Source organism: Camelus dromedarius, chromosome 9 (genome assembly GCF_036321535.1).
Source record: "Camelus dromedarius isolate mCamDro1 chromosome 9, mCamDro1.pat, whole genome shotgun sequence".
NCBI lineage: Eukaryota > Metazoa > Chordata > Mammalia > Artiodactyla > Camelidae > Camelus > Camelus dromedarius.
In genome coordinates, this window is record NC_087444.1 from 71,180,162 (window position 1) to 71,428,671 (window position 248,510).

A 248,510-nucleotide genomic window follows, 5' to 3' on the forward strand; every position below is an offset into this window, starting at 1 on the left:
GATGACATTTCAGTACTAGTTTCGGCAAGTCCTCAAGGACAGAGGAACTGTGCTGGTATTTATGACTTCCCTGCTTCCTACACATGTCATATAGTCCTCCCTCACCTAGATCCTCACCTTCTTGAGGAAGGTGGAAAGGGGGTGCTGATGAGAGGGTGCCTATCAGCCCAAGCAATAGGTGCACTAGCGAGCCAGGGCCAGAAGAGCCGGGCAGCGGGTGCCTGGGGTCACTGTGTGTAAGCTGGTCCCAGGAAGTGCTTTGGTCCAAGAGCAAGTATGCATGTGTGGCCAGCCTGGGTGGGATTTGCAGGTGAGCCTGTGTGCTCCTGCCTTTGAGCCTTGCACACCTTCCCTGAGTGCCTGCTCTGTGTCTGGCCTGTGCTGGGCAGTGCTGGGGACACAACAGTGACCGAAACAGCCCTGGCCCTGCCCCTGCCCTTACTGGCTCACAGCCCAGATCCAGTCCCCAGAGCAATGACCCAGTGTAGGCAGAGCTGGAGTTGGGGAGCTCAGCGAGGGTACCTGACCCAGCCTAAGAGATCAGGGAGGACTTCCTGGAGGAGGGGGTGGTTTGGCTAACACTAAAAGATCACCTGTCCCACTATAACAATTGCTCTCCTGTATGGACAAGTAGCCTTTACCAATCTGACCTATAACTCAAGGCTGACCTGTAATCTAAGCCTTCCCTGGTGTTTGACCAGTGACCCTCTGCCACTTCCACCCACCCAGGTCTGATCAAAGGCCTGGGGAACCTCTCCCAGCATGACCAGCATCCCCTATCCTGAACAGTGTCCACAGCTAGCTTCTCCCTGGTAACCAGTGACATCTCCATCCCCGCAACCAGCATCTGGGGATTTGGTCCCAGTCAGGCCTGGCTTGTGAGGAGTCTTGGACAGTCTGATCTGTGATCCCAAGTCTGACCTGTGACCCTTCCTTCTGACCCATGGCCAGGCTCCTCCTCTCTTCCCTCAGGTGCCCTGGCTTCCTCCCCTCCCCCACTCACCTGCTCCTGCCAGCCTGATTCCCTTCCCCTCCCCCCAAGGTTGGGAGGGAGTGAAGGGAAGAGAAAGGGAGGAAGGGGGGTGGCATTCCTGGGATTCCCAGGATGGGGGGAAGAGAGGGAGGGCCCTAGGAGGAGAGCTGAGGAAAGAGCACCCCGCAGCCCCCACTCCCCAGCATCAAAGAGGCCTGGGCAGAACCAGGGTTTGAAGACCATTAGATATAAGAGATTGAACTGGTGGGTTCCAGGCCACTGGTCAGACAGGAAAGCAGCTGGCCACAGGGGAGGGCTCACAGGGCATACTGGGAGAAGCTGTTCTAGGCCACTGGTCAGGCTGGCGACTGCTGGTTGTACTGGGAGAGGCTAGTGCAGGCCACTGGTTGGACCAGGGCCAGCTGGTTTAAAGGATGAAGTGAGCCCAGGCCATGGGCCATAGTGGGAACGAGACCCCCGGTCAGAATGAGGGGGAGAGGGTCCGCGGTTGTCCAGTGATGTCCAGCTCAGGACACCGGCTGGACTGGTCAGTCAGGCCACCCGCCGCGGGCGCTGGCCAGCCCGAGCCTGAGCCTGACACCCTGGGGCCTGGGGGCAGAGGGAGCCCTGCTCCGGGCTGAGCGCTGGGAGGTCGGCTCCGGGCAGTGGGAGGTCCTGGCCCGGCGCCCGGGTTTGGGGGGACAAGGGGGGCCGGGAGGGCGGGGCGGGGCTGCCCGGGGCGGGGCCTCTTTGCTCCAGCCCCGCGGCCGCCGAGCTCCAGCCCGGGCTCAGTCCCTGCCGCAGCCGCCGCCGCCGCCGCCGCTGCTGACAACGCCTTGAACATGGAGCCCCCGGACGCCCGGGCAGGGGCGCGTAGGGCCTCGCAGCTGCTGGTGCTCACGCTCCTGCTGGGGGCGCAGCCAGGTAAGGCTCGGTCTGAGAGCAGGGCGCCACCGGCTGGGGGCGGGGACGGTGGGTGGGTAGCCCCTGGGGACCCCACGAAGGGAAGAGGGCAGGAGCTTTCACCGACCCCAGGAAGCCAAACTTGGGGACCCCAGGGAGGAGGGATACGGGAGCATAGGGACATAAGGAGAGCTAGGCAGAGGGGCTCAGGATACACAAGAGTTGCTTCCAGACGACCTGAGAAGTTGGGACTCAGGAGTGCGGGGGGCTCTCGGCTACCTCCCCACTCAGACCTTGGGAACTACCCCCACCCCTACCCCCACCTGGGCCCTACTCCCTCAGACACAGGGCCAGGCCCCCAGTGGCTGGGGTAGCTTTCCCCAGGACAGAAGAGACCAAAACAATGCTCCCCGCTCAAAAGTTGTCAAATTTTGAGAAGATCAGGGACTCTGTGGCTAGAAACCAGGAAGTCACATGCATTTGAGGGTCCCTGGGTCTAGATCGAGAGCCCAGATTCTAAGGGACCCCCCTCCCTCTCCATCAGAAAGAGCTGGAGCAATGGCCCTGGGCAGTGACAGCGGAGCCAAGTGGGAACCAAGTGTTTCCGAGTGACACTGCCCCCTTCCCAGGGCCCCAGATAAATCCACACACCTGTGTGGTTGGGGGATGGGGGTGGAGGATGAGGCTCTGAGGGGCTAGCCACAGAGGGACAGAGACACCAGAGAACTGGGGAAGAAAGAGATCTCTCCATTTATCCTTGCTGTCTGCTGCTCAGCCCGAGCCCCAGGCACTAGCCTGGCCCCACACTCCCTCCCATGGGGCAGGCCTGGGCCAGAGGTGGGTGCCTGGGAATCCAGGCCCCTGGCACAAGCATGGCCAAGAGTGGATCCCCAGGGGCAGAGCTGGGCCAGGCTGGGCGGGGAAGGGAAGGGAGAGTCTAGAACTGAGAGCTAATGCCAGGATGCCAGCCCAGAGGGTGACAGAGCTTGCTTTCCTGATGTGAGCACCTCTGTCTGCCAGGGTCCGGGGATAGGAGTCCGGGCCCCAAGCTCCCTTCTCCCTCGGGATGCAGCATCCAGGGCCTCAGTCCTATTCTGTTCTGAAGTGATGCACTGCTCAATCAAAGAGTTAGAGGGGCCAAGGGGCGGGTAGGGGGCTCGGGCAGGTCTGAGCCAGCCTGTCCCTCCCACATTCCTGAAACCTGCCCAGCCCTGTCCCCCTCACCGCGCCCACACAGCCATCCCGCCTCAGCTCTGGCCCAGCCCCAGCCCCCCACTCCTGAGGGAGAGACCCAGAGGCAGGGCTGAGGTACATGGAGATGGTGAGAGACACAGAGGCCATGGAACTAAGAGCTGGAGACCCAGGGTGAGGGACACACATGCAGAGGTGGTGACTAAGAGATGGAGAGGCGGTGATCTCCATCACTGGGACAGGCCGTAGCAACGCAAAGTGCTGGAGGCAAAGGAACAAGACCGCCCTCGCCCTGCCCTCGAGGGGTGTTTGGTCTGGTGAGAAAAGTCAGGACAGACACGCTTTTAGCCCAAGAGGATTGAATGGAGGCCCCCGGGGCCCTGTGTGGCCCAAGGGAGGAGCCCTTAGTTCTGCAATTGAGGAGAAAGATGGAAAGAAATGCTAATGAGATCTGAAGCTCAGAGATGCAGAGATGAGAGATTAAGGGAGAAGAGGAGGGACTGGGTCTGAGGGAGGAGGGACTGAGGACTTGGACTCCTGGGTCTGAGGGAGGAGGGGGCTGGTGGCCTGGACTCCTGGGTACTGGCAGAGGAGGGGCTGTGTTTGGAGGGCTCTGCCTATTGGTGGCGGTAGGAGAGAGCTCAGTGGCCCAATCCCCACAACAGGTGCCAAGGCTGAGGTGCGCCTGTCTGTGCCCCCCCTGGTGGAGGTGATGAGGGGGGATCCTGTCACTCTGGACTGCACCCCCTCGGGGACTCATGACTATTTCATGCTGGAATGGTTCCTGGTGAGTGCTGCGGGCTGGGGGCCAGGGGATGACAGAGTGTGGCCTTGGAGTCAGGGCACAGCGGACTGCAAACCTTCATCCCTCATCAGAACCCGAAGGACCCTAGGAGCTCCACCAAGCTGCCTTTCCATTTTACAGATGGGAAAATGGAGGCCCAGAAAAGGGAAATGCACTCTCCAGGGTCCTCTGATGTCTGAGCACAGCTGAGACTAGAATGAAGAAGTTCCCCTTCAGAGCGCTGGCTCTTGAGAGAGAACATTCAGAGGCAGACACCCAGAAAGCCAGAGCCCCAGGGTGAAACAGGGCAGGTGAGGGAGATGGAGAGGTGGGAACAGAGTGAGATAGAGAAACAGAGGAAAATGTGGCAACAGATAGGGTGCACGGGTGGGAGGGGTGGAGAGAGGGGCAGAGGGACCAGAGAGAAAGATAACAAGAGGCAAAGAGACCCACCAAGTAGCAGAAAGGAAAGGACACAGACAGAGACGCTGCGGAGGGGTGGGCCAGCCAGGCAGCCCCTCAAGATGAGGCGCTGGCCCCCCCTCCCACAGGCCGACCGCTCTGGGATCCGCCACCGCCTGGCCTCTGCCGAGCTGCAGGGCTCTAAGCTCCAGGACAAGGTGCATGATTCCCGGGGCCGCAGCCCTCCATACCAGCTGGACTCCCGGGGGCGCCTGGTGCTGGCCGAGGCCCAGGTGGGCGACGAGCGGGACTATGTGTGCGTGGTGAGGGCGGGGGCAGCGGGCACCGCCGAGGCCACCGCGCGGCTCATTGTGTTTGGTGAGTATCCGAGGGTCCCCCCCCAACCAAGGGGCAGGCAAGGGAGAGCCACGGGAAGGGGCTCCTGATAGTAACATCTCTCCCACAGCAAAACCAGAGGACACCGAGGTTACCCCCAACAAAGGGATATTGTCTGTGATGGAGGACACTGCCCAAGAGGTACCTGGGCTGGACCTTCATTCCAGGGTTCTGAAGGAGGAGGGGGCTGGGGTCCTGGACTCCTGCATCCTGAGGTCGGAAGGGGCTGGGAACTTGGGCTCTCTAGTCCAAGGAGCAGGGGCCTGGGAACTCAGCCCAGGTCCCGGGGGAGTAGGGGTCTGGGAGCTTGACTCCTGGGTCTGAGTAAGAAGCCCCTAAGGGGGCGAGGGGACCCAGACTTCAGGATCCTGGCTCCAAGCCCACTGTGGGGCCCTGTGTCTGCCCCAGATTGCCACCTGCAACAGTCGCAACGGGAACCCAGCCCCCCAGATCATGTGGTATCGGAACGGGCAGCGCCTGGAAGTGCCCATGGAGATGAACTCCGGTGAGCTAAGTGCACAGGAGGAGCCTAGCTAATGGGGTGGGTGGGGCAGCGGCCTGGCTGGCTGATGGCCTCTCTCTCTCTCTCTTTCCCTCTCTCTCTCCCTTCCCCTCTCCCAGAGGGCTACATGACCAGCCGCACAGTCCGGGAGGCCTCAGGCCTGCAGTCCCTCACCAGCACCCTCTACCTGCGCCTCCGCAAGGCCGACCGGGACGCCAGCTTCCACTGCTCCGCGCACTACCGCCTGCCCACGGGCCAGCACGGCCGCCTGGACAGCCCGGCCTTCCACCTGACCCTGCACTGTGAGTCCACGCCGGCCCGACCCTCCCCTCTGGCCTTCCACTCCCCTACCTCATGTGACCTGGCCTCTGACCTCTGACCTCAGATAGTAGCACGAGCCCCTTCCTGACTTCTGACCCCACCCCCATGGCACCCTGAACCCCCTGGAGTTTTGTGACTTCACCTGTACCCAACCCTTTCACATCTTTGAATTGGTTCCCCCGAATATCACACTGACCTGCCACCTGTGCTGACCTCTGACCCTTGACCTATACTCTCAGCTTGTCTCAGCCTCTGACCTCTAGTCCCTGATCTCAGAATAAGTTGAACCTGAGCCTTGAAAGCTATGACCTCTAACCTTTAGCCAACCATAGCCTTTTCCTTTGCTGAGACGCTGACCTCTCTCCCTTCATCCAGCCCTGCCTTTTATCCTTGACCCTGATCGTGAGTCTGCCCTTTCCCTTAGATCCCACGGAGCACGTGCAGTTCTGGGTGGGCAGCCCGTCCACAACAGCGGGCTGGGTACGTGAGGGTGACTCTGTCCAGCTGTTCTGCCAGGGGGACGGCAGCCCCAGCCCAGAGTACACGTTTTTCCACCTTCAGGTAACTCACTCCATCATTCCCTTGGAACTGCCCTGACCTCTGTGACATACTCACCTGCACCAACTTCTAACCTTTCCCTTGGGCGGCCCCTGGCCTAGCAAGGCACCAGACGGGTGACCCCGGAGCTAACAGGACCTCCGACCTCCGATCTGAGAGAGTTCTGACTTAACGTGGTGCCTGCCTTTGGTGGCCCCTGGCCTAGAATGCCCCTGCCAGTCCAGGGCATCTCGTGAACTGAGTTCCTCATTCCTGGCCACCCAGGACAAGCAGGAGGTTGTGCTGAAAACAAATCTGGAGGGGAACTTGACCCTGGAGGGGGTACAGCGGAGCCAGAGTGGGACCTACGGCTGCAGGGTGGAGGACTACGACGCTGCTGAGGACGCGGAGCTCTCCAAAACCCGGGAGCTGCACGTGGCCTGTGAGAGCCCCGGGAGAGCGGGGAGGGGGGCCCGGCGCCCGCTGCCTCCTCACCCCCACGCCCCGCAGCCCTGCTGCCACCCCTTTCTCTCTACTTCCATGGTCCCTGCCCTGACCCAGATGCCCCAGCCCCCTCCAGCCTCCAGATTGCTGCCTTTCCAAAACCCAAACCTGACCTTTCCCTGCTCGGAACCTACCATGGCTCCCCAGTGCTCTCAGGAGAAAACCCGCCCGCCTCACCACAGCCTTCAAGGCCCACCTGGCAGGCTTCACCTTTGGCAGACCCTTGTCCCCACCTAGGCATTCTCCCCATCACACTCCAGGCCCCTCTCATTCCTATGCTAACTCCCCATCCCCTCCACTGCCTATTTCTAACCAATCTCTTGGGTCCCAGTCTTCTAAGAAGCCTTCTTGGTCCACCTGCACCCAAGTCCTGTGCGAAAGCTCTGTCCCTTCTTGGCCTTCCTTGTACCTCTCTTCCTGGGGCGAGACCCTCTGCCAGATCTTTGAGACACCTCTGTGAACAAGACAGACCAGTCCCCACCTTCACAGAGCTCTGGGCCCAGTCGGGGAGGCAGATGGTAAATGCTGAACAAGACACTTTGAGTAGCAATCCTGCAGCTACAGCGACTAGCACAGAGTGATGGGATAAGGAGTTGGCCAGGCGAGCGGGGATTATGTTAGATGGAGAGGAGGTTGGTTATAGGCTGCGTCCCTGAGAAGCAGATTCTGACCACAGGTGGGAAATTTATAAGGAATGCCTTGGGATTCACGTCTGTTGGGGGGTGAGGAGGGCAAGGAAGCAGGATTGGGCAGAGGGAGAAGTTGAGCTTCAGTCTAAGGAAGGCTTTGGTTGGCCTCACAGGGCACCCGGAAGCTGGGATGTCCCCAGATGAGGTGAGGGGGTGAGGCTGTTATACTCCCACATCAACCAGTCATTGGATGTGCGCTGCGTGGTGAAGGAGGGGGCATGACCTTGAGCAAGGGGCTCTGTGCAGCCCGAGCAGTTCCCAGAGAGGGCTGACAGCTGAGGGCTGACAGCTGACATCCTTCTCAACAGCTGGGGAAACAAATCCTTCAGTGCTGAAGGGGAAATCTGAGTGTCTACAACAGGGGGACAGAGAGGCCTCTCTGAGAAAGGGACATTTGAGTAGGAAACCAAAGAATGGAATCAGAAGTATGAAGAACCAAAAGAAGTACATTCCAGGCAGCGGAAGCAGCAAGTGCAAAGGCCCTGAGGCAGGACCCAACTTGGCATACTAGAGAATGACAATGAAAGTATAGGGTAGCTAGAGCTCAACAAACAAGAGGGGAGGGTGGGAGATGAGGTCGAAGCAGTGAGCAGGGGTCAACCAGGCAGGATCTTTAGGCTTCATCAGGGAAGTTGGCCTTTATGCCAAGGGTACTGGGGAACCAGTGCAGGATTTTAAGCAGAGGCAAGGGCTGACCCAGGTGTGTTTTGGAAAGATCCCTCTGGTTGCTCAGCAGAGGATGGACCAGAGAAGATGAGAGTCTTGCCCAGGAGGGAGACCAGTGAGGAGGTGATTGCAGCAGTCAAGGCAGTCAGACCCCGGAACAGAGATGGAGAGAAGTAGAAGGATACATCTGGAGGACAGGGCAGAGGGAGTCTTGATGGAAGAGTGGGCAGTGTGGAGGAGAAGGCCAGGGTTTGGGTGGTAAGTCAGATAAAGAACACCTCACACCTCTGAGGTTATCCACTAACCTTGAGCGCAGACATCAGCTCTGGAGGCAAGTGGTCGAGGAGGGCATGTGTTCGGGAGCTAGACTCCTAGGTCTGGCCTCGAGGGCTTGGATGGGACAGCGGAAAGTTTGTGATGCCAGGGAGAATTTGGCATTCTTTTCTAACATTTGTCCGTTCATGTCTGCACCCCCTAGCAGCCCTGGAGAGCCCCTAACCCAGTGGGTGAGGGCCCGGGGAAGGTGACAGTCTGTACCCCTCTCCAGACCTGGACCCGCTGGAGCTCAGCATTGGAGAAGAGCTTTCCCTGCCCCTGGGCAACAGCACAGCCGTGAATTGCTCCGTGCAAGGCCTGCCCACCCCAACCCTGCGCTGGACCAAGGTGAGAGGGAAAGGCTCCCCGCCCAGCACAGAACCCCGCCTTCCATCAGCCCCTCCCCTCCTCTCACAGCTGGCCCCGCCTACTCTTTCTCCCCACCCAGGACTCGGCACCCCTGGGGAATGACCCCACGCTCTCCCTCCGCTCCATCACCTTCGATTCCGCTGGCACCTACGTATGCGAGGCCTTCATGTCCACTGTCCCCCTTCTTAGTCGCACCCGGAGCTTCAAGCTGCTGGTCCAAGGTTCGGGGTTGGGGCAGGCTTGGATGGGGACAGTGGGGGGCACAGGGGCCAGGACAAATGAGACATGTCCACACCTGGTCCTTCTCTCTCTCCTCTTTCTCCCCTACTTCTTCTTTCCCGGGGTGCCTCCCACTCACTCCCTTCCTGCCCCACCACCCACAGGGCCACCAGAGTTAAGGGCAGAGGAGACAAAGCCTAAAGCAGAGGGCAGCTGGACGGAAGGAGACGAAGTCAGGCTGACCTGCTATGCCCGCGGCTACCCAGAGCCCAAACTCAGCTGGAGCCAACTGGGCGGCAGCGTAAGGGACCCTTCCCTGCACCCTGAACCCTCTGGGACCCAGGAAGCGCCCCCTCCCAAACCCCTCAGAAGACCCTGCCCCCTTGACAGTCCGAGCATTATGCTCCCCTCCATTTCCTCTTCACCTCTGCCCTCACCCCGAGCCCTTGGTCCTGAGCCTGGGCCTGACCCGCGCCTCCGCAGCCAGCAGAGCCGGCCCCCGGAGAGCAGGGCTGGGTGAGCAGCTCCCTGACCCTGAAGGTGACCAGTGCCCTGAGCCGAGATGGCGTCTCCTGTGCGGCCTCCAACCCCCACGGGCACGACCAGCACGTCTTCCACTTCGGCACTGGTGAGTGAGCACAGGGGTGGGACAGGAGCTGGGTGTGGGGCAGACGGGGCGCTGCTGGCTGACTCCTCCTCCTGCGTCCTGTCCCGGCAGTGGCCCCCCAGACCTCCCAGGCTGGAGTGGCGGTCATGGCTGTGGCTGTCAGCGTGGGCCTCCTGCTCATCGTCGTTGCCGCCTTCTACTGCATGAGACGCAAGGGCCACCCCGGCTGCTGCCGGCGCAGGGAGAAGGGGTCTCCGTGAGTGACCTTGGAATGGACCTCTCTAACCCGGCTCTGACCTCGTCCCTAGCCTCCACCCCAAACCAACCACATCCCCAACCCCAGCTCCATCGCCAAATAAAACGCCATCCCATCTCCAACCTCTAACCTGGTCCATAACCATCCCCTCCCCCACCCCATCCCCAGTCTCATCACTGCCTCAGATCCTGACCCCACCCCACTCCCAGCCCCAACCCATAACCATGTGCAAACCCACTGCAAATTCAATTTAACCACATCTGTATCCCCAACCTCCTCTCCAACCCCAACTCAGTCCCAACCCCAAACCCAGCCCATAACCAGCCCCGAACTCAACTCCTACCACATCTCCATCCCCGAGGCCCCCTCCTAACCCAGTCCCATTCCTAACCCCACACCCATCCCCATCTAACCTCATCTCCATCTGCAACCACATGGCCACCCTCAACTCCAATCCATGGCCACCCCCAAACCCATCCTCAAAACCCACCCCAACTACATCACCAGCTCCAATTCCAACAGCATCTTTGACTGTAGCCCCACCCCATCCCTAACCCCAGTGCCATTACCACCTCTGACCCCATCCCCAGCCCATTCCCACCCATGCCCAAGTCCATCCCCATCCAACACACCCCAGCCCCAGTTCCTTCCTTGGCCATGACCACCTCCAACATGCTTGCCTCCTACCCCTAGGCCACCCAGGGAACCAGAGCTGAGCCACTCAGGGTCAGAGCGGCCAGAGCAGACGGGCCTTCTCATGGGAGGTGCCTCTGGAGGAGCCCGGCATGGGAGCGGTGGCTTCGGAGATGAGGTGGGTGAGGGCCTGGGCACCCTGGTGAGAGGGTGGAATGGTCTCTATGGGTCCAGGCTGACCTCTCCATCTTCTCCCCAGTGCTGAGCCTGAGGACTGCCCAGAAGCAGCCATGAACCTGATGTGGGGTTGAGGGGATCAGAAAACCAGCCCTGCTCCCGCCTCCGCCTGGCCCTGCCTTCCCGGCCTTCCCTTTTCCCTCTCAGACCCTCCCTTCCTTCCTCTGTAAGCTGGGCAGGGACCACAGCAGCCTGCTGCTGTTGGGAGGGAGGGAACCTTCCTCTAGGGAGTGTGACTCTCCCAGGCCCCAGAATAGCTCCTGGACCCAAGCCCAGGGCCTGGCCTGGGACGAGCCTCTGAGGGTCGGCTGGCCGGGGCTATTTTTACCTCCTGCCTCCATTGCTGGTCCCCCCACCTGACGCCCTGCTGCATAGTCTGACACTGGATCCCCGCCCCTGCCCCCGCCCCATCATCTGTGGACACTGGAGTCTGGAATAAATGCTGTCTGTCACGTGGACCCCATCCTGTGGCCAGAGCCTCCTCTGGGGGATGAGAGGGGAAAGGGATGCAGGTGATGCGTCCCTCCCCACTGGCCCTCCCGCCTCCTTGCTGGACCTCAGGAGAAATCTGATGTCATGGAGCAAGAAATGAGAGAGAGGGAGAAAACACAGGGTGACTCAGCTGGATGAGGGTGGAGGAGAGAGATGCTGGGGGTCCAGAGGGAGCTGATCCTGGATCCTGAGGACCAGTGCCTGCTTGGGGGTGGGGTGCCATCCCTGTAAGTAAAAGTTCCCAGTCTCTCTTGCCAGAGACCCAGAGGTAATTGAAGCTTCCAGAGGAAAAGCTCTTTCTGAGCTGTAGAGTGGATGGAATTAGGAATTTAGCTGCCTCCTCTGGGGCCAGCCTGGTGCCTGCAATTGAGGATTCCCTGGGGGAGGAGGGGTGGCTTGGAGGAACCCCAATGAAGGTGCCTGGGGCAGAGAGAAGAGAGGCAGAAACAGTGAGGCCAGCTAGAGAGATTTATGGAGGCCAAGGAAGAAGGATTTGACAGCAGGATGCTGAGGTTTAGGGGGAGGCAGGAGAGATGGACTGGAGCAGCTCAGAGATGAGAAAGACCCGTAGAGTCAGACAGACAGGGATTTAGGGGGAGAGAGGCAAAGACAGACAAATCCAGGCATACCATAGACATATTTCAGGTTTGGTTCCAGACCACTGCAATAAACCGAGTATCACAATAAAGCGAGTCATACAATTTTTTTGGTTTCCAGTGCCTATAAGTGATGTTTACACTCCACTGCAGTCTGTTAAGTGTGCGATAGCATTCTGTCTGAAAAAACAATGTACATACCTTAACTAAAAAGTATTTTATTGTTAAAAACGCTAACCATCATCTAAGCCTTCAGTGAGTCACAGTCACATCAAAGATCACTGATCACAGAGCACCTTAACAAGTATAACAATGAAAAAATTTGAAACATTGCAAGAATTACCAAATGTGACACAGAGACAGGAAGTCAGCAAATGCAGTTGGTGCAGATATCACCGCTGGACACAGGGTTGCCACTAACCTTCAATTTGTGAAAAACACAGTATCTGCGAAGCACAATAAAGCAAAGCAGGGTAAAGCGAGGTAGACTCAGAGAAGGTCAGGAACACAAAGAACTGGGATTCAGAGCAATAATTCCAGTTAGAAAGGGAGAGGAAAATATGTTGAAAAGAAGGAGCTCTGAAACAATGGGAGGGGTGGACAGGTGTGACCTTGGGCAAGTGACTTCATCTCCACCAGCCCATCACACTTGGACCGTGGTTGGCACTGTGAGGAGTGCGCGGGACCATCCCTGTTCAATGCATGATTGGAGGTCTCTGCCAGCGGCATCACCTCTCTGTCCTCAGTCTCCTCGGCCACAAAAGGGACAAAGTGGGATCTGGGGCTGGGGGAAATTGGAGAGATGCGATGAGAGCCTCTCCATAGGCAACTGAGCGGATGCCCAGAAGTCCCCTGAGTAGAAGAGCTCACGGGCCTAATTAAGGTGCTCAAATCCCATGGTTTATTGAATCGGATTAAAACCAATGTGAGAAACCAGAAATTGACATAACATTGTAAACTGTACTTCAATTAAAAAAAAAACAATAAAAGTTCCCACCACCTGAGCTCGGGGGTACACGTGGCTCTCTTGTCCTGTCTCTCACCATCCCGCTCCCAGAGTTGAGGGGGAGCCAGGAGATTCTGCACCCAGAAGGTACCAGGATCATGAGGTGGCAAATAAGATCGGCTGCAACTGTAGCTGGCAGAAAACAGACTTGGTAGCCATGGCTTCTACCTGCCTGCCGTGGGCACAGGACTCATGGAGCAGAGCGGGAGTCACCAATGGGAAGCACGTCAAGGACTCAGATACCTGGAGCTTCTAGATCTTTCCACCCTTCCCATCTACTTTCAGCTCACATTCTTAATAGGTTTAACAAGCCTCATGAGTTGCTTCTTAATCTGCATCCTTCGTTTCATCTGTCTCCTTATTTGTGTGGATTTCTTGCTTTCTGTCTGGCAGAACTGAATATTCTTTAAAAATAAAAATTAAGCAGTTGAGGAGAGTAGAGTTCAGTGGTAGGGTGCGGGCTTAATATGCATGACGTCCTGGGTTCAATCCCCAGTACCTCCATTAAAAAAACCCCAAAAAACAGCCAACATATAGAGGATTCTAGGGTATCGGGGATAATTTGCTAACTGTGGAAAGTGTTTAGTGCAAAGCCTGGAACGTGTTCAGTATGTGGTTATTATTATTGTTGTTGTCATAATTATCATCATAATTCATGGAAAATGGAGGGACAGGGAGAAAAGCCAGGAAGGGACCAGGTGGAGAGAGATACCACTCTAAGGGCAGATATTGGTGAGGGGAGGTTTGGGGAGCTGGAGGGAGAGCGAACATATGGCTTGGAGGAGGGGAGAGAGAGGGGACCCCAGGGACTAAGGGGTGCTCTGCCCAGCACCAGGTCCCTGATGTAATGAGGGGAGGGGCTGGGCCTGCCTCCCAGAAGGGCATACATTTGCATAAGATCCCTCATCTGCATTGCATCCCAGGCAATTTGCATACAGATGGTAGCCTGCACCCTCCTCAGTCTGACCCCTCCTTTCACCTTGGCCAAGGGTCTAAGGGAAGGGGAGAGGGGGAGGAGGGAATCATAGGATCTGTGGTTCCAGGAAGTAAAGGCACGTTTAGGGTAGGCTCCCTTTGCTCCTCAACCTTCTGTGGCTCCCTATTACTCTCAGGAACATGAACCACCTTTCACCTGGCATTCAGAGCCTGCTAAGATGTTGCCCCTCACACACACCCACTGCTCCCTCTCTCACATGTTCCCCTATCTTTTACCTTTGTGACTTTACTATTTCCCCTTCCTGGAATGTCCTTTCTCATTTCCCCCACTGTAACAAAGCTTGTCTGTCCTTCACAGTCTGGACATCTTGAAGAACTCATAAGTTTTCAGTCCCTGTTCCCTGTCCTTGGAACTTTACTGGAATTTGTGACTCCTCTGAATCAGAGATTTTATTAGTAATGGTATGTTTCCCTGCAAATGACAAAAAAGTTGTATAAGTGAAAAGGGAAAATTATTCACTCATATAATCAGGTAGCTCAAAGGCTGATTAATCTTCAGGTATAGCTGGATCCAGGGACTCAAATAGTCTCATCAGAAAACTGTCATTTTCCATTTCTCAGCTTCGCTGTCCTCCATGCACAGGCAGGTTTTTTTTGTCTCCAGTGGCACCCATAATGCCAGATTTCTATCCTAACAGTTTAGCAACTGCCATCAAAAGAGGGTGCCCCTTTCCTATTCAACAAGAAGTCTCAGGGCTAATTCTCATTGGTCAAAAATGGGTCCCACTCCCATCCCTGAACCAGTCCTATGGCCAGGAGATCAAATGCTCTGATTGGCCAGGACTGGGCCAGGCTTATTCTGAACCATAAGGGCTTAGCGTGTAAGAGGTTACTGGGCAGGTGAAATACTTGTCATCAAGTCCACAGCTCCATCAGAAAGCCTTTGGCCTTTTGCCCCAACCTCCTGGTGGTTATGGTTCTTCAGTGAAGTGTCACCTCTAAGACTCCTTGACACTGGAAGTCAACTCAGCAGGAATGAGACTCACCCAGACTTTTGTCAACAAATGCAGCAGTGCTCAGCCTTATCCACATCCCCTTATGCACGTGACTGGGGGCATGAAACTCCAGCCTGCTGCCCTCTGGGGCTTCCCTCCTGGGCTCACCCCTGCACCCAAAAAACAGTCAGGAGACAGCTGAACCCACTCATTGACAGACCAGGAAAAGAGTGGGTGCTGGGGGCGGTGCTTCCTGGAAGAATTCTCCCTGGGGGCTGGTTATTTTGTTCAAGGGAGAAACGGGAGGGGAGGGGAGCTCAATTTTACAAAGCAAGTTAGCAGCAAAACTAGCACTAACCCCAGAGATCTTGGCCTCCAGTCTGGCCCCAGACTGAGGAGAGAAAGACTGAGTTCTAGAGAGAATTTATTATGCACTTACAGGAGTCCTCCCTTTTCTGTGGGGTATATGTTCCAAGACCCCCAGTGGATACCTGGAACCCTGGATAGTACTGAACCCTACATATACAATGTTTTTTCCTATGCATTCATACTTACGACAAGCTTTCACTTATAAATGAAGCATAGTAAGAGAATATCTCAATTGCCAGCATCACTACTCTTGTGCTTTGGGGCCATTATTAAGTAAAATAAGGGTTAGTTGAACATAAGCACTGTGATAACCTCCACAGTTGATCTGATAACGGAGGCTGCTACTAAGTGACTAACAGGCAGGTAGTGTATAAGCAAGGATACACTGGACCAGGGGATGATTTACGTCTCAGGCTCCAGATTTCATCAAGCTACTCAGAACAATTTAAAATCCATAAATTTTTATTTCTGGAATTTTCCACTTAATATTTTTGGACTGCGGTTGACCACGGGGTAACTGAAACCACAGATAAGAGGAGGGGGAGATTTACTATATTTGTCCAGCTGGCCTCAAACCAGGCCAGTGCCGAGCCTAAGATACACATGGGGAGATCCCAGCCTGCTTCTTCCTTGCTGGGTAGCGTGGGGCAAATAAATAACCACTGTGTTCTGTGTACTTTACAGTGAAATGGGGATCACGATAGCCTCCCCTTCACGGGATTCTCCTGCAGAATTAACTGACAAGTTGTAAACTGTGACATTTGGGTCAAGTCACTTTATCTCTCTGTGCCTCAGTCTCCTTATCACATAGGTGCTGCGGGGATTACTCGAGATAGGGCACCTGGATCAGTTCCTGGCACATAGTAAGTACTAAACACATTTATTAATAGTATTATTACCAAGACGTGAATGCCAGTAATAAGAGTAATGCCAATAAGAGTCTCCACTACTTAAGATCTTGCCCTTCTGGGAAGGAAAGCTCAGGTGTGTGGCAGGTGGAAAGGGAAGGCAAGTCTCGGGCGTCCTCTTGGTAGGGGAAGAAGCGCACAAGCAGCTGCCCCCAGCTGATTAGCTCGCGTTCAGAGGAACTGGAACAGAGGGATTTCAGACGTTCGGGCATCCCCTCTCTCGGCCTCCTGCTTCCCGCCCTCACCCTGCACGCTGGGCGGCCTCACCAGCTCCCCCACGGCAGCCCAAGGAATGTGAAGAGGTAGGTGGGGGTAGGGAGGAGCGGGAGCCGCCCGGGAGGGACAAAGGGGCCGAGTCAGAGCGAGAGACACAAAGACGCGAGGAGGCTGGGAAGATAGAACTGGGACAAGGACACGGGGAGGGACCAGCCGAGTCTGGAGGCCGGACCCTAGCCCAGCCCCGCAGGGCCAGCGGAGCGCGGGGTCCGGTCTGTGCTGCCCCCTGGCGGGCGGCCGCGGTAAAGAGACGATGCGGACCAGATGCAGGAGAGGACTGGGGGATGCAAGGAGGGTGAGAGGTCAAGAGAGACGCAGAGAGAAACAAGAGACACTGAAAGAGACACAGAAACAAACAGAGAGACAGGCACAGACACACAAAGAGAGAGGCTCACAGATAGAAACACACAGAGACATACAGAGGCAGAGAGAGACGCAGAGACAGAGACAAAGAATGGAGACAAATGACACAGAAACAGCAATAGAAAGACACCAGAGAGATCAGAAACAAAGCGACGCCGAAATGCGGAGGCTGAAAGACCCAGAGTTAGAGAAACACAGAGACAGAGGAGAAGCAAAGATAATGAGACACAAAGACAGAGAAACTAAAAGGGACAGATATATCTGAAAAGAAACGAAGCGGCAACTCCCAGTGTCCCGAGGCAGAAATTAGAAAGAAACCAGGGTACGCTGAAATCTTGCACAGACCGGAGAGACAAAGCGGGCGCGGGGCGAGAACTGGGGAAGTTGCTAGGCAGGGAAGGGGATGCGAGGAGGGTGTCTCAGCATGGGGGCGGGGCTCCAGAGGGGAGGGCCTATGAGAACCCATGTGCCTCACGCAGGTGCGACGAGGCGGCTTCGACTATCGTAGAGCCGGGCAGAGGCCGGGCAGAGGCCAGGCCGTACCGGGCTCCTGGGAGGAGGGGCAGACTACGGGGAGAGCAGGTGGGCGGGGCTATCTCGAACGGCGGGGGTGGAAACGGCCGGAAGTCGTGAATAAGGCTCAATAAGAGTACCTCATTAGACGGGGGCGAGGCGCGAAGGCAACCGCGAGTGTAAGAGGGCGTGGCTATAACACAAAGGGGGCGGGGTTTGAACACCAGGAGAGGGCAAAGATAGAATTCTGGGGGATGGGGGCGGCGATCAAAGAATCCTGGGAGTGGCGAACATAGGATCCTGGCAGCAGGTGTAGAATCCTGGGAAAGGCAGGGAGAGGAATGCGGGGGTGGTGGTGCAGGGCGGGGCTGGCGGAGAATCCTGGGGCGTGGAATCCCCGGAGAGGGCGGAGTCAGAACGGCATGAGGGGGCGTGGCCGGATCGGCTCCGCTCTTGGGGGGAGGAAAGGGGTGGGTCCTGTGACGTCAGTGAGTCCGAAGCCAGGAAGAAGCTAGGGGCCGGGGGCGCCGAACTGGGAGAGTCTGGCCGCGAGAGCTGAGCCGGGAGAGCAGAGCGCGGCCGGAATTACCCAGGAACCTGCTTGTCCGCCCAGCCGATCGGCGCACGCAAAGTGGCCCGCAGGCCCTTTCCCGGGCCCAGTCCCTCCCCGGGCCCCCCATGGCCCGGGCCACAGCCCTCCCGCCGTCGAGATTGTCGCCGCCGACTCTACCGCTACTGCCGTTGCTGCTGCTATTGCTCCGGGAAACTGGTGAGAGACCTCAGGCACCTCCCCGCCGTGCGCGGACCCAACCCCCTCCCCACCTCAGCAGGAGGGTCGCGATGATGAAGCGAGACCACCCCCTCATCTTTCCTTCTCCCAGAGTTGGGACTCTGAGGCCCGGGGAGCATTGAGGGCAGGGGGCCAGATGCCGAGGTCTTCAAGAAGAGCGGGGAGCTCGGACTTTGGTTCCCTTGGAGGGCCCAAGAATGACAATTCGGGCGACGGGGAAGGGCCTGAGGGTTCCAACCCTGTACTGAAGGCTATGACTCCTGAGCCTCAGAAAAATAGGGGCTGGGGGCTCTATCTCTTAGGTCCCAGGGAGAATGAAGGCTAGGGGCTATGTCTACCGGGGTCCTGGTAGAATTGGGGGCAGAAAACGCTCTAATTTGTGGGTTCCAGACTGTGAGCAGGCGGCTCTGTCTCCTGGGTCCCAGGTAGAACTAGAGGGAGGGGAGGGCAAGAGGCCCTGTCTCCTGGGCTCCAGATTTAATTGTGGGCATTGGAATGTCTCCTGAGATTCAGGTATAAATGTGGGCAGAAACTCTGTCTCTTGGGTTCTAGATATAATGGAAGGCCGGAGGCTCTGGACGCTGGAGGCTCGGTCGGCTGTGTCCCACGTAGATTAAGAAAGCCGAGTCCCGCCGGCTGGGACCCTTCGCGTTCCCTGAGAGCCGTCAGCGGGGACGTCCCTGGGGAAGTTTTCCCGGTTTCACTTTTCGTCGGGCCGAGCCAGGGCAGGGCAGGGCAGGTCGGGCGCTCTCCTGGCTCCCGGTTCCGGACTCCCGGTTTCGGGACCTTATCTTTCCTCTAGTAGCGCCTTTGTCCTCGGAGCCGCTGCGGGAGATGGACGCGGGGAGACGCCGCCCTAATCCCTCTGCTCTGCCCACTACCCACTCCTGTTCCCCCCACCTCCCATAGGGGAGGGGCGCAGCCCCAGGAGAGGGAGGGGCTGGGAGGAAACAGGTGAAGGAGGCTCTGGTCCCGCCCCTTGCAGGTGACCCGGCTGTTTATTCCCAGCTGGAAAGTCAAGGTATTGGAGTTTCCCAAGGTTTGCTAGAAAGTGTGAAGGGAGCTGGGGGGAGCCCTGGTCATCCTGTCTTTTCTCCCAGCGTGTCTCTGAATTGTCTCCCAGCTTTGACCCAGGGCTGGGTACTGACTCTTGCCTCACCTGCCTCTCCCTCTGTCAGAGATAGGGAAATAAAGTCAGAACCTGCCACCTCTGGGAGAGGGCTCAGAATCCACCCTACCTTGTGTCAAATGATGACTTGGTGCATGATCTTATGGTGGACTCTGGGAGACAGGCTTAGTTCCTGTTGCCATTTTGCAAACGAGGAAACAGAAGCTTAGAAAGGGCAAGCCACTTTTCCAGGGTCCACAGCCAGTCCCTGGGGAAGCCAGACTGCAGATTTCAGAGCTTTTCTTGGCTCTGCCCCACCAGGTGAGCTCCAGAAAGTGCCTTTGAGCCTCCATTTCCTCCTTTGTAAAACTGAGTTAACAGTTCTTTCCCTGCAGGGCCATTGGGAGGATTTAGAGGTCCCATAGATCCCAGGGTAAAGCTCTTCGCATGTAGGGATGAGGTCTTCCCCTTTCCTGATCCTCCATCCTTGTGCCTTTGCTCTCTGCTGTCTCTCCTCTCTGCCTCTCTCCCTCCCTCCCCCGCTCCCTTTCTCTTTCTAGGTCTCTCCCTCCCCTCCTTCCCTCACTTTCTCTCCCCCTCTTCCTCTCTCCATGCTCACCCTCTCCCTCTCTGCTTCTCTGGCTAGCTAATCTCTCTCCGAGCTCTTTCTCTCTTCCTTTCTTGCCATCTCTCCCTCCTTTCCATCTATCTCTGTTTCCCTATCCCTAGCTCCTCTGCCTTCCCCCTCCTCGGTCTCCACGGAATGTGGGTGCACCACCTGGGTTTCCTGCTGGGCCAGCTCCCCTCCCCAGTCCTCCCCAGCTTTCACTGCTCATCCATGTCAGCCAGGCAGCCCCACAGTAGCGGAGGGGGATGGGAGGAGAGGGGACTGCTGGCCTGCTGTCTCTTCTCATTAGGGAAGCAGGACTGGACACAGGAGAGGTGGGGGTGGGTCTGCTCACATCCTGGGGGGAGGGAAGGGGGGATGCAATGGAGAGGCCAGAGATACAGGGATGGGGACAGAAGCGAATAGAGGGAGGACATCAGAAACAAATTTAGGGATGAGGTCAGAGACACACACAGAGATGGAATCCAGAGATGGGAGGAATGAAATACAGCCTGGAGTTATAGGGGTGGGGCAGAGAGACACTGGGATGGGACAGAGAAAGGCAGGGGGGTGGGAGCTGGACAGACATCTGGATAAAGGCAGAAACAGGGTAAAGAGACAGACTTAGAGGTTTGGTGACAGGCAGGGAGCCCAAAAGACCCCAGGCATCAATGACGGTGATGCCATGACCCAGAGATATCAGGGCACAGGCAAGCCTCAAGGCCAGCAGTGTGTAGGGGCCATGGGGAGTGCTGAACGTAGGAGGGACAGGGAGTTGGACATGCTGGCCAGCTCCTCTGCCCCTGCCTGGGACGCTGTTACATTTTTAATGCCCCAGCACTGCTGAGAAACGGAGCAGGAGGGGGAGGAGAAGAGGGGACCCAGGGAGATGGCCCAGCAGAGAGAAAGTGTGTCAGAATTGTGGAGAGACAGGCAGGGATGAGGAGACCCAGGGGGCAGAGAGAGTCCAGGGTCAGAGACATGGAGAAACAGAGACTGTGAGAGTTGCAGACCAGAAACCTTAAGAGATTAGAGACTCCAGGAATTGATGCAAGGAACCAGATTCCAGAGACTGGGAAACCCAGACCTGGAAAGACCCAGACCTTAGATGGCAGAGGTACGGAAGAAGGAGAATATGAGAACAGCTAGGATCTTTGGGGGCTGGTGAAAATGATTTGAAATTGATTGTGGTGATGGATGCACAAATCTATGAATTTACTAAAAACCATTGAACTGGACACTTCAGGCGAATTGTATGGTATAGGAATTATATCTCAGTAAAGCTGTTAGAGAGATAGACAGAGAGACACAGAAAGCAGAGACGGGGGACTCTTGGGAGACACAGGTAAGAAGAACAGAGACTCCGAGAGAGACAGAGGCAGAGACCAGAGACCCTAGGAGTTGGGGACACAGAGGGACAGACTTGGGACCCTAACAACCAGAACAGAGGGAGACACAGGAGATCAAAGAGACAGGACCAGCAGGAGGAGGAGGAGGAGTCTCAGAGACAGAAGTGTTCAGATGTAAACTCTGGACTGGCTAGAATGGTAGAGTGGGATTCTGTCTGAGGGGCTCGGCCAGGAAGAACAGTCCTAGAGATTGACCCCCAGAAGTATAACACCCCACAGAGGAGGCCTTCCCGGATGGTGGAGCCCCTGCAGAAAGGCAGGGAAAGCTCAGACCAAGGTAGGGGGATCCCCTGAGCTGAGGGATGACCTCCATCAGAGAGGCGGGCTGCAGGAGGCAGGTGCAGAGATGCAGGCAGACAGCCCCATATCCTGACACTGCTGCTGCTCACCCCCCAAAACAGGCTCCCAGATGTCCGCTGGGTGGGGGTAGGCACTGTGATTAATGCCATTAATTAATTAACAAGGTAGCTGAGGCCAGCATTCCAAGCACATTGGCCTTCAAGGGCCTGCTGGAGTCCGCCACACCCTGCGGTGAGAGGGCGAGTCACGATGTATTACAAGTTGGGAGGTGGGTGAACCAAGCCACCATGAGGAGCCAGCCAGGCGAGGAGCCAGCCAGGCAAGGACCCAGGAGTCGGCACCCCCAGCCCCTTCCTCTCAGCCTTGATTTCCCCTGTCCAGATCTCAGGACCTCAGGCTCTGTCTCTGTACCACCCACCAAAGTTTTCCCCTGGGCTCACACAGTACCCTGGGTAGCCCCCACTCTGCCCCCACAGGAAGTCTACATCCCAGGCCACAGGGAGCGGAAGCATGTTTGGGGACCTAGCTGACACCTCGTGAAGATGTCACCAGCTTGGCTTGCCAAGGGAAGCTGAGGGAGGCCAGTGTTCCCACGGCCGTCCTCTCCCCTGCTGTGGTGCTGGCCCTATCCTGGCCAAGGTCAGGGCACAAGTCCCCGCCCAGAAGCCTGCCGGACACTAGGGCCTGAACTCCAGGCCAGCCATCCCCCTGGTGTCACTTCCCCTGCCTCTGCCTGAAACGCATCTGGGCATCAGCCCACACCCTGTCCCCACAACACCCCTCTACCCAGCCTGTCGGCCTCTGTGTCCCAACCATTCCAACTTCTGAATGTCTGGTTCATCCTCCATCCCAACAGCCCTGACCTGCAAAGCCCTGCCCCATGCCATTCTGAGGGCTCTTTCTAAAGCACAAACCTAACCCTGTTCCTCTCTCTGCTTATAACTCTCCATGGCTCCCCAGTGCCCCCAAGAAAAAGCTCAAACTCTAACTCGGCCTCAACCTTTGTGACCTAGTGCACTGTGAATTCCCCATCCTTACCTCATTCATTCATTCAACACATTTATGGAGCACCTACAGTGTGCCAGGCACAGTTCTAGGCTCTAGGGATACAGCAGTGAACAAGACAGAAAGCTCCCTGCCCACTGCACTGATGTTCTAGCGGGAGAGATACATCAGGTGCTGTGAAGAAAATGAAACAGGGTCAAGGGAGTTTCTGCTCTCATCCTTAGGCAGGTAAGGGACTTTAGCTGAGCAAAAACCCAAAGGGAGGGAGCTGTGGGGACCTGCTGGGGAAGAGAGTTCCAGGATGGGAGGACAAGTGCAAATGCCCTGAGGTAGGACTTGCCTGGCATGTCTGAGGAACAGTGAGGAGGGCACTGTGGCTGGAGCAGGGTCTGCCAAGGGGAGAGGGTGAGAGATGAGGTGAGAAAAAGGACAGGCATAGGATCACACAAGGGTTTGTGGACCACTGTAAAGACTTGAGCTTTTTGTTTCGGTGAGGAGTGAACCACCGGAGGGCTCTAAGCAGAGAGACAAGGGACCTGATTCGTAGTTTCCCTGTGGCGTGTGGGAACAGACTGGGAGGTACAGGGAGACAAGGGCAATGCTCCATGGGGGGAATGACCCAGGGGAGAGATGCTACTGCGTTAGACCAGGACACAGGCCATGCAGGAGTCAGACCTGGTCTGCTTGCCGATACATTTTGAAGATGGTGCTGATAGGATTTCCTGATGGCTTGCGTGTGGGTGAGAGGAAAGGGAGTCAGGGATGACTCCAGAGTTTCTATCTTGAACTTTTCACTGAGGTGGAAATGCCTAAAAATGGGCCACTAACGCCCCCACCCCCGCCCAGGGGCTGGACCATTAAATTCATTCATTCAGAATTAGAAACTCCTAGAGCTGTGGAATTTTAGAACTCGTTCATTCAGCAAATACTGAGCATCTCCTAGGAGCCAGTCTCTGTTGCAGATACTGAGGGGACAGCTGTGAGCAAGACAAGGCAAAGAATTCCTGCCCTCAGGGAGCTCACAAGGGCCGTGAAAATCTGCTGTGTGAGATGGGGCCAGCTAGTCGGTGAGGGGAGAGGTGGGGCAGAGTTTTGTGATGAAAGAACTTCCAGAGGAGCTTGCCCCACAAGAATCTAGAAGTGGATTTTTTTTACTTCTCTGGAGCTGCCAGGGCTGAGACGCCACTCTAAATCCAGGCGGGCAGCCTCCTTCAGAAGAGAGGCATCTTGCAATCACAAGGACTTCCTTAGGGCAGGAAAGCGGAGTCCCAGAAGGGACCCAGTGACCCAGAGAGAAGTGTGGGGCTCTGTGGGCCCAGAGCTTGGCTTCCCTTGAAAAGGAAAGGAAAGGTCTCCCCCTCCAGGAAGCCCTCTTGCCCTTCCCCTCAGATGGGTCAGGCCCCTGCTCTAGTTACTTCCCCCACCCCTAGCCCCACCCCTTCAGTCTTCCTGGCACTTTTTGGTGATGACTATCTATGTAATAGCTTTCTCCCCTAGAACGTCAATTCCTGGAGGACAAGCCCCTGATTTGCCCTGACTCATCTGTGACACCAGCATCCAGAACAGAGCTTGATAGTCATTCAACAGTTTTTTTAACAGTGTTTCTTGAGCACCTACTATGTGCCAGGCCCTGGTGTAGGCTCTGAGGATACAACAGGAAACTAGACAAGTCCCAGTCCTCAGGGGCTGACCCTCCACCCCCCAGGGCCTGTGTTGAGTCGCTGTCTATTTGCATAGATTTGCATAGGCTGGGAAAGATTGGCTGGTGGACACATCTCGCAGGCTCCTCCCTCTGCCCCACCTAAATCCCTTGAAGTTCTAAAGCCTCCTGGAGGAGTCCATCTCCTTCCCCACCCCCAGGCTCAATCTCAAACTCTGGGGCTTTTTATCAAGTTGCCTTTTCAGGCCTGTCTGATAATCCATTTCTGCCCAGCTCCTCCCCACAACCTAGATCTCCTTGGCTTTAGCCAAGTTCTTCTCCAGTTGAAGAACCCTCAATGGCTCCCACTTGCCTCAAGAACAAAACTCAAGTCCTTGACCCACCCCCCAGCCCCCTGCCCCCCCATCCCCACCCCCGCTCTCTGCAGTTTACACTGGCCCGGATGTTTTCACCCTCCCCCGACTGCATGCCATTCCTTCCTCATCCAGCTAGAAAGGAGTAGAGCCTTTGGGGACCCTTGCCCCAGACTCAGTGCCTTTGGGGGCCCTGCGGTTAGGGGTCCTGGCACCTGAAGGAGTGCCTTGAGGGAAGGGGGCAGCCCTTCCTCAGCTCCACTCACCTCTGGCCCCCAGAGCCCATCCTGACTTTTGTCTGGATTTTGACCTTCAATCTCCAGGCTCTTCGGGGCTGCTAGTTCACATCTGAAACAGTGCTATGTGGGCCAAAAGTAAACATGACCGAGAGTACAGAGAGCCGGATTTGGCCTGCAGCAGGCAGATGACTGCCTCGGCGTGGCTCCCCCGTCCAGCCCTGTGAAGCGTTACAGGAGAACATCATTTAGGGGACTTGTAGCCAGGGACCCTGGAAGGCTGCTTAAGCATCCCCATTTTACAGAAGGAGGAATTGAGTCTCAAAACAGGGTCACCCACCTGGAAAGGGACAGAGCCAGCCAGAAGCCCCCAGCATCTGCTCCAGGGTCCCTCACATGACACTCTGCAGTGCAGTCCTCTGCCAGGGGAGGAAACCCATCTCCCAGGGGGCCACCCTTGGGTTCGAGTTGCAGGACGTGTGGGGATTCCATGAGATGATGTCAGTGTCACATGAAGACCTTCACTGATGGCATCTTCCCAGGCGCACCTGAGATGAGTCCTGCCAGAGGGGCTGCCTTCTGCCAGGGACCCTCTGTTCATGTTCCCCGGATTCCTGTGCGAGGCCAGGGTCTGCGCACGCTCCTCACCTGACATCTTGGGCCGCAGGTGCCCCTTGTGGCAGGACGTGGGCCTTGCCTCGAGGCTGGGCGTCAAGCGCTACTTGTGATTATACTTACCTGGCTGTGCTTGTTTACCAAGCACTCATCTGCTTCCTGTGGCCCCATGCTAAGTGCTCTACAAATATTCTGTCATCCTTACAACAGCCCCGAAGAAGTGGGTGCTATTATTACCCTCATTTGACAGCTGAGGCAACTGAGGCACAGAGAGGTTAAATGGCTTGCCTAACGTCACACAGCCAGGAAGCGGCAGAGCCAGGATTCAAACCCAGGCAGTCTGTGCCCTCAGTCACCATGCTGTACTGCCTCACACCACAGAGAAACATTCGTCTTTATTCCAGTGTTTCTTAAAAGTCAGAAAACAAAAGATAAGCTAAGAAATGAAAAACACACATTCTGACAAAAACTGGTAACTCAAGTGTTCACAATAGCTTTATTCGTAGATGCCGAAAGGTAGAAGTGTCCATCATCTGATGACTGGATACACAAAAGTGGTCTCTCCATATGATGAAATACTACTCAGCAGTAAAAAGGAACAAAGCACTGATCTATGTTATAACTTGGATGCACCTTGAAAACATGCCGAGTGAAAGAAGCTGGACACAAAAGACCATACATTGTAGGATTCTATTTATGTGAAGTATGCAGAAGAGGCAAATCTGGGCGGAGAGTATAGGTCAGTGGTAGAGCACGGGCTTAGCATGCATGACATCCTAGATTCAATCCCTAGTACCTCCATTAAAAATAATAATAGTAATATAAATAAATAAATAAATAAACAAACCTAATTACCTTACCCCTTCGCCTCCGAAAAGAGAAGAGGCAAATCTATGGAGACAGAAAATAGTTTAGTGATTCCTAGGGGCTGGGAGGAGGGGGAATGGGAGTGACTGTTTAATGGGTACAGGGATTTCTTTGGGGGATTATAAAAATGTCCTAAACTTGATTATAGTGATGGGTGCACCATTCTCATGAATATACAAAAAGCCATTTAATTATACACTTTTATTTATTTATTTGAGGGAATCCTTTTTTTTTTTTTTTTTTTTTTTTGAATTTTCCTTTTGTCGTTTAATGGAGGTACTGGGGATTGTACCCAGGACCTCATGCAGGCTAAGCATATGCTCCACCACTGAGCAATGCCCACCCCTGAATTGTACACTTTTAATGGGTGAGTGGGAATTACATCTTAAGAAAACTGTTTTAAAAAAATAGGCTCAGAGGGCTGTAGTTCTATTTCTAGAAAGATGAGAGAAAGTAGTATTACCACGCAGGAAAAAAATGAAAACTAGCCTCATTTAAATGTTTTAAAATTGATTTTGTGATAGATTTGGGGTTTATTTTTGGAGGATTCTTTTTTCCTCCAAACATTTTAGAATGAAACATCTCAGCCATACACGTGTAAGTTGGAAGAATGTCCCAGCAGCCTCCCTCATCCTCTGTCCCTAGACTTCACAGCAGGTCCTGTTTTGCTACGTTTGTTTCATCAGTTTCTCTATCTTTTTTTTTGTTTTTTTGGATGAACCATTTGAGAATACGTTGCAGACATGGCATTTCCACCCTTTACCTTCTCAGAAAAAGGAATACTGCAAATCCACAATTTAATCTTCACACCTAAGGTTACGTGAAGGTTATAGTCATCCCATAATAATATGAAATCTATCCCGGACCACAAATGTCCCTAGTTTTCCCCCAAACCATTTTATCTGGCTGGCCTTTTGGGATTGGGACCTCATGAAGGTTCCTGCGTCGCATTTGGAGGCTGCATTTCCCGGTGGGGCTCCCTCACGGATGTCCCTGCCTGGCCCGGAGGTATCTGGGTCCTTCCCCCTCCCAACCTCTCTCCTCTCCCCCCGCCCCCCAGGAGCCCAGGATGTGCGAGTTCGCGTGGCAGCCGAGGTGCGGGGCCGCCTGGGGGACACCGTAGAGCTACCGTGCCACCTGCTGCCCCCAGCGCCTGAAGTCCGAGTGTCCCAGGTGACGTGGCTGCGCCCGGATGCGCCCGAGGGCAGCCAGAGCGTGGCCGCCTTCCACCCTACGTATGGTCCCAGCTTCCCCAGCCCGCAGCCGGGCAAGGAGCGGCTGTCCTTCGTCAGTGCCGGGCAGAGCACCGGGGCCGGGCAGGGCACGGAGATGGAGCTGCGCGACGCCACGCTGGCCCTCCGGGGGCTGACAGTGGAGGACGAGGGCAACTACACCTGCGAGTTTGCCACCTACCCCCGGGGTACCAGTGGGGGGGTGACCTGGCTCAGAGTCATAGGTGAGCAGGGTGCGGGGCGGGGGCGCAGCAAAGTGGGAGGGGCATGACGCGGGGCGCCCCCGCTCCGGTCTGTCTCTCTGCCTTAGCTGTGATCTTAACTTTATCTGTGGTCTCCAGTCAACTGGCATATATTCATTAAGCACCTGCTGTTTGCTCCACACTGTCCTGCAAGTTGGAGATATAGCAGGCAGCAAGGCATTCAACAAATATGTATTGAGGACCTACTCGATGCCAGGCACTATTCTAGGGGAAAAGCAGCGAGGAAGACAGAACTCCCTGTCCTCCTGCAGCTTATGCTCCGATTAAGGGGTGCTAGAGAATGAATAACAACTAAGAAAAATAAGGGGGGTGGGTATGGTTCACTAGTAGAGTGCATGCTTAGCAGACAGGAGGTCCTGGGTTCAATCCCCAGTACCTCCATTAAAAATAATAATTAAAAAAAAATAAGTGTGACTCAGGTGGTTATAGGGGCTTCGGAAGTTGGAGGGGAGCAGGTTACAGTTTTAGCGAGGGTGGTCTGGTGATATTTGAACCAAAACTCGGAGGTAAGGGAGCCTTGCAGGCTATCTAACAGAAGAGAGTTCCAGCCAGAGGGAATGGCAAGTGCAAAAGCCCTGAGGCAGGGCATACCTGGAATGTCTGAGGAAGAGCAAGGAAATCAGTGTGGCCAGAGACACGTGAGTGGGGGTAAAGTCAGGGAAAGTAAGAGGAGACAAGGCCAATGAGTGATGGGGGAGCATAGATCACAGACAGCCTCATGGACCATGTGAAGATTTTGGCTTTTGCCCTGAGCGAAGAAGAGCTACAGGAAGTTCTGAGCAAGGGAAAGATGTGATCTGGCTTGGGTTTTCACAGGCTCCTTCTATCTGTGTCAAGGGTGAAGGTAGAGTCACAAAGGAGGTGACTGCGTAAGTCCAGGCGGGAGGTGATAGCAAAGACCAAGGCAGAGGCAGTGAGGTGGTGAGAAGAGGTCGGATTTTGGAAATATTTTAGAGGTGAAGCCAAAGAATAGTCAAATTGTCAGATGAAAGGAACACAAGGATGTTGTACCACTCAGACTAAGAGACCCAGTGGACTCATTTAGATAGAACGGTCAGCAAAAGCCTCTTAGTCGAGTCCCAGAGTGTAAGAAGGAGCCAACTCGGGGACACGTCCAGGAGCAGAGGAGTGAATGCACAAGCAGAGGGAACAGCCTATGCGAAGCTGGGACATGAGAGCGAGCTTGGCATGTTCCCAGAACAGAAAGAAGGCTGGTGAGGTTGGTGGCAGGGGCTTGAGTGACCCTCAGTGAGGCAGAAAAACCAACAGGGCCAGACTGCTTGGGCCTCAGAGGTGGAGGCCCAATGGCTGGACTTCAACTGAAATACTATTCGGAGCCATCAGAGGGTTTCAAACCCTAAGAACACCCTTATCAGACTGTTGAAATTGTTTAAAAAAAAAAAAAAAAAAGACTGGCTGCTGTGCGGGGTGCCATGCGAGGGGTAGACAAAGGTAGACAGAAGCAGGGAGGCCAGGTGAGAGAAGGCATTGACTGGAAGAGGGAAGAAGCAGGGAAGGAGGGAGGGAAGGGGAGTGAAGTGGAATGATCACACTTTCAGGAGATGGTAGGCACTTGTCCATGAATTAAGGGAGGAGGAGGATCAGGGAGGACTCCCAGCCTCCTGGCAGCAGCAGAAAGGTGACCCACACAACCATTTAGCAAAATGGGGAAGACTTAAGGAAGGAAGGAAGGCATCTTTTTGAAGATCACTATTTCTTGCCAAATCTTGGCATTCCCCTGGGATCCCGCCTTCCCCCTTGGCAACTCCACAGAAGCCACACCACTCTGGACACTTTCTTTCCCTCCAGTCAGCCCCAGAAAGTTTGAGAAGTGTCCCCTGTACTGTCCCTGGGTCCATACTTCCCTTCCCTGGGAGCCCTGAAACTAACTGTTTCGCATAAAGCACAGCTCTTCTCCCATCCACCCCTTGCCAAGGTCTCTCTTCTTCTGCAATCATTTGTTCTGTTCAAAGACATACATAGAGCACCTACCCTGCACCAGGCACCTACGAAAATACAGAACAGAACAGTGAAGCCTCTGCTTTCTTGGAGAGACAGCCATGAGGGAAGTTCCCTTGACGAAGTGAAGCTGGATCTGGAGAAGGAGGAGCAAGACAAGGAGAAGGGAGGCCAGAGCACTCCGGCAGTGGGACAGTGCAAGTCGCTAAGACCCTGCAGTGGGCAGGAGCAGGGGTGGGGTGGGCGTGCTTGGAGCTGTCAGAGGACAGATAGGAGGGTGACCGGGAAGGATGTGGGGAGGTCCATCAGAGACTCTGGTGGTTGGGAGAGAAGGGGGAAAGGAGAGGAGGGCCAAACTGAATTGAGAAACCCAGGAGGTACCTAGGTGGTGAGATCCAGAAGGTGACTAGAACTCAGGGAACTGTCTGAGCCCACAGCAGTAACTGTGGGTTGCCATTATTATTCCTCATGGGGGTTCAGCCCGCCTAATTTTCTTCCATATTTTCCAGGATGATGGGTGGAAAGGGCAAAGAATGTACAGCTTTGGGAATCTCCATTGCCTTGATCCCACTTCTGGCACCACAATCTACTGGTGATTACAGGAAAAGAAATAGGAGGCCTTTGCAGCTGGACCTTTGAACCAGATTATTCTACTTTAGCTTTTCTTTTTGTTTTTTATTTTATTTTTTATAATGGAAGGTCTGGGGATTAAACCCAGGACCCTGTGAATGCTAACCATGTGTTCTACCACTGAGCTATGTCCTCTACCCCAGCTTTTCTTTTTAAATATTGGCCTCTTCCAGACTTGTGGACAGTGCCTCTGCTTTTCTAGCAAAGCAGAACAGAAAATATAACATAATGGCTAACATTTAGATAGCACAGTGCGTGTCAGGCACTGTCCAAAGTGTCTGATGTATCAATTTATTCAATCGACACAACAATTCTATGTGGTGAGTACTTTTATTATCTCCACTTCACAAAAGAGGAAACTGGTACAGAGGTGGGAAATGACTTACCCAAAGCCATCCAGCTGCAAAGCAGCAAAGCTGGGATTTGAACCCAGGCAGTTGGGGCTTAACTGCTCAGCTCTACTGCAGAGGTGTTTGTTGAATTACTCTAGGTGAGCAGTGACTCACCCTCTATTCCTCTCCCCAGCCAAGCCCCAGAATGATGCCAAAGCACAGGAGGTCACACTGAGCCTGGAGCCTGTACCTGTGGCCCGCTGTGTCTCCTCGGGTGGCCGGCCACCCGCTCGAGTCTCCTGGCTGTCATCCTTGGATGGGGAGACCAAAGAGACCCAGACGTCAGGGCCCCTGCCTGGCACAGTCACCGTCACCAGCCGCTTTATCTTGGTACCCTTGGGCCGAGCAGATGGGGTCGAGATAACTTGCAAAGTGGAACACGAGAGCTTTGAGGAGCCAGACCTGAAGCCTGTGATCCTCTCTGTGCGCTGTGAGTGCATTAGGATGTGACCACACCCCCAATACTGTCTACACTGGCTTCTCTAGGGCACTGTCTACACTATTGCTAAGTGTTGTCTACATTGGTCCTCTGGGTCAAATTCTGCACTGCTTTCCTGCCCATTGTCTATACCGGCTCCCCTGGACAACATCTACACACTGTCCCCTCATTGTCTACACCGGCTTCACTAGGCTCTCGCCTTGCTGCCACAATGGTAAATCAGAATGGGTTTGCAGGGGCTGGTTTTATACCTCTCATCCCAATTCTGCATCCAGAGAAGTCTTACTGATATTTTGAATCAACCACATCAACCACGGGGCGTGTTTATACCAAGGTAATTGGCAAACATTGCAAATCAAGGCTATTCTTTCCTTTTTTTTTCCTTTTCAGAGGACCAGTTTACCAACACACAACTGCCCCCAACAATATCTTTTCTGGCTCCCGTGAACCCCAGGTGACATTGCTCCCTTACTGTCTATATCGACTACACTGCCCACCGCAATATTGTCACCCACACCATTTCCACCCCAACTCATACTATCTAAATTGGCTGCCTGGGCACTGTCTATACTGACTCTCCTAAGGTTTCTACACCAACTTCTGCCCCCCAGTATGATCACATTAGCCCCTCTGGACCTAGTCCATACTGACCCCTTCCAATAAGTTCCATGCTAGCTCTTCCCCAAACTGCCTACACCAGCACCCCCTAATATTAGAGAGGCTCCCCTGGCATTCTTCCCACAAACCCTGCCAAACAGTAACTTTAGCAGCTTTTCCAGCCACTGTCCAAACACACCCCATACCCCAACTCAGCATTTTCTATACTAGCTCCCCAGACAATGCCTTCAGTGAAGCTAATTCCCTTATCTACTCTGGGCATGTCAGGAATGACACACATTATCTATAGTGGCTCCCTGGGGCGCTGCCTGCACTGAACAACAACTTCCCCAAAATGACCCCAGAACAACATCTGGGCAGCCCAGATTGATGTGCCCCAGGCACTTTCCTTGGGTCCGCCTCCTGCCAACCCCACCCCTATTTCTTTGGGATTCCCATCGACCTGCTCACCTGTCACCCCCCTTGGGATTCTCTCTGTCTCTGAACCAGTCCCCGCATTTCTTCCAGACCCCCCCGAAGTCTCCATCTCCGGCTATGATGACAACTGGTACATCGGCCGCAGTGAGGCCACCCTGAACTGTGACGTCCGCAGCAAACCGGAGCCCACAGGCTACGACTGGAGCACGTGAGTCCTGTGTGGACCCAGACTCTTGGGTCTGAGGGAGGAGGGGCTGGGGACCTGGACTCCTGTGTCATGAAAGAGGAACATCAGAGGCCGGAAACTGTGAGTCCTCCAGAAGGAAGGAGCTGGCAGTTTGGGGTGTCAAGGAGTAAGTTTCAGGTCCGCAGAGCTTGGTTTCTGAGGGCATCAGGGACCAGACCTGTGCTCCCCTCTCACATGAGCCCCACACCCTCCAGGACTTCAGGCGTCTTCCCAGCCTCAGCAGTAGCCCAGGGCCCTAAGCTGATCGTCCACTCGGTGGACAGGCTGTTCAATACCACGTTCATCTGCACGGTCACCAACGCCGTGGGCACAGGCCATGCTGAGCAGGTGGTTCTCGTTCGAGGTAAGCAGGTCTTGGGGGTGGTGTGTGTGGGCCTGGGTCTGTTCCCCAAGTGTTCCTCCTTTCTGGGTTCTGGGGCTGCACTGTGGGAGACTGCACCGCCGACCTCGAGAGGATTCAGACCCGCCTCGCTGATGGGAGAGGAGGGCAAAGTGGCTTTCATTTCTTACCCCCAGGTGGGGTCTGGATTGGGGTGACAGGGTAGGTGTTGACAGAGGAAGTAGGAGGTGGAGGCCTGGGCTGGGGGCTTCCTAAAAGTCAAGGCCTGGGAAAGGTCTTCAGGAAGAGAGACCCAGGGACATTGGCCTGGCCTGTGGCCAGTGAGACACACCCAAAGATCACACAACTAAAGTCACAGAGGCTCGTGAGGGGAGCTAGACAGAAACAAACACTCAGAAACAATGGGCTTCTTACCGCCAGTGCTGGTCAGGACCACCTGGAGACTAGTTTGAGCGTGTGTGTTGGGATGTTTGTGTTTCTGGAGGTGGGATTTCGGAAATGGTGGCTGATGTGTCCATGGGACAGAAGTTCTCAGAATCTCCCTGCTGTGAACTCAGAAACACAGATGGGATCCAAGACACGTAGCTGGAGAGGAAAAGCATGAAGCCAAACTAAGCCCAGGCTCAGGCTGATGGAAATGGGGCTGGAATCATCACTGTAGACCCAGAAGCTCGGAGGGACGCAGGGACTGTCACGGGGCCTCAGTGGGTGGGAGGAGAGCCCACCCTGAGAAACCCGACTGGGGTGGGGGGCAGGGATAGCTCAGTGGCAGAGGGTAAGCTCAGCAGGTTTCAATCCCCTGGTACCTCCATTTAAGACAAGGTAAATAAATAAGCCAAATGGTCTTCCTCCCAACCCTCCCCCTCAAAAAAATAGAAAAGAAACCCAATCAAAGGCAAACTCACAGGCATAGGTGTGAAGACAGACACACCCACATCTAGAGACAGAGGGAGGGAGACCACCTTACTGAGATGACCGTCACACACACACACACAGACACACACACACACACACACACACACACACCTCGAAAGACCCAAAGGAAAACGATTCCTCTTCAGGAATTGAGACTCTCGCCAGGGAGATACAACGTAGCTACCCAGAAACCCACAAACCACACACCCAGAGAGACTGTGGCACACCCTCAGCACATTTGACACTCGGGTGCGCAAACACACACACCTGGAGGGAGACAGACAGACACGCCAGAAGCAAAAAGAACCGCGGAGCAGCTGTTCCACATGCCACAACCTCATCGCTCACGCACAGGTGCTGAGAAAGCGACTCAAAGACATTGTCAGGGGCCCACCGTCAGAAACTCCAAAAACCCCATTATAATGATACTCTTTCAACAAATCATCATCTGACAAATATGTGTTGAGGTTTCCTCTTTGCCAGGCATTCTCCTTGATGTTGGGGATATAATGCTGACGGAGTTGCCGTCCCCACCTCAAAGGCACATCCAGAGAAGGGTCACCCCATCGACCCAACAAGGTGCCCAACCGGAAATACACCCCTGGACCCCAAATATGCACCTAAGAAACTGGTCTTCCCGCCCACACTCGTTCAGTCGGCACCTCCATGGGGTGGAGCCTGCAGAGCACATGCACGGTCACACTTAAGGGCCATCAGAGGAATATACAACCACGGAAACACAGACACTCCCCCAAAAGACCCAGAAACCCCAGAGATGTCCACTGCTGGAAACCCCCAAAGAGAAAACACCAGCTTCAGAGTTTAGCCCTTCGGCAACATTCACCCAGTGAAACACACGTTCTCAAGAGTCCTGTCAGGAGTCTGGGGCGTGGGGGGCTGCACACACAGAATCACACCCCCAGAGAAAGACTCAGCGCACTGGAAAGACCCCCCCGACTCCCCCAAAGGTAACTGCAGACCCGCATATGGTCAAAAATATCATCACAAAGACGCACACCTACAGATGAACACCAACAGACATGGGGACGCACTCTGAACACCCTAGAAATGCAGTCACAGGTGGTGGTGAATGGGTCAACAGAGGGCTTTGCCCAGAGAGGACACTCACTCCCAGCTCTTGGCTGAGTCCCCGCAGAGGGTCTTGGAGACACCTCATGTTCCCACGCGCGCGCAGACCCGCACATGCAGTCACTCGCGGTTTGGGGTTCATACCTGCGGACACAGTGCACATCCCAGGCTAAGTACACAGGGCGCACACCAGGCTGGACGTTGATTCAGGGAGGCTTCGGAGAAGTTCTGCCCACAGACAGGAACACAGACATCCACCATCTCCAAAATACCACCTCCAGAAATGCAGACACACGTTCCAACATGCGCAAAGACTGGTCTCCAGACGTTCCTGACGAGCACTCACAGAAAGAAGCCCTTCACGCCTCCCGCCCCAGGGACAAGTATAGAAATATATTACCCCCCTAAAAGTTTCACAAAATAGTACATACCATTCATACCTTAGGTAAACTTTCTCTGTTCTTCTTTGTTTTACTGCTGCTTGTGAGTCACCCAACTGATCGGACAGTCCCCTAGGTCGTGACCCCCTTTTTGAAAACCCCTGGAAACAGATACCCTAGGGAGCCCGGGTCCTAGCCCCTGCTGTGTGCAGAGGCGTGGGGAGGGGTGGGAGGGCACAAAGCAGATCCTCCCTGGCCTCTCCCAATCAGGCTCCGCGTGCAGAGGGGTGGGGCGGGGGTGTTATAAAAGATAAAAGGTGCAGGGTGCATCATCTGTCCCTGCCTTGGGGTCCAGACCTCCCCCCAATTCTCACTCCTCCCTCCTTAGTGTTCCCTGGCTTCTTTTTCCACCTCCCCCAACGTTTCCCAGAGCCCTCCACTCCCGCCAGCTCAGCCCCTGCAGGGAGAGGAAACCAGGACTGTGGGCGCTGGGAGCCTCATTTTCCACACTGGGGATGCATGCCCTCAGCCGGTCCCAAGGAAGAAATTATCAGGAAGCCCCTTACCCGCTTCAGATGCAAAGAGCTTTGGAAACAGCCTCAAGCTTACATCCAGCTCTGCCTCTCCTGACTAGATCGGGGCCCCAAGATTCCGTGACCCTGACCTCAGCTTCTGGGAGAGGGTTGCAAACTCAGATGCCTATGGGATGCCTATGGGGTCCTGGCGAATGATGAGGTGAGGGGCACGTAGGGAACTCTGTTCCCTTCTAAGTCACCAACCTCACTCAGCCACAGCCCATCACCAGGCGGAGGTGAGAGTTTAGTGTTGCCAGTTCTGATTTCTTCCCTCTAAAAGAAATCTGGAAATTGCGGTGAAATGGCCTGGTGCTTTAAATGTTGGCTAGCATGTTTAATTTTTGAAAAACACTGTGTGAGTGTAAGGAAACCCATCTGGGGGCCACCTGTTGGCCGCCCCTCCACGTACAAAGCACCCAGCCTGTAGCGAAGAGCGAATGGGTCCCCCTTCTCTCCTCCACCTCCTCCTCCATCCTGTTTTTTCTCTTTTACTTAAGTTTTCAAACTTTTCTATTTTTATGCAATTTTTAACGGTTACACTCCATTTACAGTTACTACAAAATATTGGCTCTGTTCCCCTACAATACATCCTCCCACCCCCTACCCCAACCTCCTCTGTTCTTCTGCCCAGAGTCACCCTCCCTAGTTCCCGTCACGCCCTGCTGTGCCCTGTGTCCCCCCCCCACCAGATGTATCCTCTTGACCTTGTGTCTCCTTCTCTCTCTCTCCCTCTCACCCCCTTCTTCTCTCTCCTCAGACACCCCCCGGGCCTCGCCCCGAGACGTGGGTCCAGCGGTGTGGGGGGCTGTGGGGGGGACACTGCTGGTGCTGCTGCTTCTGGCTGGGGGGTCCTTAGCATTCATCCTGCTGAGGTTAAGGAGGAGGAGGAAGAGCCCTGGCGGAGGCGGCGACGACGGCAGAGGAGGATCCTACGATCCGAAAACTCAGGTGTTTGGGAATGGGGGCCCCGTCTTCTGGACACCAACGGCCCCTGGTCCCCTGAGGCCAGAGGGCAAGGACGAGGAGGACGAGGAGGACGAGGAGGAGAAGGCAGAGAAAGGCCTCATGTTGCCTCCACCCCCGGCACTGGAGGACGACATGGAGTCCCAGCTGGACGGCTCCCTCATCTCCCGGTGGGCAGTTTATGTGTGATCCCAAGACAGGCAGACAGAGACAGAGACACAGCCTGCCACCAAGGCCAAGGGTTCCAAGACTGGTTGAACTCGTTTGTCTGGACACTGGAATTCAAATGCTACCTCCCACTTACTTTCCTGGGGTTTGCAGGGAGGTGGACTATCACACACTGGACTTCTGTCTCCAGGGCTGCATGGGGATGGGGAGGCCCCCCCGGGGGGAGCTCGGTAATGGGGACCCACAGAGGGCCCCCCAGGGACTCGATTTGGGCTCCAGCCTGCCCCAGCCCCCATGACACTCAGGAGTTAATAAATGCCTTGGAGGAAAACATTGGGGGTGTCTTGTAATACATCAGACCCCCTCCTTGGGGGGTGGGACAGGGACTGCTAGGTCCCAGGAGGTGGGGAAAACTCAACTGGGCCCTGGAAAGTGGGAGCCTGGGGTGGGTGGGGCTCTGGTCACTTGGGTCCTTGAAGGACACATTGGATGCCCAAGACCCCTGAGGCCAGTGGGACTGGAAACTGGGCCTAGAGGCTGGGGTGCTTGGACTCGGGGGTTCCAGGATGGAAGCTGCCTTCCTGGGTGGAAAGGCCAGACTGGTGGGAGGCCTGAGATCTCCAGGAGAGCAGGGCTGGGATCCTGGACTCCTGGGCACTTGCAGGTGGGGAGGTGCTGTGATCTGATCCTCTGGGGGCAGCTCAGACCTGACCTCTACAAGGTTGCTGAGGGTATTGGAAGGGAGGGCTGCCCCCCTGCATTCTGAGGGCTCTGAGGGGCGGGGCAGGTGGGGATGCTGAGGAACTGGGAAAGTCCCACCTCTTGAGAACACCGCAGTGGCCTTTCCTACCTCCTTCCTGTTCCCTTGTCCCCAGGCTGGGCCCAAGGGGATTTTCAGTGATTCAGAGGGAGGGGCTATAGCTTTGTATCCTAGAAAATCTCTCAAACCAAACTGGGGGCTGCGGTGGGGGCGGGGGGGGGGCGGGCAGGGTTAAATACCCATCACCTCTGCTCCCAGGGGTGTCCTGGGACTCAGTAAGGCCCAGAGCGTTGCTGAGCGCCCAGCAGGGGCTTGGTCAGCTTGTTCCTTCCACCAGCATTGACCCCCACCTACTCTGCCGGGGACACAGCGGTGACTCGGCCGAGCTCACCTGGCCCTCCCGGGCAACGAAGAGAATCGCAGCCATCTTAGGATGACCGCATGTGGATGGACCGAGCAGCAATTACTCTGACATCCCCACATCCCCCGCTCTGAAGCCCTCCGGAGGATGCCAGGCTGTGGAACAGGAAGTTCTGGAAATCACAAATCTGAGAGTCCAGGGATGCAGCCGGCATCCCCGGGGCAGCTTTCTGTCCTCGTCTGTGTAGTGGGGTTGATGGAAGGGGGACGCCTTTGCGCACGTGTTATTTCCTCTGGTTGTTTATTGTCTGTCCCGCTCCATCCAGTGCCCCCACCACCACCATCGCCTCCTCCCAAATGGGAAGGTAGTGACAGGATGGCAGAGGGGGAAATTTGGTCTATCTGGCTCACAGTAGGTCCCTGAGTGCCCCTGCTGGGCCCTTCCCTACACCGCTAGCAAGCGCCAACTGCCCCTTGGAGCTCACAGTGTGGAAACTGGCAAGTAAACAGGTAACTGCTCCAATAAGACTCAGGAAGTAGGAAATGTTACAAAAGGAGAGGTCCACGGGGTCATGGGCTTCTCTCACCCCCTTTTCCTGTTAGGTTGGAGGAGCTATGGACTTCTGCCCAGGATGAATCCATTCTGTGTAATGAATTCAGGGTTCTGATCTCAATCTCAGAATCACCCACTCCCCTCCAATTTTCTGCCTTTTCGCTCCACCCCTTCCCCATAACCTCCGGTCCCTTAGCTCCCCACTCTCCCAGTCATCACTGCTCTGGCCACGTGGCCTCCTTGCTGTCCTTAAAAACAACCTGAGGCTTCCTCCGCAGGGCCTTTGCACTAGCTGTTTGCTCTGCCTGGAATGCTCTCATATTCTCATGGCTTGCCCTCTACAGTTCCTTCAGGTCTTTGCTCAAATGTCACCTCATAGTAAGGCTCTCTCTGACTACCCTTGAGGGCCCCTGCTCTGTCACTTATCACCTTCTATATATTGTTTTTTTTTCTGGGGCAGGGGGTGGGTGGTAATTAGGTTCATTTATTTATTTATTTATTTTTTTAGTGGAGGTACTGGGGATTGAACCCAGGACCTCGTGTATGCTAAGCATGTGCTCTACCACTGAGCTACACCCTCCCCCCTCCACTATATATTGTTATCCTCTATCACTTACTGTCACCTGGATGATAGCTATTGTGTATACTTCTCTACTGTTGGCCTCCCTGCCCAACAAAATATAAGTCCCATGAGACTGGGAATTTTGTATGCTTTGTTCACCACTCTCTCATGCAACAAATGCTCAGGAAGGGTTAGGTGAATAAAAAGAATGTTCCCTGCCCTTGGGAGAGGAGGTAGGCAGGTGGGTGGAGACTTGGGGGGGCTGGGAATAAAGAGTTATGGCTTCCTCCTGGAGACTCCCTTACACTGTCCCTCTTCTTGCAGAGACACCCAACACAGCAGGCGCAGGGGCCACAGGTGGCATCATTGGGGGGATCATCGCTGCCATCATTGCTACTGCTGTGGCCGCCACAGGCATCCTCATCTGCCGGCAGCAGAAGAAGGAGCAGAGGCTGCAGGGGGCAGAGGAGGAGGAGGAGTGAGTGAGGGGCCCTGAGAAGCAGATGGGGGAGGGGTCCCATAACTGAGGATCATAGGGTGGGGAATTAGGCTGGGAGAAAATAATCCATAATGGGCTGTATGAAACAGAGGGACCCCAAATAACTATGACTTGCATTGGCCGGAGAGGAGAGTTTATTTCTGCCTTCTAGAAATCATGGATATGACAGTTCTGCTCTGTGAGGTCATCAGAGCCCAGGCTCCTGCTAGCTTGTTGCTCCACCAAGTGTGGCCTTCATTCACATTCCAAGATGGCTCCCCTCTCTTTTATCGTTGTCCGCGTACGTAACAACGAGACACAGCCATCCTGGCCTCTATGACTCCACCCTTACCAATGGGAAAGGGAAAGGGAAGTAGAGGGTGGGCGGTAGCCCTGTAAGGAAACCCATCACTTCTCATTTCTCACCGGCCAGAATCTAGTTACGTGGATGCCCCAGCTGCAGAGGAAACTGAGAAATGTAGTCTTTATTCTGGGTGGCCATATGCCCAGCCAAAATCTCTATTACTGTGAGGAAAGAGGAGCCTGGATATTGAGGGAAACTAGCCCCACTTCTCTGTGTAGAACATCTGTTATGTGCCAGGCTTGGCGAGATGCATTTTACATGTGTGATCTCAGTGAAGCCTCATATCCATTCACTCATTCAACATGTATTCAGACATGTATCAACATGCCTACTTGGGATGAGGTCCTGAAAGTTAGGGACATAATGATGAGACAAACATTTAAAGTATGTTCACACACATAAAGGTGTCATGTCATGGAAACTTAAATTCTCAGAGGGAGCTAAGATACCCATTTTCTCAAAGAGCTAACAGGTTCAGAGAGCTGAAATCACTTGCTGAAATTCATCCAGCAAGAAAGTACTTGGCAGGCAAAATGGTTCTGAAATAATACTATCCAGTGTGTGTGAGGGGGAACACTTATTAAAAATGCATAATCCTGGGCTTACACCAAACCTACTGAATCAGAGCTTTTAAAAGAAGGGCTCAGCATCTGTGTTTATAACAAGCTCCCTAAGATGCACAGGAAAGTTTGTGAACCACTGTCTTAATCATCTTATCAGTGCAAACCAACAACTTGCTATTGATCTCTCCTCCTAAGCCCAGCCCGGTGCTGAGACCCAGTGGTGCCTGAGATGGCCCTGGCCCTGCCCTGCTGGGGTTCACACAGTCTGGAGGAGACTGACTTGTCCCCAGACAGTGACAGCATGGCCAGGGATGGGCTCAGGAAGCTGAGGGAGCTGTAGGAGGCCAGGAGGGGCAACTGCCTCAGCCTGGAAGATCAGGGAGGGCTTCCTGGACGTAGGGACATCTGAGCTGAGGATAGAAGACATATTAAGCATCATCATTTGTGTATCTATCTATATATATATATATATAGATAGATACACACACACATACACACACAGAGAGAGGATGCTCTGGTCTGTGGGTATGTAGAATGAGTGAATTTAACCTGGTTTAGGGGACAGGAAAGCATTTCATTCATTTATCCATTCTCTCTTTTAACAAATATTCCTTGAATTCCTCATAGTGGATTCTGGGAACACCGTGTTGATAACACAGATCTCATTTTTCCCCCCTCACATGGCTCACAGTCATTGAATGATATCAGAAACAACATTTCAAATACAAACTCAGTTAGTGCCCCATGAGGGACGTATAGATGGATATTATCATGTAAGAGGAGTTCCTGATTCTCTTAGAGAGTCAGGAAGGCTTCCTGGAAGAAAAGCAAGCCATGGGATGTGCAGTAGTTAGCTGGGCAAGGGGAGGTGGGTGGTGGAAAGGGAGATCAGGCAGAAGGAGGAACATGGGTAGTGGCCCTGGGGTAGGTTGCTCAGGGCTTAGCCTCTACCTGACTTACCTTCTACCCCACAGCCTGGAGGGGCCTCCCTCATACAAGCCACCGACTCCAAAGGCAAAGCTGGAGGAGCCAGAGATGGTGAGCACTTCCCTGGAGCTCAGGCTGCCCCCACCCCCTCATTACCTTTCCCCACTGAGGCCAGACCTGGGAGGGGGGCTGATGGGGAGAGGCTGTCTGGGGGTGGGGTCCTGACCTACCCCATCTTTCCCACCACAGCCCTCCCAGCTCTTTACCTTGGGGGCCTCGGAGCACAGCCCACTCAAGACCCCCTACTTTGATGCTGGCGTATCATGTACCGAGCAGGTAGGAGCCCGGGAGACAACAAGGGTAAGATTCGGGGTCTAGGTTTAGGGGACTCTTGACATAAGAGGTCAAGGAGTAAATGTCCAACTCAAGTTCAGGGCTGTATCTCTGATTAGAGCTTAGAGCACTGAGATGCATTTAGGATTCATTCTTGAGGTCATAGCTGTAAAAGTTCAAGGACATGAGGTTAGCATTTGAAGTCACTCCATCAAAGAAAATTGGTTGAGTATCTCCATTTGCTGGACATTGTGCCTGGAACTGGAACAACACAAGTAGTCTCTTTCCTCAGCGGTCTCCTGAAGGTCAGAGGTCAGATGTTGAGTTTGAGATAGGTCAAGTTTCAAGGGGCTATTTAGAGCTAAGCTTAGGTCAAGATTAAAGTCAAAGGTTCATGGGGAAAGACTTGGGGTCAGTGATCAAAAGAAAAGGAGAGGCTTAGGATTGACAGTCCATGCTCTGGGCTTTGAGTCAGGGACGAGCTATATGATTGTCCCAGTGCAATATCTATCCAGGTGACAAGGGGTGATATGGGGTGTGGTCAGGTCTGGTTGGCATGGGGAGAGGGTGGTCAGGATTTGGGGGTCAAGGAGCAGATTTAGATTCTGTGTTATACTCAAGAGGTGACCTTGGGCTCATTCCTTCTTCACCCCCAGGAAATGCCTCGATACCATGAGCTGCCCACCTTGGAAGAACGGTCAGGGCCCCTGCTCCTGGGGGCCACAAGCCTGGGATCCCCCATCCTGGTACCTCCAGGGCCACCTGCTGTTGAGAGGGTTTCCCTGGATCTAGAGGAGGAGGAGGAGGAAGAAGACTATCTGGACAATATCAACCCCATCTACGACGCCCTGTCCTACTCCAGCCCCTCTGACTCCTACCAGGGCAAAGGCTTTGTCATGTCCCGGGCCATGTATGTGTAAGCTGCCAAGACTCTGTCCTCTTACTTCTCATTTTTTGATCCCTCAGCTTTCTGCCAGGGATCTAGGGCCCCCTGACCTCTGGCCAGGCCAGTCAGTTAACACACATGCATCTCATCTGTGATTTCTACCTTGGTGGATCCACTATGACCTCTAATTCCTGATCTCTGATTCAGAGAAATGGGCCATGACAATGGAAACCTGATAACCTTATCCCATGAGGGGCTAGGGGAGGTATGTTTCTGCACAGCCTCTCACCCAAGGACTCCTCAGACTGACCGTAGATCATACCTCTCATGCCCCACCATCTCCAGACTACCCCCAAATCCCAAAGAAGACCCCAGACCTCTGATTTGTCCTCAGGCAGTAACTCCCAATAGCTCTGCTGTGGGGTGGGCATTGGGGGCATACTGCTGCCCAGACCTGAGCCCTCCAGGCAGCAGAGCCTCACTTGCCCAGTCCCAACCCTGTCCCCCAAAAGTGGGAGGGAGAGGATTCCCCAGCCCAAGACGGAACTTCCCCATTTCCTCCCTCCTGACGGCAGGAGACTCAGGGTACAGACCCATCCCTGAGCCCCAACTACCCTAATTCCTGTCTACAGGGAATTAAGCCCCAGCTCAGGGCTAGATGGGGTGAGCCTCATGCAGAGTGTGCCTTGTTGACCCCAGTCTTGGGAGAAGAATCTGCTGTTACTTTGAAGACTACTGAGTCCTTTTACTCCTGCCCCAGTGGGATTGGACCCAAACATCTCCCTTGGGGAGTGGGGGGAAAGTGGATCATCTGGGATGCGGGTAGGGAATGTGGTATTGTTTCTGTAATACAGCGTTTCCTTAAAAATATAAGTTTGTACTTTTGTCAGGTCTCAACTCGTGTTTTATGTGGGCTGTCAAGGGGATAGGGGTGAGATATGATGTGTAATGAATTGGGGGGGGGGGTCCAGGGCTTAAGAGAATCAGTGGACTAGAAATCAAGATGGGTTACAGACAAAAAGAAAAGGGCCAAAGATATGAAAAAAAAATAATTCAGGGGATAATGAGCAAAAATGCATAAGCCAAAAACAGCGATGGGTAAAGGAAGGAGAGGGGGAGGAGTCCAGGGCATGGTGGTTAATGAAAGGTAATCCGTGCAACAGCAGTCTAATGGGTCATGGACAGAAATAAACAGAACAGAGATAGAAATAACAGTAATTAATTATGAAGGGCCCAGGTTTAATGAATAACTGGCAATTGAGAATAGGCCAAAGGCAAAATTATGTATAATGTTGTAATAGGGGCTCAGGGTATGATGGGTAATAGATCTGAATGAATGAGCCGGGGGGATGAATAATGGAGAAATAGGGGTCCCAGGTATAATGGGTAGTGGACCCAAAACTTGATGATTAGTTAAGGAAGGGCTGGAAGAACGATGGAAGTGAACTGACAGAAATGAGCTAACGGGGTTACAAGCAACCAAACTGAAATGAATGGGACGGAAGGCATGCTGGGTAATGGGACAGGAATGAATGGGCCAAAGATAGAAGCCGCCATGACTAGGGTGGGGGCGGAGGGAGAGACCCAGAGGGCATGATGGGTAATGAAAGGGGTGGGTCTACGGCAACTGTCCCGTTAAGTAGGTAAGGGGCATTGTGGGTAACAAGAAGCCGGACAGGGTTCACCTAATGGGTTAGAATTCTCCCGGGGCACTGTGGGAGAAGCTAGTACTTCCGATTTCGGTCCGCGACTGCGGACTACAGGGCCGCCCCTTTACCGCGGTGCCTGGTGGGATGCGAGGCCTGACCTTGCTGCCTAGCAGCCTCTGCCGCTCAACCCACCTTTACCTGTGTCCCTTGACCCTGGCACATTAGCCAATGAACACACGAGGTTGATTACGCCACCAGGGTCGGGCCCCTGTACCTGTTGGAGCCAATTAGGATGCTGCAAGGGCCAAGGCCGACCAATTATCATGGCAGTTTCGCCGCGGGGCGGAGTCCAAAAGGGGAACGCCTTCTGGAATGGGGCAGAGGCGATAAGTCACTGGGCGTTGCAAAGTGCGCAGCACAGACCAATGGCGAGTGAGCACAGGAACCCGCGGCATCGCGAGCCAATCGGGGTGGGTGCCACGAGCCAATGGGAAGGGCGGGGAGGTGTGCTTTGACCTGTCTGAGAGTGGAAACCAACAGAAAAGGACGTTCCAAAGAGATGGGTGGGACTCTCATCCATGACTCCAATAGTAAGGCCAGGCTCTGAAGCTGGTGGGCGGACCCCAAGGCACGCTAAACCAATGGGCTAGGCGGGGCGGGGCGACGGTGGCGGCGGCGGCGGCAGCGGGTTCGGTTGCGCGTGGCGCACGGGGTGGGAGCGAAGCCCAGACCCGGAGGAGGCGCTGCCGCGGTGAGAACCGAGGCTCCGAGCAGGGGGGTGTTGGCTGGGGACTGGGCCTGGAGACTGCGGGCCTTGACCTCTGCCCTTTGACCTTTCCCCTTACAGGCGACCATGGGGAACGTGTTGGCCGCTAGCTCGCCGCCCGCAGGGCCGCCGCCGCCGCCGCCTGCGCCTCCCCTCGTGGGACTGCCGCCGCCTCCGCCCTCTCCTCCGGGCTTCACGCTGCCGCCGCTCGGGGGCGGCCTGGGCACTGGGGCTGGCGCAGGTCGAGGTTCCGAACGGACCCCCGGGACTGCGGCCGCCAGCTCTGGAGGGACCGCGGATGATGGGGCCTGCGGCTGCCTGCCCAATCCGGGCACGTTCGAGGAGTGCCACCGGAAGTGCAAGGGTGAGGGGCTAGGGGCCTGGTAGGGGTGCGATGGCCCGGATCTCGGGGGAAGCGGGAGCACATTGAGGACCTTAAGAATTGGCATAGACCATTGGAATAACTTAACAGAGCATTAGGAGTTGACGTTGGGATCGCGTGGTGGAACGTCGGACTTGGGGCTTAGAGCGATGGGATCAAATGGTGGAACCTCGGGATGGAATGCCAAAGCCTTAGAGAAAAGCCTTAGGAACCTCAGGATCCCCAGGAATCAGCCAAGCCAGCTTCATGTGGTTGAGAGGGAAACTGAGGCCCAAGGTCACAGTGTCAGCAAAGTGTCAGCAAGGGGCTAGTGGCGGTGGAACCCAAGGCTTAGGATCCTGGCTTGGAATAATTATGGTAGCAAAAGTGGTGGAGACTTACTGAGCACTGTTCTGGAATTCAGTATGTGTTAACTCATTAAATTCTTGCAATATTTCCATGTAGTGAGTATTTTCATCTTACAGATGATAACGTTTGACAGAGATATAAAGTGACTTGCCTAAGGTCACAAAGGTAATTCTGTGATTTGGATGCAGGCAAAGGCCTTGGTCCTGGGCCCATCCACTAGGCTATTCTGCCTCTTTGCTGGTTGGGGTACTTTGTGCAGTGTGCTGCTTGTTCGTCCCTGGAGAAGGGAGAGCCGGCATGATAGGGAAGGAAGGGATGAGAGATAGTGTGTGTGTGTGTGTGTGTGTTGGAGTGTGATAGCATTTCTCTCTTCTTTAGAGCTGTTTCCTATTCAGATGGAAGGTGTCAAGCTCACAGTCAACAAAGGGTTGAGTAATCATTTCCAGGTGAGCCTTCCTGAGGCCATTATTCTCCAGAGGTCATCCCAGCCATTCCCCTGTATCTGCATATACAGCCCCCTTACTCCTCCTCCCTAAAGGTCTGGGCTCCTTGGTACTTGAAAAGACTCAGAGACACAGTGCCAGGCTGACTACTCAATGGGGGCCAGTGGTAGTGTTTAGAGATCCAGAAGCCAGAGATCCTCCCTTCCCCTACAACCAGCATCCAGGCAGGAATGAAGTACCAGGTATGCAGTCCCAGCCCTGGCACATCTCTTCTCTGAGTCTCTAATCTAGTCAGTCCACACCTCCCAGTCTTCATCCCCTGCCCAGCCCAGAGATGCCCTGATGGGGAAGCCTGATTGGCAAGTATCCCCTATCCCAGGTGGGAGGGGAGCTGTCCTGGGAGTGGGCTCAGCTGGGCTCCTGGGGGAGGGGGCACAGTCTCGTCACCACAGCCCTCCCTCTTCTCCCAGGTGAACCACACAGTAGCCCTCAGCACAATCGGGGAGTCCAACTACCACTTCGGGGTCACGTATGTGGGGACAAAGCAGCTGAGTCCCACAGAGGTGAGGTTCCTTTTGCCATTCATTCATTGTATCTTTCTTCTAACAAATAATGTAGCCAAACAGGCAAGCTAAGAACACTTTGTCAGTAGGAGGCCAGAGCTGCTGAGGGTGTTGGGAGGTGGGGACTGTGTCTCTCCAAGGTGCATTGGAATCTGGGTCATTCCTTCATCCTGACCCCCACCTCTCTGCCCAGCCTTGGGCTGGGCGAGTCCGGGGACACCCGGGTCACCAGACAGTAATGACCTAGAGGGGGCAGAGCTGGGTTGTAAATCATGCTGGGCTTTGAAGGCCAAGTTAGACATTTGAACTTTCACTAGGGGGCGCGAGAGAGCCATAGGAAGATCTGAAGAGGGAAAGACATGGTGGGATGAATGCTTTGGAAATAGCCTCAGCAGACAGCCTGAGAAATGTTAGGTTAGGGGAGTGAAGAAGGCAAACCTGGGGGCTTGTAAGGAGGCTGAGGCAGGACAAGGAGGAGTTGGGCTAAATTAGATCTCTGCTTATATTAACTATTTCCATTCAATACATTAGTTTATTCAACAAACTTTCCTTTTACCCCATTCTGTGCCCAGCCCTGTGCTGAGCGGTGCTGGGGACCTAGCAGTGACTGAAACAGCCATGAGGCTCATAGCCTAGCAGAGAAAGGGAACAGACCTGTCGCCAGATAGTAACAGTGCAGGGTGGGCAGGACTGAAATGGGGGAACCAAAGGCTGTGGGGGCCCAGAGAGGAGCCTAACTCAGCCTAGGTGGTCTTGGAGGCCTTCCTGGAGGAGATGAGCTCAGTCTGGGGCTTTCTAAATCTAGGATTCTCACCGAGGCCCATCATGCTTGTACTTCCATTAGTGCTCTGTCTCTGATCTCTAATCCTGCTCTCTGCCCCACAGGCATTCCCCGTGCTGGTGGGTGACATGGACAATAGTGGCAGCCTCAACGCTCAGGTCATTCACCAGCTGGGCCCTGGCCTCAGATCAAAGATGGCCATTCAGGTGAGTGGGAGTTGTGTCAGCTGCTCCCCCAGTCACCTTGAGCACCAAGCCCTTGTCGAACCCAGGAACCTAAGTTCATATGCCCAATGCACAGTGAGGCCAAACAAACCAAAACATCTGAGTTTGGAGCAGAGTACGGGTGGCTCAGACTTTAAAGACAGTTTTCAGGGAAGAGTTTTTAAAGGCAGATTTGGTGAGGAGGGCTGCAGGATGTGTGACTTTCTTCTGGTTGTTTGGAGGGGGGTCACAGGGTGTTATGCCAGGAATCTGGTGCCCAGCCTGAAGTTACATCCATCTGGGTAGGGCCTTAACTCAAAGACGCATTGTTCTGTAGATCACCTGAGGAGGAACTAGGATCCTGCCTTATCGCCAGCTCTGTTGTTTGACTGCTTTTCCTTTGCTTCTGCCTTCCCTCCCTTACTTGACTAGTAAATATTTGAACCTGCTCTTAGGGAGGGTCTAGGAGGCTGAAGCCTCTCTCCTATAAACAAGAAAACTGGACATGACATATATTTGTATAACTGAATCACTGCTGTATACCAGGAGTTAACACAACATTGTAAATCAACTATACTTCAATTAGAAAAAAAAAGAAAAAAAGAAAATAAGGGGATAAGGAAAGGCTTTTGTATCTGGAAGGGACCCTCACGCATCTCCTTCTCCCTCACAGACCCAGCAGTCGAAGTTTGTGAACTGGCAGGTAGACGGGGAATACCGGGGTTCCGACTTCACGGCAGCCGTCACCCTGGGGAACCCAGACGTCCTGGTGGGTTCAGGTAAGAGGCCCGGGGCTTGAAGGGTGGTTCAACCCCCGCCCCAGCTCAACCAGCAAATCCATTTCTTTCTCCCTCCCTCCTTTTCTACTATCCAAGAACTGGTCCAGGGCAGGAAATGTCTTGAGAACATTGGACCCCATAGCATTGTGGGTGAGAAAGTGATTGAAGCCCCAGCTGTGCCGCTGTCTCAACTGCGATTATATGCACTTTCATCAGTTCTGTGGGCCTGTTTCCTCATCTGTAAAATCAGATTGCCTCACAGGCTTGTTGAGTAGGTCATGGAAGTTCATATGTCTGGAGAGCTTCAAATAGGGTTAAGCATGTGACAGGTCCCAAGATGAGCTGCTCTTGTTACTACTTGTGGGGCTCTGGGGTTGCCTGGGGGCAGAGAGCAGATCCCAAGGCGGGCGGGGTCTACGTGCACTTGCGGGGAAGCAAGTGAGTCTGAGGTGGAAGCTGACGGGGTTAGCTGGGGGCAGGGACCGGCTGACTTCTTCTGTCTGTACTTCTCCGCTTTGGTTCCCTTTTTTTTTTCTCATCTCTAGGTGTCTGCCTTTGATTTCTCTACATTCATTTAGTGAGTGTTTAGCGATCACGTACTGTGTATATTCTAGACCCCAAGGGTAAGGTGGTGAACAAAGGAAAATTAAGTTCGTCCTCTGGGAGCCTCCATTCTCCTGACACAAGTAAAGCAGCATATAAAGAAAAGACGTAGTGATGGAGTGATGTGAAAAGATTACAGCCTCAGGAGCAGTGGGTGGAGTCTGCAGAAAAGGCTTCATTACATAACTAATGTTTGCACGAAGACTGAGGGGTGTGAGGGAAGGTGTCAAGCAAATACATGGGAAAAGAGCTTTTCAGCTGGAAGGAACAGCAAGGGCAAAGGCTCTGAAGTAGAACCCTTTACTGGAACGTCAAGGAAGATCCGGGCTGTAATGAAAAAGGAAGGAGGGCAATGAGGCCAAATCATATAAGGCTTTGTAAAACTTTGGTCTTTACTCTGAGTGAGTCTGAGGTCACCAGAGGATTTTGAGAGGAGCAGGCTCTGACTTAGCTTCTAACGGGACCCCTTGTGCCAACACATGGAGACTGGACCACAAGAGGTTCCAGCCTGGGGACAGTGGAGGGGGGGAGAAGTGATGTACTTTGAAGCTGGAGCAGTGGGGATTGCTGATGGATTGGGTGTTGGGGATAAGAGAGAGGTCAGAAATAAGAGATCAGTCCCCTTCTTTTTGGCTTGGACCACTGGAAGGGTGGCGTTGGTTCCCACCTTGTGGCTGGGCCCTAGGCTCTTGGGCAGTGAGCGCTGAGTGAATGCATGTGTGAGGTGGGAAACCAGGATATCTGGGAGTCCCCAGGGAGAGCCCTCACTTCTGCCTTCTGGAGGCTCAGGAGCCTTTGCAGAGGTGTCACCTTTGAGCTTCCAGAAGAAGGGGAGGAGAGGAGCCGTGAAGGTGAGGAGAGAGGGACAGGCTGGGAGATGGGAGGCTGGGCATGAGAGGCCTCCTAGGTGGGCTGCATCCAGGGGCCCCAGAGCGGGGGTCCTGTCCCCTCCACCCTCCTCTTCCACCTGCTCACACGCTCACTGCAGCTGGACCACAAGAGCTCTTCTGGAATCACTGTGTTGTTTCTTCCCCGGGCCCCTCTCTTTCATCTGCCATCCCCACTGCTTGGAATTCTTTCTGATCTTGACATGGCTGAATGAACGCCTCTCAGGACACACACCACCCTCGCTGAGAGACCTTCCTTGGCTAAAGTGATGTTCGCGTCTCCGTGGTAGCCCTTCCCTCTGAAGTGGTCTCGCTCTTCCTCACCTGCCTCCCATGCTAGGACGTCAGCTCTCTCCAGGCAGGGAGTCATCTGCTTACTCACTACTGTCTGCGCAGCACCTGGAACCATGCTGGGAACAGAGTAGGTGCTCAGAAAATGCTGAGTGATGGTTACAGCGCAAGCTGGTTTCCACCTCCTGCCCTTTATCAGGCCCAAAGCTTATCGTGCGCACTTTGTCCCTCATTCGAGGCACTAGGGGTAGAGCGATGAGGAAACAAGTGGTCCTGTAGAAGCTCACAGAATCCTCAGCAGCCCTGTGGGGTCGGTGCTGCTGTCACCCCCAAGTCATCGAGGCACACAGGGACAGGTGCTTCCCCAAGGACATCAGCGAGTCCACCTCCAGAGTTCCGGCTCCTCTAGCACTGGCCCGCGCTGTGCAAACACTCACCAGCGTCGTCCTTCCATCTACCCAGCGCTGGCCTCTCCTTCCCTCTTCCCTGGAGCCCAAGGCCACTGGTGACACTCTCATCTCTCAGTTCTTACAGGTGTCCCTTCCTCCCCCCGAGACACTGATCAAAACTACTGGGCCCGGGTCAGTGCTGACCACCTATAGTTGGTGGCTCTGCCCCCTCTGAGCCTCAGTTTCCTTGTCTGTCTCTGGGGCACAGTAGCAGTGAGCACATCTTCCTGAGGGAGCAGTGGGAGAGCCCAGCTTCGGCCCTGAGTACGGGGCGAGCTACGCCTAGTTAGGGTGCACTCCCACCACGGGTCGGGGCTCAGTGTTCCCACAGATGAGGAGAGCAGGGCTCAGGGGTGAAACGGACACAGCTAGGAAGCAGAGGAGCTGAGATTTGAATTGCAGCCTCTGCCTCACTGAGGAGCCCATCGTTTCACTTCAGTTCCCTCCCATGGCCTCAGTTCCTCCCCTGGAGCCTCTGCTTCATTCTGAGCACCTCGCGCACCTGTGCCTGTTCTGGGCCGGGTGGTGCTGGGACCCAAAGCCAGAGAGCCCCTGCCTGCCCTGTAGGTTTCCGGAGACCAGGCTCCTTTTCCAGGCCAGCTGCACTCTGCCCCTTGCCCGCGGCCTCCTCTTTGCCCACAGATCGCTGACTCACTTCCTGTCCTTCTTGTGGGGTCTTGAGCTCCGTGGTTTCTCCCTCGCTGCTCCAGACGTCGCAGAATGGCCCCGGTTGAGAACCACTGGTCTTGACAAAACTCCTTCCTCGGGGAGCTCCCAGGTCATGGGGGAGCTGGGTCTGGACGCAAGCAGGAGGGAAAACCAGAGCAGCTTGAGGAGACAGAGATGCAGGAAGGGCTGGAATGCTCAGGCCTGTGAGGAGCTAAGTGCTGGACAATGAGCTGTAAAGCCCTCAGAGGAAAAACATCCCGGCGCAGGGCAACCACGAGCCAGAGGCCCAGGGAACATGCTTGGGGCGCAGAGAGAGCGACTCCATAGGGCACGGGGCAACCAGGAGAGGCTCGGGCCGACTGCAGGAGGCCAGGGCTATGCGGCCGCAGTGGTCCTGTGGTGATGGCAGCTTCAATCCCACGGAGAGAAAGCAGGCAAATCCAGGAAATGGCTTCAGTGCAAACATTTACTTTCCCAGACGAAGCAGAGGGACGGGTACACCCAGCCGAAGGGATGGTGTGTGCATGGGCTTGAAGGCAGAAGAGAGCTCCACGTGTTCCTGCAGCATGGCCAGCTGTGTTATGGGATGAGACGATGGCTCTCTCAAAGCTGGGGACCAGCCATATGGGGCCTTGCACCTGTTCCGTGAGGAGCCAGGGTCTCCTTGGCATTGGGGAGCCTGAGCAGGGGGAGAGCGGGGTCAGGTCTGTGCTTGAGCAAGATCCCTCTGTCTGCTGCGTGCAGGGTTGTTTGGAGAGGGTGAGAGTGGGATCCAGGGAGCAGAGGACGAGGCAGTCCCAGGAGATGGAGGGGGAGTGGGAGAGAAGTTTGGGGGTCTCTCAGTCCCAGTAGTGACCAGAGACTCTTGAGTTGAAGTCCCTGTGTGAACTCGAGATAGTCAGTTTTCTCTCTCTGGGTCTCGGGTTCCCTTTTATCGAAGGAGAGGGCGATCCGGGCCAGAGGTGTGCTGGTGATGGTTTAACAGGCAGCTCCAGGGGTAGGAGTCAGGAGGTAGATCTGTATCATCTACTTGTGGGGTGAAGAAATGGACAAACTCACTCACTCGAGCCCTTAGGGATCCGCTCCAGCCCACCCTGACCCCAGCTGCCCCAGAAGACACCACCAGGTCCCTGGCCAGGAACCCTCAGCCTCCCTCAGTTCCGCTGGTGGCCGCCCCTTCCCAGGTGTGCCTGCACATGTGAGTGGCCCCAGATCCTGTCCACCCGTCCCTGTCCTGCTGCCTCCAGCCTGTCCCCAGGCTGGTGCCTTTAATCTCTGGGAAGCATAGTTACATCTCCTGCTTCCTGTCTCTAGCTTGACACCTTGTGCTCCTGTCCCCTAGGCTTTGTACCACCCACCCCCAACTCTGGGCCTGTCCTGTCCCTGCCTGTCCCCACCTTCCTTTCTGCCCTGTATTCCTTCTTCTCACTGAGCGTCTATCTCTAAGCTTATCTCCAAGCTTATCTCCACTGAGCTCACCTGCTCCATCTCGTCAGGTTAGGAATCTTCATTCCTCCATCCCTCTCCCTTTCTGATCATTTTCCTGTCACTACAGAGTTGTCTTTTGTTTTCCGCTTCTCTCTCTCTCCCTCCGCGTACCCCCTCTCTCTTCCTCCCTGGTTCTTCCCCTCTGCAGAGGTCACTCTGGTGTCTAGTCTCTGGGGCTTCAGAGACAGACACGAGTGAGTCTCTGTCCTCGGGCTCAAGGAATCAGCGCAGTGGTGAAGTCATTTGTTAACATACACTCAGGGAGCCTCAGAGCCATCCCTGCTGCCGAGGAACAGAGGAAGTAGACCTCAGCAGGGCCCATCCTCGTGATTGCTGGGTGCTGGCTGTGTAGATACTGCTCCTGCTTCCAGCCCTGAGCTCTTCCTCACAACCTTGCCAGGTGGTCCTTGCCAGGAGTGATGCCAGAGGCCTGAGGTTCCTCCACCAGCAAGTGGTGGGGCTGGGATCTGAACGCAGGCTTTCTGGCCCCCCGAGGTGTGCTCTTACCAACCGTACCCTCTTACCTCTCCTGGCGGGAGAGCAGTTCAGAGCCTGGGCTTGGGAGGTGGAGAGGCCTGGAGTCTGCCCCTGACCCATTTTGTGACCTTGTGGAGTGACTTAATCCTTCAGCCTCTGTAGGCTCCTCCGTAAACGGAGGCACATGAATGCAGAGTAGCTGAGGTCCCACGGGGCCTGGGAGGCTGACCTCAGGGTCCTGTGAACCACTTGAGCAAGGAGCCTGCTTGGGAGGCCTGAGGCAGCCCTGAGCCTCTCGCAGGGGCAAGTCTAGAAGGCTGCCTGGAGCAGGAGTCTAGCCTGGCACTGTGACAAGGCGGAAACTAACCAACAAACCAAGTGTTAACTTACCGTCTCCCCTGCAGGAATCCTCGTGGCCCACTACCTCCAGAGCATCACGCCGTGTCTGGCCCTGGGCGGAGAGCTGGTCTATCACCGGCGGCCCGGGGAGGAGGGCACTGTTATGTCACTAGCTGGGAAATATACATGTGAGCCTGGGGACCCTGGTCACCTGGGTCTGAAGGAGGAGGGGGCTAGGGGCCTGGACTCCTGGGTCTGAGGGAGGTGGAGGAGAACCTAGATTCCCAGATGCCCAAGCCCCCTTGGTAACCTGCCCCACCCGCCGCCTTGCTCTCTTACAGTGAACAACTGGGTGGCAACAGTAACGTTGGGTCAGGCGGGCATGCACGCCACGTACTACCACAAAGCCAGCGACCAGGTGAGCTAGTCCGGGGACTGGCTGTCGGGGTATGCTTGCCGGGCACGGGGTGCTGGGGGCTGCTGTGCCTGAGATTCGCACCCAGGAGGCTGACTCGCCTGTGTTGTCCTGGCCCCTCCAGCTGCAGGTGGGTGTGGAGTTCGAGGCCAGCACAAGGATGCAGGACACAAGTGTCTCCTTTGGGTACCAGTTGGACCTGCCCAAGGCCAACCTCCTCTTCAAAGGTACAGGCCCCCATTTCCTTACTCGGGAAACGACAGGTGACTCAGCTCTGAGGGGGTGTCTAGACCAGGGGCGATGGTAGAGGGCATCATGCCGGGCCCCCAAATTACCCAGGGAGGGTAGGTGCCTGGGCCCCAAGCTTTGTATCTACCACCCTCCCTCCTCACCCCACCAGTGGCCCTCTCCCAGTCTGCACACCTGGCCCCTTCTCTCATTTTATCATGAGTGGAAGGCAACTTGGAGCACAGCCAGCCCACCCCGTATCTCCCATTTGGGACGTTGCACAGCCTCAGCCAGATCCAGAACCTTCCCCCAGGCTCACCGACTCTAGTCTCAAGTTTTTTCTTGGACCTCAGTGCTTCTCAGGCTTGGGGTGTGTGGAGATTGCCCCAGTAAGGCAGCTTCAGTCGGCCTGGGCCAGGGCTTCTCAAGGCAGCAAGGAGGCCCAGTGAAGGGTTTGGGGTTTTTTTGTTTTTGCCTCTGAAGCCTGCCTCCCCTGCTTGCCGCTCGAGCCCTCGCTCTGCGGGCAGTAGCCCGCTGTCAGAGGCTGGGTTTGGGTTGCGGCTCTGCTCTCCTCAACTCCTGGTCAGTGAGTCCTCCCTCCGCACTGTGCGGGAATGGCACCAGGTACTATGCACACCTGTCAGGTTCTGGCACACAAGCCCTAGAGGAGAGTTCAGTCTTTCATTCAGCAGATACTCAGCACCGCTCTGTGCCCAGCTTTGTGTCGAGGGGGCTGGGGACACAGCAGTCACCAGGCCCTGTCCCCATCCCCAAGAGCTAACAGTGGGAGGGACTAGACCCATCCCCAGAGAGCCGCAGCAACCTGCTGCAAACAGGACCAGAGTGGATGCTGGGGGGGCTCTCCGGAGGTGGGGTGCACTAAGCTCAGAGCTGAAATTCTTGGGGTGCGTTGAGGGGCTTCGGGATGATTGGGACCGCATGGACAGCAGTCTGGGGCAGCTCCTGGGGACAGAGCAAGAAGCCAGCACGTGGCTCATACACAGCTATCTGCCGGCAGGCTCCGTGGACAGCAACTGGATCGTGGGTGCCACGCTGGAGAAGAAGCTCCCACCCCTGCCCCTGACATTGGCCCTCGGGGCCTTCCTGAATCACCGAAAGAACAAGTTCCAGTGCGGCTTCGGCCTCACTATTGGCTGAGCCCCTCCTGGCCCCCGCCTTCCACGCCCTTTCTCCTTCAGATCCCACCTCCCCCTCCCCCTGCCATGGAGGGGAGACCTGAGTCCCCCTCCCCCTCCCTTCCCTCCCTCCTCGGGGGTCAGGGGGACAGCGGAAAGGAGGGGACCCATCACCCCAGCAGCTGAGGGGGGATTCTGGAACCACGGGCGCTTCAGGGTTCAGAGTACCAGGGGCAGCGTGCCCCGCAGGCCTGGAGGTCCAGGAAGGGATTCTGGAATCGAGGGGCACACGGGATTCTGAGCACCATGGGGCAGAGGCAGCCAGACAACCTCAGGGAGGTGTTGGGGTGTTCCCATTCCCCAAAGGGCCCTGGGCCCAGCCCCAAGGGGGCAGTAAGCAGAGGAGCTTCCCACCCCCAGTCAGCCCGCCCTGCCCACTTGCCCGCCCACCCTGCATATAAATCATGTTTATAAGTTATGGAAGAACTGGGACATTTTACAGAAAAAAAAAAAAAAACAACAAAAAATATACATGAAAAAAACCCAAGTGAAATGGGAGGCCTCTGTTTTCCTACGTGTGATGTGTCTGTGGCCCCGTTTGGCCTATTCCATCCACCCGACCTCCCCACAGTGGCCGGCAGGGGGGCACAAACCGCAAGGGAGTCAAGTCTGGTCATTGGCCAGAGCCCAGCCCAGCACGGGGACGGGCCTGGCCCAGGGTCACACAGCCTCCTTGTGACTTTCCCAGCCGCCGGGGACATCACAGGCTTCCCTCCCCAGGAGGGCGTGGTCCTGTGGTCACTCACCTCAGCTTGGCCTGGCCAGCGTGGCTGCAGAGGACTTTGTCCCTAAGAACTAAAGCAACAGGGATGAGGCTGTCTCTGGGTGCAGGGGTGGGGGCAGAGGGCTGGGACTCCAAGATTTTTCCAGGTTCCAAAGAGGGCAGAGGATGAAGGTGTGTGAAGACTAACAGGAAGATCAGAGCTTTTGAAAAGCTTCACGAAGTATTCAAGCACCTGGAAGGGCTTCAGAATCAGTTACTACCCTTGGGAAAAGGCCGTGGGCTTCTGGCTCCTGGTGGGGAGGGAGGGGGCTGGAGTCTGATTCACTGGTGGGGACAGGGGGGGCTGGAAGCAGGGGAGGCAAGCTGACACCCCTGACCCCACTCCAGACAGAGGAACTGAAACCCTGGCACACTGTCTGCGGAGGGAGGCCACTGACCAGTGATGACCCCTCACGGCTCAGAGAAGCCACCCAACCCATTCCCTGCCAGGGCCTTCTGAGGCCAAAGCAAACAGGCCCTGGCCTGTCTGGCATGGGGGCTCCCTTCCTGAGACCAGCCTCAGATGCCACAGTATCTAATGTCCCCACACCCTCAGAAGCAAGCTCCTCCATTCTATTCAAAGAGTTGAAGCTCTTCTATTTCTTACTGGCTTCACTATCCACCTCAATTCCAAATCAGGGGTTACTCATATGTGAAACAGCTGGGGTGCATGTAACGGCTGCTGGGGAGGGGACAGTGACACTGTGGCCCACCACAGCAGTGACGGTTCTCAGTACTTGACATATACCAAACAATTCACCAAACAATAAGGCAACTATCCCAGTTTTCTGGACCAAGAAACTGGACGTTCAGAGAGGCTGTCACTTGCTCATGGTCACACAGCTGGCGACCAGCAGAGCCTGGATTCAGGCCAGGACATTTTGGTTCCAGAGTCAACATGAATGCTCCAAGCCCTGGGGGAAGGCACAATATGCAGGTGGCTCCTGGAATCCACAAAGCCTCTGTTAAAATGCTGGATTTTCATTTCACAAATGGGGAAAAGGGCTCAGAGAGGTACTTACGTGTGCCCAAAGTCACAGAGAGTGAGGGTTAAAAACCGGGTTTCACTCAAAGCCTAGGCTTTTAGCAGATGCTACACTGTCCCCACACCTCCCATCCCATTTCTCTTTTTTCTTTTTTTTTGGAGGAGGTAATTAGGCTTATCTGGTTTTTTTTTTTTTTTTGGAGGCGGTACTGGGGATTGAACCCAGGACCCTGTGCATGCTACGCATGCGCTCTACCACTTGCGCTATAAGCACCCCCCCACCTCGACCTCCCATCCCATTTCTGTCTGGGCCTCCATCTCCCTTCTCCCTCAACCCAGAAATCCAAGACCCCAGCCCCCTGCTTCCAATGACCCAGGATATCACTCCCCCAGCCCTTCCCCCAAATTCTATTCAACCAACTGCTGGAAAAGAGAGGGGCGGGGAATGGGTGTTCCGGGCAGCTGCCTACGCCTTCCCCTTCCACATGCCCCCCTAACATCCCCCTCAACCCACCCACCAGAATGGAGGAAGGCGCCTGAGTTAGTGGGTGAGAGGTCACCTCCATTCATGGGGCTGGGAGTGGGGGGGGATGATAGGGCTTCCAAGCCCCACCTCTCTCCTCCTCCCTGCCTTGTTTGAAGGGGGAGGACAGCCCACCTCGTGACCTGAAGGGGGCTGGTCCAGCTCACTCTAGCTCTGGAGGACTGGGCGGGGCAGGGGGAGCCTTATAATTGGATGAATCTGGGATCCCTGAGTCCTGTTCAGCCCAGGAGGCGCGAAGGACACCGTTCCCCAGGAGCTGGTGAGAAGCAGAGTTGGGGATACAGAGCCCAGTTCAGGGCTTCTGTGAGAGTTGGGCTGCGGGGGAGGAGGTGACCGTCCAACGTCCTACGCCTGGGCCAGGACAGAAGCAGGATGAGGCCAGAGACGGGACTGGACCTAGAAGGGTGGGCAGCAGGGGCATCCTGAATTGCCTGGAAGGTGTGGTTGGGGGAGCAGCTGGACCTGTAGGAAAAACTAAATGAGCCGTTGCAAGAGCCCACGAATTGTCATTGTCATTTATTGAGCACCTCCTGGGTGCCCCCATCGTCCTAATATCTCTGTTAATGGGAGGCACGGGGTGAGGATAGGGAGTAACAGGATGGCCACCAGGATGGTGGCCGGGTTACTAGAGCATCGGTTGAAGGGCTTTTAAATGAGGGTTAAATTAGCGAATATGTGTAAGGCAGTGTATAGATGTGAGGTTGGAGGTTAGAATGTGAAGGCACAACGAGGAATGCGAGGTTGGAACGCCCAGTTGGAGCTCCCATGGAACTCCGGGATGGAGGGGAGGGCGGGGTGAGTGGAATTTGAACTTTGGGAGAGGGCCTGGAATTTTGGCGGCGGCAGACCTGGGGATGGGGAGATAGGAGAAGACAATTAGGGAATTAAATAGACAATGAAGGCGCCGCTTGGTAAACATTTGTGATAGGATTAGGCTGATGCAGATGCTGGGGTCCAAGGCTTTGAAGGCCGTGACCGGATGGGGCGGGGCTCTAGGTGGGAGGAGCCCCCACTGCCGTTGAGTGACAATTTCTCCCTCCCATAGGTTGGCCAATCTCAAGCCAGAAGATGAAGGCTCTGTGGGTTGCGTTGGTGGTCACGCTCCTGGCCGGTATGAGGGCGGAACTTGCTCTGGTTCCCTGCCCCCGCCCCCTTCCATCCTCCGCTGCACCCCTTGCCTTCCTAACATCCCTGGGTCCCTTCTTCTGCTGGTCTATCTCCCCAGGTCTGAGGCCTCTCTGACATTCACTGGCTCTGAGCAGCTGTTTTACTAACTCTAAGCCACAGTTTCCCAATCTTTAAAATGGGAGTTATAACAGTTTCTAATGCATCGTTGTCAGTCAGGTAGTGAGCACTAGATAAGTGTCAGCTGTGATTAGTTTTATGCTCCGTCACCCCAGCATGGCCCTGCATGGAGCACAGGACAATCAATGCTGGTCAAGTGATTAAACGTGCTGGATGTCCCTCCACCCCCGTCTCTGCTCACCAGCTCTCTAAAGAAGCCCACCAGCACTGGTTGAGCACCTACTCTGTACCAGGTACTGTGTGCCTGCAGTGGGCAGAGGACCCTGACAGCCGTGAACTTGCTCCCATGCAGGATGCCGGGCGGAGGTGGAGCCAGAGCCAGAGCCAGAGGTGCAGCTGGGGCAGGAGCAGCCCGAATGGCAAGGCAGCCAGCCCTGGGAGCTGGCTCTGGGTCGTCTCTGGGATTACCTGCGCTGGGTGCAGACGCTGTCTGACCAGGTGCAGGAGGAGCTGCTCAGCACCCAGGTCACCCAGGAACTGACGTGAGTGTCCCTGTCCTGGCCCCTGATCCTCCTGGCAGGCAGTGCCTTCTGGATCTTCAGCCTCTACTGTCTGGGTTTCTTTTTGTCCCCCGGTGCCGATTCCTGGGGGTCTGGGTCTCTGTTCATTTCTTGCTTTCTTTCCATTTTGAGCTCCTGGCTTCACCTCTCTCTGATTCTGTTTCTCGGCGCGTCCTGCCTCTGGAATATTACTCTCCTTCTGGTCCTCCATCCTTCTAGCTCAGGATCCCTATTTCTCTCTCTCCATGCCCACGCTCCCGCCCTCTCGGCCCCCAGGGCGCTGATGGAGGAGACCATGAAGGAGGTGAAAGCCTACAAGGCGGAGCTGGAGGAGCAGCTGAGCCCTGTGGCCCAGGAAACCCGGGCCCGCCTGTCCAAGGAGCTGCAGGCGGCGCAGGCCCGGCTGGGCACGGACATGGAGGACTTGCGCAGCCGCCTGGCGCATTACCGCAACGAGGTGCAGGCCATGCTGGGCCAGACCACCGACGAGCTGCGGAACCGCCTGGCCTCCCACCTGCGGAAGCTGCGGAAGCGGCTGCTCCGCGACGCCGAGGACCTGCAGAAACGCCTGGCCGTGTATCGGGCCGGGGCCGTCGAGGGCGCCGAGCGCAGCGTGAGTGCCCTCCGCGAGCGCCTCGGGCCCCTGGTGGAGCAGGGCCGACTGGGGACCGCCACCACGAGCACCCTGGGCAGCCAGCCACTGCGGGAGCGCGCTGAGGCCTGGGGCCAGAAGCTGCGCGGGCGGCTGGAGGCGGTGGGCGCCAGGGCCCAGGACCGCCTGGACAAGATGCGCGAGCAGTTGGAGGAGGTGCGCGCCAAGGTGGAGGAGCAGGCCAGCCAGATGCGCCTGCAGGCCGAGACCTTCCAGGCCCGCCTCAAGGGCTGGTTCCAGCCCCTGGTGGAAGACCTGCAGCGCCAGTGGGCCGGGCTGGTGGAGAAGGTGCAACAGTTGGCCGTGGGCACCACCCCCACACCTGCAGCCAGCAAGAATCAGTGAGTGCCCGGGCATCCGCCTGGGGCGCCCCACTCCTGCCCAGGTGCCCCCTGCCTCCCTCCAGCCTGTGGGAGGCCCTGTCCCTGACCCAGCTGTCCTCCTGGTGGGCCCTAGCTTAATAAAGAGTTCATCAAGCTTCACCGCAGCTGCTGGGTGTTCCTGTGTGATTTCTCACAGCTCACGCCTGTTTCTCTTTCCTTCCCTACTCTGGCCACACGGCTATCCTGTTCCCTCGGCCTGTGTGTGTCTGTTTGTCTCTTTCTAACTGTCTTGACTTCCTTCTGTCCCTTTCTGAGTCTTTCCCTTTTTTTTTCCATCTCTACTCGTTCTCCTCCCGGCCTCTCTGGCCATTCTGCCTCCAAAACAGGACTCTGGAAGAAATCCACCCGTGGGTTAAATCCCGCAGTTGCCCCTGACTACTGTGGGCCAAAAAAGCAAGCTCTGTGAGCCTCGGTTTGCCCAGCTTCACCATACCGGTTTCATTGCCTTATGACTCAGAAGACCTGAGACCACCACCATTATCATTAAACTGTTTTTATTGCCGCTTCCCCACCCCCTTTCTCCCTCTCTTATCTGATTCTTGGCCTCCTTCCCTCTCCTGGCCTCAGTCTCAGTCCTGCTCTCCCGGAGAGGCTTCATTTTCTGGCTTCCTCTTTTCTTCCATCTCTGTCTTTTATCTCTCCCTCCACTGGTTTCTCTTGCCCCTGGCCATGCTTGGTGGTTTTGTTTGTTTCTTTTTCCCTTCTTTGTCTGGGTTTGCCCTCAGCCACCATCTTGTGGCATGTGGGCCCTGGGCCTGTCTCCCTCCCTCTGGATTAGTGAGTCCCTTCACTCTGAGCTCTGCTTTCTTGTCCCCCACCCTCATTCTCATTCCTCTGCTCCTCGAGCTGGGTCATTGGCCTCTGGTCGACACTGACAAGCCTGCTGGGTGCTGGGAGCAGGCCAGGGAGGGAGGCATGCCCTGTGAGGGTCTGCAGCTGGGCTGTTGGTGTTCAGGGCGGGGCCATCTGGTAGGGAGTTGACATTCAGAGAAGCCTGGCTGGAGCCTGGAGATACCTGTGCTCTCCCCTCCCATGCCCTCCCCCTTGGTTCTCAGAGGAGGGGAGCGGGGTTCCCTCCACCAGGGACAGGCCGGAACTTGTGTCTGCAGGGCCGCCTCTGCCTGCTTTGGTTCCAGCACTCTGCCCTTCCAGCTTTCCCTGGCACTGCTTTGCTTGCCCTTGTGGAATCAGACTCCCTCCCCCCGCTCCACCACCAGATGAGTCACCCTTGGGGCTGAGTGAGGAGGGGAAGTATCTGTGGGCTCAGAGGCAGGGGCCTAGTCCCACCTGGGCTTCTGCTGACTCACTGTGTGCCCAGGAGCGAGGGCCGAGCCCTCTGAGCCTGCTTCCCCAGGTGTCCATGGGGGCAGAGACGTCCACCATCTCTCCCACTGGAAGAGCTGAATCTTGAATTCTATATGAACAGAGGCTGGCAGAGGGTGCTGTGGGGTGAAGGCTGACCCCAAAGGGACTCAGAGAGACAGCCTAAAGTCTAACAAAGGGAGGGAGAAGATGAGGGAGAAGGAAGGAGAGGACACTTAACCTCTCACTGAGCCATCGAATGTTCTGGTCTGCACCTCTGTTGGCCCATCTGTAAACAGAAACTCCTGTAGCTGAGTGGAGGACCAGATCAGCAAAGCAAAGTTGTCATTCTGTTCTGAGGGTGGAGAGGGGGAAAGCAGACATCTGAGGGGTTGCGTGGGAAGCACTGGGCTCACGGAGGAGGAAGCCGGTGTCTGGGAAGGCTGCTGGGGGCTGACGGGCTGGAAGCACTGAGCTGGCCGAAAGGCTGTTGCAATCCTGCCAGGGTAGTGTCTGTGCTTCCTTCTCACAACCACCCCCCTCAGCCCAAGACGGACACGTGGTTGTTGGGGCACAAGGCCAGCCAACCTAGAGTCTGGGGCCAGGGCCACCCTCTCCCAGCTGCCAGGGATCACTAGCAGTCAAAGGCAGCTGAGAGGATGGGAGCAGGCATTGGATGGCAGCCCTGGGGGCTTGATCTGGTGGAAGGGAAGAGGGGCGGGTGCATGGTGTTAGGAGGGGCCCAGAGGGTGAATAAAAGCAGATGGAGTGTTTCCAGGGAAACTGGAGGCTTGGAGAGTTGGGGAGCAGAGAGAAAGGGGCTGCTGGTGGAATGGACAGAAGGGTGCACTTGTGAACCTTGCACCTGAGGTTTTGTACTTTTGGGCGGGGGAGGGGGTGGTAATTAGATTGATTGATTGATTGATTATTTTAATGGAGGTACTGGGGATTGAACCCAGGACCTCATGCATGCTAAGCATGCGCTCTGTCACTGAGCTCTACCCTCCCTCCATGCACTTTTTGACAAGTTGAAGAGACCCTCTCCAAAAGGGAGATCGGGGGCTGTGAAATTAAGACCCCAGAGAGCATCCAGGGAGGCCTAGGAGTCTTCCAGATGCAGAAAGATGGGGGAATAGAAGGGCTAGTCTGAAAGTGACTGGAGGTGGCGTGAGATAGGTAAATGTGTGGAGGCAGACTGTATGACCCCTGAGTCCTGAGTATGAGTTATTTGAGGCAGGCAGGTAATAGCTCAGTGGTAGAGTACATGCTTAGCATGCACAAGGTCCTGGGTTTTATCCTCAGTAGCTCCATTAAAAAAAAAGTTATTTGAGCTGAAGGGGCCTGTTAAGAAGGGGGAGGGGATGATAGAGGTGGCCTGGGGACACAGTGTGAATTAGTTACTCAGTTATTGAGAGACTTACTGAGAGACCCCCTGAGGCTGGGAGAAGGGTCTTAAGCAGGAGAGCTCTCTAAGGGATCATGGCCACAGGGAGAGGGAGAAGGCTGTCCCCTGAATGGGGAAGACACCATGGCAGCCTGAGGTCCCCAACAGTCAGGGAACTTTGGAGGTGCAGGTACTGTACAGCAAGATGCTTTTGGCCTAAGTCTTCAGGCCTATGTCCCACCTGATCCCCACCGCCACCAGGGAGGGGTGGGGAGGAGGAGGTAGGTGGGTACAGGGAGGCAGGTGAGGCTTAAGGGGAGGAAGACTGACCTTACCTGACTCCCCCGCCATCAAAAAGGCCCCGGGCCAGGCTAGGTCCTGTCACCTGTGCTGTCCTCAGAGCCCAGAAGGAAATTTGAGAGTGCTGCTCTGGCCCCACCCCAACCTAAGGCTAATTCTGTCACTCCCGGTCCTGCTGGTGGCTCTCTGCATGGTTTTGGAAGGTGAAAATGGGATGGGAGACTGAGAGTTTGAGATTTGGGAAGGTGAGGCTACCTTGGGCCTGGGATGCGGGCTTAGAGGACCCTTGAGAACTCTGGGGTCCCTTCTGTACCCTGGTTCCCACATAGTCCACCAGTCGCCCTCACTTCCACCCTCCCAGTCATGTCTCAGAGTTCTCTAAAGCCAGGTCCAGTGTGTGTCAGTCTGCCCAGGGGAGCCCTAGTAACCGATGACGTGTTCATTCTAGCCCTCTGGGATTGGCTGTCTTGCTTTTACCTCATGGAAAGGGCTGGGGAACTGGTCCAGTGCTGAGTAAGTTAATTCTCAGCATCTTTCAAGCCCCATCTGGTGCCTCCAGTACCGTCTCCTGCATTCTAACACCATGACCCCCAAGAATCACATTCAAAGGTCTCCTTTCCCATCCCCAGAATCTCATCCCAAGGGCTCCCAATACTGAAGGTTTTGTACCCGTGTCCCTTTTCTGGGCAGGCCCAGCCCCTGCCCAGGCCTCATCAGCTTTTTGGACCACATCCCGATCCTCAGAAAGCTGGCAAAGTTTGGAAAACCCCACGAGATGACTTAGGGTGTCGTTGGCACCATCAAAAACAGCAAAGTTCCTCTGAAGGCTGCATAAGGACCCTCTCCAGGGTAAGGAAAGGCTGAGGTGTGTGGACTTACACATTGGGATAACTAAAGTCAGGAGAGGCTGACAAAGTCCCTGTGGTCACACGGCTGGTCCTTAGATCTCAGGGTGCTCAGACATGGGGGACAGGTTCCCTGACTCCCATTCAGACACAGTGTAGAGATGGTCCTGGGTGGTGGTGAAAAACCCAAGCATGGGAGTCACGGTCCACAGGCAGACCTGTGTCCTCAGGCTGGCAAAGACCCACGGCTACCTGTGTGATCATGTGCCTCAGTTTTCTCATCTGTAAAATAGGTGCTCTGAGGGGAAATAAACTAGAGGAACTTCGTAGTGCCTGACATCTGGTAAATACTCAATACATTCAACTGGAAGTTAGCTGTTGAGTTAGAGGATCATTCATGACTGAATATTATGGAGCATCCGCTAACTGCCAGGAACTGTTCCAAGGTGGGGAATGACAGAAATGAACAGGATAAAGTCCCAGCTCATGGGGAGCTGACATTCTGCAGGGGAGAGAGGAAGGAGGAGAGAACACACTATAAACCCGTATATTTTCAAGAAATTAGTCCAGCTAGATCCATATACTGAGAGGACAATAAACAGGGCAGGTGTAAACAAGGCAGGATGGACTAGGGGCTTTTGCAGACTTGGTGACTGGATCTTGGAAAAGATGACACTTTCAATTCAGATCTTAATGATTAGGAAAATCCAGCCAGGCCAAGGGCAGCTTGTTGCCCTGGGAGGGTGAGTGCAAAGGCCCTGAGACAGGAGTACATAAAGTACCTAAAGGAGAGGGACGCATTCCAGGCAAGGAAACAACCCAATCAAGGACTGGGAGACTGGAAATTGCCCTTGTGGAAGTAGGGGACAGCTAGGGTGAGAGCAGGCTTGGTAGCAAGAGATGGCAAGCCTTGAAAGCCAGGCCAGGGTGAGGAGTTGTGACTTCAAGGTGCTCATCTGGGAAACAGGCACAGAAGTTGGGGCACCCAGCCTAGGGCTCCTCCTAATCCCACAGACAGGGTCCACCCTGCGGTTTTCTTGGGGGAAGGGGATAATCAGGCAGTCAGGTATGGGGGAGGATTTGGGCATCCCGCAAAGAGGCAAAACACCATCATCCCTGCTCCACTTCTCTCTGTAGAAACTGGTTTTCGAAAATCATCCTCCAAGTCAAGCAGGTATTTCAGAAAAAAAGAACCTCCTGAGCACCAGGAGGGCCACCTCTCTCCTCTGGGTCTGTGCTCTGGGAGGGCTCTCTAAAGTTTCGCACACTGTGGACTCTGGATGGATGACTCCATGAAGTGCCATATCACCCCCGCCCACCAAACAATTAAAATTATAGAGAGAATTCTGAGTGCTTCTTTGCTGCGTGGCCAGGGCTATTTGACAGGGTGGGGGCTGTGCCTTTGGGGAAGGGCAGCAAGGACACAAATGGATTGAGTATTGTCTACTTGCTCTGTGTTGAGGACTTTGAACTTCATCATCTTAAAAGAATCCTCCTAAGGAACTTGAGGGAGGACATAGCTCAGCGGTAGAGTGCATGCTCAGCGTGCATGAGGTCCTGGGTTCAATCCCCAGTGCCTCCATTAAATAAATAAATAAATAAGCCTAATTACCCCCACCAAAAAAACTAAAAAAAAAGTAGAAGATAGCCCCCTCAAAATACCCATCAATTGATGAATGGATAGATAAATCCATAGTGTATGTGTGACCACTGTGTGTGTGTGTGTGTATATATATATATACACACACACAGTGGAATATTTTTCAGCCATAAAAAGGAACAGAGCACGGACACATGCTACAACATAGATGAACCATAAAAATGAAGTGAAAGAAGCCAGTCACAAAAGACCGTATATTATACGATTCTATTCACAAGCAATGTCCAGAACTGGGAGACAGAAAGCAGATTAGTGGTTGCCTTGCTGTGGAGAAGGGGCTGGGAGTAAGTGCCAGGGGGCGTGGGGTTTCCTTTTGGGATGATGAAATGTTCTGGAATTAGATAGTGGTGATGGCTAAAAACTTAGCAAATAGATCAAAAATCATTGAATTGTGCATCTTAAAAGGGTGACTATTATGGTATGTGCAAATCTCAATTAAAAAAAAAAAATGAATGAATGGAAATCTTCCAGACAAAGGCAGAAAGAAGAGATGAAGAAGGGGACGTTCCAACCTCTCTTCCACCCCAGACTTCCCTGACAACCCAGAGCAGCAAGGGAGGGGAGTGGCGAGGGATGCCAGAAGGGAGGTGGGTACAGGGACTCAGGGGAGAGGGGATGGGGTCTGGACTGGGACAGGGACCCTGGTGTGAAAAGCAAGATTGATTTGGGAGTCTGATGATCTTGCAGACACAGAGGTGTGGGCTCAGAGATGCTCTCTGGCTCCAGACACACACGCTGGGGTCTCAGACCCCACTGCTCCCACCCCCAACCCCCTCCTTGTGACCTCTCTGCCCCCACCCACCACCTGGAGTTGTTTTTGAGCTGCCTCTGAGGTCCATCCTGAATGACCTTCAGCCTGTTCCTGCCCTGGATAACAGAGATGAGCAAACATTGCAAACAGCAAACAGCTCATGCTGACCTTGGAGCTGGGGCAGGGTCAGTGACCTTCCCTCCTCTTCCCCCCACCTCCCCCAACCCCGGCCCTGCTTCAGCCTCTCTCTTGCCCTGTAGGATCCAGTCGGGAGGTGAGGGCGGTTGTCCTGGCTTGGCTGTAGTGTGAAAAAGCTGGATTCAAATTCACCACTTGCTGGCTGGGAAGCCCCACCGCCTACAGCCTCAGTTTCTTCATCTGTAAAATGGGAATGAAAAAGATGCCCACTTCATAGGGCTGGAGCAAGTTAATTCAATGAGTTAATGCACTAAGGCCCTGCCGGGGCGCCTGATGCGTGGTGAGAGCTCAGGGAACACAGGCTTTATAAACAGCAGCTGGGGTTGACAGAGGCGCTTCGCACCGTGTCTGGTGTGGCTCACTGCGTGCTTTACATACGATCTGCTTTACTCTCCTGGGTAGGTACCTAGTCCATGACTCTGGTTCCTGGATGGAGAAACAGGCCCAGAGACATTAAGCAAGGGATACCAGGTCACACAGTAGGAAGGAGGTAGAGCCAGACTCTGAACCCAACACCACGCTGCTTCTCATAACACCATGCAAGGTGGGGTTTTTCTTTTTCCTTTTTTATTATGGTAAAATACATAACATAAATTTTACCATTTTTTAATTTTTAAAAAATTTTTATTTATTTATTTATTTATTTATTTATTTATTTTTTGGTGGGGAGGGAGGTAATTAGGTTTATTTATTTATTTAAATTTGGAGGAGGTACTGGGGATGGAATCTAGGACCTTGTATATGCTAAGCACGCACTCTACCAATGAGCTATACCCTCCCCCCTCATTTTAACCATTTTTAGGTGTAAGGTTCACTGGCATTAAGTACATTCACAATCTCGTGCAACCATCATCACTACCCATTTCTGGAACGTTTTCATCATTCCAAACAGAAACTCCTGGAGGTTTTATTTTGCTGATTATTGTCGGTGAGGAACTCCAGGAAACATTCATTGAGCACCTACTGTATGCCAGAGCCCACGCTGGGGCCACTGGAATGGACAGCATTCTGCTGGATCCATTCTGTACGGTCGCCCAGGTTGTGGCCAAGGAGGGGTTGTCAGATTCACCACCTGAAAAGACAGGATGCCTGGCGGGATTTCAGATACACAAGAAATAATTTTTAGTGTAATTCCCAAATATTGCATGGGACATATTTATACTAAAAAATACTCATTACTTATCAGAAATTCAAATGTCATTGGGTGTGTTTTATCTTGTAACCTGAGACCAAGGAATCTGGCCCATGGTCCCCTGGCTAAACTGTGCACCCTGGCTTATGGCTGGGTCCTCTAGGAGAAAAAGACTCATTTTTATTCTGTCTGGTAGTTGGCCTGACCCTGATGTTGGCAACCTCCTACTATGTGGGCCTGGAGCTTTCCTTCACAGGGTGTCACCCAGCCTTCACTTGAACTCTGTTACGCTTGTTACCAGCCCCATTTTACAAATGAAAACATTGAGCCCAGATGAAAGAGTCTTTTTGCCCAGGTCACGTGGTGAAGACGTGTCTGGACCTGTAGCCCAGTGGCCAAGGGATCGTAGAGACAGAAGAAACAATAACAAAAAGCTGCGATCTTTGAGCACCTAAATTACCAGGGTCCATGTTGAGAACTTCTTTTGTAATCACATCATTCAATTAACGTCCTAAAAAAAAAAAAAAAATGGATTGTGGGCCCATTTTACAGAGGAGGAAGCTGAGGCCTAAAAGCAAGGCTGTCACATGAAGTGGGATCAGGATTTGAATCCAGCTCAGCCCAGAAGGCCAAAGAGCCTTCTGCCTTCCCCAGTCAGGTTAGGGTGCTGGGAGAGTAGGAAGGAGGAAGGAAGGAGACCAGCAGGGGAGAGCATGGCCTCTGACTGTCACTGTCACCTGGGCCCCCCTCTCTCTGATGTCCCTGCCAAGGGGCGGGCGGAGGTGGCCAGGGGAGGGCTCTGCTCAGTGCAGCTGCCCCCTCCCCCAACCTGGAGTGCTGAGCACAGAGGGACAGAGGGACAGAGCCCCCAGAAATGTCGTTCTCTGGACACAGGTCCTGGGCCCAGCACCCCCTCTGCTTCTGCATTCTGGTCCTGGCCTGTGTTGTGGGTGAGGAGCCAGTTGGCGGGTTGTGGGGACCCCATAGCAACAGATGCATCTGGGAATGGGTGTCATGGGAGACAGTGTGTGCAAAGGGTACACTTGCAGTGTCAGTTCAGATGCTGGGGGTCATGAACATGCACTTGTGTGTGTGAGCGGAAGAGAATGCAGTTGTGGGAAACATGTGTGTCCATGAACATGCATGTGTATCCGTGTGTACACATGTGAGTCTTTATGGGGTATTTATGCAAAAGATTTTAGGGTCTGGACACATGGAAGGGTGTCTGTGTATATTGGGATGTGAGCATGTCTGGGTTCTGCAAATACGTTTAAAATGTAGGGTACAGCTCAGGGGTAGAGCACATGCTTAGGAGGCACGAGGTCCTGGGTTCAATCCCCAGTACCTCCACTTAAAAAAATAAAATAAAAATAAAATGTTAACACTTATATAGTGCCTACGACATGCATGAAACCAGCCCAAGTGCCTTATAATTGGTAACTCTGAACACTCACAATAACTCTATGAGGTAGGTCCTATCAACCCATCCTATAGAAGGGGAAACTGAGTCTTGAAGAGGTTAAGTCATTAGCTGAGGGTACACCAGAGATCACATAGATGCCTCTGTACATGTGTGTACACATGCACCCCTGTGATGGCTGGTCTCTGTGGGTGAGGCTTTGCCCGGGTGCGTGAGTGCTGGACAGACAGGTGTGTGCGATTCCTGGCAGAACCCCTGGCCCAGCAGCCCGACACATGGCCTTGCTCACCTCCATCCCTGCGGGCAGGAAGTCCTCCTGTGCTCTCCCTCACTGCCTGCAGCGGTAGCTCAGACCGTGTGGGGGTCACAGGAGAGCTGAGCGGGCAGCAAGATCAGGCAGTGAGGGAGGCATCAGGAGGGGGCGAGGGGGCAGAGAGGAGATGGTACAGACTCAGAACATCACAGGCAGACAAGGAGGGGACGGGGCCAGGGTCTCGGGCACAGAGGCTGAAAGGTGATGACCGATGGCAGAAGCAGGGCTAGTGGTCAGAGGGACATATAAAGCGGTGAGAGGACTGGCAAGGGACCACAGGAGTGTCAGTGACAGTGAGCATAGAGGGAAAGGGAGGTGGGAGGGTGCTGGGGCCCAGCTGTCCCACACTGCCCTCTTGTCCCATCCAGTAGGCCAGCAAGAAGCGACCGGGGCATCCCCGAGCCCCCCACCAGAGACCTCGAGTAGTTCCTGGAGCCTGGTTCCCGGCAAGGTGAAGGAGTGGATGGAGCCGCTGGTGACCAGACCCAGAGAGAGGTGGCCGTGGTTCTGGTGAGTGTGTGCAGAAGGAGGCTTGGGGGCTGGACTCCTGGGTCTGACAGAGGAGGGGCTGGGGATCTGGGTCTGAGGGAGGAGGGGCTGGGGGCCTGGGCTCCAGGGTCTGAGGGAGGAGAAGCAGGCGAACTCCAGGGAGCAGGAGGGGGTGGGGTTGGGGAGGGCTGGAGGATAAGGGCTGAGAGCAGGGACTCCTGGATCAGAGGGAGGAAGACGTGAATGGGGCAGAAGTCTTCGGGAGGTGGCTGGAGGTCTCAACTGTGATGTCCCCTCCCTGACAGGGGCCTCGAGGCCTTCCAGGGCTTTGTGCAGACTTACTTTGAAGACCACCTGAAAGACTTGGTTTCCCGCACCCAGGCCTGGCTCCACAGCTCCAAGGACAGCCTCCTGAGCAAGGCTCATAACCTGTGTCCCCAGCTGCTCTGCGAGAAAGGCGACCAAGATTAAAGTGTTCACAGCCTCAGCAATAAAGAAATTCTCTGTGTCCCTGTCCCAGACCCTCCCCAACTCGGCCAGAGATAACTTCTCCCCATCCACCCTCAAAGATTAAGGAATAGAGGAAGTAATATGTGGCAGGGAACCACAGTAGGGGTTGGGGGATTGGTGGGAGGAGTCGGGGTTGCAGGGGATGACCCCTCAGGCTTGTTTGGGGGCAGGGACTTCAGGCTTCTCAGTTTGGGATGGAGGGTGAAGAACTGGAGAGCAGGCAGCTCCCCACAGCAGCTCCTCCTTCAGAGCTCTGCCTTCATTTCCCACAGGATGAAGACCCCCAGACCTCATTCCTGGTGGGCACCCAGTACCCCAATCTCGCCACAGCTCCCTACTCAGCCTGTCTCCCTCAGCGGTGAATTTTCCGAGTGGGGGCTCCCTGTGGCTTGACCTCAGGAATGTCACTGTCCTCTGCCCCCATGCCATCCCCCCCCCAGCCGTTCTGTTGGCCAGGACTTTGGCCAAGGCCTCGAGGTTGGGGGGGGATGGCTCTGGAGGACAGAGCTATAAAGAGCTCAAGAGCTATAAAGGCTTTCTCTGTCCGTGTGGAGCTGGTGCGGACAGCCTGCCAGAGTCCGGTAAGAGAGGGATGGAAATGTGGGGCGGGGGGCAGCAGGGAGGGGGCCAAGACTGTTAAATCAGAAACCACAAGAGTCAAGATGTTAGATTCCAGTATTGGAATCATGGAATGTAGAATCGTAGAATGTTTACCTGTGCCAATCCCCCTCCTGGGTCAGATCTCAACCTCCTTGCTACAGTCTCCTTATCTCCAAAACGTGGATGGTAATATGGTGACCTGAGCACTGTTGTCACTGACAGCGCCTCCCTCATACGGTTGGGATCACGACAAAATGATCGAATGCATTAGAACAGGGCCCAGCACAGAGGAAATACTGTCATCCAAGTGGCAGCTCTTAATCAAGTCCGTGGCATGTGCCCCTGTACCGATTGGATTGGGTCTTAGCATCACTGTCACCCTCTGCTGAGGCTTTTTCAAGATACAAAACACACCCTCCTCCCTCCAGAGCGGTGTGACAGGCTCTTTACTTCACTCACTTAATATTTGTTAATTGCATTTCTCTCTTATGTCGGCGTCTTCTTTTTTTTTTTTCTAATGTAGATGATGTAGATTGAACCCAGGACTTCAGGCATGCTAAGCACACGCTCTACCACTGAGCTATACCCTTCTCTTCTCATGTCGGCTTCTTAAGGGGAGGGCCAATGCTATGTTCATGGCTGGGCCCAGAACTGTGCTTGGCGCATAGTAGGTGCTGAAGAAATTCTTCTTGAATGAATGAGTGTTAGAATTAAGATGTTAAAATCAGGAGTAGCATCATAGAATGTTAGGAAGTGAGGCCCAAGTTAAGTCATAAGGAACTTGATTCAGGTGGGGAGAGGGGGGTCCCAGGCCTGGATCCCTGAGTGCATGTTCCCCGGAATACATGTTCCAGTGGCCCTGCCCCATGCCCGACTTAATGTTCCAGGTCTCCTGACGCCATGGGTACCCGATACTTCCTAGCTCTGTTTCTCATCCTCCTGGTGTTGGGATTCAGTGAGTATGGTCAGCAGGGGAGGAGGGGATGTGAGGAGGGGGATGAGCCCCAATCATCTTCCCAGCCCAGTCTTGTCTGGCCCTGTGCCTGCCCATTCCTCTTCTTCTCCACCTCGTTCTCCCATTGCTGGAGACCCGTCAGCACCCTTAATACACTTTCCTCTTGCAGAGGTCCAGGGGGTCGCTATGGCCCAGGAAGATGAGGCTGACAGCCCTGGCCTGCTCACCCGGATGCAGGAATCACTCTTCAGTTACTGGGATACGGCCAAGGCAGCTGCCCAGGACCTGTACCAGAAGACATACCTGCCCACCATGGATGAGAAAATCAGGTATCACCTGCCTCCCACTCTCACCCCAGGAACCCGGAGTCCCAGCCCCCGGCCCCTTCTCCCTCAGACTCAGAAGTTCAGGTTCACATCTATACTCTCTCAAGGCCCAGGTATCTCAGCTCCTAGCCCCCGGCCCCATTAGAACATGGGGTTCTGAGATCCCAGCCTAGGGATACAGGAATTTGGGTTCCAGCTGCTTTCCCCCACAGGACACATGATTCTGGTTCCCAGGCCCCTCCTCCTCCCTCAGGCCTAGGAGTCCACACCCCCAGCCCCTCCTCCCTCAGCATCTCTGTCCTTTCTCCTCAGGGACATATACAACAAAAGCACGGCAGCTGTGACCACCTATGCAGGGATTTTTACTGACCAGCTCCTTTCTCTGCTGAAGGGAGACCAGTAACAGCTGGACCCCCAATAGTGGGGCAGGGCAAATCCAGACCCCTGCCACCCCTGGGCTCCCCTGATCTACCCCCATACTTCCTAGCAGCTCTGAGCATCCTGCTCCCAACTCTAGCTTGACTTCTTATCAATAAAAAGAAAAAAAAAAAGCTAAGTTTATTCTTTTCCATGTGCTTGCTTTTCTGAGACCTCAGGGGCTAAGATGGAGGGACTGATTCCATTCAGCCAACATTTATTGAATCCCTATTCTGTGTATATATATGTATATGGTCAGTGGGAATAAAGAGGTGACTAAAAATAATAAATAATCATAACAACAATAATTAGAGACTTTGCTTCACTAAGGTCTAGCTTTCTCATTTGTAAAATGACAAATAGACACAGATAATCTGCAGTGGCCTCTGGCAGTGTCTGGGTCCTGGGCTGACATTTTAAATATGCCATCGCAGAGAGGTCTCCAATGGTCCTGTGGCTGAGGGGAGACTGGTGCCCACGAGTCATTGCTGAGGATAGGAATGCAGTGCCCAGTTTGGCTGGGACCCAAGAGGACAGACCTATAAAAGGTGTGCTCTGTGACAATTCCCATACATTTGTCCCACATGGATTTACAGGGAAAAGACAGACAGTCCTGCCTTCAGGTGGCCCCTCAAAAAGATAGTATTTTGGTCCTAACCCCAATTACATACTGTTTTATTGATTACAGCTTTATGATATTTTTTTTTAGCTGTTCTCTTATTTTTTTTAATATTTAAACAATTTATTTTCTATTAAAGTATAGTTGACTTACAATGTTGTGTTAGTTTCTGGTGTACAGCATAGTGATTCAGTTGTACAGATACATTCTTTTTCATATCCTTTATCATTATAGATTATTACAAGATATTGAATAATCCCTGTGCTATACAGTAGAACCTTGTTGTTTATCTATTTTAAATGTAGTAGTTAGTATCTGCAAATCTCAATAGCGTTCTCTTCTTATTAGCAATAAAAATAGCATTTCCTGAGCTCCTATTCAGGGCCAGGAGCTCTGGTCCATCCTGAGGCCACAAACAGAGGGGCTGTGGTGGAAGGGAGGCGGAGGATGACCAAGACGACCCCTGGAGAAGATAACTTTCGACAACAAGGCAGGCAGGGAAGAAAAGGAGAGGAAGTGAGGCGTTCAAGACCTGGGTGAGGCTACCTCAGATAGGTAGTGGATTCAGGCACAGGGAGGGCCCTCTAGGGGACCGGGCTGGGCTGATCACAGGGGATGCATCACCATGCAGTTGTGGATGGAGAGTAAGGGGAGGGGTGGGGAGCACTCACTTGGCTCCCCCTTCCCTGGTCTGAGTGGTTGGAAGAGGGTATCTGGGCAGCGGAAAACAGCAGGCTAAAAGCATAGGATGTACAAAGGTAAGCAGAGGATCTCCAGTTTGAGAGAGGATAGTGCTGTGGCCCATGGGTAGAGAGGCTGAGGACCTGGACTCCTAGATCTGAAGGGAGTAGAGGGTGGTCCTGGGCCCCCAAGTCTTATGGGTGGGGCTATTGGCCTCTGAGGATGCAGGGCCTGTATTTCTCCTAATCAGCTTGGCATTAAATTCCGGCCAGCCTGTCAGCACTCTTGGGGCAGTTTTTCCAGGTCCTGAGACTGGGCAGCTGTGAGTCTAATAGAAAACAGGGGCCTTGGGGAGGGGCTGTGGGAAATGCCCCCAAGTCCCCAGGGCCTGGGAAGAGCTGAGGCTGCCAAGCCCAGTGGGGGGACAGCGAGGGGGGGATCCTGGAGGAACAATCCCTGCTCTGTCCACTTGTTTCCCACAGACTCTAGCCAAACCAAACCACTGCCCAGGCCAGTTCTGCTTCCAACCAATCCTGGTGTCCTTCCCTGACTCCTCCTTCCCGTCTCAGGCCCCCACCCCAGTCCCACTCCCTTCAGGACTCCAGGAGTCCAGGCCCCCAGACTCCTCCAATCCCAGAACTCAGGACCCCCAACCCATTCTCCTCAGGACCCGAAAGTTCAGGTCCCCAGCCTCCTACTCCCTTAGAACCTGAAATCGCAGCCTCTGGTTAGTATTGGGCGTCCCCTAGTGGAGCGCAAACTGGGTCTGGCCTGTGATTCGCTTAACAATCAATAGGAATGGAAGAATTTATTTGGTCATTCAACAGACTTGGGGGAGGGCTTTATAAGGGCCTAGTCTGAGGTCACAGTCTAAGAGCCTCTCATGCTCCAACAGATCAGGACTCTGAAGTATATGAGGGAGGACACTGGGGCATTTTGTACCTAGAGCTGAGAGCAGAGATGGGGTAACAGTCAAACTGGAGATTAAGTTTCAAAGCCTCTCACTTGCCTGGGCTTTCTGTGGTTCTCTATTTAAATCTGTACATGTAATTTTGTACTTTTTAAAAAGAGGCCCACAAAATCTCAATCTGCCCGTCTTCTGGGAGATTTAATCAGTATGTTCATTTCATCTCTAGACTTGAAGACTGGGCCTACAACTTCACAGAATTGTTATTACTATCATTGTTATCTGTAAGTGAAGGGGATCTGGCAAGAAGTTCTCTAAGGTTCCTTCTTGTCCTTGTGTTGGTCCTCAGGGGAAAGTCATTCATCTTCTGCACTCAGAGTTTCATCCTTTCACTCAGCAATCACGCCCTGAGACAAAGCAGTGCCCATAACCAAGACACACCCATCTGGGTCAGTAATGACACAAAGTGGGCAGGGATGGGGTGGGGAAGTTCAAGGATCCAGAAGGACTGAGACATGGTGCCCCGCCCAGCCTGGAGACCCGGGAGGGCTTCCTGGAAAAGGCGATAATACTATTGAGCTGAGACCTCGAGGAAAGTAAAGGATGTAGATAGCAAATGATAAATAAATAATGAGACTATCCCAATGCAAAGCCTGCTCTCCTTTCCAGGTAATATGTAAAGCTCATGAAAACAGCACATGATGTTGATCACTTACTAAGCAGGAGGCCCAGGGCCAGGTGCTTTACATTCCTATCTCACTGGGTCTTCTCAAGAACACGGCAGGGCAGAGGGAGGACAGCGGGTACCACTGTAATGTCTAGTTTATACAAGAGGAAGAAAATGAGGGCCAAAGAAATGAAGATCCTTTGTCCGCGATCATTTCGCCGATGAGTAGCACAACCAGGATTTAAACCCAGGTCAGACTTTCACTCAATTCATTGGTGAAGGTTTAACAGCCGCTGAGTCTTCTCTCTGGGCCTCTTTCACTTCCTCCCCGGGCCAAGGATCCCTCAACACGTGTCCAGGCTGGAGCTGTAGGAAAACAGCTAATGAAAAAGACTGGAGCTTCTTTCTAGAGCCCTTGAAGCTGAGCCCACAGCTGCGAAGCTATCTAGAAAGCAAAAGACCACTAAGGCAACGCGCATGCGCATTAAACTAAGAGCCCTGAAGGCTTAGGGAGGGGCTGACAGGGTCCAATTTGGAAGTGTGGTGGCGTGAGGACGCTGAAAGAGTAACTAAACGCACAGGATTATAACCTAGGGACACCTGTCGGAGGAAACGGCTGAGGTAAGAAGAGGGGTCAGAAAACGAGGCCCTTGACCGAGGGCCCTGCTCTCCGAGCTTGCGTACGGAAGCCAGGAAGGTTCCTTTAACGCAGGTGGGGCGTGGTTCCAGCGGAGCATCTTGAAGCGCTACAGTGACCGGGAAGACTCAAGCAACTTGGAACAGAAAGGACTCAGAATCGGCGGGGCGAAGAGGACAGGATGACCCAGAAGGCTCATATAACTGGAAGCAGCGGGTTTATTGAGAGGGCAGAAAGAATAGAGACTGTGGGAAGCGCGTTGGCCAAGAAAGCCCGGGAGTCCGGGGCACGCAGCGTGTCTACTAGGTGAAAACAAGCGCCTGCGAAGAGAGGAGGAGTACGGTGGCCTGGTTGGCCCTTTCTTGGCCGGAAGCGGCTCCCGAGAGGCGTGGCTAAGGCGTTCTTGCCGGATATGGTAGCCGGCTGGTCGGGCCTATTGTGAAATCTCGCGCGATCGCGCTGGTGCCGTCGGGGACGGGGCGGGGTTGGCGGCGGGGGCGGGGACCCGGAGCGGGAAGATGGCGGCGGCGCAGGAGGCGGACGGGGCCGGCAGCGCCGTAGTGGCGGCCGGGGGAGGCGGCTCCGGTCAGGTACGGAGGCCGAGAGGGGCCTGAGGGGTTCTTCCCCACCCGGGGGGCCTCCCACGGGGCGTGTCCTGCTTTTTCTTAGGGAATCTAGTGCACTGGGGGCTCCTTGCCCAGAGGGACCTTGAATACCGGGCCCAGGCGGGGCCGGGCGGCCCGGGAAGCCGGACAGTTCGGGGAACGGGGCCCTGTTGCGCGCTGGGTCCCCTGCACGCTCGCGCCGGGCGGCCACCAGGCTTGTTGCTCGATCCGAGGAGACAGTGGTGCGGAGGGGCGCAGACTGGTACCTAGGCACCCTGGGTTCTCGACTCCTCGATTCCAGGCTCCAAGACTGTTCCTAGAGTGGACTGGCGTTCACGGCGTCTTTTTCTCAGTGCCCAACGTATGGGTAATGATTGATTAATGGGGAGTTTCCTAACTCTGTGAAGTCAGGTAATCATTGTGGGTAAGGGCACGCGCTGTAGAGTCTGACAGACCCATTTTACGGATAAGAGTCCAAAGAACAGACTGAGGCGCTTGTAGAAGGTCACCCAGGTTAGGTTTGGGATCCAGTTCCTGTAGAACTTACCAGACATAGCTAAAGCAGGGTGGCTGGAGCTGAGATGGGTGTGCTTTCAGCATAAATTAGTTCCACAGGGGAATTAATCCTGGTTCTGAAGACTTCTGACCCATTGCCTCCTCAGCTAAACTGAGGCTGTAGAACATATTAGTTCAGGCAGCCACCCTTCAGACGTTTAGGGAATCGATGGAGTGACAGACAGCGAGGGTTTGCCGACCCACCCACTGGGATGTCACTGACATGTAGGAGGCAGCACAGGGAAAAGAAGTGTAGGTTTGTGGGGAGAGCGAAACTGACTCTCTCTGTGACCTTGGGCAAGTTCCTGTCCCACTTTGGGCCTTCATTTTTCCGGTGGTGAATGAAGAGGTTGGACCACAGAGATGGCTCCAGCCCTGTCCCTTCATCAGTGGAGTGGAAGAGAAGACTGGTGTGTAAACAGAGAATTATAATCCTGGATGACAATGGTGGTGACAAAAAATCTGTCAGGGACTGGGGGAGACCAGAGGAGAGGCGAATTATAGCACCCGGGGAGGACACCAGTATGAGATTTGTGTCACAGAGCCAACATTCCTGGTCTTGATCTTTTCAGCATCTTCAAGCAGGGCCTGGCCCGGGGGCAACCTGAGGAAATGTTTGTTGAGTTAGGGCCAGAATGAAGACCCAGTCCCTGTCTCCAGGGGCTTCCCAGTCTTGCTGAAAGTTCTTTCCCCCTCTGAATTTCTCTTGACTACTGGGTAGGGGGTGATTAGAGAGACTAAGGCTCCCACTGCCCTGACTGCTCTGAGTTTACAGAGACCCACCCCTCTAGATCCCCTCTGGTCCCACTCCTGCTTAAAACCTTTCAAGACTTACTCCTTTGCTTTCAGGATTAAGTACAAATTCTTCGGCAGATCAAGGCTTTGCATGACCTGCCTTTTTTCTTCAGACTTGACTAGGATTTTTCAACCTCAGCACCGTTGACATTTGGGGTTGGATAATGCTTCATTGCAGGGGGCTGACCTGTGTGTTGCGGGATGTTTAGCAGCATTCTTGACCTTTACACACTAGATAGCATAGCAGTAGCCCCTTCCCAGTTGTGACACCTAAAAATGGCTCCAGACATTGCTGAGGTCCCCCTGGGGAAGGCAAAATTGTCCCTGTTTGAGAACCACTAGACAAGAGGAGCATCAGCCACTGTGAAGCTGTTATTTCCAGGAGTGTCCCTCAGTCTCTCTCCTCGTAGCCTCTGCACATGTTTCTCCCCTCTTTACCTGGTCAATCCTGTACGTCTCAGATGCTCTCTCCCCTGGGAAGCCTCTCAGATGCGGTCAGAGCCCCAGCAGTCCCTGGGCACCCCTGTGCCAGCCCTGCCCCCCTGGGTTTTCACTCTGTCTCCTCCAGTGGACTGTGAGTCTCTGGAGGACAGAGCCAGAACTGGCTTGGTCACCACTCTGTCCCCAGCACTGCCCAGCTCAGGACCAGACCCAGAACAGACGCTCAGCATTTGTGGAATGAGCAGCTCTTGAGGCAGAGGCTGCACTGAGGTGGATGCCCGTGGTGGATCCAGGCAGGCAGTGAGGATGCCCCGACTTTCTCCCAGCTCCCGCCCAGCCTCATGATCTCAGCTGTTTCCTGGGCCCCTTAGTGGGTGTTCCTGGGGATTGTGTGTGAGACTGGGCATGCGGGTCCAAGAGCAGGTACTATGTCTTAGTCACTGCTGTGTCCACAGCCACCACCACCCTTCCCTGGCCCGTGGGGCCTGGCCAAGAGCAAGTGGACTCTCAGCAGTCTCCTGCTCCGGCCAGCCAGCCCCTCCCTTGGCCAGAGGCTCAAACACAGAGCCCGCAGCTCTACTCATTGTTCCTTCAGCTAACGTTAAGTCCCCACTCCATGCTAGGCCCTGTGCAGATGTTGGGGATGCAGCTGCGACCCAGACAGAGGCCCTGCCCTCTTGGATCTCCTGTATTTGTTGAGCGCTGGGTGTTGGGCAGGGGTGCCTGGGACAGGGACAGTGAACACAGTAAATAAAGAAAACATACTGGGTCAGGTGGTGATAAGTGCCCTGGACAGGACTAAAGCTGGGGAGGAGCATAGGAAGTGAGGTCTGGGTCGTAGGGTTGCAGTTTAAATTGGGTAGTCTGGGAAGGGCTCTTTGAAGAGATGACATTTGAACAAAGACCTGAAGGAGATGAGGAGGGTAGCACACAGATACATTGGGAGAACGCCTTTCAGGAAAAGAGAACAACCAGTGCAGAGGCCCTGAGGTGGGAGGTGCCTGGTGTGATGCGGAAACAGTGAGGAGGCTGGTGCGGCTGGAGCTGGTGTCTGCAGGGAGAGGGGTGAGAACAAACAGCCACAGAAGGGGCTTGAAAGTGCCAGGCCCTGGGGGTCATGGTGACAACTTTGCCATTACTCTGAGGAAACTGGGAACCACGGTAAAGTTGCCATTTTATTGAGGTCTAGTTTAGATGCTGTCACATTCACCTGTGGTCAGTGTAGAGTTAGTTCAGTGGCTTTCAGTACATGTCTGCAGTTGTTCAGTGGAACCAGCAGCACAGTCTGGTCTGAGAACATTTCCATCCCCTTAAAACTTTCCCTTGTCCCCTTTTGCAGTTACTCTTCCCCCAGCAGTGTTCCTTTTTATTGCTAACTGGTATTCCATTGCACAGATACATCACAGGTCATTCATCAGAAGACCTTTGGGTTGTTTCTGGGTTTAGGAATAACACTGCTGTGAACAGTTGCGTATAAGCTTCTGTGTCGACGCGTGTTCTCATTTCTCTCTGGTAGAGACCTAGGAGTGCGGTTGCTAGTTTGAATGGCAGGTGCATTTAGCTTTTTACGCAGCTGCCATATTTTTCAAAGCAGCAGCTCCCTTTTTCCCACCAGCAGTGTACTGCCATGCTAACTTTGCACTTCCTCGGCGGCACTTGTGACCGTCCCTCTTTTTGATTATGGCCATCCCTGTGAAGTGGCACCTCATTGTGGTTTTCCTTTGCATTTCCCTGGGAGGGTTTCCAGCCAGCTTGTCCACCATTGTGGGTAAGAAAACAGACCTGGGAGCCAACCAGACATGGGTTCAAATCCTGGCCTGGCCTCAAGCTTCCTTTTTTTTTGACCCAGAATCAACTCAGATTTGCTAGAAACCCTCACTTGGCCCCTCGGTGCTCCCAGGAGCAAGGTCAGCTGAGCTAGAGGACCCGGTGCCTATTTGACCTCACCCCCGCTGAGCCAACCCCTTGCCTACACCTTTTCTCTCCCTCAGACACCCTTCACCCGGACGCCAGAGGCAGCTCCTCGGGAGGCCCCCGTAACCACGTGACCCGAGGCGGGTCCCTTGCCATCACCACTCCTACCTGTTTCCTCCGGAGTGCTTTCCCGTTTACCATTATTCACTGTCCTGTTCACTGTTCTGCCGGTGTGTTTCCCTCTAGACCCGGAGCTCTGATGGGAGAGGGCCCTGAGCTGTGTGGCCACCACCGATCTTACCGCCCAGCACTGGGCCTGGCCCACAGTGGGTGCTCAGGAATACTTTTTTTTGACACACGAAGGAAGGAAATCTTTTCTGCCCTAAACGTACCAATATTATCACAGCCTGGCCCTTGGGTCAAAGAGGTGAAGGATCAGTGAGGGGAAGGGACACGCCCGAGACCTCACAGCCAGAACCTATGGGACCAGCCCGCAGCCTAGGTCTGTCAAGCCCCAGAGCCCCCGCCTTGCACCACAGGGCTGTCCTGCACTTTGGGAGACAAAAGAGCTCTTGCTAGTGAAGGGGACAGGAAGTGACAAGTGACGTTTAACAAATGCTGGCCTCAGCTTCGTGGCAGCCTCATCTGGCCAGGGGTGCCTCTGTCCCTGCTCTTGGGGGCATTCGAAGCTGAGAGGAAGACGCTGCAGAGGAGTGGGCCTGGAGTGGGACTGGGGGGACTTGGGAGGCCCAGGAGTGGGTAGATTTGGGTGGCCTGGGTGTTCAGGGCAGGCCATTCAGGAAACATTTGTTGATTTATCGAGCCCCTACCCTCTGCCAGCCCTGTGCTGGGCAGTGCTCCCACCTAACAGCGATCATGACAGTTCTGGTCCTGCCTCTTAAAAGCTGAGGGGTGATGGGCCAGCCGGTAGGAGGGAAGAGGGCAGGACAGGACTGGCAAGCCAGCAGGTGCAGAGAGAGGGGCCCCATCTTGGGCCCTTTCAGCCTGACCTCATGAAATTCTCTGCCTCTGAGCTTCTGTTTCTGACTGAAGGTTCTTTCCCTTGGAGTCCCTGCCTGACTCCCTGGCCGCTCACCCCTTATCTAGCTGCTGTCATCCTTCCTGAGTGACCCAGACAAGTGCCTGAGGCTCCCTGAGCCTCCCTTTGCCCGGCTGCCAAATGGAGCTGAGCATGGTTCTGACCTCACCGGGTGGTGTGTGCCGTGTGCATGTCTCTCTCCTCCGGCATGGCTCACGGTGGCGTGGCTCACTGTCTGGTTGTGTTTTTCTGTGTCTGTCTCACCTGCTGGATCCAGAGCCTCTGGAGGGATGGGCCCCACACAGAACCGGCCACAGAGGAGGCCTCAACAACTGTTTGCCCGGGGAAGGACCTTTCAGATAAACCCAAGCCTTGAAGACTCTTAACACCCGCCACGCGACCGCTTCTGCATTACCCCAGTAGCCACCTCCTTGTATCCTGGGCTCCAGCCCCAAGGAGCACTGGACGGTTCTCAGAGTCAGGCTGTGTCTCTCTGCACTGGCCAGCTTGTTATGATTTAGGCCTCAGCTCTCCTCCTCCAGGATCCCTGCCTGACCCCCAGGCAGGGCCAGGCATCCCCTCTGTGCTCTGCCCCGTGTGGGGGCCCTGGTACCTCAGGTTGCCTCCTCACCTGACCTCTGTCCCTGCAGGTGACCAGCAATGGCAGCATCGGGAGGGACACGCCGGCGGAGACCCAGCCCCAGAACCCACCACCCCAGCCGGCACCCAACGCCTGGCAGGTCATCAAAGGCGTGCTGTTCAGGTAAGCAGATGCGGCTTTGGTTTTGTTCGTTGAAAAAAGTTCAAAAAGAAAAGCATAAAGAGGAAAACAGAATCACTAAGGATGACCATCATTACTATATTGATGCAAATCCTTTTTATCTTCTCACAGTTCTGGAGGCTAGAAGTCTGATTTGGAGGTGTCAGCGTGTCTGGTTTCCTCTGAGGCTTCTCTCCTTGGCTTGTAGATAACCGTCTTCCTGAGTCTTCACGTGGTCTTTCCTCTGTGTGTGTCTGTGTTCTAATCTCTCCCTGTATGAGCAGTCATATTGGATGAGGGCCCACCCTAAGTAATGACCTCACTTAGTCTTAATTACCTCCTTAAAGGCCCTGTCCTGTCTGCAAAGAGTCACTGAGATACTGAGGGTTGGGGCTTCCTCACATGAATTTGGGGGAGGTGGGGGAAACAAGCTAGCCATAATACATACTTTACATAAAATTTACCATTTTAACTATTCTTAAGTGTACTATTCGGTGGCATTAAATATATTGACATTATTGTGCAACGTCACACCATCCGTCACCAGAACTTTTTCATCTTCCCCAAACTGAAACTCTGTCCCTGTTCAACACTAACTCCCCATTTCGCCCTCCCTCAGCCCTGGCAGCCACCATTATACCTCTGTTTCTCTGAACTTGGCTGCTCTCAGTACCTTGTGTAAGTGGAGTCATATAGTCTGTCCTTTTAAGACTGACTGGGGATGATCCCTTTACCTGTGGATTCATGTGACCATTCCTGGGCAGTGGGAGCACAGGGCTGGCCTTCTGGAAGCCTGGCCTCTGACTGAGAGGCCCTGGGGACCTGTTGGGTGGGGACAGGGGGGACACTTGGGACTGGGTTCAGTCTCTGCCTGCCTAGACTTGGTGCTGGTCCCCTCCCTGCTCTGGGACTTTGTTTACCCATCTACAAAATGGACATTTCTTTTTCTCTCTGGAGAGGTGTTTTAGCTAAATGGTCAAGAGACTAGGCCATGCACTGGGCAGTCACTTCTCCCCTTGTCAGCTATAGGGGATTACACAGCAGAGTTGTTTCAGACAGTGATCGCCTTGGCTAGGACGTTCCCACACGGCCATGGCCATATGCAAGGGGGCCTGGGGATTGTCTTTATTCTGGAAAACAGAGCACCCTGCTGAGAAGCAGGGCGTCTATTGCTACGGGAGAAGGGGAGAGTGATTTGGGGGAAGCAACTTCGTGTCTCCTCCATCCTATTTTATTAGTTTTTTTCCCCTCAATTTATAAATAATAGGGGCTTATTGTACAAAATAAAACACTTCACACAATACAGAGGAGTATAAAGAAGAAAGTAACAAAAAAGTGTAACGTATTGGCCATTCTGTAAACATACACCTGTAACTGCCCTTACATGGGATTAAATAAGGGTTCTCGCAGACAAAGTTGTGCAAAATGGAGAAAAGCTGGAAACAGCCTGCTTGTCCAACATAGGAGATCAGCTACTAAGATTTGGGTCGCATGGCAGGTGTCAGAGTCTGCAATACCAGTGTGTAAAAGCACAGGCCTGCCTTGACACCTCAGCTCCCCGACCTCTGAGTTGTGTGACCCTGTCAGGTGATCACCCCTCTCGTGCCTAAGTTTCCACCCCAGAGCAGAGTGCTGACAGTTAGCTCACAGGTCATCAAAGAATTCCAGTAGAATCTATGTCAACTGGGGGACACAGGGGCTGGCATGTGCTCAGAGTTGAAAGAGAAACAGCTGATAAATAGCCCACCATCCCCGCTGCAGTCACCGATCACGTTCTGGTGGGGATAGACCCACTTGCCTGGAGTCCTCCGGGAGTGGCACATGGGACATGGAGGAAGTCACCACCATTGAGCCTGGACACTTGGGTGTTGTTCCTGACATGCACCCCCAAGTTTGTTCATCCGTGGAGCCCTGTCCCTCCTCTTCTCTTTGCCAGCTTCTCCCCTCCCATCGCTCCCGTGTCCAGTAAGGACTTAGAATCTTCTTATATATCAGTTTCTTTTTTTCATGCAGGCAGCTATGAATAAAGATTATTTTTATCTTTCCCCCTCATTTTTACATAAGAGGTAGCCTATTTTACACTGTTCTGCACTTTGATTTTTTTCATTAACAACATATCTTAGAAATCTTTCCACAGCAGTATGTAAGGGAGCTTCCTTCAGATGGATGCTTTCCATACAGCCACAGCGTAGGCTCATTTCCTTCCTTAGAACCAGGCAGCACCAAATATCAGTCCGGGTGGGTTCCCAGAGACCCATCTCATCTGGAGTTCTTAAAGGGAGTTCAGGATGTGTTTTCAGGGGCCTATGAAATCTCAGAAGTGTCAAGCAGATTGCGTGAGAATGGCCTTTTTAGGGGGGTAGAGGGTGGAGTCCATAGTTTTCAGCACATCCTGAGACTGTACCAGTGGTTACCTGAAGTAGGGGGTGGGCTGGGAACTAGGTAGATAAATGGATGGGCTGGGAGGGAGTTTTCATTGTTAAGTCTTTTCATTTAAAAATGTAAAATTTTTTTTTTGATAAAGTCTTTTTATTTTATTTTATTTTTTTAACATTTTTTATTGATTTATAATCATTTTACAATGTTGTGTCAAATTCCAGTGTTCAGCACAATTTTTCAGTCATTCATGGACATACACACACTCATTGTCACATTTTTTTCTCTGTGAGTTATCATAACATTTTGTGTATATTTCCCTGTGCTATACAGTGTAATCTTGTCTATCTATTCTACAATTTTGAAATCCCAGTCTATCCCTTCCCACCCTCCACCCCCCTAAAATGGAAAATTTTTCTGTGAATGTAGAATGCTTATTTGGGATAGGAGGGAGGATTTAAAGTCTCTTTCATTTACTTATTGCAGTAAGTTGAAAAGCATTAGGTAAGGGCCAGTCCCCTGGAGGCCTGGCGTCCTCGGCAAGGGCTTCCTGGTCTGGGATGTGGGGATGGAGGGCAGCGCCCGTGAGCACTGTGAGAGGGTCCATGAAACTGTGAGTATACGGCTGCACACAGGTATTCTTCGGGGGACTGGGGATCTGGAATCCCAAACAAGTCTGACTCAGCCTGCCTCGTTTTACACATGGGGACCCAGAAGCCCAGAGCGGGTGGGACTCATGTAGGCCACACACCGAGCCAGGGCAGAGCTGCCTGTGGGTGTCCTTGCTCCCACACTCTCCCTTGGCATGTTCACTCCAATGACTAAAATAGGAGCCTCCCTTGGAAGTGGAGGGGTCCCCAGAGATGGTTCCAGACCTTCCCCAGCCATGTGTGTTGGGGATTCTTGGGGAAACAGTAGGTGGCTCAGCTGGGCCGGGGCCCCTGAGACCCTGGACCCCAGGGCTCCATGGCTTCTGCAGGCAGAGGCAAGCCCCTGTGCTTAATCCTGCCCTTTGACGTGGTTTGGGGCTCAGCAGGGAGGCATCCACACACTAGAATTCCCTTGTAGTGTTTTTCCATTCCAAACGTTCTTGTGTGCCTTTTTCCTGTGATGAAAATAGCAGTAATAGCTAACATATCTAAGGCACTTACTGAGTACGTAGCAGGCTCCATTCTGGATGATGTATACAGCGTGAGTGTGTGTGTGTCCATTTAATTCTTGTAAACAGCCCTGCAAGGTAGGTAGTGTTGTTGTCCCCATTTTAACTGTCAAGGAAACGGACGCCTAGAGAGGGTAAGTCTTGCCTGAGGTCACACAGTCAGGAAGTAGCAGAGCTGGGCTTCAAACCCAGATGTTATAGCTCAGAGGCTGAGTGCTTAACCTCTCTGCTATACGGTTGACCCTTGAACAACGTGGGGATCAGGGGTGCTGACCCTCCGTACCCACACGTAACTTAATGTTGGCCTGGTGATTCCTTTCTGTCTGCGGTTCTGCATCCCTGGATTCAGCCAGCCACAGATCTTGTAGAACTGTGGTATTGACTATTGAAAAAAATTTGTGTATAACTGGACCCTCATAGTTCAAAACTTTGTTGTTCAGGGTCAACTGTGTTGCTTTTCATACTTGTAATCAATAAGTTTGTGTCTAATTTAATAATTACAGAGCTACATGAATCTGTGAGGCCTGAATTAACAGAGTAGGAGTTTATTTCTCTCTCTCTCTCTCATGTACCATTCTGAACTTAGACCAGGATCATGTGGTCTTCTGCAACCCAGATTCCCTTCTACTTTTTGTTCCCCACTGCTAGGTTTTGCCCCCTTCTCATGGCCTAAGATGTCTACTGAGGATCCAGCCATCACATTCACATTCCAGGAGGGAAGAAGAAATCAAGGAGGATTGCTCTTTCTCTTTAGGACACTTCCTAGAAGTCCAACATAACACACTATTTTTATGTTTTACTGGCCAGGACTTTACCATGTGTCCATACCTAGCTGTAAGCAAAGCTGGAATTATAGTCTTTATTCTGAGTAGCCAAGGAGTCCACTTAAAATTTAGGAATTTTTTTTCTGAAGAAGGGGAAGATGAATATTGGGAAATAACTAGCAGTCTGCTACAATTCTGTTGTGGGGCTTTTATTTTGTTCATTAAAAAACACTCAAAAAGAAAAACCTAAACAAGAAAGTAAAAATCACCTACAGATACGTCATTCATCATTACTGTTTTGGCAGTGATCCTTTTACATGTTAATTCATACACATCCCGATTTTATTGTGCAGAATTCTTTAAGGCAGTATTGTGTTTTGAGGCATTTTGTTTTGTTTTTGTTTACCCTCACGCCTTCCCTATCCCCCCAAACCAAAGGAATCCATTTTAAAGTCTGATGGGTATCAATTTATACCTTTCTCTGCTTTTATGTCGGTATAAAGGTGCATTACAGATCATTGGGGTTTTTTTTCTTTTTATTGTGGCAAAATATGCATAACATAAAATGTACTATTTTAACCACTTTGGAGTATACAGTTCTGTGGCATTAAGTACATTCACATTATTATGCAGCCATCACTGCCATCCATCTCCAACACTTTTTCATCTTCCCCAACGGAAACTGACCCGATTAAACACTTAGTTCCCATTTCTCCTTCCTCCAGGCCAGGTTTGTTTGCTTGTTTGTTTGTTTGTTTTTTAAACAAAAATGGAATGACACTCAACACACTTTCCTTCATCTTGCCTTTGTCTTTTAACAGTGTATCCTGGAAATACCTCTATGTCAGTTACAACTCTAAGACTGAAATATTATGTTTATTCAATTTTGTGAATTCAGAAAATGACTCAAATATTTTTGGGGGGAGGAAGGTAATTAAGTTTATTCATTTTTAAATGGAGGTACTGGGGATTGAACCCAGGGCTTTGTGCGTGCTAAGCAGGTACTCTTAACACTGAGCTGTACCCTCCCCCCTCAAATATTTGTTTGAACTAAGATAGTGTCATTTTGTTTCTCTTTCAGTTTTTCCTATGGTGGTATTCAGAGTGTGGATACTTCTGAAGCTCTCTCTCACTATACATTTTGAGAGTTTCAGAGTTCAGTGGCTCTGAGCTTCTCAAATTTTGGTTTGGTTTCTGCTAGTTCTTACTTATAATGTCTTGTCTCCTTGTGTTTGGCTTGTCTTTGGCTGTGTGTTGATCATCATACTTGGAAAATTATTTACAGGAATCATTTCAGGCCTAGGGTAAACATGCTTTCCTCTGGAGAGGACTTGCTTTGCTTCTGGTGGCAGCCTGTTGCATTATCAGTGGTGGAGGATGTGGGGCGGGGGGAGGTTCCTTGCGCCAGGTTCAAGGATCTGTCTGTGTCCACCTGGTGTGACTCCAGGGAGGGCTGGGCCACACCTGCTTTCCGTCATCCTGGGCATGGAGCCCTGTGGGGTCTTAGCTTCTTCTAAGGTAGTTCTCTGGTTGCCTCCTGTGGGCCTTGGCTAGCATTTCTGTCACTCATCAAAACACCTAGCTAATGTCCTCAGATATTAAAAAAAAAAGAAGCTCCCAGCGCTCCTTTGCTTCTTTGGTTCCCACCTTCCCTTCAGTTTTTGCCTGCTGAATGTACAGTCTTGTCTGTTCTTCAGTGCTGTTCATTTAAGAATGTGTGTTTACATACATTTTGTATGTAAACTTGATAAAAAATATATATGAGAAAATATATGAAGAACATATAGAATATATTATTGCTCTATCAAGATATATAATTATACATATAAAACTAGTGTTGGTGTGCTCTTAATCATATTAATTTTACCAAGCTTTTCCAAATTGTTTCCAACAGGGGTATTGGTCTGAATTACCTAGCCCAGTGTTACCAAAAATAAGGACTAATCCATTACTTACTGTCTGCTTCTCCAGTTTTTGGTTGACTTGAAGTTCTAAAATGTTGCTCTAAGGTCTGAGCCTCTAAAATGCTGGGATTCCAGACTCTAGGGTTCTCACACTTTGGGATTCCAGGGGAGTTGGGCATTAGGTTTCCTAGTTCTGAGGTTTTGAGGGTCCAAGCCCCTGTGGCCACCAGATCCCAGGGGAGGAGTCTGTGTGGAGACCAGGGCAGCGCCAGGTCCCCCACACGGGTGAACAGGGACATCTGGGGTCTCTCCCCAGACATGGCCTTTCGGGGCATCTTGTCTTCTCAGCAGCCCTGCAACTGCCTTCTCAGGGGCCCTCCCTACTTGGCCACCAACCCCTGGGTCAGGACCCAGCATGTGCCAAAGTCAGAAGGAGGTCAGGCCGAGCCATGTTAGAAAAGGTGTGGAGACTCACTGTCTGCCCTGCTTCCCTCCTCAGGATCTTCATCATCTGGGCCATCAGCAGCTGGTTCCGCCGAGGGCCGGCCCCTCAGGACCAGGCGGGCCCCGGAGGAGCCCCACGCGTCGCCAGCCGCAACCTGTTCCCCAAAGACACTTTAATGGTAACCATGGGCTGGGAGGCCAGACACGGGAGATGAGAGTGTGGGGGAGGGACATGGGCAGTCGGGACAGACTCGGGCCCTGGTCACTGTCAGGTCTGTGAATGGGTCCAGGGTTGAGAAACTGAGTCCATCCTCAGCCCCTGAAACCTGTGTCACTCAAGGGACACTTCTAAAGAACAAGTAAATCTTTTTGGTTTTGTGGTGGTGCTCTCTCTGGGAAAGAGAGACAGTAAAGGTGTCACTCAGATAAAAGCTGTCTTAACAGAGTCCTTACATATTTTAGTTCAAAAGTATGTTCAGGCTTTAAATGTTGCAAAGGGAGGTGTGCAAGGAGGAGGAAAGGGGTTGGAGGGAGAGAGCAAGAGGCCGGAGGGCAGAGTGGGCACGGGGAGAAGTGCACTATTGCCGCACGTGGGCAGCGGCCGGGCTTCAGGAGCATCAGCAGCGAGGCTCAGACCCCAGTAATCTCGGCTTCTCCCACCTTGCAGTTCTTTGCAGCTCTGAGATTCCTGATTTCACAGAATTCTGGCCAGCAGGGTGACCACTGCTCAGCTGTTCTTTATCAGTGGGCTTCCAGGGCTCTGGACAGAGACAGCCTCAGGGACTTGAGAGAGGAGGGAGCTCTGAGACCAGCTCCCCCAACCGCCAGGTTCTCAGTAGCCGGCCGCCATGCCTGCACATCTTGACTGTGCTTTGTCCATAGGTCTGCAGAGCTCTGACCAAGGAGCCCACGAGAGGCTGAGAGGGGAGAAAATAATTCAGGGCAGTCTGGATCCTTTCTGACCCCAAATTCTAATTGGCAGTTTGGCCATTCTTTAATTGTTTTTTGCTCTTTGACGTCAGTCACAGACTCAGACCAGGACAGACGCGGTGGGTGCGAGGAAAGAAAAAATGTATTCTGCCAGCTGCTACTCTTCTCCCCACTAGCCCCCGCCCCCGAGTTGTTCATATCAGTGCGCTGACCACCGCCACAGCTCTTCAACTGTTAACCTTCCGAGGCTTTTATGAGCAGCCCTAAGCTCCCCCTTTCCCTTCCCAACAGAACCTGCACGTGTACATCTCAGAGCACGAGCACTTTACAGACTTCAATGCCACTTCAGCACTCTTCTGGGAGCAGCATGACCTCGTGTACGGCGACTGGACTAGCGGCGAGAACTCAGACGGCTGCTATGAGCACTTCGCCGAGCTGGACATTCCGCAGGTGGGGACAGTGCCTGGTTTCTGGCCTCAAGGCTGCTCGGCCAGCACTCAGGGCCTTTCCTTGAGCCAACTCCCAGTCCTTTCGGGAGTCCAGGTTCCAAGCCTGGCTCTACTCTCAGTTCACATGCTGTGTGACTGGAGGCAAGTCCCTGAGGCCCCTGGGCCTTGTCCTCCCCACATCTCCATGTGGATGGAGTTGGAATTGGCCTAGGATCCTCCCAGCTACTTTCAGGGTTATGTAACTCTGTGGTTTAAACCAGTGAAAGATGAGCAATCGTCCGTGAAAGTGTCGAGTCTTCACTAGTTTGTCAGGTAGCCTGGTTTGAAAATAATGGTTAATGTTGATTGAGTACTTACTGTGTACAGGGCACCAGGCTAGGCTGACTGGTGGAAAGCACCCAGCAATCCTATGAAGTGGGAACTATTATTTCCATTTGACTGATGAGGAGACTGAGATACAGAGAGGTCACACCCAAGGTCATGCTACTAGTGAGAGATCTGAACTCAGGCTGTCTGGCTCTGGACTCTGGTAGCCCCAAGTTCCAATCCTACCTCCTCCAGGAAGCTCTCCCTGACACTCAGGCTCAGGCAGTGCCCTCTCTGGGCTCCCCTACCCAAGCTCTGCCAACTCTGGGGGATTGTCACTACCTGGATATGGGCCTGTCTTCCCCACGGGACTGTGAACCCTGTCAGGATAAGGCTAGGACCTTCTTGGTCACCACTGTATCCCCAGCTCTGCCCAGCAGGGGGCTGGGTACAGAATGTTGAATAATCAGTGAATTTTATGAATCTGTGAATGTTGATATCTCTTTGGAGCTACACTCTCATTCATTTTTCCCCATCAAGTCTTCTCCTTGGCCTCCTAGGGAGGAGGGGGCATGTGTGCTGTGTCTGTCTCTGTCTTGGTCTATTTGGGTAGCTGGACTCAGGGCAGTGATGCTGTCTTTCTGAGGCAGATAGGATAACCCATGCTGAGGGGTGGCTCCCACTGAGACCTCATGTCCAGCCCCCAGACCCCTCCCCAAGATCCCAGTAAGGCTGAGTGGCAGGAAGCCAGGCAGGGAGAGCTGCTCCCAAGGACTTGGATGTAACCTTCCTCCCCATATTGGCGGTGCAAGGGTGTCTCAGCTGTACCTGACCTTAATTTACAGAGGTGAGTGAGCAGCGACACAGAGAGGCCAATGCCATTGAAAGAAGAATTTACTACTTACATTTCCCAGGAGGAGGGGGCCCCCCACCATTGCCACGCAGGGCCATAAGGGAAGCACCAGGTTTGGTCAGGAGCAGAAGGAGCAGGGAGGGCCTAAGCTAAAGCCTTTTTTGGGGTTTCCACAGGAAAGGCCAGGGAGGTGGGGGAACGGCTTTGGACTGACCAGCTCGGGTGTTGTGGTGGGCTCTGGGCTAGAGGGTTGGTCTCTAGTTGTCTGGTACCTGCCCTGGGAGCTCCAGTGCAGCCTGGTGTGTGAATCAGATAAAGGGAGTGGTTGGGAGTGTGGACTTGGAGTTGGTTGTTTTGTATATGAAAGATGTGTTCGAAGGCAGGTGAGTTGGTTATCTCTAGGAATCATCTAGCCCTGGGAGGGGCAGTCTCTCCCTGGCCACATGTTGAAACAGCATAAAATATAACAAACATGGTTTATTAACACAGAGGTGGACTTAAAAGGCAGGGAAGTGAGGACACAGCACGGCCAAGTGAATCCAAGCTCACCTTGAAGGTCAGACAGAGAGGCTCCAGTTTGGCCTTGGCCATCGCCGCTTCAGTCTCCTCATCTCTCTCCCCTTACTGCACACTACGTAGCCTCTCCGCTTGAGCCCCGTCACTGCAGCTGGAACACAGGATAACACGGCCCACTGCTTAAGGTTTATGTGCGTTATGCAGATGTGAACTCACTGGATGGGGCAGTTACCATGTGAGGTGCCAGAAGCGGGATCTAGCCTTCACGGTTTTACTGTTGAATGAATTGAGGTCGCTAACGTTTATTGCGCTTTCCCTGTTTTCAGCGATCTCACATAATCCTGCAGCCCTGCTGGCCCACAGCACTGATTACCTGCACCCTGCAGGTGGGCACTGAGGCCGCACAGCCCTTGTGAGCTAGAGCCGGGTTCGAATCAGAGTCCATCTGACTCTAGTGTCCTGCTCTTAACCGCTCAGCTACACTGATGCCCCACTGAGCACTCAGTGAACGGGGTGGGGAAGCCACGGGGGGCGGGCGTCTTGAGGGCCTTCACTGTTTCCTTCTCCCGTCCACCCACCTTGCAGAGCGTCCAGCAGAACGGCTCCATCTACATCCACGTCTACTTCACCAAGAGTGGCTTCCACCCAGACCCCCGGCAGAAGGCGCTGTACCGCCGGCTCGCCACAGTCCACATGTCTCGGAGTAAGTTCCTCCCTGTCCTGGGGGCCCGGCTGGTGCTTTGGGCCTCAACTCCCAGTCCACGAGGGCAGGCGGGGACCTTGTGCTCAGGGAGGCCGATGTTGGTGGCCGAGTTCAAACTGCGCATATGCTGTGTGCCTCTGTGGGCAGGTGGGAGAGGAGTCGGCTTCGAAAGAGCAGGTGGAGAAAGGGACTTCTGAGGGAGGAGACAGTGTTCACAGGAGGGGAAAGGCAGGGCCGGCTTGTGCACGGTACCTGGCCTGGTAGAGCGGACGCTCGAGAATAGTCTGTGAATGAGGGGGTATGGAGTGAGCAGAGGGAACCGGGAGGACCTTGGTGACATGTTGCGTCCACTTGTGATCTCCGTGACTGCACGTGCATCGGCTGCTCCTGGAATGCATGTGCACAGTGCTGCCCTAGGGGGGCCCGAGGCGCAGTGTGCAGCTGCCACGCACAGGCTGAATATGTTGTGTGTGACTCTCCGTCCCCGTACACACACCTCTGAGCAGAGCCTCTGTTGATGAAGCAAGCTGGTGAGGGCCATGTCACTGGACAGGCCCCATTCTTGTCCCCGCTGGCCACCCACCTGGTTCTGGGGGCCCCCCTGAGAATCCCGATCCGATGAGCAAACCCCAGGACTGCCAGTGACCCCTAGAAGCCTCGAGTCAGAGCTGGCCATCGGCAACTCTGACACGCCCTCTTGTTGAAACTGAGATTCTTTCTGCCTGGTCCGTCTTCTTAAAAAAAATTTTTTTTTGTTTTAAATCTCTTGTTACAAGTATATGGTTTAAAATTCAAGTAATTCAACCAGACAGTGAAACTCATCAGTCCCCTGCTCACCCGCTCCCGCCCTCCCCAGTTTCCACTCCCCACAGGCAACTGCTTTAGCTGTTTCTGCTACCTAATCTCCAAGGCTTCCAATAGCAAGTTGATACTTTGATTTTTTGGTTTTTCAGTTTCAGACATTATCTCTTGACTTCCTACTCTAGAAGGGGAAATCTCAATTCAGGAACAGAATTTTGGTTAGATTAATATTCAGTATTCAAATGCTTTTGAGTATGTGACTCTTATTCACATCTGAACGACGCACAGGGCACAGAGTTTATTTTTAATTTCCTGTCCAGCTTCTTTTCCATGAGGTTAATAATTGTTAGCATTTTTTCGCTTGCTTTGTGTCTTTTGTCCTTGAGTCCACTGTCTCCTGATTGGCAGTCATGAGAATCTCTCACCATACTTGAGTTTCAGCAGATCTGGAGAACAGGACCTCCCCCCGCCCCCGCCCCAAAGACCCCGTTCCCTTTGTGTGAATTTTGTGTGCCCCACCTCGCTCTGATTTTGCTGCGTCTGTGGACTTGGTTAAGATCTCTCTGACTGTTTCGTATGGCCCAGTGACACAGGTACTTTAATTTGCGGTGGTTAGATTTTTTCTTACTTCTTTTCATGTAAAAATATCCCAAAGGATGAGAATGTTTTTGTTATCATCTACACTCGATGAAACAAAAAGTTGGTGACCCCATGTCAGTCCCCAAAACTGATTTGGAAAAGTCACCCAGGTATGCTGAGTGCTGTTCTCAGTGAGTGTGTCTGGGGCCTCTGCTCTGTGGGATGTTCCGCCCGGCTGGCTGGCTGGTGGAGCGAGTCTGTGTAGATGTGGGCAGAGGTGAGCTGAGGGGGTGTGGCCTGCAGTCCCCACAGAAGTGTCCCTGCAAGTGCAATTCATCAGGGGTCTGGGTTAGGTGTGCCTGACTCCTCAGAGGTTGCCTTGAATGCGACCCAGGTGGGTGGCTGCTCACCTGCATCCCAGTTACCCTGATCAACCTGGATCGATGCCAGCATCTTCTGTGGTTTTGTCTTTGGTGAACAAGATCCATGTCACTGTGCTGAGGTCGTGTTCATGGTCGATGTGACAGATACTGGCATGGTCTGCAAAATAGAATCTGCAGCCTTATGGACCACCAGGGTCACCCAGGTTTGCCTCACAGCTGGGCCAGCTTGGAGCAGGGACTTGGAGGGATGTGGAGCTGGCCACCGGCCAACTCCAGGGCATAGAATGTGACTGTGGGATCAGAAAAGATCCCTCCCTCCCCAAAGGGCCAGTGATCAGTACTCTGGAGCAGCTGTCCCATAGAGATATAGTGCCCGCCTTAGAAGTCATTTTAAGTTTTCTAGTGGCCACAGTAGAAAAAAGACCATAAAATTTATGTTAGTTACAATTTTATGAAGGTCAACATGTTGTCATTTCCAGATATGATCAGTATTAAAAATTAATGAAATATCTGACACTCTTTTTTTTCCTGCACTAAGTTTCAAAATCCAGCATGTGTTTTGCGCTTGTAGCATATCTCAGTTTCAACTGGCTGTATTGCTGGTGCTTAGTGACCTCATGTGGCCTCACATGGCCACAATCCTGGCTGGTGCAGTTCTAGAAACTCTGAACTTCAAGAAAAGGGAGCTTTTTTCCTCCCTACGGAAGCCAGGTCCATCTCACATTACAATTCCATCTGTATGCTGCCAAGTAGCAGAATGTTCTCCACCTGAGCCAGAGCTTCTCTCCTGCGCCTCCCACTCCAGGCCCTCTGGGGCCAGCCAGGCATGGCTCCTCCCTTCCCTGGACAGCCTTTCCCAGATGTGGAAAACAGCAGAGCCTTTCCCCCTGGAATTTATCCTTCAGGATGCCCACCATTGGGTGTTTACTGCTCTTCCCGGACGTGGGGCCAGGTCTCAGGTGCATTAATGATAGAAGTGATGGGACAGTACTCACAGTGACAGCAGCAGGGCCCGGGCTGAAACCCGCAGTCAGTTCCCAGAAGCATGGAACGTAGGGAACGGGAGCTCATCCCTGGAATCTAGAAGCCCCTGGTTCTGAGGGGGTGTGGGAGGGATCTGGGCCCTGTGGTTTGTGTAAACGTGATAGGCAGGGATGCTCTGTCCGGCTGGGCTCTGTAGAGCAGAGAGCCACTTCCCAGTGATCCTGCCAGGAAGAGGTGGGACTTTGATCCTCATTTTCCAGTGGAGGAGTGAGACCCAGGGAAGTGGCTAGCTCACCAGTGTCCTTCAGCTCTTGGGAGACAGAGCCAGGATGTGACCCCAGGGTCCCCACTCATGGCCAGCTCCCTCTCCCATTTCCCCGTCTCTCCCTAGCCCCTGGGGGCAGGATGGAGAAGTCATAGGAGGGGCAGGCCGTATGTTGTCCCAGGGTGGAGGTGGGGAGACCGAGCATAAACAAGCACCAGCCCCTCCTGCTGGCGTGTCTTGGCAAGTTCTGGGCAGGGTGGCAGGGATCCCATGGCTGACCTGGCCTCTGCAAGAGGAAGTGAGGTCCACTCTGGCCAGGGATTCACAGCCCCAAAGTGTTCTCATGTCGGCGGCTCTAGGCCTGCTTTTGAACTGTTGCTGCCCTCCTGTTTTTATTCGTCTCTTCTGCTGTTCGTCCCTGTGGGCTTAGCCCGGGGCCGGGGCTACACCAGTGTCCAAAATGGGCCCAGCCCCACCTGGGATTCACAGACTGGTTGAGGGGACAGATAGCAAACAAGTAAACCAATGGGCAGGTGAATTTGCAGTAGTGGACTGTTGTGAAGGAAACAGGGATGGCGAGGAGCAGGCCTGGGGATCCTCCTTCCGGGGAATGGGCAGGGAAGCCCTGTGGAAGGAGGGGCCTTTAACCAGGGGCTGGAAGAGTGAGAGGAGCCAAACAGGAAGATCCCAGCCATGCTGGGTCTGTGCCAGGGAGATACAGCAGCACATCCGAAGGCCCAAGTTTGGCGTATTTGAAGAGAAAGGAGAAGGGGTGGGCGGGGGGTGGGAGGTGGCGAGTGCTGAGAGTTCAGTATGGCTGTGGTGAGCCTCTCAGGCGCCCTGCTTGGGGCTGCGGGAGCCACCTGGGGTTCTGAGGCAGCGGGATGATCAGATACTTGGTTTAAAAGACTCACTGGCTGCCGTGGGCAGAGGGGATCTTAGTGGGGCAGGAGTGTCCTCCAGGAGACCAGTGAGGAGGTGATGATGGTCATCCAGGAGGGGACACTGTGGCTGGCCCAGGTTGGGTCCCTAGAGGTGGGAGGGGTGGTCAGATTTGAGGTGTGTGCCAAAGGGGACACCCCCAGGACGGGCTGATGGAATGGATGCAGCAAATTCTGGAAAAGGAAGACTCCAGTTTTCTGCCTGGGGCAATTTGATGGCTGTTAGTGTCACTGTAAAGACGGGGAACTGGGGGCTGGCTGAGATTTGAGAAGGCAGTTCAGGCTTTCTGGTGACTGTTACTGTCGGCTGGCAGGTGGAAGAGTGGCAGCCAGGAACCCAGGGAGCAGCTGTTGGTGGTCAGAGGTCTGGGGCCTGGGGCCGGGGGCCTGCAAGTGCCAGTCGGTCTCACGTGCACATCTTTCCCTGCCTCCCCTCCCACAGTGATCAACAAATACAAGCGCCGGCGGTTTCAGAAAACCAAGAACCTGCTGACAGGGGAGACAGAAGCTGACCCAGAAATGATCAAGGTAAACACAAGCAGAGCCAAGTCCAGGGCCTGTTCCCAGCCCAGCAGCAGCCCATCTGGGTTGACCTCAGGGACCACCACTGAGCCGTCATGGGGACTTTTAGCTGAGCCTCAGTTTCCCTCCCTGGAACGGGGTAGGAGGCAGCGCTGCCTCTCAGGGAGTGGGGAGGCTTCTCACTGACACTAGGCACTAACAGAGCAGGTGCTCTGCGCGCTGTACACACACTCGGCAGCCTCTCGCCAGCCCTGTTGCATGGATCCCCTCACAGGAGACTTCCCCAAGGTGTCATAGTGGGAAGTGGCAGGGCTGGGATTCGCACCCAAGCAGCCAGGGCCCAGGCTTGGCCTGGCACAGAGTAGGTACCCGATAATGTGACTCTTGAAGGAATACTCTGGGGCAGCTGGGGCACTGGGGTATTGACCTGTGGTGGGCACCAAGAATCCCCTGTCTCCCCGAGGTGGTTCCGGGCAGGTGGGTGGTCCCTGAGTTGGAGACTGCACATGGGTCCTTCACCTGTTCTGTCTCGAGGCTGCACTTTGCCTCCTGGTGAACATCCCACCCAAATCCATGGGTCTGGGTTTTCTGTGCTGTCAGGTGGCCAGGGGATCCAAGGCAGCGGGCTCTGTAAAGGCTGTGTGCAGACTTACCAGGGTGAGCCCTTGGCCAGCGGTCGCAGTGGCAGTTGCTCTTAGGCTTTCGCGATTATCACGGGAGTCCTTGGGAGGAAGCGAGTGGGTACCTCTGAGGCTTATCAACCCCCTCACCCCTCAGAGGGCCGAGGACTATGGGCCCGTGGAAGTGATCTCCCACTGGCACCCCAACATCACCATCAACATCGTGGACGACCACACGCCGTGGGTGAAGGGCAGCGTGCCTCCTCCCCTGGACCAGTGTGAGTCCCCGCCACCCCCACCCCCAGGTCCTGACCCAACCCTTGCCCCTGAGATCCCTAGGTCTCCCCACTCCCAAGCTCCCCGCACTGCTCTGCCCCTCTAGACACTCCCCTTCCTCCCACACCGCGGGTGAGCCCAGCACTGACCACCGTGTGCCATGTCCAGCCTCATCCAGCCCGTGAGCTTTTTTCAGAAAATGTGCCTTAGTTGCCAACCTTGGAAATTCAAAGCATCACTTTAAAACCCAGATTTCTGACTTTTTGTTTTTATAAAACCTTGATCCGTGGTGGCCCTGGGGGCAGCTGTAGTCTGGAGCTGAGCTGCAGCTGTCCCCTCCAGCTGGGGCCTGCCCAGCCCTTCCTACCCTGTCCTCTCTGCTAAGGTCAAGCAGCCCTTTAGCTCCTTGGCCAAGAAATGTTCCCTGTCCTCCAGTCTCTGTCAGAGGGGCCCCATCAGGTCCCTGCACCTTTGTCCCCAGAGGCTGAGTGATCGCCGCTGCCCTGGCCCCCATGGGTACCTGTGGCCTCCGGCCTGGGCTGATGGTGCCCCTGCTCCGCACGCCTGCAGATGTGAAGTTCGACGCCGTGAGCGGTGACTACTACCCCATCATCTATTTCAACGACTACTGGAACCTGCAGAAGGACTACTACCCCATCAACGAGAGCCTGGCCAGCCTGCCGCTCCGCGTCTCCTTCTGCCCGCTCTCTCTCTGGCGCTGGCAGCTCTACGCCGCCCAGAGCACCAAGTCGCCCTGGAACTTCCTCGGTGATGAGCTGTACGAGCAGTCAGATGAGGAGCAGGACTCAGTGAAGGTGAGGCAGGGACGTGGGGGCTTCCCAGCACCTTCCTGGGCTGCAGGAGGGGAAGGGGAAGTGGGTCAGGCTGGCGGCCTGGGGACCTCTGGCCGATGCTCCCCTGCCCACAGTTTTACAACCTCCCAGGCCCCGTCCCTGCAGTGGGCAGGAAACAGGGCCTGGCTGACTCTGGGAGTCCTGTCTCTGCAGCTTCCATGGTGCTGCTGGTCATGGCTTTTCTGTCTGCTTGGCCAGGCCCTAAGGGTCTGGACCTGCTCTGCCTGCTTCCATCCAAAGCTGCCTCCCCGACTTTGGGCTTGGACTCAATGTCTCTGCCCCCTCTCACAGTGTCTTGGAGTATCATCCTTCTCTCTGCCTGCATCTGTGATGTTGAGACTTGGCTGTGCTTGCTTGGGATTGTCTTTGGTGTTGGGTTTCTGTTCCTCACTCCAACTGTCCCTTCTTTGTTACTCTGCCTCCCCCCATTGCTGTCTCCCCACCTCTTCTCTGTCTCTCTCCATCTTTCCTCTACCCTCTCTGCATCCCTCACCCACTTCTCTGTGCCCATCTGCCCATGTCTGACCTGCTCTCCTCCCAGCAAGCACTCTCTCTCCCCTCTGGGAAGCCCCAGGGGTTAGGTCTGTGGGGAAGGTCAGCAGGTTCTTCGGGTCCAGAAGGAAGAGACGGGCTGGCTAATGGAGGTGCTGCATTGGTCGGGCCCCAGCACAGTGCTCACAGCCATCTCCCCCACCCCCGCCCCAGGTTGCCCTCCTAGAGACCAACCCCTACCTGCTGGCGCTCACCATCATCGTGTCCATCGTCCACAGTGTCTTTGAGTTCCTGGCCTTCAAGAACGGTAGGTAGGGGTGGGACCCTGGGTTCTATGAGAGGTCATGGGGGACTGGGGACAAGGGGGTACATGGTGGGAGGATAGGGCCTGCCCCCTCCCTCTTCCTCTCAGGCCTTCCCCCTACCTGGGCTCCATTAGGCCCCTCTCTAGAGGCCTAGTGAGCAGTCGAGGGCAGTGGCCGCAAACTCCCAGTCCAGAAACTCCCATCCGCCGGGTGTGGTGCTGGGGGAGGGGCTGAGCCTGCTCTTTTGGCAAAGGCCAGGACGGCACCGCCAGGAAGCCGGGCCGGGGAACTCCAAGGCTGGGAGCAGGGAAGCCCCAGGGCTGCTCCTGCCACCCTGCTTGGCAGGCTGCCTGTTGGGGAAGACCCCTCAGGGTTGAGTGTTTGGGGCCCACCTGTATGGGAAGGTGACAGCCGTGTCCCCAGAAGGCCCCTAGATTCCAAAGGCCAACACCGGTGATAGCCAGCATTTGAGGGGGACTGGACGCATGCAAGGCACTGTTCCAAGCACCCTCACCAGGGAGCTCATGGAGTCCCTGCAGCCACAGCTCCGTGAGGCAGCATCGTCACCCCCGTGTTTATGGTGAGGACACAGAGGCTCAGGGAGATTAGTTACTTAGCCTACAGTTACACAGCTCCCAAGAGTGTGGATTTAGATCTAGGCAGCCTGCTCTGGCTCCAGGCCCTCGTTCCTTCCCTGGAGAACCCCAGTCTGAAGGAGGACTGCTGCTCTGCAGCTTCTGGGAGTGACAGTAGTGATGACTAGTATTATTATTATTACTGTCCTCCTCCTCATCACCAGTAAGAGGACATTGCCATGACTGAGTTACCTTCTGGAAAATTAAAAATCGAACAGTAGGTGGTGTCAGCCCGTCAGGGTGGAGTCTGTTAGCAGTGGTGCGTGCTGTGCCTGGGCATGCGCCGGCTTGCAGACGCTCTTGCTGACCGTGAGCTGGGTCCCCTGGGGTCCATCTTTTCCTAATGAGAAATGAAGGCACAGAAGAGGTGGTTCCTTGCTCAACGTCATGCAGCAGGGGTGTGGGCCCTAGGCGAGCCCAGCTTTGTGGCCTCTGGTCTGAGGCAGAACTAGGATTCACCCTCCCCCACCAGAACCATGTCTTCAGACCCTTCTTCCCAGTTAGGATTGGGGGGAGTCCTGTGAGTGTCCCCTTCAGATCTCCTCAGGGTCTGAGGGTCTGCTGAGTGTGCTGGAGCACTGGAATCAGAATCAGAGCCAGGTGGGCGGCCAGCACCCAGGACATGGCCCCATGTGACCACGGGCTTGGCTTCTCTGTAACACAAGCATGTACTGGGTTGGCGTCCTGTGGCAGTAGGTGTCAGATGCTCCGCCTAGGCAGGGTCAAACAGTGCTGTGACCCTCATTTGGCTGATGGGGAGACCAGGGCTCAGAGAGGGGCTGACCTGGGCCCTGGAGGGTCGGGGGTGGGGGATGGTGTCCCAGGACAGTAGTACTGGAAGGAGCTTCAGTTGGAGAGCAGAACACACAGACCTGTGTGTGCCCTGAATGTCTGTGGGCCAGTTCTTTCATGGTTTCAGGGTTGTGGGCTGGGAGAGGGGGTCCTGAAGCCTGTGACCCAGATCTTCTCACCCAGGGCAGGCCCCATAGCATCAGGGTGAACAGCTCAGGTCTAGTGTCAAGCAGACCCGGCTTCTATGCAGATTCTTCTAGGTCTGGCTGTGTGGCCTTAGGAGTGTGGCTTCTCTGAGTAGCCCTTAGCACTTAGCGAGTGGTGAGCACCCAGAACATGTAAGAGGTCACTGTCACCATCACTGCCACCCTAGGGACTGCGCCCTGGGGGCCGGGATGTCCCGATGTGAAGACTGCAGATATCCTGCCTGCCTGGTGCTCGGCACGGCGCCCGTAAAGCAGAGACTACCCCTTCACGGGCAGGGAGGTTGTGTGCACCCTCCGCCTTGGCAGACCCCGTGCAGCCCCGGGGGTCTGAAGGGTATGGGGCTTGAGGGAGCTGCAGGAGGGAATCGGAGGCTTCTCAGACTCCTGGCTTTCCCCCATCTCCCACGCACAGATATCCAGTTCTGGAACAGTCGGCAGTCCCTGGAGGGCCTGTCTGTGCGCTCCGTCTTCTTTGGCGTCTTCCAGTCTTTCGTGGTCCTCCTCTATATCCTGGACAATGAGACCAACTTCGTGGTCCAGGTCAGCGTCTTCATCGGGGTCCTTATCGACCTCTGGAAGATCACCAAGGTCATGGATGTCCGGGTAAGGCCAAGCTGCCGGGCTGCTTAGGGAGCCACCAGGGGTTGGGAACCAGACCCTGGAGCTGGCCCCTGGGGGATTCCCAAGACCAAGGGGATTTTTGCACCAGGGGATTTTTTGGGTCACACGTGGGGCAGGGGAACTGGGAACAGTGGGGAAGGGCAGGGGCTGGAACTGGTGTGGGGGGTGGGAGCCAGTGCAGCAGCTGACCACGGCCTCCCTCCCTATCTGCAGCTGGACCGGGAGCACAAGGTGGCAGGACTCTTCCCCCGCCCAACCTTCAAAGACAAGTCCACATACGTGGAGTCCTCGACCAAAGTGTATGATGATGTGAGTGTCCCCAACAGTGGGTCCCAGAGAGGGTCTCCAAGTACCTGCACACTCCTGAGGGACCAGGGGATGGGCCATGAGTGCTGACAAGCCCATGCTTCATGGCTTGTGCCCTACCCTCCAGTGTCCCCCGCCTGCCATATATACTTCTTGGCCAAGTCCAGAGTTCCCAGGGCCACCTGGAAATCCCCTGGCTGGCCTGCCAGACCAGGTGTGCATGGGTGAGGGTGGGGAGCAGGGGTGCCAGGCGAGGCCCAAGAGCCGGTCCCAGCCCCGCCCTGTGACCCACAGATGGCGTTCCGGTACCTGTCTTGGATCCTCTTCCCGCTCCTGGGCTGCTACGCTGTCTACAGCCTCCTGTACCTGGAGCACAAGGGCTGGTACTCCTGGGTGCTCAGCATGCTCTACGGCTTCCTGCTGACCTTCGGTGAGCAGGCTCTCACCACCCTCAGCTACCCCAGTTAGGGCAGTTGTCCAGCAGCCCTCAGCCCCATGGTGGGCCATGCTGGGGCCTCAGCAGTCATTAAGTCAGCCGGCCCCCACCCTCCTGGCGCTCAAGGTCCAGTGGTCAGGATGGCACGTGGGGAGCCTCCCAGGGGTGCCTGGTCCAGCCTAGGGGTCAGGGAGGGCTCCTGGGAAGCCCCAAACTGTACATTTCAGTCCTCATCCTCAGGCGAACCCACGGAGTAAACAAGCAGATGAATGAGTTACAGCATGTAACAAGTGCTGTGAGGGGTGTGTAGAGGGTGGTCAGAAGATGTCTCTGAGGAGATGATATATAAACTGAGGCCTGAAAGATGCCAAGGAGAAGGCTGCGCAAAGAGCTGGTGACAGAGGGCAGAGCAAGTGCCAAGGCCCTGAGGTAGGATGTGCCTGGATGGTTGGAAAGCAGCAAGGAGGCCAGTGAGACTGGAGCCAAGTGAATGAGGGGAGAGAGGCCAGAAATGCAGTCAAAGAAGCCAAGGTTCAGGACGCATGCCCCTTCCTCTGCTCACGAGTGTCTCTTCACCACTACCACAGGCTTCATCACCATGACACCCCAGCTCTTCATTAACTACAAGCTAAAGTCTGTGGCCCACCTGCCCTGGCGCATGCTCACCTACAAGGCCCTCAACACCTTCATCGATGACCTGTTTGCCTTTGTCATCAAGATGCCTGTTATGTACCGGATCGGCTGCCTGCGGGACGGTGAGGCCGGGTGGGCAGGTGGGTGGGCTGGCCAGCAGGCTCGCACCAGAGCTGGACACAGGCAGAGCCCTGGTCTGAGTGGGAGGCCCTGGCCTGGGGGTTCAGTCCCAGGGGGCTCAACCCACTCTTTACAGGACCACTCCACCCACCCCTGCTGACAGTGAGCCAGGCGGGCCCCTCCCCCTCACACTGCCCCTCCCACCCCCAGATGTGGTCTTCTTCATCTACCTCTACCAACGGTGGATCTACCGCGTCGACCCCACGCGGGTGAATGAGTTCGGCATGAGTGGCGAGGCCTCGACGGCAGCTGCCCCTGTGGCCGAGGTCCCGACAGCAGCAGGGGCCCTCCCACCTGCCCCCACCACCACCACTGCTGCCGCCAGCGATGAGGCCTCCACGCCCCTGCCTGCCAAGCCCACCCAGGGGGCCAGCTCTGCCAACGAGCCCCAGGAAGCCCCTCCAAAGCCAGCAGAGGACAAAAAAAGGGATTAGCCGCTCCTGGTCCTCCTTGTCAGCTCCAGCTCCTGGTGACCACCGCCCCTGCCACCCCGGCCCCCTCGCCTCCCCTCCCTGTTGCCCTTCCCTGGACAGATTGGGCCAGGGCTGTGGGAGGCCCCCGTCGAGCCAGGGCCCAGCGTGTGCTGTGGGGGCTGGGGCAGGCCAGGGCACGTCATTTGCGGAGGCACTGTCTGTTTGTCTGTCCCTGTGTGTTTCTAGCCATCTTGCCTCGCCAGCCCCGCACCGTTGGGAATCATGGTGAAGCCGACGTGGAGCTGTTGAGGGGGTGGGCCAGGCGGGGGAGGGGCCAGGGCCCCCCTGCGGGACAGCCACGGCCATCCATTATCTTGTCCCTCGATCCCCCACCACCCCCTCCTCCCAGACCGCCGCCCTTTAACACAGTCTGGATTTAATAAATTCATATGGGTGTTTAACTTAAAGTCAACAATCCCCCACCTCGTGCCTTCCTCTGTCCCCTTGGAGAGCAGGTGTGGGTGGCTTTCTTGAGTCTGGCAGGGTGACCTGCAGGATGCAGGACACGGGCAAGTGGGGACAGTGACCCTCTGGGCCAGGCCTTTCTCACCCTTCTTCCCCTCCCAGGAGCCTTCTGAGGGGGCTTCCTTAACTGTCCCCACTTCACAGATGGGGAAACTGCTTGCCACGACATCACTGTACCTGTGCTCACCCACAAGGCTGCATCTGGCCCGCCAATGCGCTCTTACCTCCCGGCACTCTTCCATCACTTGAGACACGCCTCCAGGCACACAACTCTTCACTTCACCATCTGTGTCCTCCAGGATGTAGCTCTGTGGCTCCTCCTCCAGGAAGCCCTTCCTGACCACCTCCTCTGGGACCTCCCCCCCACCCCCAGCTCCCTGGGCTCCCACATTCCAGAACTGCCCACTGTGGGTCATTACTATCTGGGGACAGGTCATTCTCCACTGGACTGAGCCCTGTGAGGACAGAGCCAGAGCTGTCTCAGCCTTTGCAGTGTCCTGGGCAGAGGAGTCGCTCTGGAAATGTTTGCCGAGTGGACATTTGCACGGTCCTGACTTACACAGACACGTGCACACATCTGAAGTATGCACCTTGATGGGGCTGCGTTAAGACACTGGCAGAGAGACTGACATACAGTTGACAAATGTTCCCTCAGCCTTTCCCTTGGACATTACTCCAAGCTGGGGGGCTCTGTGTCCACAGCAGGGATCAAGATAGCCCCAGGCCTGCCCTCATGGGGCTCAGAGCCTTGCAGAAATCCTGAGCGCTGAGGGTTTCTGACAGGTCCTTTCAGTCATTCACCCAACAGACAGTTGTGAAGCCTGACCTTTCAAGGGGCAGAGGGGAATCAGTTGGGCTCCTGGTCCTATACATAGGAGCCACTATTCAACACTTCTTATTGTGAGCCAAGCTGTAGTCTAAGTGCCGTATGTGGTTTGCTTCATTAAATTGAATACTGCCTAGTGGCACCATCCCCCTACAGACCATCGTTTTAGCCTTATCTCCACTTCTTCCCATCAGTCACCACTCCAGCCTCCTTGCTGTTCCCTGAACATGCTGTGCGTGTTCCCACCTTGGGGCCTTTGCACGTGCTCTTCCCTGTGCCTTGAACATTCTTTCCTAGAAGTCCACATGGATCCTTCACTGTTTCAGCTGTCTGCTCATGTGTCACCTTCAACCCTCCCTGAACTTCCTAACCCAAATAGTATCCTCCAAATTCAAGCCATATATTCTGCTTTAGTCTTCTGTAATACTGCCATCACCACCAGACAGACATGTATCAATTTTCCATCTGTCTCCCCAACTTGGATTTCAGTTCATGATAGCAGGGGCTTTTGTCTGCTGTGTTCCTTGCTGTGTCCCCAGCTCTGGAACAATGCCTGGTACTGTTACACTGTGTGCAGTAACTGTAAGTCAAGTATTCACAAGAACAGGTGAGAAAACAAACCCAGACAAATTAAGTAATTTGTCTAAAGTCTCATAAAGTAATGTGACACACGTATTTAAAGTGTAAAGTGCTTGGAATAGTGCTGAGTACATGTGAGAACTCTATTCAAGTGTCAAATATTACCAGTATTTAATCCTCCCAACCATTATCAGACCCATTGCACAGATGAAGAAACTGAGGCTCAGAGAGATGAAGTCAATTGTCTGAGGTCTCCTCGTAAGTGGGAGACCTAGGATTTGAACCCAGGCAACCTGATTCTAGAACCTCAAATCATAGCCTCTCTGGCAATGCCTTTGCCATATGCAGATGACAGACTGCAGACCAAGAACAGCTTTTTCCCGTTTTTATGCAAACTTTACACGTTTTAAGTGGTTGGGAAAAAATCTTAAGAATGTTTTGTTTCAAATTTTGGTATCTATAGAATGATTTTTATTGGAGCACAATGGTGCTCATTGTTTCAGTATGGTCTTTGGTGGCTTTTGAGCTATGGCAGAGTTGAGTGTTGAGACTGCTGGCCCTCAAAGCTTAGTGTCACATATTTGCTATCCAGCTCTTTGCAGAAAAAGTTTGTTCCATATTTTGCTTTTCAACAGTAGCTCTCCAACTTGAGCTTACACTGTATCACCTGCAGGCCTGGGGGCCACACTTTGAGAACTGCTGTACACGATTCTGCCTCCCATGGGCAGGTACCAGGCCTGGCTTGGTAAGTGCTGCGCCTTAGTACCTAGGCAGGCTCTAGCACAAAGCAGGTGCTCAATAAATGTTAAATGAATCAATGAGTCTGTGTGGGCCATGAAGCGAAGAGGTGGAACACTCAAAGTTTTCACAAGCAGACGTAGAAGTCAAACCCTGGCTCTGTTGTCTAAGGGTGCCCAGCATCCAAGTTGGGACCCAACAGTCATCCAGTCATTCTTAGGGATAGGCTTAGAAATATGATCCAAGTGGCTGCCCCTCTTTGAACCTCAGTCTCCTCCTCTCTGAAATAATCCTAGCACCTTCCTCTGATGCTGATGCAAGGTGTGAGGTATCTGTGAGGCCCCCAGGTAAGCCCAGGGGTCAGGCACACAGCTCAGTATGTACACTGGGGGCTACGCTGTTACTATTCCCAGACTGAGTTACTGAGCCTTCAGGCTGAAACTGCTGTGGGCTATTAGGAAACTTGAAGGCGCTGTGGGAAGGAATAAAATATCCATCCATTTATTCAATAAACATTTGTCACCTACTGTGTTCTGGGCGCTGTTCTAAGTGCTGGGGATACAGCAGGGAACAAAACAGACAAATCCCAGAGCTGACATTCTAGCTTTAAACGTTTAAGTATCTTCACTGCCAATTTACAGTTTAAGGAACTGAGGTGTAGAGAGATCATGGAAGTTTCAAAAAGATTATCAACGTCAGTTATAGAGCCCTGGCAACCTCCTGATCCCGAAGCTTCCCTTCCAGCCAGAGAAACAGGTCAAGTCCCGTAGGCAGACGTTGGGGGCAGGCCTCAGTTTCCTTACTTGCTCCATGAATAGGTTGTAAGGGGCCATAAGCGAGACTCAGTTGTCTCGGCCAGAGCAATGGGCAGCGTCGCCGGCCAGGCCCCTCCCGTGCGCCCGGCCTCCTCTTCCCGGCCGGCCCCGCCCCCGCGACCACGTGATGCGTGGGGGTTTTCCCGTTCCCCTTGCGTTACGTCACGGCGGGGTACGGGCCAATGAGCGCGCAGGCCGGCAGCGCCGGGGAATTCCGCCGCCCCGCCCCCGCCCGCCGCCCTCCCGGCCCGGCCCCGCGCCCCCCGCAACCCCGGGCGCCGCGCGTCCAGCCCGGCCTGCGGCCCCAGCCCCTGCGCCGCTCTTCCGACCCGCAATTGTCCGCTGGACTGTGCCGCCTGGCCACACGGCCTACCCGCGTGTGTGTTTTGGTCTGAGCTGGCCTCCGTGCCGTCAGTCCCCACTGGTCGGGCCATGCCGAGTCGCCGCGTCGCCAGATCGTCCGCTGCGCCGGAGCTGGGGGCTTTGGGTAAGCGGGGCCGGGGTTCAGGAGAGGAATCTGGGGAGGGACTGGAGATGCGAGAGTTGAGGGTCCCGGTGTAGTCTGAGGGTTCCTACAGGAGTCTAGGGGTTTGAGGGGAGTGTGTAAGGGTTCTGGGGACACTATATTAAAAGGAAGGAAGGAGGCAGGGGATGGTGACCGAGTCCGGCCCACGGTAAGAGAGAGGTGTCCCACTATAGAGTGAGAAGGGGGCGGGGCCTGACCCTGAGGCAAAGAAGGGGGCGGGGCCCGTCGCGGAGAGGAGAGGGGCGGGGCCTGACTTGGAGAAGGAGGAGCGGGGAGATGCTCCTGAGGGATGAGGCGTGGCCAAACTTAGAGAGTGAGAAAAAGGAGGGGCTTGACTCACAGAAAGGGGCGGGGCCTGATCGTGAGAGCAAGAAGGGGCGTGGCCTAATTCAAAGAAGGAAGCAAGGTCCTTCCTACTCAGTAAAGAGGCGGTGTCTAAGGGATAGAAGGGGCGCGGCCGCACTCGGAGAGGGAGAAGGGGCGGGGCCTGACTCTGGCAGAGAGAGGAGGGAGGGCCTGTTCCGAAAAAAAGGAGGGCGGGGCCTGACTCTGAGAAGAAAGAGGGGGTGGGACTTGCCTCAAGAGAGAAGTGGCAGGGTCTGAGAGGGAGAAGGGGACCTGCTTGACACTGGAAAAGTGAAGGGGTAGGGTCTGACCCTGAAATAAGGAACGGAGTGGGGGGTTTCCTAACTGAGGTTGAGAAGAGCTCCTCCAGGGCCTCCTCAACCTTCTTAAGGTAGAGAAGGAGCAGGGCCTGCGTGTGATGGAGAGCGAGGTGAATGACAAAAACTAGGGAACCTGTTAAGAAAGGAACTAAGGCTGGACCGTGCGGGCGATAAGGGTGAGGGGCCTGATCCAGAGGGGCGGGGCCAGGAGAGGAACAAGGTGGGGCTTGGGAGATTCCCTGGGCCTCTCGCCATATCTCCGTCACCTCCTGAGACATGCCTCCCTCCCTGCAGGGTCCGCTGACCTCTCCTCGCTCTCGCTCGCCGTTTCCAGGACCACAGGTGAGCAGCCCTCCACAGTTCCTGCCCATCTGCACGCTCAGGACAGGGCACAGGGGAATCCTGTGGAGGTGGCATTGTGCACGTCTTTGTGTGGGGGGTTTGTGGAGATCCACCTCAGCTTTCCTCTGACAGCCTGTGTCACTCCCTGACTGTTGAGATGGGGTCCCCAGATGTCCCTACCTCCTAGGTGATAATGAGCTGAGCAAGGAAAGCTAACCACCTGTTCACTCTCTAAGAGCAGTCCTCTTTACAGATTCACCATGGTAGTGCAGAGGGTAATAATTACATACTGGTGCCACCACCCCCTCACTGTGTGAATGTTTGCTAGTCACTTCCACTCTCTGGGACTCAGTTTTCCTCATCTGTAAGATGGGTGTAATATCAATACCTCCCTTGTAGGGAGACTGAGAGGATTCAATGAGCTGATACAGTTAAACTTTTAAAGCAGTGTCTGGCACCCAGTAAAGGCTCAGTAAGTGTTAACTGTTAGTGGTATAATAATAATTACTATTATTATTCTATAAGAGTGGTTCTCAAACCTTTGTGTTTATCAAGGTCACCCTGAGAGCTGTTAAAACAGATTTTTGGGCCTCATCCCCCAAATTTCTGATTTAATAGGTTTGGGATGGGCTTTGAGAGTTTGCATTTCTTGCAAGTTCCCAAGAGATGTTGAGTCTTTAAGGCCCCTCCTACTGTGCCATCCAAAATTCAGTGTTGCCCAGGGAAATGCAGAATCATGCCCCAAGGCTGACATCCTCTCTCATAAATTTGCTGGGATTTGGAGGGAGGAATTGAGTCTTGTTGCCATGAAAACCCAGTGGCCCCAGTGGGCTGGCTTTGAACCTGTCTCTGGAAGTAGACTCTTGGGATGGACCCCGGAAGTACTGGCTTGGCTGTGGAGGAGGCTCTCTGGGTTCTCTAACAAGTCTACATGTTTGGGAGATAGTGAAAGGTGGGAGATGGCTTTGGGAACAGACACTGCCGATCACTGGTTCTGGGCAGGAACAAGGCTGAGACTTTTCTGACCCGAGACCTAGATCTTTGGTTTCAATTGAGAGTAATTTCTGATGTTATCCATTCAAGAAATATTCAAGAGTGCCTATTCCGTACCTGGCTCTGTGCTGGGCAGTGCTGAGGACTCAGCGGTGACTGAGATAGCCCTGGCTCTGCGCTCATGGAGCTCCCTACCTAGATGTGGAGGCAGATATGTACACAATGAATAAAATGTAAGATTATAAAATATGATGAACAAATCTTGGGGTCAGTGACATCTAACAACATGGTGGGGATAGGAAAACTACTGAGATAGAATGGGAGGGAAAATTTCCCTCGTTCTGATAGGCCAGACACATACGGGGCCCTGGGTATACAGTGGGGATGGGGCAAACATGTTTCTTACTCTCTGGTGCTCATAGTCTACAGGAGACAGATGTGAATCACTGTAATGTAAGGTCATGTCAAATCCTAATCCGAGTTGGGGTATAGCTCAGGGGAAGAGTGTGTGCTTAGCATGCATGGGGTCCTGGGTTCAATCCCCAGTAACGCCATTAAAAAAATAAACTCAAAAAATAAATTAAAAAATTTAAAAATCCTAATCAGTGCAATGAAAATGATAAAACTAAGGCACCTAACTGCGAGTGACTAGAGTAGGGGTTCTGGGGGTTATCTTGGATAAAGTAGTCAGGGAAGACCTATCTAGGAGGTGACATTTGAGCAGGGCCCTGAAAGAGGAGGAAGCTATGCAAAGAACTGAAGGAAGAGTATTCAGCAGAGACCAGTCTATACAAATGCCCTGAGACAGGAAAGACATAGCTGCTCCAGGGTGGCCCATCCTGACTGCCCTTGAATGATGGCAGGTCTGTGTGAAAGGTTGGGGAGGGCAGGTTGTTATTTAAGCTGAGCCTTGAATAAAGAGAAGTCCCTAACACTTCCTGGTTGAAAGAGGATTTTAGATAATAATAATGTTAGCTAAGCTTAATGAAGGGCCTGAAGTGGTCAGACCCTGTGCTAAGCAATTTCCCAGAGTGATCCTAAATCTTTATGTTAATTCCTAAGATATATTAGACCTCATTTTCTACAAAAGGAGGCTCAGAGAGGTTAGGCGACTTGCCCAAGGCCTCACAGACAGGGAGTGACACCTGAGATTCAAACCAACATCTGTGTGACTCCACACTCCACACTGTGAAACCATGTCTTCCAACCTCCCCGTTTTATAGACAGATAAACTGAGGCCTAGAGAGGGGAAGCAGTTTCCCCAAGTCCATAAAATAATGTCTCTCAACTCCTTACCCAGTAGTAGCCAGCGTTTATTTATTGCCCACTATCATGGCGGTTCTTATGTTAGCTCATTTAATTTTCACGACAGCCCAACGAGGCAGACATTATTATTGTGTCCATTTTATAGATGAAGAAACCAAGGCACAAAAAGAGGTTAAGTAATGCGCTGAAGGCCACACAGTTAGCAAGGAACAGAACCGGGATTTGAACTGGGGCAGTGCAAAGCTTCAGCCACGCCTGCCTCAGTTTCCCCCAACAGCCTGGGAGCCCCTTGAGGGTTCAGACAAGGTCGAACTCATCTTTAGGTCCACAGGTCATCCAGCATGGATGCCTGAGAAGGTTTTTCCAAGTTGAAGTGACTTGAAGTTGGCTCTGCCGGAGATCTACAGCATATCCCTTCCTCTCTCCTAGCTTCAGTGTCCCCATCTGCCAAATGGGGATGTCCTCCCCCACCTCCTCTGACTTCACAGATTGCATGAGATAAGGGGTGCAGGAAAAGTGCTTTTCAAGGATCAAAGGTCTGGCTGCCAGGAGCCACTCCCTGAGAGCAGAGGAGGAGGACAGGCCTGGCAGCAGGGCAGGTTGGCGATCACTCCACGGCCAGTGACCAGCACAGGCAAGCCTGGGTGGGACATCTGGCCCTGGCCTGCCCTCCCTTGCTGTGTGACCCAAAGGCTTACTTGCTTGCTCTGGGCTCACCCATGCTTTGTCTGTGGAATGACAGGAGGTTGGTTTCAGTTCCTCCGCAGCCCCTTCCAGGACTGAGCTTTCCTGAGGTGATAAGGGGCTTCCCCAGCATTGTGGTTACTCCCTACTCAGGAAGTAGGGACGAATCTTGGATACCGGGTGGGCAGTGCTGGGGGACAGACACAGGATGCAGAGCACACGGTTGTTTGGAGGTGGAGGACCAGCCTCCTTGGATCTTCAGACACCAGCCAGTGACCTCCCGGGTCTAGAATGGGCTTTAGGGAGTGGTACACCCCCACATTTTGTTTAGAATCCTGGGAATCCATTTTTCTCCCTGGTGATAAGACCATTGGCTTTTCCTTAGATTCCCCACAGTGCTTCATAATCCCCAGTCTAAATGTTTTTAGGAAGGCCTTTGGGGGTAGCCTGAGCCTGGGACCCCAATATTGGGAGCTGAAGGGAGGGGAGACCAGGAGAGGGAGATGGGGGTTGGAGTTTGACACCCTAGGAGTCGGAGCCCTGGATTTCCCAGGATGGAGGAAGGGGGAAGGGTTCCAGGAGGGGATGGGATTGGGGAATCTGTCTTAAAAGATGAAAGTCTTGACCACTTTCTGGAGCTCATCTTTTTCTTTCTCTTTCTTCCACAGATGAATTGGGTGAGTATCACAGGGCCGTTTTGTGGGGAGGGTGAGGAATCCAAGTGCTCACACGGGGATCTTGGCCTTCCTTGTTGGGGAGGAGGTCGCAGTGTAATTTCTGGGACTGTTGGGCTATGTTAACAAAGTCACGTGCTCGCAAGGTACTTAGCAGCACTTAACACTTAGTGAAGACTCAGTATATGTCAGCTGTCTTTAGTGTTACTGTTACTATGACTATTGTTCATTCCTTCAGTGAATTATATTGAGCACCTGCTGCATGCCAGGCACTGTTCTAGGCACCGGGGATTCAGCCATGAATCAAAGTCCCTGCCCTATGGGAGCTGATATTCTAGTGGGGGAGACAGTCGGAAAAGGAATAAAGAACAAGCTAATGTTAGATTGGGCTGAGGGCTGTGAAGGAAATAAACGGAAAGAAGGAGAGATGGCCTGGGGAAGACACAGTAGATCAGACCTTGACTTTGACTGTAAGGGAGATGGGAGTCACAGGAGGCTTCTGAGTGGATGGGGACAGCGTCTGACATCAGCTCCCTCTGGCTGTGTTTGGGAGACAGACTGGAAGAGGCGAGTTGGGAAATGGGAGCAGTGGTTCAGAGGGGGAATGATGGAGGGTGGACCTGGGTAGAATTAGTGGGGGTGAGGAGAAGCAGAATGTGCATATATATTTGAGGTAGATGGGGAAGAAGTTCACAGATCGGGGTCATGAGTAACTGGCAAAGATATGCATTCTTCCAGCTTGAGCATCTGGATGCTGCTGCTGCTGCTTTTTGAGATAGGAACGGCTCGGGCAGAGCAGCTATTATTCATGTTGTTATTAAATGGGGCAAGATGGAGGCGGGGTACCTGTCACTTTACCCTACCTTGATCCAGGTGAGGGGTGATGGAGGCAGGGATTCAGGAGCTATTTGGGAGGGGAATGGACGTGAGAGTGCAGGGGAAGGAGAAACCAAGTCGACTCCCCAGGTCTCCGGCTTCAAGAACTGGGGGATGCTGGGGGGCGGGTGCTGTTTGCAAGGAGGGCAGGGGCTTTTCTGTGTTCGGAGCTGAAGCCCCTGCCCTCGGCCAACAAGAAATATGTCTTGAAGAAATAAATGAACGGGGGAAAGCGAGGGCAGCACAAGTCTGCGGGTAAAAAGTCTTTTTTTTCCGTCCAGCATCACCCCCCCCGTTTTCGCTTCCCCCACAGAGATCATCGACGAGTACATCAAGGAGAACGGCTTCGGCCTGGAAGGGGCGCAGCCGGGCCCCGGTGAGGGGCTGCCGCGCCTGGTGTCTCGCGGGGCGGCCTCCCTGAGCACCGTCACCCTGGGCCCCGCGGCGCCCCCGCCCCCGGCCACGCCGCCGCCCTGGGGCTGCCCCCTGGGCCGGCTCGTGCCCTCGGCCCCGGGCCCCGGGCCGCGGCCGCACCTGGTCATCACCGAGCAGCCCAAGCAGCGCGGCATGCGCTTCCGCTACGAGTGCGAGGGCCGCTCGGCCGGCAGCATCCTCGGCGAGAGCAGCACCGAGGCCAGCAAGACGCTGCCCGCCATCGAGGTGGGGCCCGGGGCCGGGGCCGGGGCCGGGGGCGGTGGGGCTCGCGCCCTCCCCAACTCCAAGATTCACACGCACGCATTCATCTTTTGTGTTTCCTGTTTTGTGGTGATTGTTACCACCGCTTTTGCTCTTGGAGCGGATGATGCTCTCTCACCTGGTCTTAAGTTAAAAAGGGCATGCAAAGAAAGGCCTTCTTCCAGTTTTACAGGACTGAGCAAAATTATCATTGCTGTAAAGGCGGTGTAGCCTCCTTGCTCAGAAGCGCGGCCTTAAGGTTAGAGTTCCTGAGGGGAGGGTAGAGTTCAGTGGTAGAGCGCATGCTCAGCATGCAGGAGGTCCTGGGTTCAGTCCCTAGTACGCTACTCCATTAACAACAAAATTTTTTTAAGAGTATGTCTTGGAGCTGAGCTCACATCAGGGTGACTGAAGCTGTCTTATTCTCTTTATCTTCTCACCTCGCTGTGTGAATGTGTGATAATATACTGTGCAAGTCTATTGGTGGCCGTTTAGGTTGTCTCCTGTCTCCCACTATTACAAGCAGGGCTGTAGAGAACGACGCAGTTCATGTGTGTCACTCAGGCAATTCCTGGAAGTGGAGTTGGAATTGCTGGGCAAAGGTAATTTGATGGTTATTGCTACATTGCCTTCCACCCGGGCTGCACCCAGGACTGTCTCTCCCATTGATGTCTGAGGGGCCTGGTTCCTTGTGCCTCTCCAATGTGGAGGCTTCATGTGTTTCTGAGTCTTTGCCCAAATGTTCGTGGTACTTGAGCTGTGTACTCACCATCCCACTAGCCCTGGATCCCGGCCTCAGCTGCTCCCTGACCTCCAGTTTCCTCCGTAGTGACCAGCTCCGAGTCTCCTCTAGATAGTCCCTGACAAGACAGCCAGAGGGGTGCTGTGAAATTACATATCTGCTCCTCTCCCCTGCTCAGAACCCTCCCTTGGCTCCCTAGTACCCTCAGGAGGAACCCCAAGATCCTCCCTAGGCTTCTAAGACCTTTCATGGTCTGGCTGCCTGTTCCCACCCAGCCCCACTCACTCACCACTTCCCACCGCCAGGGTTTGCCTGTGCTGTTCCTCCTGCCTGCAGCCTGGTTGCCTCCTGTTCTTGCCTCAGGGATGCCTTCCCTGACCCTCCACCCCAGGTCCCAGCTCCCTCCTGTGAGATCTCCTGCTTCCCCCTCCTCTCCCTCAGTCTCCCTCAATGGGATTTTTACGCTGAGCTTTATTTGGGTGATTAGCAGAGCAATCCTGTCCTACCCCAACACATCTGGATTTTAGGGTCAGAAAGACTTGGGTTTGAGTCCTGGCTCTGCCACTTACCAGCCGTATGGATTGGGGAAAATCTAGTGCTTCTCTTGGCCTCAGTTTCATCATCTGTAAAATGGGGATGAAACTCCCACCACTGCCACCCCCACCCCCGCAGGATGCTGCGAGGAAACCAGGGAGATGGCCCAGCTCTGGCATGCAGGACCCCTCACTCAGCCAGGTACCTGTAGTTCTCATTACTGGATTTGGCTCCAGGCACTGTGGCCAGAAGTAGCATGTTAGCAGGATATTTTGGTCAAAAGAATGATTTACTTTGAAATGTGTATTTCATCACTGGGTTGCACTGAGAGGCAATTTCTTAGCCCTTTATTTATCTTTAAGCATTTTGTCTTTTTCCGGTTTGATGGGATTTTTTTTTAACGTTATGTCTCAACTTTTTTGGAAAAATGTTAAACCTGTGTAAAATAGACACGAATCATGCCATGAACACCCGTACATTTGTTGCTGCATGTGCTTTGTCTCCCTGTCTTTGTGTGGACGTTCATAGAGGGAGATGTGAAAGTGAGTCGGAGATATGATACTTCACCCAAAATGTGTATCTCTCGAGAACCAGGACTTTTTTCTACAATGTGGGACCTATATAATCACAACACCATTAGTACACTCGAGAAATGTAATATTCATGCAAGGATGTTATCTTATATTAAGTCCATATTCTAACGATCCCAGCTGTCCCTGGATTTCCTTTATAGCCATTGTTTTTCTTGTCCACAAGTTTATTTTCCGGTTCAAGATCACATGCTGCATTTTGTTGTCAGTTCTTGCTGTGGTCTGAATGTTCGTGTCCCCCCTCAGTTCATATATTGAAATCCTAACCTTCAAGGCAATGGTGTTAAGAGGTGGGGCCTTTGGGATTAGTGCCCTTATAACAGAGACCCCAGAGAGTGCCCTTGTCCCTTCTGCCAGGTGAGGACACAGTGACACGATCTGCAGCCGAAAGAGGCTCTCACTGGAACCCAACTGTGCTGGCGCTCTGATCTCGGAGTTCTAGCCTCTGGAACTGTGAGAAATACATTTCTGCTGCTTATACACCACCCAGTTCATGGTATTTTCCCCATACAGCCTGAATAGATGAAGACAGCGTCTTCAGTTCCTTTGACCTGGGTTAGTTCTTCAGTCTGTCTTTGCATTTTGGGACATGGACATCTGTGGAAGACAGGAAAGGTGTCCTGTGAAGTGTTTTGTAAAATGGCCTACATTCCAGGTTTATGGGCTGTTTCCAGATTAGATCGAGTTATTTGTTTTGGAGGGAATACCCCAGAGGTGGTGCTGTGGCCTCCTCAGTCTCACATCAAGGCACATGGGGCGGCAGTCGGTCCAAGGATCTGATGCTGAGTCAGATCCTGTGGTTAAGGTGGTGTATTAATCAGCTCTGGCTGCCATGACAAAATATCACACTGGGTGGCATGAACCGCAGGAATTTGTTGTCTCACAGCTCTGGAGGCTGGAAATCTGAAATCGAGCTATTGGCAGGCTTGGTTCCCTCTGGGGCCTCTCTCCTCGGCTTGTAGATGGCTGCCTTCTGGTGCTGGTGTCTCTTTGTGTGTCCAAATTACCTTTTCTTTTCTTTTTCTTTTTTATAAGAAAATTACTTTTTCTAATAAGGACAAAGCAGATTGGATTAGGGCCCACCCTAAGGCCTCTTAATTTACTCACCTCTTTCAAAGGCTCTGTCTCCAAATATAGTCACATGCTGAGGTACTAGGGTTAGGCTTCAACATATGAATTGGGGGGTGCAGTTTAGCCTGTAACAGGTAGTGACCACCAGGTCCCTCCATTGTAAAGGTACAGCTTTCTCTTTGTAATTAGTAAGTTATCTGTGGGGTGATACTTTGAGGCTGTGTTTTCCCCAACTTTGTATGTGTAGGTCTTTCCAGGCAATTAGTCTAGCTTTGTGTTGGTTTTGATTTCAAAGAGTTAGAGGAACAAACATCCAACAATAGGGGGTGGCCTGACTCTCAATTTGTATTTAGTATTTTTATCCTCATCTTTTAAAGGAGAAAACTGAGGCTCAGAGAGGCTCACAAGTTACTTGTGCAGGGGTACACAGCAAACTTATTCTAGTAATTACTACCATTTACTAAGTGCTCCTGTGTGCCAGGTACTTAATAATACCCATTTTACAGATAAGGATGGTGAGACCAGAGAGGTTTATCATGCAGATGGCCAGTGGTAGAGCCTGGATTTGGTACAAGGTTTGACTTAACTCTAGGGCCTAATGTTTTATCCACGATCTCGTGTGACATCTCTAAGAGCAAAAGCTTTCAGCCTTGCAGTCTTCATGACTCCTGAGACTGTTGACCCGGAGCTTTTCAGAATCTTTGAATATTATAGCAGGGAGCTGGTTTTAACCCTGTCTGACTCAATATTACCTACCTCTGCTCATAACCATCCCCCAAATCCATAATGCCCTACCTTCAGTGTCAAGGAGAAATAAAAGGAAAATTGTACAGTATATATAAGGACATTTATTTCAGGATGTAAATGCTCAGGCATAGCCCCAGGGAAACATAAACAAAGTAGTGGTTGCTTTTGACCTCATTACTACAGCAGCCATGAATGCAGCCTGAGCCAGCCTGGTGGACTTGGCCACTTGAGTGACACACATCCAGGGTGGCCGTTGATGACAGGATTTTCCAAAGTGATGAACAATTCTCAGACTAAATGAAATCCAGTCTTCTTTCAATTAACACGGTGATGGCAGTCCTGGAAAATTCAGTGTATTTGAAAGTTATGGGGAAAATACTATATATGTAAAACAGGAGAGGTTCTGGGTTCTGACCATTTAAAACAGGTTTGTCACTGACGTGAATGTTGGCGGGACATTCAGAATTCTTGCAGGACTTGTGTAGGACTGTCCTGTGTAGCATCTCTGGCCCTGTGTACTGCCTGCTGTGGGTCTCCAACGCGGAGTCAACCAAAATCATCCCCCAGTATCTCAGATGCCCCCTAGAGGGCAGTAGTCTCCCACTGAGCCACACCTGTTCATTGTCTTCTATAGGCATGAGCTTTACAGGTTCAGAGCAGGCTTTAGTGGTCCTTCGGTGCCAGCAGGGCCATGCGGGTGACCTAGGAAAGCCAAGTGGCCCAGTGGGTCTGGGCCCTATCTAACGGGGCTGGAGTCTATCTGCTGCCCCATGTGGCTGCTGGGTAGAATTCCAGCCCCCATTGCTATAACTTCCTTTTTGAAAAAGAGAATCTGGAAATCTGGAATAATGTGGTATCTCGTACTTTTTAAATGTAGGCTCCAAAATTTCCCCAACTTTTCATTTTGGGGAAAAAAATCATTTATTTATTTATTTGTTTGTTTGTTTGTTTATGGTGGGGGAAGGTAATTAGGTTTATTCATTCATTTATTGTTTGTGGAGATGCTGGGGATTGAACCCAGGACCTCATGCATGCTAAGCACACACTCTACCACTGAGCTATACCCTCCCCCCACAACACTGATATTTTTGACTGATGACCCACGTTTGGGCTTGTCTAATGTTTCCTCATGATTAGATGCACTTCTGGAGGGGCCATCAGAGAAGTGATGTGTCCCTGCCAGCGCTTCCCATCAGGGGATGCCTATGTTATTTTGGCCCCATATTGGTGATGCTGACCTTGGTCACTTAGTTAAGGTGGTGTCTACAGGTCTTTCCCCTGTAAAGGTACCTCTCTCCCCTTGTCATTAGTATGTTATCTGTGGCTCATACTTGGAGATCCAACTTTTTTTTTAAGTTGAATGACCAAAGAAAGCACATCTTTGGGGCAGCTGTCATGCTAGGAGGCCCCCATGTTGGAAGCTTCTGGTTCAGGATCTCCAAAGGGTCTTAAACACTCTTCCATCATCCAGCGGGAGGGGGTGGGGAGCTACCAGGGAGGCCCCAGGGAGTTTAGATGGGTGCAGGTGTCTGCAATGGGACCCCAAGAGCCCCTGTCTTCCTGCAGCTCCGGGATTGTGGAGGGCTGCGGGAGGTGGAGGTGACCGCGTGCCTGGTGTGGAAGGATTGGCCTCATCGAGTTCACCCCCACAGCCTCGTGGGGAAAGATTGCACCGATGGTGTCTGCAGGGTGCGGCTCCGGCCTCACGTCAGCCCCCGGCACAGGTACCCACCCCCGACCCCGACCCCGACCCTTCACCCTTCATCATGGAAATTTGGAGGGGCTGAAGATCACCCCGGAAAACCTTAGGGCAAGGAAGTGGGCAGCTTAGCCAGATTGTCCCCACTGCATTTCCGGGGAAACTGAGGTCTAGGGCGGGTGGAGGGTCTTACCTAGGCCTGGAACCCTGCCACACACACACATTATTCACATGTATTGTATTTATCCTCATTTTGTAGAGGAGGAAACTGAGGCTTAGACAGGTGAAGGAGCCCAGGTGGCCAATGGCAGAGGTCCATTCCTTAACTGCTAGGCCCATTCCTTCTTTTGCTTTTAATTTATATGTTGTTGATAAGTTAAAACATTAAGGGGGGAGGGTGTAGTTCAGTGGTAGAGCACATGCTTTCATACACGAAGTCCTGGGTTCAATCCCCAGTACCTCCATTAAAAAAAATTGAAAGGTTGAGAAAGGATGTGCAGTGAAAAATAAATTTCCTTCCATCTTTGGTCTTTCAGCACAGTGCCCTGTCCTGGAGGCAACTAAAGATATGCCATGCATATATTTTTTTTCTCCCCTAATAAGTGGTAGCCGACATTTGCACCTTGTTTTTATGTTCCAGTACATCTTAGAGATCATGCCTATCAGTACATTTAGAGCTGTCCTATCCTTTTTATGGGCTGCATAGTATTCCAGTATATGGATCTACAGTTAATTGAATAAGTCCCTATTAATGGGCACCCACAATGGTTCCAATCTCTTGTTGCTCTGTTACTAACTGTGCTGCCATGAATGGCTTCTCATATATATATATGTCATTTTTTCTCTAGGATAAATTCCTACAAATGAAATTGCTGGCCCTCAAGTCTGTGCATTTATACTCTTCATGGGTTATAAACTTAAGGAAAATGTCAGCTCCATGAGAGCAGAGATTTTGTCTCTTTTGTTCCCTGCTGTATCCCCTGGCGCCTGGCACACAGTAGGTGTTCAGAAAATATTGGTAGGATGAATGAGTACCGCCATATTGTCCCCCAATATGTGATTGCTAGAGCAGTTTACAGTCCTGCCAGCCAGGAGGGAAAGCGCCTAATTCCCCACAACCTCACCAGCAGAGGGTATTATCAAACATTTTGATCTTTGCTGTTTCAATGAGCTTAAAAAAAATTGGCATCACAGTGATGTTTAATTTGTTCTTTTCTTGTTATAAATGAGGTGAGCCAGTGTTTTTATGTGGTAGAGATACGGCGTGCTTCCAGGTTCTCCTAAGAGTTCTCCACACCCCAATCCTCTCCCCTTGCTGGGACCCCTGGGCCTGGGGTGCTTCAGCATCTGAGACCCTGAGCCCCATGGCAGCTTCTGCTGGAGCCTGCCTGTGGGTTCAGGCTACACCTGCCCCCTCAGGAGTCCCTCCCTCTACCCCTCCTCCCCCGACTCAGCTTTAACAACCTGGGCATCCAGTGTGTGAGGAAGAAGGAGATCGAAGCTGCCATTGAGCGGAAGATTCAGCTAGGCATCGACCCCTACAATGGTGAGCCCCCATGCCTAGCTTGGTCATCCTGTTCCCCCAACCCCTCGCCCTCTGCCAGCCCTGTCCCCTCACCTTCTCCAGTATCCGTCATCTCCCCAGCCCCATCCCTTCCCTGTCTGCCAGTTCCCCAGCCATGGTCTTCAGCCCCCATGCTCAGTGTTCCCACATCTCTCCCACAGCTGGGTCCCTAAAGAACCATCAGGAGGTGGACATGAATGTCGTGAGGATCTGCTTCCAGGCCTCATATAGGGACCAGCAAGGACAGATGCGCAGGATGGACCCTGTGCTCTCTGAGCCCGTCTATGACAAGAGTGAGTCGAGGGTGCTATATCCATTAGGATTATTCTTGGCCACAGGTACCAGAAAGCCCCATGTACAATGGCATGAACAAATAAACAGGGAGGTTTTTTTTTTTTTTTTGGTCTCAGTTATTAAGTCTGTTCCTATGAATTCAGCTGCTCAGTTCTATCAGGGCATTTGTTCAGCAGCTCTGTGATTCTCTTGGCTTTTCCCTCATGGTCATGAGCAGTCTGCCACAGCTCCAGACATCACGTGTGTGTTCAGGGCATGACGGCAGTGTTGCCCTGTATGATGTGCAGGCTGTATACTACCCAATTCTAGGGGTCAACATTTACTACGTAGCCTGTGGAAACAGGGCCTTCTAGTGTTGGAGAATGCACAACCAGTACAACTATACTAGGCAGCCCTTGAGAAGAGGCAGCATGGGTATCTCTCTCTTTTATAGAAAAAATAATATATTCCTCAGAATCACTCTGGTAGATGTCTACTTATGTCTTGTTGGCCAGAACTTGGGCCCATGGCCACCTCTTGTTGCAGAAGAATCTGGGAAAGCAAATTTTCATCCTCTGTAGAGGGGTACAGGCATAGAAGAGGGGATTGGGAATGGCTGTTAGATTTTAGCCAGCCTGCAGTGACTGCCATAAGCATCAGAATGGGGAGGAATATTAATTTAATCAGGGCTTTTATGGATGTGAGAAATAGAATTGCAACTCAAATAAGGAAAATTTTTAAGAATTTGTTTGTTCCATTAACTAAAAATATCCAGAGGTGTCAACAGATCTTCAGGTCTGGCTGCATCCAGGTTCTAAGTGATGTCATCAGAGATCTGTCTTTTTCTGTCTCTCAGCTATGCTTCCTTCATGTTAGAGTCATTTTGGGGAGGGTCCTCTCATGTGGGGGCAAAATAACTGTATGCAGCTCTAGTCTTACATTCTACCAGCTTGATACTTCTCCCCCACTCCCAAAGAGAAATTCTCTTATGCAGTATTTTGGCTCAGAGTCCCAGGGCTGTCTCTCATTGGCTTGGTTTTAGTCATGTGCTCCTCTCTGACCAATCAGCTATGGCCTGAAGGAGGCAATGCTCTGATTGGTCAGGTCTAGGGCACGTGATCACTGCTGAGCTGGGAGTGGGCTCAGCCCTACCCAATCCCCACAACTGAGGTGGGGGGTGGTCTGCTGAAGGAAGGTTGTAGGGCTGTTAACAGAAGGGCCAGGACCACTAGACAGGCAAAACAACGTGTGTCCATTACAAGTTTCAGGCCTGTTAGCCCTCATCTAAGAATCATCTCTGAGTCCTGACCCCACCAACCCCTCCCTGAGGTTTGAGCATCTCCCTTTTGGCCAGACATTCACCAGATCTCAGCACAGAGGACTTGTGATTGTCCATTAACCTCTCGTGCCTTGGCATCTCCTCTTCCACTTGGACCACGGGTTCCAGAAGGATCAGGCAACCTGGCTTCTCTGTTTCCCATCTCTCTGTGGTCCTGGGTGGGAACCCATGGGGTACCTGGTAAGGGTTTGATGACGGAATCCTTGTTTTTTTTTAATATATTCCTTCCTCTCCTTTGTCCCAGAGTCCACAAACACATCAGAGCTGCGGATTTGCCGAATCAACAAGGAGAGCGGGCCGTGCACAGGAGGCGAGGAGCTCTACCTGCTGTGTGACAAGGTGCAGAAAGGTGAGGGGCCTGGGGCAGCGAGGGGGTGGAGTGGGGTCTGGTGGCTCATAGGGGTAGCCGGGGAGCCCAGAAGGGTGAGAGGATGAGGAAGAGCTGGCTAACCTGGGCAGCGGAGTGGAAGGGCCCAGAACTCCTATTTTGGAGTCAGAAACAGCTGATTGATTCATTCACTCACTGAGTCACTCACTCACTCACTCACCCACTTGCTCATTCACGAACAAAGAAGGAGGCTCATGCTGGGTGCCGCGCAGCCCTTGCCATCAGGAGCTCCAGGAGACTGATATTAAAATCGTGGAGTTGCATAAATAAATGCTTTATGACAGTTGTAATAGGAGCTACAGATGAAGAAAACAAGGGACATTTCCACTTGATTCACATCTGCTCAAATGTCCCTTCCTCAAATAGGGCTTAAAATAAAAACCCACCCAAGACTGCCTGGCTGAGGAGAGCTTTCCCTTTATTGTATATATTTTTCTCTGTCCTTTGCGTATTCTATCATGTGATTCTTTTATAAATAACATCACCACCAACAGAAAAGCTGACATTTAGCTTGCTCCTAATATATGACAGACTCTGTCATAAGCACTTTGTGTACATCATTTATTCAATCATCTCTTTGCCTAAGAGTTCTGTGAGGTAGATTCTATTATTCCCTTTTACAGATGAGGAAACTGAGGCACAGAAAAGTTAAGGAACTTGCTCAAGGTCACATGGCTAGGCAGGTAGAGACAGGATTTGAATCCAGGTGGTCTGTGCTCATAATCATTCTTCTGGGAGGAAAAGTAAGAAATAAAGAGAGTTGAAAAAAATTCAGGAAGATGGTGAAAAAGTGGTATTTGGAGATAAATAATACTGAGAAACAGGATAGAAAGGAATGGCTAGAGGGGTTGTGGGGCACAATTTTACTTAGAGGGGCCAGAGAGGATGCTTTTAGGAGGTACTATTGGAGCCATGAAGAGTCTGTGTGGCCATGTGAGGAAGAGTGTTCCAGCAAAGGGAACAGCAGGTGCAAAGGCCCTGAGGTAGGAGCTGGTCTAGCTGTTGGAAGAACACCAAGGCCAGTGGGGCAGGAGGGCAGAGAGAGGGGAGGAGAGTAGGACAACCTGCCACAGCCTCATGAATCCTCCCCACAATCTTTTCTCAGATTCTATGGTTATATAGTTAACATCTATCTCTACCCCACCCCCGGCCCCTGCCACTGGGTTGTAAGGGCAGGACCTGAGGATATCCTGGTGAGCAACTGTGTCCCCAGAACCACCCAGTCTAGGGCCAAGCACACATGAGGTTCTCAGGAAAAAGTTTTTTCAGTAATTCTTTTTTTTTTTTTTGCCACAAGTTTCACTCTTAAAACAAAACAAAAAAATTTTGACCATTTTAAAGTGTACACAATTCAGTGGCATCTAATACATTCACGCTGTTGTGCCACCACTGCTATCTAGCTCCAGAACATTCCATCGCACCAAAAATGAACCCCATACCTGTTAAGCAGTCACTCCCTATTCCCCTCTCTTCCAGCCTCTGGCAAACACTAATCTATTTTCTGTCTCTATGGATTTGCCTATTCTGAACATTTTATACAAATAGAATCTTACAATATGTGGTCTTTTGTGTCTGGGTTCTTTTACCTAGCATAATGTTATGAAAATTCATCTATGTGTAGCCTGTTATTAGTGCTTCATTCCTTTTTATGGCTAATATTCCATTGTATGGATAGATTTCATTTTGTTTACCCATTCATCCATCATTTGATGGGCATTTGCGGTATTTCTGCAAATGAATAGTGTTGTTATGAACATTCGTGTAATGAACAAAGTTTTTGTTTGAACGTCTGTCTTCAATTCTTTTGGTTATGTACCCAGGAGTGGGAGGTTCTTATAAAATTTTGAATGAAAGAGCAAATTGTTAATGGGTGGCTCATCTGTGCCAGGCTCTATGCTAGGCAGTGTTGGGACACAGCAGTGACAGGTACAGGCCCAAGCTCTGCCCTCACGGGGCTCTCAGTTCAGTGGGAAGTAGGGAAAGAAATACAAATTACAAACCTGGGTAGTACTAAGAGGGAAGAAGACGAAGAACAGAGATTGAAAAACAGGAAGACCAGACATGGTCCAGACATCTGGGAAGGCTTTCTAAAAGAGGTGATATTTGGCCTGAGGACTGAGGAATGCCGAGGAGATTGTTAGGATCCTGGGAATGGGGGTCAGGGCAGGGAATGTGAGTCCTATTCCATCATTCACTCACTGGCTGATCTCGGGCAGGTGACTTCACTACCCGGAGCCTCTGTTTCCTCATCCCTAAAATGAGCTGGGGTTAGGATGAGATGCGATCTCAACTACCCAAGAACTACACTACCAGGAGTCAGCATTTACTGAGGATTTTCTGAGTGCCAGACCTGGAGCTAGTATTTTGCATAATACCAATAGAATCCATCATACTTAACATGGACTAAGCGCCTTTTATGTTAAGCCCTCTTCTAAGCCTTTTCTTGGAGTGACTCACTTAATCGTCCCAACAACTCCTGTGAGGTGAGTACTACTACTTTCCCTCTTTAAGGTGAGGAAACTAGGTCCAGAAATAAAAGGTCACTTCGCCAAGCCCTAGGAGCTAGTGGTGTAGAGCTCTAGCCTGCCTGGATTCCCAACTTGCTGACTATGTGACCTTGGACAAGTGACTTTATCTCTTTGTGCTTTGCTTTCTCCTCTATATAATGGGCTTCCTAAACGTAGTTTTTCTATAGGATTGTGTGTGTTAGAGGCAATCTGTGTGTGTCCAACACATATAAAGTCTCAGTATATGGAGTTAGTGTGATGAGAAGCAATGCAATAAGACAAGAAAAAGAGATAGCAGGCAAAGTAGCATACTGAATCATGACTATTCTGCTACCAGTTGTGTGACCTTGGGTAAGTCTCTTAAACCCTCCAAGCCTCGGTTTCCCCATCAATAAAGTGAATGTATAGGAAAGAGTTAATATAGCAGATTTGAGACTGTTATCCTTTGATAGGCCAACTTATGAGGTTGACCCTTGGCTGGCTTACGGGAACTTGGATTTTGGGAGGGTTCCTACCATTCCCTGACTATTAAAGAGTGGCTTGCTCTGCCTAAACTGTGCAAACAATGTGGTTTGTGTGGCTCACCTGCTTTCCTTCTGGGAGTCTGGAATTTGGATATGTGTCAGTCGGAGGGTGCCAACATGAGCAGCTCCCAGTAAAAACCCTGGGCAGTGAGTCTCTAATGAGCTTCCCTGATAGAAGCATTTCATGTGTGTTGTCAACTGGGGGGTGGGGGCAGGGGGTGCAATTAGCATGTCCTTTGTGACTCCACTGTGGAGGACTCTTGGAAGCTGACACCTCATTTCCTTTGGACTTCGCTCCAGGCACCTTTCCCCTTTACTGAGTATGCTTCTGTATTTTTGCTGTTCTTGTTTTTTTGGGGAGGTAATTAGGTTTGTTTGTTTGTTTATTTATTTATCAGAAGTACTGGGAATTGAACCCAGGACCTCGTGCATGCAAGGCATGTACTCTACCACTGAGCTATCCCCTCCCTCCTTTATATTTTTGCCATAATACATTATAACCATGAGTATGACTATATTGCTGAGTCCTATGAGTCCCCTTAGTGAATCACTGAATCTGATGGTGGTCTTAGGGGCCCCGACATGGTGGAAATATTAATACTACCTGCCTTTCAGGTTAAAGGATTAGATGAAATTAAATATCTAAATAAATATCTAAAATACTTAGTGACTGGCACACAGTAGGTGCTAACAGAAAGTTAGCTGCCACTGTGATTAGTTTTAGTCTTAGGAATATTGATGTTGATTTGGGGGAAGGCTGAGTGAGTTGGGGCCCTGGTGGACCAGTGTCCCTGGCTCAGCTGATGTCCCCACTTTCCTGCCAGAGGATATATCAGTGGTGTTCAGCAGAGCCTCCTGGGAAGGCCGGGCTGACTTCTCCCAGGCTGACGTGCACCGCCAGATTGCCATTGTGTTCAAGACACCGCCCTACGAGGACCTGGAGATTGTTGAACCTGTGACGGTGAACGTCTTCCTACAGCGGCTTACTGATGGGGTCTGCAGTGAGCCTCTGCCCTTCACCTACCTGCCTCGGGACCATGGTAACCACGGCAAACCAGGGTGACCCATCACCCTAGAAACCAGGTCTTTGGCCTTGCTTGGGGTCACCCAAAGAGGAAAGGGGAAGAGGCAGAAGTGGAATGCAGGGTCAGAGTTACACAGCCTGGGGTTCAAATCCTGGTCTGCTGCCTACTGGCTGTGTGACCTTGGCCTCTCTGAGTCCCAGTCTCCTCCTGTGCAAAATAGGGGTAGTAATAGTATCCATCTCATGGTATTTTGGGTGTATTTAATCATTCCTCCCTTCAGCATGCCTGCCGCTGCCTGGCCCTCTCCTGGGTGGTGCTGGGGACACAGCAGTGACTGAGATTGCCCCAGCCCTGCCCTCATGAGCTCATAGTCTTATGCAGGGGGGAACATTTGTTCCCATACAGTGACAACCAGAGTAGAAAAGACTGGGATGGAATTACTTAGGGGACTCCAATTGCCCAGAGTGGGGCGACTGACCCTGCCTTAGGTATCAAGGAGGGCTTCCTGGAGGAGGGGACAGCTGACCTGAGGATGGGAGGATAACTAAGCAGTTCTCCAGGAAACTGGTAAGAAGTGAAGCAGCAAGTGCAAAGGCCCTGAGGTAGGATTGTGCCTGGGATGCTTCAGGAACAACAAAGAGGCCAGAGTAGCTAGAAGTGGATTTGAGTTTTGTTCTGATTATGATGTAGACATCTATTTGCCTTGGTTGGGCAAGAACCAGAACAGCTCAGCAACTTCCTAAGTGGTCTCTAGAATGAATTCTTAATTAATTTCTTATTTGTAATGGATTACTTTGTATGCCCCTGCTATCTCCTGAACAGACAGCTACGGCGTAGACAAGAAGCGGAAGCGCGGGATGCCTGACGTCCTTGGGGAGCTGAATAGCTCTGGTGCGTCCCATCAGCCCCTTTCCACATCCCTCTCTAGGTCCCTAGGAGGGGGTGACTGATCTCATCTTCCTGCCCTACCCTAGGCTGGGAAGGAGTGGTGGGGCTATGGGGTCCAGGGGTTCTCATCTCTCCTTTCCCTCAGACCCCCATGGCATCGAGAGTAAACGGCGGAGGAAAAAGCCGGCCTTCCTGGATCACTTTCTGCCCAGCCACGGCTCAGGTGGGTCCTGACTCAGGGCAAGCCCAGCCCCTGAGGTGGGCTGAGGGTGGGCTGCAGCCCTTTTTTTCTGGCCTCTTCTGGCCCCTAAGAGCTCCCACACGGCCAGTGACTTACCACTTAGCCAGCAATGTGAAGTGGAAAGAATAGCGGTTCTGGATACTGTTCCGAGGCACCAGGCCATTTACTTGCTGTGACCTTCACCAAGTTGCTCCACCTCTAAGAGCCTCAGGGCTCCTCTGAAAAGTATCAGCCCACACCTCTTCACTGGCCTTTTACAATTTAATATATTTATTTTTCCAGACACTATATAATGAGCACATAACTGCTTTGTGTGTGCTTACTAACTTCATCTGTGCAATCACCCCCCCAAGGTGGGTGTTGTTATCCCCCGCAGCCCCACCCCCATTTTACTGGTGAAAAATCTGAGGCCCAGAGAGGTGAAGTCTCTTGCCCAAAGTCACACAGACAGTCTGTGGTAGGGCAAGGAGTTGCACCAGGGTGTAGGTTTAGATTAGTGGTGATGGATGTGAAACGGGTTGCAGGGAGTAGACGGTGGATAAATGGAGGTGGTCGTCAGAGCCAGCCTTGAACTGTCACCGTCTGGCCTGTTGTACCCCTGCTTTCCTCTCAACTTGCATGCCAGCCTCCAGTTCCACCCCTATCTGGCTGCTATCCAAAGCCTCCCCACTTGCTGACCACTAGCTCTGAGAATGCTGTCCCCAACACTCCAGCTACCCCATGGTATCCAGCTCCTAGCCAGCCACCAGCCACTCAGAGTCTGCCGAGCCCAGACCACTCCAGCCAGTCCCACCCTGGAGGTTTCAAGTACCCCCTGTTGTCCCCTTAACCCTCTGCAACTGGTAACCAATGCCCAACAGCTCTGCCCCTAGAAACCCTCAATCCTAGTCCATTTCACCAAACTTCAGCCCCCAATCCTTCAACCCCCTGAAGCCCCTCCTCATCAGCCACCTGACATTCATCCACCTGCTCCGTCACCCCAATTTACCGGTGTCTAAAGTCCCCCTCTCTCATCCTTCTGCCAGATCAGCCCTGGCTCTGTAGTGTAATGATTAGGTGCATGGCCTCTGGAATCAGACTGGGTTTGAATTCTGAGGCTACAATTTAGCCACTGTGTGATTTCTTTGGGCCTCAGTTCACTTAACTTTCAGATGGAGACCTACCTCTTAGGATCCTTTCCAGAATTTAATGAGGTCACATCACACAATTATTTATTAGCACAGTGGCTGGCATAGAGTTGTGCCCAGATGTAAAGAACTTGCCAGAAACCAGGAATGCCACCTGCATTTGTTATGATCATGTTTAATTGCCTTCACAGCAAAACCCAAAGTAACAGACTTCAATAGGATAGAATATTATTTCTCCTCTCACATAAACAGAGTCCAGTGGTAGGTGGTCCAGGGACGGTTTGGTGGCTGCATGATCATCAGAGACCCAAGCTCCTGCCATTTTCAACTCACAGTTTCCACCTCATGTTCCAAGGTGGCTGCTGCAGCTCCAGCCATCATTGCCACATTTCAGCCAGCAAATACTTAAGTCACATGACCACATTAAGCTGCAAAGGAGGCTGGGAAATTTGAGTCCCAGCAGCACTGTGTCTCTGCAACAACTGTAATCAGCCTTTGCTGGTGAGGTTTGTCTTCTCTCAAAAAGAAAATCTCCCATAATAACACTTACGTTATCTTACAATTTTGGGACTGGTGACTTCTCACTTGGGTCTCCCATGGCACGGAGATTTCACTTTTGGGGTTGTCTCTATATTCTGGGGGGCTCTGGGGCCTCCTCTTCTTCCTCATTCTTGGGGATAAACTCCCTAGCATTGCAGGAGCATGATTTCATCTCTGGTTGCACAGCTCACCCGTTGACTGCAAATTATTTTGCCTGTTTGCTTATTAAATGAGAATGATTCTATATTTTTTTGAGGAATCTCCATACTGCTTTCCACAGTGGCTGCATCAATACATTTACACTCCCACCAACAGCATATGGGGATTCCCTTTTCTCCACATCCTCACCAACATGTTATTTATTATTTGTGTCTTTTTGATGATAGCCATTCTGACAGGTGTGAGGTGGTATCTCACTGTGGTTTCAATTTGCATTTTACTGATGATTAATGATATTGAGCATCTTTTCTAGTGCCTGTTGGCCATCTGTATGTCTTCTTCCGAAAAATGTCTATTCAGGTCTTTTCCCCATTTTTCAATTGGGTTTTTTTTTTTTTTTTGATGTTTAGTTGTATGAGCTGTTTATATATTTTGGATATTAACCCCTTATCATGATATTGTTTGCAAATACCATATGACCCAGCAATTACACTCCTGGGTATATAACCAAAAAAAAAAAGAAGACACTAATTTGAAAAGATACATGCATCCCAATGTTCATAGCAGCATTATTTAAAATAGCCAGGATATGGAAGCAAACTAAGTGTCCATCAACAAATGAATGGATAAAGATGTGGTATATATAAACAATAGAATACTACTCAGCTGTAAAAAATGAAATTTTGCCTTTTGCAACATGGATGGAGTTGGAGGGTATTATGCTTAGTGAAATAAATCAGATGGAGAAAGATAAACACTGTATGATATCGCTTATGTGTGGAACCTAAAAAAATACGACAAATTAGTGAATATCACAAAAAAGAAACAGACTCACAGAACAAACTAGTAGTTACCAGTGGGAGAGGGAAGGGGGAAGGGGCAACACAGGGGTAGGGGATTAAGAGGTACAAACTATCAGGTATAAAATAGCTACAAGGATATATTGTACGAGGAATATAGCTAATATTTGATAATAACTATAAATGGAGTATAACATTTAAAAATTGTGAATCACGATGTTATACACCTGAAACATAACACTGTACATCAGCTATACCTCAATTTAAAAAATTATTGTAACAACAACAAAAAAATAAGAATGGTGATAGTCCCTACTCAGAGTTTCTCCGTGACATTTAAGGAGGCCACACAGATAATGCATTTAGCACCAGACGGGGCGTTTGAATTAGGACCTGGCCGGAGGTTGACCCTAAAGCCCACCACACTTCCATCTTTCTCCTCATCCCTGCAGGACCGTTCCTCCCGCCGTCAGCGCTGTTGCCAGACACAGATTTCTTCCCGGGCACCGTGTCCCTCCCCGGCTTGGAGCCCCCCGGCGGGCCAGACCTCTTGGACGATGGCTTTGCCTACGACCCCGCTGCCCCCACACTCTTCACCATGCTGGACATGCTGCCCCCAGCACCGCCACTCACCACCGCTGTCGCGGGCAACGGGGGTGCAGGAGCCGCGGTCGGGGAGGCCCCCGGCCCCGAGCCGCTGACGCTGGACTCGTACCAGGCCCCAGGCCCCGGGGATGGAGGCACTGCCAGCCTCGTGGGCAGCAACATGTTCCCCAACCAGTACCGCGAGGCGGGCTTTGGCGGCGGCCTTCTGTCCCCGGGGCCTGAGGCCACGTAGCCCCCGCGGCGCTGGAGGAGAGGCGCTGGGTGGGCAAGGAGGTGGAAGGGGCCTTGCGAACCCAACCAGGATGTCCAGCACCCCCGTCCCCTTTGTGCTGCCTTTGGTTAGTCTTCCGACGTCCTCATCCTTCGGAATCGGACATCTTCAGCGGTGGCGTGAAACTCCGTAGCATCGGTTTCCCCGAGCCCATTTTACAAATAAGAAAACTGAGTCTGGAGAGGAAAAGGGGCTTGGCTCCTTTGCACTAGCTTCTTAAAGCTGCCTCAGCGCCCACAAGTGGGGGCACCTTCTCTAGGCGGATTCTGAAGTGTACATATGGGAGGAGGTTGCAGATCCTCACCCCTCCTTCCCCAGGTCTGAAAGTGGGGGGTAGGTTGTTTGTTCAGAGTCTTCCCAATAAAGATAAGTTTTTGAGCCTTGGGGGGGATCTCGTCTCTTCTCCGCTTCAGAAACACCCACAGTTCCAACTTACAAAGTCTCCAGGCTCTCCTTCCGCTCCGCTATTTCGACCTTCAAGCCCCGCCCCTCCCTCCACACCCTACCCTAGACCCCGCCTCTCGCGTCTGCGGAAGCGCCCTCCGCCACGCTCCGCACCTCCCCCTAACTCAGCCGCCCAGTTCCGCTTCCGGTGCGGGCCGCGCGCGAGCGCAGCGGTGGGAGGCGGCGACGAGCCGGTGCGTGCAGGCGGCGGGCCTTGACCTCCCAGCTTCGGGCGGCGTCAGGACAACTTCGCCCTCGCCTCGGCCTCTCCCCGGTCTGCTGTGAGATTCTGCCCGGCCCCGGTCCCGAGGGCCGCCCGCCCTGCACCTCCTCGGCCTACCGGGCCTCAGGCCGCGCCCTGCGCCCGCCGTCGGACCGAATTCGCCGCGTCGGACCCGCTGTTTGCCACAGGTCCCGCCCCCTTGTCAGAAATACTTAACCCGAACCCTCAGGCCCAGACCTGGTGCTCGATCCCTGTCCAAACCCTCGGTCTCCGCCTCAGTCCACAACCCTTGCCCCTAAACTCAGGCCACCCCTGCCTGTCTGCCTTCTCCGCCTCCCTCAGTCTCTGTACCTTCCCCCTCCCCTCAGCCCCCGATTTAGATTCCTTCTTTAGACCTTAGCGGTGCTCTGGTCTTTCCTTAACAGCACTCCCTCATGCTCCTCCTCCTTCCCCAAGTGTCGTCTTCCGTCCACTCCCTTTGCCTGCCCTCGACCCCCACTTCCATGCCACTACTCTGTTCCCAGAAAGTCTTTCTCTTCTTCCGCCACCTACTTTCATCTCCAGACCCCTGCAGCCCCTACCCACCCCCTCGGATGACCCCTGGTTTTAGCTCTTCCCCCTCCTTGAGCTCCAGCCCCAGCTGCTCAAGGTCTGCTTCCAGACCTTATTTCAAACACTCCATTCCAAAACCTTTCATTCTTGATTGCAGCTCCTTAAACACAGAAAACCCCTTTCCCAGGGATGCTCACTCCAGAATCTCCCGGTGGGGTTTCTCAGAAGGCCCAAGCTGCTGGATCAGAGTTGTTCAGGATACACCTGAGCATCTGGCTCACAGTTCTGCAGCCTCACTTTCCCTCGCCGAAGCTGATGTTCAGGATCAGCTCTGTCACAAGCTTGTTAGGTGACTTTGATTCTGCCCATATGGTTTCTCCAGCCCATTTGACACCCCTCCCCTCATCCCTCAGGTTGAGGCCGCAGACTTGGCCTCACCACGATGTGGCACGAAGCTCGGAAGCATGAGCGGAAGCTTCGAGGCATGATGGTGGACTACAAGAAGAGGGCAGAGCGGAGGCGGGAGTACTATGAGAAGATCGTGAGTGACCTTTAATCTGGGCTGGGAGCTCTTCCAAGGGGTGGGGCCCTGGTCATCCTGGTAGAATTTGGGCTGGGAAGTACACCAAGACATAGAGCCCAGTTTCCGCAAGGGAATTTTCATTTTTTGAGCATAATGGTTGGGATTTTGTTGATTGTAGCATACTGCATTGTTTGGCGTGGGCGCAGAGTACACAGCCAGTGTCAGCAGGAAGGAGGAAAGTCTTTGTAACACTCAGAGTAGTCCAGACATAAGATTGGCCACCTCCAGAATGGTGTCTGTCTTGCTTATTGCTGAATTTGCGGTCCCCAGAAAGTGCAGCTTTTTTTCAGGTTTGCCTTGGCACCCCGAAGGCATGCCATCCATATTCATTAAGTGAGTGGACTCTGACCAGTTTCCCGCTCCTGTTTAAATGCTTCAGTTGCTTTTGGAGAAAAGATCACATTCCATCCTGTGACCTAAAAGGCCTTTGTGATCTGACCTCTACTGGCCTCTCAGCTTCATCCTTAGGTAGCTCCACTGGCCTTTTTTCCGTCTCTGTCACCGCAGGGCATTGAGCCTGTAACGACTCCTCACCTGTTTAACTCCCGCTTGCCCTTGAGGCCCCAGCTTGAAATGGCATTTGTGTACTAGGTTCAGTTCTCCTGTTAGGTGGTATTTATATGGACATTTCCATTTACTACCACATCACTGCCCCAGCCCCCTCCTCCCTGGTCTCCTGGCTTCCAGTCCTGCCCCCTCTAATCCACCCTCCTCCAGGGGGCCAGAGAGGTCTTTCTAGAGCACAAAGCTGACCCTGTCCTTCCCTTGCTCAGAACTTCTCCATGGCTCCCTAGTGCCAGGCTCCTCAACGCAGCCTGCAAGACCCTGCATGACTTGGCTTTTACCACCCCCTACAGACTCATACCACTCTGTTTTCTGTCTTGTTTCTTTCCTTATGCTATCTGGCCTCCTCACTACCCAGAGCGACTTTAGCTAACAAAAAGATATGTGAAGAGTATCCGTTTACCTTCCAAATTATATAGTCCTCTCCAGCCACAGGGCCTTTGCCTTCACTCCTGCTCATCTGTCAGATCTCAATCCTCAGGGAAGTCTTCCCTCATCCCCCATACACAGTTGGGTGTCCACTATAAATATCCCCATCATAGCTCCCTATTCAGCTCTGTAAGAGTGGAGCCTAGTTGTATTGGGGTTATGTTTGTATCCCAAGCTTGGGTCCAACCTGATTTGAAAGAATGAATGAATAGCAATAGCAATAGCAGTTACCATTTTAATTGATCCCTCTTAGGCCCCAGGCTTTGTGAAAAGAGCTTTAGATAGATGCATTTTTTCTTTGAATGCCCACAGTCATCCACGAGACAGGCTGTTATTACCCTAGGAGAGGCCTCTCAGAGCATCTCACTTGCCTTCTGTCACCCAGGAGGGAACCACTGGGCTTAGGGATGGCTAGTCTCTGGTGGTATCAGAGTAACATGCCCCTGAGGGCTGGCCCTGGGTCTGTGTTGGTTATAGTTGAGGCCCCAGCGATAGGCCAGGAACATAGTCAGTGCTCAGGAATGAATAGCTGCCATTTATGAAGGGCCCATGGTGTGCCAGACCCCATGCCTGCTACTTTGGCACATTCTTTCTAGTCCTTTCAGCAGGCCTGAGAGATTGCTGTTGTTCCTTGTGTTAAAGGTGATACTGATAGTAAGGGCTAACGCTCTTGAGCATTTATGTGTTACCCACTGTGCTGAGCACTTGACATGCGTCTCTGCTTCATCAGATCCTCACCCCAGCCTGGGAGGTAGTTTGCTTATCGCCATTTTACAGATGAGCAAACTGAGGCTCAGAGAGTCCTGGCCTACAGTCATGTAACAAGAGAGCACAGCTGGCATTCTAACCCAGACTCTGACCTTTGACCTCTCAGCTCTCCACTGGGCTTTCTACTGCAGAAGTAGAAGTTCAGAAAGGTGCAGCAACTTGTCCAAGGTGACACAGCCAGGAGGCAAAATACCAAAATGGTTAAGCCCTTAGAGTTTGGAGTCACAGAGCTCTGGGTTCAAATTCCAGCTGTTCCACTTACATATAGTGTGACCTGGGGTAAGTGGCTGTCTCCCTGATCCTGGTTTCCTGTGAAATGATGTATCATGTAAAATCAGATTTGTCTGTTAATAACAGAGACCTAAAACATAAGTGGCTTAAGTAAGATAGAAATTTATTTCCTTTTTGCTTCATAGCCCAGAGGTGGCCAGCTCTGCTCAGGGACCATTTTGTTGTTGAGCTGCGCATGCTTCTCTTCCCAGGGTTGTCTCAAGAGTCTAAGAGGGCTGCTCAAGCCATCATGTCTTTATTCCTTCCAGCAAGGAGGAAGGAGGGAGGGAAAAGGGGCCAAGGTGCTTATGCCAGTTGTTAAGAAAGTTTCTAATTGTTTGCACGTGACACATCCACTCATATCTCGGTGGCTGAAAAGTAGCCTTGTGGTCATGTACAGCTGCAAGGAAGGCTAAAAGGCATAGACTCTCTTCTGGGTGGCCTTGTGCCAGATGTGTTAGAAGTCTTACTACTGTTGAGGAGAGGAGAATGGATATCGGTTGCCAACTAATGGTCTGCCACAGATCGTGGGGACAGGAGCACCTCCCTCCCAGGGCTGTTGGAGTGAAATTGGGCACAAGACCACTGAGGGTAGGCCTGCCCAGGGAAGCTTGGTCAGTGAATGCCAGCTCGGGTGGGACTAAAGTTATTATTGCCAGGTAGAGCTGGAGTTGTGTCACTCAGAAGGCATGGGACTCTCGTCCTTGTTAGCTGGGGAGCTCCCTGAGCTTTATTTCCCCCTTGGGACAGTGGTGATAACCAGCCCCTCTCACTGGGTGACAGGGAAGAGCTTCAAGAATAGAACAGTGTCTGTGGGGTGCCTTGTGGTGCAGGCCTGTACAAGAAGCCATTGTCCCCGTAGGAGAATGTGATCAGCATTCAGATCTGAGCCACAAAGCTGTGGACTGATGGCTGGGCAGTGGCTGATGGCTGCTTTGAGGAGGGGGTGGGGCTACTCACGCGGGTCTCTATTCCTCTCTGGCTGAGAGAAGAGGCTGAGGCGAGTGTTTAAGAAGCCAAGGTCCACTGTGGCGGGCTGGACAGGTGTGTTCTGACAGCTGGTTTCTCTGCTCCTGATTTGTTCTTGGTGTCTGCTCTCTCTCCCTAGCTGACCCTGGTCCTGTCACTGCCCCTGCCCTTGTCAGCTTTCTCCTTTAATCAGTGGTTTGGATAAAGAAACAGAATTCCCTATTGGTATGAAAGTGGAAAATGAAACAGGTCTCAGTTCTGGCTTTCCTTCTTCAGAAGCCTCTGGCTGAACCCGCAGGCTAAGTGATGCATCCCCTGGCTCCCCTATCCTAGCGCTGCCTACTCTAGGTCATCACTGTAGGGGACAGGTGTGTCCCCTACACTGGACTGTGAGCCTTAGGGTGGGGCTGGGGTTGTTTCTGTCACTGCCATGGCCCTAGCACAAGGCCTCGCTCAGAGTAGGTGCCTGCCTAACTGTTGAATGAGTGAAAGGCTCTATGACCTCCTCTGACCCCTCTGATCCTGGAATGATCCAGTGGGTAAGAATAGATTTTGAATCTGGAAGAAATATTTGTACATTCATGATCATTGCAGTATGATTTACCATAGCCAAGATGTGGATGCAACCTACATGTCCATAAGCTGATGAATAGGTAAAGAAAATTTGGTAAATACATGCAGTGGAATATCAGTCAGCCTTAAAAAGAGATGAAATTCTGTCACATGGTACAACTTGGAGGAACCTTGAGGACATTGTGCCTAGTGAAATAAGCCAGTCACAGAAAGACGAATACTGCAGGATTCCATGTGTATGAACTGTTTAAAGTAGCCAAGCCCTTAGAAGCAGAAAGTGGTGGTTGCCAGGAGCTGGGGGTGGGGAGGAAGAAGAGTGGTTAGTAGTTCAGGGGGTATAGAGTTTGTTTTGCAGGATGAAACAGTTCTAGAGATCTGTTGCCCAGCAAGGTGCATATAGTTAACACTACCGTACTGTGCACTTAAGAGAGGTTAAGATGGTAAGTATTATACATCTTATACCACAGTTTGAAAAATTACTCTTAAAGAAGAAAAGGAGTGGATTTTGGAATCAGGCCCATTTGGGCTCAAATCCTAGTTTTGTTTTTGCTGCTTTGATCTCAAGCAAGTGAGCCCCACCCCTCTGAGCTCGTTTCCTCATCTGGAACACGAGGATAAGAGTAGCACCTTTCTCCCACGGCTGAAAGGTTTGAGTGAGAAGATGTCCATAAAACACTTAGTCCAATGCCTGGCTTTTAGTACGGTTCACTGACTTCCATAATCTCCCAGCAGAGCCAGACTAAACCCAGGTATTTACTCCCAGCCCAGTGCCTTTTCCTTTCTGCGGTGCTGGCACTGCCAGTGGCTTCGCCTTCCAGGCCAGAGTCCACCCTGCAAGCAACGTCCCATAAGTCTCAGCTGTGGGAGCTGGCATTTGGCCCGGAGTGGCCTCGGAACATGAAGGACTCTTGGCCTGAGACTTGGCCAGGAGCTGTCACAGGGCCAAGGGAGCTGTGTGGCCTGAGATGAGGAACTGAGGGAGGCAGGGGAGGTGCAGGGTGAGGAGCTGCATTCCAGCAGCGCCGCCCTGCTGGACCCCGTGGTCTGGGGTGTACCCCACCCTCAGCTTCTTCGGGTGTCAAATGAGAAATGGCACTGGAGTGCAAGCAGAATGGACAGTAGCCTGACGTCAGCGGTGTCCTCAGCCCTTGCAGGGCTGGTGTCCCCGCTCACCCCTGCTGGCTGGGGGTCGGGGTGGGAGGTGGAGGCAGAGTGAGGATGGGCAGGCTCTCGGGAACCTGATGCAGATGGGTTTCTCCTGCGGGGGCTCAGTGTCCTCATCTGTCAGTGAGGGTTCATTCTACCCCCTTCAGTCAGTGTTCCAAGCCCCTGCTGCAGGCTGGGTGCTACTCTAGGTGCTGGGGGTACAATGGGGAACGGAACCGAGATCCTAGCCTGTGGAAGTTTGGTTCTAGTGTGGAGACAGGCGGTACGCGAGTGCAGGTGTAATGTCCGGTGAGGGGCGGTGCTCGAAGAAAACAGGCAGGTTAAGAAGCCAGTCAGGGGTTGTGAGGGGAGCTGTTTGGGTAGAGTTGATAAAGCCTCTGGAAGGAGGTGGGAAATGAGTGAGGGGCGGAATGGGCAAGAGCAGTGCGGGCAGGGGTGGGGGGCAGCCAGTGCAGAGCCAGAGTGGAGGCTGGGATGGGCCTGGAGTGGGGAGGGGGCAGTGACAGTCAGAGCAGGGAAGGGCTCTGAGCCTCACGGGCCTCAGAGGTTTTAGCAGAAGCCCTGGGGCTGCCGCGTGGAAAACGGGCTGCAGTGGGCAAAGGTGGCAGCAGGAAGCCCGAGTGCTCCAGAGTGGTGGCAGGGCTGGGGCAGGGGTCGGGGGAAGGATGGAGGGGGTGGGAGGGCGTTGGACTCTGGGAAGTTGTTGCTGGGAGTTGGCCAGGTCTTAGTGGGGCACACCAGCAGCCCGGCTCATGGCTCTTCTGAGTTCCCCTGATGTGGCATGTGGCTGGAGCTCAGCCAGGGCCTGGCACTCGGGGGGCTCAGTGATGGGAGCTGCTGCTGCTGCTGGATTTTATCTTTCCCTTATGCAGAGATGGTGACTTGGAATTGTGACCCCCTACACACGAGGCTCAGGCCTGACATGATAGATGAACGTCAGGTGTAACATGAGGTGGTAGGGGGCGCTCTGAAGAAAACAGGTCACTCGGGACTTTCTCCTCCATCTTGGTGCTTGTTCTTTTTAACAGCCTTATTGAGATTATTCACAAGGTTGTGCAACCATCTCCACAGTCTTATTTTAGAAAATTTTCACAATCCCAAGAAGAAACCCCATACCCATTGGCAGTCAGCACCCCCTCCTCCACCTTACCCGGCCAGCCCTGGGCAACCACTAATTTACTTTCTGTCTCTGTGGATTCGTCTGCTCTGGACATTTCACATATTCACAAGTGGAATTGTACACTATGTGGCCTTTTTGTGACTGCCTCCTTTCACTGAGCATGTTTTCCAGGCTCATCCATGTTCTAGCGTGGATCAGTCCTCCATTCCTTTTTATTACCCAACAACATCCCACTGTCCGGATGTGCCACGTTTTGTTTATCTGTCATGCGTTGATGGACATTTGAATTGTTTCCAGTTTTTGGCTGTTGTGCATAGTGCTGCTGTAACATTTGTGTGCACGTATTTGAGTATCTGTTTTCAGTTCTTCTGGGTACACACCTAGGAGTGGAATTGCTGGGTCATATGGCAGTTCTTTGTTTAACTTTTGAAGAACCAAATTTCTCCACATTCTTGTCAGTACTACCTGCTGTCATCTGTCCTTTCCATTTTAGTCATCCTGGTGAGTGTGACGTGATGCCTTCTAGCTCTCATTGCTCGTTCTCTGATGAGTAGTGACATTGATGGTCTTTTTACGAGCTTATGCAGTCCTGATGTCTTAGAGGCTGGTCCAGGCCAAAGTGCTCTGAATGCATGGCCCTGGGCTGGGGGAGGGGTGGAGAGTTGAGGGATAATATTTTGGTGAGGTAGGTCTTGGTACTGGCTGTGTAGAAGGTTGGGCCAGAGCTCAGAGCCTCTTGCCACTATCTTGAGAGGAAACCCTCCCCCTGTTCCCAGAGGTTGGGTGGCCCCTGTTAGTGCTGCCACCCCTGTGCAGGTCCTTTACCTCTGAAGTATGGCCTGCTTGGCATCAGAGGTGAGCTCGCTGCTAAACTTGGGTGTTGGGGGGTGGCAGGGTTTTGGGGCTCAGTGGGGCAGTGACCTCTGTCTTGTCCATCCCTGCAGAAGAAGGACCCAGCCCAGTTCCTGCAGGTGCACGGTCGAGCTTGCAAGGTGCACCTGGATTCTGCGGTTGCCCTGGCTGCTGAGAGCCCCGTTAACATGTAAGACTGATTTTGGGGGTAAGGTGGTGTCTGTGGCTGAGGGGTGGGGGTCCGAAGGGACCTGGGGCATGGACAGACCTTTGGAGTCTCAGGCAGGGAAGGCTTGGCCTGCATGGGAAGGTGAAGATCATCAGCTGAGGAGATCCGGCAGGGGTTGGGCCCAAGGCCTCCGGGTGTAGTGGTTGGAGGATTTCTGGGGAATGGGTGGGGTCAGGGCCAGAGGCTCAGATGCAGCAGAGAGTAGGTTGCCAGAGGGGGTGTTTTGGGGTGCCTGGGGTTTAGCAAGTGGCCCTTGGACCTGGTTCAAGTTCCACACTCTTGCTTGGTTCTGAGAAATAACCTGTTCAGGTCCCAAGCCTGAATGTATGTTTCAGGGCAGAGGTTATGGCATAAAGGACTGAGAGGTGAGGGGTGAGGGTGTGGCTGGCATGGGGATCAGAGGAGCCGAGGGTTTGGCTCCCAAGCTTGAGATGGCAGGGAATAGGCATTTTGTGTCCTGAACAGTGGGGACCCTAGGCTCCTTGCTCCCCCACTCCCCACTTCAGGATGCCCTGGCAGGGGGACACCAACAACATGATTGACCGCTTTGATGTCCGTGCCCACCTGGACCACATCCCTGACTACACCCCGCCACTGCTCACCACCATGTAAGCTGCCTCCCTCCGGGGTTGCCAGTCAGGGAGTCCGACCTGGCAGCACCTCTTCTTTCCCGAGCCCTTGCCTGCCCGCCACCCTCTAGGGAAGGAAGGAGAAGTGCACGTGGGGAGGCCCTCCACCCACCAGCCTGAGCCAGGCCCCTCGTCCCCACTCCTGCTGGCTTGGGGTGGGATCTCCCCTCTCCCTCTGATCTCAAGACCGTGACCTCCCCCAAAGCTCCCCAGAACAGGAGTCGGACGAGCGGAAATGTAACTACGAGCGTTACCGAGGCCTGGTGCAGAACGACTTTGCTGGCAGTGAGTGATCTGGGGTGTGGAGAGTGGGTTTGGGGGGGTCCCTGGAGACTGAAAGACCTCAACAAGATTGGGAAGAGAAGGTATCCCAGGACTTTGTACTAAGGGGCCTTGGGTTTGGTCGAGCTCTGTCATGGACCCGCTCTGTCCACATCCCTTTCCCTTTTGGGGCGTCCATCTCTGGAATTGGTACAGGAGACATTTGCTGGACTAGAGGGTCCCACCAGGGTCACTGCCATATCCAGTGCCCCTTAATTCTGTGGTCTTATTTTCCTAAAAAATTGGACATTTTTTCCCCTTTTGTTTTCCCTGGCCTGTACAGGTCAGAATGTCAGGTCTGAAGAGGAAATTTCTCCTTGTTTTAAACAAATATTTAGACAGTGTTTGACAGTTTGCCAAGTGTTCATACAGTGTTTTTTCCCAAGCCATCACCATTGCTACTTCACAAATGAGAAAACTGGTTTAGGGAGACTTTTTCATACCCTGGGCTTGTCTGGGGAGATCCTGACCCTGACATACTTGGACTTTTTTGTCTCGGTTATCTCAGTGCATCTGCACAACCACCCAGCAAGGTGAGAGTGATACCCCATTTTACAGATGAGGATGTCAAGGCTCTGGGCTTGGGGGTGACACTTTGTTCAAGGAGTTGGAGTTCTCACTCTGCCCTTAACCACTGCTACCTCTCACAGGAGAGCTCCAAACTTAGCATGCCTCCCAAGAAGGACTTTGAGATTCCTTCTCCCAGGGTTTCCCCGTGGAGTTAAGGGGAGGGTCACAGGAGTCCCCAGCCTGGCGGGTCTCGGTCTCCTCCTGGAGAAGGGTGGTAATGGTGGTGTCTGTCCCTCGAGGTGGTTGTGAGGGTTCATTGAGGGGTGCATGAAGCCCCAGTACCAAGCCTGGCACAGGTAGCTCTCCCTGTGGGTTCACTGTTCCCGTATTTCTTTGTTTCTAAGATAGGCATTTTAGCGTCTCTAAAATCAGGGTTTGAAAAAAATAAAAATTATAAATAAATAAAATCAGGGATTGTCAAATTCTAGCAATCAATGAGGCCTGAGAATCAAGGAAATGCGTCCTCATCGATACAGTTGGTTTTGCCTTCCTTCAGGGCCACGCAGATTCTTGGTAATGGAGCCAGGGTTTCCCTTAGTTCTGTCTGACTCTGCATTCATTCCTTTATTCATTCCCACAATTCCTGAGCACCTGTGGTGTGTCAGGTGCTGTTCTGGGATCAGGGGTCTAGTAGGGGAGAGGGCAGCAGCCACATAATCACGAGAGCAGGTGGTAATTACAAACCAAGGTGCTGTTACCACAACCGGTGTGCTGCTCTCGGCGGTGCTTGGCTGAGTCTGGGTCAGTGTGGGGGCGCGGGCAGGAGCTCCCCAGGGAGGAGAGGTGGGCCGCGAGGATAGCACTGTGCGGGAAGGAGGCCTGTGTGGCTGGAGCTCACATGAGGTGGGCCGACAGGGCCCTCTGGGGCTTTTGACACGACCGCAGAACCGTGGAGGCTGCTGGAGGGGACGTGCTGTGTCAGCTCCGGGCTTGCCCAGCCCACCCACCTCGCTTTCAGATAGAAAAGCTGAGGCCCATGGAGGGAAGGGGACTCGCCCAGGGTCCCACCTTGAGTCAGGCATGTGTTTCATGGCAGGAAGATCAGGAGAGGCTCTGGTACATTGCTGAGCTTGTCTAGTTGGGTGTTGTGAATGACTGAGAGCCCAGATTAACCACATTTAATTTAAACTGAGCCACAGAGCACACAGTGGAGTGGCCCGTGGGGTCCGGGGTACATTCAGCACTTGGGATTAATCATGCTTAAGGGACCAGCCAAAGGCCTCCCTAACTCATGATAGAGGTAGCAGAGCCTAAGTTAAGTACCATGCACTGTCTCTGCCAGGCACCCCATTTTACAGAAATAGAAACTGAGGCACAGAGTGGCTAAGTCCACCAGGATCATATGGCAAGTCAGTGGTATAGCTAGGGCCCTCCTGCAGCCGCTGTGTCTCCACCACACACAGTTTGTGATTTCCCGGGAATCCGTGACTCTGCCCCCAGCTGTGCTTGGATGGACCCACCCTCCCACCCCTCACTGCATCCTTGTGTTTCCCCCCGCATTCCCAGTGTCCCCAGCCCACTCTGACCATGTGCCTTTTGCCCCAGTCTCAGAGGAGCAGTGCCTATACCAGATCTACATTGACGAGCTATACGGAGGCCTCCAGAGACCCAGTGAGGACGAGAAGAAGAAGTGAGTTGGGCTCTGGGGCACTATGTGTGGGGTTGAGGGAGGCAGGAGGACTGTGAGCCCCTCAGGGCGCTGCTCCGTCCATCCTGGAGCCCGGACTCCTGCGCCCAGCCGCGACCTCCCCACCTCCAGCCCCATGCTTGCTGCCTCCCTCCATCTGAAGAATGTGAGCGGAGCTCCTTGATGACTCTGGTCCTCAGTCACGGCCCCATGTTCAGGGCGAGGCTGGCACTGGGAATGGCTCAGGGAATGTTGTCTGGAGTCAGCAGATGTGCAGAGGGTTCTAGGCTGAGGGAGAGCGGGAGCAAGGGCTCTGTGCTGCCCTGGAACTCAAGAGGGCGGTGTCCGGGATGCTTGGTGTGGGGGCCCTCCTCTCCCCTGGGCGCTGCCCTGGCTCATAGCTCCCCTGTCCCAGGCTGGCAGAGAAGAAGGCTTCCATTGGCTACACCTATGAGGACAGCACAGTGGCCGAGGTGGAGAAGGTGGCTGAGAAGCCAGAGGAGGAGGAGTCACCAGCTGAGGAGGAGAGCAATTCGGATGAAGATGAGGTCATCCCCGACATCGGTGGGGTCCCCTCTCTGCCCTTCCACCCCGCAGTCCCTGGGCATCGTTTCGTGTCTCGTCCCTCACCCTCTGTGGGGCGCCCCGTGCTTATGAGCCCCATCTCTCTGGCCCCTGCTCCAGGGCACACCAGCCCCCTGCTGTCCTCCCATCTCATTCTTGTCCTCCTGGCCCCGCCTCCCTCTCTGTATCTCTCTCCTTCCTCATTTCTAGGACACTGCTTTTATGACCCTGTCCCCACCTAGGTTCTAGCTCTGACCTCCTCTTCTCTGTCTCTCTTCTCTGGAAAACAAGTGTTCTTCCAGTTACAGAGCCTCACCCCGCATCCTGCTGCTCACCCCTATCTAAATCCCACTGGTCAGGCCGTCCACCGTCCTTCCTCCTCCATCCTGCTCTCACTCAGCCAGTCGGCTGTTGATTCAGACACATGTAAAGCACCCGTTCCCCTCCATGTCGCCATCCTGCATCTGGCTCCTGAATACCTGTGACCACACCCCTGCCTCCCACACACCTGGATCTTCATCCACCCTCTATCCGGCCCCGTCCACTCCTCAGATCACTCCCTTCTCAGCCGTCACATCACCTGCCCACCTCCCACCCCCACTGCCTGCCATTTGTTGTGCTCGCCTCTGGCCGGGCCCTGTGCCAGCCAGGGGATGCTGAGATGAGCTGACTCGTTCTCTTCCTACAGAGGTCTCCAGTCTGGTGGGCACCTGCCACCCCCAGCTCTTGGGGCACTGCCCCTTCTCCCCTTCTTCTCACTCGACTTTGGTCCCTGACAGCCTTTCTCTTGGTGCAGACGTGGAGGTGGATGTGGACGAACTGAACCAGGAGCAGGTGGCAGATCTCAACAAACAGGCCACGACCTATGGCATGGCTGACGGCGACTTCGTCAGGTGAGGCCTGCTGGTTGACACCTCTCACCACCCTGTAGACCTGGCATCTCTGTCATTATCCTTGTTCTGAGCACTTTACACAAGTGCCAGGGTATTACACACACAGCCCCTAAATTCATGGGGTGGGTACTTGGGGACCGGCTTCACCTGTGTAGAAACTGAGGCTGCCCCCAGCAGAGCGACCCCTGGAAGCTCCCGGCCTGGTGGACAGCGCCCTCTAGTGGAGAGGCTTCATTTTTTTCTGGATCATTAACTTGCAGTTGCTGGTTGAGCCTCTGCCTTGTGCCTCACCCAGTGCAGATCACATAGAGTTTTCCACCTAACAGGGCACTGAGTCCGAGTCTGAGTTCTTCCAAGTCTGAACCTCTGCCCAGAACCCTCCAAGACTCCTGCCTCACTCATGACCAGCCAGTGTCCTCACCATGGCTGGGAGGTCTCACCTGTCTGGTCCTCTACTTGCACACTCCACCCCTTCTCAGCTTCCGTGGTTGCTTTACCTCTCAGATCCCTGAGGCTCCATCTGACCTTGGGGCCACTCCATGTGCTTTTGGCCCTGTGGCATCTGCAGCTTACTCCTTCAGTTTCTCGTCAGCTGTCACTGCCTCTGGGTAGCTTCCTGTTGAAAGCTGCAGCAGCTTCTGCCAGTTCCCTGGCAGTTCATTTCTCCCTTCCAAGATTTATTTTCCCATGAAGGTTTTCACCATCTAACATATCGTGTGTTATATTACTTTGGCCATTGGCTGTCTTCTCATAATGTAAGCCCACGAGGGTGAGGATTTTTGTTTGTTTTCAGTAACTCTTTAGTACCTGAAATAGCACCTGGCATGCAGCAGGCGCTCAGTAATAGTGCTGAATGAATGCGAGACCCTCAGCATGGTGTGGGGTCCCTCACTCCTGCATCTCGTCTGACCCTCCTCCCCTTCCGCAGGATGCTCCGGAAAGACAAGGAGGAGGCGGAGGCCATCAAACACGCCAAGGCCCTTGAGGAGGAGAAAGCCATGTACTCGGTGAGGGCTGGGCCAGGGTGGCAGGGTAGGTGTGCCCCTCATGGAAGGCACACCCTCACCAGCCTGGTACCCGCCCTGTTCCAGGGCCGTCGCTCCCGGCGCCAGCGGAGGGAGTTCCGGGAGAAGCGACTGAGGGGCCGCAAGATCAGCCCACCCAGGTAGTGTGGGTTCGGCCCTGTGCTCCTGCCCCGCCAGCATCAGTCTCTCAGGGCTCAGGAGTTGGGGGCCGGGGCTCAGGAAGACTTCAGGGGCAAGCTTTCGGCCTGTGGGGAGAGTCCTAGTGGGGCCGTGAATAGGGAAGGTTTCAGTAGGAATAGTCATGAGGGTTGTGTGGACACCCTGCCCTGCCAGCCATTTCCCTCACCTTGCTAGACTCAGGGCTCTTGCCACACACCTTGGGAGCCAGTAGGGAGGTGGCATGAGGTGGCTGGGAGAGTTGGGGACATAGTCGAGGGACACGGGCCTGGCTCGGACTGTCTGACCTGGTTCTGCAGCTCAGCTGCTTTGTCACTATCTCAGGTTGGGCAGGTGACTTCCTCTCTCAAGCTCGTTTCCTCTTCTGGAAAAGGGGCACCATAACCTCCTGGGAGAGGGGGCTACATCTGTGCCTACATTGAGGTCTTGGGCAGGTTTGGATGAGGTGGTCTGGCTTGGTGCAGAGAGCCAGCCTGGGTCAGGTGGTCTCTGGGCCAACCTGCTGCAGCCTCTTAGGCCTGCTAGCCCCGTGCAGACCCCTCCCTCTTTGCCACGTCTCCTTTGTTCAGGGGAGGTAATTGAGGGTTGCTGTGAGCTTAAGCGACTTGTTGGGGTTCAGGATTTGGTGTGGGGTTTGGAAAATGTACATTCAGAGTGGAACTGATTCTTGCTGTTGTCACTGTAGAGGTGCAGGTCAGTGTGATGTATAAAAGCTTGGGCTTGGGACCACGTGACCTGGGTTGGAATCCGCGCTCCTTCATTTATGAGCTGTGTGACCTTGGGCAAGTGACTTCACCTTTCTGGGCCTGTTTCCTCAGCTGTGAAGTGTGAATAATCACAGCACCCACATCAGAGAGTTGTTAGGAATAGCTGTTAGTTCACTTAGTGCTGGCACACAGTGTGCGCAAGACGTCTTAGCGCTGCTAGTTTTATTGTCATCATTAGTGAGCCAGAACCCCGCAGAACCAGGGACTTGTGGTGGGAGCAGGGGTGCTTCTCTTCTGGGGTCTGGAGGCCAGCCGGATTGAGGCTGCTGTAGTCCATGTTGCTCAGGATCAGAATGGGTCTGGGACATTGTGGGTTGGGGCTGAGATTCAGGCTTTGGACAGATCTGAGGTTGGGTAGGAGGAGGGATCAAGACAGGGCCTGTAACCTGGCCAGCAGCTCCTGTGTTGCCTGGCCTTGGGTGCCCAGGTTGGGGGCTGGCCTTAAATCCGTGCACACTAATCCCACGCCCCTATGTGTCCCCCTCGTTCTCTCCATAGCTATGCCCGGCGAGACAGCCCTACCTATGACCCCTATAAGCGGTAAGTTCCCGGGGCCCAGTTGTCTTCCTGATGGAGGGACAGGTGGTGAGGGGTGGGGCGCCCACCCTGTAGGCTGCCCTGAGATCACAGACTGGGTGGTATGTTCTGGGAGTCTTAGTGCCTCGTGTTGGCTTTGAGTCTGAATTATTTTTGGTTTTCCAGAATGTTAGCCTGCTTTCACAATTTCTTTTCCTTTTAAATGTGAACCTTTAAAGTTTTCTGATTTAAACATAGCATAGTGTTGTGTCGAAAATGATCAAACATGGTAGAGACGTGACTTAGAAATCAAGTCTCTTTAATCTGAACTCCCAAAAGTAACCAGTGAGAAATAACAGGCACAGAATGGCCTGCTTGAGCACGTGTGTCTCCTGGATGTGGGGGTGATTGGAGTTGTGGCTTTGAAGATGAACAGACCTCAGTCTGACCCCAGTTCCCTTTTCAGAATAGGGTGGGAGGGACCTGCCCTCAGGGCTCTTGGAAGGATGGGCAAGATAAGGCATGAACCCCTTTTGGTGAGAGGTCTGGCCCAGATAAGTGCTCAATCCATGGCTGCTGTGAGGAATATCGCATACGTGCGTTCATGAGAATGGAACTGTATCACATTTAATGCTTTGGAACTTGCTCCCTTCCGACTTGACATCTACATTGGGGAAGTCATTCCCTGCTGCATTATGGATCTGCTCTTCCCTTTTAATAGTCACGTAAAATCAGTACGGTTTTCTGTCACTCCCTTTCCTGGTTGTTTTGAGAAGGCTCCGTGGTCATGAATCACATTCTTGCGTAGCTGGTGTCTTTCTGCCTCCTGGCTCTGTTCATGTGTGCTGGCTGTCCCATGTCGCTCTGTAGTGGGTCTCGTTAGCTGGTGAACAGGCTCGAGGAGCCTGGCAGTTAAGTCCCCTGCTCCCTGCTCTGTAGGTCGCCTTCGGAATCCAGCTCCGAATCCCGCTCCCGCTCCCGCTCCCCGACCCCGGGCCGAGAGGAGAAGATCACATTCATCACCAGTTTTGGGGGCAGTGATGAGGAGGCAGCCGCGGCCGCAGCTGCAGCAGCTGCATCAGGGGCCGCCACAGGGAAGCCCCCCGCGCCCCCCCAGCCCGGCGGCCCCGCACCGGGACGTAATGCCAGCGCCCGGTCGGTAACGCTCACGCTGCCCGCCCTACACCCCAGCCACCGTTGGGGGGGACGCGGGGCAGTGGGGGGCCCAGCCCAGGCTGGTGCTGACTGGCTCTCCGTGCCCCACCTGCAGCCGCCGCTCCTCCACCTCCTCCTCCTCCTCTTCCGCCTCGAGGACCTCCAGCTCCCGCTCCCGCTCCAGCTCTAGCTCCCGGTCCCGCCGCGGCGGGGGCTACTACCGCTCCGGCCGCCACGCACGCTCCCGCTCCCGGTCCTGGTCCCGCTCCCGGTCCCGCTCCCGGCGCTATTCGAGGTCCCGCAGCCGTGGCCGGCGGCACTCAGGTGGGGGTTCCCGAGACGGACACCGCTACTCCCGCTCGCCTGCCCGGCGCAGCGGTTACGGGCCCCGGCGCAGAAGCAGGTGCGTGGGGCTGGGTGTACTTGGGGCGCAGGGCCTGAGAGTGGGTGTGGGCCCCATCTCAGGGAGATCAGTGTCTGAGGGGTGGCCCTAGATTGCAGGGGGACATGTTTCCACTCAGGGAGTTCCAAGTGTGGTACCACGGCCAGAGCACAGCTGCCGTTCTCAGGGACAGTAGGGCAGGAGTCCTCTCAGAGGGAGTTCCCATGTGTTTGCAGTGGGTGACCCTTGGGACTGGGGCCGCTGTGTGGGAGGGGCAGAAAGTCAAGGCAGCCCTTTGAGGAGGAGACAAGGTGTAAGGCGAGTGCTGCACACAAGGTAGGATGTAAAGTCCTCTAGAGATGGGAGCATCCTTCTGGTCCCGTTCCCCGGGGGAGGGGGTCAGGGTGCCCTGGAAAGGCAGCATGGCTGGGTGTAGATTGTGGCCTTGCTAGTGAATTCTCGGGGCCTGTTACTTCATCTGGGAAAGAGATAATGATAGTATCCCCTCCGTTGAGTTGTGAAGTTCTAACAAGCAACTTCCACATAAGGGCCTAGTACAAGGCCTAGCATTCAACGAGTGCTTTTATTCCCGTCAGTGTCATTACCTATGTTACTGTTGTGTGGGTCTTGCTGCCAGCTACCTGTGGGGTCTGAAATAGAGGGGCCAGGTGGGCCTTGGTGAACTGAGGGCACACGTCCTATCCGTCGGGGTCATTGGCCACTCAGTGATAGGCCTGGTGTTGCCTAGTTTTTCAAGAAGAATTGAGTCTGAATTTTTAAAGGATGGCTCTGGTTTCTTCAATATTAGCGACAAATTTGAATTTTATTGAAACCCAGAACAGTCCTACTGGAATTAGGGTGTGACATAGGTGTGGCTTCCAGGTCGTTCCTGTAGCCCGACCTGGAAGCAGGAGAAAGGCTGCAGGAGGGAGGGGGGCCCTGGTCACATCTCTGAGGTCAAGGCTGATATGTCCCCAGACTGGGTCCTGTGGGTCTGTGCTGCAGTCTGGTCGGGGAGAGGGGGTGTGGGGGTGCTCCCCGCTGGTGGTGAGCCCCTGGAGGTGGTGAGGTTGTAGGTGAGGTTATGGCTTCTGTGTGCCCTGGCTGGATGCAGCATATAAAGTGGGCGGAGCCCACCAGCCAGGGAAGTGGGTGAACGGGTGTCTGGTGAGTAAGTGAAGAGCTGTTTGAGGGTCAGTGTGTTTAGGGGGCAGTCTCTGTGTAGAGGCTGCAGGAGGCCAGGAAGGGTTTCTGAGGGAAAGTAGCAGGACAGAAGCAGAGACAGAATGACCACAGGGCCTTTCTTGCAGAAAGACTAGATTCGGTGCCGGGGCGGGGGATTTGTAAATGGGGTCCCAGGAGCCTCATGGCCCCCCTGCTGCCCTGCTGCCCTCCCAGGAGCCGCTCCCGCTCAGGGGATCGGTACAGGCGGGGTGGCCGGGGCCCCCGGCACCACAGCAGTAGCCGCAGCCGCAGCAGCTGGTCCCTCAGCCCATCCCGAAGTCGCAGCCTGACCCGGAGCCGCAGCCTCAGCCCGAGCCGCAGCCGGAGCCCCAGCCGCAGCCGGAGCCGCAGCCACAGCCAGAGTCACTCGCCGTCGCCCCCGAGGGAGAAGCTGACCAGGCCGGCGGCGTCTCCCGCTGTGGGAGAGAAGCTGAAAAAGTGAGCAGAGCAGGGCTGTGGGGAGGGGACTGTCAGCCTCAGGTGGGGAGGGTGAACCCCACTGTTTCCTCTCCGAAGGGAACTTGGCCTGCCCTGGGAGGTCTGAGAGCGACATAGCTCTGCCCTGGGCGGGGGTCTGAGGAGTCACAGCTTTGCCTTGGGTGCGGGGTCAGAGGGGGACGTGGTCCTGTCCTGAAGGATCCCAGAGGGACAGGGTTTCTCCTTGAGGGTGTCTGAGGCCCATGGCCTCTGCTCCCTAGTCTAAGGGCAGGGCTTGGGCTGCATGGGGTCAAAGGTAGCAGCTGCCCTTTCTTCCTTCCAGGACTGAACCGGCTGCTGGTAAAGAGACAGGAGCTGCCAAAGTCAGTAAGAATTTGGAACTCGCCCGTCTAATTCCCGCCAGCAGCAGTGCCCGAGAGCTGGGCCCGGTGGGCCTACAGGGGGGCCCGGGTGGGCCAGGAGATCCAGCCCCAGGGATTGAGATCTGTGTCCCCGAGCCCTCCTCAGCTGTCCACTGGGGCTCCCAGAATCCCGTGGCCGGTCTCCACAGCCTGCCCGTCCTTGGCACATGCCCCCGCCAGTCCCAGGCTCTTGGATGAGGTGGGTTGTGGGAACTCCGGGACACCCACCCCCTCTCCTGCCTCTTCTCCCCCTTCCCCAGCCCAAGCTGACGCCGCAGGAGAAGCTGAAGCTGAGGATGCAGAAGGCGCTGAACAGGCAGTGTACGTCCCACCACCTGGCCCTCCAGGGCTGCCCAGCTCCTCTTCCTTCCAGCCTGGCCTTGGGCAGGTTCTGCCTTCTCTGGACAGGAGGCGCTGTGGGGAGGGCATGGGTGTGCATGCCACCTGCTATGTTAGGGCCTCTCCAAGCTCGGCTTCCACCTTTGGGATCGGGGTGAGGGGGGTACTTGGCTGGGCACCCCTCAGCCACTGTGTCCCTGCCTTTCCACAGTCAAGGCGGATAAGAAGGCGGCTCAGGAGAAGATGATCCAGCAGGAGCACGAGCGCCAGGTAAGGGCAGGAGTGAGGGGATGGGGCTCCCATGGGGGCTGGCCCAGCCCTGCCCTCACTGCCCTCTCTCCCACAGGAGCGGGAAGACGAGCTTCGAGCCATGGCCCGCAAGATCCGAATGAAGTAAGACTATCCCCCACTCCCTGCATCAGGGCCAACCCCCTGCCTCCTGGTTGCCCTGCATTCACCACCACCTGCTTCGAGCCAGAGCCCTGCCCAAGCCCTCTGGGAAGATGAAAATCGAAGCCTTTACCTGGCCCTCAGGGCCAGCCCAGGCCATGTCCTGGGCTCCTCCTCGTCCCCAGCTTACTTCAGCCACCATGACCTGCCAGCTCTGCCAGCCTCCAGCTTGTCGCCTTACCTGCTATTCAGATACCCACCTGCTTCTCTCCCTTGCTACACTCAGGGGCCCTCCCTGACCATCCTGTGTGGAGTAACACCCCACAGCACTCTGTCCTGCAGCCCTGCTCTGTTTTCTTCATAGCACTGGTCTCGCCCTGGCTTCCTGGCCTGCACTGTGTCCTTAACTCATTCTTGTCAGCCTCCGCACTAAGGAGCCAGGCCTGGCTGCTGGGCCCCTGCTGTGTGCTCAGCCGCTGATCATAGCCAGCACTGTGGGGCCTCTCTCCCCTCCTGCTCTGCTTCTCTTCTCCCCTGACTCTTTCCTTGGAAGAGTTGAGTGGCTCATAGCCTGGGTCAGACAGACTTCAGGTTCAGTCCCAGCTCTGCCACTGCCTGAGTGTGTGGTGCTGGGGCAGGCACTGGTCCAGACTCTGGAGCGAGGACGGTCCTTGGGGCTGACTTCTCAGGGTAGCTCAGGGATCAGTGCTGTGAGGCCTCGGCCCATCCAGGCCGTAGGCAGAACTGCAGGCCGCAGTGCTTGGTGTCGGCGAGAAGGGGAGTCAGTCACAGTCGTGTTGCCTGTTGCTTGTTTCTGGTTCCACCCTGTACTTGCCGTGGATCCTTGGACAAGCAGCATAACCTTTCTGAGTTTTTCCTCTTTGTGAGACAGACATGACCACACATGCATCTCTGCGGGATGCTGCCATCAGGCTCGTGGTGTGTGGTGCCAGCCACGTGGGGGAGGCTTGATGCCCATCACATGCCTGTCTCTGCTGGGCCTCCAGGGATGCCATGCGCTCCCGTCAGGAGGTGGAGGAGCAGAGCTCGCAGACTCAGCATCGTGGTCAGGCAGACCTGCTTCTGCTCCCCACCAGCTATGGGCCTTCTTCCTATCTGAGCCTCAGTTTGTTCATCTACTGAATGGGGATGGAAGAGTTGTCCCTCATAGGCGTGTTGGAAGGATTCAGTGAGATCAGGGCCAGGCATGGAGAAGGTGCCCAATAATTGTAGCCCTTGGGGTTTCAAATCCTGGTCATCTGACAAAGGCCAATTAGCGTGTAAGTCCCTGTGTTCTGAGACTGCGCCCTAAGTACGACAGGAAATGGTCCAGCTCTCCAGCCCCCCTGGCTGTTTGTTCAGCAAGCCTTTCATGGTGAAGCAGACTGGGGTTCAGATGCTGGCTCTGCCGGCCTGTATCCCGAGCTCAGTGTCATCATTTCCAAGTGAGGAGAGTTGTGCCCCCTTGGTTAATTTTTCCACATGGACTAGGACGTTGGCAGCACCTGCCCTGGTGGGCAACCCAGCCAGCCCTCGAGTTCAGTGCTGTCAGCCGGCCACATACTCACTCCTTTCCCCTGGTTTGTGTCCCCTTCCCCCCACAGGGAGCGGGAACGCCGAGAGAAGGAGAGAGAAGAATGGGAACGCCAGTACAGCCGGCAGAGCCGCTCGCCCTCCCCCCGTTACAGTGAGTGCCCCGTGGTCGCTTGGTCGAGAGAGCCAGGCTGGAGGCTTTGGGGCATTAAAAAAAGAGATGTCAAAACTGGGTTACAAAAAAACCGTGGTACATTTCCTACATTAGCTTTCCATAAATTAAAACTTCCGAGATGCACACACAACACAGTATGGTTGCTTCAGTCACGAGGGAGCTGCAGGGATTGGGAGAAAAGCTCATTTCCAGCACGTGGGTTTGGGCTGAGGGGCGCCCAGTGGACAGGCCAGAAGTGCCAGTGCTGCCTTAGCTGGAGACGACACTGGGAACCCAGTCCATGGCCTCTCCTGGTCCCAGGCACTTGCCTGGTTTTCACCTGTCTTCCTCTGTCCTCTTTTCAGGTCGAGAATACAGCTCTTCCCGAAGGTAAGAAAGCCTGCTTGACTCCCTGGGAAATCACAGTTACCTTTTGGCAGGAGGCCTCAGCCCTAATTGCTCCATCCCCACCCGGTCCCCTCCACCTGCAGGGCTGGCCTCATCCCTGGGGAACATCCCTCTGCAGCTGACTCCCCCATCACTGAAGCCCCAGCTGCCTCCAGGCATGCTGCTGTGTATGTGCACACATGTGCAGTGGGGCTCCCTGATTCCTCCCCAGCCCTCACGGGGCCTCTCTCTCCCCTTTCTCTCTCCAGGCGCTCAAGGTCCAGATCCCGAAGCCCCCATTACCGACATTAGGCAGAAGCGTGGGGGGCAGAGGGGTGAGGGGGTGGGGCGAGGGCTCAAGCTGTGATGCTGCTGGTTTTATCTCTGATGAAATAAAATCACACATTATTTAATTCCCTTCACCTGGTCTCTGTGTCCTCTGTGTGGCCCTCTGTGTGCGGGGCTCCCAAACCCCAGTGCCCACCAGCCAATGAGGCTAGCTGGGCAAGGAGCTTGCTGGGTTCAGGGGACAGTCGCCAGTGTTGCCTAGGTGGGGAGTTCTGCCCGCATCTGGGCATTTAAGCAGCAGCTGCTTGGCTTCCAGAACTCTCCTCTGCACTCAGTGAGGGCAGGGGTGCGACGCGGTGGGAACAGGGCTCAGCACCCAGCATGTGGAGGGAGGATGGGCCGGGACTTTGCCCAGGGGCCTCTGGTGACAGGTCCAGGCCTCTCCCCACCCTCGCCTCGGCCCCTGCCCGGGCCTCGCCCACACCCACACCGGGAACCGGGAGCACCGCTTTCTGTGCCAGTCCTGCTGTGCCCCAGGCACTAGGGGCTGGCCTTTCCCCTCACCCCCTCCTTCCAAACCGGTCTGTCCAGCTGTCCACCCCAAGGAGGGAAGCCTCCCGCCCCACCTCAGACACCCCAAGAAAGCCAGAGTCCAAACGGGTGTGTAACTGGGGGAAGGGAGCGTTTACTCGCGGGGGAAGGACAAGGAGGTCACAGAAGCAGTCAACAGCGAGGACAGCAGGGAGGGCATCCTTGCAGCTCAGGCCTCCCCACCCACCTCGGGGTGCTTCTGCCGCAGGTGCTTGTCCAGGGTGGCGCGCAGGCCGAAGGGCACACAGCAGTGGGGGCACTCGAAGCGGGGGCTGCCGGGCCCGAGGCCGTGCATGCGGCGGTGGCGGTTGAGCTTGCTGCTCTGGGCACAGGCGTAGGAGCAGAGCTCGCAGACATAGGGCCGCTCGCCCGTGTGCGAGCGCCGGTGCACCGTCAGGTTGCTGCTGTTGGTGAAGTGCTTCCCGCAGTACTCGCAGCTGCCCCCGGGCCCCAGCCCCCGGCTCTTGCCCGCCGGCTTGGACAGCTTCTTGGGTGACATCTGGCTTTTGGCGGGCTCAGTTCTCTGCTCCTTGCTGGCAGCTCCCCAGCTGTCCCCGCTGGGACCTGCCTGAGCCCCACCGCCGGGAGCCCCGGGTTCTTGGACACCGGCCGTGGCGGCGGCTCCAGCCCCCTCTCCACCGCCGCTCCGGAGGGTGCTGGCCGGGGCTGCTGCATGGGCAGCCGGCTCTGGAGGGGCGGTGGAGGCCCGCTCCTCACTAGCATCGGCCTCGCAGGGGCTCTGAGGCTGCAGCTGCCGATGGGTCTTCTTGTGGCGGTTGAGCTTGCTGCTCTGGGCGCAGGCGTAGGGACACTGGTCACAGGCGTAGGGCCGCTCGCCCGTGTGCGAGCGCATGTGCACCTTGAGGTTGCTGAAGGAGCTGAGGGTCTTCGTGCACACGGGGCAGGTGGGGCTTCGCCGGGTAAGCCCTCCTCTGGGGCCCTTGGCCTCAGCTTCCTGCCCTGCCACCGCCGACACGGCTGCGGCCACTTCAGCCAGGCCCAGCAGTGGGGCCTCTGGGGCCTCGGGTTCCGTCTGGTAGATGGACAGTCCGTGGTCCCACTGGGCATGGCGCAGCAGTTTCCAGGCCCCAGTGAACTGTCGGCCGCAGCGGAGGCAACTCAAGGCCTTCAGGGCCTCGTGTTCTGCAGAAGAGAGGAGGGCCGGGGGTTAGTGGGATGGGCAAGTCAGAGCAGCTGCAGCTCAGGGCTGCCAGCTGGACACCTGCTGTGGGAGAGGCTCTCTTCCAGGGGCTGAGGAGGCAGCGCTAAGAAGAGGCGAGGCTCCCTGCCCTCGGGAAGCTGATGTTCAGAGATGGGCAGACAGACAGATAAGGAGCAAGGAAAACCCGTGGGGTGGATGATGAGGACATGGAGATTCTCTTTTTGTGTTTGAAAATCTTCAAGAAAAAGTTAAAAGCTAAAGCAGAGTGATGGATGGGGGCCTGCTAAGTTATTGGGATCAGGAAGGCCTTGCTGAAGATGTGATCCAATTCAGTGTGCTGGACATCCTGCCACTCAGCCCCCTCTCACCACTTCACTTCAAGACACAAAATAAGACCTCCATTTTCCAAATGGGAAAACTGAGGCAAAGAGATGTCTCCCCAAGTTCCCGCACCTTGGAAGGGGTGAAGCTAGGGTTTCAATCCAGAAACCTGGGGAGTGGGAGATGGAGGTTTTCAAAAGAAAAACTGGTTTAATAATAAAAATAGCTCTTGATTATCGAGTGGCTTCCTGGGCCAGGCCCTAAACTCCTGGGTTCCATGCATGATCCCCTTTTCCTGCCTTACGGAGGAGGGGGCCAAGGTCTAGATGGGGAGACGGCTTAGCAGCCGTCTGGGGTGGGTAGTGAGCTAGGTCCCCCTCCCTCTGCATGGAACCCTCCACACTGGATGTTTTCTCTAGACCCTCCAGGCACTATCAGTAAGGTACTTCTGAGACCGACCTGCCTTTATGTCTTGGATGGGGGTGGCTTTCCCCATGTAACACCAGGGTCAAGAGCACAGATGGGGGTTGGAGACAGCCAGCCTGGTCTGACTTCCTGCTCTCTAGCTGGGTGAACTTGGGCAAGAAATCCCTGTCTCTGAACCTCAGTTTCTTCATTGGCTAGATATGGGCACCCAAGGGGTCTTCTCCCTTTTAGAGGTTGCTGTGACCTCAAATGGAGAATGGCTGAGTTTGAGTCCATCAAATCCTCAGTAAACAGCTGAAGTGTCCACAACTCTCCCAAGTTCAAGGGCCTGGGAGAGTTTTGTTCCAATGATCCCATCACAGCTCCTCCCTTGCCCATCAGGCCACCCTCCCTACTCCAACTTTACAGCTAAGCCAATTACAACTCCTCGTCCCCTCTCCCACCACAGGACCCTCTCCCAGGCCTAGCCCTAAATACAGTTCCATTTCTCACAAATCCCAGGAACACATGACCCAAGGGCTGGAAGTGCCTAGGTGTGGATGAGCCCCACAGTCACCACTAACCAAAAGCTCACCATGAGTCTAGCACCAAGTTAAGGGTTAATTCCCAACCAAGAGGAGGAACCCAGGTATCCAGACACCCAGGATCAGGCTCAAAACAGGGGCTTCCCAGCATGCAGGCTGGGAGATTCCATCAGGGAGGGAAGCCAGAAGCCCCTTCCCTGGCTCTGGGCAAATGCCCAGCTCCTCAATCAGAGGTGATAAAGAGGTGGGAGGGGGTGAAAACATCCCCAGTCCAGTTGGCCTCAGTTCCCCTCCCCCAGGCCGCTGCCCTCCCCAGAGGTCCCCCCTACTGCCACACTGGTCCAGCCACCTGGCCAGTTATTTCTGGCCAAGGGGGAAGGAGAAGTGAAACCAGATTGGGGGGTGGTATGTGTGGCAAATCCCCAGACCAGTCTTCTGGGGCTGGCCACACCCTGTGGGTGGCCCTCTTTCCCAGCCCGGCCCCTGCCCCCACCTGCCCCCCCCCCCCCCACAACTAGTCCCAGCCCTAGGACAGGGCAGGCCCTGGCCACGCCTAGGCTGCACCCGGTGGGGAGCCAGAAAGGGGAAGTAGTGCTCACTGCCCCGCCTGTCCAGCTCAGCCTCTTCTCCCACAGGAAGCCAGGCCCTTGAACCTGACACGGGGGACTGCATCCCGGCTCTACTCACCTGAGCCCTGGCAGGGGCTGGGGCCTTTAAGGAGCTGACAGCCCAGCTTCTTGTGGTCCATGAAAGCAATGATGGCCTCCAACGGGAAGGTCTGCAGGCAGCGGCCGCAGGTCAACAGATCTGGGTGTTTGTCGGTCCACGGCTGGCGGTCTGCAGGGAGGAAGCGGGTGGTGAGCATGGGGTGGGGCCAGGATGGGGGCCAGGGTTTCCGAGGGAGAGGGGAAACCCGAGGGTCGAAAAGGGGGCTGGAGGCCAGGACCTGGCGAGGAAAGTAAGGTATGGGCGGGAGTTGGGGAGTCGGGGGTCGGTACCCGAAGGAGGGGGTCCGCACCCTAGAGAGAGGGAAGGGAGGCAGGGCAGGGGGCGCTCACCATGAGGGTTCGGGGTCAGCGGCGTCCACTGCGCCCACTGGCTGCGCAGGCCAAGGGCATGGAGGAGGCCGCCGGCGAGCACGGGGCCGGGGGAGTGACGGGGTTCGCCCTCGAGCCGCCCCGGCGCGGGCACTTCCTTCAGGTTGAAGGGCCCCAGCCCCGGGGCCTGTAGGGGCCGCGCGTCCGACTCGGGCTTCACATCGATGACGAGGTTCCCCATCTCCATCTCGTCGTCTGAGTTGGTGGCGGGCGCAGGGTCTATTCGGCGGGGCATGCAGCCGGCCTTGCGGCGGGACATGGGGCACGGGCAGGCGGACTGGCGGGCGGAGGACGCGCCGGCCGTGCGCGCTCAGACAGAGGAGCCCAGGTGAGTGACTGCGGCGACCCGCCGCGAACTCTTACACGTGCTGGCCCGGCCCGTGGCTCCACCCACCAAGGCGGGGCCTGACGGCAGGGACTGCCCCACCCTCAGCCAAACTCAATCAGGACAGTACCCATTGCGTTTTGCTCAGTGATCAAACCTTCAGGAGACCGAGTTCACACAATCACGCATAATAACAGCCATTCCTGATCGCGTTTTAGGGCTGGTGGAAATTGAGGCACAAGGTGTCCACTCGCCCCCACAGTGAGAAAATGGTAGGGGCCACGTTTCTAACTAGGCGCCTGACAGTAATCGAATCTATTCCATTAAATGCATTACAATCAAGATTCCTTGGGCAAACGTGAATTGAGCTCCTACTGTGTGGCAGTTGTGGACTTAGCACTGGGGACAGCAGGGGACAAAACAGACAATAACCCTGGCCTCACGCAATTTACTCATTCAGGGAGACAGACTCTCACTCAACAAGATAACTAGGTATAATATAGAATGCCTTCCAGGATGACAAGTGTCATGAAGCAAAATAAAGCTAGGAATGGTTATTAAGGGACAGGATTACTGGGGTGGAGGGGGCCTCAATTTTCTCCCCATGTCAGTGCAGGGCATGGTGGAGTTGGGACCTGAGGGAGTCAGCCAGCCAGCCTGTGTATTTAAGGAGTTCTGTACTGATTAAGTTCTTTAAAAAAAAATTATTGAAGTACGGTTGATTTACAATGTTTTCTTAGTTTCAGGTGTACAGCAAAGTGATTCAGGTATACATATATGTATATATATTCTTCTTTAGATTGTACTGATGAGGTTATATTGATTGAGTTTTGTGAGAAGATGGGTCAGATCCAAGGAAGTCTTTTGACCATTTTAAAGTCTTTTGGAGCCTTGGGAGGGTTTTGAGCAGAGGAGGGTTGTGATGACATACATTTACCTTGTTCTTAAACCTGGAATCGCTATTAAAACCAAATAGCCAAGTGTCTGGTTTCCCTTCACCAGGGCCTCCTTAAACTTCCCTCCTCAAACAGCTCTCTGATCACTATTTGAAGTGGCATCAACACCCTGTCCCACCCTCCAACCCTTCAAGTTTTCTTCCTGGCACCGACCACATCACAGAACAGAATTGTTGGTTGTCCTCTTGCCCCTCCCCCCAACATAACCCCCAAAGGTCAGGGCCAGGGTCAGTCCTCCTCTGAGTGTCCCCAGTCCAGCACTGCGGGAATTTCACATGCTAATCTCCTGGAGTGCTGCTGCAGGCCCGAGGGTTCCTCATATTGTTATTCAGGCCTCAGCTCAATTGTCCTCCAGAGAGCAGAGGACCTCCCTGACCACAGTATCTAAAGTAGCCCCACCCTGCTGAAGGCCTTCCAATTTACACTCCATGACCTCCATCTGTCCCGAGTTCCCTCCGGGGCCTCAGGTTTCCCAGCTGTTACCTGAGGTGGCTTCCTCATCAATGCCACCTCCCCTGACCACCCCATTAAATGTCTCCCAAGCCTGCCACCCGCTATCCCATTGACCTTATTTTATTCCTTTTACAACCTCATCAAGCCCTGAAGGATCTTGTTGATGTGTTTACTCAAGTTCTGTTCCTCTCAGGCTTCCTAGAATTTAGGTTCTGAGACCGCTGGGGCCTAGTCTGTCTTATTCACAGAGCTCCTAACCATTCATAGTTCAGTCAATAAACTGTGTATTGAGCTCCTGCTAAATGCACCCTTTCAATAGATATTTGCAGAGGGCCTGTGGACCAGGCTCTGGGGCTTGGGGGTCTGGTGGGAAGCAGAGGCCCTCAAGGTCCCTGCCTTAATGAAACCATGTGGAAGTGAATTATGAGCCTAGAGCAGTGTGTTTCCATGGGACCTCAGGCCAGACACTCACCTTTTAGGGCCTCAGTTTTCCCCTTTGTAAGATGGGGCTGCAGGGAGGGCTGCAGAAGGAAACCAGTGCCTCTGGTCTATCCCAGCTGCTGCGTGGCTGCTGAGAGCATGCTCTCAAGGTTTCAAGTAGGGGAGGTGGGGTTCGAACTGGAGGTGAAGGGCAGGACTGTGCACGTGTACAGGGGTGGGGGTGCCAAGATCAAACTTCTGCCCTTAACTCAGAAGGAGGAAGTCTTCCCCTCTCTGAGCCTCAATTTCTTCTTCCGTAAAATGGGCATCCTGGACGCCCTCACCTCGCAGACTAAGCGCCCGGCCAAACCGCCGTGGGGGTGGCGCCCCGGTCTGTGCTCGCTTCCGAGCCCTCGACCACGTGGGGCGGCGGCGGCGCCAGCGGAACCCAGGCTCAGCGGCTCGCGGCCCGCCCGGGCCTCTGCAGCGGAGGCGCTGGCGGAAGTGGGGACGCCGGCCGCAGCGGACCTCGGTGAGTGCGGGCGTGTAGCGGGTGGGTCGTGAGTACGTTCCCGCTCCCGGGCCCCGGCCCCGGACGCCCACCCGCGCTCAAGGCCGGGAGTGGCGGAAGGGGCAGGTCCGCGCGTGCAAAGCAGGCTGCTGGGACGTTTGGGTCCCCGAACACCTGCACCCGGGACTCGGGTCCCCAACGCAGCAGTGGAGACCTTCCCGCGCCCAGCGAGGGGTGGGGTTCGGGGGGGGGGGAGGGAGGGAGGAATGAGCTCCCTAGAGAAAATAATAACGACAATGACTATGCTAACAGTAATAACGGCTGCAGTCATCAGTCTCCCGCCTTTCCTGGAGTGGCATCGCTTGCCTGATCTGAGCCAGGTAGTGGGAAGAACGTCCAGCCCAGGGCAGAGTGGGAAGTGGACGCCTGAGGGCCGGGAAGACCTACTTAGTATAAGAAAAGGAGAGCGATGGGTAGCCAGGGCGGAATTGAATGGAAACTGACCAGGGCGTGGGGGCAGGGAGGGAGGAATCCGTGTTTGGGGTCCAGATCCTCTCGGGAGGCCCCATTTAACTAATTTGCATCCAGACAGGGCCATTCCTGGGGTGTGTGTGGGCAGGTCAGTACCCGGGTTAATTAGGTGTGGGGTCTTCACTGTTAACTTGGTAACTTACCTGGTTTCCTACCCTTGCAACGGGAAGTGTTAGCGAAATGTTTGTGCACTGATGCGGTCATTCCCATTTTCTTGAAAGTGAGCACTGAGGCCCCAAAGAAGGAGATCTCTGAATCTCCTGTCCCTGCCATTGACCCAAGTGATGGGCACTTTAGTTTTTCTAGTGGGGAATGGGTTTGGACCTTTTATCCTGAATCCTGGGCAGGAAATCCTTGGCTTGGAGACTGAAAGGATAAAGGACTCTCAGACTTGGTCATCAGGGAGAATGGATAATGCCTGCTTTGGCTGTCTTGGCCACACCCTATATGACCTTTCTCAGACCAGTTTCTTATCAGGTCACGCCTTGCCTCCCAAATCTCCAACGGCTCCCCTGTGCTAGCTGAAGACACTACCCTTCTGCACAGGGCAGGAGTGAGGGCCTTGGCTCTGTGGTCAGACCAATGGGTTTGCTCCCTTTTGCTGACAGTCATCAGCTGGCACCCAGTAAATGATTTGGCATCTTGCAGCTTCAGTTTCCTCTTCAGGAAAATGGGCATTGTGCTGCTGTGACCAAATCTGGTTTGTTTTTTTTTTTCCCTAATGGAGAAACAGAGCCTATGCTGGCCCACCTTTAATTTTGTTTTATCCAGGGATTTAACATAACTCTTTGGCGACTTGTTTAATTCCCAGCAGTCCTTTATTAAGTCCTAGCCCTAGAGAGGCGGTTGTATCTCTGAAAACACTCCAGTGTTAACCTAGGTTGGGGGAAAGCCCTGGGGGCTGATGACCCTTGACTAAACTGGGAATGCAGTGGTCAGATACAGTACACAAATCTATGTCCCTTAATCCCATTCACCTCAGTAGTAGTGAGATACAGAAAAGGTATAAATCTCATCAGTCCCATTTACTGAGATCTGGCCCATCAGGCAAAAACCCTGGCTCTGTTCTGTTCATTAGCAAATAGTGAGGGCCCTCAACTCTCAAAACCTACCCTAATTGACCACTTCTCCCCACCCACACTGCCCCCACCCTGTCCCAGGCACCCTCACATGCCACCCAGAGGATCGCGGCAGTGGTGTCCTCATGGGGCTCCCTGCTTCTCCCTCTGTGCCACGCAGTCCATTCCTTTGCAGCAGGCAGAGGGATCCTGTGAACCCGAAAGTCAGAGCCTGCCTCTCCCCTGCTCAGAACTGGCCCATGGCTCCTGACTCTATGAGAGTAGAGACCCAAGTTCTCACCATGGTCGGTCCTCATGACCCCTGCACGCTCTCCCTCTGCCCCCACCTGCACACTGGCCTCCTTACTGAGCCTCAGTCACCCTTCCATGAGCTTTGCATTTGCTGTTCCCTCTGCCTGGAATGCTTTCCCCTAGATCGCCACGTGGATCCTTATAACCTTATCAGGGAGCTCTTCCCTGAGCCCCTTCCTGGAAACCACCTCTTACCCTCCAGGCAGGCCCAGGTGTCCCCTCTGGGCTCCCAAGTCCCCCTGAGCTCTTTTATTCCAGCCCTGCCCACTCTGGGTCATCACTGTCTGCAGACTGAGTCTGTGTCATCGCCTGGACTATGAGCCCAGGAGGGCAAGGCCAGGCTCTTTCACTCCCAGCTGTGTCCCCAGCACCACCCAGCATGGGCTGGGCACAGAGCAGGCGCTTGAATAATGGGGGTTAGTGGGTACTTCCACAAATATTTACTGAGCTCCCCCCTGATTGCCTGGCCCTAAAGGGCTGGAGATGGAGTTGTAAAGTAATCAGACATGTCCCTTCTCTCAAAGGCTTATGTTCTGTGGCAGAACATAGGCAAACAAGGAGGGAAGTATAGCTCAGTGGTAGAGCACATGCCAAGCATGCAGAAGTCCTGTGTTCAATTCCCAGTACCTCTATTAAAAAAATAAACAAGTGTAAAAAAAAAAAAAAAGAACACAAGCAAACAAATAAATACATATTGTCAGGAGGTGATAATGCTGTGAAAGGCTATTTTCCTCCCTGTAAAGGCAATGTTTGAGCAGTGACCTGAGTGAAGTAACAGAGGAAGGTGTGTCTGGAAACATATATGTCTCCCATATGGAAGAGATTTCCAGATAGTAAGAATAGCATGTGCCAAGGCCCTGAGGCAGGAATGTGCTTGGCATGTTCAAGGACTAACAACAGCGACTGAAGGGTAGGAAGTGAGATCAGAGAGGTAATAGGGCCTTCTAGCCATCGTGAGGACTTTGGCTTTTGCTCTGGGAGAGGCAGGAGCCATGGGAAGTGCTCTGAACAGAGGAGAGGTGTGATCGGACTTAGTTCTAACAAGAGGATCCCTCTGAGCAAAGTGGGGAACAGACTGGGGTGAAGATGGGGGTCAGGAGCCCAGTGGGGAGGCAACTGAAATAGTCCAGGTGGGAGGTGATGGTGGCTGGACCAAGGAGGGGCAGAATAAGGGTGGTCAGAAATTCCCAGATTCAGGATGCATTTTTTTTTTTAATGGAGGTACTGGGAATCAAACCCAGGACCTCCTGCATGCTAAGCATGCTCCTACCACTGAGCTATTACCATCCCTTCCATGCATTTTTGAAGGTGGAGCTGATGAGCTTTACTGAAGGATTGGCTGTAGGTAGGAGAGAAAGTGAAGAGTCCAGGATACCTTGGGATGTCCTTTGCCTATGTGATCACCAGCCTCCCCCTGAAAGATTCTTCTGACAGCCTTAGGGAGTCTTTGTATGTTTTATTTCACAGATGAGGATCCAGAGCAGGGAGGCGGCTCCAAGAATTGCAGTCATCTGCCTAGATCCCTGGTAGTGAGTCCGGGAGGGCTAGGACCCACCTGGTGTCCCCCAGTCCACACCTCCATCCTCTGTGCCTGGTGGTAAGCTGTGGCCTGTTGCTTGTTCTTGTGTGGATTGAGAGCTCAGAGTGGATTTTACATTTTTAAGTAGTTGGAAAACTTTAAACAAATTTTCTGCAGCTCATGAAAGTCTATATGATTCAGATATCAGTGTTTCAACAAGTAAGATTTTATTGGAGCACAGCCATGTTTCCATAGTGTTGGGCTGCTTTCTTGCTACTCTGGCACTTATGAAAGAGAGCCTATGGCCCACGACTCCTAATATATTTACCATCGGGCCCTCTAGGAAGGAAATTTGCTGACCTCTGCTATCTGTTCTGCTAATAAGGATTCGATTTGGGCAACCAGTAGGGGTATCCGATTAGTGGGACTTGGCAGCTAGACACCCAGGGGCTGGGAAAGGTCTGGGTCAGACAGAAAGAGGTTTAGGGAGAGGGTGACAGTAAGGATAGGCGAAGAAGTTCAGATTTCTGAGGGAGGATCTAACTTGGGGACATGGAAGCATTACAATATGTCCCATCCTTTTTATTTTTTTATTTTTAAATTTATTATTATTATTATTTTTTTAATGGAGGTGCCAGGGATTGAACCCAGGACCTCATGCATGCTAAGCATGCGCTCTATCACTGAGCTATACCCTCCCCCAACCCCATCCTCTTTAAAGTTAGAATTTAAAAATTCTTTTGAATAGGTCATACAAATTCAAAACAGATACAACTTCAAACAGAATTCAAAAGATACAAAAAGGTAGGTAGCCAAAAGTCTCCACCCCAGATCCTTCATGGACTGAATGGCCCGTGTGCATGTGTGGTGTTCATGGTTACCGTGCAGCTGCCCCTCTATGAGGGATCTGAGAGGTGGTGAATCTGTTCATGTGTTCAGTGATCATCTTACCTGCCCTCCACCTGTCTGTCTACATCAGTGGTTCTCAATCAGATGTGATTTGGGGGGATATTTTGCAATATATGGAGAAATTTTTCTTTTTCCCTTAATGGAGGTAGTGGGGATTGAACTCAGGACTTGTCTGTGCCAGGCACGTGCTCTATCACTGAGCTCTACCCTCCACCCCCTGTTTTTTTCAAATGGCTTTATTGGAATTGTAATTCTCCTACCAGACTATTCACCAATGGAGACATTTTCAGTTGTCACAAGTTGTGGGAGGGATGTCGGACACTGCTGGCATCTAGTGGGTAGAGGCCAGGGGTGCTGCTAAAACCTTCCACCTAAGCACAGGACAGCCTCCCACAGTGCGACAGGGAATGATCCAGCCCCCAAAGTCAACAGTTAATCACTTTAAAGAGGGGGGACAAAGTCACAGGGCAGCCTGAAACTTCGGTCCTTCTCTCTTTGTTTTCCTGCCTACAAAGCCAGCATTTCCCTGCATGCCATCAACATCAGTGCAGTGACATGTAATATGTTACAGGCGACTGCTAAGCTTGCACATTTGTTAGGTCGTTTAGTCCCCATGACAACCCTGTCAAGTTGGTCCTCTTTTTTTTTTTTTTAAATGGCGGTACTGGGGATTGAACCCAGGACCTTGTGCATGCTAAGTATACCCTTTACCACTGAGTTATACCCTCCCCCCATGTTGGTCCTCTTCACACCCCCATTTTACAGATGAGGAAACTAAGTCACAGACTGGTTAAGCAACTTACCCTCGGTCACATGGCGATACTAATACAGTTGTTATTCAGCTGTAACTAACTCTTATGGAGAACCTAGTATGTAGCAGGCCCTGCATGAGGCTGTTGAATCCTCATAACAAGCGAAGGTAGCAGTTGGTCCCATTTCTCCTCCATGTAGTGGAGGAGGAAAATGTCTCTTGCTTGAGGTCACCCAGCTAAGCAGGCCTGGGAGCTCAATTTCCTCTCCATTCATTGGAGGAGAGACAGTATTTCAGGAGCCTGGTCTCTGTGCCACTCAGTGTTCCAGGAGCTGGGGATACAGCCGTAGGCAAAGAGCAAGGTCCCTGCCTGTGGAGAGGCAGCCGTCTCACAGGGAAGAAAGATCATAAGCAGAAAAGTGAATATACCAGGTCATGTCCAGGAGTGATGTGTGTGCTACAAAGAATGATAAAGCTGACTGAGGGGATGGACGGGGCTGAGGGGCGGATCTTTAGAACAAGATGGCCAGGGAAGAGACAGAGGAGGTACAGGCAGAGGGGACTGCAAGGCCCACGAAGGGACTGTGTCAGGGTGCTCAAGGACCAGAGAAGAGGCCAGTGCAGTTGCGTGGTGCCTGAGAGGCTGAGAGTGCTGGCAGGATCCGGAGCACGCAGGGCCTCGAGGGCTGCGGTGAGGACTTTGGTCTTGACCCTAACTGAGATGGAAGCCAAAGGAGGGCTCCAAGCAGAGGACGGATGTGATCTGACTTGGGTGTTAACAGAGTCCCTCTGGGTGTGTCTGGGGACAGACTAGCAGGTGAGGAAGGTGAGAGTGGGATACTGGTGAGGAGTTGACATCAGTAGTCCAGGCCTATGCAGTGATGGTGGCTGGACCAAGATGCTGGCAGTGGAGCAAGTGAGACATGTTACGTTGTGAGTATATATATGTATATATATTTTTTCATATTCCTCTACTCCCAGGCATTTCTTTTATGATCTTGATATTTTTGAAAAATCAAGCGAAGTTTTTTGAAAAGAATGTCCCTCAATTTGATTAGATTCAGGTCATCCATTTTTGGCAGGAATATCACAGAAGTAGTGCCCGGTCCTCAGTGTGTCACATGAGGGTACACGAGGTATTTATTGGTCCCATCACTGCACATGTTGGCTTTAAAAGCCCAAGTTAGGGTGGTGTCCACCAGGTTTTTCCACTATAAAGTTACTCTTTCCTCTCGACAAGGAATACCTTGTAAGGAGGTACTTTAAGACCATGTAGCCAACCTGGACCTTCTCAGATGTTCTTCCACAAGTGTTAGTATCCATTGATGATTCTAGCTGCCACTGTATGGTAAGGATTTTCCCCTTCCCCCTTTATTTATTTATAATAAGCATGGACTCATGGATTTCTGTTTTATTCAATAAGTTATAATCTCTAACTATCATTTTATGAATTGTTCCAGAGTTGGCCCTTTCAGGCTGGCTCCTGTGTGACTGGGAATTTATTTGGAAGATAGTACTTCCTGATGGATTGGATGGGCTGTGTGTGAGAGAAAGGAGGCCGGGGTTTGTTCTTTCAGCAAATATTTGTTGCCAGGGAATGGGGGTAAAGCTATGATAAAAGCAGTGCAAAGGCCCTGCTCTCATGGACCTCGTGAACGGTGGGCCAGGTCCTGGGAAGGAGGGTACTGGAGGAGGGATCAGGATTTGGGTTTTGGACAGGTTGAGATGGGGTAAATGGGGGTAGACAGGCCTCTGCTCCCAGTCCTCCTTCTTCCTGTAACCCCAGACTCCTCATAATGGCTCCCTATTCCTCTTCTTCACCCAGCAGCCAGGATAATGCAGACTCCACTGGCCATTCCTGTGCCTGTGCTCCGGCTCCCTCGGGGCCCTGATGGCTTGAGCCGAGGTTTTGCCCCCGATGGACGCAGAGCCCTCCTGAAACTGGAGGTTCCTGAAATCCCGGAGTCTCCTGTAGATCAAGAATCACGGGAATCCCAGGAACAGCGGGCCCGGGCTGTCCTTCGGGAGCGCTACCTCCGAAGCCTGCTGGCCATGGTGGGTCGCCAGGTGAGCTTCACATTGCACGAGGGTGTGCATGTGACCGCCTACTTCGGAGCCACCGACCTGGACGTGGCCAACTTCTATGTGTCGCAGCTGCAGACTCCGATAGGTGTGCAAGCTGAGGCGCTGCTTCGCTGTAGTGACATTATTGCATATACCTTCAAGCCATAAAGATGGAATCATGTTCATCTTTCCACCTTGGGTGTAGCCACAGTCTCCTAGGGCTCCGTGTGCTCATGAACTTGGAACTCTGGGCCTCATAGAGTTCTGAATTCCTTTGGAATTTTGAGCCAAGCTCCAAGCATCTCTGGCTTCTTGGGACCTCTGGGGTGTAAGTCAGTAAAATTCTGCAACCCCAGGAGTTCTAGATCCTGTTGAAAGGAATGCTCTACCTCACAGAACTCTAAACTCTACAGATATATGGGCCTCATGACAGTTCCTGAAGACTGGGGTTGGGGGTGGGGCAGGGAGGGAGAGATAAAGGAAGGCAAATTGTTTAGTGGGAAACTGTGTGTTGAAGTTCAGACACCCTGAAAATATTCCCCAATATTCCCCTCCTGCCAAAGAACCCATTATCCCAGGAAAATTTGCCTCTTGGTTTTTTTTTTTTTTTTTTTTTAATGTACCCTGCAGGGATCAAACCAGATTTAGGGAGTGGAAGGTGGCTATACAAAGGCAGAATACAGTGGAGCTGGGTCAGGATGGGGAGGACACACCAAGGGAGTGGGAGGAATGCGGATAAAGGTGCGGGGATTGAACCACCACTAGTCTCTGGGATGGCTGGAGTGACCTGGATGCCAGACTTCTGAGATTTGGAGTCGAGTTCTTCTCCAGGTGGGCGGGCATGTACGTACCGAGGGGTGCGGCTCGCATTGGGTCACATGATCGTGCACAAGCACTCCTCCCACTACCTGAGTGGGCGGATTCGCTTCCTTGCCCCTACAGGGACCCGTAGGACCCTGTGTGGCGGTACCATTGAGAAAAGGCAGAGAATTAGGGGTTAGGGTGAAACTTCACGCCTTCGCCATTTTTTGCTTCAGCTGTATAACGTGGCTGTCCATAGCATTCGCTTCACTTAGACCCATTACTAGTAGCCTTTCAGAAGATTTACTCTAAAAAAATAATTTCTGCCCCCATTGTAGTCCCATCAATTTAAGAATGTAAGTGAAGAATCCATTAAAATGTAGATGAGATTTATTTTTTTGTCTTCAATCGAGAAAGTGCGGCGGCCAATGAAGTTGAATGAAGCAGGTAAAGAGCCTCAGCTCCCACTTGTCCATTCAATACGCTGCCTCTGGGGACTCCCGGGCCTAGCTTTTGAGTTACCTTGGCAACGACGTCGCTCGCCCCTCCTCACGTACACCCACCCTTTTTTTGTTTTAACCTCCGCCTTCCCGGAATTGCCTGATGGGCTGGGATGGCGTGGCGAAAGTGCGGAGGCGAATGTTAAGCGACTTAATTGCGCCCTTATGGGGGTGTGGCTTGAGTTCGTGCTGGTTTGCTACTGGCTCGGTGATCTACCTGGTCCATCACCCGGTATTATGGTTGGCAGATTCGTCCCTTGCTTTTGGAATTTGTCGTTTTTTTGTTTTTAATTAAAATCACTCCTCATGGGTTCATATTTCAGATTTTAAATTTAAATTGTATTTTATACGACGCTATCCAAATGATGTTTATTGATGATGCGTTATTGATGAAACTGCAGTCTGCAAATGGAAGGCTAGAGACTAACTAGCGAGTGGGGACAGGCTTCGTCTCCAAGCAGAGGATCCCTGTCAGCATCCATCACCTGTACTCATATACTCAACACAGCTCCTATCGCATTTCCTTTCAAGTTCTCCATCCCTTTACTTCTCTCCTTGTCAGTTGGCCTAGCCCCACCAAACTGATGTTTTTATTTCTATCAACTCGATTCCCTTCTCCGTTGCCTGAGCTCGTGACGAACGCGTGCGAGCCTATTTAGTTACCTAGATTCAGGCGGGGAGGCGGGGTGGGGGCGGTTCAGGTTCGCGCTTGCGCGCTGCTCTGGGAGACGGCGTCCACCTCGCCCCGCCCCTCATTTTCTGCAGTTCCGGCTCTGCAGATTCACTGCTCACGTTTCTTTTTCCTGTGGCTCTTTCTGCCTTCTGTCCCCTCCATTGACAACTCACTTGACAACGCTACCTGTCTGTAGCTTACACTGATTTTCTACTCTTCTGAGTAAGCGGCAGGCTCAACGGCTCTTAACGAAAGTGCGGCTGCGAACGGGCAGGTACGCATGGGGCTCGGGGGAGGCGCGCTCGAGCTCCCGGCGGCGACGACTACGACGACCAGCAGAGCTGACGGAGGCGGTGCCTGAAGCAGTGGCGGAGCCCATGCCCCGGGAAAGCGGGAGGGCCCGGAGAGACAAGTCCGGGGCCCGGGGCATGTCCCCGGGGCCCCCGTGAGGAGGAGGCGGCGGCGGCGGCGATGGAGACCCCGCCGCAGGAGGCGCCGCCCGGGCCGAGCGCGGACGGCGAGGCCGAGGAGGCCCCCACTGAGGCCCTGTCACCCAGCTCCGCATCGCCCCCGGCCGACGGGCGCCTCAAGGCTGTGGCCAAGCGCGTCACGTTCCCCTCCGACGAGGATATCGTGTCCGGAGCTGTGGAACCCAAAGACCCCTGGAGACACGGTAGTTATGGCTGGGGCGCGGGGGCGGCTCGTGGGGGACCTGGGAGTTGATGCAGCGCCCAGCACAGAGCTGGAGCTCAGTAAGTTGCACCTTTAGATGATTTAAGGAGACAATTGTCAGTTTAGAGGTGGAGGGTGTTAGGGGGTGGCTGCTGGGTTGGGAATGTGAAAAGTAGCTAATTTATGCCTACTCCCCGCCTCCCCGCTCCAGGGGACGCTGAAGGTGATCGCTTTAGGAATTAAAACGGGGAGCAATCAAAGAAACTTTGGTGATTCGGGAGATTAGGAGGTCGGTAACCTTTGAGTTCATAGTTCCCCCAGAGAAGGATGGAACATTCAGGGGAGGAAGGGGGTGGTCAACATTGGTGCTGAAAGGGTAGCTGGAGAAGTTTGATGGGCTTATAGGAATGGAAGGAGGTTAAGTTGCTGGTTTGCAAGCCTGGGGGCAAGGGATGATCATGTTGCTCACTTCCTTGACTGAAAGGAGAAAGAGGAATGAACCTGCACTGTGGCAGTAAATCCTGGGGTTGGGAAAAGGAAGTCAAGGTCAATAAACTTGCCAGGAAAGGAGCAGAATTGGTGGTCAGTTTGGGGCTTGGTGAGATAAAGGAGGTGTTCGATCTTGGAGTCACTGTATGCCTCCTCTTCCTCTCCTAGAAAAAGGGAAGCAGAACACTGTCAGCTGTTCAGGAGCAGAGGAACTTTGGAGCCTGGCTCTAGAAAGTTCTTTTTTTTTTCCCCTTGAGAAAGAGTTAAGGAATTGGAGTTGTGGATCGGTAGAAGGTGAGAGCATTGTAGAAGTTTGGTGGCTTGAGGTGTAAGAGAGAGAACAAGTTCATGGGTTATAGGTCCTCTGGAGAAGGTCAGCTCAGTGTTGGAACTGAAAGGGCCGTTGGAGGAATGTGTTTTACCCACAGGGCTGGGAAGGTGGAAAGTTGCTTCAGAGATGGACTGTGGTGTTGAGTCCATTTCTGTGCTGGAGAGGTCTGTCGGTCTTGCTGGGATGGAGCCTGCAAAGAGAGGGATCAGCCTGGCCTGCGCTCTACAGAAGTTGGTCTGTTGGCCCTGTGGAGAGAGGAGGAGCCGTTGCTAGTCTGTGGGCCGTGCAGGAATTGGTGGCTTTGATGTGAGAGTGGGGAATCATGGTAACTGGAAGCTGAAAGCACAGGGAGCAGCCATGAATGCTGTCTTGGCCAGTTACTGTTACAGAGAAGGTGCTTAATTTAAAATTCTTGGCCTTGGGAGCCAGCCAAGTCCTTGGGCTCTTGGCCTCACGGATACGTGGTCACTTTTGGTTTGGAGAGCTTGGGGGACTGCGGCTGAGGAAGGGAAGAGTCAGAATGGGCCCTGTCCCAGTATCCAGTCCAGGGAGTTCAGAGCAGCAAAGACTTGGAGGGGCTCAAGTTCAAATCCTGATTCCCATTTACCTACTTCATGACATCAGGCTGGTTACCTAACTCCTCAGTTTCCCCACCTGTAAGTAGGTGGTGATACCCATGCCACAGGCTTTAAGAGAGGGCTAACTAAGATTGTGTGAAAAGTGGCCAGGGTGAGCCTTCACAAAGTTGCAGTTATTGTTGGTCATTTTAGGGGTGATGTGAGGTAATACTGGTCATTTTAGGGGCCAGTCTGGGGAGGTAGTTCACAGAGCTGGGGCCTGGAGGTTTCTGCTTCGCAGGCTCTCAGAAGAGGGACAGAAACCGTGGTCCGTTTGAGGGCTTGGAGCAAGGGAAAGGGAAGATGTTCCATTTATGGGCTGGGGCGTTGAGGTGGGGCAGTTGGAGGGTCTGACACCGGGTGGGAAGGAAGTGGGGTGAAGCTTCTAGTCTGCAGGTTCCCAGAAGAGGCACAGCTGTGTGTTACCAACTGTTGGGCTTTGGGGAAGCCATTTTTCCTCTCTGAGTCTCCTGTTTCTTTCTCTGCACGTGCAAGTGCTAATTTCTGCCGTGGGGTAGTTGTGAGGATTAAATAAGCTAGTCCTGGTAAGTTCCTGCCACAGAAAGTGCAACTGCTGTTATCCAGGTGGATTCAGTGGGCTTTTCTGGCTTTGTTTTTGTTTCTCATGGGCAGTCTTGGGGATGCAGAGACCTTTGAGGGGAGGGAAGGATGGAAGGAACAGAATCTGTTGGAGCCTGGCTGGGAGGGGTTGAGGGGTTGCCCTGACAGGCTGGGGAGGGGTCATTGGTGAACTCTGCTAGTTTGGATGATGTGACTTGCAGGACAGGAAGTTGGAGGGCCTGGCGGTGCTAAGGTGGCTAGCCTCTGTGCCTGGGGAGGACAGCTGGCCTAGGACTGAGGGCGGGGGAGGCTTGCCAGGCTATACAAAGTTGCACCAAGAAGCTGCCTAGTTGAGAGGTCAAAGGGTCTTTGGTGGGGGCTTCAGGGAGGAGTTGGCTGGAGATTTGTTGGAGTTGGTTTGTAAGCCATGAAAGCACAGGGGTGTCATTTGAGCTGTGGCCCTGGTGAAAAGGGTGACGGAGGAGTCATTCTGGGGCTTGCTGTGGTGATAGGACCTCAAGGCCAAGAGTGAGGGAGGAATTGGCGGGCCTGAATGGGAAGAGAGGTCATTCAGAAGCTGTTCTTCCATAGCAGAGTTGGAGAAGTTGCCTGGGCCAGGAGGCACAGAAGGGAGGAATTGGGGGCCCCAGCACAGGGTGCCCGTTCAGCAGAGCCTTGCCCTGGGAGGAGAGCTCAGCCAGTCCCTAACGGAGCCTCTGCTGGGGTGGAGGAAGGCTGGGTCTGGGACTGGAGTGTGGTACAGCTGGGTGGGAACCTCTAGGGGTGTGTCCCTGACTGGAGAGCCCCATTGAGCCTCGCCAGAGGTCTCGGGCTGGGGGATTCCTGGAGGTGTGATTCCTGGAGGGAGGTAGTGAGGGAGGGCCTCAGGCCTCCGCAGGCTCAACCTGGCCTAGCACTCAGAAGGGCCTTCCCTGGCTCCCACCTCCTATAGTGTCCCCACCTGCCCCCGGCAGGGCCTGTTTATTTTCCTCATTGCGCTGATGGCCGTCTGCTGTTTCATATTGGTGGTCTCTCTTCTGCACTGGACTGGAGAGCAGACACTGTCCATCCTCCTTCCCACTCAGCCCTCGAAAGACACACAGTGATTGTGGTTGCATGAGCCCCGTGTGCAGCCGTTCTGGAAGGGGTGAGGTCAGGCCATACCTGAGCTCCACCGAGCCAGAGTGTGCCTCCAGGCCAGCCCGGCAGCAGCGTGCCATGGCCCCGGCAGAGCACTTACTCTTGCTGAGCTTGTTTGTTTCCTCATCTGTGATATTGTGATCCCTGCCCTGCTGACCACCCAGGATATCTGAGGGGGTGTAATGAACCTGGTAGGGCAGGGTCTCCGCGGTGAGTGGAAGGGGTGTGGAGTTGGGGAAGAGGCTGCCTCAGTGCTGCCAGGCTGGGCTCGTGTGCACTCCACTCTCCTCGCGGGGTGGAAGTGGGTGCCAGCTGGAGAGGGGCCGGCCTGATACACCCCACCCAATCCCGTGGTGACAGGTCCTGTGGGCCCAGTTCCTCTGAGGAAACTCTTCAGACTGCAAGAATGACTTGAGGCTCAGCTGTCTTCCCAGTCCCAGCTGAACGTTGCATGGAGAGGAGACCTGGGGTTTGTAAGGCAGGCATTGGAGAGCACGTGACACTGGCCACAGTCTGGGAGGCTCTCTCCCCCTCCCTCCAGTGCTGCCAATGACTCATTCCCCACTCCCTGACCTCCAGCCTGTGGAGTCTGTCCTGGGGTGGGGGAGGGGAAGTTTTGCCCACCAGGAAACTCCTCATGTGAAGTGGAGATGCTTACAGAGTAAAGAGGGCCCAAACATGCCCACCTTTGGCCACCTGAGCTTTGGGGCTGGAGGGCAGAGTAGAAGGAGCAGTGGGGACAGTGGCCGTGGTGTTCTTAAATGGGGATCAAAGAGGCTGGAAATGCCTTACTGTTTGTTCTCATTGAAACCCATGCTGCAGATTTAGTCCTTGAAACTGGTTTGACAGGTAGAAAGGTACCTGTTAATGGTGGAAAGAGGCTCGTGGTTAATGGCTTGTTTTAGCCTAAGTGGTGGTCTTGCTGCAGAGTGGGGAACGGGGTCGTGGGGGGTGACATGGATGCTTTTGTCCAGGTCTCTATCTGGGCCCAGCCTCACCTCCTGCTGCCCGTGTTGGCACGTAGACTCTGCCGTGTGACTTTGGGTGATTGTTCTCTCTGTCCATGGGTTTTCTGCCAGTAAAATATAGCTGACAATGGTACCTCCTCATAGGGTGATCGTGAGGATTAAGTTAGATAAGTGTCCACTGAGAGCACTCTGCTGAGTAGGTGTCCTCCTTGTCCAGCCTTCTGCCCCCACTGCAGCCCCCGCCCCTATGCCTTTGCTGTCTCTGTGGTTTATTTGCACTCACCTCTCCCTCAGCATTTCCCTCATCAGAACCCTGCTGTCTGTCCCTCAGAGGGCTACTCCTTTGAGATGAGAGCCCCAACATCCCTGACAGGGCCTGGGAAAGACCTCAGGTTCCAGGCCTCATCCTGTCTCAGAAAAGCTGGGTGACTGTGAGCAAGAGGCCCAGTCTCTCTGAGCTGAAACGAAATCAGCATGTGTTGGCCCACTGCCCCCTGTCTGAGAGGTACCAAGAGTCTAGACTGGAGGTCTTAGCTGCAGCCTCTCCCTGAGCCTTGGTCCCCTCTGTAGAGTGGGCCCCGGGCCCCAGGCCCCAGCCCTCCACCATGTTGGGATGTGACCGTGTCCACAGGATGTGCTGGGGGTGCCTGCTCTGGCCAGGCCGGGCCCTCCATGCACTCGGATTTGGGCGGGCTGCCCTCATTTTTTCCACCTCCGGCTCTTTGTGTTCTCATCGTATTTCCCTCTCAATTGTGAAGACTTTGCGAGTCACCTGTGTGACCTCCGTCTGACACACAAGAGGGCTTGGGCCCTGGGTGGACGAATGTCAGAGAAGTGAGGTTTTTCCTTGGATCTTATTCACCAGGGTGGCGTTTGGAGAGAGCTTCTTGGAGTAGTGCCTGCGGTTGGCGCCAGGACAGGGCCCTTCCTCTGGGCCCCGCGAGTGGCTTTGGCCTCCTCAGCACAGCGTCACCCAGCCGGCAGTGGCAGCGTGGTTCTCCTGTCTTTCACAGGCATTTGGCTCCAAAAATATTAAGAGCTGTGGAGCCAGATGCTCTGGCCTGGACTGGCCATAACTGAGGCTAGCTTCTGGGAATGGCCAGGAATCTGTTTCTAGAAAGCTCCCCCGGCAGCCAGGTTTGGCTGTCCTGCTCAGGGCCCCTGATTCAGCCACTCAGCACTCAGTCCCAACACTGCCTCCCAGACCTCAGTTCAGGGGCAGCTGGAGTTGGCCTGTAGATTTGTTTTAGAGCAAATTGAATTGTCTGACTTCAGGTGACTACAGAAATGTGTTTTGGGTTGAAATTCTTGCCCCCCAGATGACCTGAGTAGTCACTACCATGGGAGGTCGGTGTTTTTCTTTCCAGGTAGATTGAATTAGAAGCACAGAGAGGGCGAGTAACTTACCTGAGGTCGTCACAGAGCCAGTAAGTGTTGGGCTGGGATTCAGACCAGGCAGCCCGGCCATGGGGCCTGCACTCAGCACCTGTGACTGGCTGCGTGAGCTTCACCAGCTGCTGCGTTCGGTTCTGCGTGATGCAGAGTTTCTTTATCTTTAACCCATAACCCTTTGTAACATGGAGATGACAGTTCCAGCCTCACAGGGTTGTGGCAGGGATGAGAAACAGAGTGAGTAAAGGGCCCACTGAGTGGCATTCAGGAGGGCTTCACTGTGGTTCCCTGACAGCTCCAGAGGCCTGGGAGGTCCATGCTGCTCCTCTGTCCCCATCATCAGGTCCTTGTTCGGATCCTTGATCTGAGTACTTCTGTGCTACACAGTATCAGTACGCGGTAGGTGTTCAGTGCATCCTGGCTGAATGTGTGTTTTGGCAACCCTGTGACCAACCATTCATTTAGTTGGTCTCGCCATGCTGGTGTTAGGGGTCAAGGAAGAAGACAGGCCAAGCCCTGCCTCCATGGAGTCACAGTTGGGTGAGGGAGACACCCAGCAAACGATTGTAATCAAACCAGGGTGCCCAGGACTCTGATTAGAAAGAGCTCACAGACCGGCAGGCAGGGCAAAGGTGGCTTCTTGGAGGATGGGCCATCTAAGGCCTGAAGAAATCACAGGAGTTAGCCAGGTGAGGAGCAGTTGGAAGGACGTACCAAGGATTGGAGGCAGAGAGAATGAGCGAGGTGTATCTGAGGAACAGACAAAAGCAGTCTTACTGGGATCGGAAATCTGGAGGTAGAGGCAGGAGGGTCAGAGGCGAGACTGCAGAAGGGGAAGAGAACCGCCCAGCTGAGGCCTTGTAGGCTGAGTTAGCCTGAGGGTGGTGGGAAGCCAGCAAGCTTTAAGAAGGGGCACGCCTACTGTCTTTAACAGAACCTTCTGGGAGTGTGGCATGAAGAGGGTAAGACCAAGACTCCGAGACCAGGGAAGGTGGCCATGGGCCAGGAACCTGTAGGCTCTCAGCTTTGTGTGGCCCTGCACTGGCTAATAGCTGACATTTGACTTCTTGATTTATTCATCAGATTTATCTGAACCTCCCCCTCCCCCAGAAGGTTTTGCACTGCGGTGTTCTCTGTAGCACGTCCAAGGTGACAGTTTTCCCTATCTGTTCCCACTTTGGGTCTTTAACACCCCACCCCACCCCTGCCCATTAGTTCTTCCTGCCCTCAAGTTGGGTAGTGGGAGGCGTGGGGGCCGTGCGTTTGAGTGCCTGCACCACCTCCCCCGTGTGACCTCAGCAACTGGCTTCACCTCTGAAGTGTCCTTAGGTCCCACATTTCCCAAATCCAGAAAGCTCTAAAAACTGTCCCAGGCCCTGCTGGGGGCTTACATAATATAGATATCCTATCACTCTTCTAAAATCCAGGAAATTCTGAATTCCAGAACACATCTGGCCCAGAATTTTCCAGGAGGAGACCACGGAGTCCCCCATGGGCCTCATTCGTGTCTCTGTGAAATGGCAGTAACATGAGAGGCAGCACCGGGCTCGGGCTTTGGAGCCCACGGGTGCCAGTCCAGCTCTGCCCTGAGGCAATCGCCCAGCTGCTCTGCCTCGGTGGCCCCATCTGCATGGGGGTTGAGAATTAGATTATTCTGAACTTGGGGAGCGACTGGATGAGGAACTAGCTGTTGTGGGCACTCAGTAAGGGCTCTTTCGAGTAGAATGCGGTTGTGTCCCTCACGAGCCTGCCCAGCTCCCTCCTCTCTGAGAGCACCCTGGCAGTCACTGTCCCTGGGCTGGATGGGATAGGCAAGCACTCTGCTCTGTGTGAATTTGGCTGTGTGCACATGGGCATGTCCCGAAATCTCCCTGTGTCACAATTTGCCCATATGTGAAGTCATTTTGACAGACAAGGAGTCTGTTTCAAAGCTTTCTGACTCTCTGGGAGGAGCCAGGCCCAGGGCTTTCGCAGCCAGAAGCACACTCCGACTCCAGTCATCTATCCAGGTGAGAATGCCCTGGGTCCAGGACATCTCCAGTCCCGGGCACCCGCTGTCACTGCCCATGCTGGTCCCGGATGCTGTTCGTGTTAGGACAGCTCTGTCTGGGGGAGCTTTGTGGGCTAGACCTGCAATAGGAGGCTGGGGTCTGGTGTCTTAGCGTGGGAGAGGTAGAGGGGGGTCCCCAGTGCAAGGAAAGGGGTTCAGAGGCTGGGTGCCCATCACAGATGGATGGATTTGTCATGAATGGGTAGACATCCATCATGCTTTGGTGATGTCTCCTTTTCCTATTTGAAAGGCAAGGCTCATCTTGGTTTGGCTCCACTCCGTGTCCCTAGAACTTCTCACGGTGCTGGGCACTCACACTGGGTGGATTGGTTGTGGATGAAGGGACACAGGCATTCTCCACTCACTCCTACCTTACTCTCTGCAGCTGGTATGGAGCCGTTGCCTCAAGGTGGGGGGTGCGGTGTGGAAGTGTCTGCTGACGGCCATTCGACTCATGTGACGTGCCTGACGCCCTCTCCTTTTCCAGCAGAAGCCTGGGTGGGGGCCCTGTGGCCCGATGCTGCGGAGGCCTTGTTGGATCCCAGCTGGGATATCCTTCTTAGTTGAGTGGGTGGCCTCTCTTGGAACCCATTGGGGTCAGACTCGTGTGCCACCTTCACACCCACCCCTCTGTCTCTCCACAGTCTTAGTCTCCTGCCAGCTGCCATCCGCAGTGCAGTGGGGGAGCCGCTCGTGTTCTGTACAGCCCTCCCCTTTCTGCAAAGCAGAGCACCTTCGCAGCCCTGGGTTCCTCTGAGCAACAGGGCTGGCAAGAGGGAGGAAGAGCAGGGCTACCGGAAGATGAAAGCAAACGCCTGGGAAGTGACCCTGTGGAGGGTCCTGCTTTGGATGATGATGGTGGTGATGGTAGTGATGGTGGTGATCTCAGCTCTTCATGCGCATTTACTCGGTGAATTTGCACAACTGGCAGGAGGAAAGCTGAGGCTTATGGGTGCTGAAGCCACACATATAGTAAGGGCATGAGCTGTGTTCAAACCAGAAGGATCAGTTCCAGAAAAGCCTCTGAGGGCTCCTTCCCCACCACAGGATGAAGGCCTCGCCCCTGAGCCTGGTGAGAGCCCTTTCCAAGCGGAGGTCTGTCCCCCTCTGTCCTGACTGACAGACTCCGGTTCCCTCTACTCAGCCTTTCCTGACCAACTCCTGCTCACCCTTCTCGTGCTGGCGCACAACTTGTCCCCAGACAGAGTGCTCTGTGCTCTCCCAGGTTCCCATGAAGCTCCTCATGCTGTTGTTATTTGTTTGGGGCCATCTCCCCACACTGGACCCATAAGTGCCATGCGGGACCGCATCCTGTCTGGCTTGCTCCCTGGAGGAGGCGAACCACCGAACGCTCCCTGGCACCATAGGGACTCCGAGCAAAGCGGGTCTGCTAACGAGCACCCCAGGCCTCAGGGCCCTCTAACCCAGTGCTGGGGCTTCAGAGCAGTTGGGGGCCTGAAGAGAACAAGGGCCAAGGAAGATGTTTGTTGAATCATTTGTATCATTTTTCATGCTTTCACTCATTCATTTTTCCTGCCTGCCTTGCCTCTGCCTCCCTCTACTGGGCTCCAGGTAGAGGAGTCCTGGCTGCCCTCCCTGCCTGCTCTGCCCCCTCTCCCTTCCCGAAAAAGCAGACCTTGTTTACTGCCCAGCTTTAAATCACGCTTATGGCCCACTTCCCCCACTGTCTTTCACACCTGATCTGGAATCCCTAAAACCGCTCTGGAGGCCCAGCCCCTGCCACCCTCACTGACCACGACTGGGCTCTCCCTTCTCCATGCCCTCTCTCTGGGATCAAGTATGGTGCCTTGTTCTCAATTCTGCATGTGAGGAGCTCCCCACATCCTGTCCTGGGATGCCAGCCTTGCTTTCACAGCTTTAGCTTGTCCATCAAGTACCAGCAAACCCTTCTTTCCTAGTCCTCTGAATTGGTTCCGCCCATGAGGTGGTCAGCGATCTAATTATCTGCAATCCTGTGGTAGATATTCTCTCTTGCCTCTGACTGTAAACATCATGAGGGCGGGTGTGGGTTTGCTTTGGTGCCACTGTATCCCCTGGTGCCCTTAGCCCTGAGCCTGGCTCTGAGCAGGAGCTTCTGTGGTAAGTGGAGAAGGAAGCAATGTCTGATGCTGGGCCTTGGGTACCGGACAGGCCCTGCCCTCATGCAGCCCGGATCCAGAAAGGGAAGTGTGAAGAGGGCAGAAAGGCACCCCACTGCCAGATCTGGCAGACCCCCAAACTAGCTAGCCTGGTGGAGTATGGGAGCACAGGTCTGGGATCTTTGCTGTTGACTTGCTGTGGGTCGTAGGCCAAGGCATTGCCCTCTCTGTGCAGCAAGGTGGTGTTTGAGGTCTTATCCACTGTGTGTGTTTCCCTGTCTCTGTCCATAGGTCACCCCCACCATTTAGGGAACTGAGTGAGTCTCAGGACCTCGTCCTCATCAGGGAGGTTGGGATGGGCAAGAGAGCCCAGGTTTTGGTAATGGTCTGCCTTTCTATCTTTGTGGCAGATGACCTGATTCTCAGCCCCACCAGCAACAAGGTGTGTCACAGGAGGAGGTGGAGGATGTCAGTGGTGCCCAGCCCCGAGCCAGGCCTCCATCTTCTCTCCTTTTCCTCCATCTCACTCTTTGTCCCATAATCCCCTTCTTTCTTGGGCTTGGGATCCTTGCCTCCTGACCCAGCTCTCCCTGCTTTGGTCACAATGACCAGAAGGTGCTGCGTTCTTCTTGGCGGGGCAGAGGTCTTCCTACTGGACCTGGCTCAACCCTTGGGATCTGCAGTGCTGAGCTTCTCTAGGCTCCCGTGTCTGTCCTGTCCCTGCCCCTCCACTGGACTGTGAGCCCCAGGAGGGCACAGCTGTGCTGTCTTGGTCACTGCTGTGTCCCCAGCACAGCTCCAGGCCCGAGCAGGTGCTCAGTGAATGTTGTTCAATTAGGGTGGAGTTGACGGTGGGTATAGACAGAGCCCTCAGTGGAGCCCTGGTTAGATCCCCCACATCCGACAGCAGCCTGACCTTGTGTGGGCCTGGGAGAAACTATCCTACCTAGACCAGTGAGCCCAGTGACTGGAGGCAAGGCCGTCTGACTTAATGTGCCACCACCAGCTATTGTGGCCAAATGTGTGTGCTCACTGACCACCCAGCCAAGAGAGTCCAGGGCAGGGACTTCCCTCTTTCTGGCATCCAGGTTATCAGGGGTGGAAGGGTAACCTCCTTGTTTTATAAATGAGGCAGCAGGTGGAAAGGGATGGCCTGGCACTCAGGACAGGGCTCCTGCCACTCTCCTCGGCCACCTCTGTAGTATCCTAGAGGAGGGCAGGTGAAGAGGGCTGCCCAGCTGTGCACCTGGGTTCCCTGCCCGCCTTGCTGTGTGACACTGTTATTAATAGAAAGGCTTTGGGCCCTGGGGAAATGGAGATTCCATCTCCAGCTCACCGTGAAGCCAAGCGAGATCATGCTTCGTGAGTTGCAGTTTTCTCCTCGCCCCCTCCTGGAGCTGGTGTGGGAGCTGGGGGAGAAGGGTGTGCAGTCACCCTGGGAGTGGATGATGGTTGTTACTAAGGGAAGGATCACTACTTTGATTCTTTTCTGACTTTAAAAGTAAGATGTTCATTGTAGAAAAAAAAATTGGAAAGCCTAAAGAAGAAAATGAAATCACTTGTTAATCTCACCATCTGGAATTAAAAAAAAAAAAAAAACAGCTTTATTGAGATGTAATTCATGTACATTTCAGCCATGTAAAGCATACAGTTCAGTTTTTCACAGAGCAGTGCACCTGTCATCACAGTCAATTTTAGAACATTTTCATTACTCCCCAAAAAACTCTGTACCCCTTAGCTGTAGATCCCAGCGCCCCTCCCCCACCCCCTTCAAGCCGCCACTGATCTGCTTTCTGTCGCTTTAGCTTCTGGACATTTCCTATAAATGGAATCATGCAGTATGTGGCCTTTTGTGTCTGTCTTCTTTCATTTACCATAATGTTTACAGAGTTCACCCACGTCTTGCGTGTGTCTGTACTTCATCCCTCATTCTTGCTGAATAATGTTCCATTGTATGGATAACCCCACGTTTTATCTCTTCATCCATTGGTACGCATTTGGGTTGTTTCCACTTTCTGGCTATTATGAACAATGCGGCTGTGGATATTTACGTTGAGGCTTTTGTGTGGATGTGTGCTTTCATTTTTCTAGGAGAGAAATTGCTCAGTCATATGGTGGCTCAAACCATTTGAGCAACGACAAGACTGATTTCCCAAGCGACTGCCCCACTTAGCAGCCCCTCACTGTACAAGAGTTCCAGTCCCTGCATACCACAGCCTTGGTACCGTCTGTCCTTTTGATTCTTGCCACCCCAGAGGGTCTGCAGTGGCGTCTCACTGCGGTTTTGATCTGCGTTTCCCTGATGGCTGATGATGTTGAGTGTCTTTTCACGTGCTTCTTGGGCACTTATACCTCTTCTTTGGGGAAACATCTATTCAGATCCTTTGCCCATTTAAAAATTGGATTGTCTTCTCGTTGTGCTGTAAGAGTTCTATATATATATTCTAGATGCAAGACTTCTATCAGAAATGACACACACCGCCTGGGATGTTGTCAACATTAAATGCCAGAGCATTTCCTTCCTGTCTCTTTTCTGTGGCTAGAGGCACTGTCACGGGCACAGAAAAATAAGACTGGGCAGACAGTGTGTATATAGTTGAATGTCCTGCATTTTCACTTCATTTTTCCATTTTTTACAAAGCATGATGAAAATCCATCATCAGGCCGTTGTAATTTGTTCCAGCCATTTCCGCGTTGCTGAGCATTTAGGTCCTTTCCAGTTTTCAGCTGCATGAATAATGCAGTGACGTTCATCCTTGTCCATAAATCTTTGTCTGTCACTGGTAGCTTTCTCAGAAGAAATTCTTAGAAAGGTAGTTTTACCAGGTCAGAGAGTAGGAACCTTTGAAGTTTCATACACTGTCTGTCCACATAGGACTAGAAGTCTTGAGGGACAGGACTTGACTGTATCTTTTATTTATTTTTGAATGAATGAATAAATGAATAATACTTTGGATGTCTTGATGCCAAGCGGTGTTTTGTTTTAATGAAAATTCCTTAACTAGTAGTTAACCTGTTTATGGTTACCACGTTACATACTTCCCAGAGTTGCTTGGGAATTGTATAGTGCAAATGTATTTTCTCCGATTTCTCATTTGCCTTGCTGGAAAGGTGGAGGCGGGGGAGCCTCCTTTCCTTCTTAAAAAGAATCACTTTCCCCTTTGCTCTTTCCCTGGCTCTCCGTGGAGAGGCACCATTCCCACCTGAGCAGCTCAGGCTGGAGGAGCGCTGGTGGTGAGATAAGAGAGTGCAGGGGTGGGGGGATCAGCCAGGGCTGGGTGGCAGTGCATTGCAGGGGGAGGGCATGTTAGTGGCGGCCAGGCGTAGGCAAAGGGACAGCAGGTTCCAGAGAGGTTTCCGGTAAAACAACAACAGCCACTGTTTGCTGAGCGCCAGGCCGAACGACCTGGGGAAGCTTGTGGGGCCCTTCGTTTTGTGACTTCGCGCCATCTGTCACTTGCTGAAGTCACACTTCTTTGCAGAAGGTGACAGAAGCCAGGGCAGCCCGGTCCCTGGACACATCCAGTCTGCCACAGTCGCAGAGTCTCGACGAGTCCAGGATCTAGACCCCAGCCACTCCAGCACGCACATGCCAGGCTTCTGCCCTGGAGGCTTTTCCCCAACTCTCTTGTGTTTGTCTGCTTCCATCCACTTACTGTCTTGTTTCTGCCTCCTCCAGTATAAGCGACTGGGGAGGTTATTCAAGTGTGTTCACTGATCACCTGGCACAGAATAGGCCCTAGAAAAATACTTGAAGGAATGAATGAATTTCTGACTCTTACTCATCTTTTTAGGTCTCAGCTTAAATGTTCCTGTCTCTTACAGGTCTTTCCCGATTATTCCCCCCAATCTAAATTATTATCACCTCTGTTTTCCTATAAAAATGCTTTTTTCTTATAATTTGTCATAGTTATTTGTATGATTATTTGTCTGCCTTCCAAGCAATTACTCCCTGAGGGCAGGGGTCCAGATCTGTTTTGTTCTCTGTTGTCTGCCCATCCCAGGTTGTTTGGTAAAGAATGAATGAATGAATGAATATGTCCTTTGGTTCCCAAACAGACCTCATGAGGGTAAGTGGTGTTACTCACCTTGTGTGGATGTGAAGGTCAGGTTGGGCAGTGGGAAGTTCCAGGCACCCAGTGTCTGTCCCTGCAGCCTTTGCTGGACCAATAAACAGCTCAGTTACATGATTTAAAAATTCCAAACTCAGACTCCCCAGTGCCTCCGAGTCCAGCTGGCCATCTGGTGCCCCTGACCAAGCCTGAGGCGGGCATCCTGAAATAGCCCGCCTGCTTCTGGTCAGGCTGCTTGTCGCCTGATGAGCACCGGCTTTCTCAGAGGTCCCCTTCCCGGAGCTTGGCCTGTTGCCTACCTAGGACTTCGATGGGTGGTAGTGATGGGAAGCAGGGAGCCACTGAGGGACTTGCAGACCTTTTTCAGGCACCGTGGTGCCCCCAGCCCTGTACTGGGTCCCTTGCCAGTTTGCTTCCTTTGACCCTGGCAGTGACCTTCAGTTCCCCAGAGGCACCGTTAGCGTTCTTTCCTCTGAGCCTTTGCACATGCTATTCCCTCTGCAACGCTCTCCTTCTCCCCTCTGCTTTTAAAATTATGTTGTTCAAATTCTTCTCTGTGCATATGAACTGTATGTGTAACGTACACGTAAGTTAGGGTAATATAATGAAGACCCATGAGCCTACCTCCCAATTCAGGAATGAGAACATTGCCATTGACTCACCTCTACCTCTGGGTGGGCGGAGCACAGAGCCTTGGACTCCTACCTTGCACGCTGTGAGTGTCATGCCTTTTTTTTTTTTTAAAGTTTTATTAGCTATATGTGTCTGCTGAAAAATACAGTATTTGGTATTGCTTATTTTTGAGTTTTGCAAAAATGGCATTGTGTCGCGAGTGGACTCCAGGGGCTTGCTTTTCCTCTCAGCATTTCCCAGTTTCATCCATGTGGATGTTCTGGAATCTTCCATTGTGTGACCTGCCATAGATTTGCCTGTTGTGCTGTTGGTTGATATTTGGGCTGTTTCTGGTTTTCAGTATTACACACTTGTGCAGCTGTGAACTTTCATGGACACGTGACCTGGAGTGTGAGCCAGCATTTCTCCAGGGTACAGAGCTCAGAGTGGAATCACTGGTTGTGGTTGGTGGAGCTGTGCAGCCTTACATGATAGTACCCAGCCCTTTCATGAGGCTCTTCCCTCCCTTACCTGGCCAACTCCTACTCCATCCTCTCCGGGTCTCCTTCCCACCTTTCTTGCCTTCAGCAGATGCCCATGGAGCATCTGGGTGCAGCTGTGTTCTGGGGAGTGATGGTGAATGAGACTCACAGTCTCTGTCCTTGCATAACCAGTGTTGTCAAGTAGCCCCTCCTCCAGGAAGCCCTCCCTGACCCCCAGACCATGTTAGGTGCCCCTGGGCTTTCCTGTCCTAGCTCTGCCCACTCGGGGTCATTGCTGTCTGCGGACAGGTCTGTCTCCTGCACTGGACTGGAAGCCTCATATAAACAGACACCAGAGCTGTTTTGGATGCCATGTCCCTAGCATCACTTGCCCAGGGTGGGGCACAGAGCAGGTGTTCAGTGAAGGATCTGTTGAGTTACTGCTGAGACACTTAACCCTTGAGGCAGGTGGGATTAAGAGGAAGAGGTGGAGTCCAGAATCTAGTACTTGGAGTGAGTCTCGGGCCCCAGGCTCATCTGGCCCAAAGCACAGCACTTCCTCGAATGGCTGAGCACACAAGGTGCCTGAGCCCATGCATGGCCCTGTGACAGAAGGAGAGGACATGACCTTTGCCCTCGGCAGCTGAGAGAGGAGCCGCTGCCCAGCTGCTCCCTCCTCCGACAATGGCTAGGGCTGGGCCATGTGTGAGGCCTGCCTGACCCCCTGGGAGTTACAGTGGGTGTGGGTGTTCTTTGAAGAGGGCAGGATCAGAGGCTGCATGAACCCTTACGACAAGTGGACAAGATGAGAGTCGTGGAGCCCCGGAGGGGAAGCTCGGGCTGGACAGGGCCGTCGATGGCCCAGAAATCAGGAAAAGCAGGGATCACGGAGCTGTGTTTGCAGAGAGCCGCTTGGACCCAGTGCAGCGCTGAGTGCACTCCACACCCTGTCCCACGAGGTGGGTGGAATTGTTGCCTCATTTCACAGATGGAGGCACCGTGAGACGCAGATGGTGAAGTCCAGCTCACCTGGCTCGTCCCAGGTAAGCCTGGATGTCCCCCCAGGAGCCTGCCTCCTTCAGCCCTGTGCTGCGCCGGCCCGCCTGGAGCACTGGGCAGAGAGCTTGCCCGCCCGTGCGCTTGACTCTCCACGGCAGGCTGGGAGGTAGGTAGCGGTGTCTCCCTTTTGCAGGCAGGGAGACTGAGGAACAGAGATGCGTGGCCCCTGGCGCCACATCTGAGTGGCGAGGCGGAGTCAGCCTGGCCTGGGCTCCTTGTCCTGGACTGCACTCTGGCTCCCTCAGGGCCTCTTTCCTCCTGCTGCTCTGTTGGTGCTCACTTGTCCCGTCTTCCCTTCTGCACCCTTAGGCACCCAGCCCTGGGTAAATATTTGTCTTCAGGCAAGTGGGAGCGGTGCAACCAGTATTTCCGAGCCAGGTGGCAGGGGATAGGTGGAGGCAGCTGGTTTGGGGGCAGACGCTCAGGGAGCCTCCGGGTAGAGCTGATCACTTTGTTTGCCCCGTGCTCATCCAGCACCTACTCTGAGGTGCTGCGCGGTGTCCGGCTCTGCACCAGTGTGATGGCTGCTACTGTTTAACCAGCACCAACCTCACGCCAGACGCTCCACATCCGTGATCTCAGTGGCTGCCTAGAAGCCCGTGTGCGTGTGTGTGTGTCTCAGTCTCATTGGCTTCATTTTCCCAAAGAGGAGACTAGACTATGAAGAGATTAGGGCCTTCTCCTGTGGTAGTTGGGATCTGTTTAAGTTGTCAGGGCCAGAATCCACTTGGGGCCACGTGGGGTGAATCAGGATGTTCACTGGAAGGACACAGGGGCCCCTGCCAGTTCCCATGGGGTCCTGAGAGCCAGTAGGAACCGGAATTGCTTCCAGCTCTCTGGGCCACAGGCACTGTTGGTTTATTCCTCTTTCTATCTGGTCATGAGCCACACAAGCCTGGCCATCCTGGTGGTCAGGACAGGACTGCTCAGGGCAGGACCCTGCCATAAGCGGCTCATTCAGGCTTAGCAAAGAGCCCACATCCTTCCTGTCAGATGGGGCCTGAGAGGGCCCAGCTCAGCCTCAATGGGGGTTTTGGGGGCAGTTCTCAGAGAAAGGGACCTGGCCTCTGCAGACACCCCACTAGGCACCGCCAGACGCACCATCTGACTCCAGAGGCCACGCCCTCAACCACCAGGCTGTACTGTTCTGTGCTGAGAAGGCGGCGTCGCATCACGAGGCAGAAGGCCACCAGTGTCCTCAGGAGTACACGTCTCTTTGGGAAGCCCCTTCCATCTGGAGGCGCATGGAGGCCGCAGAAGGTCTACAAACACACACGCAACACACATCCCAGGAGAAAGCACTCAGTCAGAGAGAGGGACTGTCTTGGGCACTTGTGTCCGGTGGGTGTCATTAGTCTCCACGCACCACAGAGTTGGGTGTGTTTTCTTGGTGGTTCAGGCAGTCAGCCAGTATTGAGCTCTGGTTTCGGACTGGTGCTGGGCATGCAGCATGGCCGAGGTCAGCCTGGCCCCCACCTCATGGGCTCGAGGTCCAGAAGGGGAGGCGAGAGAGACAAGTCAACCAAGCTGCCGACACAGACTGACACAGGGGTGTGGGAGGACCCGAGCCAAGGGCTGGGATGGAGAATAAAGTGGTGAGGCTGGGGGCGGGGACGTGGCTTGGTAAGAACATCAGACATCTCGACTGTCCCATGGGGCGGGGCCACCTCACACCTGAGCCTGATGAAGTGGAATCCAAAAGTCAGGCCTGCCTGCATGCCCTTCTCAGTCCTGGCCTTTTGGCAAGTCCTCCACCTCCCTGAGCTGCGGTTTCCTCTTCTGGAGAGGATGGGGGCGGGGTCTCCATACCCTAAACAGTGGCTGTAGACAGAAAGGTGGTTGGGTTTGGTTTAGAGCAAGGACTGTGGGGAGGGGGTGTAGCTCAAGTAAGTGTATGCTTAGCATGCACAGGGTCCTGGGTTCAATCCCCAGTACCTCCTCTAAAAAAAAGAAAATAGACCTAAATACTCCCCCAACCAAAAAATTAAAAAAAAAAAATAGAGCAAGGGCTGTGGAGCCAGACCGCTCAGGCCTGGATCCCAGCTCTGCCCTTCACTGGCACTGTGACCTGGGGCAGGCTTCAGGGTCATTTTTCAAATGGGGAATCAATCCTACCTCATCAAGTTGTTGAAAGCAGTAAATGAGGTAATATACTAGCAGGGTGCTATGTGCATGTTTGCAGTTGTTAGTAATGATAATTTAGAATGAAAAGTTGCCTGTCACTCAGCTGGGGCTTGAGTCCTTAGTGCGTCCTGTGCAACTGGGGACCCAGAGATTAAGGCCTTGACTTCCCCCTTCATCCAAGGGCACCTTGGCCTTATCAAGCTCCTACGAGTGTGAGACTGCGGTGGGCCGAGGTGATTGTATGTAATATGCCTGGTTCCTCTGCCCCCAGAGACTTGGAAAACTGTAGGTGTCTTCTGACTGCACGTGTTTCTGTAACAGGATCTTCAGTTGGGCAAAGCAACTTGGAAGGTCAGGATGGGGGTGGCGGGGACAGGTCCCTGGTACCTGCCATCTGCACCCTTCACTGGAGTCAGCAGATCCTCCTACTTCCCGGCCTGAGGCGCAGGGTCTGGAGGCCTGGCTCCTGGCTGGTTGCATAAGCCCAGCCTGCTCGCTGCAGCTGGCCATCCTGCAGCACGTGTCAGTGGCACTGGCTCCCTGAGTCGTGATGCCTCCTTCCCAGAAGAGGGCAGGGAAGAACATTCTTGTCACCCAGGAATCTGCAGGCATCACAGCCCCTTAGCAGGCCTGGGGAGGGGGATGGAGCCTGAGAGGAAAGTACTGGTTATCTCAGCCTCTCTGCAGGGGCCTCCTATGCAGAGCACAGGGCGGTTTCCCACCACCGTCACGTAGTTCTCTGGGCAGAAAGGAAGGGAGACTTTGTTCAGTTCACAGAACAAATCATCTCATTCATTCGTTCCCAGATGTTCACTTGAGATGCTGCATTGATGTTCCCAGACTCAGGAAGCCCTTGGTCTAGGACAGAGAGAGAACAAGGGAACAGATCCAGAGAGGAAACAGAGGGTCGTGGTGGAGAATAATGAGTGTGGGGGTTGTGGGGATGCTACTTTAAAAGGAAGGGGTCAGAGAAGGCTTTTCAAAGTGGGTGACGTCTGGGCTGAGACCTGAATGACAGGTTAGGAAGAGCTGGGGGTGGCGGAGCTCTCTGAGCCTCGGGAATAGCATTTGCAGACCCGGAGGAGGTGGAACAGATAGGGTCGGGGCGCGGGCGGAGGTGTGTGTGAGCAGAGGATGGGCGAGCCCATTGCAGGGCCATGTCAGGGGCTTGTCCCAGGACAAGAAGTTGAGGTTTCAGTCTCATGCGGGGACACACTATAGGGACTAAAAGTGGCAGAGCCTGGCCTGTCCTTGACATGGTCACCACAGCTCGTTATGTGCCTGCCTCGTCTCTGAAGGGCATGGACGGCAAAGGTGGCATGTTTTCTTTTCCTGGGGGGTCTGCAGGGAGTGTCCCCGCCCATCCTCACCAGGCTTCCTGTGCACAGCCCGCCCTGGGCGTGTGGTTCTGAAGGTGGAAAAGCTAAACATACCACCCGGGGATCACCTTAGCCCTTCTTGGCCTTGGCAGGGACAGGCAGAGGAGCTGCTCAAGCAAAGGCCCAGAGGCTGCTTGTCAACCAGCCTGGCTGGAATGAGGGATGGCAGCCCCCTTCCCTTCCAGGGACACTAGTCCTAGAGTGGTACCCGGTGTTGGTGTGACTCAGGGACAGATCATGCTTGACATCACCATCGGCGACATTGTCTCAGTCGGGTGGGCCCACTCTACTGGGGAAGTTACCATTTCCAGCCTCAGTGTGATCTGTGAGGGTCTCTGAGTTACTGAAAGACTGGTGGGGGTGGAGGGGGCCTCAGTGATTCATCATCAGGAGGAATAAGGCATGACTTGTGCCCCTTCATTTTTCCTAAAGAGTTAGAGGCAGAGGTTTTTCAGAACAGGCAGAGCAGCTAGAAATTCCTGCTTGGGCCTCCACCTGCTGGCAGAGGCAGCTGCTCCGTGCCCTCTGTGTGGGCCCCGTCACCACCCTCGTTCTGTGCCCAGGCCTCCTGGCACCCGGCTGCTGTCCCCCAGAGCACCCTGTGGGAACAGGAGGTACACTGCTCTACTCCAGGTCCTGGGGGGAGGTCCCAGCCTGGCCAGGGCGGTAGGCTGGGAAGGCCAGGCCCTTGGGAGCTGTAACTGATGTGGGTGAGGTCATCTGAGGATGCTTCCTCCTGGCAGGTGAGTACCCTTGGAGCTGACTTTGGAGTCCCAACTAGGAAGCCAACTCTAAAAGCCGTAGTGGCCCAGCAGTGCAAGAGGAGGGCTCCTGGCCTGTGTGGTCCCTCGGGTGTTGCCGCCTCTCTGGACCTCCTTTTCTTTGTCTTAGGTTGGGGGTCTGGTCATGTCCCCATTCCAGGGGTGCTGTGAGGCTTTGGCTCGGGCACATGAAGGGCCACCTGAGGTGATGGAATTGTAAATGTCAGCTCTCATGGGCTCCCTGTGGAACGCAGGGACACCACCATCACCAGGGTTGTGCTGGAGCCCTGGGTCCCCCTCCCCCTCATGGTGTGTTTCAAATTCTCCTTGTCCACCCTCCATCTAGCTGTCCTGTCCCTCATGGTGCAGGGATGAGGGCCCGTGTTTGCATTCCTTCCTTCCTTCAGCCCATGTTCACTGAGCACCTGCTGAGCCAGGCCCTGGGGAACCACCCAGGCCGGAGGCCACCAAAGCCAGTCCCAGCTTTATAATTAAGGTGGTCGTGAAGAGCTGACCTAACCCAAGCTGCTGGCCCTAGGTGTGAACCAGATTTCCCTCCCATCCTAAATACTGCCTCTGGGGCCCAGCTCTGAGCAGTTGTGCCTCCCAACCCCTATTTATTCATTCATGTTCATTATGGACATCTCTAGACATATACAACAGTAGTATAATGAACCCCCTTCAGTAATGACCAGTACGTGGTCATTCTTTATCCTCTGTTCTGCCCGCCCCCCATTATTTTGTAGCAATTCCTGGATATCCATCATTTCACCTATATGCTTTTCTGAGTTGTTTCTAGAACGGTGAGGACACTCAGTCCCAAGCCAGTCATCTTCTTTCCTCTGCTGTCATCTCCCCAGGGCCAGGACGAGACTGTGCTCTCTTGTGTCCCTGAACAAAGTGGGTGGCTGTAGGTGGCTCTTGGAGAAGAGCACAGCCTTCTCCCTGCTTGAAGGAGGCAGCCACTGCGGGATGAGGCCATGGTGCTGCCAGGAAGCCAGGCGAAGCGACTGGGGGCCTTCATTCTGATTCCTGAGCTGCTTCACTTGCTGCTCCATCTCTGTGTTAGCTTTTTAGTGGTGAGCACTGATATTTATTTTCTCCCTTTATTTCATTAAAGGAGGCATTCACAGGCACACTGTTCTGCACCATGCTTTTTTCATTTAATGTCTCTTGGGTGTTGTTCCCTGTTGGCTCAGAGAGAGCGTCCTCATTCTCTGTGGCCGCAGAGAGTCCCAGTGCACAGTGGACCGGGGTTATTGACTGCTCCCTTGCTGATAGATACTAGTGTCAGTTCAATTCTCTGTTTGCAGGGAGTGCTGCCATGAATAACCTTCTACGTATATAAAATTGCACCTTTGCAGGCATATTTGTAGGATGAATCTCCGGGAGTGGAACGGCTGGAGGGCAGGGTACATGTATTTGTCTTTTGGAGTTTTGACCGGCACAGCCAAATTGGTTTGGAAAGGGGTTGGACTGTTTGGTGCATACACCAGCTGCTTGAGGGCACGCCTGCTTCCCAGTCTCACCAGCACGTGCTGTCCAGCTTGTGGGTGTTGGCCTGTCTGGTAGGTGAAAAATGGTGTGTCGGCATACTTTAATTTGAATTTCCCTTTGTTCTGAGAGTCACTGAGCATTTAAGAATTCTGAACCTCAACTGCCTGCTTTGGGGACTGGACTGGTCGAGGAACCAGCCCAGGGGTTGGGAGCGCAGGATGTGGAGGACGGCAGACAGGGTTTGCTCCTGCCTTCGCGTCCAGCTGGAAAAGTGTCCTTGGGCAGGTCACTTTCCAAACTCATCTGGAAGGTGAGCTACTTCTCAGGGCTGTTAGAAGGCATAAATGAAATCAGGTTTCTAAATCACTCAATCTGTCTGAGAGTAGATGCAAAAAGATGATTCCACCGAGCACCAGAGAAGCCCCTGTGCATGGTGTGTTCCCTCTCCCTTTCTCTGCTATAGGCCCGGAGGGTTCTGGGGACGGAGACAGGGTGGAAGGAGCAGCATTTGGAAATGCAGGGCAGTGGCTGGAGGAGTGGGGTCAGAAGCACAGACCTGGATTCTAACCCCCCCCACTCTGGGCTGAGGGACTTTCCACTCAGGGCCTCCGTCTCCCCACGTGTGAGGCCTGTGTTCTTGGTTGCAGGCCCAGAAATGGAGCCCTGCAGGATTCACAGCAGGGGAGTGTATGGGGGGAGGATGTCATCAGGCAGGTGGAGAACCGGGCCGAGGAGGCGCGGGAGCTGGCAACTAGGGCAGCCTAAGGTAGGGGGTTACCTAGGAGAGAGATTGGGGGCTGGGAGTGCCTTCCCCACCCTGGAACAACTGACCGGTGCCACCATAAAGACTGACACCCACATCCCAGGGTTCTCATGGCAAGGACCTGAGGGCTTGGAAGTGGCCATGGGTAGAGGTGAACAGCTGGTGTGATGCCTGGTCTCCTGGGACCTCTGGATGTTCACAGTTGGATGCTGGGCGTTCCGTGGGCATCCTTCTGTGGCTGCCCACCAGGATTGGACTTGAGTACCTGTGGCCTGCCCTTGTGAAGTATTCCCGTGAGAAATGCCCAGTCTCAAGAAACCAGCTGAGTTGGACCTTATACAGTCTTGGAGGGCCCCGCACACTCACATTCTGCGCCCAGAGCAGCATGGGTCAGGGGATGAGGAAGTTCTGCACGTGGGCAGCATAAAACACGTGGCTCTGCAAAGATAGGGACCTCAAGCTTCGTTCCTGCAGGAGTGGTGGGGCCGCTAGGCAGCCTAAGGCAGAAGGGCCCCAGGAGGCTCTGCCCTTCTCCTACCCCTGGCCCCACCTTTGGGACAGCCCAGGCCGTGAGAGGGACGTGTGTGGGACTGCGGGAGTATGGGAAGGAACCGGGCACCTGATGAGGGTGTGTGGAAGGCATCTGCTCTGGGCTAAGCATCCACGACCTTACTGCCCTCCTGCCCTCGGTGCCTGAGTGTGGGGCGCCCAATGCGAAAAGAATCTTCCCTGAGTTCACCCAGCTGGCCTGAGCAGAGCTGGGGACTTGGACACCTGTCCTTCTGACTCCAGGAACGCGCTCTACCTCACTCTCGGCGTTCATTTGTTCTGTCACCTCCTGTGCAGCCCGTGTGTACCGTTCTGGGGATACTTAGTGAACAAAAGCAGTAAAATACTTCTGTTCATTGCAGCGTAAGCACACAAATAGATTATAAAGCTTTGTGTTAGGTCTGGGAAGTGCCACACAGAGAATGAAGCAGGGTAAACAGGGATGAACAGAGACAGAGGGGGCTGTTCTGTATGGGGTGGTCAGGGAAGGCCTCTGAGGAGGTGATGTCGGAGCAGAGGCCTGCAGGGAGGGAGGGAGGGAGGAATCCATGGGGATATAAGGTAGAAGAGTGCTCTGGGCAGAGGGGCAGCAGGTGTAAAGGCCCTGAGGCCCTATGTCACTGATAAGGCTCTGGTGGGGACCTTGACTACTATAGCCCCTGAGCCAGATTTTCCTCGCACCTCTCCTGCATGCAGGCTTTGCCACCAACACTTTTAGGATCCTGGGCTCAGTGACTGAGGCCCTCCGTGGGTGGCCTCTCCCAAGCCTCCTTGCCGACCCCTCCTCTCACATAGTCTAGACCGTCCTGATCATGTGCTCACTACCCAGACAAATGGTGAGTTTCTACTTGTGTACTTTAGTCATGAAGTTCCCTCTGCCCAGGATGCCTTTTCCTCTTTGCTGTCTGACTCTTCAGGACCTTCTCTCTGAGACTTTTCCAGGTGCTCCCTTCCCAGCAGATGGCAGCCTGTCTGTCCTCATGCCTCCATGTTCCCTCCCCACTCTCTCTTGTGGCTGTGGTGCTGCTTTGTGACTATTCCCAGGTTTGTCTCCCTGACCACGTGGGGGCCCTGGGATAGGGCTGGGCATGTGGGGATCAGTGGCTGCAGATTGGGAGACTTTGGGGGAGGGAGAAGGCTGTTAGGATGCGAGCCCACCAGGCTGGCCCTGTGCCCACACTCTCCTGCAGCCACTGGCTCCCGTGGCAGTCCTGTGGAGACCCGGTCTCGGCAGGCACCATGAGGAAACCCCGGAGCATGGCTCTCCTGAGGGCAGGACTGGCTCTCCAGACCCCAGAAACCACAAAGAGAAAGACACATCCCTCTGGGGAACCTCCCTGACCTGATATTAGAGAAGGCTATCTTTCTGGGCCCCCCAAACCTGTCTGTCCAGCCTGAAGCCCGGGGGCCTGAGGACTGCAGGGCGCCAGTGTGGGATGGGAACAGCCCTGGCTTTGACCCCTACCCGTTCCCAGCTCCTAGGAGACCAGTTGGCATTGGGAGAGGTTTTCTCCTCTGCAGTGATGGGTCGTGGGTCGGGACCTCTCTGCAGGATTACGATGAGGATTAAAAATTCAGTCATAAAGCGTCTGGCAGAATGCCTGGTAGGGAACCGGGGTGAGATGAAGCGTGCACCTGTCTGTGCAGGGAGCACTCTGAATTTGAGAGCATGTTTCACCAAGTGAGTGGTTTCTGGCAGGGTCTGGGCCCTGGCATCCCTCTCACCTCCCTCTAGGCTCCCTTGTGCAGTGGTCCTTCCAGCCGGGCCTCCACAGTAGCCTTTCTACACACAGGCAGACCTGCCACCCAACCCCACCCACCGCCGTCAGAATGCCCAGACTATCCTCAGACCTAGGACAGTGGCCAGGTGTGCTCTCCTCCATCCGTCTGTCACTCCCTCACCCTGTCTTGGTGCCTTCTTTGTGCCTGGCCCTGTGCTGGGCAGTGGGGACCACAATTCCCGGCCTTTCTTCCCCGGGGCTCTCTGTCCCTTGGGGGAGACAGATCGGTTCCTAGACAGTGACAGTTCAGTGTGGGGCAGAGCTGAGATGGGGGAGCCCAGAGGAGGGGGCCTGACCAGCTGGGGGGTCATGGAGGGCTCCCTGGAGAAGGGGACCCTTGAGCTGAGGGTTGAAATGAGAGTGTAATGTGTAAGAGGAGGGAGAGTATGAAGTGTGATGAAGCCCTGGGCCTTTCTGGGAAAGAGAGGAGTTGAGGTGTCGCTGGAGCTCAGTGCCCGGAGCAGGAGGGGGAGGTCTGGTTGATGGTGAGGCTTAAAAGGGGCCTTTGAGACCTGGCTCTTCCTGACCGCCTAGTCCTAGCTCAGTCCAGAGCATTCGCAGTGCCCTCCCGGAGCTTCCGCAGACCATCTGCATAGCCCTCTCCTAAGATAAGAACCCCTCAGCGGGCAGGGACCCTGTCAGAGCCTTCCCTGACCCCTTAACGCCAGCACAGAACTTTGCAGGCAGGAGGCCTCAGGAGGTGTTTACTGATGGATAGCAGGATGGTCTCTAAGCTGGAATCTTCTGGGTTAGAAACCAAACTCAGAGGGGCTGAAGCCAAAAGGGGAATTTATTGGCTTACGGATCTGAGGAGTCCTGAATAGTCAGGCTTCAGGCCTGCCTGGATCCAGGGTCTCAGACAGCGTCATTAGGACTCTCTCTTCACCTCTGAGCTCACCTTTCCTCTGAGTCGGCTTTGTTCTCGGGAGGCGCTCTGGTGGTAGATGCCAGGGTGGCTGCCAGCAGCTCTAGAAATGGGAGGCCACCTCAGCCACTCCTGCAGGAAGACAGCTCTTGTTCCTGACAGTTCTGGCCCAGGCCCTGGGGCGGGCTGTGGCCGGTCCTACAATGGTCAGCTTCCTGTCCTCCACCTATCACTATGACGGGGACTGTGGACAGGGCACCTCTGGGGAGGAGAGTGAGGAGTAGAGGTAATGTGGACATACCCCTGGGGTCCTTGGGTGGCATGGTGAGGGAGGTGGGGGGACCAGTGCCCGTCTACCGAGGGCCAGTTGGTACTTTTCACAGGCCAAGGCGGCACTCAGCACAGGGGCGGGTGTGCAGCTGACACTTGTCCGCCTGTGAAGCTGCTGTGGGGTGTAGGCTCAGGATCCCAGCTTCCCTGCACCTTTGAGCACTGATCTAGTCCCCTCTGAGCCAGCCTTCCACCTGCACTTGTGAGTCCAAACGGCCTCCGAAAGGGAGGATGGTGTTCCACAGACCTCGAGTGGTGGGAGCACAGAAGCTTGGGGAGCCCTGCAAGGAAAAGCCTTGAGAGCCGGGGTCTCGGGTCCCACATGGAGAGACACTGTCCTGCGTGGGCCTGGTCACGCACTCGCCGCGAGGCTCTCGGTTTCCCGTCTGTCAAGTGGGGTGATAATGGTGACGGTGCCCCGCCCTCAGAGGGCAGGAAGAGCATGGCAGGCAGGTTCCCAAGGTCGGCTCTGCTGATGCAGTACAGTAGCCAGGCCCCAAGAAGCCAAGGCCATGTGCTGTTAGCTAATGGAGGGGTTAGAACCCAGGCCTGGCTCTGGGCCACCCAAGCGCTTAAACCTCACTGTTAGCCTCTGGTGTGCTGGTCCCAGCAGCCTCCCTGTTAGGGGGCCCAGGCGGCTCTCTGCTCCCCAGCCCTGGTCTCATGCAGGTTCGGTCCTCTCCACACCTTGAGGAGCTCCTGACACTGCTCTGCACCCAGCCCTGCTGCTCCTGTCCCACACAGAGAGCCAGGTCCTTACCGAGGCCAGGCCTGCTCCCTCCCTGTCACACTTACCCTATCCCAGGGGCCACTGCCCACTACTATGTTTGCGTCTGTCTCGTCTGTGTCCCCAACTTGCTGTTGAAACCCCAGCAGTGAGAGCTGGCTCCCAACTCCCTTGTCTTCCCCTCCATACACACTGTTGCTTCCCAGTTTTGTTTGGTTTTGGGGTTTTTTTTTTTTTTTTAGTTACTTTATTTTAGTTCCTGTACAGTAAACTACACATATTTCAAATGTACAGTTTGATGTATTTTGATAGCTATATACACCAACAGTAATTTGGGAATTCGAAAATTGCACCTCTTGGGGAGTGATGAAAATGCTAGCTACCTTGATTGTGGTAGTGGTTTCATCGGTGCTTCCCGGGTTTTGGCTCCCACTTGGATGACGACTGTCTTTCCCACCAGCTCTGGGCTGGCAGGGATGGCCTGAGTCATCGCTGCCCCCTGGTGCCCATCCTGTCCTTGCCTCTCGTGGGTGCTTTTGCACCTGTGTGCAGAGGAGAGCCAGCCCTCTCTGCCTGTCACCTGATGCCTGGCGTCGGGTTTCTCTCTGTCCCTTTGTGAGGGCCCGTGGCAGGTGGGAGTGGGAGGCAGGCTCATTTCCTCACCGCCTCTTCGTGGAAAACTGGCGCCGCCCCAGAACTCACCCCTTCCCCTTGGCCCCAGCCAGAGTTCAGGGGACCCCACAGCCTGCCTCTGTCCCTGGCCCCTTCCTCCCCCTTAGGCCTGTCTAGGAAGTGTGAGAATTAAGCTGTGTTCCAGTTTCAGAGCAAGACAGGTCTGGGTGTGCATTCCAGGGCTGCCACTTCTGACTCTGTGACCTTGGACAGGTGGCTTGCCCTCTCTGAGCTTGCTTCTGCTTATTAAAAATGGAGCTATAACTGCCAATCCCATAGGGTTATGGAGCTGTCTGAAAGAAACTGCGTAGAAAGTGCTCAGCATGGTGTCTTACACAGAGCAAGGGCCCCATACCTGGACATGGTGACCGCCACTGTCATCATCATCTTTTCTGCAGCTTTGTCTCCTGCTGAGTCAGGTCCAGCACTGGGCAGCTGCTTAGCAGGTGCCCTCATGTCCCTTATCTGCTGAGACCCTGCAGGTGTCCTTTCAGAGAGGGAAAGAGGTCGTTGCGAATGTTTATCCCAGCCTCCCCAGGACAAGGATTGGAACCCAGGCCCTCTTGCTGGAAACCATGACCTCTGCACATCCCACCCCCAGCATGCGTGGTCTCTCTCCCTCATGCACCCCGCCCCCTCCTCTCTGACCACCACTTAAGCCAATCCCTGCCTGAGTCGGATCTTCAGGGCGTTGGGCTTGGGAGCGAATGCACTGGAGCCCTGACCTGAGACACACTCTCACATGCATGTGCCTCCGCACACCCATGTGTCCACCTGGCCTCACCGGCCGTTACGTCACTGGACAGGTGCTTTGGCAACTTCTTCTGGGTCCCTGCCTCCCCGTGGGGGAGAACACATGGCAGTGGTAGCTGGTGTTTTGTGGGCACCGACCAGTGTGTGCTAAGCCTGGCCTGAGGGCTGGACTCCTGCTACCTCAGTCACCAGTTACCCTGGGGGTAGTTTCACTCATGCACATTTTCAGGATCAGGTGATTGAGGCACAGAGGTCCTGGAGCTTACGTTGGGAGCCAGGATGCAACCCCAGGCACTCTGGCTCCAGAGCCCCTGCTTTTAACTACACCGTGAGACCCCACGGCTCAGGTGAGGAGCTCGAGGTGCTTCCCCGGGAGGACCTTCCTGAGGTCTCAGAGTGCGGGAGGGAGGCAGCCAGGATCCAGGCCCCGGACTTTGGGCTGGAGCTGGGCCTTCTCCACCTTGCAGCCCTGCCCTTCAGAACCTGGCCCCAGCGCTCCTACTGCAGTCTCTCACCCGGCCCACCCTGGTATCCAGTAACACCCCGTGTGAGCTGTGCCCGCGGCTGCCCTCCTCCTCCCCGGCTCACTGCCTGTACCGCCTGATGGCTCCCCCCACGGGGAGGCCGCTGGGTAAAGCCAGGCAGTCACGCTCATCTGTGGGTGTCGAACTGCGGCCAGGAGAGCAGCTCATCGACACTCGAAGGCCTGTGTGCTTAGGTTAAGGCTGGGCAGGTCGGGGGTGGATGACCCGAGGCACAGGCCTTGATGATTTTGGCACAGGATCACCACGAACGAGCTTGTAGGGGCGGGTCCCAAGCCGGCCTGCCTGCGCCAGCTCCCAACTCCACCAGCTTGTAAGGTGCTGGGTGGCCCCGGCACAGCGGTAGTGCTGTATAAATGCCCCGTGTTACTTCTCCGACCCACCTGTACTGCCGTTTTCTTACTGTTTTTTATTTTTTGTAAAGTAGTTCAGTTTTAAAATTTGAATATGTTTCATCTCATTCCCAAGTGATAATATATGCAAAATGCTGGTTTTGATGAGATAATTCTTTTTCCTTAGTATATGAATGAAATACACAGACGTAATCATTACTACCAGGTCATTCCCGAGCCACCTGACACTCTCAGGTCTGCCCTCTGGGATGGGCCAGGACTTGGGACGTGCTTGAGATGCTGTTGGGGAAATGGAGCCCCGGTTGGGGTGCCCGCAGGCTGCTGAGCCCATGCTGCAGCGCACTGACTGGACCCCTGCTTTTATTCCTTCAGTGTCTTTCCCCAGTGCTGCCCCCACCTTGAAATGTGTCTCGGCAGCAGAGGAGAGTGACAGGATGCAGTTGTCATTGTTGTCTGCTGTTGCCCTGGGCCTTGGGCCCCCCATTTCTGAGCCTGTCCATCTTTCCTACCCGCTACCCTCAGTTTCCCCTGGTGTACACGAGTGGACCCGTGTCACCTCCCTGAGCTCGGGCTGTGACCTTGTGTAAGGCCCTGCCTGCATCTGAACCCTGGGCTCCTGGCTGAAGGGGTGGCTGGATGGCACCTGTGGCTGGTGTGGAGGTGGCAAGGTCAGAGACCCTGGCCTCAAAGTCACCAGGAGGCTCCTCAAAACAAATACTGATCCAGTGGGCAGGGCTGGGATGGTGGATCCCAGAGGACTTGGGGAGCCTGGCCCAGCCTAGGCAGTCAGGGAGGGTTTCCTGAAGGAAGGGATGTCTGAGCTGAACACCTAAAGCACCAGCTGCAGTTTGAGATGTTGCTTAGGGTCTTATTTCCTGCAGACTATCTAGGACCCCAAGAACTGCTAATGAGGATCCCACATGTACCCGGCCCCTACTTCATCCCCACCTGACATGACTGGCGCCTTTATGACGTGACTGTGTCCAGGGGAGCAGTTTTTCCCTTTGGCCATCTGATAAAGCCTGTGTACATACCCTTTCTTGGAGTGATGCTTTTTAAAGGTGAAAAATAAAATAAGATTACAAAAGATACCAGTTAAAATACAGCTTATTAAGTATTTTTAAAATAGTAATCTAGTATTTATACTCTTTTTCATTGACACATGAAATAACCAGTATACAGCAGCAGCGTAAATGACTACCATTTCCAAAGTGGTGATGAGCATTCAGAATCTGCAGTCACTGTTATGTGATGTGAGTGCATCTGCCATTTCTATTGATGACAGAGTGGCAGGGTCTGCTAAACAGTATCTCTTTTCTGTTTGTGTGTGTGTGTGTGTGTGTGTGTGCGCGTGCGTGCATGCATGTGTGCTATGTTAATAAGAAGGAAATGCTAAATTTCATTTCAGCTCAGTTAGTGAAAATAAAGAGGTAGTTTTTCCCCACTCAAGTTCACAGATCCCCTGGGGTCAGTGGACCCTGTTTGGCTGGACTCCCTGAGGCAGCTGCTCGAGTCCCAAGGGCTGCCTTCCAGGCAGGGCCAGCTCCTGTCCACCCCCTCTCCCTGCCAGAGCTGGAAGCCTCCAGGCACATGATCCAGTGTCAGAGAGCTCCCTTGCAAGGTCTGCAGGGGAGCAGCTGACACCGGGGAGGACTGCTGGTCACCTCCTGCTTCTTGCAGGCTCCACCAAGCCTGACCTCTGGGGAGGCTGGGGCTTCCGTCAGCTTCTTTCCTCCGACATCCCCACCCTCACCCAGCACAGTGGAGAGGGTTCTGGAGCAAATGTTCGACTCTGCCCTGTACCAGCTGTCTGGCCTCACAGAGGCAGCTTCCCTTCCCTGAACCTTAGTTTCCTCACCTACAAGACAGGGCAGTGCTTGATGAGATTGGAGTGGACGGCCCCTGGCCGAAGCAGTGGCCAGGGGAGGGTCCACTAGGAGGTGCTACCCAGAAGCTCTGCAGGGGCTCCCACTGGCACATTCCCTGCCCGCCCTGACGACCCCAAGAGCTTTCTCCACCCAGGCCTGACCCTGTCCCTCCCCTGCTCAGAGCCTTTCTTTCCTGCTGTCCTGGTCGCCCCAGGAAAAAACCTAAGCTCTAATAGCCCAAAACTGAAAAGAATACAAATGTCTTCACCTGACGAATCGATAAACAAAATGCATACGTCGGACAGTTGTGCAGTAGCACAGCACTGCAGAGGGGCTGAAACTCAAAATCGTTCTGCTCCAAGAAAGAAGCTGGCTGCCAAAGGCTACCCTGTTTATGAAATGTCCGAAACAGACAAGTCTGTGTAGACAGTAGGGCCAGGCTTACCTTCTGCGTGGTGACGGGCCCTCAGTTTCCCAAGGACAGGGCTGTGTAATCGTTAGGTTTGGGCTGCATTACCTCATTCGTTTTGCCAGCCACTGCCCCTTACCATGGGGCACCAGGGCCATGTCAGGGACCCTGACTGCTGCTGTGTCCCTGGGACAGGAAGCCCAGTCCTGAGTACTGTCCAGGAATGTCTTGCTGTTGAGGATGTCTCAGGAATGGGAAGTTTGAGAGGCCATGTGGCATCACAGTTAAGAGCTGAGTTCAAATACTAGCTCTAACACTTACCAGCTGTGGACCTTGGGCAAGGTGCTGCCCTTCTCTGAGCTCAGCATCCTCATAAGATTGAAGTGTGGATTCATTCTCTCATTCAAAAAAACCACAAATCAAACACCTGTTCTGGGTCTGGCCCTGTGCTGGATGGTGTTGGGGACATGGTAGTGACTTAGACAGCCTCTGTCCTTTTGGGGCTCCCAGTCTAGTAGGGGAGACAGCTGACAAGTAGGAAAGTGGTGTGATGTTAGTTGTGTAATGTTTTATGTGAAGGTTCGGAGAGCTGTGGGGAGATGTGGAGGGTCGGGCTAACTTGTTGGTTTGGGGACGCCTGGGGCTACCTCCCCAGAGTAGCAGTCGTATCAAGGGGCTTCAAGGGCAGGATGAACTCAGTGGGTTTTTGGAAGGAAGTTTTTATCTTGGAGGTTGAGGGGGGCGCAGGCAGAGGCCTGTGGCGGGAGTGGGTGAGAGGCCCCGGGTGCGCAGAGTCACAGGCCTGGGTCCTCTCTACTTGCAGCCCAGAATGTGACCGTGGACGAGGTCATTGGCGCCTACAAGCAGGCCTGCCAGAAGCTGAACTGCAGACAGATCCCCAAGCTCCTCAGGCAGCTCCAGGTACACCAGGTTGGGGATGGGCGGTGTCGGGGCAGGGTGTGGGGGTCCCTGGGGTGAAGCTCCCCTCCTCCCACCCTGGCAGCCCCTGGGCCTGTGGTGTCTGTTCCCAAGCAAGAGGGGGTGCACGAAGCACTCCCCCTGCCCAGGCTGGTTAGCCAGCCAAGAGCTTCTGTAAATACAGCTTTGAAAACCTTTTCAGTTGTAAAAGTAATCAGGCTCTTCATGAATATTTAAACAGTACAGAATTAAAGTAGGAAATTACTTGTCAAGTATCTCTCACTCCCCAAAGAAATTCTCTTCCCCAGGGGAAAAGCCATGTACACGAAATTTAAGTTTGAATTACAAAAGTAATGTATGTTCTCTACTTAAAAAAAAAAAAAGTTAAAATACTACAGTTATAAAAAGCAGAATTGACTTCTCACTTCTTGCCCAAGTCCCATTCCCCAGGAGTTCCCACTGGTGACAGCTTGGGGTTTTCATCCCCTGGCCTTTTTGTGGTTTGTTTTTTTTTTTTAATTTATTTATTTTATTGTTATTTGGGGAGGGGAGGGAGAGAATTAGGTTTATTTACTTGTTTAATGGCGATAACCAGGGATTGAACCCAGGACCTCATCCATGCTAAGCATGCGCTCTACCACTTGAGCTATACCCTCCCTCCTGACTTTTTGTGTTTTTGTAAGAGAACAGGTCACTATGCAGAGGTCCATAGACAGGGTAGTTTCTGTTTTTATCTGAGTGGGGCGTTACTGTACCTCTGGCCTGCTTGCCCCCCAGCCATCTCTCAAAGGCGCCTTTCCTGCTGCTCGCCCAACCTGGTCCTGTTGCTAAAGCTCTGCTTTAGTGACTTCCTTTCGGACAGATGACTCCAGAATGTTCCAAGGTTGCTTGTTTCAGAGCCCCATCTGCCCCACTGTCCAGCTCAGCCCCTGCAGGTGTCTTCCTGCCTTAACTACCGTTGGTTCTTTCCCAGGAGTTCACAGACCTCAGGCACCGCATTGACTGTCTGGACCTGAAAGGTGTGTGTCTGGACAGAGGCTGGGGGCCCTTGGGTAGTGGGCAGGGCCAGAGCCTCCCTGGAGGTGGATCAAGGGCGGAGAGTGGCCTACCTGGGGTCAGCCAAGGGCAGGCAGGGCTGGGCCTGAGACAGGTGTGAGCTCCCTCCCTTGGCCTGGAGCCCGTTTCCACCCAGCCCCTGACCCCGAATGCGAGTGCACGCATGCAGGCACAGACGTGCGCTCACAGACACGCAGGCACATGGTGCTCCATCTCGTCCCAGGTGAGAAGCTTGACTACAAGACCTGCGAGGCCCTCGAAGAGGTCTTCAAGAGGCTGCAGTTCAAGGTTGTGGATCTGGAGCAGACAAACCTGGATGAAGATGTGAGCAGCCTGCCACTGCCCTTGCCCGCTCCCTGAGCTCCCTGCCCCTTAAGAGGTTTGGGGGGGAGGGCATGGCAGGAAGAGGGGACTCTCTTGGACAAAGGCTGGGCAGGGCCTCTTGAAGAACAAGACGGGGAGACGTCTGGTGTGGCCAGAGTGGATGAGGGAATGCTGGGCTCTGCGGTGGGGCCCTGAGAAAGGGTCTCATCGGCCCACCTCAGACTCAGGCAGGGGCTTTGTAAGTGAGGGAGAGACTTGGGGAGCCAGGCTGGAGGGTGAGGTGTGTGGCCACCAGGAGCCTTTCCAGGAACCCCTTGCTGGGAACCCAGCGCCTGCAGGGGAGAGTTTGGGAAGTATTCTGAAAGCAGCCTTCCCCGTTTACACCCAGGTATTCTCACCTCCCTAGACCTGGAGACCACCAGGGGCCCAGGGGGAGGGGTCCTGGAGAACTGAGGCCCAGGGACGCCAGAGGCCTATCCTGGTCACACAGCACATCACTTAGACTACTCTGAGGGGCAAGTGAGAGACAGCAGACTGGCTCCAGCAGAAAGGGGGAAGGGTTTGTTCCTGAAACCCAGAGGTGCCAGAGCAGCATCAGGGCTCTCCCCATCCCTTCACTCAGCCCCTACCTCCTGGCATCCCCGTGAGGCCGAAACTTAAGGCTGAGCCCAGTTGTTTCTGCTCAGGGTGCCTCTGCCCTCTTCGACATGATCGAGTACTACGAGTCGGCCACCCATCTCAACATCTCCTTCAACAAGCACATCGGCACCCGGGGCTGGCAGGCCGCTGCCCACATGATGCGCAAGGTGGGCGCCTCCTGCCTGCGCCCTCTCCAGGGCACCCAGCCCTTAGGGCTTGGTTCCAAGAGCCCTCAGAGGGTGCTGGGCCCCAGGCTCCAGGCCAGTGGGAAAGCGGTGCCAACAGGTGCCTGCCCTGGGCCCGCCCTGGCCCCTTCTCTCCCTGCAAGTGTTTTCCTTCCTCCTCCACTTGCCTGTAATGTGTCCCTTGGAGGTGGCTGTGGTCACCACACCCATTTCACTCCTTGGCTTCTCTGCCATACAGGAGTCAGGAGCTCGGTTGTCACCAGCACCACCTCCTCATCCCCAAGGTCCCAACCTGGGCCTTCCCTCACCAGCCAGTTTCCCAGCTGTGAAACTAGATGGCCCTGCTGCTTGCTGGGATGTTGGGACAAGGGGTGGGAGGTCTCCCAGGACAGGGAGGGCTGAGGTCAGCCTGGCTTAACACCCCCACCTGCTGCACAGACGAGCTGCCTCCAGTACCTGGATGCCCGCAACACACCCCTGCTGGACCACTCAGCACCCTTTGTGGCCCGTGCCCTGCGCATCCGCAGCAGCCTGGCCGTGTTGCACTTGGAGAATGCCAGCCTATCTGGGCGGCCCCTCATGCTGCTCGGTGAGCCCCAGGACAGTGTGCTGGTGGGCTTGGGCTGTTGGCCAGGTCCCCTGGGCCTGGCCAGTCACAGCATCCTCCCCTGCTGTCCCCAGCCACAGCCCTGAAGATGAACATGACTCTGCGGGAACTGTACTTGGCTGACAACAAGCTCAATGGCCTGCAGGACTCAGCCCAGCTGGGCAACCTGCTCAAGTTCAACTGCTCCCTGCAGATCCTGGACCTCCGTAACAACCACGTGCTGGACTCAGGTGTGTGCCAGGTCCACCCATCCCACCCCAACTCCAGCCATCCAGCACCCACTGTGTGCCCAGCTGCATGCTCGTGGTGCTAGAGGTGCTGTCGTGGCCCTGCCCTCTTGGGGCTCACAGTTCATCCCCAGTGATGACTCAGACTGGGCTGGGCTGCACAAGCCCAGAGCAGGCGTCTGACCCAGTCTGGGTATCAGGGAGGGCGTCCTGGAGAGGGTACCGCTCAGCTGTTCCTGTAGGATGAGGTGGGCTTTTGACCAGATAATTGAAATAATTACAATCTGGGAAGAATGCCCTGAAGGCAACAAGGATCTCAGGATAAAGGGTCAACCAGAGGCTGTTTAAGGTGTGCAGGCACGCGTCTCTGGGGCGGGATGAGGAGGCTGGGACAGGACCAGCCACTTTAAAAGCCTAAGAAAAGAATCCAGGCAGCAGGAATAGCAAGTGCAAAGGCCCCGAGGTGGGAGAGAGCTTAGATGTTAGGTGTTTTGGGGGAAAGCCCCAGAGAGCCAGGAGGTGAGTGGGACGTGAAGAGGGAGTAGTCGGCAGGACCTTGTCAGCGGGAGGAATTAATTTCATCCTGGTTCACTGTTGAGCAGAGTCTCCAGCCTCAGTGTGAAGAAGAGATTGAGGAAGAGGGGTGCAGAGTGGGACCGCGAGGCCAGAGCCTTCCTCCAGGGCAGCCAGGCCCGGGCACCACGTTTACTGAGCACCTACCACGTGCTGGGCCTGATGGCTCTGGGTTCACAGCTGTGAGTGAGGCAGAGTTCTCTGCTCTCAGGGGAGACAAAGCCAAGATACATTCATAAAATATTGAGTCTGTCAGATGGTGAGATGTACTCTGGAGAAAAATAAAGCAGTAATGGTGAGCTGAACTTCTGTTGAGGTTAGGCTGGCCACATTGTCCTGCAAGAGGCTGATATTTGAGCAGAGATTGGAAGCAGACTAGGGAGGCTTTCATCAGGGTGCCCAGGGGAGGGGTGTTCCCGGCCCAGAGATCGGGGAGCCCTGTGAGCCAGGCCCGAGGCAGGCGTGCAGTAGCAGGAGGTGGCAGAGCCAGAGCCTGTGGGGCTGGGCAGGCCAAGGCGGGGGGGGGGGGGCCTGGGAGCTTCTGAGCACTCGTGGGGCGGCTCCCATGCCAGTGTGCCCCAGGGAGATTCCCAGACCACAGACAGGACTTGCCCACGGGCCTCCCCCAGGTCTGGCCTACATCTGTGAGGGCCTCAAGGAGCAGAGGAAGGGGTTGGCGACCCTGGTGCTGTGGAACAACCAGCTCACGCACACGGGCATGGCCTTCCTGGGCATGACGCTGGTGAGTCGGCCAGGGAGGGGAGGGAGGCAGCCTTGTTCCCTCCAGCACTTCTCCCACCCCAAGCTCTCAGCATCTTCCAGCTATCACCTCTCCCATTTTTGCTCATCCTGCCAGTTCAGGAACCTGATCTCTCCCTTCAGCCCTGTTTGGTGTTGGCTTCAGCCCCTGCACCCTCTTTCCTTCGAGGAGAGTAGTTCTCCTCTGATTGTCTCTCTGCATCCAGCACAGTAGCCTGGTACAGTGCTTTGTATGAGGTGAAAATGCTTTGCATAGAAAGTTAGTATTTCTGGAAGCCTTCAGTAAGTCTTAAATCTTTCTATTATGTGGTATTTAAAGCAAGCCCATGGGATAAAAAGACTCATACCCAGGTTAAGAATTGCCCAGGGCCAGGCCTGTGGCCAGAGTCCCTGGGTTGCTTGCTGGGGCAGAGAGTGGGCCTGGGCTATGGGGCATGGGGGCTGGCTGGACGCTCGGAGGGCTGGGGCATGGACAGGCAGCTGGCACTTGGGAGACTTCTGAGTATATGAGGGATTCGGCCTCAAGTAGGAATGTGCTGGGGCTCAGACCGGGGGCACTGCCGAGGAGAGAGCCCGTGTGTTTGCCTCTTCCCTGACTGGCCTTCTGGGCCTCTCCTCGCTCTCACGCGCCCCACTTCCAGCCGCACACTCACAGCCTGGAGACGCTGAACCTGGGTCACAACCCCATCGGGAACGAGGGCGTGCGGAACCTCAAGAACGGCCTCATTGGCAACCGCAGCGTGCTGCGCCTTGGCCTGGCCTCCACCAAGCTCACCTGCGAGGGTAGGGCACGGGGCTGGGCACGGGGCTGGTGCAGGCCGGGCTTGGGGGCGGCCAGCTGGGTGTGGGCCTGTGGCCAGCCCCTGCGGTCCCCCTCCCAGGCGCGGTGGCGGTGGCGGAGTTCATCGCCGAGAGCCCCCGCCTCCTGAGACTGGACCTTCGGGAGAACGAGATCAAGACGGGCGGGCTCATGGCACTGTCGTTGGCCCTCAAGGTGAACCATTCCCTACTGCGCCTGGACCTTGACCGCGAGCCCAAGAAGGAGGCGGTGAGCGGGCCCTCCCCTGCGGGCAGTTGGGGGTCGGCCCGGCCTAGGGCAGCCCTGGGACCCCTGCAGGTGGGCCACCTGGAGCCCTAGCCAGGCCTGCTTGCCCACAGGTGAAGAGCTTCATCGAGACGCAGAAGGCGCTGCTCGCGGAGATCCAGAATGGCTGCAAGCGCAACTTTGTGCTGGCGCGGGAGCGGGAGGAGAAGGAGCAGCGCCTGCAGCTGTCGGCCTCCATGCCCGAGATCACCGTCACTGAGCCCCAGCCTGACGATGAGCCTGGGGAGGAGCCTGCCGCAGAGGCGCAGGAGAACGGGGCCCCTGGCCCGAGCCCTGGGCCGGACTCAGACTCAGACTCAGACTCCGACGGGGAGGACCGGGAGGAGGAGGATGGGGAGAGGGCTGAGGCCCCCTGCCCCGCCCTGGTGCCCCCCACGGACTCCCTGGGTCCTGGGGACAGGAGCCCCCCAGGCTGCCCCTCCTCCCCGACTGAGCAGCGCATTTCTGTGTCCAGCCCGGGCCGGGGCCACAAAGTGTTTGTGGTGACCCGGGTGGAGAGTCCACCTGAGAGAGCAGAGCCTCCTGTGCCACCGGCCCCTCCTTCCCCCACTGCCCCTCCTTGTCCTCCATCCCCACCTGCCTTACCCTCCCCTCCCGCCTCACCTGCACTACCACCAGCTGAGGCTGTCAGCCCTCAGGACCTAGGGTCATCTGAGCCTCAGCCACAGCCAGAGCCGCCTCAGTCAGGGCCACCGCTGCCCAACGGCCTGAAGCCTGAGTTTGCCCTCGCACTGCCCCCAGAGCCGCCCCCGGGGCCCGAGGCCAAGGCGGGCGGCTGTGGCCTGGAACACGGTGAGAGGAGCGCTGGGGTTGGGTGACAGGGGGGCCCCTGGGTGCTGGGTGTGACCCCAGGCAACCACCTGCCTGTTGGCATGTCTCAGTTTCCCCCTCTTCAAAATGGCCTTTGAAGGGGTGGGGACAAGTGCAACTTGATCCTCAGTCCCCACCTTCCTTCCCTGGGAGCACTCCTTGGGGGTGGGGCATGGAAGATTTGCTGCCTGGAGTCTGCTAGTCTCAGTGGTACCTGGGCCTGTGCTACCCTGAGGGTCTGGCTTGGGGCAGGGCTGGTGGGGACGGACTGGTAGCCCCAGCCCACCTGCCTGACTGGCGGCCCTTCTCCCCGCGCAGAGCTGAGCTGCTCCAAGAATGAGAAGGAGCTCGAGGAGCTGCTGCTGGAAGCCAGTCAGGAATCTGGGCAGGAGACACTGTGACACTTTAGGTGCGGTGAGGGCCAGGGGCCCAGGGAGCTGGGGGGCCAGTGAATTGAGCCCCTGGCTCTGACATGCACCCCCCCCACCCCCCATCTCTTCTCCCAAGTTCCTTTTTTCCGGTCGGTCTTCAACGAACTGAGGCCAGAGCCATGAGAATCTGCTCACCCTCACCCCCAGCCTTACTGAGGCCTGGGACGCCAGGGGTTGGGGGGCCTTCCTGGGGACCCCCACCCCCCACAGCAACACTACATAGGGTGCAGGAGCTACAGGGAGCGGCCCTCCCCATCCTGACTTAAGCACTTCTGTTTATGTGTTCAACACTCGAAGACTGGGCTGGGGGTGGATGGGAGGAGGACGGGGAGGAGGAGGCTGGCACGGTCTCCGAGGACATCAGCCACGAGGCCAGGTGCCTTTTCCCAGGGGCCTGTTTGGCCACACCTGCCCCGTCGAGGGCAGGAGTCCTAGGTGGCAGTGGGATGGCCCCCTGGTGGCCCCGGGCACAGGACCAGGCAGGAGGCACCGCGTGGTTGGGGCAGTGAGCGATGGTGGTGGTTGGAATTGGCAGAGCAGCCCCAGGCGGGGTGAGGGCCTGGGCTGGGGGTGGGCGGGGGGAGATGGGAGTGGAGGATCAGAGCTTTCTTTTTCTTAAGTGCAATAAATCTATCAGGGAGCTGGGGTGGGGAGCAGCCAGGGCTCTGGAGACCCTGCCGTCCAGGCCCCTGGAGGCTGCGCCCTGAGAGGCACTACAACCCGGGTGGGGGTGGAACGGGGCGGGGAGGCAGCAGCGGGCGGAGGGCGGGGGAGGGGCTGCTCCTGTTGGTGCAACTCTGTTCACACCTTTTCTAATAAACCAGAGCTGGGTTCCCCATTTGCCTGCTTTCTGCTTGTGCTGATCCCAGGTTCCCCCTCAGGGGTTCTGGGCGTGGGGTGGGGCAGACAGGTCCCAGCTGTGCAGCCTCTGCCGGGCCATGTGCCAGTGGTCCCCCGGAGGAAGGACAGGAGGCTGCCCAGACAGGAGCCACGTCTTCCCACCCCCTCCCCACTTGTTGCCCGTCCACGCTCCTGCGACTCATCCTGCTGGCCGTCTCCCGTATACTCCCATTTCCCCCTTTTTCGGAGGGAAACAACCCCCAGATACCTTTCAGCTTTGTTGATGGACATGGTGCTTGAGTTCAGAGGTCATCCCTCTGCCTGATCACCTCTAGCTCAAGGAGAACAGACAGCAGCCCGGCTCTGGCAGCCCTGGGTGTTTGGGAGGGAGAGTGCCTCCATGGGCACCGAGCGTATGGCTGGAAGGCTGTGGGGCATTTCTGAGAAATCTGAGTTTCACCCTTCAGGAGAGAACCACTTTAAAAGAAAGGCCTTTGCACCGACCCCTTCTTTCCTGCGGGGGAGGCCGGCCCGAGTGGGTAGAGATGCAGTGGGAAGGTTATGAGAATTGCAACATTGCTGCCTGGAGCCCATTCAGCACCCGTGCAAACCCAGGAACCTTCTGCTCCAGCTGCCTGGGCGTCTGGGGTGAACAGCTTTCCTATTTAGGCCACTGTCTGTTTGCCCTTCGGTCACTGACAGCTCCAGTTCTCTTAACTGCCCCCTAAGACACCCACAGGTGGGACTCCCATCTGGGCGAGGGGCTTGGGGAATCCGTGGCAGCAGCCTGGCCAGCAAAGCACCAGAAGCTGGAAGAGGCAAGGAAGGATTCCCCTGCAGGTTTGGGAGGGCGTGTGGCTCTGCCGACTCCTTGATTTTGGACTTCTGGCCTCCAGAACTCAGAGAATAATCTTTGGTTGTTCTAGGCTCCCCAGTTGGTGGGACTTTGTTATAGCAGCCCCAGGAGACTGACAGACCATTTCTGCAGTGCTCCCAATTTTCCAACTCTTAGGGGTCCTGGATCACAGAGGTAGATTCCTTTGGCCAAGTATTTTCTTTCTTTTGCCTTCAGCCATTCAAGCGTCACCCGAGCTTGTTGTGAAGACAGGAGGCCGTTTTATTACTTGGCTAGATGCTGTACCACACGTTAAATATCTCGATATCCTAACATGGGAGAGTTTACTTTCATGCATGTGGGGGTTTCGGGTGGTAGGCAGCTGTGCTCCAAAGTGACTCCTGGACCCAGGCCCCCGCCCTCTGGTGGCTCTGCATCCCCTAGGTCCCTAGGGGACCCTGCATCCAGCAGCCGGTGGGGAAGGAGAATGGAGAAGGCAAACCTGCCTCTTGTTGTCCTGATGGCAAAGGGGGACACACCACTTCCACTCCCTTCTAGGGGCAAGTTTTCAGCAAAAGCTCCACACAAGAGAAAGGCCCTGAATGCTGGTGGACAGGGTGCCATCTTGGCCACACCCAGCCCCTCTGACATCCTGTTTTTTTTTTTTTTTTTTTCCTCTAAGTCTCCCACAGCTCTAGCTTTGGCAGGTGTGTGGTCAGCCTAAGATAAACAAGCCACAACTTGGTACCAAGTAATAGGGAGCAGCTTCTCATTGGGGCCTGGGGGGTTCTCAGTTCTGCTCCTTTCTGCCAACTGAGTCTACTGGTTAGTTCTGCCTCCGGAGCACCCCACTCCCAGTGCCAGCCTGTTTTCAGCTTGGACTCTGGTGGTAAAAAACAAGCCCAAGTCAAATTAGCTTAGGGAACAAAAGGGAAAGGATGTCTGTTGGCTCCAGTAGCGCGTCTACAGAGACACTGATCTAACAGTGTCACGAGGACCCACGTGTCTCCACGGTGGTTTCATTCTGGGGCAGGCTCACCTGCTACTACTGGAAAACAGCTCCCAGCGTGTCCAGCTTTATCCCACTAGCTCAGCTGTGCCGGGACTGCTGGTGCTTCAGTTCTGGCAGCTCCTGTAAAGTCCCAGGCTGGTTCTCTTCCCTGCGTCCATTTTGAAGCAATTACTGGCCAGGGATGTTGGGGTGCTGTGCCCAGCCTTGGAGCTAAGGCATGTGAGGTCAGGATCCCTACCAGACTGCACAGCCTGAGGGTGGGCATCATTGCAGTGCTCTTGGCTCCCTCTGGGACTGTCTCCACAGCTCTGGGGGCCCTGGCTCAGAAGTCATACCCTTGACCTCTGGTCACACAGGATATGTTAAGTGTTGGTCCCCCATCCCCCATTGGACTGGGCCAGGCACGCCACAGGCCTGTGTGGCTGTTTGACCAGTGAGGAACCGGAAGCTGCCCAGAGGCGTGGTGCACACATTCTAGGTCTCTGTCCCACCGGTAGGAGGGAAGGTGGTAAGGCATGGTGGTGGAGTCCAGCCCTGGGAAAAGCCCCTCCTCAGCCTGGCTATGGCCCCCACTCAGTGTCCTACAAGTGCACCATCTCTGCTCAACTTCCCTGTCCTCATCAAGGGGCTCATCAGGTGGCCCTGGAGTGACCCATAAGGTAGGCACCCCCTGGACAGTTACTTGTCCAGGGAGGCAGCAGTGCCCACCTCAGCTGACTGAGGTGCCAGCGGGGCCTAATTAACCCATTAGGCCTGGGGTGGAGCCACCCCGAGAGAGTGGATCAGCCTGCTGAGGTCACCAGGGACACCGCCTTCGGAAATGCCAGCTCCTGCCCTACCTACAGAGGGGCAAGCTAGGGTGTAGGGACAAGGACCTGGATTCCCTGAGGCCTGGGCGCTCTCCACTGAGTCAACGTGCACATCCGTCTGTCCTTCATCTCCCCTGACTCTGCAGCCTCGCCCACCGCCCCCGGAGCCCCACCTGCCACTGGGATGCCAGCCATGAGGCTGCCAGCTGAGACTGCCCGACTCCCTGGAGATGAAGTGAGCTTGGCAGGACAGGGCTGGCCTCATCCTCAGCCCTCGCTGAGCCGGGGAGACCAGGGCACGAAGAGCAATCAGGGGCTTTCACATCTTCATTTATTGCACATGAACCTGAGTTCCTCCACTGGTCCTTCTGCCCTAGCTCTCAGACACTGGCACTGATACACTGCCCACTCCTGGTGGCTACTGCCAACAGCTCTCTCTGGCTCACAGATTCCCCTGGGGATTGTGGCTACCACAGGCTTCATTCTGGAAACTGGACCCTGGGTCTTGGCCCAGTCATGCCCCTTACACCCTTATCTGGGCAGATGGAATTATTGCCTCCTGCCACCCCAGAGTCTTCCATTCAAGGCCCGCCTGGGCTGGATTCCCCTGGAGAGATGGGCGCTTAAGCCACAGGTCTGGGCTTGCCCCGTTGAGCCCAGTCCTGGGGGTGGTGGGCTTCGCTGGCATGCGCAGGGGTGTGCCCTGCAGAGCGACCTGACATGGCTTCCCCTGGGGCGTGGTTGGCTCCGTTGGCGGTGTGGGGGGCGTCGTGGGCGGGGGACTTGGGTGGGCTAGGCGGCTTGAGCGCACTGACCGCCCGGATGAGGCCCATGCGGCGGCGGATGGAATGATCCAGGTTGACCGTGCAGCGCAGCAGGCTCTGCGCCTCGGCCACGGTGAAGGGGAAGTCGGAGTCCAGGAAGCGCTCGAAAAGCTCGGGGTCGCCGTCTAGGTCGAGCACGTTCTGCAGCGCCTTGGTCATGGTGTGCAGCTCGCGGCTGTTGTCGCAGAAGACGTCCCAGAGGCGCGCGCGGGCGTCTGGCGCGCCCCCAGCCTGCTGCCGGTCCTCCAGGCACTGCAGCACCCAGCTGAGGCGGCATGGCCACTGGTTGGCGAGTACGACCCAAGCCACGGCCTGGCGCGGCGAGGGGCCCACGAAGTCCCCCTGCTGCTGCTGCTGCAGCAGGCGCACGGTGATGGGCACCGTGTTGACGATGCGCCGCATGGACACCACGTTGTCGGGCACGTACTCGTAGAGGCAGTCGCGCTCGTCGTGCAGGCAGAAGAGCGCCTCCCGGATGCGGCGCGCCGCCTCGGCGTCGACGCGGCTCTGCGCGCGCTGGGCCCCCGCCCGCGTCTCCACCCCTAGGAGCCGCGTGCTCTCGCCGTCCCCCGCCCCGCCCGGCGGCCGCAGCTTGCGCGTCATCTCGCGATAGAGCAGGTCGTCGCGGCTCTGCACCGCGTCGTGCAGAAACTGCAGCTTGGTGCGGCGGCCCATGATGGGCACGGAGAAGGGCAGCGTGACGGTGCGGTTGAGGAAGAGGTAGCCGTTGTCGGCCGTGCCCTTCATGGAGCCGGCGCTCTCGAGGCACGCGGCCAGGATGCTGGGGTCCACCACCAGGATGAAGATGAAGGGCGCGTGGCTGTCGGACAGCAGTGTATTCATGGCGTTGAGCACGCCCACCACGCGCTCCGGATAGCAAGTGTCCAGCCCCGTGACCTCGAGCACAACGCGCAGCCGGCACCGCTGGTAGATCTCCAGGAAGCACAGGAAGTCAGTAAGCAGCTCCACCTCCTTCTTCACCTCGCACATGAAGCCCAGCTGGCTGCCGAACTTCTCGCGCGACACCAGCCGCTCAATCTTCTTGCGCTGGCTCACGAACAGGTGCTTGCCCACTGAGTATACGGCCATGAGCAGCCCGGAGCCCGACAGTGTGGTGGCCGCGCCCCCGACCACCTGGAGCAGGCTGCCATTGGCGACGCCGTGGCCCAGTGAGCGGCTGCCCACCGACAGGTAGAGCAGGCCCACGCCCAGGCTGAGCGCCGCCAGCAGCGCCAGCAGCGCCAGGCACACGCGCAGCCGGCAGTGCCACTCGCGTTGGCAGAAGCCCGGCGTCGCGCCCGGCTTGTTGCCCATCACCGAGTACACGCTGAAGGGCAGCGCGCCGTAGTGATGGCGGATGCCCTCGCACAGCGTGGTGACCAGGCCGGCCCACAGCTTGTCCGTGCCCGCGTACTGCCAGGCGCTGAAGCGGATGAAGAGGAACTTCACGTTCTTGCGCCGCAGGTGCACTTCTGTGATGACTGGCTGCAGGAACACCAGGTACCACAGAAGCTGCGGGAAGCCCCAGCCGCGCACTGACCGCGGCCGGCATTGCACGCGCTGGAGCTCCTCGCCCTCGCGCTGGGTCGCCTCCTGCTGCATCAGCGCTGCGGGGACCGAAGGCACCGGGCGAGGGGTTGGGGGGTACGGTGTGAGCAGCTGGGCTCTGGCCGCGGGGACCAGGCTCAGGCCTGGGTAGGGCCCATCCCAGAAAGCTGAGCAAGAGCAGAAGGAGAGGCCTGGAGCCAGGCTTGAACAGGAAAGAGTCTTGAGGGGGAGGTGAGGGTTAGAGGAGAGTAGAAATGGAGCCCCCAGAGGACAGAGGCAGGGAGGGCTCTAAGGAATGAAAGAGAGCATTGGAGGTGCTGAGGAAGAGATGCTGCAAGGGCACAGCTTGGCCCAATTTTACTGGCTTACTGCTTTTCCTCCAGCTCACAGCTCAGCTGTCTCCTCCTCCAGGAAGTCTTCCCTGATCCCCAAGCTGGGTCAGGTGCCCCTGGGCTCGCCCACCCCACTCTGGGTCATCAATTGTCTGGGGACAGGTCTGTCCCCAGGTCCTTCACTGGTCTGTGAGCCCAGGAAGGGTAGGGCCCTGGTTGTTTTGGTCACCTTGTGCCCCTTGAGCACTGAGGAAGTGTTGGGAGAATGTCTGGAGGATGGCTCACGAGAAGTTGGGGCAGGATCTGCCTGCTGTAAAGTTAGGGAGTGAACAAGTGGGAGTCACCCAGCACAGCTAGAAGGTCCGTCATGCTGTCTCCCTTTTCCTTATAGCTGCATCTCTTCTCCTCCCAGGACCCTGTTTGCTGTTCCGTGACAACACAGAGGCAGGATGTGGGCTTGTTTAGGAAGTGCTCACCACTGGGCATACGGAGGTGAGTCACCTCCAGCCTCTCTGGCCGTGATCAGGGCTAGGGTCTGAGCCCCCACAGGGTTGAACCAGTGCTGAGCTCCTGTGGAACTTGGCTGGGTTTCAGGTCATGTCTTCAATTAACATTATCGGCCAGGGGTCTCATGGGCACCAGGCCTGGGGCCAGGGCTGAGGAGAAGAGATGGGTCCGAGGAGCACAGAAGCCAGGAGGGACTTAGCAAGAGTGAGGAACCTGGGCTTTCTCCCTAGGATGCTGGGGAGATGTGGGAGGCTTTTGAGCAGGGGAGGAATAGGGCTTGAGCTGTATTTTAGAAAGATTCCTTGCAGTAGATTTGGTGGAGGAGGGGGTGAGGCTGGAGGCCAGGAGGCTGGAGATGAAACTGGAGCAAGGAACTGGGGTTTGGGGGGCAGAGGCTATGGGTGTGGGGAGGGACCCGGTTAATGCTGACTTATGGCATCTGGACTGGAGCGGACCAGCCTTAGGAGTGAGCCGGTCTTGGGGAAACCTGGGGCTGGGCAGGGACCAGAGGCTTCGTTTCCCTTAATCACCCCTCCCCCAACGCACACAGATCCTCACCCGTGATCTTGTCCAGCATCAGGTGCAGGCGGCAGCCAAAGGGGGCATAGAAACCCACAGTCACAGGGACGGGCACGTGGCAAAGGGTCTTGGCCAGGCAGCTGCAGTAGACATCATCCTCTGTCAGGATCTCTGGGGGCCGGGGTTGAGGAGGGGGTAGAGGTGGGGAAACCGAGTCAATGAGGCTGGCCAGGCACCACCCTCCTCCCGTCTGCCCTCCCCAGTGCCTGCCCTCAGCTGCTCCCTGCACAGGGATCCCCCTCCCTGACTCCCAGAGATGACTCAGGTCAAACCCTCAGACAGAAGCATCTGTGTCCCTCTGGGCCCCAGACCCACCAGGCAAAGGCTGGAAGGCTAGTTTCCCTCTGGCCCCGACCCAGACACGTGTGGGTACTTGGCTGCCCTGGCCTTAGGTCACCAGGCTCAGCCACCAGCCCGTGGTCCCCCTAGGAAAATCCCATGGGCTTTTCTTGAGACTCCAGGCCTGCAAATACTTAAGATACCACTTTCCATGCTCAAAAGTTCTCCGTGTCAGTTCCTTCCTCCTCTGTCAGCCTGGCTCTGAGTACAGCCAGGCCCCGACAGCCACAGGCTCCTCAGCTTCCTGCCCACCCCTTCCTCTGCTCTGTCCACCTCTCTGTGACCCTGTGCCCGCAAGTCCCTAATCCTGCCCCAGCCCAGGCAGACGCATCTTCTGGTCCTGGCCCTGCCACCTTTCTCTGCATACCGGACAGAGTGATGCCCCTGAGAGGCTTAGTCCCCTCCTCTGAAGAGTGGGATGCAGAGATGCCAGGGAGTGTGGGTGCCAAAGGGTCTGGCCACAGGGGTGAGCCCTCTGTCAATGTCGTCGTCTGGAATGGCCCTTTAGGGCACAGGTTCTGGGGTAATTTCTGGCACAAGCATTTAATGCGCGAGCGCTACAGTGTCCACTCTGCAGAGGGTGCCTGCCCTCCCGTCTCGGGCTCCCACTGAGTGCTGTTTCATGGACCCAGAGTTGGGGCACGAGAAAGGTAGGGCTCAGTGTGTGTGGGGGGGCACCAGGCTGGCCTCACAGCGCGTGGTGGGGAGGACACACCCACTTTCATAGAGGCCTGGGCTGTAGCTTCCTTCCGTCCCTGAGGGCCGGCGCAGGGCCTGGAGGCATAGCTGGGAGGGCAGGAGGAAGACTCCGCTGAGGTCAGATGAGCTGGCGGCCGGGAAGATCTGAGCCTGCTGTGCCTGGTGGCTGGCTGACCTCACCTCATGGAGCCTCTACTTCCCTTGAGGGAAATGGGCAGCGCGGCCCAGAGGCTCTAGGGACAAGGTCGTGTCTACCTTGGGGCCAAGTCCCTGTGAAGCTGTTGTTCTGTTTTCCAGCCAGACCCAGAAACCAGCATGTACCTCCACCTCTACCTCCCTGGTCAGGCCACCAGTCAGGCCACCAGCTCCTCTCGCCTGGACTCCAGTTTCCCACCCCCCGCCTCCTCCAGTCCACTCTCCTGTCGGATCTCAAGTCAGTGCTTGCGCCTCGGGGTCCCGCCTCCCTGGGAGGTCAAAAGCCAAGCCTTCACCGCGGCCAGCGGCCACGAGGCCCACAGCATCCGGCCGCCTTCCTCCCTCTTGCACACCCTCTGATCTTCCTCCTCACTGCCCCCTGCTCAAGCCATGTGGACCTCCTTGCCTCCCCCTGGCCCCAAAAGAATCTTTGCATTTGCTGATCCTGCTGCCACTTACTCGAGAGAACTGCCCCATCTTTGCTCAAATGTCACCTTCGTGGGGCTTCACCTGATGATCCTGTTTAATTTGCCAATCCTGATGCGCCCTCCTCTCTCCTTGCTTTATTCTTCCCCATCCTGCTTATCAGCTGGTGACACACTTTTGAACTTTGCTACTTATCTTGTTTCTTGTATCCGCCCCTCCCACCCCACCACCATGGACCCTGAGCTCCACAAAGGCCATGATCTCTGTCTGCCCAGCTTCCTGGGGCACCCCCAGAACAGCACCTGGTACCCACTGCAGGGTCCAGTACCACCTAGTCACAGAATGAATGAGTGTGTGTGTGTGTGGGGGGTGGAACCCCTCCCATGGCTGCCTTGCTCTCTCCATCCCCTAGGCTGCTTCCTACCTCCTGCTGCAGCCGCACACTTGACCCGTCTCCCCCATACCAGAGCTGGCCAACAAGCGGGTGTGCGTGGCCCCCTGCTCCAAGTCCTCTGCAGAGGAAGGGCAGGGAAGAGAGAAAGCAGAGCTAGGATGTCAGCAGAGGGTGAGAGCTGGGGCCCAGGCCCCTGGCCAGTCCAGGACGGGGGCACTGTGGACAGGCCCGGCCTAGAAGCTTGGATCCCAGCAGGTGAAGCAGAGGTGGCCGCCCGAGGCCCAGGGCAAGGGACCAGAGCAAGGGGTGAGGATGGCAGGCCCTAGGCCCAGGTGGGAAGCGAGGCAGCAGGAACAGAGTTCTGGGAAGGCTGGGTGAGCACCGGAGCTGTAGGAGGTGAAGGAGCCATAGGCAGCAGGGGCGGGCAGGGGCCGAGCCGCAGTGGGCCTGCTGGGCTCCAGGAGGGTGCTGGTGGCGGAGGGCAGGGCCGGGCTGCTGCTGGCCGTGGTGTGTGCCGTGGTGGGTGCGGGGGGCGGCTGGGGGGCGCTGGCTGGTTGTACGGGGGCAGTCGAGGTGGCAGGCATCCCCTTCTGGGCCCTTTGGGCAGGGGAGAGCCGCTGCCGCAGGGGGCTGGGAGCTGGGGCCTGGGGCTGCCACCGCTGCTGCTGCTGCTGCTGCAGGAGCGGGGGCTGGGGGCCCCAGCGACAGCCGCCGACACACCCCCTGTGGCTGTGGTAGGCCAACTGCCAGCATGCCTGGGGGAGCGGCCAACAGGGCCCGTGGGCTCCAGGTGCTGCTAGGTCATGGCACCACTGATGACAGCATCCTGGAAGGAAGGAAGTGGGGGTGACTGGGCCTGGGTCCCTGACCCCTGAGGGGCACCAGCAGGAACCAGGTCAGATCTTCAGGTGCAGGCTGAGGCTTATCGCTCAGCTGAGGCTCAGGAGGAGTTGGGGAAAATGACGAGGTGGGTGTGGGCAGAGGGGCCCCACTCTGTGCTCTTCCACAGGTCAGGGGAGAAGAGGTCCAGGGGCCTGGACCCTAGCCAGGTGAGGGGCTGGAGAGGGGATGATGCCCCAGAGTCCCTGCTACCCCAAAATCATTGGTCCCTGGGGTGTCCCCAGTGAGGGGGGACTGAGAGCAATCCATTGGGAGCTGGCCTCATTGGTCCAGAGGAGGCCACAGTGATGGGCAGTGGCTGTGGGGAGGGGGCTGGGATGGGGACTGGGAAGGGGGTTGGCCTTTGCACCTGGGCTCAGAATAGGCCAGCAGGAAGGCGACTGCCCTGGGAGGCACAGACCCCCAAGGAGGCTGAATCAGTCCTAATGGGGGCTAACTGCCCCCTCTGAACCCCGAGTAGGAGCACCTGCGGTCACCGTGGGAGGCTGAACCCCCGCCTTGTTCGAATACACTCAGTGTGGGGCGGGGGCTCGCTCTCCTACCCCCACCCAAAGCTGCCATGTTGTGGGGCAGTCCCCACAGGCCTGGTGATTTGGGGAGGGGATTCTTTTCATGCTGGGGAAGGGGCAGGCCAGGTGGGCCTCCCCCGCTGGCATCGCAGCTCAGGCTCCCACCTTTGGCCCCCTGTGCAGAAGCCTCTGATGGTGAGTGCTGGTGGCATTTCCCCCCGGGGCCTGAGGTTTTCTGCTTAGCAATCCACTCAGCAGCCCCCAACTCACAGGCCTTTCTCCCTGCCAGGAACCCCCAAACTGAACCCCTACCTTTTTGGTGCCCCATTTCCGGGTCCAAGAAATAGCAGTCGGTGGGGGGCCGGGAGCCCTTGGCGAAGTGGACGGCGTAGTGCTTGTGCATGGTGGCCAGGGGGTCTGTGTGGAGAGGAGTGGGGCAGGGCCAGGCTCAGTGCCCAGCCCTCTCAGGCCCCAGCAAGGGCCCCCACCCCCCACCGTGACAGCTCCCTGTGACCTGAGATGGATGAGAGACCTCGTCCCTGATGTTGGGGGCCTGGGTCACCCAGGTGGGGCAGAGGGGCTCTTCTGAGTAACAGTGAGAGGTCAGGACAGGGGACAGATGGCCAGACGTGGGAGGACAGAGAACAGTTGGGGGGGGGTTAGGGGCTAATTTGGGGTGGGTAAGGTTTCCAAGGGTTGGGTAATTGGGTGTTTGGGAGCTGCTAGGAATTTCCAAGAGGCCAGGACAGTGGCGGTGCTGAGCAGACAGAAGCTGGGAGCCGGTGGGTAGTTGAGTAAAAATAAGGGGGACCTGGGCACTGGGGGTGTATGCTGTGGAAGGTGGGGCCCTTTGAAGGGACTTGAAACCAGTGTGGTGAGAGGTGGGAAGCAGTGAGCCACAAGTGCCTGAAATTTCGGGGCTGGGACATTTGGTTGGAGGGTTGGAGGGAGGGGGACTCTAGGGGAGCAAATGAAATCAGGGTGGTCTGATTTGGGGAGAGGCTCAGCCTACTGGGGATGAGATGAAGTGTTCTAGATTTAAAATGTCAAGAGCCCAAAGCAGAAGTGAGGGAAGGATGCTGTTTGGAGGCGGGGACAGGGGAAGCCCCGAGGCAGAGGAAACAGGGTGATGAGAGTAAGGGTCAGTGAGGGTTGGGGGCTAGGCACGTGGCCCCTGCCCACTCCCATCCCCCCAGTCCGGGGTCCCACGTACCTGACGGCAGCTTCACAGCCCCAGCTCCCTGCCCCGCCGAGCTGCTGTACCAGCCCCACTGCCTGCCGCCAGCTGCGTCAGTCAGCGCAGGCCCAACTGGTGAGAGGCCCGGGAGCTGGGAGCCCAGCTGCCCGACCGGTTTGCCCACCTTGTCCCCGCCCCTTCCTCAGCCCGCCTGGCCTATCCCTGTCGGGGCGCTATGCTCTCAAGGACTGGGGGCTGCCCCCTGAGGACTGAGATCTGCCCCTGTGCAGTGCCCCCCGTAAGGGATGGAGATGGCCTGCCTCGGTGCCGCCTGGGGGGGGACCTGCCAGGGGATCTATGGGGCCAGCCCCTGGGCCCGGCTGCTGTGGCAGGGAAGGAAGCTGGGACAGGGAGTGGGAGTCTAGGCCCAGAGAAGATGCAATCCTGGGTTCAGCTGCCAGTTCCTTCAGGGCCCGGCTGTGTGGCCTTAGGCAGGTGACTTCACCTCTCTGAGCCTTGGTTTCCTCATTGCTAAGTAGGCCAGCATCCATGCCTGCCTCTCATGGTTGTCGGGAGGAGCCCGCTGAGCACAGATCCTGGCACCCAGCAGTGACAGCGGCAGCTCATGCTCCCTGGGCACCAACCAACCAACCCATTTACCAGCTGCTCTAGATGCTTCATGTAAAATGACGACACTTGCAGACATTCTTTGAGAGATGAGGGGGCAGGTGGGGCTGGGGTTGGGCAAGACGTGCCTTAGATACCATGGGGGCCCCTCTGCTCTCTAGGGTCCTGTCTCCCTGCTGCTGGCCTGATGGGGAGACGGGAGAGGCAACCACAGAACAGTGCCCAGGACAAGAGAGAAGAGAGCCGACCAGCCCTGCAGGGCACCCCACTGACCAGACACCGCCCCCGGTAGCCAAGCTATGCCCTCTTCCCTCCCCTGGGCTACTTCTCTCTCCTCCCCCAGGCCTTAAGCCGCTTCTCCCAGGAAGACTTCCTTCCTCTCCTCTGCCAGTTCAGTGCTCAGCCCCCTCCTCCACACCCCAGTCCTGTCAGGGGAGGCCAGGCTAGTGTGTCTGAGTGAGGGGTGAGTCTGCAAGGGAACCTTCAGGACAGCCCCTGAGCTTCTTGAGGGCAGGGCTAGGCCAATCCCCTGCTCTCCCCGGCTGCCCTCAGACAAAGCTGAGTAACTGCAATTCATTTGGGAAACACCTGCAGGCTCTGTGCTGGACAGTGCCAGCACCCAGCCCAGGGACCCAGAGGGACCCAAGAGGAAAGGCTCCTGGGCTGTAAACAAGTAAACACAGAGCATGGCAGGATGAGGCTGTCGGGGAGCCTGCCCAGGGCTGCAGGCTCAGGGCGAGTGAGTAACCACTCCAAGGGGTGCGGTGGTCAGCAGAGGCTGGGAGGCTGCTGGACGCCAAAGAGGTAGCATGAGTTTGGAGAGTTGGGTAGCCCAGGCAGGGAACAGCATGTGCAAAGGCTCAGAGGCAAGCCAGGGAACGTGGTGATGAGCTGAGTGTGCTGGGGAGGGGCGGCTGGACAGGGTGTCTGCACCAGACTCTACAGAGGTAGAGGAGCCCTACCTACTGTGGGTGTTTTAAACAAGGAGACCCTTCCTCCTCCCTTTGGGTTTCCCCCAGCCTCAGTTTACAGCTTGAGGCAGGGGTACTTACCCAGCTCAAGCAGCAGGTGGCAGAGCCTGGCAGAGTCCAGATGTGTGATGCCCCCAGATGCTATGAATGTAAACAGGGGAGATGTCAGGGGGAGGGGTGAGGGCACAGATGCCAAGCTGCCTGGGGACTGGTCAGCCCGGCCATGTTCTGGATATGACTCGAGTCCGCCAGGCACATGAAGTGTGTGTGTGTGCGCGCACACGCTCTCAGGGGCGGGGGTTGGAACTGAGGGTGTCTGGCTCACCCCACCTCCATCCATCCTTCGTTCTGGCAGCCCCCAGTCCAGCCCACCCCTGCTGGCACTCCAGTCACTCAGGGCCCCTGGCCCTGCTCCCAAAGAGAGGTCCGTCCCATGGGGCCTGCTGGGCAGAGGGCAGCCCTAGACTTGTTGACGCTGGTGAGGCTGCCAGCACTGGGGGCCGTCCGCCCCTGCTAGGTGTGCGGGATGAGTGAGAGGCAGCAAGCTCCAGGGCTCAGGCCAGGGTGGAGGGAGAGCAGGAGGGCGGGAAATGAGGGACGGGGAGCTACATGGGGTACTCTGCTTCCCCCACAGGATCCACGACACGAACTGTAGCTTGCAGATGCCCCTCCCCTCGCAGCACTGAGTGACCCCCACCTTCCACTTTGAATCTGGTTCCACGGATAGAACCTTTATTGAACATCTGCCATGTGGAGAAATGTGTCCAACTCGGGCATCCCTCCACATCAGCCCTGACTGCAGCAGGGACCACCTTGCCCCTGGGACGCCCCCACCTCCCTGTGACACCCATCTGTTGAGCCTGTGTGATGCCCTGAAGTGGCAGGAGTGTCTAAGGAGTGTCTCCTTAGCATCAGCCCTCTGGCCTCCACCAGAGGCAGTGGCCGGGTCCCCGGGCCAGCGTGAGGCTCAGCTGGGGATGGGACCTGAAGCACCTCAGGATTTCTGGATCACCACCTGGAACTTACCTGGAAAAGACGGGTTGGCTTTAGCTTGAGGCTGGGGTCGGAGGGGAGAAGCAGAAAACACCCCAAGAGCTCAGAAACGTTCATCCCTGCCCTGCGCGTCAGCCTGGGTGGCCTCAGGCGGGGCCTGTTTCCTCACTGGTCAAAGGGGTGATGCTCTCTGCCCACCTGCCCTGCACCCCAGGGATGTGTGGGTGACTGAGGGCACAGAGGCCAAGCATGTAGGTCGCCAGGGAGGGGCCTGGTACAGCTTCCATGGCATGTTTTGCACACGTTGCTCAGAGCCTGCCCACTTGGGCCCTGTGTCCCCCTGGGGACCAGCAGAGGGAAAGCACCGGGGGGGACGGGGAGTGAAGGTCTGGCTGCAGGGTGCTCCAGGTCCTCTGTCTGACTGAGGACCCTGTGGACCAGTGGGGCCCTGGGGGTCCAAAAGACACCCCATCACGCAGGCTGCAAGTTCTGTGGGGCCTGACTTTGGAGCCCCTGCTAGCCTCAAGGGATGGGAAGAACCCCCCCCACCACCACCCCAACTCACAGGCGGGCAGGGCTGCCACGGAGGCGGTGACCAGGCTCTTGATGCCCAGGGTGCTGAGGGCGCCGCGCAGCAGGCCGCAGGTGAAGGCCAGGAACTGGGGGCGGGGGCACAGGTCACCGTGGGAAGAGAAGGCAGGCCGACACCCAGGGCCTGGGCCATGCTGGGATTTGGGCCTCACCGCAGGGTCCACCCTTTCCCGGGGTCCTGGGCTTGGGCAGGGGCCTACCTGAGGGTGGGGCTGGAGTCCCAGGACTGCCCCGCATACCTTTGGCGCTTCCTCCAGGTACTGCTGGCCTGAGGCCATCCGGACGAGGAGAGGGAAGCTGTTGTCCTGCAGGACGTAGGTCCCCTGGGGACAGAGAAGGGGCCCATGGGGGCTGGGCTGTCACAGTACCTTTGTGGTGGGAGGAAGGGAAGCAGGGACCCAGTGCCCCAGCTCCTCTGCGATGAGGTCTGTGAGGACCCTTCCCTCAAAACTACTGTGGTCACAGGCCCGCCCTTCAGAGCTGCAGAAGGGGCCACGGGCTTTCAGACCCAGGCCTGATGTCCACCCATGGGGGTGTGTGTTGGTCCTCCCCACCCCCACTACCCTCCAAGATGCAGGACTTCCCAGGGTTGTGAGAAGCTGCCAGCCAGGCTTGGGGAGCGGCCAGCTGGGCCAGGGCACAGTGCAGGTGCCCGATGGGAACTCAGACCAGGCAGAGACAGGCAGTGTCACGAGGGGCCTTCTGCCGCCCTGGGGCCACCCTGGAGGCTTGTGGTCATCTGGGAATAGCTGCAATGCCCCACTGCAGCCTCCTGGCTTCCCTTGAAGGATCAGGATCGCACAGAGGGCCCGATGGGGGCTGTGCCTGCCTCCCAGCTGGGGAGGGCCGGCTGCAACTTCCCTCCGTGGTGGTCCCCCTCCCCCAGCCCTTCTGATGTCAGGCGGGGCCAGGCTTGGGCACACACCTGGTGATTGGTGCGGAGGCTGTCCATCTGCTTTTGGAACACAGCCACCCACAGGTCTTTGCACAGGAACTTGAGGACATCCAGCTCCTCCCTGAAGGCCAGCGTCTCCCGTGGCAGCCTGGGGGGCATTGGCAGACACTGTGGAGCCAGGCTGGGTTCCTGTGTGGAGCCACACCCCATCCCCGCCTGGGCATGCCCAGGAAGGGACCCCACCTTGGGCCCTGCCCACCTCTCACCTCTCACCCAGGGCCTGGCCCACGCGGAAGCCCATGCCCTCCAAGACCGACAGGCTCATCTTCTGTCCCTACAAGGCCAGGGAAGAGAGGTTCAGGGGCCTTTGGCCACCTCCACCAGGAAGCCACCCAGTGTAGCAACTGACAGTTCAGGGTGCGGAGACCCAAGAGGGAGGGCCTTCCTGCACAGGCTGGCAGGACAAGCTCAGGCCTCTGGAGTGGCAGGCTGGCTTTGTCCCATCAGCTCGTGACACCTCCAGTCCCTCACATGCCTCCATAGACCCCATCCGCCCCTCACTCCAGGAAAAATGAGGGTCTTCCCCAGGCTCAGCTGTACCCGTGCTGGTCAGCTCTTTCCTGATAACACCAATCGATTCTGTACACACTTCGAGCGTCCATCCTTACAACACCCTACAGGGTAGCACTCTGATCACCCCTAAAGCTCAGGATGACTTGCCCGGGGGCTCCTGAGGAACAAGGGGGCCAGAAGGTGTGGGCCCTGGCTGGGCCAGCAGGGGGCTGTAAAAGCCAGCTATGATCATCAGGCCTTAAAATATTAGCCAAGAATCCTGCGATAGGTACGCAGGGGCTCAGGGGAAGGAAATGTTCCACCGGGTGCTTGAGGAAGGCAGTGGCAGCCACGTGGCCTTCTGGAGGGCAGGCCAGGGTCCCACGGTGGAAAGACTAGGCACGGGGAGGTGGGCACTAGGAAGGCTGTCCTTGGTGTCTGTGTGCCTGGGGAGTGCAGACAGCGTGGTTGGGGGAGAGCTGACCTGTATGTGTTTCTTACCCGTGTGACCTGGAGAGAGCAGAGGGAGAGAGGCCCAAACGGGAGCATCAGAAATATCAGGACGGCCTATGGCGTGAGGCACCACGCCTCTTGGAGAAAATCTTGCAGGCCGAGGTGGGAGAACAGAGAAGAGGCAGGGGCAGGACCCGGGAGGGAAGCAGCTCTGTGGGGGTGGCCCACATCAAGAACACCCCGTAGGGTGTTGTAAGGATGGACGCTCGAAGTGTGTACAGAATCGATTGGTGTTATCAGGAAAGAGCTGACCAGCACGGGTGCAGCTGAGCCTGGGGAAGACCCTCATTTTTCCTGGAGTGAGGGGCGGGTGCAGGTCCCGAGGGTGGTGGGGTCTATGGAGGCGTGTGAGGGACTGGAGGTGTCACGAGCTGGAGGGACAAAGCCAGCCTGCCACTCCAGAGGCCTGAGCTTGTCCTGCCAGCCTGTGCAAACCAGAGGCACATGAGAAACATACTGAATGAACAAAGTGAGGAACTGAGACTCGAGCATGCGCTGGGCCTCGTACAAACCCCCTCGTTTAATTTTATCAACCCCGCAGGGTAGGCTGCATGTCACCCCTGAAGACCGGGGCACAGAGGGGTTATTAGGAAACACCTCCCAGAGATGCCCTCGGCCACAGGGCTGACCTTCAGACCTGAGCAGGTCCTGGCCCCAGCAGAGGTGGCCCTCTCCTCTGTCCGGCCACATAACACTCAGGCCCTAGCCCTCCATTCCGGCCTCTTCCTATGGGCACCGGGCCTGGGGTGCCCCAGCGACGCCGCTCTCTGGTGCCCTGAGGTGCAGCAGGAATGCCGCACAGGAGGGTGCGATGGCTGATGCTGCCCGGGCTGAGAGGCAGTGGGGAACTCACGCCCGGAGCCAGATCATCCCATGACCCCCACTGGCTGTGGGATGGGGCAGTGGCCAACTGTCCTGGCCTGTTTCCTCATGTGGACAAGGACCGGGTTGACAGCACTATTGCCAAGGGTCCTTGTGAGGATTAAGGGAGTTGGAAATGTAAACCAAGTGCTCTGAGTCGGGCTCAGGAAGGGGTTCCATCACTCACTACCTCTGCATCCATCAGCCTCTGGAATGAGCCCCCTGGCCGATGGGGGAAAGAGCCCTTGGCTGGAAGGAAAACCCCACAAAGGAGGGGCTCTGTCCTGTGTGCTGACTGATTGCAGCACAGGGATCATGGCCAACTCCCGGGTCACCTTCCTTCTAGAGGTGAGTGCCTGGAGGGGGCCAGGCTGGGCCCTGCTGACCCAGAGCACATCTGCACATCTGGGTCCCAAGGGCTCCCCACTCCCCTTTGTTCACTCCACAAACATTCCCTGGCCTTCCTCTAGGAGCTCACCTACTGTGCCTGGTGGGGTGATGAGTGCCCAGGGTATGACGACCTGGTGAGAGGGCTGAGCACCCCCCCCCCCACCGCAGCACAGAGCAGGGCAGAGCCAGCTCCCCCAGGAGCAGTCCCAGGGTTGAGGGTTACTGGGGAGGGGCCGGAAAAAGCCCGGAGAATGCAGCTTAGGCTGAGAGGTGGGGGGACAGTCAGGAGAGGTGGGGCGGGGAGGGGGCCTCTGCAGTCCAGGCTAAGGAGAATGCCTTTTCCTCACATGACAAGTGCTACACGAATGTTCTTGACGTGGGCCATATTAGAGGGCAACAAAGACGGTCCCTGCCCTGATGGAGCTGGCATTCTGGGGGTAGAGGGGTAATGGCCCCAGGGGCTGCAGGGAGGGAAAAAGGCCGTGTAGTACTCCTGGGACATGACCTCTGTTGGGCAAGGATGTTCTCCTCTGAGGGAGCCATGTCTGTGTCTGAAGGGAGAATTAAGCAGGGGAGGGGGGTGGGGGAGGGAAGATGCCCCAGGCCCAGTTCACAGCCAGGACAGTGGCCTTGAGCAGGGACAGCCAGAGTCATCAGGGTCCTCAGCCCAGCCGGGGAGCTCTGAGGGGGTGTGGGGGGATTTCCCAAGCTCAGGTTTCCCTTAGGTGAGCTTCTGACTGCTTGAGTGTGAATTCTGGCCCTGGGTGAGCTCTCTAATGTCCCATGCCTCAGGGTCCCCACATGGGAACTGTGGTGAGAGACAAGCAGCTCACTCCAGAGCTGCCGTTACTGTTGGACCCACTGTCCCCAGCCATCTACTGAAGAGACTGGGAGTGGCAGGGAGATGGGGAGTGATGGGTAGAGGGCAGGTAGGGGGTGGGGGGAGGGTGGAGAAGGAGGCAGAAGCCTCACCTGCTTTCGCAGCAGGACTCGGTGGCATTCAACCCCAGTCCCCACAAAAGCTCTTCAGACACTAGGAGTTTCTCCTTCCTATGGAGGGCAAGGTGGGCTCTCCCATCCCGTTGGAAGCTTCTGGAGCCCAGCCCAACCTAGTCAGTGCCTTTCTGGGCTCCCATAACAGCCCGCTGAGAGGAAACGAGATGTTGGGAGAAACACAGAGGACCCTCCCCCGCCAAGAAGACTTATCAGTGTCAGCATGAAGTGCATCCAACAAAGAGCACGGGCGCTGGAGGAAGGGACGATGGGACAAAGGAAAGTTCTTGGAAATGAAAAATATGGTAGCCCAAATAAACATTTGTTCACAAGGGAGCTGAAAAATGGACAAACCTGGCAAGTAGATAAAACCTCACAGGTCATTAAGAAAAAACCACGAGGTAGGGGAAAAAAAGAAAAACGAGAGAAAAGTCAACTCGTGGAAGAGATCCAGGAAGTCTAGTATTCATCCGAGTGCCAAAAATGGAACAAAGCAGGAGAAAAAACAAAGAGATTTAAGCATTCAGTCAAGCGTTCAGACTGAAAAGGGCCACAGAGTAGGATGAATGGAAAACAAGCCAACCAAACTAGCCGCCCGCCCCTTCCTGGACTGAAGAGACCAGAGGCTGGCTCAGGGGCTGTCTGGGGGGCTGTCTGCCTGGCTCTCCCGCCTGCCCTACCCCTCGCTTATTTGTGAGGTTCAACCCCCACCCGTGGAGCCACTCTGAGCTGGGCCAGGGCATCCCGGGAAGGAGCGGCCCTGCTTCCTACCTTAAGACAAGCCCGGGGAGAAGGGATGACTTTGATCTACCTCAAGGTGAATGGTCCCAGGAGACCCAAAAGCAGCGCAGTGAGAGACCAGGTGAGTGAGAGGGAAAAGCCAGCACACCTCCCAGCCTGTCACCCTGGCCTCTCCCCACTCACCCACCCAGGCAGCTCCAAACACCCTCAAGCCCCGCCTTCCCCCCCATGCCCGGTTCCCCCTCCTCCTCCCGCTCCTCTGTCTACCTCTCCCCTGGGCTCTGGGCTCCAGCCACAGCAGCGCCCTGCCCCCGCCCAGCCTCCACGTAGTCAGGGAGGTCTTTCTAAAAAGTACATCTGAGCCTGGCACACCTCAGTTGAAACCTATGGCTCCCATGACCCTTGGGTCAGAGACCCAGATCTCGCGTGTAGACCCAACCACTGGCTCGGTGGCCTCAGATGCCCTGCGCCCTCTCCCGGCCTCTGTCCCCTGCTGTCCACTTTGCCGGGATCCAGTTGGTTTCCCAGGTTCTTGCCAGACGACAGGGACAGTATCTGATAGCTGCTATCTGCACCCCAGGCCCTCCTGAGAGAAGGGGCTGGCCTGGGCGCTTGCTGGGCCTCAGTGGATGAAGGCTGCCCTGGCAGAGCTGTTCCTTGGCCACCGGCCAGGGCTCACAGTACTGGGTGACAACGCATTACACACACACAGGAGTTCACTCCTTTGCCCACAGTGTTCCCTGAGGTGGAAAAACCACTGCCTCCTCCTCCTCCCAGAACTTTTCCTGCTTCGGTAACAAAGGTCTTTTGACTCCTGGTCCCTCTGGCTGGTCTCCCATTCAACTTGCAGCCATCCAGGAGAATCCATTCACCAGCTACAAATAACCAGGCAGCACAGGGAGATCAAAAAGCCCTAAACAGTGACTGTGGCCCCTGGGTGCCTGTGCTGCAGGGACATGTCCTCAAGAAGCTCCAAGGCTGCTGGGAGGGGCACACCTGACACCACAGATGAGCTCAGGAGTGGATGCCCGGGTCCTGATTTAGCCTCTGATCATGCGGCATTGGGAAGGTCCTCCCTCTTGGGCCCCTCAGTCCCTCCTCTGTAAAGTAGAATGTTGACATCCATCCCGGAGGGCTGTTCTGAGGACGAAATCCAGTAAGATCCTGTGCTGGAGATAGGAGAAGTACCTGAGAGTACCTGCGTGTGGTTCAGACAGGACACTTTCTGGACCAAAGAGAAGGAACAGAGACGGGAGGGGCCAGGAACAAAAGACAAAAGACTGTGGGGAAACAGAGCGGTTGCCCAAGACGTGCCCCTGAGAAACAGGACTCCTCAGCTTGAAGGAACGTGGAGAACTCTTGCGAGCCCAGGCCACCTCCCGGCCCAGCTCGGTCAGAATCTCTGGTGTGGGACCCTAGCATCAGAACTGCGGTGACAGCCAGGCAGAGGGCCACAGCCCAAGGGTCTCCGGCATGCTTGTGCTCTGAAAGCCCTGTAGTGAGCAAACCAGAGGAACCCTGTGTTCCCCACACTGGGTTGGCTGCAGAAACTCATTAAAATCCTCCTGGAGAGTGTCAGGGAGGACAGAGAAAGATAGGAGAGCATTTATGGCACAGGCTTTGGAAGTGGGAGGCCCAGTAACATTCCTGACTCCGCCACTTGACCACAAGGACTCCATCCATCAAAGCCTCTGTCTGCTCATCTACAAAGTGGGGAAGATCAAATGAGACTAGGAGCATGAGGCCCATGAGACGACATGGTAGGTGCTATTATTGGTCACAATATTAAATGAATTTCAGTTCCCACCTCCACCCTGCACAGCCCCAGGGGCTGCACTCACTCCTTCAGCAAATCCACACACCATTCTGTGGTGATACCCAGAACTGGTCCCCACCCACACAGCACACAGAGCAGCGAGGAGCTGGATGTGAATCAAAGGATCACACCGATACAGAATTCAGATAGATATTTATCGTGATGTGGGGAGGGGGGCTGTGGGAATGGAACAAGGATACCTCACTTCCACTGGGGATTCAGGGAGGGCTTCCCTGAGGAAGGGGCATTTGAGCCCAGATCTGAAAGATTCATAGGTGTCAGGGCAGAGAAGATGTGACAGATGAAATGAGCATGGAGATAAGGGGGAGGCTGGTATGGGGCAGAGAGGAGAAAGCCTGGACTAAGGCAGGGAGGGGCCAGATGGGAAACAAATTTATACCCACGGACAGGCAGGGCCTGGTTGATGGCTGGAGGCAAGGGAGTAAAGGCAGATGTTGGGGACTCCTGGGTTTCTGGCTTGCAAGCTAGGAAGGATGGGGTGCTGAGATACTGCAACCCCCTCCCCAGTGCACAGTCCCTGCCTCGTTTTCTCTTTCTCATAACATAAACGATATATAATCATTTATTTGTCTCCCCCACTACCATGTAAACTCCTGGGGGGCAAGGGTTTTGCATGGTGGGCTGAGTCTTCCCCAGGCCCTACAGCAGAGCCTGGCACTTGGCAGGTTTTATTTATAGTTTAAGTGAATGAGCTCAAGAAAACTATGCTGAGATGATAAACACCCTTGTGAGGGCTCCTAAATTGGAAAGAACACCTAGGCCAATAAAAAACAAGTCTTGTAAGTAGATGATGATGAGGAGGATCATAAAAAGAATATTAATGAAAAAAGGAAGCACCGCCCCCGTTTATTAAGCACCTACTATCTCCCCCACCGTTTCTTGGTAACAGATTTTATAACATGTTTTGAGGGCTGACTATGTGCTAGACATCCCACTAAGTGTTACAAACTTTTGAGCATTTATTTTTCGTAAGTCCAACTTCCAAAATGCCAAGCATGCTCCTTTTGCAGGGCTTCCACCCTCCGTCTCCCTGGAATGCTCTTTCCCTCACTTGCTCCCCAGGCTTGCTTCCTCCTTTCTCTTCTCAGAAAGTCCTTCCTCCACCATCCATCACTCCATTCCTTTTCTTTCCCCAACTCTCCTGAAGCTTTTTTTTTTTTTTAATAGAACTTCTCACTAACTGATGGCATATTCTATTTTTTATTGTTTGACTCCCCTACTGAAATGTAAGCTTCGCAAGGACAGGAAAACAGTGCCCGGAAGACAACAAGCGCTCAGGAAGTTTGTTGACTGAATAAATGTCTCACTTTGAGTCTCAGGTGTTTACAAGGGAGGAAACTGAGTCACAGAGATCGAATCATCTGCTCTCACACCTAATGTGAGTGGTGCAGGCGGGATCAACCCAGGCAGTAAGTTCTCAATATATATCTTATAACAGTAATTATCGTAACTACGATCCGCTTAGTCTGTGCCAGACTTTGGACTAAGAGCTTTACCCGAACTGGCTCAGTTCCAGCAGTAAGCAACCCGCGAGGACCGCCCGGCTGCGACCTCCGCTTTCCATAGTTGGAAGCCAGCGCCCGACGTCGCCGAGCGAGGCAAGGGCGGGGCAGGAGTTCGACTGGGGCCTCTTCCGCGCTCCCCGGGACCTCGACCCAGCCTTCCCGCAGCGGCCAGTGCCTCCTCCCCTCTGGGGCCCGGCGCTCACCCCGGGGCTGGGGTCGGGGTCGTGCGCCCACAGCTCCGCCACCATCTCTGTGTGCAGAAACTCGAACAGTGCCGCGTCCGCCATGCGCCAGCCTCACACGCCCACAGACAGCCCAGCGCTTCGTGCTGTCATTGGCCCGGCTGGACAAGCCCCGCCTCTTCCATCTAAGTTCGAGCCTGCCTACTCTCGATTCCATTGGTGTTTCAGGCTAGCCCCGCCTTACTTTTCTGGACTCTCGTGGTGCACGCGTGAACCTGGGAGACTAGGGGGAAGAGCTGCTTTTCCTACATTGGCCGCAAGTGACAGGCAGCTCCGCCCTCCCCTGTCTCGCCCCTGTTTCCGGGTCCTCGAGCATTTCCATTGGCCGAGTCACTGGTTACACGTGACATCTCGTCTTTTAGAATCCCTATTTGTCCACTCCTCTCACAGCACAACGCGGAAGCGCCAGCCCAACCGCTTTCCTATTGGCAGTACCTACATCCACGTGACTCCACACGCGCCCTCAAAGCTGGTCCTGAGGGCTTGCTTCAGAGTTGGTAGCCGCACGGCCCACGTGATTGGCCGCCGACACCCGCCCAATCTGCTCTCTCATTGGTTGGGGCTTGTCGCCCTCCTCCCTCGGTAAAGACGCAGCACTTCGGCTGGGTAGCGGATCTCGCAGGCTTGGAGCTTCGGTGACCCGGTACCGTCTTCAGTGGTAGAGCTCCCCGTCCCGCCCCGACTAGCTCATTCTTCCTAGAGTCATCTGGACTGTCTGTCACCCTTTCTATGATCCAGGCACTGGTCCCTGAACGGCTCCTGAGAGCCCGTGTGCTTCCCAATCTGACAGGCTTGGAGGCCAGTGTGGAGGGTGTGGCCTCTGCTCGGAGGCAAAATCGGACAGAGCTTAATTTGGGACTCTGGGAGCTCGTGCTTCAGAGCCTTGATCAAGCTGGTGGTCTTCAGTTTCCCCATCAGTACACTGAAGAGGTTGCAGTCCAGTAGCCCCCATCATCAGGGATAATCTCTGTTTGCAGAAAAGGAAACAAGCCCAGGCAGGGGAAGTGGATGGCCCCAAACCGCTAAGATAGTGGTGGGGCTGAGAATCCAGAATTTGCGCCTTTTAACCACCATAGGGCGCCCGCGCCTCATACACTCCCTACGCGCGTCTTCTCCCTAGCTCGGTGCCATGGCGTCCCAGAGTCGTCGGCGGAAGCCGCTGCGGAGGCCTGAGACGGTGGTGCCGGGGGAGGCGGCCGAGACGGACTCGGAGTTCTCTGCGTCCTCGTCGGAGGAGGAGGAGCTGTACCTGGGCCCCTCTGGCCCGACGCGAGGCCGCCCCACGGGGCTGAGGGTGGCTGGGGAGGCCGCGGAGACCGACTCAGACCCGGAGCCGGAGCCGAAAGCCGCGCCGAGGGACCTGCCTCCTCTTGTTGTGCAGCGGGAGACGGCCGGGGAGGCCTGGGGCGAGGAGGAGGCCCCGACGCCCGCCCTCGCGCGCTCTCTGCTGCAGCTCCGGCTGGCTGAGAGCCAGGCGCGGCTGGACCACGATGTAGCGGCCGCGGTGAGCGGCGTGTACCGTCGCGCGGGCCGCGATGTGGCCGCTCTGGCCGGTAGGCTGGCGGCTGCCCAAGCGGCAGGATTGGCGGCGGCCCACAGCGTGCGCCTGGCGCGGGGGGACCTGTGCGCTCTGGCCGAACGCCTGGATATCGTGGCTGGCTGCCGCCTGCTGCCCGACATCCGCGGCGTGCCGGGAACCGAGCCGGAGCAAGAGCCGGGACCGCTGGCCTAGCCATGACCCACTCTCCTTCCTGACTATGTCCTGGGGGTAGGCCTTGCAGTCTCTGGGACCTGGCTCTGTGCCCCTCTCATCATGCTGTTACCCTCAGGGCTAACCCCGCTCCCTGAACAATGCTGAGTGTCTGTGTCTGTGTGTGGATGGCTGGGAGGGTGTAATGGTGTGCAGCCCCGCTGGGCCTTAGCATCTGGTTCCTCCCCCTGGTCCTGGCTCTTGCTGCCTGGTGCTATGCCTGTGTCTGAAGCTTGGCTTCAGCTCTTGGGTAACTAGCACCTCCTTGATGTGTCTCCATCTTGGGGACTCACTGGGCCTCACCTTTACTTTGTCTCTGCCTCAGTTTGGTTTCTCAGTTGGGCTGGTCTTGCTTCTTTCTTCCCCCAGGATCCCCAGAATCTAGTGGGGATCCCTGATGTCTTCCTTTACTCCTTTGGCTCCAGTTCTGGAATTTTGTCCCTCTAGTCTAGGCCCTTTTTCTGCTCCCAAGGCTTGGCCCTGATTCCACCCCCTCCTTCTAGTCCTTGTTCTGCTATCTCCTGGCTCCTTCTTGTGCTTAGTTCCACCTCCTTGGCCTGATCTTGTTTCCTAGGCCCTGCTGTACCCTTAGTTTTGGTGCTGCTGCTTTTTGCTTCTCCCATCCTGCTTAAAATACCTATCTGATCCTGGGCTGCAGGGACCCACTATGGTTTCTTTCATCAGGCCCAAGATGAGGTCCCCTCCTGATCCCAAGGGGGTCCCCCTCCCAGCTCTCCAGGTCCAAGGTGACATCTCCTCCAGACCTGAGTTGGTGTGTCCTCCCCACCTCCAGGCCAAGCTCCAGAGACAAGAAGAGCCTCCTCCTGACTCTCCAGGCTGAGATCCCTGTGACACTCAAGGCCCAAAACAGACTTGCCCTGGAACTTGGGGCACAAGATGACACCACTTTGCAGATAAGGACCACATGCATTGTGTCTGTTCATCATGTTGGCCCTTCAGTGCTTAAAGGACTTGGATTTCTGGGGCTCAGGGCCCGGGGTTAGCTCCTTTCTCCTCACCTGCTCCATCTTCCCCTCCCAGCCCTAGTCCCGAAGTCCCATTCACGTGCATTCCCCTCCCCCACTCTCTTATTCTCCCAACCAGAAGCCGAGATCTGAGCCCCCAGGATGGAGAAGTGGGGAAGAGTGCTGTGTGGCTGACTCAGCAGACTCACTGGATAGCCTCTCCCAACTGCAGAGGAGGCAGCCACACTGCCTGTGTTCTGGAAGAAGCCTGGGAATTCATCCTGGGGCTGAGGGTGGAGGGGAAATAAGAGGTTATTTGGCTTGGGGTGGGGTGGGAGGATTACATTCTGCAAATGGGAGGATTTAGAGAATGAATGTACACTCTTTCTCTACCTGACGTAAAACAGAAAAATGGAGAAAGAAACTTCCTATTAGAGTTGGCTGTTGCAGTGCCTTGAGCCCGGCCAGTTTACACCCACCGCCAACTCCCTGTGGAAGTGACAGCTTCCTTCCAATGGCAAACCCAGCATCAGCCATGGGTCTTATCTTTGCCAATCTGAGAGGTGAAAAATGGTACTCGGTGTTGACTGAAATAAAATGCACAGCCTAAAAATTGAGATTTATGTTTTATTTGGTGGCTTTCTGAGGACTCGAACCCAGGAGGCAGCCTCTCAGATTGCTCTGTTCATAGAGGCGAGGAGGGAGCCAGGATATGTAGAAGTTTTGCCACAAAGACCAGGTAGTCGGAACATCAGAAGATTACTGTTAATTAAAGAAAATCAGATAGCTCAAGGAATTTAGCGCTTTTCTATGTATGGGAAGGTGCAAAGATCTGGGTTCATTGAAATAATTTTCTTGATATGCACCTAGCTGTCTAGGGCCAATTCTTCCACATCCTGAGTTCCCTTAGGGGACATGGTTGGGGGTGGCTGCAGAGGCTGGGCTGCCTGCTTGTCTGCATCCTGAGTTCCCTCTGCTCACCGTTGGGGGTGGCGGTAGTGGCTGATGACTTGATGGCCACAGCAGCCTTTGTTTACTGATAAGGCTGGCACTGTTTTTCACTCACATCAGGGTAGTTTTAAATGGCAGGAAATAAAATTAAAACCACCGTGAGACAGCATTTTTCACCTGTCAGATTGGCAACATTTAAAAAGTCTAACAATACCGATTGTTGGTGTGGAGGTGAAACCAGGGAACTTTTACACCCTGTGGGTGAGAATGTACATTGACATAATTTCCTGGAAGACACTTCAGCAATGCCTGGGGCAGCTGATGGTGGACCTACCCCACAGCCCAGCGCGTGCTCTTTGTTCATAGAAACATTGGTAATTGTGTCATTAACAAGAGAATGAAGACATAAATTTTGATCGATTGATTGGATGGAATGTTAAACAGCAGTGAAAGTGAATTAACTAAAGATAGAAGTATAAACGTGAGTGAATCCCCACCGTGTAACATCAGAAGACCACAGCAAGCTGCAGGAGAATCCATTCAAGATGGTAGCCTTCATCTAAGGTTAAATGACAAATGACTGGTGTGGATTGCTGGGTTTGTAAGCATGTGCCCTATAAATTTAATGGAAAGCAGTAGCAATAAATACCCCTCAAATGCGATTTTGGTTGTTTCTGGTGGACAAGAAGGTGCTATCAGGAGGAGTAATTAGCAGGTTTCACCTAAACTGATGACTCTTTGCTTTTGGACGGGATGGTCTAGACAGAGTTGTTCAGTGTAATGTTCATTGTAACATCTGCACACCTTAAATATTTCATTATGTAAAGAAGAAATGAGGGTAGGTGTCCCAGGCAGAGGAACAGCAAGGACAAATGTCCTGAGGCAGAGGCTTGGCTGCTAAGTACAAAGAGCCAAGGGCACAGGGAATGAAATACGACAGAGCAGTCGGCAGGGGCCAGGCCAGCCTGGGGTCCCCCATAAGAGTTTTGTTCATTTCTCCTGAGAACAGCCAGGAATCATGGAAAGACTTTAAGCAGTAAATTACACAATCAGATGTGCATTTTGAAATGATCTTATCAGCTACTAGGTGAAGAGCAGAGGGGAGCAGGAGCTGGGCGGTAAGCCCAGTCAGGAGTGGTGACAAGTTGAAGTTATAATGGATTGATCATGTTACCGAGTCCAAACTCCGTTCTGCTTGCCACATGACAGGCCAATAAATCGGTAGGGAGTGGTGATAAGTTGAAATTATATTGGAGTGATCATGTTACCGAGTCCAAACTCCATTCTGCTTGCCACATGACAGGTCAATAAATCGGTAGACTAGGTGTTGGAGGAAGGAATAGTGAATTTATTTGGAAAGCCAGCAGATCAAGAAGATGGAGGACTAATGTCCTGGAGAACTATCTTCCCCAAGTCCAAATTCAGACTCCTTTTATACTAAAAAGGGGAGGGAGTGTGGTTGGTTGTTGCAAACTTCTTGGTGTCACAATCCTTTCATTTTGCAGCTGTCACATAGATCAGGTCATGATGTCTCTGTAAACCTCCAACAAGACAAATGTTATTTTCTATTCTGCAACTTTTTATCTTCATATGAACAAGAAAGTGTTATACCCTTAAAGGTGGGAGCCTTGAGACTAGGCTATCTATATTTCAGGCTACAGACAACATTCTTTTACAAAAATGCAGAACCAGCATGATTAAGCACAGGGTTAGAGCCAAAGGAACAGATCTAATAGGGAGTCAGATTTGTTCTTCCCTATTACAATCACAGTTCCGGTGTACAAAAATGGAGTTAAGCAGCCTTTGAGGATCTGGTCTCTACGTCTCTGCACCACTGGGACCTTGAACTTTCTTTGAACTGTACCAGATCCAAGGACACCATCAGCCATAGACAGAACAACACCTCCAGTCGCAACCTTATGGTCTCAAGTTCTCTTCTTTGCACTATGCAACCATTTCAGACCCCAACCAATCCTTACCTAACAAGCACCCTTACTTCTGGCCAGCTCCAGTTGTAATTCTTGAGAAACAGATCATGTAACTAATGATAACTTGGTAGTTTTTGCCTTTATAAGCTCCCTCCATTTTGTAGACTGGCAGGAGACAATTCAAGTACTTCTTTTTTTTTAATCTAAATCTGTTTTTTTCCTCATTAAGCTTTTTTTTTGTCTTCATATTCTTTTGTTTTGTTTTGTTTTATGAGGGGGAGGTAATTAGGTTTATTTATTTATATATTTAGAAGAGGTACTGGGGATTGAACCCAGGTCCCCATGCATGCTAAGCATGTGCTCTACCACTTGAGCTAGACCTCCTCCTTTTTTGCTTTTTTTTTTTAATTTGTTTGTTTTATGAGGCATATTCTTTTTCATTAAAGATTATTACAAAATACTGAATCAAGTACTTCTTGAATCCAAGTCTCCTGGGCCACAGTCCTAACAAACCCCCAATAAGCACCTTTTTATTTCAGTCAAGATCCTTAATTTAATCAGAGCTTCAAAATCCCTTTTGCCATATACGGTAACTCTTACAGATTCCAAGGATCAAGACCTGGAGATCACTGGGGGGGTAATTCAGCTTACCAGACCCCCTACACCAAGGAGCTCAGTCAAGGGCACAGGCTGTTCTCGAGGGGGAGGGCCTCATCCTTATCAGAAGGCCTCTGGGCATCTGAGTGGCCCCAGGTCTCTGCTTGCTTAGCTTTGGCCAAATCTTTGCCCCCTTCTAGCCCAGGGGGAGAGTGAGTGCAATTCAGTTCCTGCTTCATGAGGTGGTGGAGCCCAGTTGTTAAAAGCGTGGCCTCTGGAGCCAGCCTGCCTGGGTTCATGTCTGAGATTTGCCACCTCTGAACTGTGTGACTTTGGGAAAATTGCTTAACTTCCCTGTGCATTAATTTCCGTATGTAGTGTTGACTGATTTGTGTCTTCTCAAAATTCATGTATTGAAGGGGGATGGAGGGTATAGCTCAGTGGTAGAGTGCCTGCTTGGTGTGTACGAGGTCCTGGGTTCAATCCCCAGTGGCTCCCTTGAAAGGGAAATTTTTTTTTAATTTTTAAAAAATGTGCACACAATTGCAATTAAAAAAAAAATTCATGTATTGAAAAACTAATCCCCAATACCTCAGAATGTGACCCTATTTGGAGACAGAGCTTTTAAAGAGGAGATTAGGTTAAATAAAGCCATTAGGGAGGGACCTAATCCAATCTGATGTCCACTAAGAAGAAGAAATTTGGACACACAAAGAGAAACACCAGGCACGTGCAGAGGAGAGACCGAGCGAGGACACACCGAGAAGGTGGCCATCTGCAGGCCAGGGAGAGAGGCCTCAGAGGAAACCAAACTTGCTGCCCCATTGATCTTGGACTTCCAGCCTCTTGACTTGTGAGAAAACAAATTTCTTATGTCTAAGCCACCCAGTCTGGTATTTCATTTTGGCAGCCCCGGAAAGCTAATACATCTATTAACTCAGGATAAGACCATTATCCAGCTCCTAGGATTGTTATAAATGTGTCCGGTGCTGAGCCGACAGATAGGGCTGTCATTTGGCTGTATTCAGTGCATTAGGTGTTGGGACTACAGCCTGAATAAGGCCGACTGTTTGGGTTGTCTATTGCTGTATGACAAAGCACCCTGAAACTTAGTGGCTTAAAACAGCAGTGCTCCCTTAGGCGTGATCCTGGGTTTAGTGGGCTCAGCTGGGTGGTTCTTCTGCTCCGTGTGATGACAGCTGGGGCTGCTGTCATCTGGATGCTTAACTAGACTTTTTTTTTTCCAAATGTTGTCAGTTCTTTTTTTTTTTTAATTGAAGTACAGTCAATTAGAATGTGTCAATTTCTGGCGTACAGCACAATGTCCCAGTCATGCATATACATACATATATTCATTTTCATATTCCTTTTCATTAAAGATCATTATAGATATTGAACATATAGACTCTAAATGCCCAAAATAGTTTACTAGCATGGCTCAGCCGGGCTGGGGCCCACCTCAAGTTTCCTCCTGGTGGCTTCTCCAGGTGGCACCCACGTTGCAGGAGGGAGTCTCCCAAGTGCACAGAAAAGAGACACTGTAGATGTTTTAAGGACAGCCTCAGAAGATACCGTGTCTTCTGTCTCACGCTATTGGTCAATGCAAGTCTCCCGGCCAAGACCAGACTCTAATGGCAAGGCTCACACTGCGGGTGAATCCTGGCGAGGAGTTGATTGAAGGCCTTCTGTGGAAACTGGCTACCACACAGATACAGATCCTTGCCTCACGGAGTTCACATTCTAGCTCAGGGCTTTTTGATAGAAAGTGGGACTACCGGGGGTGGTACCACCATCCCGTGGATGCAGGCAAGTTTCTGGGAATCTTTCTCAAGTGCCCCCCCCAATTTAATATTTTCCTCTCCCATTCTTCATTCTAGAAGGTGCCTTGTAGGTGGAGAAAATGAACACTTATTTCATGAGGCAGTTTTAAAAAAACTTTTTATTTGGAAATTATTTTAGACCTCCAGAAAAGCTGCAAAAATTGGACTGAGATATCCATATAACCCTTCTCCCAGCTTCCCGTAACATTAGCATCTTGCAGAACCATTGTATAACCATCAAAAGCAGGAAATTAACCTTGGTAACTAGTAACACAACTAAGGGCCTTATTTGAATTTCAGTTTTTCCATTAAAGCCTTTTTTTTTCTGTTCCAGAAGCAAATCCAGGATCCAACATTGCCTTTTGTGGTACTTTTCTTTTCTTTAATGGAGGTTCTGGAGATTGAATGCAGGACCTCGTGCATGCTAAGCACGCACTCTACCACTGAGCTATACACCCCACTCACCCTCACTGCCATGGCACTTTTGAAGAATATCAATCAGTTATTTTGTAGAACGTCCCTCAGTTTGGGTTTCTTTCCCTCATGATTACATTGACTCTGTGCTTTTTGTCAAGAATACCCCAGAAGTGATGTTTTGTGCCTCTGCACGTTATATTAAGGGTGTGTGACATTGATACGTCTCATTATATGTGGTACTAACCTTGATCACGTGGTTAAGGTGGTGTCTGCTGGGTTTCTTCAGTGTGAGATTATTATTTTTCCCGCTGTAATTGACAAATATCTTGGGGGAGATCCTTTGAGACTTTTCAAGTATCCTGTTTCCCCTCAAACTTTTGCCTGATAATTTTCACATCCATCAGGAGATCTTGCCTGCAAAAATTAATACTATAGTGTTCGATCAGGCAGTCTTTTAAATCTTTTGTTTCTGGAATAAATTATGTGTATTGGGGGGTTGGGGACATCTAGACACTACCCTCTTTTTAAAATTAAAGTCTAGTCAGTTTACAATGTTGTGACAATTTTTGCTGTACAGCGTCATGTTTCAGTCATACATATACATACATATATTCCTTTTCATATTCTTTTTCATTACAGGTTACTACAAGCTATTGAATATAGTTCCCTGTGCTATACAGTAGAAACTTGTTTATTTTATACATAGTAGTTAGTATCTGCAAATCTAGAACTCCCAATTTATCCCTTCCCACCCCTTTCCCTTCCTGGTAACCATGAGTTTGTTTTCTATGTCTGTGAGTCTGTTTCTGTTTTGTAAATAAGTTCGTTTGTGTCTTTTTTTGTTTTATTCCACATATACGTGGTATCATATGGTATTTTTCTTTCTCTTTTTGGCTTACTTCCCTTAGTATGACAATCTTCAGGTCCATCAATGTTGCTATAAATGGCATTATTTCATTCTTTCTTATGGCTGAGTTGGACACTACCCTCTTATGTTCAATGGCTGGGTCTGTGAACTAAACTGACAACAGGCAGATTAACAGGAGAAAACAAATGAAAATTTATTGATTTTCAATTAATGTGCTTAGGGGTATCATACCAAAAAAGTGAGTACCCCTCAAAACAGTGAGATTTGAGAGTTTACCTACCATCTTAATAGGGGAAAGGGAAGCAGAGAGAGGTCACTTATAGGAAAGAAAGTGATATTTATGGAAGATAAGTGGGTCCTTAGGAGAACAGATGGGAGAGATGAGAGTTTGTGACAGTGTCTGTCAAGGTTTGGTTTCTAGTCTCCTCTCCGGGAGTAGGACTCAATCTGCCCCAGTTGATGAAATGCCCAGAGAGGCAATTTATGACAACTCAGTTTTTTAAATTTGTTTGTTTTTTGAGGATCTATTTTTAGGCAGATCAGGAAGTTTAGAGAAATAATCTGCATTTGTTGATTCTCAGATGTCTTCAGCTCAAAACAGTCCTTACCCAAATAAGGCATATTTTGATCTACATTTCTTCCATCTGAAACTTTGTGCAAAGATTTGCATATTAAAAATTGAGCTGTTGGCTGTGGAGAGGAGATTCAGATTAGTAGTTGAGTGGCAGGAGGTCTGAAAGTGAGATACATAGATTAGAATGAGCAGAAACACACAGAAAAGAGCACATCTAGGCGCACTTCCCCGCATCCCATTAAACCAGCCTCCCAGTCCGGCGAACAAATAAGTCCAATAAAATGGCTGAGACTCATTTAACTGATGGAGAGTGTTTATCTTCTCTTTTAAAAGATAGAAATTAGACACGATTTGTCCTGTCTGATTCACCTGCAAGAAGCATTTTCTGCCAGTTATTTCACAAACCCCTCCTTGCTTGCAGTTAGTATATCCAGGGTGCAGCTGTTTTGGGGGACAACAGAGGCTAAACTATTAACTTTTTATGTTTTGCGGTTCTTTGAGGAGGGAAGTAATCAGGTTTATTTATTTACTTTTAGCGGAGGTACTGGGGATTGAACCCAGGACCTCCTGCATGCGAAGCGCAAACTCTACTGCTGAGCTATACCTTCCCCACATTACATTTTAATTGAGCACTTGCTGTGTCCGCATATGGTATTGAACTCTTGTTCTATTACCATGGAAAGATTTCATATTGCCTTTTCCAACTCATAAGTTCCCATAAGTCATTGGCACTTAACCTGGTGACGGAGGGAGCCTGGTATCTGAGTCCACATTGTCCTGACCATTTAGGTGGGAATCCACCTTATGAGATAAAGATATCGGTGTGGTTCACCAACAAGGTCAGAGTGGCAACTGCAGTTCTTTGACAACCTCTGTCCTTGGTCATATTGCCATCTGCACCCCTCCATTCTTTACTTGCTCCTGTCTGGTTATAATTGTGTTACCAACCAAGTTTGTTTGCCCAACACAAAAGCAAGCCAAATGCCACATGAAAAGATGCCCAGTATTGCCAATTGTCAGAGAAATGCAAATCAAAACCACAATGAGATACCACCTCACACAGGTCAGGTCACATCATTAAAAAGTCCACAATGGTAAAGGTTGGAGAGGGTGTGGAGAAGAGGGAACCTTGGAATGTAAATTGGTGCTACCACTATGGAAAACAGTATGAAGTTTCCTTAAAAAAATAAAAATAGACTTATCCTATGATCCAGTAATCCAGTTCTGGGGCCTGTATCTGGAGAAAACTCCAGTTTGAAAAGATACACACACCCCAATGTTCACAGGAGCATTATTTACAATAGCCAAGACATGGAAGCACCATACACATCCACCAACAGATGAGTGGATAAAGAAGATGTGATATATACACAATGGAATACTACCCAGACATAAAAAATGAAACAATGCCATTTGCAACAACATGGGTGGACCTGGAGATTATCATACTAAGTGAAGTAAGCCAGAGAGAGAAAGGCAAATATATGATATGACTTATAGGTGGAACCCAAACAAAAATGATACAATGAACTTATTTACAAAACAGAAAGAGACTCACAGACATAGAAAACAAATTTATGGTTACCAAAGGGGAAAGAGGTAGGAGGGATAAATTAGGATTTTGGGATTAACAAATACAAACTACTATATACAAAATAAATAACAAGGTCCTACTGTATAGCACAGGGAACTACATTCAATAACTTGTAATACCTATAATGAAAAAGAATATGAAAAAGAATATATATGTGTAAGTGAATCATTATACTGTACACCAGAAATGAACACAAGTCAACTATACTTCAAATTTTTAAAAATTAAAAAAAAAAGCAAGCCAAATATTGAGACATCAGGGTTTGCAGCAGAGAAGGGTTCCTCACAAGAGACAGGAGAACAAATCTCAAACCCACCTTCCCAAAGGCGGGGGGCTTAGGATATTTATGGGATAAAGGAGCAGGTGGGCTTGGGCGTGGGGCAAGATGATTGGAGGGAGCGAAAAGGGGATGGAATCAGTGTTCTGTGCAGGTGTATCTGAGTTACAGGCTTCTTTGTGTGGCACGTGTGCAAATTGAGGGGGAGTTGGTATGAAACATGCAGGTGAATTGGGGGACAAATTGGACAAGGAAGTCTCTTCTGCGCAGACTCCCGTCAGCTGTGTTGGTTCCATTCAGTTTCAGCGAGTTTTGTTGTGTTACAAGCAGAGGGGTTTGTAACAAGCTGTTCCCTTACCTGCTGTTCTGTTAGCCAAGCTCTAGAATTGCTGTGGTCAGCAGGTTCTGTTATGGGTTTTTTAACCCTATGTGGCACAGTTTCAAAAGCAGCAGAATTGCATAATATCTGATCTGGCAGACTGGCAGTCCGGCTTTGGCAGCTATAAGGCTTGGCTTTGTCACCTGACCAAGTTAGTCCAGATTTGAGGTCTCCCCAGAGATAACTGGTGCTGTCAGGGAGCCTGATCATGGGAACAGCTGAGCCTCCCCACGTCATTCATGGGTGGCCTGGGAACCAACCAAGACTTTTGGTGATCTGATAATTTTTGTCATAAGAGTTAGTGCTAGAAACACTTATGACCTCTGTGAGTGGTTTGGGGACGTTGCCTCTGGAATCAAACCACAAGCTTTGGTGGCCATATTACCTTGATATGTCACCACTGGTCTAGCATCATGCCTGTTTTCACAGCAAAGGGACACATCCCTTTCCAGTGATTTTACCTGAGCAAGGGACAGTCCTTGAACTTCCACAGAGGGATGACTGAGCTTAATGAACTCACTGAAGAGGGAGATGGTTTTTTGGGGGTCATGGATACTATACCCTTTCATTCATCCATCTTCCATAGTTAACCCATCAGGTGCTCATTGGCAGAATGAAAATGGCTCAGGTTCCTTTTCTCTGCTAGATTTTGACGTAACCAGCAATCAGGTTGATTAATTAACATGGTCTTGATTTGGAAGATGGGTGCAAGGGGCTGCTGGTTTGTCCTTGACCTATTGAAGAAGCAGTCAGGTTGAGTAGAAGTAAGATCCAGTTTGAAAGACGGCCCATTGTGGATGAGCAGGGATAGCCAGGATGGATTGAGCCAAGCCATTTCCCACCAGCCTTTCCATAAAGGAGAGAAAAGGGGAAGCTTCCATGGAAGAAGTCAGAGAATTCTTCTTTTTTTCCTAATGCTCTGGGAGGAGGAGTTCAAGAGGAGAGGAAAAGAAAAAAAGCAAAAAGGTGAAGATGAAGTTCTTGATCTGTGATCTGGGGAAGAAACTACCTACTTCTTGGCATCATCTGCTTCAGGAGCCTGGGACTTGGCTCCAGAAATCCTTCTGGAAATCCTTCGTGTAAGGTTGTCATCTGTAGGGATGGCCTTCCGAGTGTCCTGGGCGTGCTGACCTGGGTCTGGTTTGGTGCGGCTCCTGCGAATCCAGCAGGATGTCTCTTATATTTTGATGGCAGTGCCGCTGGGTCAGCAGAGACCCTTCCTAGCAAGGTGACCATGCGTGCCTTCTAAAACCTCAATGTACACTGGATTTCCTGGTTGGAAGGGATGACAGGGCTTGTTGGTCAGTGATGGCCTGTTGACAACATACTACAAGTACATAGGCAGACCTGTTTTATTGTACTTCGCTTTACTGCATTCACAGATGCTGCTTTTTTTTTTTTTTTTAACAAATTGAGGATTTGTGGCAAGCCAGTAAGTCTTACTGGTGCCATTTTTTCCAATAGTATTTGCTCACTTTGGGTCTCGGCCATGTTTCGTAATTCTCAACATTTCAGACTTTTTCACGATTACTCTATTATGATGATCTGTTATCAGTGATCTTTGATGTTACTATTGTAATCGTTTTGCTGGCGCCATGAACAGCGCCCACGTGTCAGATGGCGAACTTAATTGATAAACGTTGTGTGTGTTCTGACTGCTCCACCAACTGGCCCTCCCTCTGTCTCTCTCCCTCTCCTCAGACCTCCCTGTTCCCTGAGTCACAACAGTATTAAATTAGGCCAATTAGTTACCCTACAGTGGCCTCAAGTGTTCTAGTGAAAGGAAGAGTCACATGTCTCTCACTTTTAATCAAAAGCTAGAAAGGATTAAGCTTAGTGAGGAGGACATGTTGAAAACCGAGATGGGCTGAGGGCTTGGCCTCTCGTGCCAGTTAGCCAAGTAGTGATTGTAAAGGACAAGCTCTTGAAGGAGATTAAAAGTGCTACTCCAGGGAACAGACGGAAGATAAGAAAGCAAAACAGCTTTATTACTGATACGGAGAAAGCTTGATTGAAAATGGACAGAAGATCAAACCAGCCACAACATTCCCTTCAGCCAACGCATAATCCAGAGTAAGATTCTAACTCTTCAATTCTACGAAGGCTGAGAGAGGTGAGGAAGCTGCAGAAGAAAAGTCTGAAGCCAGCAGAGAAAGAAGCCGTCTCCAGGACATAAAAATGTAAGGTGAAGCAGCCAGTGCTGATGTAGGAGCCACAGCAGGTTATCCAGGAGATTGAGCTGAGTAATTAACGAAGGTGGCGACACCAAACAAGAGCTTCAATGTACATACATTTCCTAAGGATGTAGCTGCCGTAGATAGTGATTCCTCTGATGCGTCTGTGCAAAGCAAATTTTAAAACCTTCTGGAAAGGACTCACCGTTCTATCAATTATTTTTTTTTGGTGGGGGAGGTAATTAGGTTTATTTATTTTTAATGAGGTACTGGGGATTGACCCCAGGACATCATGCATGCTAAGAATGCACTCTACCGCCAAGGTATACCGTCCCCTGGACTCACCCTTCTAAATGCCATGAAGAACATTCATGGTTCATGGGAAGAGGTCAAAAATATCAACATTAACGGGACTTTGGAAGAAGTTGATTCCAACCCTCATGGATGATTTTGAGGAGGTTTCAGACTTCAGCAGAGGAAGTAAGTGCAGAGGTGGTGGCAAC

The 248,510-nt window shown here is 54.2% G+C and overlaps 14 protein-coding genes across 30 annotated transcripts; 12 read left to right on the forward strand and 2 right to left on the reverse strand.

The window, feature by feature from the left end:
* Window positions 1–1,770: 1,770 nt before the first annotated feature.
* Window positions 1,771–11,701, forward strand: BCAM (basal cell adhesion molecule (Lutheran blood group)). Its single transcript, XM_031458811.2, has 15 exons — window positions 1,771–1,897; window positions 3,733–3,854; window positions 4,403–4,631; window positions 4,720–4,790; window positions 5,058–5,154; window positions 5,271–5,453; window positions 5,897–6,033; window positions 6,295–6,451; window positions 8,416–8,531; window positions 8,632–8,773; window positions 8,936–9,072; window positions 9,255–9,399; window positions 9,490–9,634; window positions 10,328–10,445; window positions 10,527–11,701. The coding sequence occupies exons 1-15, from the start codon at window positions 1,816–1,818 to the stop codon at window positions 10,530–10,532; spliced, it is 1,887 nt and encodes a 628-aa protein (XP_031314671.2). The 5' UTR covers window positions 1,771–1,815; the 3' UTR covers window positions 10,533–11,701.
* A 5,725-nt stretch (window positions 11,702–17,426) lies between these two features.
* NECTIN2 (nectin cell adhesion molecule 2) lies at window positions 17,427–43,206 on the forward strand. Of its 3 annotated transcripts, none has more exons than XM_010987613.3 (9): window positions 17,427–17,727; window positions 26,969–27,364; window positions 30,518–30,814; window positions 31,949–32,066; window positions 32,300–32,448; window positions 39,095–39,248; window positions 41,150–41,213; window positions 41,352–41,462; window positions 42,092–43,206. In XM_010987613.3, the coding sequence occupies exons 1-9, from the start codon at window positions 17,637–17,639 to the stop codon at window positions 42,353–42,355; spliced, it is 1,644 nt and encodes a 547-aa protein (XP_010985915.1). In that variant the 5' UTR covers window positions 17,427–17,636; the 3' UTR covers window positions 42,356–43,206. The 3 variants fall into 3 exon arrangements, with proteins under 3 accessions (XP_010985915.1, XP_010985916.1, XP_010985918.1); XM_010987614.3 differs by having other exon boundaries at window positions 41,352–41,438; XM_010987616.3 differs by lacking the exons at window positions 39,095–39,248; window positions 41,150–41,213; window positions 41,352–41,462; window positions 42,092–43,206 and adding an exon at window positions 36,162–36,868 and having other exon boundaries at window positions 17,431–17,727.
* A 1,417-nt stretch (window positions 43,207–44,623) lies between these two features.
* Window positions 44,624–55,768, forward strand: TOMM40 (translocase of outer mitochondrial membrane 40). Its single transcript, XM_031458813.2, has 10 exons — window positions 44,624–44,721; window positions 44,818–45,100; window positions 45,845–45,912; window positions 46,380–46,472; window positions 47,358–47,459; window positions 48,130–48,235; window positions 53,504–53,626; window positions 53,780–53,856; window positions 53,978–54,080; window positions 55,100–55,768. The coding sequence occupies exons 2-10, from the start codon at window positions 44,824–44,826 to the stop codon at window positions 55,237–55,239; spliced, it is 1,089 nt and encodes a 362-aa protein (XP_031314673.1). The 5' UTR covers window positions 44,624–44,721; window positions 44,818–44,823; the 3' UTR covers window positions 55,240–55,768.
* A 1,965-nt stretch (window positions 55,769–57,733) lies between these two features.
* APOE (apolipoprotein E) lies at window positions 57,734–60,513 on the forward strand. The gene is made up of 4 exons (XM_010987610.3): window positions 57,734–57,828; window positions 58,615–58,680; window positions 59,167–59,356; window positions 59,651–60,513. The coding sequence occupies exons 1-4, from the start codon at window positions 57,762–57,764 to the stop codon at window positions 60,369–60,371; spliced, it is 1,044 nt and encodes a 347-aa protein (XP_010985912.1). The 5' UTR covers window positions 57,734–57,761; the 3' UTR covers window positions 60,372–60,513.
* Window positions 60,514–68,855: 8,342 nt separating this feature from the next.
* APOC4 (apolipoprotein C4) lies at window positions 68,856–70,726 on the forward strand. Its single transcript, XM_010987635.3, has 4 exons — window positions 68,856–68,931; window positions 69,228–69,230; window positions 70,086–70,224; window positions 70,509–70,726. The coding sequence occupies exons 1-4, from the start codon at window positions 68,856–68,858 to the stop codon at window positions 70,672–70,674; spliced, it is 384 nt and encodes a 127-aa protein (XP_010985937.1). The 3' UTR covers window positions 70,675–70,726.
* A 484-nt stretch (window positions 70,727–71,210) lies between these two features.
* Window positions 71,211–73,136, forward strand: APOC2 (apolipoprotein C2). The gene is made up of 4 exons (XM_010987611.3): window positions 71,211–71,294; window positions 72,201–72,268; window positions 72,438–72,597; window positions 72,907–73,136. Exons 2-4 carry the CDS (start codon window positions 72,214–72,216, stop codon window positions 72,995–72,997), a joined length of 306 nt encoding a protein of 101 aa, XP_010985913.1. The 5' UTR covers window positions 71,211–71,294; window positions 72,201–72,213; the 3' UTR covers window positions 72,998–73,136.
* A 3,875-nt stretch (window positions 73,137–77,011) lies between these two features.
* Window positions 77,012–104,754, forward strand: CLPTM1 (CLPTM1 regulator of GABA type A receptor forward trafficking). Its single transcript, XM_031458815.2, has 14 exons — window positions 77,012–77,112; window positions 82,522–82,634; window positions 89,334–89,457; window positions 90,500–90,658; window positions 92,918–93,035; window positions 97,431–97,516; window positions 98,288–98,408; window positions 98,977–99,221; window positions 99,966–100,059; window positions 102,103–102,293; window positions 102,525–102,620; window positions 102,912–103,047; window positions 103,641–103,808; window positions 104,017–104,754. Exons 1-14 carry the CDS (start codon window positions 77,041–77,043, stop codon window positions 104,298–104,300), a joined length of 2,007 nt encoding a protein of 668 aa, XP_031314675.2. The 5' UTR covers window positions 77,012–77,040; the 3' UTR covers window positions 104,301–104,754.
* A 3,303-nt stretch (window positions 104,755–108,057) lies between these two features.
* RELB (RELB proto-oncogene, NF-kB subunit) lies at window positions 108,058–132,482 on the forward strand. 2 transcript variants are annotated; one of them, XM_031458816.2, is made up of 12 exons: window positions 108,058–108,249; window positions 109,248–109,295; window positions 112,907–112,915; window positions 114,102–114,448; window positions 119,714–119,871; window positions 121,301–121,392; window positions 121,572–121,703; window positions 123,267–123,371; window positions 127,266–127,481; window positions 128,289–128,357; window positions 128,500–128,577; window positions 131,674–132,482. In XM_031458816.2, the coding sequence occupies exons 1-12, from the start codon at window positions 108,195–108,197 to the stop codon at window positions 132,057–132,059; spliced, it is 1,695 nt and encodes a 564-aa protein (XP_031314676.2). In that variant the 5' UTR covers window positions 108,058–108,194; the 3' UTR covers window positions 132,060–132,482. The 2 variants fall into 2 exon arrangements, with proteins under 2 accessions (XP_031314676.2, XP_031314677.2); XM_031458817.2 differs by lacking the exon at window positions 112,907–112,915.
* A 207-nt stretch (window positions 132,483–132,689) lies between these two features.
* On the forward strand, window positions 132,690–154,755 carry CLASRP (CLK4 associating serine/arginine rich protein). 2 transcript variants are annotated; one of them, XM_031458814.2, is made up of 21 exons: window positions 132,692–132,953; window positions 133,731–133,858; window positions 140,705–140,802; window positions 141,348–141,449; window positions 141,676–141,755; window positions 143,907–143,991; window positions 144,404–144,552; window positions 145,349–145,445; window positions 146,374–146,452; window positions 146,537–146,610; window positions 147,913–147,954; window positions 148,870–149,085; window positions 149,201–149,488; window positions 150,866–151,129; window positions 151,452–151,491; window positions 151,791–151,851; window positions 152,081–152,139; window positions 152,216–152,262; window positions 153,864–153,946; window positions 154,312–154,336; window positions 154,603–154,755. In XM_031458814.2, exons 2-21 carry the CDS (start codon window positions 133,760–133,762, stop codon window positions 154,643–154,645), a joined length of 2,031 nt encoding a protein of 676 aa, XP_031314674.1. In that variant the 5' UTR covers window positions 132,692–132,953; window positions 133,731–133,759; the 3' UTR covers window positions 154,646–154,755. The 2 variants fall into 2 exon arrangements, 1 of the variants encoding a protein (XP_031314674.1); XR_004138987.2 differs by lacking the exons at window positions 154,312–154,336; window positions 154,603–154,755 and having other exon boundaries at window positions 132,690–132,953; window positions 151,452–151,495; window positions 153,864–153,941.
* A 531-nt stretch (window positions 154,756–155,286) lies between these two features.
* Window positions 155,287–159,001, reverse strand: ZNF296 (zinc finger protein 296). Its single transcript, XM_031458819.2, has 3 exons — window positions 158,704–159,001; window positions 158,333–158,482; window positions 155,287–156,355 (listed from the first exon to the last, which is right to left on the reverse strand). Exons 1-3 carry the CDS (start codon window positions 158,999–159,001, stop codon window positions 155,382–155,384), a joined length of 1,422 nt encoding a protein of 473 aa, XP_031314679.1. The 3' UTR covers window positions 155,287–155,381.
* GEMIN7 (gem nuclear organelle associated protein 7) lies at window positions 158,928–169,134 on the forward strand. Of its 7 annotated transcripts, none has more exons than XM_064489413.1 (4): window positions 158,928–159,070; window positions 161,248–161,428; window positions 161,720–161,787; window positions 168,313–169,134. In XM_064489413.1, the coding sequence occupies exon 4, from the start codon at window positions 168,324–168,326 to the stop codon at window positions 168,717–168,719; it is 396 nt and encodes a 131-aa protein (XP_064345483.1). In that variant the 5' UTR covers window positions 158,928–159,070; window positions 161,248–161,428; window positions 161,720–161,787; window positions 168,313–168,323; the 3' UTR covers window positions 168,720–169,134. The 7 variants fall into 7 exon arrangements, with proteins under 7 accessions (XP_064345483.1, XP_064345484.1, XP_031314687.1 ...); XM_064489414.1 differs by having other exon boundaries at window positions 168,316–169,134; XM_031458827.2 differs by lacking the exon at window positions 161,720–161,787 and adding an exon at window positions 164,776–164,905.
* Window positions 169,135–170,603: 1,469 nt separating this feature from the next.
* Window positions 170,604–210,918, forward strand: PPP1R37 (protein phosphatase 1 regulatory subunit 37). 2 transcript variants are annotated; one of them, XM_031458818.2, is made up of 13 exons: window positions 170,604–171,198; window positions 203,267–203,364; window positions 204,335–204,380; window positions 204,641–204,741; window positions 205,428–205,547; window positions 206,004–206,154; window positions 206,247–206,402; window positions 207,602–207,714; window positions 208,373–208,514; window positions 208,613–208,779; window positions 208,890–209,628; window positions 209,965–210,055; window positions 210,154–210,918. In XM_031458818.2, the coding sequence occupies exons 1-12, from the start codon at window positions 170,997–170,999 to the stop codon at window positions 210,045–210,047; spliced, it is 2,118 nt and encodes a 705-aa protein (XP_031314678.1). In that variant the 5' UTR covers window positions 170,604–170,996; the 3' UTR covers window positions 210,048–210,055; window positions 210,154–210,918. The 2 variants fall into 2 exon arrangements, with proteins under 2 accessions (XP_031314678.1, XP_064345482.1); XM_064489412.1 differs by lacking the exon at window positions 170,604–171,198 and adding an exon at window positions 186,382–187,176.
* Window positions 210,919–213,887: 2,969 nt separating this feature from the next.
* LOC105095480 (trafficking protein particle complex subunit 6A) lies at window positions 213,888–234,240 on the reverse strand. Of its 3 annotated transcripts, XM_064489415.1 has the most exons (10): window positions 233,675–234,240; window positions 226,346–226,413; window positions 226,110–226,227; window positions 225,424–225,507; window positions 225,159–225,252; window positions 223,682–223,741; window positions 221,138–221,242; window positions 219,799–220,242; window positions 217,343–217,474; window positions 213,888–216,004 (listed from the first exon to the last, which is right to left on the reverse strand). In XM_064489415.1, the coding sequence occupies exons 1-10, from the start codon at window positions 233,756–233,758 to the stop codon at window positions 214,197–214,199; spliced, it is 2,997 nt and encodes a 998-aa protein (XP_064345485.1). In that variant the 5' UTR covers window positions 233,759–234,240; the 3' UTR covers window positions 213,888–214,196. The 3 variants fall into 3 exon arrangements, with proteins under 3 accessions (XP_064345485.1, XP_064345486.1, XP_031314705.1); XM_064489416.1 differs by lacking the exon at window positions 219,799–220,242; XM_031458845.2 differs by lacking the exons at window positions 213,888–216,004; window positions 217,343–217,474; window positions 219,799–220,242; window positions 221,138–221,242; window positions 223,682–223,741 and adding an exon at window positions 224,311–224,626 and having other exon boundaries at window positions 233,675–233,967.
* A 35-nt stretch (window positions 234,241–234,275) lies between these two features.
* BLOC1S3 (biogenesis of lysosomal organelles complex 1 subunit 3) lies at window positions 234,276–238,041 on the forward strand. 4 transcript variants are annotated; one of them, XM_031458846.2, is made up of 2 exons: window positions 234,276–234,356; window positions 234,834–238,041. In XM_031458846.2, exon 2 carries the CDS (start codon window positions 234,843–234,845, stop codon window positions 235,443–235,445), a length of 603 nt encoding a protein of 200 aa, XP_031314706.1. In that variant the 5' UTR covers window positions 234,276–234,356; window positions 234,834–234,842; the 3' UTR covers window positions 235,446–238,041. The 4 variants fall into 4 exon arrangements, with proteins under 4 accessions (XP_031314706.1, XP_031314707.1, XP_064345487.1 ...); XM_031458847.2 differs by having other exon boundaries at window positions 234,299–234,371; XM_064489417.1 differs by having other exon boundaries at window positions 234,300–235,481; window positions 236,148–238,041.
* The last annotated feature ends 10,469 nt before the right edge of the window (window positions 238,042–248,510 follow it).

Bases quoted from the DNA above. Each gene is read 5' to 3' on its own strand.
- PPP1R37 (XM_031458818.2), top strand. From the start codon at position 170,997: ATGGAGACCCCGCCGCAGGAGGCGCCGCCCGGGCCGAGCGCGGACGGC. The intron at 207,715-208,372 runs GTGAGTCGGCCA...CCCCACTTCCAG, and splicing joins CCTTCCTGGGCATGACGCTG to CCGCACACTCACAGCCTGGA. The intron at 208,515-208,612 runs GTAGGGCACGGG...TCCCCCTCCCAG, and splicing joins CACCAAGCTCACCTGCGAGG to GCGCGGTGGCGGTGGCGGAG.
- NECTIN2 (XM_010987613.3), top strand. From the start codon at position 17,637: ATGGCCCGGGCCACAGCCCTCCCGCCGTCGAGATTGTCGCCGCCGACT. The intron at 27,365-30,517 runs GTGAGCAGGGTG...TCCTCTCCCCAG, and splicing joins GACCTGGCTCAGAGTCATAG to CCAAGCCCCAGAATGATGCC. The intron at 32,449-39,094 runs GTAAGCAGGTCT...CTCTTCTTGCAG, and splicing joins GCAGGTGGTTCTCGTTCGAG to AGACACCCAACACAGCAGGC.
- ZNF296 (XM_031458819.2), bottom strand. From the start codon at position 159,001: ATGTCCCGCCGCAAGGCCGGCTGCATGCCCCGCCGAATAGACCCTGCG. The intron at 158,483-158,703 runs GTGAGCGCCCCC...TCCTCCCTGCAG, and splicing joins GCTGACCCCGAACCCTCATG to ACCGCCAGCCGTGGACCGAC. The intron at 156,356-158,332 runs GTGAGTAGAGCC...TCTCTTCTGCAG, and splicing joins CAGCCCCTGCCAGGGCTCAG to AACACGAGGCCCTGAAGGCC.
- GEMIN7 (XM_031458821.2), top strand. From the start codon at position 160,900: ATGAGCCTAGAGCAGTGTGTTTCCATGGGACCTCAGGCCAGACACTCA. The intron at 161,429-168,312 runs GTGAGTGCGGGC...TTCTTCACCCAG, and splicing joins GCCGGCCGCAGCGGACCTCG to CAGCCAGGATAATGCAGACT.
- BCAM (XM_031458811.2), top strand. From the start codon at position 1,816: ATGGAGCCCCCGGACGCCCGGGCAGGGGCGCGTAGGGCCTCGCAGCTG. The intron at 1,898-3,732 runs GTAAGGCTCGGT...TCCCCACAACAG, and splicing joins CCTGCTGGGGGCGCAGCCAG to GTGCCAAGGCTGAGGTGCGC. The intron at 8,774-8,935 runs GTTCGGGGTTGG...CACCACCCACAG, and splicing joins CTTCAAGCTGCTGGTCCAAG to GGCCACCAGAGTTAAGGGCA.
- RELB (XM_031458816.2), top strand. From the start codon at position 108,195: ATGCCGAGTCGCCGCGTCGCCAGATCGTCCGCTGCGCCGGAGCTGGGG. The intron at 123,372-127,265 runs GTGAGGGGCCTG...CTTTCCTGCCAG, and splicing joins GTGTGACAAGGTGCAGAAAG to AGGATATATCAGTGGTGTTC. The intron at 128,578-131,673 runs GTGGGTCCTGAC...TCATCCCTGCAG, and splicing joins TCTGCCCAGCCACGGCTCAG to GACCGTTCCTCCCGCCGTCA.
- APOE (XM_010987610.3), top strand. From the start codon at position 57,762: ATGAATCTGGGATCCCTGAGTCCTGTTCAGCCCAGGAGGCGCGAAGGA. The intron at 57,829-58,614 runs GTGAGAAGCAGA...TCCCTCCCATAG, and splicing joins ACACCGTTCCCCAGGAGCTG to GTTGGCCAATCTCAAGCCAG. The intron at 59,357-59,650 runs GTGAGTGTCCCT...CTCGGCCCCCAG, and splicing joins CAGGTCACCCAGGAACTGAC to GGCGCTGATGGAGGAGACCA.
- APOC2 (XM_010987611.3), top strand. From the start codon at position 72,214: ATGGGTACCCGATACTTCCTAGCTCTGTTTCTCATCCTCCTGGTGTTG. The intron at 72,269-72,437 runs GTGAGTATGGTC...TTCCTCTTGCAG, and splicing joins CCTCCTGGTGTTGGGATTCA to AGGTCCAGGGGGTCGCTATG. The intron at 72,598-72,906 runs GTATCACCTGCC...CTTTCTCCTCAG, and splicing joins ACCATGGATGAGAAAATCAG to GGACATATACAACAAAAGCA.
- CLPTM1 (XM_031458815.2), top strand. From the start codon at position 77,041: ATGGCGGCGGCGCAGGAGGCGGACGGGGCCGGCAGCGCCGTAGTGGCG. The intron at 82,635-89,333 runs GTAAGCAGATGC...TTCCCTCCTCAG, and splicing joins ATCAAAGGCGTGCTGTTCAG to GATCTTCATCATCTGGGCCA. The intron at 90,659-92,917 runs GTGGGGACAGTG...CCCACCTTGCAG, and splicing joins CCGAGCTGGACATTCCGCAG to AGCGTCCAGCAGAACGGCTC.
- APOC4 (XM_010987635.3), top strand. From the start codon at position 68,856: ATGTCGTTCTCTGGACACAGGTCCTGGGCCCAGCACCCCCTCTGCTTC. The intron at 70,225-70,508 runs GTGAGTGTGTGC...CCTCCCTGACAG, and splicing joins GAGAGGTGGCCGTGGTTCTG to GGGCCTCGAGGCCTTCCAGG.
- BLOC1S3 (XM_031458846.2), top strand. From the start codon at position 234,843: ATGGCGTCCCAGAGTCGTCGGCGGAAGCCGCTGCGGAGGCCTGAGACG.
- LOC105095480 (XM_064489415.1), bottom strand. From the start codon at position 233,758: ATGGCGGACGCGGCACTGTTCGAGTTTCTGCACACAGAGATGGTGGCG. The intron at 226,414-233,674 runs GTGAGCGCCGGG...CTGGCCTTGTAG, and splicing joins ACCCCGACCCCAGCCCCGGG to GGACAGAAGATGAGCCTGTC. The intron at 225,508-226,109 runs GTGTGTGCCCAA...CTCTGTCCCCAG, and splicing joins GCCTCCGCACCAATCACCAG to GGGACCTACGTCCTGCAGGA.
- CLASRP (XM_031458814.2), top strand. From the start codon at position 133,760: ATGTGGCACGAAGCTCGGAAGCATGAGCGGAAGCTTCGAGGCATGATG. The intron at 133,859-140,704 runs GTGAGTGACCTT...CCATCCCTGCAG, and splicing joins GGGAGTACTATGAGAAGATC to AAGAAGGACCCAGCCCAGTT. The intron at 149,086-149,200 runs GTCGGTAACGCT...CCCCACCTGCAG, and splicing joins GGACGTAATGCCAGCGCCCG to CCGCCGCTCCTCCACCTCCT.
- TOMM40 (XM_031458813.2), top strand. From the start codon at position 44,824: ATGGGGAACGTGTTGGCCGCTAGCTCGCCGCCCGCAGGGCCGCCGCCG. The intron at 47,460-48,129 runs GTGAGTGGGAGT...TCTCCCTCACAG, and splicing joins GATCAAAGATGGCCATTCAG to ACCCAGCAGTCGAAGTTTGT. The intron at 48,236-53,503 runs GTAAGAGGCCCG...TCTCCCCTGCAG, and splicing joins AGACGTCCTGGTGGGTTCAG to GAATCCTCGTGGCCCACTAC.